General features: G+C 43.7%; 10 protein-coding genes and 2 long non-coding RNA genes across 28 annotated transcripts; 3 read left to right on the forward strand and 9 right to left on the reverse strand.

The window, feature by feature from the left end:
• Positions 1-9,004: 9,004 nt before the first annotated feature.
• prdm11 (PR domain containing 11) lies at positions 9,005-48,742 on the reverse strand. 5 transcript variants are annotated; one of them, XM_064313564.1, is made up of 9 exons: positions 47,774-48,742; positions 39,630-39,686; positions 38,167-38,288; positions 36,627-36,733; positions 34,863-35,122; positions 34,563-34,630; positions 33,331-33,518; positions 15,871-16,455; positions 9,005-12,361 (listed from the first exon to the last, which is right to left on the reverse strand). In XM_064313564.1, exons 2-9 carry the CDS (start codon positions 39,651-39,653, stop codon positions 10,203-10,205), a joined length of 3,513 nt encoding a protein of 1,170 aa, XP_064169634.1. In that variant the 5' UTR covers positions 39,654-39,686; positions 47,774-48,742; the 3' UTR covers positions 9,005-10,202. The 5 variants fall into 5 exon arrangements, with proteins under 5 accessions (XP_064169634.1, XP_064169635.1, XP_064169636.1 ...); XM_064313565.1 differs by lacking the exon at positions 47,774-48,742 and adding an exon at positions 47,574-47,710; XM_064313566.1 differs by lacking the exon at positions 47,774-48,742 and adding an exon at positions 41,065-47,556.
• Positions 48,743-50,847: 2,105 nt separating this feature from the next.
• znf408 (zinc finger protein 408) lies at positions 50,848-56,596 on the forward strand. Of its 5 annotated transcripts, none has more exons than XM_064313570.1 (5): positions 50,848-50,953; positions 52,455-52,687; positions 52,932-52,999; positions 53,338-53,615; positions 53,713-56,596. In XM_064313570.1, exons 1-5 carry the CDS (start codon positions 50,923-50,925, stop codon positions 55,704-55,706), a joined length of 2,604 nt encoding a protein of 867 aa, XP_064169640.1. In that variant the 5' UTR covers positions 50,848-50,922; the 3' UTR covers positions 55,707-56,596. The 5 variants fall into 5 exon arrangements, with proteins under 5 accessions (XP_064169640.1, XP_064169641.1, XP_064169643.1 ...); XM_064313571.1 differs by lacking the exon at positions 50,848-50,953 and adding an exon at positions 50,998-51,484; XM_064313573.1 differs by lacking the exon at positions 50,848-50,953 and adding an exon at positions 51,000-51,441.
• A 983-nt stretch (positions 56,597-57,579) lies between these two features.
• Positions 57,580-69,997, forward strand: f2 (coagulation factor II (thrombin)). Its single transcript, XM_064313574.1, has 14 exons — positions 57,580-57,735; positions 58,381-58,541; positions 60,010-60,034; positions 61,017-61,082; positions 61,612-61,717; positions 61,807-61,940; positions 62,336-62,641; positions 63,764-63,865; positions 64,822-64,948; positions 65,866-66,033; positions 66,342-66,515; positions 67,504-67,682; positions 68,937-69,007; positions 69,684-69,997. The coding sequence occupies exons 1-14, from the start codon at positions 57,660-57,662 to the stop codon at positions 69,834-69,836; spliced, it is 1,848 nt and encodes a 615-aa protein (XP_064169644.1). The 5' UTR covers positions 57,580-57,659; the 3' UTR covers positions 69,837-69,997.
• Positions 69,998-74,977: 4,980 nt separating this feature from the next.
• Positions 74,978-84,122, reverse strand: si:dkey-23n7.10 (SPRY domain-containing SOCS box protein 3). 2 transcript variants are annotated; one of them, XM_064313576.1, is made up of 5 exons: positions 80,767-84,122; positions 80,121-80,293; positions 79,158-79,289; positions 77,276-77,466; positions 74,978-76,602 (listed from the first exon to the last, which is right to left on the reverse strand). In XM_064313576.1, exons 2-5 carry the CDS (start codon positions 80,290-80,292, stop codon positions 76,372-76,374), a joined length of 726 nt encoding a protein of 241 aa, XP_064169646.1. In that variant the 5' UTR covers position 80,293; positions 80,767-84,122; the 3' UTR covers positions 74,978-76,371. The 2 variants fall into 2 exon arrangements, with proteins under 2 accessions (XP_064169646.1, XP_064169647.1); XM_064313577.1 differs by lacking the exon at positions 79,158-79,289.
• Positions 84,123-84,259: 137 nt separating this feature from the next.
• On the reverse strand, positions 84,260-93,740 carry LOC135242503 (actin, alpha cardiac muscle 1-like). Its single transcript, XM_064313575.1, has 9 exons — positions 93,637-93,740; positions 92,311-92,461; positions 90,570-90,698; positions 89,265-89,375; positions 88,604-88,688; positions 88,281-88,442; positions 85,505-85,696; positions 84,785-84,966; positions 84,260-84,555 (listed from the first exon to the last, which is right to left on the reverse strand). Exons 2-9 carry the CDS (start codon positions 92,437-92,439, stop codon positions 84,412-84,414), a joined length of 1,134 nt encoding a protein of 377 aa, XP_064169645.1. The 5' UTR covers positions 92,440-92,461; positions 93,637-93,740; the 3' UTR covers positions 84,260-84,411.
• A 1,909-nt stretch (positions 93,741-95,649) lies between these two features.
• Positions 95,650-136,972, reverse strand: si:ch211-220f16.2 (golgin subfamily B member 1). Of its 5 annotated transcripts, none has more exons than XM_064313563.1 (30): positions 136,815-136,972; positions 133,810-133,870; positions 133,241-133,387; positions 130,687-130,830; positions 130,457-130,579; positions 129,054-129,224; positions 127,710-127,895; positions 127,472-127,594; positions 126,917-127,030; positions 124,354-124,660; positions 123,822-123,937; positions 122,881-122,998; positions 122,697-122,788; positions 121,749-121,899; positions 118,339-118,445; positions 117,812-117,935; positions 116,329-116,465; positions 116,019-116,066; positions 115,359-115,468; positions 114,724-114,892; positions 114,526-114,630; positions 109,367-114,172; positions 101,935-102,053; positions 100,623-100,752; positions 99,798-99,944; positions 99,315-99,473; positions 98,263-98,360; positions 97,744-97,878; positions 97,244-97,352; positions 95,650-96,613 (listed from the first exon to the last, which is right to left on the reverse strand). In XM_064313563.1, exons 2-30 carry the CDS (start codon positions 133,852-133,854, stop codon positions 96,455-96,457), a joined length of 8,499 nt encoding a protein of 2,832 aa, XP_064169633.1. In that variant the 5' UTR covers positions 133,855-133,870; positions 136,815-136,972; the 3' UTR covers positions 95,650-96,454. The 5 variants fall into 5 exon arrangements, with proteins under 5 accessions (XP_064169633.1, XP_064169629.1, XP_064169631.1 ...); XM_064313559.1 differs by having other exon boundaries at positions 102,230-114,172; XM_064313561.1 differs by having other exon boundaries at positions 102,230-114,172; positions 117,845-117,935; positions 136,815-136,971.
• A 2,245-nt stretch (positions 136,973-139,217) lies between these two features.
• On the reverse strand, positions 139,218-145,866 carry LOC135242209 (guanylyl cyclase-activating protein 2-like). Of its 2 annotated transcripts, XR_010326274.1 has the most exons (5): positions 145,425-145,866; positions 145,013-145,162; positions 144,178-144,283; positions 141,083-142,014; positions 139,218-140,686 (listed from the first exon to the last, which is right to left on the reverse strand). XR_010326274.1 is itself a non-coding variant. In XM_064313184.1 (4 exons), the coding sequence occupies exons 1-4, from the start codon at positions 145,623-145,625 to the stop codon at positions 141,878-141,880; spliced, it is 594 nt and encodes a 197-aa protein (XP_064169254.1). In that variant the 5' UTR covers positions 145,626-145,866; the 3' UTR covers positions 139,218-141,877. The 2 variants fall into 2 exon arrangements, 1 of the variants encoding a protein (XP_064169254.1); XM_064313184.1 differs by having other exon boundaries at positions 139,218-142,014.
• A 1,313-nt stretch (positions 145,867-147,179) lies between these two features.
• On the reverse strand, positions 147,180-155,245 carry LOC135242299 (guanylyl cyclase-activating protein 2-like). The gene is made up of 4 exons (XM_064313319.1): positions 154,756-155,245; positions 153,358-153,507; positions 152,494-152,584; positions 147,180-148,434 (listed from the first exon to the last, which is right to left on the reverse strand). The coding sequence occupies exons 1-4, from the start codon at positions 154,948-154,950 to the stop codon at positions 148,313-148,315; spliced, it is 558 nt and encodes a 185-aa protein (XP_064169389.1). The 5' UTR covers positions 154,951-155,245; the 3' UTR covers positions 147,180-148,312.
• A 7,067-nt stretch (positions 155,246-162,312) lies between these two features.
• On the reverse strand, positions 162,313-165,352 carry LOC135242207 (uncharacterized). Its single transcript, XR_010326272.1, has 4 exons — positions 165,224-165,352; positions 163,498-163,558; positions 163,255-163,295; positions 162,313-163,011 (listed from the first exon to the last, which is right to left on the reverse strand). It is a non-coding gene; the product is annotated as an uncharacterized LOC135242207 (long non-coding RNA).
• An 8,257-nt stretch (positions 165,353-173,609) lies between these two features.
• On the reverse strand, positions 173,610-175,620 carry LOC135242337 (uncharacterized). The gene is made up of 4 exons (XR_010326314.1): positions 175,479-175,620; positions 174,700-174,781; positions 174,245-174,285; positions 173,610-174,002 (listed from the first exon to the last, which is right to left on the reverse strand). It is a non-coding gene; the product is annotated as an uncharacterized LOC135242337 (long non-coding RNA).
• An 8,015-nt stretch (positions 175,621-183,635) lies between these two features.
• LOC135242323 (guanylyl cyclase-activating protein 2-like) lies at positions 183,636-188,347 on the reverse strand. Of its 2 annotated transcripts, XR_010326308.1 has the most exons (5): positions 188,092-188,347; positions 187,808-187,957; positions 186,837-186,945; positions 185,209-185,413; positions 183,636-185,161 (listed from the first exon to the last, which is right to left on the reverse strand). XR_010326308.1 is itself a non-coding variant. In XM_064313352.1 (4 exons), exons 1-4 carry the CDS (start codon positions 188,290-188,292, stop codon positions 185,286-185,288), a joined length of 588 nt encoding a protein of 195 aa, XP_064169422.1. In that variant the 5' UTR covers positions 188,293-188,347; the 3' UTR covers positions 183,636-185,285. The 2 variants fall into 2 exon arrangements, 1 of the variants encoding a protein (XP_064169422.1); XM_064313352.1 differs by having other exon boundaries at positions 183,636-185,413.
• A 6,006-nt stretch (positions 188,348-194,353) lies between these two features.
• Positions 194,354-286,347, forward strand: LOC135241791 (transmembrane protein 263-B-like). 2 transcript variants are annotated; one of them, XM_064312472.1, is made up of 3 exons: positions 194,354-194,700; positions 195,643-195,736; positions 283,764-286,347. In XM_064312472.1, exons 1-3 carry the CDS (start codon positions 194,695-194,697, stop codon positions 284,042-284,044), a joined length of 381 nt encoding a protein of 126 aa, XP_064168542.1. In that variant the 5' UTR covers positions 194,354-194,694; the 3' UTR covers positions 284,045-286,347. The 2 variants fall into 2 exon arrangements, with proteins under 2 accessions (XP_064168542.1, XP_064168541.1); XM_064312471.1 differs by lacking the exons at positions 194,354-194,700; positions 195,643-195,736 and adding an exon at positions 279,426-279,637.
• Positions 286,348-288,358: the final 2,011 nt, after the last annotated feature.

Below are 288,358 nucleotides of genomic sequence, written 5' to 3' on the forward strand. Positions count from 1 at the left end.
GTGCGGAGAAAGAAGCGCATGTATCCGCAAATAATATAGATTAAAAATGTGCACAATTTCGTACTGCAAATGAAAATAAATGTAGGCTATAAGGCCTAGGCTACTCGCTAAAACTGCCTATTTGGGGAGAGCTGGCTATATATGATAGTATTGAGTAGCCTATTTTGTGGATTAATTGTATTGATACTCAAGGAAAATCAGGAAGTTTCTGCCACTGCTTAGTGATTAAAACGGATTTTTCTAAATCGCATTTATCATTTAATCTCCCTAACACAATGCGAAGAAGCTGTCTGTCACTTTCCAATTGATTAGTCAGATCGTTTGCATGCTTGTTAATCACTGAAAATTAATTAAAACAGTTTGAGATCAATTAGTTTAAAGGAAAGTTTTGCGCTCCACCAAAACACGCCGCTGTTTAAAACATGTAATATAATGAACACATTGTACTGTGATTCAGTGTAGCCTTGTATTTATTCATTGTGTTAAATAGTAAAGACAAGGATAATGAAAATTATTAATGTGATTGTCATCAAGGCAACAACAGTGGTGGTGATGACAACGATGATGAAATTGAAGATGATGATGCAAAGTTTAATTGATAGGAAAATAATTATCTAGATAGGTGAATAAGTAAAAAGTGAAATGAAATGATATTAAGACTAAACGTCTAAAATTCTCAATTTGTCCAGACTTAATTAAACATGCACAAATCCATAAGTAGAGTTGTTAAATAGCCTACTGTTAAATACAATTATAACAAAATCAGTGTCAAAATAGTTTTTGTTCACTGACAACACAATATAAAAGCTGAGAACATTGTAGTTACTGCACTTTGCTTTTGCATTGCTCTTAGAACCATTTAAGGCAATGCAAAGGCAAAGTGCAGTAACTACATTTTTGGGGTTAAAGGTCAAATCAGCCATCATGGTTTTTGGGCATAAAATTTACCTCATGAATACATGTACAATTAGTGCAATATCACTGATATACCTATAACACATTTGGCTGGCCAGTTAAAATACTTTAAAGCCATTTTTCTCAGTTTTACCCTTTGCGTAGTTACTGCAGTTAGGCTTTGTAGGGCATTATAGCCTATAGCCTTGTGTATTTTTGTGATTTCCCACAGAAATGCATATTTCATAATAAATTAACTATTTTCCTTCATTATTATAAATGAATCTGCATCCACCCTGAATATAAAACATATTTAAAACTGCAGTCATTGTATTAAAATTATTCTGTCCTGTACATGTTTTTGGCACTTTCTGGAAATAAGTCTTGTGAATTTTGGTCATTCTCGACTCAAAGACATTTTCAAAATAATTGTCTTGAAACTCATATCAATACATTTTTGTCACCCTTGTTGTAAAATAAAAATAAAATAATAATTTTGCAACTACCAAAATGAACAAATGATAATTTCTTTTCATTTTTGTCACCATAGTCTTGTGTATTTTGGCCATTTTCCACTGATGCATATTTTTCATAATAAATGTCTTCAAATTAGGTTTATTTCATTTATTTCACTGTGGTTCTTGAATGAAGTTGATTTCACATCAATCTGCCAGAAAAAAGAACACAATTTTTGTCGCTTTTTGGACATAAGGCTATATTTTTATGTATTTTGTATTTTATGTATTTTTATGACATTTTCCACTGAAACTCATTTTCATAATAAATGGCCTGAAACACATATTAATGACTTATTTCACTGTGCTTAAATCAAAACAATTTCCCATCCATCCAGATGAAAAAAATGAAACATTTTTGTTACTTTTTGTACATAAGACTAGTCATATATATTTTTTTAGTTATTTTCAAATGAATCTGCCACAGGGAGTTTTTCCTTGCCACTGTTGCCTTAGGCTTGCTCCTGTGGGGGTTTAGGCCAGGGTTGTCTGTGAAGCGTATTGTGACAACTGCTGTAAAATACGCTATACAAATAAAATTTGATTGAATTTGATTGATTAATAATAAATATCTTCATATAAATTAATTTATTTTATTTACTTCACCATGGGTTTTGAATGAAGATCAATCAATCTGTATAAAAAAGTAACAAAGAATTATTTTCCATTTGTGTCACTCTTTGGACATGACATAATTTATTACTATAGTCTTATGTATTTACATGATTTTTCACTGAAACACATTACATCATACATGTCTTCACAGACATATTAATGCATTTATTTCACCCTGGTTGTTACCAAAATGATTTCACATCCATATGGGATTTCTCAGTCCTACCGCCTAGGGGTGTGCAGAGACGTCATTATCTGTATCTGTATCTGTATCTGTATCTGTTCAACCAACAAAATTATCTGTCTGTGTATCTGCATTCGGATAGAAGGCCGGAAGTGGGCGTTGTTTAAATCAGAAGTCATGTTAAATCGGGCAAATGTATTTTCTAACCTAATATTCATTGGCAATGCAATTGTTGTGCCTTCAAAACATTAAATTGATTTAATATTGGCATATAATTCATTATGAAATATATTTCCACATCCACTGGACTGGAAGACAAAAAAAAAACCTGGACTGGAAGAAAAAAAAACCTGCTCTGGATGAAAAAAAAACTGGACTGGAAGAAAAAAACCTGGACTGGAAGACAAAAAAACCTGGACTGGACAAAAAAATATAGAGCCCCCTGAGGGTCATACTGGGGATTTTTTAATTTATTTTGAGCTACTTTTGTGTTCCCTCACAATGCTTTTGCATTACCTCGCAACATTTGATATTCACAGTTACACGCAAGCTACCTTTCTGTACAACTCTGGTAATTCATCTTGTCCTGCCTCTACATTTTGATTAAGTGACACTCATTATCTTCAACATTATACAGTACACAACAAATATACATAAGTGCCGCTAAACTCTATTCAGTCTCCACTACAGAAATGTTGCCAAAATCTGTTGTGTCTTCTACTTCCTGTCAGATGTTCATTCAAACTTCCTGCCGAGGAAAGAACTGTCCTATTGTGTGCTGTTAACAACACAGCGTATGCTAAACCAAAAAAACTAAATATGAACAAAATGTGCATGTTTGGAAACGGTAGGTGAGCCTATCCTAACATTTATCACATCAAGATTGAAAGGAGGTTCTGCCAAAACAGGTCTTGCATGTTGGAATAAGTAGTGGGCTTGCATTCCATAATGTCTACTTTTATCCAGAGCAAGAGTGTTTTTTGTTTGATGATGCACTTGCTCTGTGTGTGCAGTTCACTTATTTACTGACATTACTTTGAGCTCTCTTTTCACCACAGGACACAACTTGTTGCCATGGACGCTTTTAAATGGCTTCTGTTATCCATGCCAGTTTGCAGAATACACCTTAGTTGTGTTAAATGCTTTAAAATGCAATACACAATTCTAATCATTAAATAGTCCAGATGAACATATAAAAAATAAAAATATTTCTATTTAGCTTTTAAACTTAATAAAAGTACATTTCTGAGTACTGAATAATATCCTTTTCTCATGTTCCCCAGGGGTTCAAATGGATGAAACCTGAAATATTAATCAAATATTTCCCATTATGAAAATATAATGGCAAAAATTGTAACTCAACACACACGCTGAGTCACAGTTGGCCTCCTTTATAAGGTACTTATTTCCCTTAATCGCATCAGTAAAAATCCAATTTAAAAAAGAGCAACTGCTCTTTCAAATATGAACACAAAGCTCTTTCAAAATTGTGGATATTTCAAAATTGTGCAGCTGGTAATATACTTTGCTATGTGGATATACTTTAGTTTCTGTTGATGCAAAACAACACCACCAATTCAATAAAACAAAAGACACAATTTCAATACAAAGTGTATCAAGTTTTTATTAAACAATCATTTGTTTGACAGAATATAACACTGTAATTTTGAGTCAGTCTATGTATCTTGTGTGCATATAATATATATATATTGATTTATATATCTCCAGTGTTAAATGTTTTTGTACGTTTCAAACAGGTACTGTTGAACTAAAATCCAAGTAAATATTTAAGTTGTTCATAATCATTCTCCCACTTCCCCACAGAAACACACAGATGTAATAGGAGTGCAGATGAGTGAATATCTCGTACAGAAATCAATCCACCATCAAGTGATTATTTTGTTCTAGGATGCCCCATCCCCCACTCCCTCAAAGAAAAGTACCCAGTAATTTAAAATTAACTGCTTACTGTCATTTGTCAACATATACGTATATAAGCATAATTATAAGCATAATTAAGTAAATATATATATTTTTTAACTGTAGCCTGTTATAAGACAAAATGATAGACCTCCATGTCAGGGTGAGTACTGTGGCACAGCACGCATTTTCTAAATTCAGAAAGAACAGAAAACACAATTTCATAGCGGAATTCAAGTTGGAGGTGAGAGAACGTTAAACACCGTCAGTTTTCGTTCTGAAACGGTTTTGGCTCATTTTATGAACATCAGCATGCTGGTTTTCAATAATCATATAAAAAAAAACAGGATAAAAACAAAATGAATGCACACCGGCAATTATACGGCCATTAGAGTGAAAAAGAACACTACACACCAATGGCTCACCTTTTTTTTTTTTTTAACGATACAGATACAATGCCAAAAAACGTCTGATAGAGGTGCAACAGAAAGCATACATTTGCATTCCAATGATAAATGCAACATTCTTTTCGTACAAGTGCAGCTGAGATTAAGTCATTGAAAAGAGGTTGTGAAATAATCAGTTCCTTTTGTCATATCAACACAGAAGGCATAGCTCCCCAATAAAGACCGTCCACTGCATGTATGCCGTTCAGGGTGACCGCCACTTTTCTTTATCAAACCCTTGAGTAAGCAAAGTTGTGTTTGTAAAGAGGGGAGGGGGTGGTGGGGAAACCAGTAAAGAAAAATAAAAGCTGTAGCTGTGTTGCTCCTAAAACGGACCTCACTGTGAGGTAATACCACGTGTTCTATGTGGAACTCAGACGGTCAGCTTCCGTGTTCCGTTCATCCTACTTCCATACTGCTGTGCCGATGGAGGTTCTGGTTTCTAACAGGAGGTTCCAGGACTGTCTTTGTTGCTAGGCTACCTATGGGTGTTGTGGTAAGCCGCACCCCTTTGTGAAAATTCACAACGAGAAAATCAGCATTCCCTGAGATCCAGCAACAGCGCAGAGATCTTTCAATATTGGGAATACAGAGATGACCGTCTCTGTTAGCACATCAGTCTGTGGTAATACTAGTTTCACTAGCCATTTGTTCTTGTACAAAATAATAAAAAAAGCATATAAAATAAGCATATAACTTTCAAAGTGCAATGTCCATGATTATTACCAAAGATTTTAAAATTACGAGACAGCTTCATTGCTTTAATGCTTGAAACTCAACATTATAAATGTGGACTTCAGGCACTAACATTGTACAAAACAAGTCAACAATACAAGTACCCAATGTTTGCTTAAAAGTCTCAAGTCCGCAATGTCTTTTTGTGATTTAAACAATATATTTATATATATTTAATACTATAATGCAAAACCGAGGACACAAATAACATAGCGCTTTTTTAAGTGCCATTTTCTAGCTTTGGCAATTATTGTTTCTGGTTAAATGAAGAGGGTAGATAGATAAAAGCATTTGTTCATAACAGGTTCATAAGGGTTTCCAAATTACATCGTTAATGTGTGCAAGTACTGTATTTCTAGGGCAAATAAAGCAAATTAGCACTAAAAACATTGTCGAAGTTCACAACGATTCAGATTTGTTGGAGTATTCCTTTGCTTGACAAACCATTTATTTAGCAGCAACCCCTCGTAGCTATTTACCAGCACTGAATTTGTTTTTCTTCTTAATATGGTGTCTGTCCTTCGCTGCAAATTTCCCAGTCCCATTCAGTATTGCCTCAGATCTTTGTCCTCCAGGCTCCTAGGGGGAGCACTATTTAATCCCCAACATAGCACCTTCTCAGCTGTATTCCCTTCTCTGTCTGTTACCCTCTTTGCTTTCTACCCATCTGAATAAAATATCAAATGAGGCCAGGCCTGTTCACCTTTCTCCTTTTCTTAGGGGCTTCATTTAGTATAGGCTCACACCACAATCGCAGACCGGATCATATAAACTAGGCTAGCCTAGAGGAATCTCAAACTCTTAACTTGGAGGACCGCAAAGGCTGCTGGGTTTGTGGGCATGTTTCAGCACTTACATGCCTAAATTAAGTCACACGTCTTGTTCTCGAAGGCCTAAACTGGCTTCCGACTGACAGGAAAACCACAAGGACCTGCAGACAGTGACACCAGTACGCTCCAGTACTGTGGGGGTCTGCAGTGTGGACACAGCACCAGCTCTAGGCTATCGGTGGCTCCCAAGTGCTCCAGCATGAATCGCCCCCGCCGCCTGGCAGCTGAATTGCGGGCCCCAGGGACGGTCACGACCCTAAATGACTGCACAGTGCAGCGGCCAGCTCTGTGGTTACAACGGTCCTCGGTTTGCATGGGGGGTCCCAGAGCAGGCACTTCCCCCGCATCACCCTCTCTGAGAGGCACAATTTGTGACTCCGCATTTGGGGGAGAATTTTGGGGAGAAATGCCTCTTTTTAAAAAAATACAAAAACCCAGATGAGAAGAAGGTTATTTCTAAGAGCTACTGCCATTTGAAAAAAAAAAAAAATGGGGAAAATTATTGAGCTCAATCACATTTCACTGCTGCAAAAGGGGTCATTTTAGAATCCGGCTAAAAATATTTTTTGCCGCCAAAGCGCACGGACAGTTCAAAGAGTGACGCAAGAGGTAAACTGTTATCAGGTCTTGTTTCATAAATGTTAGGATTCCTTTTTCCACAATCAACATTCATATAAAAAAGGGAAGCAATTTTCAGTTTCAGTTCCCATCTCTGACACACAAACACGACAGCCTACTGGAAGGGTGGAGTCGATTCTAAAAAAAAGCAGAGGACCAAGTCAGTCCTCTGGCACGAGACATAAAGTGAACTTAATTTCATAAAAGAACGAATTGGAGGGGAGGGGAGGGGAGGGGGGGGGAGGGGGCGTAGGAACGGGGGTGCGTTTGAGCAGCAACTGGACTGTGTTTTCATTACGTAGCATCAATGATCAGCCAACATTAGAAATGTAAGCCAACATTAAACCTCCCATGCAGACACTTGTTCTAGTATAAAAGGCCTTTCAGTAAAATCTCTAAAGGCAAGTAAAGCATGTATATATGTGTGCAAGCTGAAGTTCTCTCTCTTGGACATAGAGAGTACAGGTGTACACCTGCAAGTCCAGCAGCTTCCATCCACTGCTTTAGCATGAAGTGGACTTACAGTCACTTCACTGTACGCTTTTGACATTTAACAAAAGCATTCTAAATTAGATCCGTTCCTCGTTACTTTGCATTTGACATTTATAAACAAAAGATTTGTTTACATTTATCCTTGACGCACTTCACTTTCATATTAAACTTGCGTAGCTTGAAGAAGTGCAAAATTTTTAAAAAAAAGTCTTTAAATTACATCTTTCACACTTTACAGACACATTCCAATTTCCAGTCACCTTGGAAACCACAATTTGGCAAGTAGGCTTGAAGCAGTGCAGCAGCAGTTCTGTTCACACATTTACCAGACAAGTCTGTTCACACATTTACCAGACAAGTCTGTTCACACATTTACCAGACAAGTCTGTTCACACATTTACCAGACAAGTCTGCGACCAAAGAAACCACAGAAAACTCCATGACTCAATAAAGCACAAAGAAAAAAAAAACAAAACAAAAAAACCTCTGATATGAATTTACAAACATTTAGTTATTTTTGTCAAATGAGATGTCCGTCACCCACCATGGTGGTTTACAATATTAAGAACTGAGCCCCTACCAGTATTGATGTGCCTAAAAGTTATTTCTGTTTCTGAATGTTCCCATTTTTGTTCGATTAGAAACAAGTATTTATATTTATATGACATATGATTTGTTGTTCAGGTTTATTCAAACTGCTGAGATGTCAAAATAGTCATCTTTGGAAAGAGCATCACTTTAAACTTCAGATCAAACAGCAAATGCATTCTATTGGGATTATTTCAATCAATAAAACCTTCCAACGAGTTTAATATGCAAGGAGCTTAATATTGTAAGCTTATTCAATACCTTAAAGTGATTGCATGTGCAAAACTGCACAAACCAAATGTGCAATATATTATTCATATTCATGTACATTATTAAGGCATTTTTTTATTGGTTAGGTGACTTACTTTTAGCTCATTTGTACCAAGCTCAAGCATATAAAACTGGCCTCAGTAACATTATCTCGAATGAATTTGAAATGATATTAATTTCTCGTATCAAAATAAAATATTTTAATTATTGGAGTTTTTAAAGACCATTACGAAAGTGAAATAACGACAGCAGGTACATGCCTTAAAAAAACAAAATCACAATTCACAAGTCGCCTGTATCAACACTACCAGAATGAACAATGGGAACTGATAGCAGAACATTTGGTGGCACAACCTCATATGGCTTTCAACATGATATATGTGAATACAAAAACTAAAGACTGAAAACAGTCATACACACATAATGCCTAGTATTACTGCAACGAGGCCACCAGGAAAGTGTGCTGGGTTGTTTCACTTGTTGACCCTTGGCGAGGACAGAACAGGAACTGAGGAGCTTGTCCCTGAATGGCTGGCAGCGTTCGCCTCTTACCAGAGTCAGCCAATCAGCCTGCGGGTTGCGCAGACGAATAGACCTCATCGGCACAACACGCTCGTGGCATTCCCTAATTGCTTTCTGTGACTGAGTTTGGTTTGCTACAGCCCTCTAAGCAAAGTGCAATTTCAGCAATGCATCTCTTCTCATACAAAACCCACAGTTGTCATTACAAGAAAGTGGCAAATTAGACCAAAATTGGCCATGACTATGGAAATTCATCAAGGCAATGAATAGTGAAGTGCTATACATTTTACAATTACGCACAATGAGGTTTGCAACTGCGACAAACTGTAAAAGTCTTCTCCTGCACGGACTGTTCTCAAACTTAAATGACTAAGGGCTCTATTTTAACAATCTTAGCGCGCGACCTAAAGCACCTGCCCAAATAGGTGCGTGATTCTATATTAATATTGCACCCTTAAAATAACAATGAAACTGCAATGATTTAAGACCAGGGTTTTGTTGCTCATATTGCAAATAATTTTAGCTGCAACAAAATAGCAATACGCTAACCATTACCATGACCACACCTCATTTTAAGACCAACCCGCCCTAAATAAAGAGCTAAATTAGCTATTTAACCCTATAACGCTTCATGCATCAAATATGATACGCGCATTTTAAACCCATCCGTCTCATCACCTAATTGACTCCGATTCCCAAAAACCCATTTACTTCTTTGTGATCCTTGTTTCACACTGCCAGTCTTCCAGCCAATCACACACAATCATTTTGTAATGTAATTTTTCTATGTTCACCCTATGGCTGCTCCCATTGTGCAGAGCCCAGAGCTTTTCTGAGGAAACTATTTGATTAAATTCAACAATTTAAAGTGGCACTGGACGGGAAAATGACGACGGCATCGTTCTGAAACTGGCGAAGACATTTGCGTTCGGGTCACCACCGTGTTGCGCTGATTGTAAGATAGAGCCCTCAATCTTATTGGCAGGATTTTTAATTTCTCATTCTTATCAAAGAAGCAGTGGCAATGAAGTACAATGAAATGCCAAGACCATTTGCTTAACTTCACTTAATCACACAATTGGCCTAGATTATAAGATATGAAGATATTAAATAGGCTATTTAAATAGGCTATTTAATAGGAAATAACTTCTTTTCATACAAAAAAGTTTTAACTTTTAAAGTCTGTCTTGGAAATGCTGCCATTATAAAAATACCCTCATTAGTCTATCTAAAGAAACATAAGTGGCTTTATGTGACATTTTGCAGTGTTTTTGTGATTATCTATATTCGTATGAATATATTTTTGCATTGTACACACATGCATACATACAGATATGTATATACATATTAAGTTATACACATATATGTCCATAGTGCAGCACATAATACAAGCTAATGTACAATTCTGCTAACCCAGTTCTCATACATCAAAAAAAGAAAGAAACTGATCAGTCCATCTTAGCAGCAGTGCCACCATCAGTTGGTTTGGCCAATCACGTGACGGCTCTGATCACTCCTCCCCCTCCCTCCGGGATGGCTTTTTTTTTTTGGAATAGGGTCGGCCGAGGGCTCGCTAGTCGCAGAACTCCGTGCTCACGTCCAGGCCGTGCAGCACGGCCTTCTGGTCCGTGGCGGACATCCTGCTCAGCATCTCCGCCGAGAGCGAGAAGCTGTTCCCGGACTTCTCCTCGAACCAGCTGTCCAGGGGCCTCTTCCCGTCGAAGCTGGCCATGGGCGGCCCGTTGACGGCCAGGGTGAGCAGGTCGTTGAGCTGCTCCAGGGTGAGGCGGGCCCGGTTGTTCTTGCGCACCTTCTGCAGGGAGACCCGGCCCTTGTCGCAGCAGGCGGCCGAGGTGGGCAGCACCCGCAGGATCTGCACGATGCGGTTGAGCAGGGGGAAGCGCTGCCTGTAGCGGCATATGTGGCCGACCGCCTCCTTGAAGCCGCTCATGCTGTAGTAGTCGGCTTTCAGGTCCCGCCACTCCGCCACCAGGCTGCCGCGGGGGTCCCCCCGCTCGCCGCGGCCGGCCTCCCGGCCCGCCGGGGGCACGGCCTCCAGGTGGTCGAAGATCAGCAGGATCTCCTCCTCGCCGTAGGCCCGCAGGTCGTCCTCGCTGCGCGGCCAGGTGGCGAGGTCCAGCACGCGGCTGGCCTTGACCACCGTGCGGCTGCGGGCGTCGAAGCGCTGCGCCAGGATGCCCTGGCTCTTCTGGCAGATCTTCTCGCGGATGGACTGGAACTTGGACTCGGCCACCCGCAGGTTCTTCAGGTCCACGCCGTTGAAGCTCTCGCGGAAGCTCTCCTCGAACTCCTGCAGGTACTCGCCGGGGGAGTCCACCAGCTGCCCGATCTCCCGGATGGCCTCCTCGATCTTGAAGTCCACCTGGGAGACCAGGAGGTAGTCCCCCTGGAAGACGAAAGCCAGGCGCGAGAGGACGGCGATGATGTCCAGCAGGAAGTAGATGAGCTTGACGGACTGGTAGTCCAGGAGGAACTGCAGGAGGGCCAGGGCGATGGCGGCCGCGTCGGCCCTCTGCGTCTGGCTGCTGATCTCCTTCAGGTGGGCCACCACCTCCAGGTAGTCCTTGATCAGGGCGTTCAGGACGTTGGGCTCGCCGATGATCCAGCGCACCGCTCGGATGTCGCCCAGGAACTCCGTCTCCTCCGACAGCGTGGGGGCGGTGGCCTTCAGCTCCGCCATCATGCGCGGGAAGTAGCGGTAGAAGCTGAGCAGCTGCTTCAGGTTGTTCTCCAGGTCCTCCAGGCAGGACAGCTCCTTCCCGCTGATGGCGTCCAGCACCTCCAGGTGAGGCCGGTGGATCATGACCGGCAGGCACAGCACCCAGGGCAGGGTCTTCCTCATGGCGATGTACAGGTTGGCCCTCAAGCCGGCGGAGATGTTGGACCCGTCCACGCCCAGGCCCACCACCAGCACGTCCTGCAGCCTGAGGCCCAGGATGGCGAAGGCCCGGTCGACGGCCTGGAGGTACCCGTCCGCCGTGGCGCAGCTCAGCCCCTGGAGGGAGAGGAACTCGGTGGCGGGCGGCCCGTCGCTGGTGACGAACTGCACGTAGACGGCCACCGTGTCGGCCAGCAGGTCGTCGTTCTGGCCGTCCATGATGATGCTGAGGTAGGGCGAGAGGCGGATCCTCTCGGCCAGGTCCTCCTTCAGCGCCCGGGCGATGTGGTGGATGAGGATCTGGCAGTCGCCCTCGTTCAGGTACTGGTCCACCACCTTGAGCTCGCACTTCTTGAGCAGCTCGGCCAGCGGCCGCAGGTCGGAGAAGGGCCGGCCCTCCAGCGCCAGGTGGTAGGCGGCGTTGAAGAGCAGCGTCATGTTGCGGCACATCTCCTCCGTCTTCTCCGGGTGCATGCGCAGCTTGTAGAGCTGCAGGCACTTCTTGTGCAGGTTGCTCTGGCTGTGCAGCTTGATGGTGTGGATCTTGAACTGCTTGGAGCCCACGATGAAGGCGGAGGTGCGCGAGGACTGGACGGTGTACTGCCGGCACACGTGGCACCACATCTCGTTGAGGGTGGGCGAGTAGCGCAGGAACCAGAACTTCTTCAGCCACTCCTGCTTGAAGCGGCGAATCCGGCGGCCCGGCCCGGAAGACAGCTTGGAGGCGTCGTCGGCGGCGACCATCAGGTCGGCGGCGATGGACTCGTCCGCGGAGTCCATGTCCTGGTCGTCCTCGTCCAGCACCACCGTGACGGGAGTCATGGCCTCTGTCACTGCGGAGGAGGGGGCGGAAACAAAGGATTTTCAGTTCCCACACCCAGGCAAAGACAGTATCTCAAAATACAGATGTTCCAAAGTATGTATCTCGCCTGTATTTATTTGACATGAAAGACAGGTTGCTTGCTATCTGCAAAGCACCCATTTGCCCTGCACACAGTCATTGATTTAATGTATGCAAACCAAGACAATTTAAAGTAAAAAATAAATAAAAATTCCCCAGTTGTTTGAATTGAATAAAAGGTTATTATATATATTACATAACTTTACATTATCGCAGTAAAAACAGCATTACATTTTGTAAACACTTTTTTAGGAGAAATAAAGGGATCCTATTGGTCCCACCCATTTTTTTTAGAACACCAAAACTCTATTTGTAGGCTTGTCTCCTCGCTCCAGGTGGCAGGGCAGTATAATAGGTAAGGAGTTGGCCTAAAGGTCGCAGGTTCAAGTCCCCGCCAGGAAGCTGCTGTCGTACCCTTGAGCAAGGTACTTAACCTGCATTGCTTCAGTACATATAATTGGATACAATGTAAATGCTATGTACAAAGTTGTGTAAGTTGCTCTGGATAAGAGCGTCTGCTAAATGCCTGCAATGTAACGCTTCCTCTGTTGATTCAGGACGCCGTCTGAAATTAGCACATACATCACCGGCAGCATGTGCAGCAACCAACCGCCGTTTGTTTCATTCACTCTGTGGCCCATCAGTCGTTTGCCTATATTCAATCAACAGTCGTCCCAAACTCAAACTTCCTTCACAAACTCAGTCTGGCAAGTTGTATTCAGTGCTCGCTTGGCTCACCAGACCAAAGTTTCTGAAGAAAAAATGAATCTTTCACTGAAATGTGAATGATAATAAAAAAGGTTGACTGAGTCCCAACCAGCTAGAGAAGGAGACTGCAGCCACTTGATTATAAAGAAGGATCCCCACTTGCAGGATGACACAGATGGCTGCTAACCAACGCCACAGCCGATGGGTTTGCAGCATGAATGACGTCACAAAAAACCCTTGAGCAAGCACATTTGCAGTCCTCATTCGAAACCCAATGAACACAAAGAATAGGTGGCAAATCTTGTTCGGTTACAAAAATTGCCACAGAGTTATTTGGTTCGAACAGTCGTCTATGTAAATCCGTGCTCTTATGTGCTCTTACCCACTCACAATGCACAAGTGTATAAGGATCAAAAAACAGAGAGGAAAGTACAGTTTCCAAAGAAACAGCAAGAGCAAGAAGTGCAGATCTGACTGATAACTCGTCAACAACACACTTGAACATGAAACGTTAAACAAAGGAAGTATGGCCGGCCAATAAACAACAGAAATTGCCAAATTGTTTTTTTGAGCACAATAACAATCATCTCTGCCCTGTGGCAAAGAGGGCTGCTTTTTCCTGTAATCATACCTGATGCAGTACTGAACTTCCACCTGCCGTTGACTGGCTATCATAACAACACCCAATAGATATGGATGCTGATGCTTTCCTCTGAATTGTATAGGCTCACTACTATTACTAAAGAAGGAAGAAGAGGAGAAAGGCCACATGCCACATGATGGCATTGATTCTTATTGTTCCGAGAAAACATTTCACACAACTATCATTATTGTTTATCACCCAGCCTACCATTGCAAGACTACCATAGTGATCATTAAACTACATTTTAAATGAACAAGAGCAAGGAACCACAGGCTCTGAAAACAGAAAAATTAGTTTTGCTTTTGTTTGTCCCCTGTAGGGCATGAGTCTCTGTCTTCAGCTCAAGAACCATACATTCTACTATGCTAAAACCTACACTGCAAGGGACCATTCAATGAAAATAAAATAGCATTTTTGAAAGTATTTTCACTGATATATGTTTTTTTCATCCAAGGCAATTAAATTAGGTTTAAAAAAAATTAAATGCATAAACTTTTTCTGCCGGGTCTCATGAAGATACATATACACATGCAGATCTATGAGTCAAACGTTCTCAGGTCTATTACCACTATAAACACCATTCATTCACAAAGAAAAATTCATCATCCCGCCATTTTGGAGCTACTGAATTAAATATGGAGTGCGGCTCTGCAGACATTTGCACAACGACTATGCCTTCCCTAAGGCCCAAAGAGAGGTGAAAAGGAAAAAAGGCTAGCTAGTGAGCTAGTATGTTTGAAAACTGGCCAAAAAGCTGTATTATTGTAGATAACCTTTGTTTATATATAATATATATGGCCAGGTCTCCCTTGTAAAAGATTCTGTCTCAATGGGGCTCTCCTGGTAGAATAAAGGTTAAATAAAAAATAAAAAATAAAATATATAAGTTTACATACGTACAACCAGCAACAGTCAATGTAACTCACAATGTTATCTAGCTAGACAACTAGCTTGTTTTTCCATTCAATTATTCTGTTCTTCCTGCACATTAAGTAAATTATATCTACCGCTAATTGCTCACTGTGCTTAATATGGTGATGACAACCAGAAAGCAAATTCAAAGCAAAATAATTATTATAGACTAAAATGAAAAGCAAACACATTTTTTTCAGTACTTTAATGTGAGAGTGGAGGGTTCATTTAAATGGAGGTACAAAGATATAAAATTAGTATAAAATTGCATCCAATTTCCCAGAAAAGAGAAGACACCTACAATGGGAAAAAAGAACAGATCACCAGTGAAAAAAGCAAATTGGATAACACTGCAGTTTCCCATGATGCTTATGCACATTACTGCACAATACCCCAAAGCCAATTAGTCATGCTTAGATTTCTTTTTACCATGTTTGTGATGATCACTTTAGATCATTAAAAGTGACACTTCATTTCCGATTGGCTGCAAAAGCTTCAGATGAAAGGAAATATGGTTTTATAATCTGTAAGGTAAGCAGAGGAAGGGTGGAAGAAAAGCCTTCTCTCCTTACAGCAAGGACGTGCTAGTCCATCAGGACAGAAGCTCCTCGGAAGTATGCTATCGTAAGTAAAAAAAAAGAAAATTCCAGAGCAATAATTCTGGCTGTGCCAGAAGATCGAACAAAGAGAACTGTCCTCATGTAGGTGTAGATCCACAAGTAATAAAGGAGTCACCTTTCAAACACCAGCCAATAATCATGGTTTCATATGCTGATTTCCTTTCTAATATATCACATGTAATAATTCTGTGACATCATCTGGATATACCATAAAACATTTTTAAAATTTAGCAGAGGCTGCAGTTCAGATGAAATTCTAGTTTCATTTCAGACACGGTCAGCAGGGGTTATTGAATACTATAATGGTGAAACTCCAAGGCTATAGGTTTGATTCCAGGATGAGGTTCTGCCACTGTACTCCAAGGTACCCAAATTGCTTCAGTTAATATCCAGCTATATATACATGGATTGTGTGTAACTTGCTCTGAATTAAAATATATAAAACATGAAGTACACACCATACCAGTTATTCTGAAAGTAAGACAAAACATGTCAAATTATTATTATTTTTTACTTCTGCCCTGTGACCCCCTGCACCCAATTCTCTGCCCTACCTACCTCGCAGATCTTCAAATGGGAGAGGGTCTGGCAGGGGCGGGGCCTGGCTCTGTGACTCCAGCGGTGGCCCCGCCCTCAGGCGTTCCAGCTCCGCCTCCAGCTCGCGGATCCTCCGTTTCAGCTTGACGCAGTTGGGGCAAAAGGAGGTCGAGGGGCTCTCGACGGCCAGGGCAGAGTGTTCTTCCGTCTTCACGCACCTCGCGTCAGGCTCCGCCTCTTCCCGGTCCGAGGGGGTGGAGCCAGGAGCCGCGACAACGGGTTTGCACTCCTGCTGGATGGAGTACGCGGAGCCTATGTGGAGCGGGGCCGTTTTGGGGTGGTTGAACAGGGAGGTGACCTGCTGGCCTCGGGTCTGCCTCAGCGGGATGGCACTGTCCATGCCCTTGGAGGACCCCAAAGAAGCTTCCAGAACGTCTTTGAAGATGAGGTCAATCTTCTTCTTCTTGGCCTGCGGTTGACAGTCCGCTTCGTCGTTGGCTTGCTTGCTGAGGCCCCTCCTTCCATGAAGCGTCGACCTCAGCACCGGCCCTTTGGTCTCCTCGTGATGCTGGTGAACAGCCTCTGATTTTTCAACGGCTGTCGGCACTGAAATACAACAGTTCAGCAGAGTTAGCAAGATCGGTGGCAAGGGTATAATGCATAATATAATGTATCATGCTGTAACAGACTCATATGAAAATGAAAGACTGATCCTGCCAACGTGTGAAATTGATTTGCAGTCTAACTTCTGTGAAATGCGCCCCTTCGTCCCATCTACAAACTTGTACAAAAGCATACATCTAAAAGTAAACTGAAAGTACATTTGCAGTCGCAAACATTAGACATTGTAAGTAACGGTGAAATCCTGTTTTGCTTACCTGAAAAACCAATGCAGAAAGGAGAGTATGATCGTAAACAGATGAGAAAATGTTTCTTCCGGCCCAGATTTTTTGAAGCTAAAAATGGTAATATCTTCCAATATTAGCTAAAGAGACACAGCCCTATTGGCATTATAACCACCAACAGCCTGCTTCTTTTCACACCCCAGCCCAGAGCCAAGCTCACACAGAGCTGAATCAGAGGAAGACATGTCCTGTGTGGCTTTGGAACTTATATTTTTAATATAAGCTTTCTGTACTTATATTGCTATATTGTACATTTATTGCTGATATTTTATATTTCTTATCTCATTCATGTCTTATTTATTCTTTGTAAATATGTATGTAAGTCCTAAATACAAATGCACCATTTGAGGTTGACACAATTGCAATTTCGTTGTGCTTGCACAATGACAATAAAGTTCTTGAAATTGAATTGGAATGCAGCCCACGGGCGCCTGATCAACCAGCAGCAGCGCGACGACTCGTGGGCCCTAACCGACTGAACCCTCCCGTGTGGTACTGGGTTCGAGTTTCGGCCGGATTCTCTCTGCGTGGAGTTTGCATGTTCTCCCTGTGTTTATGTGAGGTTCCTCCCCACACCGAAAAACATGCATACGCCAGCCATTATAGGAATACTCCTGCAATTGCCTTTGACCAAGGCATTGGCCTCAGAACTAGACTAGGTTTCCGGGTACTACCCTGTGGGTGTTAGCCAGCAGGGGTTAAAAGTATGGGTTAAAAATGAACAGAAGGGATTCAGTAAAGTTATCTTAATCTTTAGTAGTAGTAGTAGAACTTCATTTGTCCCCAGGGGGCAACTGGTTGTGCAGCAGTGAAAACAGTAACAGTAGTTATCTTGATAATAAATCTTAACCATTTTATCTTACCCTGGGCAAGGCAATTGCCAATTGTGCATTACCCTGTGGAGCTACCGGCCACAGATAGCACTGGCATTGGTCTGGATTTAAATATTCATCAAAGAAGTTCTCTTGCCCTACTTGCGGGCTGCAGTGTGATAAGTGGTGCTTGAAATCACACTGTTTAGAGGAAAACACTTGCTTTTCTGCACTTTCCCACATTGATAGCAGGGGGTCCAGTCATTAGCGCCGATGTACAAGTGGGCATTTCGAATTGGGGGAAAAAACAAACACAAAATAAGGATAGAAACAGTCACGCTTCACAAACATATAATGAGACTAACTCCAGCAGCAGGTGCATTGGAGTGAGGAAAACTCTTGAGGGAAAGTGCTGTCCGCAAAGTTTTCAAACAAAAACAAACAAAAATGAAAATGGTCAGTACTGCAGGAAATGCCAGATGCCCAGCTCAGAGTTGTTGGCGAATGTGGTGACACACAGAAAAGCAGTATGGGAGGGGTAAGGACAGATAAAATCTAAACGAAACTAGCATTTCTGGTACCGGTGACTGTGCACTATGACAGGGAACTGGGCTAGTAACTCAGAGACTGCAGGGTTGATTCCCAGGTAGGGCGCTATTTTTGAACCCTCATATTTAACCTGAATAGCTTCAGTAAATAGCCTAAATGGAAACACAAAACCAAAATTATTAGCTGAAAGCGCGTGTGTAACAATGTAACAGTGTGCGCTGTGTGAAGAGGCAGATTAAAAAATCTGTTTCATGGGTGACAGTAATATATAACTGTGAATAGGGACAGGAACAATGGGGTTTCCACACATAACATCACATACACCTGTGAGACTAAAACACCTTGATGTATGTTGTACCTCATAACCAATCACATGCCCAGCCATAGCATATTGTGCACACCCATTGGTTACTGACCAAGGCAGAGATCTCATTTTACTCCAATCACAGCGTTCAATCGCTGATGCATCGACATTTTAAACCTTTAGCAGACACTCTTATCCAGAACAACGCACACAGCTTACATTCTTCTACGTACAATGCTTTATACAGCTGGGAACTTACCAACGTAATGCCAGTTAAGTTCCTTGCTGAAGGTTAAAAAGGCAGCACAACACCAGAATCACACCTACACCCTTTCAGCTGCAAGCCCAGTTCTCTAACGCCTATGCTACACTCTTTATCCTTCATTTTATTAAAAAAAAAATACGGTTGCCTGGTTTTATCAAAAGAGTGCAGTGGTTTTCCTTCAAACAGCTGCTAACAGACAGCCAGAACAGCTCATTAACATCAAAGGACGTCAGATCAAGTGCTGAAGGTTTCACAGTTTTTGACAGAGCCAAAGAACATCCATCTGAGATGGCTGAAAATCAATGTTCTGGATTCAATAAACAGTAGTCCATAATTCTGATTCACAATTTAATGCAAATCTGCATTGTATTCCCCACAAACACAGTGTTTGTGATGGATAAAGTGTACCGTTTGATTAATACCAGGAGCAGAGCAGACGCACAGAGGACACCGTGTGGCGCATGCTTCCTTTTGGCGCCCATACTATTGGATTAAAGCTTTCACACCAGCCGCGGTCCGGCATAAAAGATCTAATGCATTAGCATGGGCAACGAACGTAAGTTTACGACGCATAGCATCGTCTACGCGTCTGCTCCGCTACTGTGTGTAAATCAGGCGGATTTACTTTCTCAGCACGACATGTGCAGTATTGGTGACAGCCTGCTTCGGCACAGCAGCTTTGACAGACACTATGTGCCAGTTTCAGATCTTTGTGACGAGATCTGGGCAGTAAACACTCTCGGCTACACTCAGAGCCGGAGCGGAGCTGAGCCGAGCCGCCGCTGTTGCACAAGCACTTCAGAACCATATCAAACAGAATCGGCTATTTCGTGACTTCGCAGCTAAGTAGGTCATGCTGCTTGCAGGGCGTTCTGGAATAAAGGAAAATCAGAGTGCGCGCACAGCAGCTAAAGGAAAGAAAGCGAAGGGTGAGATGTGAGTGCCACAGCCTGTTGACCATTTTTCAAAGGGGGGGGGGGCGATAGGGGGCTAAAAACCATGCCACTTAAAAATAGAAATTATTGTTATTTGCTGATAATTCTTTCCTTGTGTTTTCCTTCCTGTACTTTGGTTTTGATTTGTTGTTGTCAGGATTTGATGGTTTAAAGTGTTATGCTGCTTAAGAACTTCACTGTTGCACAATCACGAAGAGGTAAAAATAGTTGTACTAAATGCCTTATTAAAGTACTGAAGTCAGAGAAGATTCTAAGCCCTGAAATGACAGTTTTTTTTAAATGAACAATCAAGTGGAGTTTCTCAGTTGTCCCTAAAACTACAAAAATGGCCAAAATAATAACAGAGATGTCGTTTGGAAAAAATGACTGAAACACATAAAGTTCACACATACTTTTTTAGACAAGTAACCAGAACACAAAGTCCAAATTGACTGCCAGGATGAGACCTAAAGACACCATACAATTTTGGCGACAGGGCAAGCAGGGAGAGTTAGTGTTTTATCTCAATGCAATATACTAACAGGAAAGCAAAACTCATATGCAAGTGTTATATATCCACAATTCAGTATCGCAGGCAGATATTTTTTTCTGGAAATACCTCCCTCTTTGTCAGTTAGATAACTGTTAGGAACTGCTGGCTGGGATCACTGATTGTATAACAAACAGGTTGCGAATGGTTGCCTCTAAAAGTAGCTTTTCACACCCACAGTCTCCTCACAGAGAACAAGTCTCACTATTCTTTTTTTTTTCTCAAGTTCTTCCTCTATATTTGAATGGTCTGTAGCAACAGCAGGGGCCTGTTTTGTGTTAATCAAAATGGACGTACAGTACTCTAAAGTTTGTAGTCACTTCTTAGAGAGCAAACAGGCTCATAGAGCAGTGAAGTGGCTTTGCGGAGTTGTATAATATTTTCTTCTGTAGAACGCAAGCAAATACAAATATACGGTAACCGTAATGTACAATACATAATGTCGGCAAGAGGACCTATAGCTGTGTCTTCCATACATTTATAAATGTGAAATTGTTTCTTTTTCTTTGGGAAAGACTGAATCCGCCAGTTTTCTAATCAGCAAAATCCCGATGGCCTTGATCAGGACAATGCACTTGAATTCTTTGTCAAGGGTCAGACTTGACTTTTAATTTGCAGTGAGTTGGTGTGGAGAAGGTGTGGATATTTGGGTGGAGGGGGAGTTGTATGATTATATTAATACATTCTCTTTTTTTTTTAACTGTACTTTGCCAAGCTCTTTCTTCTGAGCAACAAATTACCCTCTGCATAAAACAGAATCAACCATCAATTTGAGACCTTTTCATTAAAGTAAAACAGCTGTTTCAGCTGATCACACGCACAAAACATGGTAAAACAATGTGGGGATGTGACAACCATAAAAAATGCATCCATTGTATCAACACAATGGCGCATTAATTTAAAATTCTATTTGAATAACTGAATATTAACTAAAAAAGCAATAATTAAGTTGACCAAAGGAAGATTTAAAACTCCTTAAAACCATTAACCACACCTCAATTCCATCAAAATGGCCGACAGCGTATTTCTGACATGCGTGTTGTTCATTAGAGGCACATTTTGCCACTGTGGCTGCCAGAGGAACATTACCAGGTCAACTACAGACAGAGCATTACCAGGCCAACTACAGACAGAGCATTACCAGGTCAACTACAGACATAGCATAACCAGGTCAACTACAGACAGAGCATTACCAGGTCAACTACAGACAGAGCATTACCAGGTCAACTACAGACAGAGCATTACCAGGTCAACTACAGACAGAGCATAACCAGGCCAACTACAGACATGGCATAACCAGAGTTCTGTTTCAGTCATGCCACATGGCAATCACAGAGGGACCAGGATTTTGAGGGTTTAACGATGTAGTTTTTGCCGTGTAGGTTGTTTTTAAAACACGCCAAACCTTTAATATAAATAATTTTGTTAGCCCATTTTGTTTTTGCAGCCTGGCCACAACTGGTCAAGAAGACCAAAATCAATATGATATAATCAAGATTTAAACCAGTCACAGAAACCTCGAAACACATTTTTCGCCCAAAGTGGAAAACAGATTTATGAAAAACAGTATTGAGAAACTGAAGTAACTTTTGGTTTATGTAAATTTTGACCATTTCACTACCATTCTTTATCTACCACAATCCTTCACACTGAAACATTGATTGAATTTGACATCAGTTGCTGCTATTAGACAGCAAACCCAAAAGCTGAGTTTACTCAAATGGTTTGAGGAACTGACTGCCTTGAACCATTTGAGTAGGGAACCTGAATCTGTTCAAATAGTCACCGGCCTTCAAGCTTATATTAGGACCATTCAATTAATTAATTAAGACTGGCTCTTGGGTTTTACAGTGAGTCACTCCCATAGATCACGGATAAATTCGACACGACAACCAAGAGAGTAGCTGACACGAATCAAACGGTTTATTTCAACAAATATGCCAAAGATACAAAGTTTGAGATCTTTAACATGAGCTCCCTCACAGAAAGGGTGAGTGTTCTTCCTTCCACGCAAGAGTACTTCAGCATTCCCTACGTCAACTTTGCCAGGAAGTGATATTACATCTCCAGGCAACACACAGGAAATAGGTTCGTAATGACAGAGTGAACCCCCGCTCCCCAGCAACATCCATGTCCGTAACCGTTATACAAAAGAAAGCCTTTTTTTTTTGTTAAAAAAGTACACCTTCAAGTAAAACTTTTGTCATGTGGATGGTCGAAAAACATGGTTATACTATTTGAAGTAGCAAAAAATATAACTGAGTGGAAATGTTTATGATTCTGAAAAAAGAAATAAAAAAAAGGGGGGGGGGGGGGTCAGTTTTTCTTGACAGCGTTAATGAGTTCCCTCATCAGCAGCGTCTGCTCGGCGTGCTGCTGTTCCAGAATCTTCCGCAGCTGCTGAAAGCGCTCCTCCGCCCTCCTCTCCCTCTCCTGCTCCGCCCGGCGCTCCTCCTGCCGGTACTCCTGCAGAAGCTCCGCCACGTCCGCCAGCCGCCTCTTTTTGGGCGCGGCCCCCGAGGGTCCGTGGGGGAGGCGGGTCCCCGGTGGGGAGGAGGAGGGCGGCGGCGAGGACGACGCGGGCAGGGCCGTCCTGACGTCCGGGCTGGTGGGGGCCTCCGCGGCGCCCGGCGGGGGCGGGCAGGCGTCCTCCTCGGCTCCGCCCCCCTCCTCGGGGGCGGGGCTCTTGCCGGCGGCGGGCGTCTGGAGCCCCAGCCTCTGGCCAATCAGGTCCTGGAGCTGCTGGAAGCAGGGCGGCGGCTTCCTCTTGACGGCGTCCGGCTTCTCGGGGTGCAGGACGTACTCCTTGTAGGCGCGGGACAGGTTCCGCCACTTCTGGAAGCAGCGCTCCCCGGCCCGCTCGGGCAGGTCGCTGATGTGGAAGCCCTGGTCCTGCAGCCGGCCGGCGATGATCTCGAAAATGCGCTTGGTGCGCGTTTTGTTCTCCCTGATCAGTCCCTGTATCTCCGGCGAGGCGTAGAGCTCCACCAGGGCCTCCGTGGCCTCCACGTCCTGACTGCACACTTTGGGGTCTGACCCCGCGGCGTGAACGTCCCCGTTCTCAACAGCTGGGTGAAGAGACAGACAGAGAGAGAGACATGTCAGGGGTGCCGTGCTAAGGTTGAAGTACTACATTTACGCAGAACCTCCTCGAACGAACTGGCTTTCGCCTCAAAATACCGCCACGCCGACCTCGTGACAAAAATAGACCGGCGCAAAACCAAACTGCCCACAATCGTGCGCTAAAATAAGAATGTTACTCAAGTAAATTCTTTCTAGGCGTGGATTATTTTTGAAGTGTTGTTCGCTATGTGGATTATTTTTAAGAATATAGATGAGAAAGGCAAAGCACAAGAAACAGCTCATCATCAAGAGGTAGAAATGGCCTAATGTGTAGTCCCCCAACGATCCTTGATAGTACATTCTCACGATTGGAATAAACCAACTGTGTATATTGTCTGAACACATGATTATAATTAGGGACCAGACATCAAGTAAAAGAACAAGAGAAGCAACAATCTTGGGGACTAAGGTAGGAGACAGAATTGCCATAATTAGATGGCCCAGTTGACCAATGGCTTGGTTGTTACCAGCGAAATCAGCAAAAGCAGTTACAAAAAGCCCATTTCCTTCACAAAATGTGATTGCAAGAGGTCCAGAGCCCAATCGACAAACTCGGCCTGTTGCATCTACCCAAGTGTCTCATGCAGTCACACAGCCAACCTACCTCTGGTATCTCCCAGCCAAGATCTTCGTTTCTTCCTCTGCATGCGCTTCTCTTCCTTCTCTTCGTTGACCTGGACGAGCTTGGGGTGAGGGACCCTCTCCCTGGCCGACTTTCGGGCCGACGGCTCGGGGGGCCTGGCGCTCCCGGAGGCGAGCGAGCGGTCCTCCGCTTCCGAAACCGAGGTGGACGGGATGCCGATGGCCAGCGGGTGACTGGCGGGGACCACGATAGCGTAGAGGGGCACGGCGGGGGCGGCGGCAGGGGAGAGGGCGGGGGAGAGGGCGAGGGCTCCGGCCTTGGCGCCCGGGCCGCCGCCCGTCTTCGACCCTCCGCCGGCGCCTCCGCCTCCGCGGGCGGCTGGGGGGGGCTCGGCGGACACGGCGGCCGCCAGCTTCTGGCTCAGCCGCTGGCCCATGAGCGCGTGCAGCTGCTCGAAGAACTCGGGCTGCCGCCGCCGCCGCGCGTCCGTCTTCTTGCGCGCCAGGACGTAGTCCTTGTACGTCCGCTCCATGTTCCGCCACTTCTGGAAGCAGCGCTCGCCGGCCTTCCACGAGCTCTCGCTGATCAGGAAGCCCTGCGCCTCCATCCGGCTCGCAATGATCTCGAAAATCTGTTTGGTTTTAGTGGTCCGATCGTTTAGCAAACGCTGGATCTCCGGGGACCCGTAATGCTCTATTAGGGCCTGAGTGGCCTCCCTGTCGCGCGCGGTCACGTTCCAGGGGCTCGACCACACGGGCAGTTCCCCCCCCTTTTCCACTGTCAGACAGAGAGAGAGCGAGAAGGAGACAGCGAGACGCAGAAATTAGTTTCTACCCTTTCAGACCGGGAGGGGGGGGGGGACAGGAGGTATGTAATTAAGAATCAAGACAAAGTATTCATTGTATGTAAAACGACATGTTTAACGTATGCTCCCTTGTCCTACTGGTTTCAAGGAGAAAACGTAGAAGTGTGCGTGAGGACTGTACCAGCATTTACTATACCAGACATTTATTTAGAGCGATATTTAGAAGATTGAGGATACATTTTCCCAAAAATTTAAAAGGAAAAAGAAAAGCTAATTTTTCTGAGAACAAAAAGTTAAAATTTCCCCCACTTGCAATGTTATATGAATTCATAGTATAAGTTGGGCGTATACACAATGTTTAAAAAGGCCATGAGAGATTACCACTAACAAGATGTCAAGTTTGTGCGACTTGCTAAAGAATTTTATAACCCGGGGCATGGCCCATTTGGGCAATTCATCAAGGTTTAAAATGTTACATTTCTAAAATGCATTTACAGAAAATGCACATGTAAATACCCAGGTTAACCAGCGAGAGCCAAGCATGCCCACTTTGGTCCAGCAGGCTTTGCATAGGGTTTCATCACACAGAGGCAACAGGAAAGGGCACATTTAACCTCATGTACTCATGAATTCAGCTGTGACTATAAACCAGATGAACCCAACCCTGGTCTTGGAGATTTGCGGTATGCCCAGGTTTTCTGTGTTAGGAAGCCAGTTTTGATCAGTTTAAGCCATTAATTGTGCAGTTTACTTGGCCGGTTTCTGGGATCTGTATTGTTTGTGAATTTTAAAAGTGAAAACAAAAACAAATGAGACCCAGCATGTATCCAGCACCAGGGTCAGAGACCCCGGTAGATCCTGTGACTCTCCTAAGCCAGGTTTCGGGACCCCAACAGACCCTGCAAGTCCCCAGGATCCGGTTGGGGACCCCCAGCAGAACCTGTGGCTCTCCAGAACCTCGACTGGGGACCTTGGCAGAACCCTGCAACTCTCCAGGATCAGGTTTGTGGACCCCAGTAGAACCTGAGGCTCACCTCGGCTGGGAACCCCAGATGACCCTGCGACTCACCGAGATCAGGTTTGGGGACCTTATGTCCAAGTTCATCAGAGGAGATTTCACCATCTGTTTCCAGCAGTGTAGGCCCTTTTTAAATAGAACTAAATGCATTGTTCTTCCATGTCGAGTGGGACACTCCTTTTGTCTTTATTCAGACAGGTAGAAAGCAGAGGGTAACAGACAGAGAATGAACCACGGTGGAGACAGTGCCATAATGGGCCTTACGCTCATGTCTGCACAGGGTCACTCGCAAATTACTTGCGAGTCAGCCACTCAACAGATTGCACCATGTCTCAACTTGCTTTGGTGGATAATTTCCATCCATCTATCCATCCATCCATCTATTATCTATACCCGCTTATCCTGGGCAGGGTCGCGGGGGGTGCTGGAGCCTATCCCAGCGTGCATCGGGCGAGAGGCAGGAATACAATCTGGAAGCACTGCTGTGAGGCGACAGTGCTACCCACTGCACCCCTGTGCCGCCCTGGTGAATAATTTCCAATATTTTATTTGGCTAGGTATTTATCAGCCAGGTAAGGCACTTAAGAACCAAGTTATGGAATTCTTATGTTATAGAGAATACAGAAACAATCAGCTAGTACAGGTACACGTATTTCACTCTTTGATAGTCATCATCATACTATTGCAAAGTTGCAAATGAGAAAGCAATCATAGCGAGGATAGTGCTTGAATGCTAGTAAAATATAGGAATGAGTATAGTGTTTGCTTGTCTATGTTAGTCTAATATTGGACCTGGATATTATTTTATCTGAAAATTTTTATTGGTATTTATACCCATCTCTAGCAACCAGAACTTTATCGACAACTTGCTACTGAGCACTGTTTTCTCAAATGACAGAGCCCAATTACATACACCCAATAACAATTCTTTTGTTCACATAATCACATTAGTTAATTTCAACCTATACACCGTCATGTTGTAAGGGTGATCGTATCAGTGCAAAAAGTTTCAGAGAGTGACCCATTGGCTATTGGCTATAACACGAAAATGTGAAAGTCGGACTGGATGGCAGAAAAAAAGTGATTCATTGCCCAAAATAATTGAAAATATGACTAACATAAAAGCTAGGATCATAAAATGATTCTCAATGTTCTCTGCAAACTTTTAACATTCTGGTCAATGAAAGGGTTCAGTGCTTGGTCCCTAAACATACAGCTTGACCTTAAAGACATTTTCCCTTTCCAAGGAGGGGAGTGGCTTCACATCTAGTTGCCAAAGCTTGGCTGTTAATGCAAAGGAAACCACAAAAAAAAAAAACTTAATGCTGATCATTTACTGTTGTAATCATTACAATACAAAGTTTACAGTTTTGTTGTCTTGTGATAATGCATTAACCTCACTGAAACATACTAGCCTGTTTGTGAATCACATTTCAAGAAGTAAAATGGTCCGATTGAACAATAAAGTATCCAGGCTGGCTTCCTCTTTTATCACCACTCTCCTGTACGGCTGTAGGACTTAAGGTTGGACATTTGCACATTCCTCAAACAGGAAATAACTGGGAAAGAGTTCCAAAAGACATGGTTTACTTGCCAACGCATCAAGTGTTACAGTTTAAATAGTTTTCAAGAATATAGCAGTAGAATTATGGGAAGTACCTCAGTTGCAGAATTGAAAGTATTGGTAGTTATGGCGATGGTTGTCGTGGTAATCATAGACAGTGTGATTGACAGACCAGGGCCAATGCTAAGTGTGTGAGATACACCAGCCCCCCCCAACGTGATGCACACTCTCCATATTGGTTGGAGAGTACTGGAAAGAAGCTAATTAACCCAGCTAATAGAGTTAATTTGATAGTTAATTTGTCTCGAAGCCAGTTGCAAGTTCATCAGCTATCTTGCAAACTGCTTACAAAAAGTCACCACAAGATAGCCATCTATTAATGCTGTAGTTATCAATTTGCATAATCTAATTTTGTGAATGCCAGTTTACAGCAGGTGGTAGGAAAAATGACTCAAAAGTCTGACAGCACAGATTGTTTCCCTTCTGCGTTCTGCTCAGACAGCAGTTTGCCATCAGGATAGTAAAGGCGAAGAGCCTTTAGCTTGGTAGCTTGGTAGCTAGCTAGTGAGTATAAGACTTTTTCAAACAGGTGCACAGTCAATCAGGTCTTGAATTTAAAAACAATACCATCCCTGTCTAATGTTCCGCAGCAAGACGTGAGGATGTGTGGACAGCAAGCACCACTACCAGTTTTTACCAAAATTATCTCCAATGGTGGAAAACCACGGCACAACCAGCACACACCTGATTATTCCAGGCACTTCCGTTATCGTGGATGTAACACACATAACACGAGGGGGTTCAAGAGAATCCTACACGTTTTCCAGGATCCATGGCGCATGGGGTTAGCGGTCAATGGTGCAGCACATGGGTGCACTGGGTGTGGTGGCTAAATGTTTGTGTTTTCGCGAGGCGTGGAGCGCACAGCTCAAAGTGCGCGGAGCAGGTGGAAAATGGGCTGGATTAGGCTGAATATGTTATCGGTGGGTGGTGATGCGGCTGGATTCATTCTCAGCCAATCAAATGACCTCTTTTCATTCCCTTTAAGAATTGGTGTCCCGGCGTACTGCCAATTTCCGTGATCTACCACTGCAGTGGAAGACGAGGATATACTCGTCAGAAGAAGCTTTTCCCAAGAGAAGTGTGTGGGTGTTCTTGTGTGGCGGGAGAAAAGTAGGGCTGTCACTTTTTCCAAAAAATTTCATTCAAAGGAATCTCATAAGAGAAATTTGTTTGAAATTTTCTTGAAACATTGCCTTAATATATAATTATTACAGCCCGCTTTTAATTTCCCATCAAAACTTGTAGTTAAATAGCTTAAATGCGTATGTTATAACTGAGTAATAATGACAATGGACAGAATCTTTACGTTTTTAACAAAACCAGGGAAGATCGTAACAATGCCAGTTATGCCATTTAAAACAGTAAAATGACTTGGTAGTTCAACTGCCATTCAAATAAAAGAGCAAATGATAATGCATGAGTAAGGGGACTATACATTGTTTAAAAAAAGAAAAGAAAAAGAAGACAGGGTCAGGTGAGCGTGTTAATTGGAGGTGGGGTGGTGAAATGGTGCAACTTGACCTTGGACCCGGTGAGGGTGGGGGTTGGTGCCCCCCCCAGTTGGCCCAAGTAAAATGTTACTCCGATTTTCCTATGTTTAATTTTTCCACTTTGTTTATACAACGTACAGAATAGACACCTCAATAAAAATCCTTTCTGGCCTGCCTCTCTTCACTGACTGCTTGTGCTGCCTGCACTAGTGGCTGAGCATCCCTACAACTGTGGTCAGAATTGTATTATGCAAATCGCAAATTTCATTAGCTATAAATGTCATTTGGTGCTTCGAAAGCAATAGGAGTGCTTCGAAATATCAGAGACATCAAAGGAAATAAGAGACCAGAAAATAATGACAAAGGACACAAGAAGAGAAGAGAGGACAAAACATTCTATTTATATGCAGCACTCACGCTAACACATTTTCAATTGATTTTTAAATCATAGTAAATCAGTTTTCAGACGTGACACTGCCGTATTATATTTTCATGGGCTATTATTATTATTATTATTATAGGCGGGGCGGCAAGCAATATTCAGGTGTGCTGCCTCGACTAATGTACTGCAGGGGAAACCTGCATACGATCCATATGAACCCTGGCACATGATCCACGAAAACAGCTAATTGGCAGCGACTTTACACCACAGGTCTGGTCTGAGCAGGCGCACAGGCGCAGGCACGAATCACACGACTACATCGACGCTAAAATTGCAGTCTGTCGCGCCAAAGATTGCACCGCGCTGCTTGATCTTCACTGACACACCCCCAACGGTGCGTCTCTTCCCACTCCGGCTCGCGGCGGGTCACCGAACCACCAAACGGCCTCAGGCGCATCAAAATCCACGCAAACGGCACTTCACCAGTGGGACCGCCCGCTCGCCACACGCTGTGCCTCGATCAGACAACGAAGCCTTTTATGGCAATGCAATTATTAAATATAATTAAATCAAAAGTCTTACTTTTCCGGAATGCAATGTTCAAATTAAATGTTTTTTTTCCATTTGACAGCCCTACTTCTCTGACCCAGATAACCTTAATTCTTTTTCTTCAAAAAAAATGCGAATGACATTTGTGAATTTTATAGGTCAAAATTATGAATTACAGGTCAAAATTTCCCCATCACAGCATCCTGAAATGGATTCTTTTTGACACTATTTCTTAAAGTAGTATTTGAGGGTCGGCTGTGCTCACCAAATTCAGAAAGAATTATTAAAAGTTGAAAAATGAACTCGCACAGTAAGGCAAAAATTCAAATTTGAGATTTAGACTGATGCCTTTATGAGTGCAAAATTTCCACCTGAAAAAGTTTTTAAATAAACATGTAAGGAATATGTAAGAGTTGGTTAAGTCTGAAATGAATACCCAACCCAGTAAAAAAAACACAGAACAGTAAAATTAACTTGTTCACACAAACCACTGCATTGATCCTACTTTTGGGGCAGAAGTGAAAAAATCCTTCCAAATATTGACAAAAAGACAAAACGACACTTGTTCATTCTAATTCAGAAACATTCAGCACTGCCAAAGAATAGCAGACTGTTAAACCGCTGACAGCGATCCAATTTAATCACAGATGCAGTTTCATTTGAGTTAATCTGTTTTAGCCATTGTTTATGCAAACAGCATATATAACAATGAAACTTTCATTTCATTGTTATATAAAAAATGAATTAAATTATTGTACTTGTACTTCCCATTCATTAGAATGAAAAAAAAGTTACCACAGCGTGTTATAGCTCAACAATATAAAAGCATCTGCTGTGTGTTTGTGGTTCTATGCTCTGGAAACAGCATGTGAGACAGTGTATGAATATTGTTGTCAGTCATTATGCTTAATTAGTGGCAATTTATGTAAAATTACTGGGGAAGCACAATGGGATACCTGACTGGCAAGAAGTCTCTGTCGACCTCTTACTGCAGGGTGACTGAACTGCAGGTGAGAAAACTGCCCTTCGTTACAGAAAATATAAAATAGTCACCTAGCTATCTAGTTCTGAAAATAAAATGGTTCTGTAAAATGTTTTCATGATGAAATAAAGGGGGAAACACATCTGTCATGTTGCGCAAAAACCGACTTGCTGATACACAGACGTGTGAAACTCAGAGACATTTTAAAGCATTACTCTGAACGCTTCCTCATGAGTAATGTCAGTAATTAGAGACGTGTTCACATTCACCCACGCAGGCTTTGTTAGCTGTGCCAGAAAACAAGTAAACAGAAAACTGTCCGAAATCACTGCGTTCTCCCTCAGCCGGAGCAAGACAGCGAGAGAATTTCTCTACCAGCCAAGAGAAATGAAATGGCTCAGCTTATGTTAATTAAGCACAGCTGGGCTGCTGAGGGTTCACCCTGTTAAGGCACTGCTCCAAGCGCATGGAGGGCCCAACAGTCTGGTATGGAAATCCAGACTGTGCCAGTGTCCCAGTGCAACACAGAATTGGTTCTAGTGTCATGCAGCCACATGAGGGCTCCACTGAGCACGCTTTTTTTTCTCGAGAACAGATGTCTAGGCACCCCAATAAATTCTTATGAACAATATGTGAAAAAGTATATTGCCATTTATATTTTCCTTTTGTCTACGTTCATCTCAATCTTCGGGAACTCTTAAGCGGTCGTCTGTGACTTTCTATTTCACTGGGGTACAAATATGAGGTGACACGCATGCCAAACTCCCTCAGTCATCCGTCATCAAGGGAAAGGTCAGAGTGCACACAAATGAAGTTAGACAAAAGGTCATTGACCCACACAAATCAGGCAATGGCAAAAAAAAAAAAAAAAAAAAAAAAAAAAGTTTAAAAAAGTTTTTAAAAAAGTGAAACATCTGAAAGTACCCATCTCCACTACTAGGCCAATAGTTAGGAAGTTTAAACAACTGGATCAGGCTGGAGAACACATATGTAATATTCCCCCATGCACAGATGGTTAGAGAGCTTTGATTTTCTGTGCCCCATAGGCTGTGTGAATGAACTTTAATGAATCCTTAATGGTTAATTACTGCGTGACATCATCACCATGTACAATGCTGATGTTAAACCAAGCTCTGTTAAAAGACTATTAAAGCATGAAAAGAGGCTAAAGGTAAATATTGTTGACTATCAGGGAGGTTTTTTTTAATTTTATTGTGACTTTTCTGATTCCTCAATGTGGAAAACAAGCAGACACCCCACGAGACACAGATCGCCCATTTGTATTTTTAACAGTGCTCAAAGCCACAACCTCCAATGTAAATTAGAACAGTGCAGGCGAGTACTTGCTCTTCTCCGAGGCTTGTGACATATCAGCCACTGCTTCTCATCAGTTGGGCTCTGAACGAGCAGATTTTCAGCTAACTAATCGACCAGCAGGGGTCAGTATTGCACTGCGAGATGCAGCGGTCCCAGCCAGCTGAAACCCTCCCCCTCCCCGGGGCGATGCTGGAGCCAATCGAGCATCACCCGGCCGGGCTTCTGGCACGGTCCGGATCTGATGCCAGGCCGTGGGGTCCATCCACACACAAGAGCAGTGCTTTAACAGGACAGGCCACCCAGCAGCCAGGTAAATCCAGGTAAGGGTAGCAGTGTAGTATAATGGGTAAGAAACTGGTCTTGTAACCTAAAGGTCACAGGTTCGATTGCCAGGTAGGACCCTGCCATTGTCCCCTTGAGCAATGAGGTTCTTAACCTGCATTGCTTTGGTATATATTCAGCTGTATAAATGGATGCAATGTAAGTGCTATGTAAAAAAATGTTGCGTAGGTCTAAATGACTGTAATGTAGTTTTGTACGCACATTCAAAACCATCCAGACAGACTGTGGCACGCTTGCCTGTATCTTCCGCGCAGATGACCAGCTGTGCTGCTAAAAAAGGTGTTTCCACACGAGCACCGGATCCCAGAAATCAGCGGGGAACACAGGCAATGTTTGAAAGCGTGATTTTTATCAGCAACTTACCAAACACTTTGGGAATAGCCATTTTCGAGGCTTTAAGTATTTAGTGTGAGATCAGTATAATTCGAGGCGCAGACTGACAAAGTGTGAACAGCACCAAAGCGACTGTTTATGGGGCGACATAGCTCAGGAGGTAAGAGCGGTTGTCTGGCAGCCGGAGGGTTCGATCCCCCGCCCTGGGCGTGTCGAAGTGACCCTGAGCAAGACACCTAACCCCTAATTGCTCCCAACGAGCTGATTGGTACCTTGCATGGCAGCCTTTCACAGTGAGTGTGTGTGAATGGGTGAATGAGAGGCATCAATTGTAAAGCGTTTTGGATAAAAGCGCTATATAAAATGCAGTCCATTTACACACAAAACTAGAGCTTCACAGTGACTTTTGGTCCCGTGGTACAGTTCTGAACATCCAAAGCAACACTAATCACAGCCAAAAAATCCCCCGAGGAACGGACAGATTCTCTTTTAGAGCGGTTTTCTTTCCCAAACCACCTTGTATCTCCCCTTTAAAAAAAAAAAAAAAACCCAGCCATTTCCAGCCATTAACCCATAACGGACAGGTGCATTGTGGGAAGGCGTCTCTCACCTGCGGCCAGATTGCAGTCGATGCTGTCCTGGGACATGCTGTGCAGCCGGCCCATGTAGTCGTCGCTGTACCACACGCGCAGCCTCTCGCCCGCCGCCAGGTCCCGGCACACCCGGAAGTAGATGTGCTCGCCGTGCTGAAAGGCCGTCAGGTTCCGCTCGCCGTCGTCCGCCGAGGTGCGCACGTACCTGCGGCGGATCAGCCGCGACACGTCCGTCAGCGCGCGACACAGCGCCACACACCGGCCGTCTCGAGACGCGGCGAAGCGAGCCTCGTCCGTCGACGAGCTCGGAACGGCCGGTCTGAGCGACCCGTTGCGATGCAGCCATTTTAGAATGCCGAGCAAGGACACGCGGTGTCATTGATGTGAAGCGCCGCTAATGCTAACAAATGAGGAGAATCTTCAGCTTGCTAAACGTGAGTGAGTGAGTGAGTGAGTGTGTGACTGTGTGTGTGAGTGAGTGAGTGAGTGAGTGTGTGAGTGAGTGTGTGACTGTGTGTGTGAGTGAGTGAGTGAGTGAGTGTGTGACTGTGTGTGTGAGTGAGTGAGTGAGTGTGTGTGTGTGAGTGAGTGAGTGTGTGTGTGTGTGAGTGAGTGAGTGTGTGAGCGTGTGTGACTGTGTGTGAGTGAGTGAGTGAGTGAGTGAGTGTGTGTGAATGAGTGACTGTGTGTGTGTGAGTGAGTGTGTGTGACGTGTGGTGGAGTGGTGTGTAGTGAGTGTGTGTGAGTTTGTGTGTATGAGGTAGAGTGTGTGTCTGTGTGTGTGATGTGTGTGCGTGTGTGAGTGAGTGTGAGATCTGTGTTGTTGATGAGTGAGTGAGTGTGTGTGTGTGTGTGTGTGGTGAAGTGAGTGAGTGTGTGAGTGAGTGTGTGACTGTGTGTGAGTGAGTGAGTGAGTGTGTATGTACTGTGTGTGTGTGTGAGTGAGTGTGTGTGGTGAGTTGTGTGTGATGTGGTGAGTGTGTGACGTGTGTGAGTGAGTGGACTGTGTGTGAGTGAGTGGTAGTGTGGTGTGGGTGTGTGAGTGGTGGGTGAGTGAGGGTGTGTGTAGGTGGTGTGTGGTGGGTGGTGTGTGTGAGTAGGTGTGTGTGTGATGAGTGAGGTGTTGTGTGTGTGTGTTGAGGTGTAGTGGTGAGGTGGTGGGGGTGAGTGAGATGTGTGGAGTGAGTGAGGGTGAGTGACTTGTTGTATGTTTGGTAGTCAGATAAGCCATGTATGCTGACATGACTTACTCATCCAGTTAGCCTTCGTTTCATCGCTGCCATCGATGGATTTGTACGTGTTGTTTTCATCGATGATCTATAAAGAAAAAAATTAGGATTCAGACAGCAGCACAATGGTGCCAATTACTGCTCCAGGACTACTACTGCTATTTTATGGACTCCTCAATGTCGGCAAAATAATGTACAATGCACAAAATATTATTCAAGTAAAGGTGACCATATGAAACAAAAACAGAATATCCAGTATTTATTAAACCTGTAAAGTTAAGGAAAGGAGAAGAAAAAAAGAAAAGGGAAGCCACACTCACCATCCAGGAGAAGAATCCGGAGGACTTGTCCTGAGAGACCACCTCCCCCTGATACGGGCCGAACAGCGCCCCCTTGGGGATGTCCTTGTCCACGCAGCACACGTCCACCTCCCCGCCTTCCTGGATGACCTCGATCCCCGAGGGGGCGGTCAGGGTGGCGCGGTTCGGCACCCCCAGGGCCACGGGGGTGTCCGGCACGAAGACGGGGGGGCCGTGACTCGGGCACTCCTCGATGAAGTACTCCTTGCACTCCTCGCAAACTGCGCAGACACGGGGGGAGGAGGTACGACGCACAGTCAGCAAAACACCAAGGGCCCAGCCTTCGGGTTCTCAACCTCAGCACCGGATGCAATGTCGCCCCCTGCTGATATATATTATTTTTGCTCAAAAAGCAATTTTCTGGCGAGTAGTAGAACTGAGTAGTGCAAGAAGCCTTGCACTATGGGAAGAAAATGTCCTAGTCTAATAGAGTCTAAGACACGGACTGAAACGCCATCTTCGCCTTGGAGCATCAATGTTTTCACTATTGCTCATGTGTTATAAAAATAATGGTAAGCACAGTGGGTAAGGAACTGGGCTTGTAACCGAAAAGTCGCAGGTTTGATTCCCGGGTAGGACACTGCCATTGTACGCTTGAGCAAGGTACTTAACTGAAATTGCTTCAGTATATATCCAGCTGTATAAATGGATACAATGTAAAAAATGCTATGTAAAAGTTGTGTAAGTCGCTCTGGATAAGAGCGTCTGCTAAATGCCTGTAATGTAAATGTAATGTTATAAAAAATATATGGGTTGAAACAACTACTTATGAGTCGTCTTACAGCTCTTGAGTCGAAACTTGACTCGACTCTAAATGACTTCCTGTTACCCTAACTTACAACTTCAGCATGAAGCGATTCATACATGTCCCTGACCCTTGCTTAACGTTATACTACACTGCCGCCCTGCTTACGTCTACAGGGAGAGATGTCATGGTACGGCTGCATCAGCAATTCTTTCACGGTGTCCAAAATGGCAAGCTCTAGCTTGTGATTTATACAATGAATACTTATGGGCCAGGGCATGGCACGCTGTAGATTTATGGCGACACCTGTCTTCGGTCTCATCATGACTGCAATGAAAGTTACGACGAACCAAACGTGTCGCTTGGCTTATTTATGACTATTTTTCTTGGGAGATGCACGACACCAAAAAGGCTCTGCACTCTTAAGGTCCTCCAAACTGAAAATTTTGCTAACTGGTCTGGTACATCATTGACAACATATCTTCTTTAACAATAGTCTTGTCTGGAGATGAGAGGCTGATACATACATGCACATATCTTGCCCATTTAAGGGTATCTTTAATTTGTACAAGACTGTGGGACCCATCCACACACTGCAACAGTGGTTTTGCATATACCAGACTGTAGGGCCCATCCACACACTGGAACAGTGGTTTTGCATATACCAGACTGTGGGGCCCATCCACACACTGGAACAGTGGTTTTGCATATACCAGACTGTAGGGCCCATCCACACACTGGAACAGTGGTTTTGCATATACCAGACTGTGGGGCCCATCCACACACTGGAACAGTGGTTTTGCATATACCAGACTGTGGGGCCCATCCACACACTGGGACAGTGCCTTGACAGGATGGGCTACCTAGCAACCTCCTCACAGATTTCGACAAAAAAAGTTTCTCACAACTGGCTTTCCCAAAGACAACCCCCATGAACGTGAGAGCAATGTGGAAATGGCAGAAAAGACAGAAGAACTTACACCAGAAGTCTACATTGTGGAGGCTTTCCGTGCCGCCATGGATGTGGTCCACCTTCAGTTTCTTGTTCGGCTCCTCAGGGGGTAAAGACTCCTCGTCTTTCGATTGGCTGAATTGGGGGGACGAGACCACCGCTAAAAATCATTTCCATCGATGAGTCATTCGCACAAATTACCAGCTACATCGGCGCAGAAAACAGTCGCAAGGAATACAAACAGTTTATTACATCAAGTGAAGTCAAAGATACATACTTTCACAGTTATTTGCAGTTGGAAACTAGCCAGTTGGCTAATACTGGCACATTTCCAAGAACGTTTGTTAATGAGATCTGTCCCTGTAGAAATATGTACTTGTATTTTTATATATATATATAACTTGTAAATATTTTTTTAAATCATACATTGAGTTAGCCAACAACAAAAGAACCAAAGAATGCATAATGAGAACAGGCCATTCAGCCAATCGTGGCTTGCCATTTACCTACAGACCGGAGCAGTGGTTCTCAGCCTCAGCCCTGGGGACCCCCTGTGTATGCTGGTTTTTGTTCCAACCACAGTCCCCAGAGCTGTGGTTGAAACTGCTCCTTTTTCTAAATTTGGTGCTTTTCATGTTTAGAGGGATTACTTACCCTCTTTCTATCAGAAATAACATGTCATGCATGTATGTCAGGCCATGGAGAACAAAAATCCCATGTTCACATCGTGCTTATTTTGCTATATTACCAACAATTCCATGAAAAGAGGTCATTTTATTAATAGCTCATATTAAAGACTGAGGTGAATCCCAAGGCTCCAAACTGAACAGGTATGTTTAAGTTCTTTCATAATGTCTTCCTTAAACGTATTAACAAAATGCAGCTTTGGCACATTCTCATTTGCTTTCTCTTTGAGTTCGTTCCTATCTAACAGCTTTAGTGGCCATATATCAACCCTTCAAAAGTAAGAAATTGGACACTGAAACATTGGTTGTAGTTTTGTCTCCGTACTCTAACACGTTGGATTTGAAATTTTATCAATGAATATGCAGTTAAAGGGCAGACTGCTAGCCTTAATTTGTGGGTATTTACATCCACATTGGGTGATCTTTTTATACATAGCCCACCGCTCCCATTCTATGAGAACCAAAAGTAATGGGACAAGTTAACAGAATCTGAATAAAGTCATCGTGTTTCATACTTGGTTGCGCGTCCTCTGCATTTGATGACTGCCTGAAGCCTGCAGCCCGTAGACATTAATCAATGACGTCAGTGTTTAAAGCGTGTTAATCCTCATCATTAGGAAACCCGTTCCATCAATTCGAGTCAGAGCTCACAAAGGCTTGTTTGTATGGAAACGTACAAAGTTCTGCAAAATCATACACAGGACAGTTGAACTACGAGGCCTTTTTTTTTTTTTTTTTTCAAAAACACAATTTGATGACAGATTATATGATAGTTACAGATTTAAATGAGCACATCTCAATGAATATTTTTGGTAATGGGTAGCTAAATGACCCCTCTTATGGAGCTCAGATACATAAGAGCCACAGGACTGAGAGGAGTACCTAATGCCGCAGTTGTCCTCTCCATCGGAAGGCAGGTATTTGGGGGTGCCGACGGACTCTGCCATGGCGTGGGGTTTGGGGTGAGGCCCTTGGGACTGCCAGCTCAGTCGAACATGTCCGGCCTGGAGACAGAACAGGAAAACATTACATTAGATTTTTAAAAATTAATCTGTATTAAACTATACACTAAAACTAGTTTTTTTTTTAAAAACCATGCTAAACTATATACCTTAATAAAAGATGTTCACAAGGCAGAGTGCAATGAAACAAAGTTTTCTCTTTATTGAGATCTCAAGGGAAGAAATCCAGCTGCTCTCAGATTTGTTCCAAAGCACGTAGGTCCACAGCCCGTTTTTATACATTTCGAGCTAAAGCACAGTTACATAAAACAGGTTTTCATTGGTTCACTTTTCCAGACACAGATACAAAATTTAGACAATTCCGGTTATTGTACTTTGTGCCTAAAGCTCACAAACAGAAAAGCGCTGATGGGTAACAGCCTTCGGGTCTGGCGGTCAAGATGACCAGACCTTGACCGCTCATAAGGCCGATGGGTAACAGCCTTCAGGTCTGGCGGTCAAGATGACCAGACCTTGACCGCTCATAAGGCCGATGGGTAACAGCCTTCAGGTCTGGCGGTCAAGATGACCAGACCCTGACCGCTCATAAGGCCGATGGGTAACAGCCTTCGGGTCTGGCGGTCAAGATGACCAGACCTTGAACGCTCATAAGGCCGATGGGTAACAGCCTTCGGGTCTGGCGGTCAAGATGACCAGACCTTGACCGCTCATAAGGCCGATGGGTAACAGCCTTCGGGTCTGGCGGTCAAGATGACCAGACCTTGAACGCTCACAAGGCCTCCTGCTTCTCATTTTCGGATTTGGCAAGAACAACAATTTCCTGTTATCTCTTCAGATAAAGGAACAAAGCTCAGCCGTCATTAATGGTTATAAAAAGAAAAAACACATGAATATTAATTTTCTCTCACAAATGGTACCGATGTCTAAATATAATATGGCAAAAATTTCAGATAGCCAATCATATCCTGGCCACTCAGCAAGGGTGGCCTGACTGACGCATTAAAGAAGCATTACTCACAAAACCCTGTCAAACCCTGTGTGCAGTTTGCAGAAAAGTAATTAAGTGACCCTGTGAGTCCCTCTTAACTTTGTAAATGAACAGAAAATTCCAGTGATATCAGGAAAGCGTTCTTTTTTTTTTTTTCTTCCCACAGAGCGCTGGTAATGTATGAAACAGCTTGCTAGGTCACATCCTGAAGGCGGTTCTTGGGGAGCTCAAATCCAGGATACTCTACAGTCTAAGTAAATAACAAATCTAGATGTGCTGAAGGGCCTGTTCTCCTCATTTTGTGCTCCTCTTTTTTATGCGGGTGGCAAAAAGTCAGACAGAGCTAATTTTTTCAAAGTTTTAGTCTAAATCACGAGCGTTACGCACAAACACACCGTAGCTTGTCCAGCCAGCGCCATCTCCAGCAGGGCAGCTGGGTAATCTCGTCAAGACTGAGGAGAAAATGGATGAAGCGAAGAAGTCAGTCACAGAGGTAATCTGGTTCAGTCCGATAAATACTGCTAAATAGTCTGCTAAACTGGAATGAAAAGCCACCTTTCAGCAGGATAATGACCCCAAAGGCTGAATGTCCAAAAGTTGCTCAGAGGAAGAAAAGCCTTGAGCAGCCCAGGCAAAGTTCTGACTTGGATCCAAAAGAAAATCTACGACAAGACTTGAACATCGCTGTCCATCAACAATCCCCTGGCAACTTGACAGTGCTTGAGCAGATTTGGAAAGGAGAATGGACAAAATCACACCTTCCCAGTTGGCAATCTTATCGAAAAAAGAAAAAAACAGGTCAAGCTTAAAGACCTTCTACTATATTTATTGACTCAGGGGTGTGAAAAGATCAATAGGATATAAATCTTTGTTGGCTATATATAGGGAGGAAGTGCTTGGGGGTGGACAGTGATTGCATGGTGAACAGAAAAATGAACTGAGAAAGATAACTGGCTTATTGCTTTTTATTTACTCCAAGAACTGAAAAACAACAGAAATCCTTTATAAAACAAGAACCAAAAAGCAAAAAAAAAAAAAAAAAAAAACCTTCACAGGGTGAAAAGTCCACCACCATGGAGGCAAAAGTTCTCTCCCATTTAGGCCTGAGAGAAAGGCTTTGATTAGGCAATGAGCAGCAGCAGTGGTCATTACTACGACACACCATGCATACACAAGAATATATGGTATGACAGGGTGGTCATGGTAAACCACCCTGAAGTGCCATATATTGTTATATATGCACTGGCATGAAGTGGTCTCTTGTAACATGGTTACAAATAAAATGGATGGAAAATTTTAAATAAAACAGTATTTTGAAAACTTTTAATCGTGTACAAAACTAAAACTATTATGTACACACCCACCACTAAGCACCACTAACAACTTTTTTCTCATCTCTTCTGGAATTTTCTCTGAGCATGGCATAGTGTGCTTATATAAAGTTTCTGGTGACTACTTCACTCTGATGGTAAAGTTCAATATGAGTGAGGGGTAGATTCAACAGGGCAGGCTGCAATAAAGCTTGGCTGTGTTCAATCAGCTGAATCTAATTATCAATTATATTTGGTCAAATGGTTGATTGAGTGACTAAGGAGGTGATTACTTTTTCACATGGGTGATATGCTTTTTTATTAAATAAATGAAATGATATTAAAAATGGCCGTATTTTTAGACAGATATGTCCGCAGCTGTGGTTCATTGTAATTGCGTGATTTCGGTAATTCCTTTTTTCTCTGAGGCATCTGGTAGCCAGATTGACCATTTCTTGTTCACATACATGTACAACATACATGAGTATGTATGCCATACTTATTTATATACAGTACTTACACACATTCCATATTTTATAGTAGCGGTTGACATTCTTCCTCTTTTACACATAAGTGTCCAGCCTGAGCCATTCCCTTTTGTGCACACCATGTAGTGGCAATCGAACAACAAACATAGCCATGGAATTTGAAGGCGTTTCCAGCGTGTAGTGGTGCAGAAAATGAGGTCTGCCATGGCATATGCGTTTGACGATTTATTTACATGCAGATTCAAAAATACTTACAAAAGCCGGGTGCACTGAATGAATGATAACCGAACTAGCTCGTAAATATAAAACAAAACGTAAAATACTAACAATACGACAGGACAAACAGAACAGATGCACACACACGGTTGAAAAACTGTGTGGCTTCCCAAGTTCAAAATTCCCTGCTTCCTGTTCACCTGTGACTCCCCTATGCACGTGACCACTGTGATTACCTGCCTATGCCCTCTAGTGCACAGGTGGAGTAACTACAGCAACATTTACACAACATACAACATGTAGCACACATCAAATTGGCTACAACACACCATATGTAATTCAAGAGAGGCTGAATAGCAAGGCCCTGTCGCCCATGTTTTTATTTATTTTGTGCTGTTTTTTTGCGTGCAGGATGAAGTGAGCACCCTAAAAGCAAAGCATTATCTACAGTCCTGATAAAATATCTGCCTCAAAAAATGCAATACTTTTGATATCCTCCCACCCCCCTTTCCACTCTTTCATACATTATTTTCAAAGATAAATCCTTTTTTTCAATTCCACTACGCATCTTATGGATAAATATTTAATTTTGATGCACGGTTTACTTATTCAGAAGCTGACTGTTTCGATGCGACGCTCAACACCACTACGGTAGTGCAGCTGAAGAAACACTCTTCCTCGTGAGACCACTTCCCTCCCTCCACTGCATGACTCGGCATAAAAATACAGGAAAAACTTTTCCCAAGGGTATTTTATTCAAGCACCGGACATGGAGCACAACGCTGAACCGCATGCTGTTCGGGCCAAACAGCGATGAGGAAAAGGGGGTTTCTGGTGTCACCGCAGTATTAGTTCGGTCACTTTCACTGCGGTTCAGGAAATTAACTGAAATAAAATTAATGAGCTGAAAAATGCCCAATTGCCCATAAATGCTCTACGATTAGTTTTTAATCAATTCATCTCCAGAGTCGACTAGGCTAAACTGAAATTGAACTGACCCCAACTCTATGTTCCCAGTTCAGGGTTTTTCCTTCAATTAAAAGTCTTGGGCAGACTTCCTGTTTCTTCAAACAGACTATAGGAGAAATTGCGCCAAAAAAACCTTAAAGCAATTATTAGAAATGAACTGCTTTCAAGTTTACGTGCAATCTAACGACACGCTAAATTGACTTTAGGAGAATTGGCTTAATTTCATAAAAGAATGAGACTAAGCAGAGTGTGTGCTCCTCAGGCGGCCACTGTTTTCAACGGAAACTACCTACCTTCTACTACCTAAATTTTGGTGGACTGGTGTCTTTATAGGGCAATTGACAGTTTATTTATGAGGTATCTGCTTTTAGTGTACACTTATAGATCATTATATGATATAATTGAACATAATGCCATGAAATTACCTGAAATATGCCATCATTGTTCATGCAAATATGGGTTCTCTTTGCAATGGAATGAACAGGAAATGCTTCAGGATTAGGTAATTAAGCAATTCTCCTGTATTGTAATTAACCTACACTGTTTTTGTGTACAAGTGCAAAATTTTGAAAAACCCTTTGTGCTGTTACAAGGTACAAGTAACACCAGTGACAAAAAAGATGGCGTGAGCTATAGTCTGCGTGAATGTATAAAAAAATATATAAATAATATATACATAATAAATACATTAAGATGGCATTTTTATGAATTCATGAAGTTAAAAGGTTCATATTGTACCAAGCGACAAAAATTAAAAACACATTGCAAGACACACTGCAATTCTAAATCCCACTATTCTTGTAGAATGACCCTTTACAATGCGTTAATCCTACAGTGAAGCCTGTATCATATATTATTCTACTTGATTTGATAATGTAATCTGAGAAGCACTAAATGCCATGTTTAAATACACACAGTTAATAATTGCAGACATTGTTTCAAGAAGTCAAATATTGTCCATTTTACACATAAATCCTGCTATAACTGCACACAGCAGTATCTTGGACAACTGGCTGCTCAGCTGTTTCTTGGCCAGTGTCATTAGTGCACCATTAGTTAATGCACAAAGAAACCTAGCAAAAGATCTAGAGTTGATTCAAGGTGTAGCATTTGCATCTGGAGCCTGTTGCTGTCGTCTCTCAACATGAGGACCAAATAAGTTCCAAAGCCAGTAAGCAGGCCACCATGAAGCTGAAAATCTGAATAACTCGATCAGAGACATGGGAAAAACTTTGAGTGGGTCAAAATTAACCTTTCAGTACATGAAGAACCAAGAATGCACTGGAGGGCTCAGCAATAGCGAATTGGTAGACCATGAAAAACCACTGTAGTGGAGGATGACCAAAGAATACTTTCAGTTGTGAAGAAAATACCTTTATCAACTGACGAACAGATCAAGGACACTCTGCGGCATGCCCGCATACATGCGTCAAAGACTACTATAAAGAGAAGACTAACACCAGCATAACCTCAGAGGGTTCACCGCAAGATGCAAACCTCTAGTAAACCTCAAGAACAGAACAGCCAGGTTACAGTTTGCTAAAAAAATATATATATAATAAAAAAGTACATTTAAAAACATAAAAGTTTTGGAACAAAGTCATATGGCTCAATGAGATGAGTATTAACCTGTACCAAAGCTATGGAAAGAAGAAAGAGAGCAGAAAGAAAGGAACTGCTCATGATTCAAAGCATAGATATGTGGAACAGGGTGGAGGGTGTTATGGCTTGGGCATATATGGCTGCCACTGGAACTGGCTCACTTGTCAAGTTATTGATGATGTCACTGCTGACAGCAGCAAGACTAATTCTGAAGTGTAGAGAAACATCTTATCTGCTCAGATCCACGCAAATGCTTCAAAACTCATTGGACAGCACTCCACCATGCATCAGGGCAATGACCCCCAAACATACTGCTAAAGCAACCAAAAAGTTTTTCGGGGCCAGAAAGTGGAATGTTCTTGAAGTCAATCACCCATCCTGAATCCAACTGAACATGCCCCTCACTTGCTGAAGACTGAAGGAAAAAAGTCCCAGACACAAATAGCCACTGACTAGGGATGAATATTTTAAAGAATTTCCTTAATCGATTTTCGTTAAAATTAATGACCGATCATCGAGCATCATCAAACATCTGATTGCAGCAACTGACAAGGACGCAGGTCAGAATCTTACGCAATCACTGTTTCTCCCAGTCTTCGGTCAAGTTCTAGGATGTATGAACTTGAAACATTTATGAAAATACAAGATAGGCTGCAACCTTATTGTACTATAACAGGTTGACACTGTGAGGTTAGGCGAATCGTCCCAAATTCTCAATATGTGTAGGTGGGGCTTCAACTGAAGGAGCCAAATCTCCCACAGACCTACAACTCAGTGGTGGGTAAAATGTGGTATATCGGATAAGATCATTCAGCAGAAACCACACTCACAAACTAACTTCCATTCTCCAGGCCAGGGATCTCCAAGTTCTCTGCGGAAGGGCCACTGTGGCTCTTCAGTCAACCTGTGACTTTAAGTGTCAAAGTACTGAAGGACATCAACCACCAGCAGACACGGTGGCTATCTAGGACTGATGTTTAAGATCCTCGTTCTCAAGACACAGCGTCTGGGGTGGAGACTTTTAAGCACTTTAAGCATTTAAGCCAGTTACATGTGAATCATCATTTCCCACCAGAGGTCTACAGCAGGTCAGGTTTGGATGCAGTGCGTGTGAACAGCCAGCCCCAGCAACATGCAGAGGACGGCAAAGCACAAAACACCTGAACTCTCCTGCTTAGGCTGTCACATATCCATGTCACCTAATGGTGGTCAATCACCTGTCACTGGCAGTGTACAGTATGGACTAAGACAGCAGAGAATAGCATATAGCATAGGCTACTTATTTATGCTTAATACATTCATCTCATTCTGCCAAATAATACAGATGCCAACAACACAAAAACACGGTTAACAAAAAGAAAAATGTGGACCGCAAAGAACGTTCTGCAATGGAAGAACAGATGTATCCGAACAGTATCAAGGATGTGATTCCTTCATTATTAATTAGAAAACATGGATTTTCCCACAACAAATGTCTCAATCAAAGGCAGTACACCATGGACACATATACCAAGAGTTTTGCACTTTTTTGACAGAGAGAACGTTTACCAATAAAGCTGAATACTGGTGGAATAATGGGTCTGAATTCAGTATTTCCTGAAAATCGCAGGAGAAGTCAGAACAGGTCGCTTTAGTATATACTGATGTAAGCTATATAGAACATGTAACACGCATTATCCGAGACGGATGCAGTTACATTGTTATAATCAACATCAAAGTTCAGTAGGCCCTGTTTGACGCTCTCTACAACTGAGCTAACTTGCAGCATCAAAGTAGTGTCGGCAAGAATAACTTTTTAAACCGGATGTAACTGATTTCCCTCGCAGAACTAAAATATGCTCAACAACATAACTGCCGGTGCAGATATCACATACAAGTCCGTTGACTCGCATATAAGCACGTTTGTATGCTAGTCAGTGGCCTGCGGTATACTTCCGCTGAAATTGTTTTTGGGGAAGTATTTCCACTATTTCTAACATGTCTATTTAAAAATGCCCGTAATTTAAGATTGTCGTCTTTTTCAACTGAAATGCTTGCCCTCAAAAAAATTAACGGTCAAGTCTCGGATAACATCTGTTCCCTTTTTTGTCCACTGGCAGAAGATTGATCTTTATTATCTCAGGAAATCATCTCTGTCCACTGTTTATGCCCCTGATGAGAAAAGGTTGAAAACCCCCAATTTAGACAGTAACACACATTTAGGTCATGTGCCCTGAAATAATGTTCCTAGTTATAATGTGAACATATCAATCCAGAAACTCACTCACAAAACATGTTAACCCTGATGTAACATGAAAATCTGTCAAATTTATATCACATACTGTTGTTTGTAAGGGCGGCAGTGAAGTATAATGGGAAAGGAACTGGTCTCGTAACCTAAAGGTCACTGGTTCGATTCCTGGGTAGGAAACTGATGTTGTACCTTTGAGCAAGGTACTTAACCTGCATTGCTTCAGTATGTATCCATCTGTATAAATGGACTTAATGTAAATGCTATGTAAAAGTTGTGCAAGTCACTCTGGATAACAGCGTCTGCTAAATGCTCGTAATGTAATGCTAGTACTAATTGCAGTCGGCAACAGTAGGGCTAAGCTACTGTTATGGTTGGATGCTGATTATTTGATCCCAAAAAATAAAAAAGATTTATTTCTAAAACAGAGGGATGGTCCTGCAGTGTAACTAAGACCGATGCCTTCGTGGGATTTAGACATTGACTTAATTAACTATAAATTCTATTCAGACAACAAGACAACAGAGTGAATAACTAGCTATACCTTTATTCTTGGAACAAGGTTTCTGTACAATGTCACTGAATATGACAGCTGTTGGTCTAAAATGTTGCAACCACCACCAAATCCTTTCACTACCTGCACAAACTATAATACAATGAATAGGCCTATATACCAGCGAATGTATTTATCTTCCAGTAATATTACCGAAGACAGAATAAACCGCTTTTGCTCACGGCAAGTGGTTAAAGACATCAACAGAGTAGCGGTAGGTTACAATCAATGACAGCGTAACCTTAAGTGAAACACTTCTTCGACGGCCACGAATAAAGAAAACTGTAGCCTACACCTACGTGGTGCAGGACAGTTGTAATGGAACACAACACAATAAGAGCGGCAAAACAACATTTCAACCGAAAAGAATTTCTCAAGATTGAGAAATTGAGTATTTGCCTCACGCTGCCTGAACAATCAACAAACCAGGTTTGAAACAGCTCGAACTGTTAGCCATAGAAAAAATAAGAACGTGCGTTTTTACACAGTGCAATACTAAGACACTTTCCCCATATAAATGCCTATTGCAGCTATAGGTAGCGCAGATTTTCGGTTTATCTGGTTGACTCAGTCCTTACTCGGGAATGCAACCTACACAAATGAAACCAACAGCAGTCTTTCATTTTTAATAAGGACTTATATTAAAATAGGCTACTATCCGCTGTGTCTTCGACTAATCTGGACGTCCGGAGTATACCTCGGAAATAAATAAATAGTGTACTCGATTCCTTGTTCGCTCCAGAAATGAGGGCGTATACATTTTTAGGGGCACACCTCCACATACATAGACAACCATCACAGGCCAAATACACACTCCTCCTCGGTAACACGCTCCCTATCCAAAATATCTGAGACACCAATTCAAGATGCTGATTGGTCATTGGCGATGTCCGTCAAAACTGAATGCACTGTGTAGAAAAACTGCAACAACTGGGGTAATAATGTCCCCTTAAAACAAACTCACGGTATACCTGTAAAGTTTCTTCTGCAACAGCAATACCTCAACATCTATAAGAGTATCCAAAACCATCGACTGAATTGCACACAGCGTGGTCTTGGGCATTAGAGGTAGATATTTCCTCGATTCCCCTCTGCAGGCAATTGGCAATTTGCCTAACGTTTTCGGAAGCCATTTTCATTGGCCACATTGGCTACTAAAAGACAGACTCACCTTCCAAGAATCCGCAACCCCGGGAGGGTTGTCTTTTAATCGCTTTATTCCACAATAATAAGTCTCCCCTTTCCTGTTTCGCCCCCGACAACGCAGCAATAAAATCTGATTTCACTAGTCCTCGGCGATGTAAAGTTTTTATTTGAAATAATTTCAGCGAGTCAGCAGCTTCTCTCAGCTTTGACCACCATCTTTTTAATACAGGAAATGACATGGAAAACGGAAGAAAGCAACTTGAGAACAGAGGGGACCCTAAAATCAAAGACATACGATGTTTTACCCAAAAGTTTAGTTGTATAAAAATCTGCCACTGTTATACTATTCACAGAGGTGTGTGCATAACCTGGTGTTTTCTTAAACCAGTGTTTCGCAAAACAACGTATAAAGCATTAAAATGCTATTTTAAAAATCGTTTTCCTTCCGGTGGTTAACTTCATTATGTCACTTAACGTTAACTGCAATCAGTGCACTGCTTGGAGGTTTTGCTACGCTTAATGCATGTAGCCGGCGCAGGCTACTTTAATAATCTGCAGTGTAAAGTTTCGTTGAAAGCAACGTTAAATGGTGTAGCCAAGCTACTGCTATCTGTTGAATCTATGACTTAATCGCTAGGCTAGCTAACTAAAACAGGAATGAAATTGCTCGCAAATAAAATACAGTTGTGCCAAATACAGTCGCCTAACGTTAACCTATCCTGTACTACAATGAAATTACAAAAGCCTATGTCTCTCCAACGTCAAAGATCCGTCCGCCAGGAATACACAGTTACTTTGTAAATGTCTCCGGAAGACAATGTAACAATGGACAACGTCTGCGTTTTATCCGGAGTCGATCAGTGGGAACTAGGCAACAATGTGACGACTTTTGCCTTGATTTGAATGTGCCCGCTCAGCCAGCGTAACCTACTCTGCAACCATATTTAGTTCGATCTTCATCCCGTTTTCTATCTCTGAGGTGCAAATATAACTAGTAACACTTGGTCCTGCAAGTTGGAACAAACCATTTTTTGTTGGATTTTTGTCAATGCTACTGCCCAGTGGCAGCAGTATTGTTCAGATTGGAGTATTAGGCTATCAAACCAGACTTCATGTTGTATCATCTGTACGAGAGTCCCATAATGCTGCTGGAATTTCTCGGCCTTGGTTAATTACAGTGTGTATGCTATAATGGGACATAATTATTTCTGCAGCAAACCACGTTTTTTTCTATTGTAGCCTAATATTCAATAAAAATGTGAAAATGGACATTCACACAGCTTCAGAGCATCCACAAGAGTAGCTAAGTAGTTAAGCCTGTACACATTATGTAAGCTATAGGTGACTATACAGCTACCTTTTGCTCTATCCTGTGTACTCAAGTTTGTATTTATTTATTTAGTGATTACTTGAATTACGGTATTAGTTTGCCAGATACACAAATTATCTAGACATTGATATTAAAACACTACACGAAAGGCATACAGTCATGGTACAGCCCCTTAAGGACAGGGAACCCTGTAACTTTGCCTACGTAATTTATTGACTGAGTGCAACTGTAGCTCATGTGTTTCCACAAAGCTCAGGCATTTGTAAACTAAAACTAAAAAAGTGCAACAGAACAGGCACAGAAGCCTGTAGACATAAGACTGTAAAAAATGTTATTAGTTAACTATTTTCATACTTTGTAGTCCATGCTCACCAGTATTCTGAAAGTATATGCCAGCAGTAGCACAAGGTATGGTGGGAACATGTATGAAATTTTGAATGCTACCCAGGACAAAGAAAAGTATGGATGGGTGAAGGGTTGACATACTTTGAGCCAAGCTGTAATCATATTGTAGAGGCTGCATACGTGTTTTGTTATGTACACACTTGCTTGTAATTTTCCATTGGACCGTGGCAATATGTAGACCAAACATCCAGACACAACGGATGAAGCTGGCATCTTGAGCAAACAAGATGTACCCACAAGAACAGTGAAAAACCCAACAACCAGGTAAGATTGACCCAAACATCTGCCTATAAAATTTTTGTGAGGGTAGCAGATGGTACCAACACATGGTTGCACAACCTCTTTGGAATTATATTAACATGCCTGTAAATAAACAATATGCCTTTAAAAAAAATGCAGTGCATCACTGCATTAAAACACGTTTAATGCAGTGATGTCTCAGACATACTATTTCTGCAGAAATAAAAGACCCACTTGCAGTACATTGCTGTTTTCTGTCTTTGTTGTCTAAATGAGGATAACCCAGCAAATGCTGTGTGCTTCTGCACTTGACATGTTAAATTTCCAACTAGCCCATAAACCCTTCCCCTTGTTGACCCTATGCAATACATAGACCGGTGCCTTCACATGGGATGCCACCATATTAGAGGATGTCCGGAACTTTAGTGATCAAATATCAGCAACTTTGGTCAAGCCAGGAACCCTGTAGACTCAAGAAAAAATGTGACATTTCAAGATCCATTTCTTTGTATGTGGCATCTGTACAGCGGCAACAACATGAGAGAACACCACCTAAAGGTTGCTGCAGTAGTAACGGATGTCTGTGCTGCTCACACATAGCAACAAAGGAAACTGCTGGACTGCTTGTGGCAAGGTAGCTATAACGGCTTTTGGGGGCATCGGAAATGGTCCTGGTCTCAAATACTACAGCACTGTTACCAAATGTAAAAGTATGCCTGGGAGCACAGCCTGGACTTGCGCGTTTGCTGTCTCCAAGGTGATGACTTTAGTCAACTGGCTGGAGTTTGATTTTCAATTTGAGACTTTTACGCGTGCATGTATCGCACACATCTTACGCCACCTTTGTTTTGTAAATGTACCCTTTTTCTCATTTTCAATTAATGTATTGATAGACGATAAATTGATTTCAGAGAATCAACAATCAACTCTTGACATTCTAGGTTAGTCAACCCAAAGAAAATCGCGCAAGAGCAGAAATAAACATATGACGTTGATATGACATGACTGTGCAGCTGTCAAGTGATCTAAGGATCTATTTTTTTCTCTCCAAATCTGTGATTAGCTTTGGCGTGAGGTTTACTGAGAACGAGAAATTATCTAAAAACGTGAGTATGAACGCCAGATGCGAGACACTTGGCAATCATGGATACTCAGCTTTTATAGTATGAGCTTCTAACATTAGACAACTGGGAGGACCTATGAACCAGCAATGCTTTATTTTTGCTTCGAGTTAAGTAATTATGCTTCCCTCAATATAACGTAAACTAGGCAACTTTGACGTTAGGATTCTAGCGCCAACTTCATTTTATGAATTCAGAAATTTCATTTGTGTCACCGATAACTCGCTCCCATAGAAACGGATTTCTATTTTACCAGAGCGTAGGGTGACACTTCAGTTTCTTGTAAATAATGGTTCTCAATTTTTTTTTAACGCGCCGATAGAATGGCTCAGGGTTTCTATGTTTCAGTGTTAACTATGGCTAGTTATAACTTTTGTTCGACCACTGCATTTGTCTGAAATCCGTTTTACCTCAAGAATCGTTAGCTGAACAGCGAAAAAGTGTTTGTGAGGCGATGTTTCCTCGGGGAAGGTTTGTCTCGAAGATACAACTTCCGGACGATGTCCTTGTTGGCTGGAGAATGATAATTTTCCCGGAGTTTTTGTTAAAAAAAGAAGGCACTACCTTGGCCAAGGCGTAGAAGAAATCTAACCCTGAGTTAGTTAATTTTTTATTCTCATGTTATTGTTTCTTGGTAGATGTGAGTAAATGTCTAACTTGCAACATCTTTGCAGATCGACATGTTCATTACCTAGCACGCGAACTCTTGGCTAGGCTATATCAATGGACTGTCATATTGGTGTAGTTAACTGTACTAACTTAGCCTACTGTTACAGTATCTAGCCTTATATGATTTCTGCCGATAGATTTATATCTGTCTAGTTAGCTAGCCAGTTAACTACAAACCACCAAGTTCTCTGGTTACGATGAGGAAGTTCCGGCGTCTATTTAAGTAGCTAGCTCACAAGCTATTGCTTGAATACTAGCAGCTAGTCTTCCTGTAATGTATCAAAATGGAGCGTTTCATTTGTATTTGCGTGTCTGAGTGTTTACGCTCAGTGGTTACGCCAGTGCTCGAATAGAGTGTCTGTAGTTCCGTGACATGCTTGCATGCTGCACACGTGAGTTTTTGTAGCGGCATACTGGGGCTTTCAATGGCAAACCTATCAATTGTATGCTCTTTTGGCTATTTAACAGTGTTAGCTATCGTAGCTAGCGAATGAATACGTACTGTCTGTTTTATGCCGTTAGCACCGAAAGTCATTTCGTCACAGGTGCGCATGCTCATATATTTACTACAAAGGGCTTAGAAGTAAAATGCAATCTCGTTTGCGTTTTATTGCTAAAAACGTTGACAATTTAACGGAGTGTTCAGAGTAAACTATTGCACACTGTTATGCTGGCCATATTTGTCAACATAAAACTTGCCACGATGTTTATCACACTTTCTTTACAGTTTCAAAATGTAATGACAAAAGGGTATATGTATTACATTTCACATATTGTTGGTTTAATGTCACATTGTAAATGTAATGCAAAAGCATTACAATTTAGAACAATTCCGCAATGTACTTTATTCTCATACTGTTGCTTAGTGGTTGCTAATCATTATCTATAATCATTATCTATAAGCAGGTTGTAGACTGTAGCTGTTTTTCTTTTGGATTTAGTGTCTAAGTACCGTGGAAAGGACCCCCTAAGATGTTTAAAGGACTTATCACCAGGCCAGGACTCCCTCCACAAGGTACTGCAAGCTGTGCCTCGAGGCCTCACCGTGGGTCCTTCCTTGGCAAGCAGTGATCGCTTGGGGCTTTGGTGCGTCGGGCGTGCCCTGCAGAAAGGGGCTCTCTTGGGCCTGCAGGAAGACCAAGTCAAGAGCACAGGCAATGGAGAAACACAAGAGGTACACAAGCATTGCAAGAACTATAATTCTGGCATGAGGCCAATGCAAACTGCATGTTTTAACGACCAACGTCCATGGAAGCCTGTTGAAGTGCAACACGTGCAGATCCAGTAAATCACAAAGCTGATGATTTTTAGAAATTAGTAGTGCTAGTAGAACCCAATAATTACAGCCATCCTCTGTACAAGTTTGAATGGAATGTTTTTGCAGTCTAACAGAACAGGTATATTTAATTTGTTCATAGAGTGGGGGTGAAGTTCCATGTGCAGCAGTTACCAGTGGGCCTGGCGGGGATGAGAGTTACTGGATTAGGTATGTCACTCCAGACACCACTTCAACTTTTATTACATTTGCTGGTTCTGATTGTAAAACAACACCTGTGCACTGACATCAAACCTTGCATTTCACTTGCTTACAATAGTTAATGCATTTAATATTTGAATTCAGTTACATTGAATACAAGTCTTCTGTGTAGAACAAAATATGTTTTTCCTACATTATGGGCTTTGAACATCTGTTTTCCCACCCAAAATCAATAGTGTCCATGTCTGTATATTGCAGACTTAGCTGCCACTGGACAGACATCATTTCACAGTGCACAATATTTTGTCCAGTAATGATTTGTGAATTTTTCTTCTTGTATCAAACAGATTCGCCTGTTTTGCAAAGAGTAAGGCGGAGCAGAATGTGAGCGTCCAGGAAGTTGATGGCAGGCTCTGTCTCAGGGCTTGTGAGGACATCGATCCAGGAACGGAGCTGCTTCTCTGGATGGAGGATCAACAGGGTCCTCCTCAACCGCTGGAACCAGAAAAAAGCCAGAGAGGGAAGGTCACTGCAGAAGTGGTTCTTGAAGAGGACGCGCCTTTTGTGGAAGGAGTGAACCGGCCTCATGAGGAGACTGCTCTGGAGCAGGAGTCACAGCTTCCAGGTACCATTCTCTGTAGATGTGTTTACTCTTTGCCCGCTGCACATTAGCAACATGGATGCCATTTGATGAATAACTGTTTGGTGTTGCTTATCTGCAGATGTGACCAAGACTTCTCTGGCGGCTTCAGGAGAGGGGAATGGGAAGTCCACGTTGCAGAGCCATATCAGAAGAAGAAAACCGCAAATATTTCGAATGAAGAAGAAACCTGTGAGGAACCTTGAAACCTGTGCCCCTAAACAGGCCAAGCAAAATGGGGGCGGGGGAGGCTGGTGTGAAAACAGTACCGCGAACGCTTTTCCGGAGTTGTCCAACGTGCTCCTGAACGAAGGTGGGGTTCCCTCGGAGGAAATGCAAAAGGCGGGAGAGGAGTGTCACGCTGGCAGAAAGGTGGAAGAGCAGGGCCCAGGTGCCTCTAGAGCCAGCTCTCGCCTGGCCGCCAAGCCCAGGAAGGTGCACACGCTCGTCAGCCGCATCCAGAAGAGGCTGCAGGAGCGGAAGATGAGGGTGCTGGAGCAGCGCGTGGGCGAACAGGGCCCTTCTGAGGACAGCCCCGTGGAAGCCCTTCCCGGAGGCCCCAAAAACAGAGCGGCTGACCAGGAAGCAGGTGCGACAGAAAAGGTGGAAGCACATCACTTTGCGGTCCAGCAGAACCCCTATGACTTCCTCAAGGGTATATATCGAGGGGGAGGGCAGGGAGCTCAACAGGAGGCTTTTGTGCCCGTGCCCGAACTGTTCCATTTAGACACCAGGGAGAGGCGGTACAAGTGCGACGAGTGTGACAAGAGCTTCTTCCAGCTGTGCCACTTGAAGAAGCACAAGTTCACCCACTCCGACCTCAAACCGTACCTGTGCACGGAGTGCGGGAAGAACTACAGCTCCCAGGAGAGCTTTCGCGCCCACCTCCTCATGCACAAGGGGGAGAGGCCCTTCAAGTGTCAGCAGTGCGACAAGAGCTACGGCCTGAAGCGGGACCTGAAGGAGCACGAGGTCCTCCACACCGGCGAGCGGCCCTTCGTCTGCGACATCTGCGGGAAGGCCTTCGCCCGCCGGCCCTCACTGCGCATCCACCGCGAGGCCCACCGGGCCCGGGAGACCGGCGTCCGGGCCGCCAAGATCAAGTGTCCCGTCTGCGGCAAGGAGCTGGCCAATTCGGGCTCGCTGCGGAACCACATGAGGCTGCACACCGGGGAGCGGCCGCACCCCTGCCCCCACTGCGGCAAGACCTTCCGGCAGCGGGGCAACCTGCTGGGGCACCTGCGCATCCACACGGGGGAGAAGCCCTTCAAGTGCGACCACTGCGACCGGCGCTTCTCGCAGGCGCCCGAGCTTCGGCGCCACCTCATCTCGCACACGGGGGAGGCCTACCTCTGCCCTGTCTGCGGAAAGGCCCTCCGGGACCCCCACACTCTGCGGGCCCACGAGCTCCTGCACACGGGCGAGCGCCCCCACACCTGCGAGGTGTGCGGGAAGGGATACACCCTGGCCACCAAGCTCCGCCGCCACCAGAAGTCCCACCTGGAGGAGAAGCCGTACAAGTGCTCGACGTGCGGCGCCGGCTACACGCTCATGCAGAGCCTGGTCCGCCATCAGCAGGTCCACAAGAGGAAGGAGCAGAAGGTGGCTGGGGAGCTGGCCGAGGCCCTGGCGGCCCTGGAGCCTGGCCACCCAACCCCGGTGAAGGGGAGGCCGAGGAGAAGTGCCCCAAAGGTGGTCTCCAGGCCCAGGGCGCAGCAGTGGGAGGGCCTGGGGCCCCCTGGGGAGCAGATGGTGGTTTATGTCCAGGACATCGATGGTCTGACCATGGAGCCCACCCCCGAGGAGGTCATCATCAGCACTTCTGGACCCTTCCAGGACGGGGCGGCCTTCTCGCCCGAGCACGTCATCCACAAAATAGTGGGCACCTCTGGCCAGCTGAACCAAATGGTGCAGGAGCAGGAGTGCGTGCAGCTGAACGAGGACGTTATAGAGATCATCGTGTCGGACTCCACTGAGAAGTGCATCATCGTGGAGGAGCACAAGGTCCCCGGAAACGTGGTGATTCTGCAGGGAGACGATGGGCTGAGCTCTGTGGCAGAGACTATTGAGATATAATCAAGTTCTCTTCTGCCTGACATTGGATGGTTTCGTGTATGCCCAAACAATTTCACTATTGATGATGAAAGAGCAGTTTATGGAATATGGACACTTAGCCCAGAAAGTGGGGTTATTGGTAGGACTTGGTAGGACAATATACACATTGGTGTTACTTTGCATGTTATTGGATTACTGTAGTCAATTTTGTACAGAACATTTTGTATTATGTAGTTGCTGTGGGACTAAAATAAACCAAAAAAACTCAAAAGTTGAAGGAAATGATTAAGCGGTGTTTTGGTTCAGGTTGCATTGTGACACCATCAGCAGCGTCTCTGTAAGATTTCTGCAAATATTGACAGTCCTGTATGGTCAACCTTGTCTGAGCACTAACTGTTCCAAAACCGTCCTTTTCAAGTACCACACAAGTTGTGGTTTTTGTGATTTGCGTAGAAATAACCGTATCGTTGTCAAAAAAAGGTGCAAATCATGTAAGGTGCCGTTTCATGTAAAGTTTTTCAAAATGTGCCCCTCACTTTCACAGTCTCACCTTCTCATGCCCTCTGAGCCCATAGTACTAAATGCCAAATGGAAAGTTTAGCTTTCACTTCATAACATTACATTTGAAATAATGTATACAGAAGCCTTAAATTACTTAAAATATATTGTGTATTTCCTGTTTACTTTGCTGCAATGGCAGCAAATTCTGACATCACCTTTGTACTGTGTGTTATCCAATATTTGAAGTCAAATATTTAAACGTCCAGGACTTGCAACTGGATCAATAGTCTTTTTGATTTGGGGCTTCTTTTATGCTGAGCGCAAGATTTGGATGTGTATGGGTTTTATAATAACACGATTCCAAGCAATTGACGATGAAAAAATAAATCTCCTTGCAATGATGATATTCGAACCTATAAAGGTGTGGCGTGAATCTGGATTTACCAGCAGAGCATAGAACACCAGTTCTCTGCTTTTTTTACTTGTTTTGGAGCCTCCGTGAGACCATGTTCTCTTTCTCTTCTGCTCATACCCTTGTCCTGATTTAAGTCATGTAGAATGTTTACTCGTCCACTTTCACTTTTCCTCCAGTTCAGTGTGCGCTTCACATGCCAGGCACTCAACAGATGCAATTAGCTCGAGTGACTTACACTGCTTACATTGTTTCCATTCAATCTTTGTCAGTTTTCTTGAAGCATTTCAAGTTAAACACTTTGCTCAAGTGTAGTTTTAAGCCTGGCTCGAGAGTATAGTGGCAGTTATAAGCCTTGACTCGTAAGCCTGGTTCTCTACCATTATGCAACACTGCCTCCCACACCGCATTAAATATAATGAGCAACTGCATTTATGCAAATGTACCTTTTTCCCCGTACTCATGTACAAATAAAGTTTCATAATCAAAGTCAATACTGGCTTACGATTGAGCACAGCGCATCATGATGAGCACGATTCTGGGACTGTCTTTCTAGAAATCTAAAGAAACCATAATTCAGTGCACTGGCTCACAAATGATTTAGTTTTATTTTGCCCCCCCCCCCCCCCCCCAAAGCTTTTCCACATATGTCTAAAACATATGGACTATGCTGACCAAAGTGCAAATAGCACTAGAGATCTAGAGAGAAAGGCAGCCCAGTTTCTGTGACAGAGCAGTATTGTTTTTCAGTTTAGAAGAAAAAGCAAGGTGGTTATCCACCCGTTAATGCCAGTAAACTGTGTGCAGCACCATTGTCTAACATAATTTGAGTACAAAGCAGACACGGGAGCAGCGAAGCACATTTTAAGATTATTACATTTAAATTGAACAGAAAGGGAGCAATGGCCTCTTGGAGTTCAGACGCTCCACATCGGTTCAATATTAACCAGGTGGTTGCATGTTGTTTTAAGTGGGGGGTTGATGGTGGGTGATGGGGGTGGAGAGGGGGTGCAGGGTGTCCTAGATTTTTGCCAGGAATTCAGTTCTCACCATCAGAAACAATGGGTGGAATACAACAAGCTCTTCTTCTCTCCTTTATCCTTTCTTCTGTTCTTCAAATCACACTTTGTGAAAATGGTAAGGCAAATCTAGCACAGATGCTGAAAAATATTGTCTGTGATCACTGTGTAAGAGTAAAAGATTTGCTTTGTTTCATTGTATTAGCAAGCGATTTACTTTTCAGTGCATTGGCTGTTTCCAAAATAGTTTGACATGATAATAGACTACCAATTTTTACATGAATGCTGGGTTTTTCAGATATAGCATCCAGAACGGTGTTACATTTTTTAAGGTCTGCAACATTTATTTTATAATTCATAAGTGACAAAGAAAAAAAGAGGCAATCAAAATAGAACCACTATGTGCTGTTAGATCATCCAACTATATTGTATATTTTAACATTGTTAAGTTATGGTCTGTTAATTTGTGCCTGTAGTAATTGTAGTTTAGGTAATATGAGAATTACCCTTGTAATTATAATGTAAGCATTATTACATTAATTATAATGTAGCATAATGGTTATGATTAACTCTGCCGGCAATTCCAAAGTTGAAAATTTAATTTCATCTGGTGCACTACTGTTATACTCTTGAGCAACGTCCTTAACCTGAATCGCTTTAATAATATTAAATATTTAGTCGATGTCGTAATGTCGCTAACAATTTATTATAGCATTTTTAAATCAGGAGTTAATTAAAGTTTTATTTTGTCTATTTCTGTAAGTATTTCTTGACAGAGACTTGGCTTCTCAAGTTTTCGTCCGTGCGAGGAGAGCGAACTCTTTCCTGGAGGAAGTGAAACCAGGGGACCTGGAGCGAGAATGCTTGGAGGAGATCTGTGACAAAGAGGAAGCTCGTGAAGTTTTTGAGCAGACCGAACCCACGGTGAGCCAAGCGTAACTGCCACCAACTTACCCCACGGTCATAGGGGACAGCCAGCACTGTGTGCTCTGTAGTTACAAGCTGACCTTAAAGGCAAGGCCACAACTGCTTCCTGGTCATTCCAGAATCGATGTCCATGGCATTTTCATAGTATGACACTAAATGTGTATATCCCCTGCAATGTATTTCCTGTTACCTTTTCTAACTTCATGAATGCAAAAGTAAAAGAATTGGGACAGTGACACAGTTTTAGTTGCTTTGGCTCTGAACTTCGGTACATTGGATTTGAAGTGAAACAAGTGCAGACTATTAACCTTAATTTCAGGGTATTTACAACCATTTCCAGTGATCCATGTAAGAATTATATCACTTTTTATACGTAGTCCTCCCAATTTGAATTTGTCCAAAAGACAAATTAATATATATAAAGGCAAATTAATATCAAATAAAGTTGTCATATTTAGTTCTTGCTTGCAAATCCTTCACATTCAATGACTGCCTGGAGTCTGAAACCCATAAACATTACCAGAGACCGGGTATCTTCCCTGGTGATGATCTGTCTCTGCCTGGCCTGTGCGGTAGCCACCTTCAGTTCCTGTTTGTTTCTGGGGCATTTTTCCTTCAGTCTCATCTTCAACAAGTGAAGCGCATGTTCAGTTGGATTCTGGATGGGTGACTGACTGACTGACCAGTCAAGAACATTCCACCTTTTGCTCCTGGAAAAACTCCTTTGATTGCTCTAGCCGAATGTTTTGGGGTCATTGCCCTGGTGAAAGGTGAAGTGCCGTCCAGTGACGTTTGAGGCGTTTGGTTGGATCTGAGCAGATAAGTTGTTTCTGTAAGATGTTTCAATCACATCACAATCATCAACCATCATCAGAGGCAGCTGTGCACACCCAAGTCATAGCGCTAGCTCCACTTTGTCTCACAGATGAGGGGGGTGCTTTGAATCATGAGCAGTTGCTTTCCTTCTATACACTTCCCTCTTTCCATCCCTTTCGTACAGATTAAGTGTCATCTCATCTGCCCTTTGCTGTCATTGACATTTCTTTGGCCCCCATGTTGAGAGCTTCCACATGCAAATGTCACACCTAGAATCAATTACTTTTGTTCGCGTTCTTGTGCATGAACCAATGATGCAAAGACACAGCTGGCCAAGAAACGGCTGAGCAGCCCATTGTCCAGTTACCTTTGCTGTTGTAAAATATGTTGACAATGTATAAAAAAGGTTGTAATTCCTACACGGATCACCCAATATGGATGCAAATACCCTCAAATTAAGCCTTACAGTCTGGGCTTTGACCCCATAGTCATTATTTTATTTCAAATCCATTGTGTTGAAGTACTCAGTGAAAACAACAAAAATTGCGTCACTGTCCCAATACTTCAGCAATTAACTATTTTTATTTTTTAATATCTATTATTTCTATTCAGTATTAACTTAAAAATGCTTTCTTTTTCCCCAATCCAGACCAGATTTTGGAACAAATATGTGGGTAAGAAGGAATTTTCTCAGTAATTATAAAATATTCTTTTAAAATATAAATATAATTTTTAATGTACAAAACTGTGTGATATTTGCTGTTAAAGCCAAATAGCAACTGTTAATCCAAGAACAATAATTATCATGAATCTTCAATATTTATGTATTTTCAGAATACATCCTGATCACTCTCCTATCAATCAAATGATCAATGTTTTTCCATTTAAATAAAGCTAATTAATTTAATTAACTATTTAAAAAAAAAAAAATGCAATTAAAGCCTTTACTGTGCTTTCTCCTCTGTTCCATGTGTGCTTCTCTCATCCACTTGCTTTTAGTAATCCAGACATCTGGTTTGCTTGTCCACTCATCATTTATCCTAGATGAACCACCCAGCCCCATTTTACCCATTAACCTCTTGTTGACCAATCAGAAAAGAGGTGGTCTCAGAATGTTTTCACTGATAGGATGTGATAATAGGAATTTATTCCACTTGAATCATTCTGAAACATAATATATAAATGAGACTTTGAATAGCCCTGTAATGATTATGAGAAAATAAACCTTGATAAATATAATTTCTCTCCCAGGCCATGCAGTTTTGTTTCATTGCAATTTAGATATTTGTGCCTGTTGATAATTGCAAATTCGAGCTAACTGGTATAACATAAGGGGGTTAGTAATGTACTGCTGACCTTTGTTATTTAGGTCTGTTGTATTAGAACCTGAGGTTAGAACAAATAATGTGGTCTGATGCTCTCCTATCCAACTAAGCGCAATGCTTTTCAAGAACTGTATTTTTGTATTTTCCAAACCCAAAATGCTGTTTTATTTTGAAATGTTTTTGGAGCCAATATTTTGAACAATTTTGCCCATCTGTGTGTATGTTTGTGTGTGTGTGTGTGTGTGTTTGTATGTATGGTGTTGTATATGAATAATGTTCTTCTTCACAAAAAGCATGTCACAGTAACTCAACTTTTCCTTTTTATTTTAAGATTGTAAAGGAACTGGTTTGCCAAGAGACGTTAAAGGTTTACAGACATTGCGGACATGTTTGGATGGTAAAAACAATTTTCTATATATATAGTATATTTTCTACGTACATATATGTATCTGCACAAATTAATTTATCTATTTATTTCACTCTAATTGGTATGTCAGTATATTTGAGCCACCAAGTTACTAAGTGATCATAACCTGCCCACAACTGTCGGTCTTCAGCAGTAGGACACAGTTGGTTTTGCCTTGCCATTAGTAACATGGGTTTGCATTGACCAAGGTTCCAGTGTAATTACCACAGCATCAGGTCATCAACAACAAAAGCTACTTGTGGATTTCAATGAGAAATACACATACTATGCCTGCGCTAATTCTCCTGTAGTTCTGTGTGGACTGTAGGGTATAAAATAGTCATTGGCTGTCCCTTAGGACTGCATTGACTATAGGATGTAAACAGTTCTGAAGTACAGTCTCTCAAATTTGTCACGCCCCAGATAAATAATTCTTAAATAATACAACAATTTTGAATTAACAGCACCCATTAAGAATAGAATTGTTTACATTTTTAAAAACGTATTTATTTTTTGGCAGGGAATTGTTCATCTGGCATTGGTGTGAACTATCAGGGTGACCGCTCTGTGACTGTATCAGGGAGGCTGTGTCAGTACTGGACCAGCAAATTCCCACACAGAATCACGTAGGTTTTCAACATTACCTGCTCTCCAACATCTAATATTACTCCAGAGGATGGATAGAGGTGATTTTCTGACTAGAAATGTTTCTTAGGGAATTCAACGTTACACTTGACCCAACCCTGATACAGAACTACTGTCGGAACCCAGACAACAGCCCTACGGGGCCCTGGTGTTTCACCCGGGATGCCACCGTCCGGAGAGAACCCTGCGCTGTCCCAATATGTGGTAGGGTCCTCGTCTTTACCCCCTGGTCCGCGCCCATTTGCTTTAGAAAGACCTCCCCATCCTGCATCCTTTCCGATCTCCTCACAATATCTTACAGTTGCTCCCAAAGTCTGGCTCCCAAAGTCCGTGTTGGCTTAAGCAGTTTGTCATTAGAGGAGTCCAGGATGGTGTGGCTGCTGTCACCTGCTTTAATAGAAAAAGGTTTCCGTATGGCTGAGCCATCTCAAGGATGTGGATGAGGAATTTCTGTAGTTGTTGGGACATTTGACATAAATTTCCTTGGTTAAAATTCCTGTCCTCATTTTCATCTATTAAATGCAATGTTTAACATTTGTGGTAGGCTTACGAGTGTGCCTGTTACTCTCTGTCCTCCAACCCCTGTGTGTACTCCACAGGTCAGCCTTTTGTGCCTCCTCCAGTACCTCCTACCATTGATGCGAAAGCCACATACACAAAGAAGGATTGCTTGGCCAACAATGGCATGGACTATACAGGAGATCTCTCTGTCACCATGAGAGGCTTCAAGTGTTTACCCTGGAAGTCCCCTACAGCAGTGCTTCTCAGTGCTGGGAAAGAGTTCCTTCCAGAAGTCGAACTTGTGGAGAACCACTGCCGAAACCCGGACGGGGACTTAGAAGGGCCCTGGTGCTTTGTGGACAAGCCCAACATCACCATGGACTACTGTGATCTGGAGTTGTGTGGTGAGTTAGAGATACTATAAAAAGGCTGCTGTCTCTGTATCTTTTCTACCAAAAATTGGTCGACATAGCTAATCAGAGCTCGGATCTACCAAGGCTTGATGTGGCCACAAAAGGTTATGCCGGTACCAGGAATAGTATGACTAATCGTGATCAGTGGTCACTACCGAGAATCTACCAAGAATAAACCTATCACAGACGATACCAGAAATAAGATCTGTCATTGCAAGAGCTCAAGAGGCATTAGATTGCTGAAGGCCACAGGGGCTCATGTGCCAATGAATAAGGAGAGCAGTCGACAAAACCGATAGCAGGGTAGGCCAGGGCAGTCGGCAGGTGTCCTGATTTCTGTAGGCTAACATTAAAACTTTAACTTGCTCCTGAGCCAAGGACTAACAAAGCAGGCAAGTCTTAAAACATCTGTCTTCCCTACCTAAAGTTCCCTAATAAAGCACACAAAAAAAAGAAAAAAGAAATCAAGCAAATGTTAGATGACCCAACACAACAGTTATAGAGAGAGAGGTTTATTTCCAGGTTTTATATATGGAAGGTGTGACCACTTTCTGCCTAACCCTGTGCCTGCAACCATGGGTTCCTTGGAGGCGACACACTATTATCTGTAGTAATGCCCAGGGTGGGTGGATTTCAGGTGGATTTGGATTATTATGCCTGTTTCTGGAGGCATGCCTTCTGAACACTGCGGCCCCTTTGCTGTGATCTCTGAGCAGTGTTAAAGCTCAGCTCATAGACTGTGAAGTCAAGAGAAAGAGGCAACTGGCAGCACACATTTTGAAGGATGCAAATACGTTTCTGCTGGTGCTGTTGTTTGTGTGCTGTTGTTTGTAGCTTTTTAAAAATATTACATATGTATCTTGGTGGAGCACCATTGAATATTTTGCCTGCATCTTGGTGGAGCACCATTGAGTATTTTGCCTGTATCTTGGTGGAGTACCATTGAATATTTTGCCTTTACCTTGGTAGAGTACCATTGAATATTTTGCCTTTACCTTGGTGGAGTACCATTGAATATTTTGCCTTTACCTTGGTGGAGTACCATTGAATATTTTGCCTTTACCTTGGTGGAGTACCATTGAATATTTTGCATGTATTTCTCTCTGCCCACAGATGAACCGATTGATGATTACGACGCGACACGAGAAAGGGCGGTGGGCCCAGGTCCGAAAAAGGCATTTTTCAGCCCCAGATCCTTTGGCAAAGGAGAACTGGGTAGGTGTATCACTAGGAGGGGAGCATGGACAGGTGGAGGTGAGGTCAAGGTGGAAGAAAAGACCCAATTGTCATTTTCAAAATGTTTTCTTATTCTTTGTTTCCTAATAGGTGTAAAGTATCAGCTCATGAGTATAACAGAGGAGTTCCATACAGACTTCCTGGCAAAGGTGCAGGTGGCACCTCACTAAAGACTAAACATTTCCAGAATGATGGATAAGGGTCTGGCTAGATTCCCATTTAGTTGTGAGATAACATTATGACTAAAACAATCCCCATGCAGTCTTGGAGCATTGTATTGTTCCAAATAAGTGCGAACAAAATTTCAGAAATACGTTTAAGGCATGTTGCAGATAAACTCATTGGCAGCATCCCTTGATGGTTGTCATTTAGTCATTAGAACAAATCAAGGAAGGTCCATGTCAAATTTAAGATAACATTCAAGGGTCATCCAGGTAACTAGACAAATGAGAACATTTACACTAATAAAGGATAACCAAAAACTGTCAGCTGGGACAATGGTGACTCCAGAGTTACAAGTGGAATTCCAAGTTTTGGGGAAAAAAGTTAAAAGCAGATTTTTTCCCCAGCCTCGGTCTTGTCTTATGTGGTAGGGCCGCATGTTAGGCAAGAATCCTCTCATAGGCTGAAATACTGTTGACCTCCAAGGCTATTGCATATGATGTACCATTTGTAGCAGACCTTTGTGGATTAAATGATGTACATACCTATTATACTGGGCCTTTGGTAATAATTATATTGTAATAATAATTGTATGTGGTGATGTTTTTTTTTTAAAGTTTACTTTTGAATTTCACTCTATACACTCTCTGACCTCAGTCTTCATGAGTGGATTGTCAGAAGAAGTAGGCGACTGATTGTTTCAAGGTTTCCTGCAGGCTTCAACTAACCCCCCCCCCCCCCCATTACCCATTTCTGCTTGCCTCAAATTCCAGTGTGCGGAGAGCGACCCAAGTTTGAGAGGGAGAATAAACAGGACTCGACCGAGGAGGAGCTGCTGGAGTCTTACCGGGCAGGTCGAATCGTGAAAGGCAAAGAGGCCGAAGTAGGGAGCGCGCCATGGTATGAACGCTCGCAGAAACACAGGACGCACGGACACAACCGCATCGCGTTTAACATAACGTAACACAACATAACATAACATAACATAGGACGAGAACCCAACACTGCTCGTCTATTCCTACCACTAAACTGTACTTAATGCTTAGTTTACCTAAAAGCTAAATAGTATCTAACACTGTATCAAGCCGGGCCTTGAATACCCCCAGTGTTTCTGCCTCCACTACATGTCCAGGCAAGCTATTCCACACATTGACCACTCTCTGTGTGAAAAAATATTTCCTAATGTCTATGTGAAATTTACCCTTTGCCAGTTTCCATTTATGCCCCCTCGTTTTACTAACTGAACTCAACTTGAATAATTTCCTGTAGTTCACTTTGTTAATCCCTTTAATAAATTTAAAAGCCTCAAATCTCCCCTAAGTCTCCTTTTACTAAGCTTAAAAAAATTGCAAGCATCTCCAGCCTTTCCTCAGAACACTCATCTTTTATACCCGGAATCAATCTGGTTGCCCGTCTTTGGACCTTTTCCAGCGCCTCTATATCTTTCTTTATTTATCTTTCCACAGTATCCCGCAGCTGAAAGCCTTGGGTCTATTCCTTCTCTTTTTATGAATGGAAACCTGGTATCTGTATTCCGTATCTGTGATCAGTCAATCACATCTAACCTGTTTTCCACGGCGTCCCAGGACGATAAACAGTAAAAAGGAAACGACCAAAGTGCAGGCGCGTTCCTTTCGGTTACATACAGATTACACTTACACAGATCACAAAGGCGCAGCAAATAAAAGTCTTTAGTTGGCTTTAAAGAGCAGCAGTTATTTGAGTGGGATGTGACTGGGAAGAGCCAATGGCTGGAGGGAGGGAGCGTTTCCATAGGAAACGGTGGGACTGACGGCTGTCGGTTTGGGTGACTCCAGGCAGGTGATGCTGTACAAGAAGAGCCCGCAGGAGCTGCTGTGTGGAGCCAGCCTCATCAGCGATGAGTGGATCCTCACCGCCGCGCACTGCATCCTCTACCCGCCCTGGGGCAAGAACTTCACCATCAACGACATCATCGTTCGGCTCGGCAAGCACCAACGTGCCAGGCGAGTGGCCTTCGATGCGTAACGTCTGTTTTCGACGCAAATTACAGTTTGATGCTGTATGTTTGACGTGAGTCCTTGTGCTGTGACATGAAAGTTATCAAAGACAATTTCATCCGTGTTTCATGAACTTAAATATGAAATACGGATTGTGACAAAACAAAACTACCAGCACAATTTCAAATCCAGTGGTTTTAGACATGAATGCACTATGTAGCACACAGGAAGGGCTCTGAAACTCTTTGGATGCCCCTGAAAAAAAAAAAAATCTAACTGCCACTTATGCAAATGCCACCTCTTTGATGCCTTAGATTCGAAAGGAACACAGAGATAATTGTGGCCATCGATGACATCATCGTCCATCCGAAATACAACTGGAAGGAGAACCTGGATCGGGATATTGCTCTCCTGCACATGAGGAGACCGGTGACCTTCACCGATGTGGTCCACCCCATCTGTCTGCCAACTAAGAAAATCGCAAAGACGTGAGAACACACTTCCAAAGAGTACACATGCATCTACGATATACAATAGTTCGTTTGCAAATTACATCGCAATTAATAAGCTTCAATGGCTCATTTGTGTTTTTGGAAGTTCTTGAAACAGCTGGCCTTGTGTTGTAGGCATACAGTTAAGTACAGAAGTATTAGCATTGTTGTGTCAAATTAACAAGAGCCAAAACATAAATTGTGTCACTGTCCAAATACTGGACTACTATATATATGTGTGTGTGTGTGTATATATATATATATATATATATCCAGTGAGCTCCATAACAACTCAGTTATTTATTGATTAGGCTCTGTATTCCACAGTTTTAGATTTGTAATAAAACAATTCACATATACTTAAATTGCACACTCAACTTTTATTTAAGGGTATTTTTAAAATCCATTTTGGTTTCACTGTAAAATGACAATTGAACACACCTGAGTGATTAGAAACACCTGTGAAGCCATTTGTCGCAAACATTATGGTGCCCTGAAATGAAGGGGGGGGGGGGCGGCTATGTATAAATAGTGCAGTAATTTCTGTAATCAAAATGTATAAAATACCCTTAAATAAAAGCTTAGAATGCACACTTTAACCATATGTGAATTGTTTGATTGCAAATATGAAATCGTACAGAGTACAATAATACAGAGCCAAATTAAAAAAAAAATTTAAAAAAAAATTTATTAAGTCTTCTCCCCAAACATTACGGAGCTTGCTGTGTGTGTGTGCGTGCGTGTGTATATATATATATATATATATATGGACACATCATAAATGCAAAACTATTGGGACAGGTATGTCAATTCACATCAAAATGTTAGTTGGCAATCAAAGATACACCTCAAGTGAGAAACCTTTTAGGTTGTCTAACATCAAACATGATATTGAATGTCAGATGCGGCATTAATGTCAAATGTCAAATTCGATGTTTCCTAAGCTTCCTAAGCATGAATCGACGGGATTTCTCTTCCCACATAGCTTGATGTTTGCGGGATACAAGGGACGTGTCACGGGCTGGGGGAACCTCTACGAGACGTGGTCCTCCTCCCCCCACTCCCTGCCCACCGTCCTGCAGCAGATCCACCTGCCCATCGTGGACCAGTCCACCTGCCGCGACTCCACTGCCATTCGGGTCACCGACAACATGTTCTGCGCAGGTGTGTTCTTGCAGCTTGCTCTTCTCCCCAGTTTGGCCTGGCATAGGTTAGGTCAGAATAGTGGTCACTGTGTGAACTGAACCGTGTTCTTGGCTAGAAATAGCTGTACGAAATGAGTATCGTACCTTATCAAACCTGTGTTTTGCAGTTGTTCCAATGACCGTGATATGCACTTTTTGTACGTCATTTTGCATAAAAGCGTCTGCTAAATGAATGTAATGCAATGTTCTACCTCTGCCCACTTGACAGCGTGCTGGCTTAGACATGATTCAATTACATCACCACTCCCTAGACCTGTTCCTGGAGAGCAGCAATGTCGGTTTTCAGTGTTATTCGGCTCATAGCGTAAATGAAAGCAATTGGTTATAGTTAACTCATCTCACCTGGTTTCTTGGCTTTAAGGCTCCAGGGAAAAACCTCCTAAGATAAATCGGTTTTACAGAACTGCGTTTTACATTACTGTAGCAGGTCGAGTGCTACCGCTCGTTTGAGAGAGGAGACAGACACGTTAATTCCTTCAGGACGCGACTGCGTCTTGTTTTTATTTTCGGCCGCCACGCGGCTTTCTGGTTACAATACACAATAACCGAGTGTTGCTTCTCAATTCACGGCTGACAGCCCGTCAGCTCTCCTTCCTTCTCCCGTTCTCCCGCTTCTCTCTCGGTCGAGCAGGTTTTAAACGTCCAGGCTCACTGTCGAGGTAATCAGCACATTGTCAATCAATCACACAATTAACCCTCAGTGCTGATTAATAAACCCCAACAGCCGTGGCGCAGAGTTCCGAGAGCCGCCCCGCCCACTCTCTCTCTGCAGCCAACGCAAAACCACGCCCACCCTACCACAATTACAAAGCTAAAATTACATTACAAAGAAAATATTATTCTACATCTGATTTAACTAATAATTAACTGAGTTAATTTTTTTAAGAATACTTAAATGCAGCAAGTTTATTTTTTTTGACTATTTGTTTTAGCATTTTATGAAACTAAACTAGCCCATTTTAAGTAGCCTGTACTTAAAGTATTTCCTGTAACTGTATGTTAAGTATACCATTTATGGACTGCATCTAAACTTTGTATCCTAAATTGGTAGACTTTTGAGTTATGTTAAATTGTGATCTAAGTTTACTTCTGGAAAGTAAAGTGCAAGTGCACTTTAAATACACTATCTGGGATTTAGTTAATAAAAAGAGTACTTAAACTTTTTTTGTAATAGAGAAAGATCTCTTTGGGTGATACTGGTGACTCATTTCAGGGTTCAAGCCTGATGACCCGCAAAGCGGTGACGCGTGTGAAGGAGACAGTGGGGGTCCTTTTGTCATGAAGGTAAAAAAAATCATATTAAGCACTGATCTCTTCTGTTTTTGGGTGTGTTTTGTTTTGCCTTTATGATAATCCACTACCAACCTGTTTCTTAAAATGCAACAGATGAATAAATTAAGTTAGAGCATTATCTCAATGTAGTCTCACCCATATTAATTGTCATTATTGAAATGACATCACCAGATCACTCCAGAACTATTTGTGATATTGATTTTTTGCTTTGTGACTCTTACCAACCAGCCACCAATAACGTAATTGTGTCACATGGTTTGAATTTATACCACTCCTCTATGTTATGATAAATCACATCCAGGCAACACTCAGGGATAGTATAACAGGGGGTAAGATAGTTGTGATGTCACTTTACCAGCATAAAACAGAGAAGAGCTCCACTAGTTATGGTGCACTTTGGTAATCACCAATCAAACAAAGGGCATATACTTTCTGATGACACTTTGTGTGGATATTAGCCAGGAAGTAGAATCAATCAATCACTGCAGCCGTTTGTTTGCACCAGCGTGCTCCATGGTCGATGAGCCGTTTTCTACATCAACACTGCCTCATCCCTAAGTTATTACAACCCTGGTAACACTACTAGCATTAGCATTTAGCATTAGCCTTGGTGCACAATCTGCATAGGAAGCTGATGAAGTGCTCTTTTCTTTCTGTTGTTTATCAGAGTCCAGAAGATAACCGCTGGTACCAGGTTGGTATCGTGTCTTGGGGAGAAGGCTGTGACAGGGATGGAAAATATGGATTTTACACCCACTTGTTCCGTATGAGGAGGTGGATGAGGAAGGTCATTGAAAAAGCAGATGAAGGAGATGACTGATGAGCACTATGCTTCATACGTATTCCCTCAAGAAGATCAAAAATTAAAGCACACATTGGTTAAGAGTTAATGTGGTTTCCTGTTGCACTTATTTTTGTAAATGAAACTGCTTTCTAATGATTTAAAACCATTAATAATTCTATTAAAAATAGAAGAAACCATCCCTGTACTTCTTCAGCTTCTTCAAGTTTTATTTCCATGACAGGTTGAAAGGTGAGAAATTGAAAAATGGAGGATGTGTGTTTAGTGCCACAAAAAGGTTGCAACTGTTGAAGTGATTTGTTCACACAAATGTACACATTTTTATGTATTATGCGTCAAAGGAAGGGTTTCAAGGGAGTTCATGATCTACATGAAGCTACATCCATCGATGGGTAGTGCCATTAGCTTCAATGTTTGAACAAAGTGACCAGCTACATACTTAGAGCAGCGTCAAATTGTCTGCCATCCGACAGAACTCTATTGGGTCTCTTTTTTGACCTTAATTCAGTCAACTAATTTATATATAAGCTTTGTCTGACTAGTCACACCATGCTTTTCATGTTTTAGAGCTGGGGTTCCAGAAAGGGCCAGTGTGGGTGCACATACCTGATCCTGATTCTACTAATCAAGGTGCTTAGCAATGACTCTAGCAATTGATTAGTAGAATCAGGTGTGTGCACCCACACTGGCCCTTTCTGGAACCCCAGCTCTAAAACATGAAAAGCACCTAATTAAGAGAAATTAACAGCTTGTTAAAACTCTGGGATTGCTGTTGAGGTTGGAATGAAAACCAGCATACCCAGGGGTCCCCCAGGACCGAGTTCGAGAACCACTGCTGTAGAAGAAGGCTCAGCCTCCCACTGTAATTTTAGTACGTCTTGGAACTTTCCAACCAAGCACGTGCACAGATAGACCTCAAGGGGGTCTTGATCCCCTGCCCTTTTGCCCTCTCGCTCGACGAGTGCCCTTTTGGTCGGCGGCATTTATAATTTGTCTTGTATATAAAATACAATTTATAAACACCACCAACCTATATGTGTGTGTATATATATATATATATACACACATACATATATGCACGGGTCCGCAGTTTTAGCGTCATGCGTAAATCGCGACCCCTCAGCTGCAGTACCGGGCGCTGCTATTTTGTCTTGATCGACACAGTTGCCCACTTGTTATGGATGCACGCTGCTGTACATCCGTAGATAACAGGTAATAATACTGTGAATTTCCTACTGTATACTCTTTTACACTGTCATAAAACAACATCACAGTTGAAACAACAACATTTACGATGCTCAAAATAGAATAAACTGGTTTATATCGGATTTGCCAATTTTAGACTAGGTTAAGTTATCCTATAGGCTACTAGCCCACAAGCAAGCTAGTCTAGCTAATTATGGTTAACGATAATTAATGACAGCCCCTTTGTCAAGCAAGATAACTTACAAATAGGCAATGTTTGAAGCATGTCGCTAAGATTAGTGATGTTGTAAGTGTCCCCTTTTCTTTAGTAATGCCACGGACAGTAGGCTAGTCCGTTTGTTCAGCCGGTTGTTTCAAATGGGTGGTAGTGGCACGCTGCTAATTTTAAAAATGAAACAAAAAAAAAAAGGAAAAAAGAAAATGCAGTAGCCTGCTTTTGCATGTGATCGATTACTCAGAGCTTAAAAAGGGAAACAGGATTTGCCGTCACCGGTATTATGGGCAAATACACCTAAATGAAAGGCAAAATACACTGGGAAATTGGAGATTTATATTTATAGACGTAACACATGTAACAAATTAGTCTGTTTAGTGTGTGTGTGTGTGTGTGTGTGTGTGTGTGTCTGTGTGTATGTGTGTGTGCTTGCGCGCCTGTGTGTGTGAGTGAATGTGTGCCGTATTAGCATGTTTGTGGTCATGCTGTGTGGTTTATCCTCTCTTGCGATGCACAAAACGTGTCCCTAAATCATATTGCTGTAACTACTGTATTTCGCAAATATACTCAGAATAACAAAATGACACAAGACATGAAAATAGATGGAAGTTATGAAATCCTCAAATTAGGCATTTCAGAGTGGCACAGCTTATCTAATCTTAAAGTTACACTTGTAGTTTTTTGCCTTAAAATATTATTAAAATAATTTTGACTGCACAAAGTAATGGCTAAATGATATTGAATCACGTTCTCCTAATATATGTAGGTGGCTTGCAATGCAACATCTCCGTCACCATTCAATTTTAGCCTAATCTTTTTGTGCTTCGGGTCAGAACAGTGCACTTTCATTAACTTGCTTTCATTTTGAAAAAATAGAAGTTTATAAAATGTAAACAAAGACAAAAAAGAACATTGGTCTACTTTTTAATATAAGTTGTATTCATAGTGAGCCAAATAGGTAAAACTGCTTCCAGGTCACTATGCATGTCAGTAAATTTTATACTTTGCCGCTGTTTTGGTCCGGTTAATGGTGAACATGCAAGTAATTAATTTTGCTCATCTGCTGGTTGCAGTGCAATGCCAAGAAAAGAGAGATTAAGGAAATGTGTTTATAATATTGCATGTGCTTTGTGACAGTGTTTAGTTATCCCTGTTCCTGGAATAAAGGATAAAAAACATTGACGACTAAATTGTATGTGATGTCTGTGTGAGATGCTGTTGTAGTGTTGTGGGGGATATTATCTGTAGAGCATGAACATGTCTGGATAAGTTTATCGGGTCCAAAAATGAATGACGTATTATGGAAATGGAAATATGTTTCAGAAGACCCAAAACAGGGCCCATATTATGAACATAGTGTGTGATTATGAACGTGGTGTCATGTGGCAATATCAGGATGAAAATAGTGGGGATGGTGCATGGGGGGTGGAGGTTGCCCTTTTCTTTTTCAATTGAGCCCCTGCCCCCAAAAATGTCTGTGCACGGCCCTGTTTCCAGCACTTCATGAATGAAATGACTGTGGCGGTGAGTGCGGAGTAAGTAGCCCACTAAGACATTCTGGAGCAAAACGTTTTAAAGCCTCACAGGTTTGGGGAGAACCTTGTCATCAATCCAAAATTTCACAAGCAACCGATGAAAAGATGCAAACACCCAACTGATATGTTCAAATTTCTTTTGCAAGAACCCTAGTATTCTGAAGCAGTTGGAGACTTCTCAAGGTCAGATTATTGCCACCAGATAGTAAAGCGTGACGGTAATCCATCTGTGAGATTATGAAAGCACGAACCGTTTTTCAACATTATGCAGGGACAATATTTTACTTAAATGTATTTGTTTTCCCATGGTGAAAGGATGTCACTCTTGTGATGCTATTAATCTGCGCCTGAAAAAAGAGATCTGAGTCAATAGTCATGCCAAGTAATATTGTACCATGCAGCTGCTTTAGCTGTGATAGTGAAGCCATCTAAATGTAAGCAGACATGTAACAATATGGGGCCTACTGCTAATATCTGTCTTAACTTAATTCAATAAAAGGACATTTTGGATCGTCTGGGCCTTAAAAACTTTAAGTCGGGCCTCTAGTTTGGCAAGCTGGACGACTTCACTGGGTTTAAGCGATATATACGTTTTGTGTCATCTGAAAAGCAATGGTACTTAACCATGTCTGCTTATAATGTTCCCTGCATATACAGAATAAAAGGCAAGGGTACATTACCTGTGATACTCCATAGCTTGCTCCACTTAGATGACTCATTATTTACCTCGACAAACTGAAATCTATCTGAAAGATAGGATTTCTACCACAAAAGAGCTTTCCAAGGGAGACAGACAAAAATACTGATTTTCTTGGTTTGTTCAATCAAAGGCAGCACTTAAGTCAAGTAGGACTAGCATGAAATGCAACCACAGCCTGCAGAGAGAAGAAAAGCATTCATTACTACAACAAGTGCTGTCTGAGTGGTCTGGAGCTTCAAATACATTATTAGCCAGTAGAAATGAAGAAAGCTGTTCAGAAAAAAATTCTGCAAATTCATGATTAAAGCCAGGGTAGGGAACGGAGAGGCCTGTACACTTTTACAAGTGCAATAGGCTGGGAAGTGGAAAAGAAGCAGTCTTTATCAGCCATTTTCAGAGAAAGGTTCATGACTAGTACTTGAAACAAATTAAATTTGTACTTTGGTTTTTGGGTGGAACAGAGGAATTATAAAATGGCAACTCCACCTCCTTGTCTGCACAGACTATATAAGTAACCAGGAGGACAGGACTGATTTAAAACAAAAATCTCACCTGTTTTGATGTTACAGTAACACATGAAGATTGTAATCTGTGATTTGCTTTGTTCACAAGAGCAGCCTTGGAGTTCTAATAATCTAAACTTTAGCAATCCAAATTTCAGAGTAGTGTTATTACAAGAAGAAAAAAATGTCTTGTTTTGGTAGCAATCAAGCTGTGGGAAATGCCACAGTATTTAGACTTAGTTATCTGGAAATTGGGGAACTGACACAATCGAACTAGGGTTAAGCCTAGCCCGTGGTTATGAGAAGCTAGTAAACATTAGCGTAGGACAAAATGTCTGCATTTCATGGGGTCTGTATATCACAATGACTTCACTGGAAACATTCAATAGAGGGCGCTAAAACCTAAACAATACCCTTCTCATAACAATTCCCCTACACCTCGGTCAGATCTCCCCGTTCTGCCACACTGAGGGCACTCGCTCTCCTTCCCCTTGCGTGGTCACAACTCCCAATCACAATGTCTGTCTGTACTGACCCCACAGGGGCTGGGGCAGCAACCTCAACGACAGGGCTGCCACTATCACTCATATTACTCAAGTGAATGCACTCATTGGGCCTCATTTACGAAACATGTGTACGATCACATTTGATGGTAAACTGCTTGTGAGAATGTTTTCACAAACATTTTAGGCATTCAATCATTTTTTTTCTTATTTGTATGTGTTCATGGCTGTTTAATTATGCTAGTCACATGAAGAGGATGACGCATAAAATGTACAAACAGTCAGCATTCATAATCTCATACATCTGGGATATGCATAAAAAGAAAGGTCTGCACATGTGTCACGAATGCCACATTTTTTTGTTTTGTTTTTAAGAACAAATGTAAGAATAATTTAAGTTTTGTGAATGAGGCCCATTTCTTTTAAGTTGCTCCGGATAAGAGTGGTTGCTAAATAAAGTGGAGTATATCAACACATGCACATACATATGAGCAGATCCATGCTTTACTCAAGTTTTATTCTTATATTCTCTGAAGCACAAACTTCAATCAACAATCATTTCATAAATAAGGCTCTATGGCTCACAGTTTTTCCACCACTTTGTCTGATTCAATTGCTGAATATGAGACAGAAGGCAAAAATCCCCAGAAAGAAACAGGAACTAAAGATGGCTACAGCATAGGCCTGGCAGAACATCACCAGGGAAGATACCCAGCATCTGGTGATATCTATGATGACTTCCAAACAGTCATCAAATGCAAGTACTAATAAATACAACAACTATTTAAAATGATGTTAATTTGTCCAATTACTTATGGTCCCCTAAAATGGAGGGACTATGCATAAAAAAGGCTGTAATAAGGATATACCCAATAAGGAGGTAAATACCCACAAATTAGAGCTGACAGTCTGCACTTTGACCTTATATTCATTGTTTCATTCACTGTGCCGGAGTACAGAGCCAAAACGACAACATTGTGTCACTGCCCAAACACTTACAGACAACACTGCATATATAAATAAAATTTGCATGTGGATAATATGCATGAAGAATTAGTTTAGACTAATATCTTCCCTTTAATCCATTTAAAAAAAAATTAATTAACAACAGCATGAGTTTTACAGTAAAAATATACTATACGGAATCACATTAAAAACGCCTTTGTAAAGGACTTTGTAGAGGTTGTGTTGGTTGTCTGGTAGAAGTTTACTCTGCAACGCTTCAAATAAAAGAGAAAGGTCATGGCAGAGATCCTTCCCTAAGATTGGACCCACATGGCCCCAGGTATGTACAACTATAAAAGAGGTTGAATAGTGACACACTGACAGGATATAAAATATATTCAAAGACAACAGAATACATGTTGCGACAATGATCAATAATCCTTCTACTCTATCTCAGCCAAGGGTGCATAAGCAGTTGTGCTCTTCTTTGGACCCGATTCCCTGATCATATGTTTTTTTGGTGGTATCGATCTCTGCCGTAAATGTTCCCCAGACAGGTAAAGGTGCGATTTTGGATCTCGTTCTCAACAATCATTTTGGTGGCGGTAAAGAAGAAGTCACCGAGGGCAACCGATCACGGGGAGGAGTGGAGGGATAACAGAAGCAATCGCGGACCGGGGGGGGGGGGGGGCGTTAGTCTACAATCGCGGACTGGAGAAGTAGCACCAGAGCAATAGCTCTTCAAGACCTCTGAATACTGCAGAAATGAAATGTCTTTCCAAAAAAAAACGTTTAAAACCTGAATAGCGTGGCCCATCTGTGGCTACGGCCCTAAACGTCCACACAGACCGTTAATGCCAGCAACCCAATCTGACCAACAGCCACCCGCGCGCGTGTCTCTGAGGGTCACGTGACACCAGAGGGGACGGAGACACCTTCTCAGCGCCTCAAAGGAGGGGGGGCAGCAGACGAGTCCCGAGCCGGTCCCGCAGGCTGGGGGGCAGGGGGAGGGAGTCCTGGGGGCCGCGGGACCCCAGGGGGGTGCGGGACCCCAGGCTCTGTGCGATGGCGTTAAGGCACCGCTCCTGCAGCGAGACCAGGCGGGTGGTGCGCACTCCCAGCTGAACCTCGGTCTCCGGGGCCGTGGAGCTGACCAATGGAAACAGAGGAGCTCCCACCTGCGATGGGAACCAAGAGAGGGAAGCAACGACATCGGTCCCTGGTAGGAAACTCAAAAGTGACAAGAAAAGACTCTCGGCGCAAATTTATCACAGTTCTGCAGCTTGTCAGATTTTTTACTGCCCATGCAGCTGAGGGGTTTGGTTTCTACCAAGATAAGGTACCTTCTGGGGTGGTCAAATGAAGCATGCATAGAATCCTAATAGTTTTGAGATGTTAGACCACAAAAACACAAATGAGCAATTATTGGTGACTCCTGACGGTTTGCAGCATGACTGGCTTCAGTGATTGCACCAATTATTTCCCCACTTGGAAAACTTCATTCAAACTTTAAATAACCTCTAGATTTGAAACTTTCATTGAATGGAAAGGCAACCTCGCCTTCTGTCATTTCTGACTACTACTCAAAATTTCACACAGTGCTCAGGGATGTCATTTTCCCTCCTGAAATTCCCCGATTAATCAGGAAATACTGATTTTCAGACCCTCAATGTCCCAACCAGAGGCAGAGGAACGGAGAACTTTGCCACTGTTTACCAGCAAACACTGTTGGCCTCCATTTTGGGTCCGGAAAACCTTACATGTCGTGATTTAATCGTGTAAATATGCCACCTCCCCGAATGCAGATTTGGTAGCGATTTTTCCCCCCACCCCTCCCGTGCTTCCTCCCACCTCATGCAGTCCAGAGAAAGCTGGTCCCAGGCTGAGGCCGTTTTGATAGAACCCCAGCGTGCCTGCGTCCAGGTTGAGGAGCACGCCGATGACGGTCATCTTGTCGTAGAAGGGCTCGGTGTACTTCCTGCTCCGCCCGCCGTGCCAGAGGACGCCCTTGTACGACAGGCCCCAGCTCTCCTCGTCCATCCCTGCAGAGGTGCAGCAGAGACCCTTTACACGCCGCGTAAGAGCAACCGCGGCAGCATCGATGCAAAACGACACACACTGCAACAGCTGGGCCCAGACACAGGCCAAGCCCAGACACCCCCACCAAAAAACACAAGCTGGGCCCAGACACAGGCCAAGCCCAGACACCCCCACCAAAAGAACACAAGCTGGGCCCAAACACCCCTACCAAAAAACACAAGCCGGGCCCAGACACAGGCCATGCTCAGGCACCCCCCCCCCCCCCCACCCCCCCCAAAAAACACAAGCTGGGCCCAGACACAGGCCAAGCCCAGACACCCCCACCAAAAAACACAAGCTGGGCCCAGACACAGGCCAAGCCCAGACACCCCCACCAAAAAACACAAGCTGGGCCCAGACACAGGCCAAGCCCAGACACCCCTACCAAAAAACACAAGCTGGGCCCAGACACAGGCCATGCCCAGAGACCCCCACCAAATAACACAAGCTGGGCCCTGACACAGGCCATGCCCAGACACCCCTACCAAAAAACACAAGCCGGGCCCAGACACAGGCCAAGCTCAGGCACCCCCCCCCCACCCCCAAAAAAAAAAACAAGCTGGGCCCAGATACAGGCCAAGCCCAGACACCCCCACCAAAAAACACAAGCCGGGCCCAGACACAGGCCATGCTCAGGCACTCCCCCCAAAAAAAAAACACAAGCTGGGCCCAGACACAGGCCAAGCCCAGACACCCCCACCAAAAAACACAAGCCGGGCCCAGACACAGGCCATGCTCAGGTGCCCCCCCCCCCCCCCGCAAAAAAACACAAGCTGGGCCCAGACAGAGGCCAAGCCCAGACACTCCCACCAAAAAACATAAACTGGGCCAAGACACCCCCACCAAAAAACACAAGCTGGGCCGAGACACAGGCCATGCCCAGACACCCCCACCAAAAAACATAAGCTGGGCCCAGACACCCCCACCAAAAAACACAAGCTGGGCCCAGCTGAGATAAAATTGTCCTTTGAACAATTTTATCTCAATTAAAGGTTAGATTTCTCATATTTGGAGTGCAAGATCAAGCTGATAAACAACAACGCAATTTCTTCAGTGTTTTTTGCACGTTAACCAAGGACTCTATCAAAGGGTACTGTTGAAAACATAACTGCTCACGTGCATTGTGTCTCCCAGTCACAAGGAAATTGAATAAAATTACAACATTCCCAGTCATTACGATGAATACAAAGTTGGACAAAGCAAATTAAGTTTGTGTGTCCCCAGGAATGCTGTGATGCTGACAGTGATGTCAGGTACTTCCATAATGGCTTTAGGACACTATTGAAGCCTGCATTATGGTAAAGCTGTTTGTGTATGAAAATAAAAGTCATTTAAATCCAATGTTTACAGTTAAGAAATAGTATTTTCAAATATAAAGAGCTCCTCCCAATCTTAAAGAACCACAATATCCTGGATTTCCATCCATGTGTGTGGCTTCGCAACCATGTAATTCAATTATATTCAGCTTATTTTAATCACTTAAAATCATACTCTACCTTGCACAAAGTCTTTTAGTGATTTCATAAGGCCAAAAATCCTCCTTGAATGCCTTTTTCATTGGACCAGATATTACTGGATATACTTTCATTCTGTATCCATTAAGAAAACAGGCCAGGCATTAGAAAGACCACAGGCTGGGCTTAGTTGTGCTTACCGAGCAGGTTGATGAACTGGTAGCCCCCAGTGTGCAGTAACGCCTTCTTTGTCCCTAAACCCACCATCACTGAGGTTCCATAGGGAGGCTCTGAAAACTCAATTTCCCAGTAGTGCTCTCCGTGGGTGAAACCTACCAACGCAACCGACTCAGCATGTTACATCCAGACCGACGTGGTGATGTCACAGACCTCATGCTCAACTCCACCCACCTCCTCATTTACCTTGTACCTCCCATCATCCATTCGCTCACACTGACACTTGAGGCTGGATTTTCTATACCAAGTTTCAGACACAAGAACAAAATACACTATATGGCCAAATGTATACGGACACCTGACATCCAACATCTCATCTAAAAGTATGGGCATTAATATGGAGCTGGTCCATCCTTTGCTGCTGTGACAACCTCCACTCTTCTGGGAAGGCTTTATGCTAGTTGTTGGAGCATTGCTGTGGGGATTAGCTGCCATTCAGCCAGAAGAGCATTAGTGGGGCTGATTAGTTAGCTTCCAACTGAACCCAAAGTTGTTGGATGGGGTTGAGGTCAGGGCTCTGTGCAGGCAAGTCGAGTTCTTCCACATTGTTCTTGACAAAACCATTTCTATATGGACCTTCCTGTGTTCCTGGGGGCACTGCCCTAAAATAGGAAAGAGTGTTCCCCAAACTGTTGTGGAAGCACAGAATTGTCAAATTGTCATTGTATGCTGTAGCATTGAGATTGCCCTTCACAGAAACTAAGGGACCTAGCCCAAACCACAAAAAACAGACCCAGACCATGGGGTGTCCAGATACTTTTGGTCATATAGTGTGGTCACTGATTGGCTGTGTCTAATATATGCACCATGAATGGTACTGGAAAGTCCTGAATGTCAGAAATACTTTGATAACAGATGTGTACCTGGCTGTACCAGCCTAGGATGACCCTGTCCCAGCAGTCTCACATCCCTAAATATACCTTTACCTTTGGTACCCCGGACCCCCGCAGTGCCCTCGCTCTCCAGAAGCATGTTGGTGTGGAAGTAGACTGCCTGTCGGCATGGTGACAGCTGGGCAGCTGGAGACTTGCTGCTGGCGTCCCATTCCCAGTGTTCCCATGAGTGGCATCCACGCAGAGACATTGGGAAGTAAGACATTCTTCCATGTTCAACAGGAAAGAAAGAAAGAAAGAGAGAGTTACTTTAAAGTTACAGAGCAGTAAGACAGACAACACAGCCATCCATGGTGTCTGACAGTGTTCGTCACTCGGAAAATTTCGCACATTTACACGTGTATTGTATGTGGGCTACCTTGAACAAAGAACCCATATCACAGCATATTGTCTATATCCCAAATCTAAAAACGCGGTAGACTACACGAAAAATAGCATATCTGCATCCTAGAAATATAGATTAAATTGTTGTTTAAACATTGCCACGTTTTTCTTTATGTTCCCAAATGGCAAATTTACGCTGTAGACTAACGTACAGATCATAGCCTATAGCGAGCGATTCGTTATATGAACTTTACGTGACATCGGCCACGTACCGTTCTGCGATTAACTTTTCCTTTTTTAAAATAATACAGTAACATTCAGCGTCTTGGTTGTGGTCCATACTTTGTTTACTCACCTGCGCGGGTTATCTTGTGTCCGCAACACCGCTAGCAGGGATATTTACCCACATCGAACCTGAAATAATAAGACCAAGTGTGACGAAATTACAGTTCCAAGGCAACAACAACTCCGCTGCACGTACAAGTACCACGAACACGTGACTCGTGACTGTACAGTAGGGTTTGTCAAATTTGCGTAAGTCTCTCACGTTGCTAGCACGAGGATTTTTTTCTCTCTTCCCTTATGAAATACGGAATTGATGAAGAGACAGGTCCAGGATCGACACTGGTACCCCTGAACCTGGTGACTCGAGACGTGTGTCAATAACACAAGACATTCGAGTAGTCTTTGGAGAACTTTCATATACATGAGAATTTCGCTGCCAAATAAGGACGTGGGCGTGTTTCTATTTACACATGAGCCACGGTCACGTTGTAGGCCTATACTGTAGTGAACTAACGAAGCCAGCATTCTTTCCATAGCCAAAGTCCGGTCACAACAGGGCGATGGTTCAAAACAAAAAGTCTACAAGCAAACATACTGACTGTCAGGGTAGCCGCACCTTTTTTTTTTTTTTCGTCAAATGTATTCTCAAATAAGTGCCAAATGAAGGAAATGGTCAAGTCCCTGCGGTGCAAATTTAAAATGCCAAATTTATATTCCCACAAAAACGTATTCTCTGGTATTAGCAAACAACGCTCATGGATTTTTTTTTTTTTTTTGCAACTTGCAACCTAAGTCCTCTGAAAAAGGTATCGTAGCATGATCCTCAATATAATAATCTTTTTTTTTTCTTTAAAAATTTTTTTTTTATTATGGATTAAATTGAGTCATGTGTTCTACATATAGCCCAATAGTTAAACCCATGCACACACTTAAATAAATAAATAAACAAATTCAACCACTTAAAGGGCAATTACAGGTGTTTCGACAGGTGCTAAATTCTAACTAGCTGCAAACTAAATTATCAATTGTTAGAAGTGATCGTTCACTTTCTGTGTTTCTAAAAATATAATTTCGTGTTTAGTGTATGTGTCCAGTGGGCCAAAACCAGTCGTGTTCAGGTAAGGATATTTTATATATTTAATATAGTTGTATGAAGCTGCTCACTTTACAGTCTCTGGTTTGGGGGCATTTGGGGTCTTGTAGTCAAAATAAAGAAAACGCACCTCAAACAATTACTAAGCAGCTTGTATATAGCCTACAAGATGAAATAATATCTACCCTCATTTTCAGTTTATTATTAACCTTTATTTATACAGGGTGGGTAGACTGAGCACACTATTTTTCTCTTCATCTTGCAATATTATTGGGGGGTGGGGGTTATTTATAACCAATAGGACATCAAAATAAATATTATATTCTATTAGATAAGCTAGAAGAAGATGCCAACAACAACAGCAATAAATAAATAAATATAAATAAATAAAGCGAGACATAGCCACTGTCAGTGTGAACCATGAAGCATATACATGAACTGGGGAGGATGGGAGCATAAACATATACGCACTACGGTGCTTCACCGCCTGGTCATCCTATGTCTCCAGTTCCTATATACCTCCATGATGCAAACTAACCACAGAGCTACATAAAAAACTTAATGATTAATTATTTTTCATTTTGTCCTGCCTGATAAAAGAACTGTTCTGGCACTTGCAACAACTTCACCAGAACATTTCTCCCTTTCTCTTTGGAGAGACTTTTTTTCTTATTCAAAGCCTCAGTTTCAGAGAAAACCTGAAAATATGTCAGTGGCGCAATCTACGCGGAGTACTAAAAGCCTATCATTTCCACCACTACAGCGCCTACCTTAAAAACGATTGCAGTGGATGAATTTCGTGTGATTATATGTGCGAATTAAGTTTCGATAGCGCTTTATTGGGAAACTCGAGTCGAAGTGCTGGTTATTCAGTTGCTGAACAGTGTGCTGGTGTAGACGTTCGCACCTGAGTAAAATAACCTGTTTTGTTTTTTCGGGGGGGTTGTGTTGTGACGAAAATGGCTCGAACTGCTCGTATTTCTTGACTGAGTAATTTTTTTGAAATTTAAAAAACGCAGTTAGTTTAAGGCCAAATATTTAGGAAAGTCATGGAAAAAGGAGGATTTTGTATTTATTTGGGGTAATTTCAATTATAAAGTCCCCAGAGCGCAATGCAGTCGCTCTGGCCTATCTAGTGTTAAGGGAAACTCTCACTCGCTGTCACAATGCAGGTGTGTGTTTGTTTAATCGAGAAACTTGGTGCTGAGTTCTGAGCAAATCGCATCAAAGAGATAGGGAAAAAGACCCGAATCCGAATAATACTGGGAAAATTCGGGAGGAGAAAACATTCGAAGTGAACCAGCCCTAGTATCTAATACCGTATCAAGACAGGTCTTGAAAATCCCCAGAGCTTCTGCCTCTACTACGTGACCTGGCAGGCTATTCCCCACATCGACTACTCTGAGTGAACAAAAACATTTCTAATGTCTGGATGGAATTTTCATTTAGCTAATTTCCATTTATGTCCCCTTATTCTACTAACAGAACTAAACCTAAATAATCTATTGTAGTTCACTTTGTTGATCAACTTCATGAATTTAAAAACCTCAGTCAAATCACCCCTAAATCTCCTTTTGCTAAGCATGAAGAAGAGATTAAGCATCCTTAGTCTCTCCTCATAGCTTTTATTTTTCATACCAGGAGTCGATTTAGTCGCTCTTCTTTGAATCTTTTCCAGAGCCTCTATATCTTTATTGTAGTACAGTCCCCAGAACTGCACACAATACTCCAAGTGTGGTCTAACAAATGTATGGTATAAGGTAAGTATAACTTCCTTGTATTTATACTCAATAATTATGGCTACATATCCCAGCAACCTGTTGGCCTTTTTTTTTAGCACAACAGCACAGTGCCTAGAACCTGAAAAGCTTTCATCAACCATTACTCTTTTTCAAATCGAGGACCTTCCAATTTGGTTCCTCCCATAAAGTAATCCTTCCTCATGTTTTTATTTCCCACATGCAGACCTTTACATTTGGCTATACTGAATTTCATTTGCCAGGTTTCCACCCACTTCTGGATTTTTTTTAAATCTTCTTGGGTGACTTTAGCAGATTCCAAACTATTAGCTGAAAATTTGACTAATGTACTTTCTATGTCCCTGTCAAGGTCACTCATATAAATGAGGAAGAGCAGTGGTCCCAGCACTGATCCGTGTGGGACTCCACTTCCCATAGCTCCCTGCTCTGATAATATCCCTCCTACTACTACTCTTTGTGTTCTACATTCTAGCCAGTTCTGAATCCACTCTGAAATACCATCTTTAATTCCTACTACATTTTGCTAACAAGTCTCTCGTGTTACCTTATCAAATTCCTTTTGTAAATCGAAGTATGTAATATCATAAGCCTTGTTATAATCAAAAGACTTGGTAGCTTCTTCAAATGCTTTCTTCCCGTTTGTGATCCAAGTCAACTCAACACACTATTGGAAGGTGACCACTAGCATGAAGCAGAAGACATATAGGAAATTAATACTGAGCAGCAGTATTTATTACGCAATGTACAACAGAATCGGCGCACTGAAGAACAGCAGTTTTGAGCAAGCCTTTTGAAAGTGGGCGGGGTTTCCACTGGACAGTGAGAGGCTCTGACAGGCAGACGGTGGAGGAGGGGGCGGGGTTTAGAAGCACTTCCGGTGGACGATGGAGGGCCCTGCCTCCTCGTACTCATCCTTGCTGATCCACATCTGCTGGAAGGTGGAGAGGGAGGCCAGGATGGAGCCGCCGATCCAGACCGAGTACTTCCTCTCAGGGGGGGCGATCATCTGCGGGTGGGGGGGGGGGGGGGGTCAATATACAGTCAACACTTGGGGAAAAAAGACTCTTTGCCTGTTCCCTTCCAAATATAACTTTTTGACTTTACATGACAGCATGTCACTCAGATGTCAGTTCGTGACATATATATATAAGGAAAAAGAGAGGTATATATATGTCATTTATTGTATATTGTATTGCCTGGGAGCCTGTATGGAAATATATCCTTTTGGCCATTACCTTGATCTTCATGGTGCTGGGTGCCAGGGCGGTGATCTCTTTCTGCATGCGATCACCAATACCGGGGTACATGGTAGTACCCCCGGAGAGCACGTTGTTGGCGTACAGGTCCTTACGAATGTCAATGTCACACTTCATGATGCCATTGTACGTGGTCTCGTGAATACCAGCGGACTCCATTCCTAAGAGTGGGACATTGTAGCTCATGTGACTACTGATCACAACACAGGCACCATGTTGCCACCTTTTTATAGGCGAATAGTAAAATGGATTCCCTCATACCAGCATAAGCCCGATGCAACGCGACACCACTGCCACCACAATGGGTAACAGTGGGAATATAATAGCGTTGCTGGATTGGATGACAATACAACCCCCTACTCTTAAAATATATCACATATTCTCACGTATTATGATCATTATATGTACTATTGTACTGAAATTAATATTTTGAACTTCAAAGTAAATTCAGATAATACAAAGGGCTTTCCATATTCTCGATCATATTTGAATATTAAAATAATAAACAAACCACTAATGTTCTACACTAACCTGAATGATTGTGAAATATAGCTGATAAAATATTGAAAATAATATCATAAAAAAGTATCAGGTCAATGATCATAGACTGATAACATCTGCCAGGTCTGTCAGGTTCTATTCCTGATGCATGGACATGCCGTGTGGTGATATGTCGTCGAGGCGTTTCCGAGGACTGACCAATGAAGGAGGGCTGGAAAAGGGTCTCCGGGCAACGGAACCTCTCGTTGCCGATGGTGATGACCTGTCCGTCGGGCAGCTCGTAGCTCTTCTCCAGCGAGGAGGAGGAGGCAGCGGTGGCCATCTCGTTCTCAAAGTCCAGCGCCACGTAGCACAGCTTCTCCTTGATGTCGCGCACGATCTCACGCTCGGCTGCGGGCCAGAGAAACGGAGAGCCTTCAGCCCTTCGGTCGTGGACGGCTCGCGGCCGAGTACAGCGGTTTTAGCGGTGGTTACCGCGGAGCTCGCCCCTGGTTCTGGTTAGCCAGAAGTCAACCTGAGCCTGCAGCTCACTTTAAATCCACTCCAAGAACTGAGAGACGTGGCTGAATATACATAATATTCAAAGGCTCAAACACATTGGGAAAACCCCAGACAGGACTGGGAACCCTCTAGTTTAGGGTGATGGACTTTGGCTAAGACATTGAAGGACAACCATTGTTGTACCATTGAACAGTCCTCAAAAATATGTCCACTGCAGTACACACATCACCTTTGCAAATCAAATCCCATATAAAATGCCAAGCTAACGAATGAGACATGTCATCCCAATAGGCTAATCAGAATGAACCAGAACATTGTTCATGGAGACTTCTACGACCAGAAACAATTAGGCCTACTAAGTATGTTTTCCACACAGAAGATACACAGTTGTTTTTCCTCAGCACCAGTAGGGTGCACTGTTCCACAAAAAATGAAACAGAGAAGGATCATTCCACACCGATTAGGATTTAACTACAAGAACTCAGAGTATGACTTCATGCTTCAATGCAGTTTCCAAAACAGAAAAACAGCATTGACTTTTTTACTGCAGCACTTCTTAACAAAAATTAGTTTCAGCGTTTTCGTTTATCCTCTCATTCTTGTTGTGCTAACAGTAAGTACTGTACTTATTTCACAGTACATCCCCCCCCCCCCCACACCCCCTCAGCTGAAATGGGAACATTGAGTTCCAGCACAGAGAGCCGCTGTGCGGCTGTTGCGGTCTCACGCAGGCCCGCTCTCATTGAAACCAGGCGCTCTCCCGCTCCTCCAGGTCTGATGTCTGGGGTATGACTCACTGCCGAGACGTCCCTCCTCTCCATAGCTTAACTCACCCTCGGTCTCAGCCGATACAGCGCGACCGGCTTCAGCAACAGCTTCGATCAACATCTGTTCTCATCTCTGACTCACACATTAAGACAAGGGCTTGCAAGTTAATTTCGGCCTGGCCATTTTCTCCACATGATATACCGATCTCTGATTTTGACATTGGATTCAGTGACCAACAATTTCACATAAATCCATATAATTCAGCTATCTATCCATGATTATTTGACTAACCGTGGTCTTCATTCGAGACAGCTTGATTTGCTGAACTCAACGTTGGGTTAGAACAGCGGTGTCAAACTCCAGTCCAGGAGGGCCCCAGGGTCTGCTGGTTTTCGGAGTGTTTCAGCATGAGTGATTAAAGTCATTGATTGGCTGAAGGGTCCATGCAGTTTGTTCTCAAGGACTTAATTGGCTGCTGACTCGAAGGAAACCGCAAATACCAGCAGACACTGCATCCCTCTAGGACTGAAGTTTTACACCCCAGGGTTAGAACCCAGATCCCTGCAGCCACACTGGCCCTTTCCAGATGAGACTGGACACACGACATAGATTAATCACTAAATCCATTAGACTAGAGTCAGCAAACACTACAGGAGTGTATTTTAATGATGACTGAAAAAAAGTGGCGTTTAACGGGCAGGGTATCAAAAACAGAGTGCAGTGTGCCCTCCAGGAGGACGTACGACAGACACCCCGAGGGCAACGGACATGCCACTCGAGCTTCAAGCCCCGCCCCTCCTGTCGCCACGGGGATAATGGAATGCCAGCGCCGCCAGGGACACCGCCTCGCTGACTCACAGGACCCTCGCACAAGGGCCAGCTGTCCAAAACCATTCACAAACTCCGCCTCTCCCCCCGCGCGCCGGGACGACGGACGCTCCGCTCACTATTTTAGGCAAACTTTTCGTTGGACACCTGCATCATGTGACATACTCCGCAGCTCTTAAATATCTCGGTCAGTCACAAATATATTCTTGCATCACGTTGCTCGCGCAGCTGCACAGATATCATTCAGGGTGGGTTCAAATAAACCAATAATGTAGGTTGCATTAAAAGTAATACTCTACTGTTGAAATCTTGGTTGAAAAATATATAATTATGCACTGTAAATATTTAATATATTGTTTATGCAATGTGGGTTTTGTTATATGCTCTGCGATAAAGGTTGTTATTTTAAACATTGTGCAGGCTTCATCTTTTTTCACAATTTTTTCCAAATTGATATTTTTGGAAGTCTTCAAAGTTTCTATTTTGACGTTACGGTTTTCAGGCAACCTTTCATTTGGCATTGTCCTGTTAATCAGATGATTGTTGCCAAAAAAGTCCACAACCAAATATAAATGTTAAAGTTCAGTCAAATTGGCAACTTTTTCAATTTTGCATCAAAAGGTTTTGGAAATGGAATATACTGCAATGTGTTGACATTTAGGCACTTATGCAAAAATATAATAAGAAACATATTTTACAGTAGTCAATTTAACAAAAAAATGTATTGCAAGGTCTGAAACCAGCAACAATTTGAAGATTGTGAAGTATATATTACGAATATATCGTGAATACATTCTACACATATATAGTGAAGTGATCTTGACGTATGTGAACATGTTTTATGTACTCCATTTCCATAAGGGCAGGTCTGTCTCACCGGTGGTGACGAAGGAGTAGCCTCTCTCAGTCAGGATCTTCATGAGGTAGTCGGTCAGGTCTCTGCCGGCCAGGTCCAGCCTCATAATGGCATGGGGCAGGGCGTAGCCCTCGTAGACGGGTACGTTGTGGGTGACGCCATCGCCCGCGTCTAGCACGATCCCTTTAGGTACACCAGACGCGATCCCATTGGTCAGTAAGTCGCTGATTGCCACTGACCCTGATACTTAGGTCTTATTTTAGGCTTTAAGGCCTTATTTTTAATTAATTTTGTAAAGCGGCGGTATAGCCGTTAGAATACCATAGACGTCAGTAAGCGCTCACCGGTGGTACGGCCGGAGGCGTACAGGGACAGGACTGCCTGAATGGCCACGTACATCGCTGGGACGTTGAAGGTCTCAAACATGATCTGCAGGTACAAAGGTCACACAATGACCTTGTCAGAACGCAGGAAGTTCCTCATAAGAAAATAGGAGAACACCGTAGGCCGTTGTGCTAAGAACAATTTGGACTGGATGAGTAATTTATACAGGAACAAGATGTTCAGGAACAGGGTCGTCGTCATACTTGTTTCTGGTTATGGTTATACACTTTGTTGTACGTCGCTCTGGATAAGAGCGTCTGCCAAATGCCTGTAATGTAATGTAATTTTGGAACTGAAGTTGGTGGATTTGAATCTTCTGTGGGTGTGTACTCTAACATACAAAGTTAGTTAGCATTGTCCTTAGCACAGGCCCTAGAAACAAGCTTCAAAGCAAAGCTATCTTGTTTTGAATGTGATCATTGGCTCGTAACCTGACAGTACTATGAGCCTGACCAGGTTGATGACAGAATGCTTGCTTTAAGTATTTTGTAAAGTATTCATATAATGGCAGACAAATCTGTTAGTGTTCATGGCACAGAATTTCCTATATGATTAATGCTTCCGGTGCTGTGAACCCAGGTGAATTGTGGGATTGTGGTGGGTGCGATGGTTAGGACCGACCTGGGTCATCTTCTCCCTGTTGGCCTTGGGGTTCAGAGGGGCCTCTGTCAGCAGGACGGGGTGCTCCTCGGGGGCCACACGCAGCTCATTGTAGAAGGTGTGATGCCAGATCTGAGGAGGGGCAGGACCAGGTTTCCGAAATGTTGGACAGGTACAGGTAGCATTGGGTCCGTCAGAAAATATGTCAGAAATTATGTCATCCCAGAGGTAAGGCTGAATAATATTACCAATAATCCTTTGTGGTGATTTGCACAAACCCCCAACCCTGGTCCTAGAGATCTACTATCCTGTAGGTTTCCATTCTAACCCTAAGCTGTGCATTCAGCTGCTAATTAGAAGAATCAGGTGTGCCAAAATAGGGTTGAAATAAAAAGCTACAGGACGGTAGATCTCCAGGAACAGGACTGGGCAGCCCTACCCAAAACCAACACAATGACTTTTTGTAGAGTCACGTATCAAGAAGCACATTTTAACTGAATGCACGTGTCCACAGTCTAGGCCAGCATTATTCAACCGGTCCTTCCTGGGGTCCAGATTCATTTTTAAAATTTTTATCTTTTAAATAGCGCACACGTGTCAAACATTTTCCAAGCCCTATTTATAAATCAACACATGAACAAGATGCGTTGAGCTAATGTGCACATAAAGTAGACACCTTCTTTAAATATAGAGACATTACTTAACATTCTGTCACTCTTGGGAGGTATGCCAAGAATGAGCAGATGTAGACCTGAACAAAATCATCCGCGTCATACTTCTTTTTCTCCACATTGTTGAAAAGGCCAAGGCTTCATCACTGACAAGCTTAACTCAACAGCTGAAGATATCTAGCTGAGAGTGCTGGGTTGAGGTATCTACATTAAAACTGTAGAAAATTTGACACACTTGGAATGATAATTGGCTTCTTACAATTTACTATTTAGGCATTTTGCACATGCTCTTAGTCAAAGCAATGTACAGAAAGCGCATTTAACATGGTTGAAAAGCCACCATTAGAGATGATAAATAAAGCAAAAATCAAGACGGCCATTGTATATATGCATGCCACAAGACCCTGTCATATCAGCTGCTTTTAAAACTGCCCTGCACTCCCCTTCAAAAAAGACAGAATAGACCAGTATTAATCAACCCTGTTCCTGAAGATCCACCATTCTGTAGGTTTTCATTTCAAGCCTAATTTGGCATACCTGACTCTACAAATTAGCAGCTGAATGCAGAGTTTAGGGTTGGAATTAACCTACAGATCTCTCTGTAGACTGAATTAAATGAGAAACTGTGCTTTGGTGACCCCCTGGCGAGCGGCACCTTCTCCATGTCGTCCCAGTTGGTGATGATCCCGTGCTCGATGGGGTACTTTAGGGTCAGGATGCCCCTCTTGCTCTGGGCCTCGTCCCCCACGTAGCTGTCTTTCTGCCCCATGCCCACCATCACGCCCTGAGGGGAAGAACACGAGAGTCTTGTAAACTTCAGGCCTTTTCTGCCCATCGCAGCGTCAACGCCCAACATTAGCAATGGATCTTCAGCGGCAGAAACACACATTATAGTCACAGTCAAGGTAAAAAGGCTTAATTACAGGAAGCTGTATTTCACAAAGGGTTCCTCTCTTAAGAGTTAGGTTCTTCTTAAGAGTTAGGTTCTTCGTAGAGTGGTTACAGATGGCATATACTCAAAAAACCACTGATTTGTTTGATGCCAGTCTTTATTTCATAAAAATAAAAGTAAAGGGGATACTGTAAATCGCCCGTCTTCAGCATAGAACCCAAAGAGGTCTGTATTTCCATTGTCCCATAGTTCTAATTTCATAGACAGCACAATAACTAAATTCATATTTTGAGCACAAACAAGCTAACAACAACTCTGGTGGTGACTGATGTATTGTTTTATTGGCACCATCCAAGACAACTCCCTAACTAACTCACAGGTTGGGCGAGCACGACGGTAAAATTTTTCTATTCCTTGTGGAACCATTAATATGACCTGGCAAAAGCTGGTGAACCAGTTTAGGTTGATCATTATTCCTCTGGTCAGGAGATAAAGAGCTTAGAGGATGAAAATCCTGGATTAACTGGACTTCACATGAAGAACCGTTCAATCATTGGCAACACCGGCCTTTTTCTATCAGATTTCAATATTAAAGCACCGTTCTGTTAGCACTGTCACATTAATTAACCTCCAGTTGCTCTCAGAGACTAGTCTACCTAAAGACCTGGCTGGTTCACATGGTAAATACCAAACAAATCACTTCTACAGGGCTTAAAAATCTATTCTGAGGTGAGGTGTGTGGCGCAGTCAGTAGGGCAGCTGGCTCTTGAGCCATATCCCCGACTCATGGCCCACACCCCTGCCCAGCCATGGCACCTCCTCAGCTGTGGCCCCTCCTCTATCTGTTACCCTCTCTGCTTCCTGTCTGAATGAAGCCCGGGAGGGAGGGCCTGCCTGTTCTCCTTTAAAAAAATTAATTAAAATTCTTAAAGTGAAACAGATACAGTCACTACACATAGGTATACAATGTTACCACAGCTTGTCAAGACCTGACCCTTATGGAAACAAATGGGGAGTTTATTTTGAAGGTGCTATAAACATGGCTTGATTTCCCTAAATGACCTGAAGTCCTTAAAATACCTGAAGACCGTAAAGACCTAGTTTTAAGGATATAAAGTCCAAAGAACGTCAGGACTTATTCTGGTGTGAGTTATGGGAGTTTTGGGGAGGCAGTGTAACACAAGGTGAAGTACTGGTCCTGTGTCCCTGAGAAAGGTACTTAACCCAAATTGCTTCTGTACGTGTCAAGCTGTATCAATCAAATCTATGCAAAAAAGAAGCGTAAGCTGTGTAAGTCGCCGATGGTGAGAGCACGTGCTAAATGCCCAAATGCCAAAAAAAATGTGAACGTAAAATCGGTTCTGAATGACAGTACGGGAGTTGCTTGACAATACGATGACCTCATACAGTGAGGTCATTACATACGATTCATAATTAAAAAAAAAAAAACTGAATGTGGTGCAAACGACAGGAGTTCAAGGCAGAGCAGGGTGGGCGGAGTCACCTGGTGACGAGGACGGCCGACGATGGAGGGGAAGACAGCTCGGGGGGCGTCATCTCCGGCAAAGCCGGCTTTCACCAGGCCGGAGCCATTGTCACACACCAGGGCGGTGGTCTCTTCCTCGTCACACATCTTCGGTCAGGCGGCTGTACACCTGCGAGCAGAAACGCACACGTCAGCAGCGTGCGGAGTGGTATCGTGTTGACTACAGTACAGGCTGCATCTTTAAAAATAAAAAAAATAATTAAAAAATAACCCTTCTCCTCTCCCTTTATCTCAGGTCCTGGTGCGTGCACCTGATGCGTTCACCTTGATGATGGCACAGGTGTGATTGTAACTTTGTGTAACTCTAGTTCCTGCGCCATTTGCTTACAATGTGAAATATGGTTTTTTTTTTAAGTTGCGGTGGCTAAAATCGTCAGCTGAATGACTAAATTGCAGATCGAATGGTAAGTACAAGTCAAGCTCATTACCGCAGCAGAACAGCAGACACAAACAGGTGTATTATCTAAACATAGAGCTTGGTAGGGTAGGAAATACACCCACGCTTTGTCACATGCTCGACATTGTGTGTTACACTGGCTTCTCACAGCAAAACCTTCACAGATTTAAACAGCTTCTTACGGTTAGCTAATGTCACTACCTATAACCCAACCGCACAGACACACAGAAGGCTTCTAGCACACATTTCAACCTTGGAAACGAACAATAAACAAGTCTCTGTGTATCTGACAGGCTGTTTTCTTATACATTTTAATCAGCATCAAACTTAACAGTTAGTGTTTGTCACATAACGTTAAATGAATCCAACTGGAACTCATTTCAATCTTCAGATGTTAGAATTGTACCTGTTCAGTTCACTAGTGCAACAAAAGATAATAAGAAATTGCTAGTTTAAGTGCAATGTTTCATTGAAATGTTTCAATAAAAAAATATTGCTTATGTATACAGTACTGGAAAAAATCAATAGACCACTCCATATTTAAAAAAAAAAGAAAAAAAGAACCAGGGTTACTCCATTTCGATTATTCAATGAATAACACTGCATTTTTCATATTTTGACAATTTTGCAAATAAATGTTCTCAATGACAGTATTTTTGTCTGGAATTAAAATCAAATGTGGTCAATAGTTCACGAAAGAATACCAAAAGCTGAGACTTAAGTTAAGTGATGAGGTCACTTTTCCAGAGCTAAACGTGTGTGTGTGTCTATATATATGCACACACACACACATAAACGTCCAACGTGCTAACTCGTGAATCCCTCTCAAATACCCTTTAAAATAAAGTATGCTGCGTGCGCCTGTGCTGCACAGGGGCTGGACTCACCCGGGAGTGCTGGAGAGGAGGCAGGCGTGTCGCACCCTTGAGAGAGTACGGCAGCCCTCACCTGGCCTGGGCATTTATAACGGAGTCCCCAGGACAAGGGCCACCGACCATCGGGCCTTTTTAGGAGACATCGCCACGGCGACCGGGCAGGGCCGACGCCGCCCTCCGTGTCGAGCGAGGAGAGGGGCAGGACAGGCCGGGGCGAAGCCAGATTCCGTCTTGCGAAACGGGCCGCTCGCCCCCCGCTCCGCACGGTAATATTAGACGGTAATTTATTGCTCGGGGGTGGGGGGGGGTATGGGTAGGTTGGGGGGGGGTCACCCGTGCGGCCTGTCGAAGGGAAACGGGTCGACGGCGCATTCGCAAAAAGCCATTCCGGTGCCCCGCGGCACTGTGAACTATAAATAAGGACTGGGGGCGTCGGTCACAATGGAGGAGGTATGGGCCCTTTGAGCTGTCAGTCAGCCCCGCCACGGCGACCCGGCGAGGCATTCTGCGTGCGGCGCTATGGCTCGGGCTCAAACTCCGCACAATGCCTTCAAAGGCAGTGTGGAGAGCCCCCTGCGGTAGGTGTGGCCATGCCGAGCTGCAGCGCCGCACCCTCACTTAAGGGCTCCCGGAAGCCAGGTGTAGTATAACGGGTAAGGACCTGAAGGTCACGGGTTCGACTCCCAGGTAAGGACACTGCCGTCGTACCCTTCAGCAAGGTACTTAACCTGGATTGCTTCAGTATATATCCAGCTGTATAAATGGATGAAAATAAAAAAAACTGTATAAAAGTTGTGCCGCTCTGGATAAGAGCGTCTGTTAAACGTAATGGGATGAGTCACAAATTGATTTGGGTGCAGAAATGGACAGAGGTGTGTAGATCTAAGGAATACAGTAGTTACAGTACTGTAGAAAAGTTTGGCACTCAACATTAATTGTGAAGGTAAAGCTAAACGATTCAATACGTTTCAGAATTTTGCCTTCACTGGTGGAATGATGTGGTGTGCTGATGGCAGCCTAAATAAACTCCACAAGCTAATTGGAGTCAAAAACCATCAACATGCCTGAAGTGTTACATGTAATTTATAAGGCCTTCGTTTAGCTTTTACTCATCTTCATGAACCTGGTTAAGGATGAATATCAAAAGAAAATAAAGCACAAAAACCATACCTGACACAAAGCTTGCCTGAAAATAGAAATATATCAGTTGTTGAGACTGTAAATAAATACTGTATATGAGCAAGAATATGTGGTTTGGGCTAGGCCCCTAAGTCCCAGTGAAGGGAAATCTTAATGCAATGACATTCTAGATGATTCTGTGCTTCCAACTTTGTGGCAGCAGTTTGGGGTAGGCCCTTTCAAGTTTCAGCGTGACAATGCACCCCCAGGAACATAGCGAGGTCCATACAGAAATGGTTTGTCGACATGGGTGTTGAAGAACTTTACTGGCCCGCACAGAGCCCTGACCTCAACCTCATCCATCACCTTTGGGATCAACTGGAAAGCCAAATGTGAGGCAGGCCTAATTGCCCAATCAATGCCTGGCCTCACTAATGCTCTTCTGGCTGAATGAAAGCAAATCACTGCAGCGATGCTCCAACATCTAGTATGAAGCCTTCCCAGAAGAGTGGAGGTTGTTATAGCAGCAGAGGGTGGACCAACTCCATATTAATGCCCAAAATTTTGGATGAGATGTTGGATGTCAGGTGTCAAAATACTTTTGGCCATATAGTGTACAACCACAGATCCTAATCTCTACACTACCGTATCTTGAAACCACTTCAGACTAAATTAATCATTCAGCTTTTTCAAAACGGTACATTATCCATTAATCTGTGATTCAAGCTTACAGCAATTCACAAACCAATCATAACAAAGAATATGACATAAAACAAATTAAATAAACAAAAATAAAAAAATTATTGTAAAAAGTGTTCAAAACAGGTTTGAAAATCAACAGTATGCACAGTGTAAATCTCAAGAGACATATTTAAGCACATAAACATGACGTGTGAGAACAAACAATAGTTTTCAGATACCTTTATTAAAATTACTCTTTTCGTGTCAAAGCAACTGCAACTCCGACGGTCCTCCACTGTATTGCACACATTTACCCTACGGATGATATCAAAAGGCTGAATAACATTCTCTTGGGTGTGAATAGTATAGATGATTACTGATTTTCTTTTTCCTCTTAAAAAATAGAGCCTATATAGAAAATGTCATCTTTGATGCGCTCTGTATCTTTTAAACGTGGATATATATATATACTGTATATATTTTTTGTTCCAATCACAACATATGTACAGATTAGTCAGAACTTAAGTTTCACAGAAGCTGGGAAATGGCTGCCGCAGAGAACAGTATAGTTTTGCTGTTGTGTATGCGATTGGGCTGTGTAAACAATCTCGAAAAACATCATGAACAATGTACACTGCAACACACGGTGCGGAACCTGATATACATAGATAAACCGTTGTATAATATACTCTATGGAGGAAAAGCCCTGCTGGATTGCTTTCTAATGAATAAATTAAAACAGCAGTAAAAGTTCAGTGCATAGCTTTATCAGCAGTTACATTACGCCACAGCATCGACATGCCATAGCAATGCCCTTAGTGCCTTGGAGAATTAAAGTGAACTCGGTACCGTTTCAGACAGAGCAGGGAGGAGCGGGAGGGTGTCTGCTTCCGGAAGGGGTGGGTGAGGGGGGGTCAATGGTTTTTAAGCAGCAGTGAGATAGAAAGAGAAGTGAACGCAGACGAGGGTGCGACTTCACTCCTCCCAAAATCCCAGAGTCCCCTGGGACGCCAGGTTTTTTTTTAGTGTTCTACAGGGCGCCGCTCAGGCACATGAAGACGAGAACGTGTAACGCCAGCAGGTACGCGAGGAACAGGTAGCGGGATTTGGCTCGGGACGTCAGCAGCTTGGAGCAGTACAGGCTCCGCCCATGAAGCCACCGTCTGCAGGAGTGGACCCCGCCTTTAACCTGTGTGGGGGGGGGGGGGAGGACATCAGCGTGGGTCAACACACACACTCCCCCAATCTCCTCATCAGACTGTAGGTTTTACAAATGTTCAGAATACAACACTGATACATGGTCATTTATTCAGTTTCAATATCAGTTCTTTCTCCTTGAATAATAACATTAAAATGAATGCTTGAAGAGCAACAATTCAAGCCAATGATAATTGAGCTATTAAAGTTTCATTGGAAAACATTGCCATGCCTTTGTTGAAATAAGATTCAGGGTTGAGAATACTCAGCCTCTCTATGACTAAATGTGCAGGACTAAAGATTTCCGCTTTGTTTTAAAACCATTAACATACCGTTTTGAAGCAAACCCTAAAGAATTCAGAAACTAGTCCTGGAGGGCAGAAGTATCTACTAAGTTTCTGTGTGTTTGAGCACCAATGATTGGTCTCTGATTGGCTAAAGAGTCCGCACACCTTGTTCTGAAGGCCTTAATTGGCTGCTGACTGAAAGGAAACCACAAATACCCGCAGGAACTGCAGCTCTCCAGGACTGGAGTTTGACACCTCTGCCCTATAGCTACTGAACTTAAGTAATGTTTGTCCTTACTGAACCTGTCTCTGGGGGAAGTGAGGAGAATGCTCACCTTTCGCATGAAGACGTGCTCGTTGGGGTCGATGATGAGCGCCCTGACCTCATCGTCAGACTCCAGCTGAATACTGAACTCTCTCGGGTTCGACATGCCTGTGTCAATACTGAAACACAGTAGGTGAAAGGTCACACCACGCGCCCAACCAATAGACCTTACATATTCTGCATAAAACTTATGTATTCATGCTTTTTAATGGTCTTCTAATTTGGGGTCATGCTCAAGATGCACAACCTGGGTTTTCTGAGTTTTGCCTGGAACATTACTCTTAGTTAATTTTTTTTTGGCTGGACCGCAACAGCGGGGCCAGCCCAACAAACGCGAATGTCTGTGACTGAGTGAGTGATGAAGTTACACCATTGGTCTGCAGCTGTTTCAGTTTCTAAAGCAGTCTGCAGTTCTTCTCATCCTGAACACAGCCCTGGGTCCATTCAGTAGCGGTTCATAGTGAGCCAGGAGTAATTTCGCAGTTTTTTTTTTTTTGGTCCTTCTGTCACCTTTTGACTCTCTCCTCCGCTAAGCTCAGCGCCTCCTCCACTGCCTCCCTCCTGGCTCGCTCCTCCGCCAGGCTCTCCGTCAGCTGAGTCACTTCCTGGTGGGAGGAGTCCAGCTGTTGCTCCGCCTCCGCTAGTCTGCAACACACGAGTAAATAGGGGCTATATTTACAGCAAAGGAGTCACCTCAGCACCCTGACACCGCCCACTCAGAGTCACATACAGACACATATCTGCAGATGTATGTTTTTAACATTTAAGTGTTTTGCAGAACATTTTTTTACACATCTCTCTGCCTTTCGTTTTTATAGCTGTTGATTTTAATTGCAAACTCTTTTGGAAAGAGCTTTTCCCTTATGTGACCAATGTTGTTACATTACATTTAATTGGCAGACACTTCTATCCAATCCGACGTTGTAACAGTACATTCTGGTGTCAACAGAGCAATGAAGCCATAAAAAAGCTTTGGCTCAGTCAGGCCCTTATGAAGCCTGAGTGTGTATGAAGCGTGGCTCGCGTTACCTGCTCTGAAGCTCTCTCGTGTCCAGGCCTTCCATATCCACCAATACGCTGCTCCTCTCCTGAGGAGCTCCAGGGGGGACCTCCACGGCCACTGGCCCCTGGAGGACAACCAAAACCCAGATAAGCCCAGGGGGTATAGGCTCCACCACCAGGGGTTTCCAAAGTCCGTCCTGGGGATCTGTGTATGCGGGGTTGCCTTCCAACCAATCACTAGCTCTCTACAGCAATGCCTCTTCAAACTCTCCACCCCACAGCATGAGAAGATCCACGTTAAACAGCCAAAGGCCCACCCCCAGAATGCAAAGTAGTAAATAATTAAGGGAAATGAAAAACCTCACAGTGATGTCAAGGCAGGCTATAGTACAATTAAGACAAGTTATATACTGAAATATAGAGGTATTAAATAATCACTATTAGGCAGTCATCAAAAAAAAAAAAAACAACAACTTTAAAATGGATAAATAAATACTGACAAGGCACATGGCTAGCCTTACCCTCCACACAAATCCATGGTTGCGCAAAAGCGTGTGAACTGGCATGCAGCCTCGCTTGATCTGAAGAGCCCCCACAGCTCATAGGGCAAGTTCCATTTTTATAAAATTGTAGTTCCCTGAGGGGGCTAGATGCAATTCAAATCATCAAACCCATCCCAGGGCAGAGATAAAAGAATACTTTCATCTCCTGCACAAGTTCTATTGGCAAATGATTCCTTTAGAAAGAGGTTAATTTTTTTAATTGATTCAATCATGAATCATGGGTCCCTCGAAACGTCAACTTTGCACACATTAGGGGATAATTCAGACGAATGGAAACTCTTAGTATGCTAAAATAGAAGAATTGCTTCATAACTTAATGAAAGAGTTGGCGATAACAAAAAGACTACAAGACTACAAAATGGATTCCAAAAACAAATTTTGGGAAACCTTGCTATATAATGTATACATGATTGGGGTGGCAGGTATGGTATGGTATGATATGGTGTCAAGAGTTTGGCGGTTTTCGTTAAACTTCCACAAAGCAGAGGCACACGGACTGCAGGCGAGAACGCTTACCTTGGCCTGGGCTTGTGCGTGCCGGCTCTGGGCCTGGGCCTCCAGCCAATAGCAGCGGTTCTGCAGCTGGCCCAGGGTCAGCTGAGTGTCCCTCAGGGTTTGGGAGACGGCCTTCAGCTGGGAGGACACGGCCGCCTTCTCCTCCGCCGTCTGCTGCAGCTAGGAGACAGGAGATAGGAGGACAGGGTCAGGACCACTGAGCCAGTGGGTCTTCAGAGGGAAAGGTCTACCCTTTAGGGCTTCCGGATCCACAAAACCGACCATCGACTAAGGTGCAAACAACCTGGTACTTTGCAAGAGCTATTAACAGTGACCTGTTTGCAGCATTACCCTGATTTACTATTCACCACATTTCGGGTTTAGACTTTACGCAGCTAAAATCGAGGATTCAAAAACTGTCTGAATTTTAGGCAGGTCTTCCTCCTCTTAAAAAAGTAGAGAGTGAAATGGCACAGACACCGACTCGGAGGAAGTGTTTAGTACCTTGGCGTTGAGTTGCTGGAAGTGCAGATCTCTCTGCTGGATCTCCTGCAGGCAGCGCTGGAGGTCTCTCTGGAGCTGGGCCCGCTCAGCCATCAGCAGGGAGGTCTGCTCCGCAGGAGCGCCCATCCCCAGTGGGGCCACGCTCTCCTGAGGAGAACCGACAAAGGGATCATCTCATGCGGGGCAAAGTTAATGACACCCTAAGGTCAGGGGTGTTCAGTCTTACTGGGGAAGGCTACTGGGCTTTTGTTCAAGCCAAGCACTATGACACCCAACCTAACTCATCAAGATCATGGCTGAAGACCAAGAAGACCTGAGAATTTTACTGAGGCAATTCAAGTGCTTGGATGGAGCCTGCACTCCTAATCCAGCCTTCTCTGATAGGACAGAACACCCCCGCTGTAATACTCATCCTTTATAACAGAGATTCCCTTATTGGGGTCCCTGCGAGAAGACAGCAGTGCAGGTTTTTCCATCTCTCGTCTTCAAGGCAAAATTTGCCTTGTATTCAGCTGGCCAACTGCCAGCCAAAAAAAAGCGGCAAAACACTCTGTTCCCTCCTGACTTTAACAACACATCAAATTCAGGGTAGCATACTTTCCGTCGGGCATCTTGATAAGCCAGCAATGCATGCGCTTCAGGAAGGAAACACTATCTTGCTTCAGTATATCGTAAACGTACATCTTTTGCACCATTTCTGCTATTATCGTGGTTATAATACCAAGGAGTTTGCATTTCTGTGTGGGGGGAAAAAAACAACTTTCTGATAGTAAAGTGTAGCCGTATTGGCTGTTGTGTGGAGTGACCTGATGACCGTCGCTATACCTTGGAAGGTTCCATGGCCTGAGGGCCAGCGGCCTGTTTCAGCTGAGCCTCTGAGCTCCGCCCACCCACAGCTAGGGACTGCCGCTCCCTCAGGGCTCGGCACTCCGACTGCAGCTGGTCCTTCTCAGCCCTGAAAAGCAGCACCCGCACACATTAATCAGAGCACCGGCGACAGAAGAACACTGCATGAGCACCGTAACCAGCGGAGCTATAATTAGCCGTCAATCAATGCCTCGACTGCACCAATCAAAAGACTGCTCAGTACGGAAATAAAAGGCAACGCATGGTCCGAATCAGTGGTGCCAATGATAGCTTATGGTGACTCTGTACGTTATTTTGTCTTTGTGACCTCGTTCGCTCAACATTAGCTTATATCCCAAAACAATTAATTCATAAGGATTCTTCTTCCTGGAAGCTCAGAGACATGAGAAACATGAGAAACACGACCGCTCGCCAGTGGCTAGCGCCAAAGTTTCATTCCCGACATGCCAGGTCCCTGAGCCACACACCCTCACTAAAAACAGCTGACTGTGGGCCATTGTGGGGGAACGGAGGAGGTATTCTCCGGTTATTTGTTTGCAAAGGACAATCCCTGAGGACAGAGAAGACTCAACTCGCCATGAAAAATTTAGTCCGAGTGAAAAGGCCGGGCTTTTTCCGCGAGGCAGAAGTTCACACGCCGCTCGACGGACAAGATCCCGAGCAGCATTTGTAACTGCGGGACGCAGTTGGGCCAGTTAAAATGTGGACCTGTGTCTCTGCAGAGCGAATCAATCACGCCCTACCTGTCACCAAGAGTCACTAATTTAGACAGAGTTATTCTCACGACGGTCTGCTGCTAATGCACCCAGTGGCATTGTGACATTGTGAGGAAACCTGATACCGGAGCAGATTCTGTTGTGTAACAGGATGAAGGAAACCCATGACCTCCGCGAGAGTGGCTCTCTTTGAGAGATTACTCCCTTTCAACTGAATAAAGCACAAAAAAAGACACCTATGTCTACATCGCTGTCCTTTAGGTGCTTAATACATAGTTAAGCTAAGCTACTACGCTGTCAGGTGATACATTGTATTTCTTGGTTGGTACAGAATCCTTAAGTACCATCCAAAGCATAAGGTCTGGCTTGCCAAGAATCTGCAAGTTCAACAAATAGTGCCGAATTAAGATCACTTAGACTAAGCAGGCTATACTCCCTTATGTCATTCCTTTGCCATAAAATAATGAGTGCCTCTCTTCCCATGTGGCAGATTAAGCCATACATGCTGTTGAAAAGCTGCGATTTGATGTTTTACCACAACTGCACTCAAATACCTCAGTTTAGCCAGTTCCGCCTCATACTTGTTAGCATCCTTCTCAGAGTGTAGTTCATACTTCAGCTTCTTCTGGGTCAACTCCGCATTCTCTGACCTCAGTTTTCCAGCATCTTCCAGCTGAAAATGAACAACAGAATTTAAAAAAAAAAAAAAAAAAAACACACATTTTTTATCATCATCACACCTTGGGAATTCAAGCCAGAATAAAGCAGCCAATGGACACAAGCTGCATGCATTGTACAAGCTGAAGCACAAGGCTCTAAGATGTACCAAACACAACAATGCCAACTTACCGGCCTATCTTTCTCAGCCTGCAGGGCATGGAAATTGCTCCTAAAGCTACTCGACTCCTCAATTTTCCCAGGTGCGACCTCAGCAGGGCTCACCCCTTGCCTGGCCTCACAAACCCTCTTTGCTCCTGCGAGCTCCTGCATCAGCCTGTCCCTGTCATTCTGAAGGCTGGCCATTGACTTGGAGAAGGCCGTCAGCTGTTTGCCGTAGGTGTCCTTCTCGAGCGAGAGCCGTCGGAGCTCCGCGTCCTTCTCCGACAGGGCTCTGGACAGCTCGTCTATCTGCCGGAGCAGCTGAGAGTGGGCGTCGGCACTCTGCAAGGCCGAGAGCTTCTGGGTCAGAATGTAGCGGTCTTTGTTGAGGCTGCTGAGCTCCGAGTTGGCTTCGCCGAGCTGACGCTCCAGCTTCCTCGCGGCGGATGCGCTCTCCCTGAGTTCCTCGTCGTATCTGTTGCGCAGGACTTTGAAATCCTCAATGAGCTGATCTCGGTCGTTCTGTAAGGCGGCCATAGCTTTCCCCAAGGACTCATGCTGAGACTTCAAGTCCTTGCTTTCGTTCTTGGCACTGAACAGCAATTTCTCAGTCTGTATCAACTCCCTGGCCAGCTCTGCCACCCTTTCATCCGCCGACTCCTTCTCGTTTCTCATTAGATCCACTTCTCTTTCGAAGGCATTGAGTTCACTGTTGTACTTATCTTCCGCCTCACCAAGCTTCCCCTCGGTTTCGCTCTCCAGCTCCTGCAGGTTCTTTTTCAAGTCATCGGTGGCCATTTTTTGGGCGAGCAGTTTTTGCTGGAGGTCGTTACATTCCGCAGCTTTGGCTGCAACAGCCTGCTGCAAGTCGGCAATCACTTTGCTCTCATTAGTTTCAGATTTCTCCTTTCTCAAGGCTAATATACTGGCTTCCAGTTCGTGAACCTGAGTTCCAAGTTCGGAATTATGAGATTTTAAGGTGTTGTTATCCTCCACCTCCTTCTGGAGGTCAAGCTGCAACTGCCGACATTGTCTTTCAATGGCAACCTTTTGATTTTCAAGAGTTTTAATGGAATCTTCTCGTTTCCTGAGGAGTTCTTTCAATTGGTTGTCCTTCAGTGACAAGACCTGATTGAGGTCTTCTCTGTAACGGATCAGCTGTGCTTTGAGCATGGCATTCTCAGAATTCAAATCGTCCATCTGATGAAGAAGAGCCCTGATCTCTCCCTTCAGGCCCTGGCTTGCACCCAGTTCCTCCTTTGCTAAACTGCCTTCGTCTCTCACGGTGCTCTGACGCTGGGCCTCCAAAGCCCTGCACTCTGCCAACAGACGCTCTCTCTCTGCCTGCAAGGATGCCACGGAGTTTTTGAAGGCCTCCATCTTTTTAGCCATTTGCTCCTTCTCTTCAACAGACCTTTCAATTTTGACCTGCAGAGCTCGGACTTTGCTCTCTAGCCCCCTGAATGTCTTGTCTGCCATTTCTTTATCACTATATAAGGCACGTAATCTTTCTTCGTAATTTTCTATTTGGGCCCGGTGATGTTTCTGCAGCTGTTCCAGATACTCTGAAATTTGCCCATCCTTTGAGGAGAGCAGCAAGGATATCTCAGTGTCTTTATTCTGAAGAAGCAATTTCAGCTGTACTGAAATTACCTTCTGTTTCTCAAGATCATCCTGAAGCTTGTCATTTTGTGAGAGCAGCAGGAGAAGCTGTGACTCTGTGTCCAAAAGCTTCCTTTCCACCTGGGCAAAGCTTGACTGCATGTGTGAGGCTAAGTCAGATTTATCAGTTAGCTGTGTGGTCAGGGAACCTTTGTCAAATTCCAACTTCTCAATCTGTGCACTTTGTTCCATTATTTGCCTATTTAGTAAATCCACATTTTGGCTTAGTTCAGTATTTCTTACCCCCATAACAAATAGTTGCCTTTGTTGTGCTGTAGCTGCCACGGTGTACTCATTAAGGGCCCTGTCCTGCCTTGACTTTGTTATCTGTAGCTCATTTACCAACTTGTCCTTCACTCTTGCATCCTCAAGCAGTCTCTTTATTACATAACCCTGTTCTAAGAGCTGGCTGTCTTTCTCTTGTAAAGTCTTTTGGAATGTAACATCCCATTTCTTTGCAAGATCATCGTCCTGTAGACTAATAGAAAGGGCCGAGAGCTTGGCTAAGTTTGTCTCAGACTCTCTCTTAAGTGTTTTCATCTGTAAATCTTGTGAGTCTAGCTGCCTTTTTAACTCTATGACTACCTCACTATTGCTGACTTTTAGACCCTGGAGCTCATCGATTTGATTCTGGAATTCAGCAAGCTTTCCTTTATAATGCGCCATTTGCTGTTCTGCAACTCTTTCCAGAGCTTTCTCGTGTTCCGTCATCTTGATTTCAGCTTGTTTATCTTTCCCTTCAATTTCTTCTTTCAGTCTCTTGTTCTCAGAGTTGATGCTTTCCAGTTCTTTCCTAGATTCACTGAGCTGGTTCCTATATGACGAAAGTTCTGCTTCAAGATGCCTCACCCCTTCCTCAAAGCCTGATATCTTCTCATTCACTGCCTTCAGATTTCCTTCCACCCGTTCACGTTCATCCTCTGACAGTTTCAAAGATTTTTCCAAGTCAAGTATCAGCTCCTGGTACTTGATGCAATCTTGTTGAAGCTGGTTGATTTCATGGTGCTTTTCTTTCAATAGCTCCTGAAGCTCCTTTTTTATGTTTTTGGATCCCTCATTTCCTCTCTGTATGACTTTCAGCTTTTCCTCAAACTCTTTCACCAACTTCAGCTGCTGCTCTTCCTTCTCTTGGGAGAATCTGGACTTTTCCTCTTTGCTCTCAGACAACTGGGTCGAGAGTTGCACATTCTGATCTTGCATCACACTGAGGGCTTCTGTTAACTCATCAATTGTCTCTGAATTTTTAAGGAGCAACGTCTCCAAATACTCATTCTCGTTTTTCACTTTGTCAGATGTTTCCTGAACATTCTCAAGTTCCTCCTGCAAAAGAGTTTTGTCATCTTCTAAAATCCTCACTTTCTCATTTAAGCTGATAGTCTCCTGCAGGTTTTGACTGACAACTGCCTTAAGTTCAGTCACAACCTTGTCCTTTTCATTTAACTCAACTTCATGGTCTTTTTGCAGCTGGGCCAATTTTTCGAAAATATTTTGCTTTTCATTTTGAATGAGTTCAACCCTTTCGCATGTGGCTACAATTTCTGCCTTCTGACTCTCAATCTGAGCAGTTAATGAATCGTTCAAACTAAGAGCCTTATCCAGCTTTGACTGCAGATTATGCTCACTCGCCTTTGATTCACTGTGCCACTGCTCTAATGAAGAACTTGTTGTTTTTAACTGTTCTGCCAAGCTGGAATTTTCGTGTTGAATCTCATTTAATTTCACCCTCAGATCTTCTGATGATTCTTTCAGATTAATGATCTCTGTTTCAAGTTCACTATTCCGGAGAGTCAACATTTCAACCCTGCATTTTTCTTTCTCATCAATTTCTTGCAGGTCATTTCTAATCTTTTCATTTTCTTCCTCGAGCTCTCGGATCTTCTGCTGTTTAGCCTTGGCAAACTTCTGCATCTTTTCTTTCATTTTCTCATTTTCTTCTTCCAAGTCATTGATTTGCTTCCCCACGCTTTCCTTTTCTGATTCAGCATTAAGTGCTTTTAAGAGAAGCTCTTGCTTTTCTTTTCGGGCTGTCTCAAGTAGTTGTCGCATTTTGTCCATTTCGTTGCTGACGTTCTCATAAGCTTGTAACAGAGATTCATATTCCTGTTTCAATTCGGCGTGTTTTGATTTCCACTCGGACAGCTCCACAGTTTGAGAGTCTTTGAGGGACTCCATCTGGCATGAAAAAGCTTGTTTCTGCTGAGTGATGTTTTCTATTGTGAGTTTGAGGCTTTCGCAGGCAGCAGAAAGGTTGTGGTTGTCACTCAAAATCCGATCAATCTCTGAAATTATTTTTTCTTTTTCCTTGCTCAGAGACAAAACTGAATTTTCCAAGTCATCTTTTTGCTGCTTCAGTTCTGCAAATGACTCCTTCAGGCTTGAAGATGACTGATTGATCTCTTCTTTTTCTGAGGACAACATCTGAATTTGATCCTTGAGAGACCTGTTCTCCTTCATGACTTCTTTTCGCGAGATTAAGGCTGCCTGAAGTTTCCTAGTGACCTGCTCGAGGGATTTATTTTCATCTCGGTGTTCCTCTGTTTTGCTTGTTTCCTGCTTCTCTGCAGACCTCTGCTGCAGTTCATTAACTCTGACTTTCATCTTTTCCAGTGCCACCTCATGGAGGTGAATTTCTTTTTGCAGCTGTTGTTCCAAAGAAGCAATAAGTTCTTCCTTTTCTTTAATCAAACAATCCCTCTCTTTGAGGCTTGCCTCAAGTTCTTCAGTGTAGGACTTTGACTGGATCTCATCAATTCCCATAAGTGAATGATTATTCAAGTTCTCCTCTTGCATAACACTTATTTTTTGAAGAAGTTCATCCTTTTGTTTTTCAGACTCGCTGAGTCTCATTTCCAATGATCCTACGACTTCTTTACATTCTTCCTTTTCGGTCTGCAATGTCTCCATGTGCAATTTACAACTTTCTACTTGAGCCTGAGACTCTTTCCAATAAGACTGGGATTCTTCAAGTTTGATTTTCAAACATTCCCTCTCCTGACAAAACTGGTGTTGAATTTCTGTTAAAGAGTTTTGGACGGTTTGAAGCTCCAATGACTTTTGTGAAATCACAGAAAGTGCATTTTCAAGCTCTTCCTTCATCTGACTGTTGGTTTGAAGTAGCGTTTTATTCAGTCTGTCCAAACTTTCAAACTGGTCTCTCTTCTCGATTTCAACTGCCTTGAGAGCACACTGTAGTTCCTCTACCAAAGCTTGAGACCTTCGTAGCTGTTCCTGAAGGTCCAAATAATCTTGTTCCATTGCCTTTATCTCCTGCTGCTTACTGTTCTCGTTTATCTCTGTTTCTGCTTTTTCAAGCTCAGATTCAACCAATTTCAATTTTTCTGTCAACTCTAGTGAACTCTGTCTCAGGTCAAGCAGAAGTGCATCTTTACTTTCCATTTCTGATGTTATATTTGCCAGTCTGTTGCGAAGCTCTTCCAATTCCGCTTCTTTCTGTGATGCCGCTTGTACTTGGCTTTCCTTCTCTGAGAAGGACAGAATGAGTTCTTGCATATTCTTTTCCTTTAATTCAATGCAACCTCTAAAGGAATTTACTTCATCCTGGAGGGACGCTATAGCTTGTTGCTTGTCCTCTAGTTCTTTGATTTTCTCATTGTATTTAACCTGAATTGCGTCCATTTCATTTGTTTGTTGAGAATGTTGTTCTAGAAGCTTGTTTAAATTTTCGTTTAGCTCAGAAATTTCCAGGGCATGCTTCCTTTCATTTTCTTGCAATTTCTTCATGGTCTCCTTTCTAGCTAGTAAAGCTGCATGAGTCTTCTTTTGCAGAACTGCTTTTTCTTGCTTTACTTTCACCAGCTCATTTTCGGTATCAGAATTTGCAGACAGAGAGGTTGCCCTTTCAGCCTTCAAGCTTTGCTCTCTATCAACCAAGTCCTCTTTAAATTGTTCCAACTTCTGTATCATCTCACAGCGTTCACGTTCAAATGCTTCCTCTTTGTCGGCTATACCTACTTGGAGATGTTCAACAAGTTCACATGTTTCCTTAAGTGACTGGACAGCAATATTCAAATTATTCTCTTGCTCATTGAGCCTTGTTTGTAAACATTTCATATCATTTTGTAGCTGTTGCACAAGTGCTTCCTTCGCAGAAATGACCTGGGAAAGCTCAAGGATTTCGTTGTCTTTTTGCATGATCTGTTCTTTCAAAAGACTAATGTGAGCTTGGTACTCTTTGGTCGTGTTCTCTGCCTGTGATGTCACTTCTTGGAGCTTATCATGCAAATTGGACATTTCAAAGCCATTCTTCCCACACTCTTCTATTTGCTTTTCATACTCCTCTATCTTCTTCAGCAAGTCCTTTCTCACTACCAGAGCAGCTTGGAGTTTCTTCTTCATTAGGTCTTTTTCTTTGGACAACTGTCCATGTTGAATTTTCAGCTGTTCATTCTCCTTGACCAACTCCCCATTCTCCGATTCCTTAATTTCAATTTGAGCCTGACAATGAGACAAGTGAGTTTTGCTCTCCTCCAACTGTAGGGTGATATTATCAATTTCCGTAACCGAGCAGCTCTGGGCACTCTGCAGGCTTTCCAGCTGTGACAGGAGCTGATTCTTTTCCTCTGTGTGCCGCACCATTTCGTTTGATGCCGATACCATGACCTGGGTGACCGAAGCATCTTTTTCTCTCAACTGCTGACTAAGTGTTGCAATCAGTTCTTTTTGTTGGCCTACCTGAATGTCCATACAACTAATCTGATCTTCTTTCTTTTTGATTTCACTCCGAAGACTTGCCTGGTTAATACCTGCCATTCTAAAATTTTCAGAGTCAATCTCCATCTCTCCTTGTAAACGTTTTACCTGCTCTTGCAGTAAACAAACTTTCTGGTTCTCCTCCTGATATTCTCGCTCCCTTTCAAACAGTTCACTTTGTTTTTGCTGAAGTAAGCATGCAGCTTTGTTTAATTCCGCTTTCAAACACTCTACTTCAGATTTGTGATTTGTATTTAACAGTTTAATTTCAGATTGTAAAGAAAACTTTTCTTCCTCCAAAGCAACTAGTCTACCGGACATGGTTTGTGAAAATTCAGAAAAATCAACATCACTAGACTTTTTACTTAACTCAATGTCTCTCAATGCATTTTCCCGGTCTATTAAAGTCTGCCCAAGCTGTAAGTTCTCATTTTCTTTTTTCTGTAAAGCTAAAAGTGTCTCCTCTAATTTATTTTTATTTGTTAAAATCTGCTGACTCAAGTCTTCAGCTGTCAGTTCCTTCTCTTTAAGATGCTCTGAGCTGACTTTGAATGCAGTTGTTATCTCCACAAACTTTTCCTGCAAATCATCCAGATCTTGTTGCAGTGCCTGGATTTTAACATCCTTTGTCTTAATCTCATTTTCAATACTTTGTAACTGCTCAATTATAAGCGTCTTATCTTGCTTCTCCCTATCAAGGACAGACAACCATTCATTTTCAGACTCTTGAAGGGTTTGTGCTACCTTTTCCACTTCTAATATTAATCTACTGATTTCTCCATCCTTGTCACTAACCTGCACCTGAAGACGTTCCTTCTCTGTCTTCATTTTCTCCAATGCTTCATTCATGCTACTGTGTTGTTGCTGACTCTTGAAACTCAACTGCTCCTGGAGTATTTGCAACTGGCTGTTGTAATTTCTTACAAGTTCCTCTTTTTCATTCATAACTTTCTTTAATTCTTGCTGCAAATGTTCTTTTTCACTGGCGGACAAACCCAGCTGCTGCTGAAAATGCTGTGCCGCCAGACTGCCTTCTTCTCTTAGCTTTTTATTCTGCTCGTCCAGTTTCTGCATTTCTGCAACCAGGTATTCTGCGTGTTTAACTTGCGCAGAATACTGATTATTTATTGCATGCAAGGCTAGCTCTCTCTGCTCAATATTCTCAGTCAATGCATTCATTTGTGAAGCAACCTGAAGGTGCTGCGACTTCAACCTCTCAATTTCAACAGTCAAAGAAGCTGCATTTGTTTGATGGGCAGAAAGAGCATCCTCCTTCTGCTTTGAAAGTCCGGCATTCGATGTTCGAAGTTGCTGAAGTTGGTCTTGAAGCAGTGCTACTTCATTTCTCAGGGCATCAGCAGTGTCCCCGGCAGCATGTGCAGCATCATTGCGGTCACTGAGGGCCTTGTTGAGGTTTTCCATCTCTTCATTCCTTTGGGAGAGCTGCATTTTAACTTCATGAAGCTCTTCCAAATGGGCTGCGTACTTTTCTTGCAAATTTAAAAAGGCACTTTGTTTCTCCTCTTGCGTCTTGTTGAGTTCCTGAAGCTGGCCCTGCAGCTGAGATACTAACTCTGTGCTCTCCATAAACTGAGCTTTAAACAAGGCCGCTTCGTCCGACTTCCCCTGGAAAGCTTTTGCCTGCGCGGAAATTCCAACCTCTTTGTCCTCAAGGGCTTCTCTAAATTTGACTATTTCTGAGGATCGAGCGGAGAGCTCAACTTCCAGCTTAGACACGGTCTCTTGGTGTCCAGCAAGTTGGGCTTTTAAGCCATTGCATTCATCTTCTTTGGCTTTGATTTGCACCTTCAAATCTTCACAGTGACTGAGGAAGCTGGTCTGAGTTTCCAATACTGCCTGCTCCTTTTCTTTCACCATTCCCTTTAGCTGAGCTGACTCTGAGGTCAAGGCCTCAACTTGGCTTTTAAGCTGTACAGCCGAACCCTCCAGCTCTGCGACCTGTGCCCTTAACCGCTCACTATCTTTCACTTTCTGCTGTAGGTCAGACTCTTTGTCAGTGATCCCCATGGTTAGCTGGTTATTTTTCTCTACCATGCTCTGCAGTTGAGCCTGAAGTTTATCAACGATCTCTGCATTTGCATCATTTTTGGTTCTGAATACTTCATGTTCTGTTGCCGACTTATCTTTTAACTGTTCAAGCTCCTTCTCCTTGTTTTTCAAGGACTTTTCTACATCTTGCAGAGATTTCTGCATGTTCTTCATTTGTGTCTGCAGCTCAATGACAGTTTCCATCTTCTGGTTCAGCTCATCTTTCCCCTCCACTGATTTTACTTGCAACTGCTTTATGAACATTTCTTGTTGATTCATAGATTCAGTTCTCTGTTGTAATGTCATCTCTAAGCTTTCCCTCTCTAAACTGACAGCTGCCAGCTGTTCGGTTAAGGAAACAATATTGTTATTTTTGTGGGAGAGCTCTGACTGGAGAACAGCTATTTCTTTCAGCTTTTCAGACACCTCTGCAGTCAAATTCTGACCTTCAGTTTTGATTTTGCCGTTTTCCTCATTTAGTACCTGCATGCGGTTCTTGAGGTCTGCAATAACATCCTCCCTCTGAGCCACCTGCTCTCTTAGCTTGTTGCTTTCTGCGACATGATTTTCCAGGCTTGTTTTCAGATTCACATTTTCAGATTGCAGCTTTAGCAACTCTTCATTTGCCACACTCAGCTGACCCTGAAGCGAAACTATTGACTTGTTGCTTTTGCTCAGTTCATCAAAATGGCCTTGACACTCCTGAGCTTTATTTCCAAGAGACAGTTCTTTGACTTCCAGACTCTGACTCAGTCTGGTGCACTCGTTTTTGAGGGACTCCAATTCACTCTGCAGCTGGGTGACAGTCTGTTTCTGCTGAAGACTTTCATTTTCCAAGAAAGTGCATTTGGAAGCCATCTGTTGCAAGGTACTGTCTTTCTCCAACAGTCCTGATTTCAAAGCGGTACTCTGCTCCTGAAGAAGGGACAAAGTCTCTTGAAGTTGCTCGTGTTGGCTCTGCTGCGTTTCATAAAGTGCTTTTTGATCACTAACCATTTTCTCTTTCTCAGCAACACTAGAGTTCAGTTGATCCACCTGAGAATTCAAAAAACTGATCTGCTCTTGTAAATGTGCCACAGATTCTTTACTTCCAGCGAGCAATGTTGTGAGATGACAACACTCATTAGTTTTTTCCAGCAAATTACCTGAAACTGAATCGTTTTGTTTTTTGAGCTCTTCGGTCCTAAGAATGAGTTCTTCCTTTTCTTTCAGCAGTCCCTCAATAGCCTTACAATTTTCAGAATACTGAACCTCATAGGCAGATATTTTACTTTGTGCTTTTTTCCTTTCATCTAGTAGCTCTGACTCGGCTATATCCTTATTGGTGACCTCCTGCTGCAGTACCTGAATCCGCTCATTGAGTTTAGTCACTTGCACCTTCAGGTTTCTGTTTTCCTCAACAGCGACATCTGCCTTCCTTCTCATATCCTCCACAAGCAGTTTCTGTTCAGCCAGTTCTCTCTCTTGGCTCTCAATAGCAGCCTGCAGCCTCTGGTTATCCTCACATAATGCCTGAACTTGGTTCTGAAGACGAACCACTTCACTTTGCCTGAAGTTGTTCTCTTCTTTCAGCTTTTTGTTATCAGCAACCTGATTTTCAAAGGACACTTTCAGATCACTATAAGCAGATTCAAACTTAAGAGAATTTCCACTCACTACATCCAACTTGCTGCTCAGTGAATCAACGGACTGCCTGCTCTTGTTCAGCTCGTCGAGATAATTTTGACATTCCTGAGTCTTACTTTTCACAGTCAGTTCATTTTCCTCCAGACTCTGTTTCCATCTTGTACACTCAATTCTGACGGATTCAGTTTCACTCTGGAGGCCAGAGATGAACTCTTTCTGCTGGAGGATTTCGTTCTGCAAGGTGGTACATTTAGCTGTCATCTGCTGCAAGGCATTGTCTTTGTCCATCAATGTGGCGCTCTGCTCCTGAAGCAGGGATACAGTCCCTTGAAGTTGCCTAATCAGGCTTTCCTGCTCATCACACTTTGCACTTTGATCAAAGGCAATCTTCTCCTTTTCAGCCACACAACATTTGAGTTGCTCGACCTGAGAATTCAAGAGGCTGACTTTCTCCTGGAAATGTGCTACGGACTCCTTACTTTCAGAAAGCAATTTTGTGAGTTGACCACATTCGTTGGTTTTTTTGAGCAAACTCTCCGAAACGGTGCTTTGGCTTTGTTCAAGGGCCCTGCTGAACTCTTCGGTCCGTACGGTCAACTCTTCCTTTTCTTTCAGCAGCTCATCAATGACTTTGCGGTCTTCTGAGTTTTGTGTCTCAAAGGAAGATATCCTGCTTTGCATCGTGTTCTTCTCCTCCATCAGCTCTGACAGGGATCTCTCGCCAACTGTGACTTCCTCTCTTAGTTTCTCACGCTCCGCTGCAAGTTTACTGATTTCAGAGCGCAAATTCACATTTTCCGCTTGAGTCGCAGCAGTCTTTTCATTTAAATCAGCGACAAGCTGCTTTTGTTCCTTAAGTTCAATTGCTTTTCTCTTGAGAACAGCTTTAAGTTGCTGATTTGCACTTTCTAGGGTTTTTACACTAGTTTCCAGTTCTGAGGTATTTTCAGATTTACTCTGGAGTTCCTTCTGTAGCCTCTCGTTTTCAGAATCTCTGGCCTTCAGCTCCTGATTAAGTTTCAGTCTTTCACCTTCCGTTTCTTCCTGAGCGACACTCAGCTTTTGCTCCAGAAAGGCTATTGTTTCCTGTTTCTCCTTTATAACCTGTTCCTTTCCCACCGCTTGCTCCTCAAGTTGTTTGGATAAGGCCTGCAGCTCCTTATTGTGTTTGTCCACATCGGCAAGGAGCTTATTGCGTTCCTCCTTAAAGGACTTCAGCTCTTTTTCATACATCTGTTCTTTATCTTGAAGTTGACCCTGCAACTTTTCATTGGTGGCATTTGATTCTGTCAGCTGAGAGAGGAGGGCCTCAGACTCCTGCAGCTTTTGAGAAGACCCCGTCACCTGCCCCTTTAGGGAAGAAATCTGGGACTCGCATTCCGCGAGGTGACTGTGATGGTTCACATTCAGTTTCTGAATTTCCCCACGAAGACTTTGGATGGTCTGGATGTCCTCCTGGGCTTGTTTAATAAGTTCCTCAGTTTCCTTCCTTTTTAGTTCTTTTTGCTCCTTAGCCTCACCCAATTCGCACTCTGTGCTTCTGAGCTGTTCCAGTAAGTCTGTTATCTTTGCGTTCAGGGCTTGCTGGTCAGATGACTGGGAGTCTTTTAAAATCTGAGATTTTTGCTCTGCTCTGGCCAAAGCAGTTTCAACATGTACCAGGGCCTCCTCTTTGCCCTTGATCTCCCGTTTCAGCTCCAGTACTTGCTCAGCATATTCGCTCATGTTGCTGGAAAGAGCGGAGATCTCCTTGTCCTTGTCGGTGAGTGTGTCCTTGAGGTTGTCGATCTCCCGCTCACAGCTTTGAAGGTCGTGGATCAGCTGGGCCCGTTCCTCCAAGTGGGTGGAGTTCAGCTTGTCCAGCTCATCGTTCGTCTGTTCCAGATCACTTTGCAAGGATTCTATCATTGCCTCTTGTTTGTGTGTCTACGGATTTAGAAGGAATACAAGTTACCTACGGCAAAGTTACGAACCCTAACTTACATTTTAATTATACAATGTATCCATGGTTACGCAGTTCATTAAAGGGAGCCAAAGATGACATAAAAGCACTGAAACTGCAGTCATGTATTAAACATAACACTGGGAACAATATCCAGCTGAATAGCGCCTTGAAAACACTTGGACTGTAATCTTTCAAATGATAAGTCAATAAATGAACAATCCATAACAATACAGTAGGCCAGGTGTTCAGAATATCACAAAACAAAAGCTCTCGTCAGGCTTGCGTCATGATATTTTTGTGTGTACTGGTGCATGCTTTTAAAATGTAAATTCACCTTTTCCTTTAGTGTGCTCAACTTCTGTGTCAGCTCTGCGACTGACGTCTTCAACTCAGAACACTGCTTCTCAAAGGTGCTGCATTTCTTAGTAACTTCAGTCAACTGGAAAGATGACAAAAACCACATTCAGTACAACACGCGCCATTTTAACAGAATTGAGAACGGAAAAACGAAATTAGCGAAAAGGTTTCTTACGCTGTGCTCTGTTTGAAGCAGCCTCTCCGAGACCTCCCGGTGCTGGACCTCCTTCTCCTTCAAAGAGTCCCGGAGGCTGTCGATGAGCTCCAGTTTCTCGGAGGTTTGGGCTAACGTGTGCTCCTTCTCAATCAGCGACGATTCCAGGCACTCCTGCGTTTCGCTCAGTCTAACGGTCGCCAAAAGGGGAAAGGGGTTTCAAGGCCTACGTCACGTTGCCGCCTTACCTTCGCCAACCTGGGAAGAGCCGCGTTCGCTTCACCCCAGGGCAAATTCAGGTTTTCGCTGGGTCCACATCGAAAAGTGCAACTCAAGCAGAACAAATACTGAAATGGATTTACCTCGAGGAGGAAGAACTTTATTATCCCACTGGTTAAATTCGGCCTTTTAAAATTTTGCACTCACAAGCGTACAAGCCTTTCTTTACCGAGCTGACGGTAATTTTGGTATACTCTGGAATTTAATGACATACCAATATGGGGGAAGCCATGGATGGAGAAAGGGGTTTTAAGTGAGGTATAATTAGAGTAGGAAGGTTTTTTAAATTAAAAAAAAAAAGTTTTACGAATGAGCCATTTTCTAGTGGTGTATTAACGGTCGGTAAAAGCAGGGGGCCGGCCGGAGCGTCCGCTCACCCTTTCAGCTGCTCGTTCAGGCTGGTGACCAGCATCTGGTGCTTCTCCGCGTCCCGGGTCTGCTGGCTCCGCAGGCCGGCCAGCTGGGCCTGGAGCCGCTCTGTCTCGTTCTGAGGAAGAGGACGAAGAGGGAGTGCGTTCAGACGCCGCCGCGAAGGCGCGACCGGAGCAAACTCACGCTCAACCCCCACCGCAGGCACTCTCAACTCCAACACACACTCCCTTCTCTCTGCTTCCCTTTACACTTTCTTTTTTAAACTTAGCGTGACAAACCACACAGCATAAAAGGAACCCACTTCCGCCTTCTCAGGTTGTCCAGTTTTGATTTATTCCTTTATTTAGTGCAAAAATCATATTAATTTCTGACAGTTGTTTGTGGAAAAACATTCGACTTGGCAATGAATTTTGAAACCGCGTAGCAGTGCACGCTCCTTTTATGTTGGCGAACACAAGAAACGTTGACTTATTACACACCCAAGTGAGGTGCGGGGAAATAAAAAATAAATAAGTATAAAATCACCCATATATTAAACGGTCAGCTGGAAGCGGTTACACCCTTGTGGATGTGGACAAGACACCGTGTGACAAACAACATGGCGAGAGCCAGCGGTCCACCTGGAGGGCGCTCGCTCTCCCGCACGCACACCGACACAAACACACCTGAGAAACCCAAAATGGCCGACCTTCTTCATCTACATCAAACGTCACCTGTGTTAGAAGGGCCTGTTACAAAATCCTTGTTTTCCAGGGAGAAAGTCAAGAATGTCACCATGAAGTTAATGTAATTTCCCGATTTGCAAAAAGGGATTTCAGTTTAATTAATATTGCAAAGAAAAAATGTACTGAATAAATGACATGCTAAGCACCTTGAAAGTATTAGTGCCAGGCAGAGATTTTTGCACCAGTCGCTGGCAGTGCGAAACAGCTTTATAAGAAAATGGCTGTTGGGTGATAAAGAAGGCCCGTGTACCTGAAGGGACTCTATTCGAGCCTGGAGCTGCAGCCGGTCCTCCAGGTCCTGGCAACGCTCCTCCAGGCCCAGGATCTGCTCCTGCAGCTGGTTCCTCTCCAGCTCCAGCTCCTCCACCACCGACCTGAGGCCTAGTCCTGGGGACGGGTTCACACAAGCCCCAGTGACTCAGAATTCAAATATCACGTTACCTCAGACGGCCTTTGCTGGGCAAACCACTGAACTAACGTTATATCGGTCTTTATTATCTCATATTCATTTTCCAGTACAGGGGTGCACAACAAGGATCGTTTCATTTAAGGATTTTGTGCCAACTTATGCTCTTAATTATTCACCATTCAATAAGCTCAGTCATATCTTGAACTGACATTTGTATAACACCACCTACAGCCGTATACTGAAAGTATATCCTTAACATTTTACTGTGCTCACGTGGAGGAGCGAACCAGCAAAGTGTATAGAGCTGTCATAAAACTTAAACTAAGGTAACTGGTTGGAACAAAAACCAGAAAACAGACTAGCCTCCTCTAGGACCAGAGTTGTGCACCCCTGCTCTAGTTAAAAAAACAATAGAAACATTCGGAAAGTGAAACTATATATTATATATATATATATATATATATATATATATATAAGCTGAATATAATCTTTACAATGTAAAATGTGAGGTGGGGGGGGGGGGAGTGATTTTAATGTAATGTGGATATTTTATAACCAGTCAACAAAAGTATAGCGAGATACTTCTGCATGCAAGGCTTAATTAAACACTACACATTGTGCCTACATGGAAGCATGCTAGGCCGAGGGTTCTGTGGACATCAAAACAGGCTATTCGCACGGGGTCCGGGGATACATCCGCCTCTGGACAACCATTACAGATCAGGAGGGAGGGTCCTAAAAAGTGTTTAATCATTGACTACCTACATAACCAGACTGCATACTGCATCCAGTGGTGCTCGGACACACAGGCCTAATGAGTGGGCTCAGGGGGGCATCCATTTAGCATCAGCTTGTTAGCGATCCTCAAAAGTGCCTTTAACCAGACGTTTTGATTTCCAGAACTTTCGAACCCTTAACCTGAAGACACGTCTAATTTGTCGAACACAAGGACAGATAAAAAAAACACAAAACAAACAAAACTTACCGCCAATGCAGCGTGTCGCTCGACCGGACTTACACGGCGGGACTGACACAGATCAATGCACTCAACACGGACTACGGTCTAAAAAAACCAAAACTAGGCAGTTCATCCAGCACGCACATGCTTAAAATAACTTCTACAGAAATGACAAAACAAAAAAAAACAAGAAATGGGTCAACCAAAGGTCAACTACACAATGGTTTGACGCAGGTTAGATTTAAAAAAAAAAAACCCACGAGTGTTATGTCAAACAGAATTAAATGACAAAAAAAAAAGATAATCAAAATACACATGGAACGAAGAATGTGCATGCTACAATAAACTGTCTAGTAGGTTTCACACCTGCATCAGGAGTACTGTACTCTGGCCACCAACCTCCCATGTTCTCCCCGTCCATCGAGGCGGTGCTCTCTAAAGTGCTTTTGGGATCCTGGAACGCCTGTTTCCTGTCAAAGTCAAAGTCCTCCTGGAACACAGAAGCAGGTTTTTTTTGGAAAGCAGTCATTATCAACCCTAAAAGACAAACGTGACAGAAACTGATCTAGATTTTAAACACACATTTAGTCCATCATAGTCTACAAAATGTCATTTTGATCCAGTTACAGCCAACTAGTCTTTAACATTAAAACTTTTTTTTGATGAACTGATTAATTGCAACCAAGAGCCTTTTATATCATGACTCTGTAAGTGCGATTAATTGTACCAAAATGTTTACTCGCGTATAAAAACATATCACACACTCACACACTTTAGCTAGCTTTTTTTGCTCAAAGTCTTGGGCAGATCGGCCCCAAAGACGCGGTAAGTCTGGAGTCAGGCCAGTTGGAGGTGCATAGGAGGCCAGTTGGAGGTGCATAGGAGGCGCGTACCTGCAGGCTGCGGGGGGCGGAGTCTCCCGGCTTCTTGCCCCTCTGCGGCCGGAGCCCCCGGGCCTGCGCCAGCTCCTCCTCCAGCTCCTGCTGCCGGCTGGCCAGCGCTGGATCGGAGCAGCCGGGAAAGAACCAGTCATCCTCAATCAGTTTTGTGCCACAGGAAGAGTTCCTGCAGGTCAGTGTCGGCCGCGGCGATGGCGGCGGCGGCGGCGGGCGGGCGAGCATGACGGCGCCACCCCCTCCCCTCCCCCGCCCCGCCGCGGCCGACACTGACGCAGAGGCGCGCGCGCTCGAGGGCCGGGAGAGAGGGAGAGAGACAGAGACAAGGCCCCTTCTGACGCAACGCCGTGTGTGTGTGTGACTGTGCATGTCTGTGTGTGTGGGTGGGGTGTGTGGTGTGCACGTTGTGTGTGTTTGTGGTGTGTGCGTGCGTGTGCGTGTATGCGCGTGTGTGCATGTGTGAGTGGGGTGCGGTGTGTATGTGTGTGTGTGTGTGTGTGTGTGTGTGTGGTTTGTGTGTGTGTGCGGGTGGGATGTGTGTGTGTATGTGGCGTACACGTTGTGTGTGTTTGTGTGTGCATGTGGGTGAGTGTGCAGGTATATGTGTGTGCATGAGCATGTGCGTGTATGCGTGTGTGTATGCGCGTATGTGTGTGTGCTTGTGTTTGCGGGTGGAGGGTGTGTGTGTGGTGTGCGTTGTGTGCGTGTGTGTGTGCGCGTACGTGCGTCTGGTGTATGCTGTGTGTATATGTGTGTTCGCGTGCAGGTGTGTGTGTGGTGTGCGTTGTGCATGTATGTGTGCGTGCATGCGGGACCTCTGCAAAGCAGCGTCTGGGTCATAGCCATGCATCGCTTTAAGAAACACAGAAAAAAGCTTGCGGCAAAGTGGCATTCCAAAACCTAATCAGACAAGGCACAGCTCAAGGAGAGACGCGCTGCTAGCAGCTTATCACTGAACACAGGGCAAGTCTGGCACCACTTCAGTTCTGTGCCTTGCTCATACGCAGGGATATCTCTCCCACAGTCTACAAATCAGAACACTGCAGACATGAATCAGGTTTATAATACACAAGTCTGCAGATACGTGACTGCGATCCGGGATTCGTCTCATCAGTAATTAAGTGAGTTTGCATAATCGCATTTTATTGAGACTTTATTCCAGGAAAAATCTGAAAAAAATACATTCCCATCTGTTTTGTGATGTCAAGGAGATTAATTAAGACCTAGTTGTGCGGTAAGCACGTGGCAGAGAGAAGAAAGGAATTGAAGAGGAACGTGATGAAAGAAAACGATCAATATAGGCCAGGTCCCGACCATCAGCATTGAAAATACACAAATAAATAAGCAATTAGTAGTGTGGATTTGGACGGTTATGACAAAAAAAAAAAATGCTCACCAAAATTTGGGTGGCAGGGAGGTGGAACATGCCTACATTGACCACGAAAGAAAGGATGAGGAGAGACACGAAGGAAGAGGAAACCAGGAAGTAAAGAGAGGCAGGCATGCAACACGGTCTCCCGCATAAACCCGACTACCTAGAAGCTGACTTCCAGCGTCTCTTTGACTCTACTGAGAGGGGTTTTCAGACAGCCTTTTTTCCCCCAAAATGAAGGACCCCCCCCTACCCTCCTTCCAGGCCACACAATGCACAGCCCAAACCCCGAAGTCTCGTGTTAGCAGAGGCTGTGCAGTTTGAGGACCCCCCCCCGGAGACAGAGACAGTCGAAGCGAGGCCGTTAGTCGCTGTTAGTACCTACGCCCCCCGGCAGAGGAAGACCGACGGAACAACACCGCGTCAGGGAGCCAAGCTCGCGAAACCCTTCCTTTCCACAGCGGCGGGCGGAAACGGAAACCCATTTTTTTTTTTACGGCAGTGTTTTGTGTTAAAATGCGGCTGGCGGGCGTTTTAAGGAGGAGGCCTCCAGGAAGCCAGGAAGAGACAGAAACGCGGGACGCTGCGGCGCCGACCGTTACTGCACTGCCGGCGGTTAGCCCGGTGGAGCAAGGGATGCTGGGAAAACGGCAGGCAGTGCAGCGAGGCCGACGCCGAGGGGGGGAAGGGGGGGGGGGTCCTGCATGCACAAAACTGATGGGAAACTGTTCTCCGCGGCTGCCCAATCGCAGCCAGGAGGAGAGGCGGAGTTGGGGGGGGGGGGCGGCCGGGGCTCGGAGGGAGGGGGGCTCGCCACCGGGCGTGGAGGAGGAGGAAATAAAAAAGAAACAAAATAAACGTCATGCTCAACGGGACAGCAACAATGCACAAAGAAAACCACAAATTCTCAAAAAATTAAGCAAATCATAGTAATGAAGGGAAATGGCCATTTCTGTCTCGGCTAAGGGTGGGAAAAACGTGTGTTTCTGTCTTCACCAGCACGGGTGAAAGTTTAAGACTTCTCTACACCAGTGGTAAACATCCCTGTTCCTGGAGATCTACCGTCCTCGTAGGTTTTCATTTCAACCCTAATGCGGCACACATGGCTCTACTAATTATCGGCAAAGATCTCCAGCAGCTAAATGAGGTGTGTGCTGCGTTAGGGCTGGAGCGAAAACCTGCAGGATGGCAGATCTCCAGGAACAGGGTTGGTTGGCACGGCTCTGTGAGACGGGAATGTGAGAAAAGTAAAGTGGATGGTCGTGACACAAAGATGAGATGAAGACACCAGACTTACAAAGATCCTTCTCCGTTTCACCATCAGACAACAGGGGTTAGAAAGAACTTAAGAAAGACTTAAGGTACCTTCAATATCATTCCCCTGTGACACGTCTCCAAAAGATTTGCTGAGTATTTACCAATCTCACTCAATGTCACGTGTGAATTTGAATATGCTACTTGGGTGAGATTTACTTCCCATTTACCTTGTGTTTGAGTACATCTTGAGGAAGACCCTTGGGTTCTGAGTTCATTTCCTGACAATCTGTAGCATAATATCCGTTTCCTACTCAAGAAACAGCTTTATATTGAAAACGGAGCAAGCAGAAACTCTACTTGCTCAGAGAGAAGTCCTAATTGTTAAGAGAAATGTTGAAACTTTTTTATAAATATACAAACAAAACATTTTTTGATGAAATGGCAAAAACGGAAAGCTATATATTTTTTCAAATATACTGGTTGATTCAGGTTTATGATAAATCTTTCTGGATGACCTACTGTAACTTTCATGAAAACCAATTTCTTTGTTCACCTTTGAAGTAGAGTTCCATTATTGGAAATTTCTGCCTAATGCTTTTAAAACCATTGCCTGGTCAGTCGGTGGCCCAATGGAATTTGCAGCTTAAAGCCAGAGCGGAAGGTTACCCCGGTGGCAGTATCAGATAAAAATACCCCGGGGCTGTTTGGTAACCTGCTGGTGAGGGTGCACCCCCGGACCCCTGAGGGGGCCCCGTGGCCGTGTCTGCAGGGCCCGTACCTTCTCTCTCCTCCTCGATGTGACTCATCCTCAGGGCTAGGACGGACTTCTCCTCCCGGGCCTGGTCCCGCGCGGAGTCCGCCTCCGCCACCATCTCCTGCCACTCCAGCACCTGGCTCTGCAGCTCGTCCGCGCTGCCCGACTCGCTCGTCTGTCAGGGGGGTCAAAGGTCAAAGGGCATCCGAGGGCACCCGCATGCTTTCAGCGGTATCGCTCTCACGGATTCCGGTAGACGCGTACGTTGTCTAAACATCGGTGGGAGCACTGCTAGGACGGGGGTTGGGGACTCCCGTTCCATGAAGGACCATACGTCCGTTTCGGGATTCCACCCCAACTCTTAAGTGTCAGCTTCTGTTGGCCAATCAATTGCCTCATCCAGTGACATGACTGAAAGTTGAACATGTTTTTTTTGTGTCCCTACACCCTGTATAAAAGCATGTGCGTGTTCCACTGTGGTCTAATCTATGCGAACCGAAATCAGGGCGCAGAGCTAATTAGCTGAGTGAGACAAGGTAACTGGTGGAAACGGAAGTTGGCACGAAATCCAGGAACAGATACGTCCCTCCAGGAACGGGACTCCTCGCGCTCGTGCCAGCAGTGCTCATCTGATATTTCGGCCCCCTGAACTGTACATTCCATCTCGTTTTGGCCTCCTGTACATGTACATCCTAACTGAAGAACAGTCCTATTTCCAAACAACAGTGCTTACATAATTAGTACACATATATACGGTCTTAATTCTAGAAATGGGATAGTGGATGCAATGGTGAGCTGAACCAATAGAAAGGAATCACTATCCACAGCCAAACCCGAGATGACTGGTTCCAAACGGTGACCTCATCTCGGCTATATTCGGCTCAATGTTGGGCTATTAGACGGTGCGCTACGTGCTAAGTGAGTAGGTGCCAGAGTGTTATAAGGTGCGTTACAGGGTTCATGGACCTTTACCTGAGAAGCAGCTCTCTTGGCAACTTGCTCAAGATCTGCCTGCATCTTCCTCTGTTGCTCTTCATAAACCACCAGCTTTGCCACGAGTTGCTCTAAAATGACACGGTTTCATGTCAAAGCTTCATCCGCATCAATGCAACATTCAAAATGCCATTTCAGGAAAGCGCAAACCCTTTCAGTTTACCGTTTTTGGTCTTGAGTTCGTCAAACTGTTCCAGTTTACACAGCATTTCCTCTCTTTCCTCTTCCAGCTCGGTAATGTGGCTCCTTAAGGCATTCACATCTGGACTTATTTTTCCAGACTTAAAAAAAACAAACAGAAAAACAGAAAATTACAATGCGAATGCAAGTAAACCCATCGATGGAGATCAGAAAAATCCAGCAATGACAGCACACCATTTCATTCCCCATGCTCAAAATGCAATGTCACCTCCTTCCCTTACAATCTCTGTCGCCCCCTGCTGGGACGCCCATTTAACATGTTTTAAAACAAGACCAGGTCAAAACCTAGTATATGGCTGGACCAGCTGACCGATGGCGTAACTTCATAACTCGGCCGACAAATGGTGTAACTTCATCACTCAGTCACAGATATTCACGTTTACAGGGCTGGCCCGGCTGTTGCAGTCCAGCCAAAAATAAGCCAAGTATGGAAACAGTGTCTAATCCAGGCGCCCTCAACCCTGGTCCTGGAGAGCTACGGGGCCTGCTGGTTCCGATCTTCACTGATGACTTAAAGCAGATTTGAAGGTTAAACCAAAAACCAGCAGACACTGTGGTTCTCCAGGGCCACAGTTGAGGACCCCAGCAGACCCTGCAGCTCTTCAGGACCCGGGTTTGAGGACCCTGGCAGGACCCTCACAATGCTCAACAGAACCAGGGCTGCAGTGTATTACCAGCATGTTAGAACATAAGTGACACTATCCATCCATCCATACCCGCTTATTCCTGGTCAGGGTCACGGGGGGCGGGCTGGAGCCTATCCCAGCATGCATTGGGCGAGAGGCAGGCATGCACCCTGGACAGGCCGCTAGTCGATCGCAAGGCATGTAAGTGACGCCGTTATGTTGAAATATGAAGAGAGCAGGCCGAGCCTGACTGAAGGTGCCTCCGAGTCTCTCCTACCTGTCCTTTCCTCAGCTCGTCCTCCAGCTGCTTGATGCGGGACTTGGACCAGGCTTTCATCTTCAGAAACTTGGCCTCTGATTTGCTGGCCTCCTCAGCTTTCAGCTTCGCTTGTGCTAGAGAGAAAGGGGGGGGGGGGGGGTGGTGCAGCAGGCAACAGTGAAACTCTACACCCATCGAGACTGAAAAAACGATACAAGCCAGAAAACCAAATCCGCGACACAGACGCAGCCTAATATATTAATTATGAAGGGAGGCGAGGATAACTTACAGGAGGAAACGTTGAACAAATATGCACATTCATTTTAGCGGAAAGGATAGCAGAGCATACACCAACATAAAATTAACGTAAAGCAAAAAAAGCAGCTCAAATACATTCTCGCAATGTACACTCCGAAAAAAACCAAACCAAAACAGTCGGACCAAAAATCGATCCATCGTCAACTGAGCAAAAAAATACAGAAGCACGCAGAGGCATGAGGGAACAGGGAAGACAGATGCCGGAGGAAAAGGGCGAGGCTGGTGCCGTTACCTTGGAGCTCCGCGATCTTCTGCTCCGTGGCCATGTCCGCGGGGCCGGGGGCAACCTTTAGGACCGCCTCCTTCTTCTCCTCCTCCTCCTCCTCCCGCGGGACGGGCCGGCTCCTCCTCAGCGCCTCCACCTCCTGCTCCTTCTCAGCCAGCTCGGCCCGGTGCCTCTCGGCGGCCTGGCGTAGCTCCGCCTCCTGCTTCTGCATCAGGTCCCGCAGTTGCGCGCGCATCACGTGCTTCTCCGCATCCAGCTTGGACTGCGCGTTTTCCTTCTCGCCCTGCAGCCGCCGCGCCTTCTCAAGCAGCTCCTGTCGGGAGAGGGGGGGGGGGGGTGGAGGGAGGGTCAGCGGCCCGTGGTCGATAGCACCGTAACCGTGACGACGCGTTCGCTTTCCTGCTTCTCCCTCACCCGGCTGTGGAGCTTAGCTCAGCAGGCTAGGCGCTAATAACCCGGCTAGCTTAAATACCTCAATATTTTCACATAATTGCACTATTTTAGTTATGCTGACTCAACTGGGTTTTCCGTATGTTTCGGTTTCTCATGTTTCTTAACTTTTAAAAGAAATATGTTTTTAAGGCTTGAAATTTGTTACCAGTAAAGACGCACAATTTCTGCACCAATTTCGCCTGGTTCAAAATCTCCACAGTTAAGACGACGTAGGGAAGACCAGGATGTGGGTCCGATTTAAAAGCGAAGTACCTGTGACCGCGTTGCCGAGCGCTTGAAGCCCTTTCATTCTGAGGTGTCTCGCTCACTTTAGAGGGCACTCAAACTGCTGAGACGGCATTTCTTTCTGTTTGGCGTGGGACAGGAGCCTGACGCTGACGCTTCACCACTGTGAAGCCGAACTGCAGGAGCTCTTTTGTTTTAAGGCGTCGTTCTCACCTAGTGAAGCATGGCTTGAGAGTTCGGTACAAATTCCCTACAGCTTCAGCAGTTATGTAGCGGTAAGCACTGGACGCTTTGTAAATTTAAAGAAGCCAAGCCCAGCGGTGACTGCGGTACTAAGGATGCTCTTTCATTTTAAGGCACCCCCCTAATTTTTATTGTAGGTAAAAAACTTGAAAGAGTCATGATCTCTTTTCCGCATATGACTTTTCATTTTTGACAACGAGTGGATACTCAAATATAGTGTTGTATGTAAAAGTTGTTCAAATTGCATGCTTTGTTGAATCTCTAAGTGAAAAGAAGTTAACAAAATCTGAGCATAAACTTAAACATGACATATTTCCATAAACTGTAACGCACAAATACTTTTTTTCATTCTAATTTTTGAACTGTGTTTGGGCCGCGGTGAATTCTAAAATTGCCTAACAGACTCTCTTACCTAGCCTAGCAGTGAAGCTTAGCTCTCTGACAAGGGGCAAATACATTTAGCCTAGTACTTGTACATTTCCGTGATATACAACAGTGCATTTCCTGTGGTTGTACATCACAGTTCTGCAGTACGGAGTATTTTATTGCATTATAATCCATGCAATAAAACAAGAGAAGCTAAAACAATGAGGACTTCAACCTTTTTTAGACCAACCACGCATTCCATACCCTGGTTTATAATATCACTATGAAAATATCATACAGGGGCAGGTATTCCCATATAAACATGTGTCAAGCAGAGCAAACCTCGACCGTGAGCCAGACACAGGCAGCTGGACCCTGGAGCTTTGTCTCCTGCCCATTTGTATCTATGCATTTCCACCGCTAGAATCCCATTGGTTGTGTGAAAGCAAAAAGGGTTTCCAATGGAAACTCCACATGTGTGTACAGCTGTATTCATTGCTCAACACTCAGTCACCTCTCCAACTCCAGTGATCTATTCAGGTTTATCTCCAACTCCGGTGATCTATTCAGGTTTATTCTGGGCTACGCAAGTAGATTTTAAAGGCCATTTGCTATCGCTTTGTCACATGCTGGATGACACAATTGCCGGTCACAAGGAGCATCGAGTTTCCAATTGCTGATAGAGAGAAAGCGAGTTCTTTCCACAAGCGAATGAATAAACTATACTGTCCACCCTTCCCCCTCACGGGTTTCCGGGCACAAATAATAAACAAAAACCACAAAGACAGAACAAGCTGAAACATCAGCCACCCGGCTCCTCAGCTTTCAGCCTAAATTGCTTTCCTTCTGCTCGGCTTGTTCTGTGACTCTATGCTCTGTCTGCGTGCAGATTTCCTGTCTCTTTACCGCAGAAAGAGACCGCACCTTTAAGCCCTGAACCAGGGCTTCAAGCTCAAATTTCTAAAATAGGAAACTGATACAATTTCCTTCTGATGAGCGCTGGCAGGCTAATGCATCATGACTGTTATGTATTGGATATTCACTTCCAGGTTCACTTGTGATTGGCGGCCATTTTAAAGGCTGCACATCTGATTGGTTAAAACGTAATGGTCATGTTAACTACTCAATAACCACAGTCTCAAAATGACTAATGCCAAATCGTTCTGTAGTGGGCAATGTATTCAAGCACGCAATAAGCCCATCTAGTCTGACCATTTTAGACACAATCTGCTGTTATATCTGCTGCTATATCTGCGGGTGTGAGACGGAGGTGAACCCTGACCTTTATCTGCTGGTCTCTCCCGTCCACCTCCCCCTGAAGGACATCGATGACCTGAGTCTTCCCCAGGAGGACCTCCTCCTTCTCGTGCAGCTTCTGTTTCAGAGCCTTCAGGAGCTGAACAAACCGACCCAACATCCACATCGTCCAGGAAGCACATGGGGGGGTGGGGGGGAACACAAACACATACGAGTTTACCCAACGCTAATGCATCAGTCACTAATGGGAAGGGAAGGGAGAGTAGTTCCAGCCCGACTGTAGTTTCATGAGCGTATCTAACTGGAGCTTTGCAATGCATCTGAAGGTTTGCTTAACAGTAGCGTGGGCAAATTGGAGAGCCACAGAAGAATGTTTCACTACAATTGTTTCAACAGGTGCTCATGGGCCATTCGGGTTACAAAAACAGTCTCAATGAAAAGGATCACAAGCAAGCGTAGATAAACTATGCGGCGATATGGCAGAAGGCAGTATTTTGAAGGCTACTGCCGGGGAAGAGCTTTACTTCCTGCTGTTCCCGCCCCAATGAACGTCTTTAAAGTGGAGAAAGAGTCAGTTTACCTGTTCGAGATCAGCGCTCGCGTCGGACTTTGCCGCCAACCGGAAGAGTTCCTGTTCGTGCTTCTGGTTTATTTCAGTCAACCGGTTGTCTTTTTCCAAAATTATGTCTTTGAATGTCTGAATCTGAAATGAATAAATTTTAAAAAACACAGAAAAAAGCACAAAATCAACTTTCCCCTGCAAGAAAAGCATTTTCAGACATGCCACTTTTCAGAGCGAGACACCAATGAGAACCTACGTTCTGCTTGTACATGTTCTCTTTCTCTTCAAACTGCTCCTTCTCTTTGACCAGCAGCTCCTTCAGGCTCTCGGCCTGCTCCTGGAGGAGGCTGTACTTCTCCTCGCCATCCCCCACTTTCTTGGTCAGATTCTGCACCAGCATCTGGAGCTCTTGCAGGGAGCTCTCCTCCTTGGTTGACTGGGTCTGCGGGCGTACCAAAAGACGAGGATGTAACGGGAGAGTCACAGAGAAGGGTACCTGCAAGCTTGCGAGAAGAAGTCAGACCGTTCCGGAAAAGCCTTTCACCGTTTATGTATCGAGAAGCATCTGTACCCAGCATGCATCTCTGCTTCGTCGGGGCCAAACAAAGTGGCGTCTCCTAGTCAAGTGCTTCCATGAGTTCTTTCATTTTCAATTTTTTTTTTTGTTGACACTTTCACATTAACCTAAAATCAGACTGAGTGGGGGGTTCACAAAAAAAGGGCCTAATTACAGATTTCACCAGAGAGAAGGATGCTGACACACAGATATGTACTTTAAAGGAAAGATATGGAATATTTAATAATATGATAAACTGAACTGTCTATTGACCTATAATGCGGCAGTTTAAAGAAAATGGAAGTTACAACATACCAGTCATCTACATATCTTCTTCACGCCCAGCAGGATGTCTACATAATCACTATATGACAACCACAAACATTCCAATTGTGAAGGGATCGATAAAATACAATAACACTGAATTAGGGTGCTGTTTTCATTCAAACTTCTTGCGAGTGCTTTGTGTGTTCAAACTGCACACACACACTGAAGGAACAGTTCACTTTCTGGAGGTAATGAGAGAGATCTTTGATACTGATAAAAGTTTCTGACCACCAGCTGGCTTTAAAATGGCTGGTATTTGGGCATTTGCAAGTTTGCGGTTGAAAAGCAAGCAAATGCACTTCAAGTAACTCCAAAGCAGATTTTACAGTGATGTTATGTTTCCAGAGGCTGAGTACAGGAACACAATTTTACAGCGTTTATTCACAATTGTGCTGGCACAGATGTTTCTGGCTGCAAAAACAATCGCATAATTATGCACACGTACAACAGCAGGAGGCATAACGTCACAGTACAATCTGCTTCAGAGTTCCTTGAAATGCATTTCCTTGCTTTAAACCGCAAACCTGTGAATTCCCCTACAGCAACCATTATAAAGCCAGCAGGTCGTCAGCAACTTATCAAATGTCAAAATTGTCCTTCAATGCACACAATAACTGTCAGGGCCAATCAAAAATACACACTGAAATTGAAATAATATTGCAGAAAGTGAACCGTCCCTATAAATTCGGGCCACCAGAACGCGAGTGTCCTCCTTGCCTTCTGCTCCTCAGCTGATTTGGGGAGGGCCTGGTCACCGGCACCTCCTCCTGCGGTCGACACCTGGAGGTCAACGATGTAGGCCTCCTTCTCGGCCAGCTTCCTGTCCCTCTCCACCAGCATGGCGTCCATCTCCTCCCCGCGCTGCCGCTGGGCGTCCAGCTCGCTGGTCTGAGGGAGACGACGTGCACGTTTTAATTACATTACATTACATTACAGGCATTTGGCAGACGCTCTTATCCAGAGCGACGTACAACAAAGTGTATAACCATAACCAGGAACAAGTATGACGAAACCCCTAGAGAGAAGTACCGGTCCAAGTACAGGGAACAACCGCATAGTTCAACTTGGACCCTGGTGGTTAAACTGATTAACACTAACAACGAGAACGGCAACAACGCAATCTATGGAAAAATATAAATAAAAATAAATACAAGTAGTCGTTAAGACTGGCGCATCAACTAAGTCACCTTAATCCTCCGACCGTTTCCAATGTAGGCGATGCCCTAGAGCTCTTAACTACTCGCCGTCTATGTTCATCCATGTCAAACCGTTTTCAATGCAGGCGATGCCCTAGAGCAAGGATCATCAACTCTGGCCCTCGAATCCAAATCCAGCCCTGGTTTTCTTTTCTCCTGGGTAATTAGTGCTACTGATTGGCCAGACTGTCTTCACACCTTACTCCCAGGCAAAGGGAGGGTGGAAAACCAGCAGTTCTCGGCCCTCGAGGACCGTGAGTTGCTGATCCCTGCCCTAGAGCTCTTAACTACTCACAGTCTATGTTCGTCCATGTCATAGCTTTAATGCAACTGCTTTACACCTTTAAGGTAGTTATACTGTATGCAAACAGCAGCTCCTCCTCATAAACAATATGTAAACTGTACCAGTGGGGCTGGCCATCATGTCAGACTGTGTGTACACAGGGACCAGTGATCAATTTTTACTTATTGATCAGTGCTGATTTTCACACCGCAAATGCCTCTTGGGTCCTGCTATCTGTTCCCGAAGGGCAAAAGCTCTTTGTGTCCTTGCTTACGATGTTCCCTACCTCTGGTTGACGCATTAGCGTCTGAAAATAAGTATTTCCTGATTACTCATATGGCAAAACTTGAGAGTAAGTGAGATCACGCCATTGAGTTGGCAAGAAAAACGTATAGTTTCCACTAAATTGGGGAATTTTCCCTGACATTTCAAGGACAGCAAGGCATCAGACCATTTTTCACGCCTTTTCCACAACTTTCCAGGAAGACTATATTTCAAAGGGTTTTCAAGAACTGACCATGTAAACCCTGGTGATAACAAAGCGCAACTACCAAACACCGGCGCTGAGGTAGGCAATAGGAGAGCGCCTCCAGTCCGTGGTCATAGCGACGCACGGGGAGAAGGGGGCGGGGGAACCGCACCTTGGTTCTGAGCTCCGCCTCCCTCTGGGAGAGCTGCTGCTCCAGCTCCTCCACCTTCTTCTTCAGGAGTAGGATCTTCCCCCGGCTCGCCGAGGAATGTTCCGGGTCCCCATCGCCCCCGGCCTGGGACAAAGCGTACGGATAAATACCAGCAACCCTCCCCCCACAGCACTGTGCATCGACTCACATGCGTGCTCCAGTGAATAACCGGTCACCTGACCGCCTCTCACCTTTCGGCTGTCGGACTTCGCCTCCTTCCCAGACGGAGGGTGCTGTTTCTTCAGCTCCTCCAGCTGAGCGTTCAGGGAGGTGACCTTTGCGCGGTTCTGAAGCCTCATTTTGGAGAGCTTGGCCTCGCAGGCGTCCTTTTCTGCCTGCGGATAATACGGCAGACGCGTTTTCAGTTTTTTAAAAAATGACAAAGAATATTCTGCGCAAGCGAAAACGTACTGTGTGACAGGTGCAAGACAAGGAGTCAGCAGAGTTAATAAAATGATGGTCCCACCCACAGTTATGACACAACAAATGACATTATATTTGTTACAGGCCTAAATTCTACTGAAGTATTAAGGATGTACGCTACATTTCCAAAGGAATGCGGACACCGCTTCTAATTAGTGGTTTCGGCCATTTCAAACACACCCATTGCTAACAAGTGCTTAAAATCAAGCACAGCCATCTCCATTGACAAACATTGGCAGTAGAATGGGTCACACTGAAGAGCTCAGTGACTTTCAATGTGGCACTGTCCTGTCATAGGATGCCACCTTTCCAACAAGTCAGTTCGCCAAATTTCTGCCCCGATAGAACTGCCCCAGTCAACTGTAAGTGCCGTTATTGTGAAGTGGAAATGTGCACGAGCTACAACAGCTCAGCCGTGAAGCGGTGGGCGACACAAGCTCACAGAACGGGTCCGCTGAGTGCTGAAGCGTGTAGCACGTAAAAAATCATGCTCTCAGTTGCACCACTGACTACAGATTTCCAAACTGCCTCTATAAACGTCAGCAAAAGAACTGCTCATCGAGAGTTTCATTAAACGGGTTTCCATGGCCGAGCAGCCGTACACAAGCCTAAGATCAACATGCGCGTTGCCAATACACCGCCATTGGACTCTGGAGCAGTGGAAACACGTTTTCTGGTGTGATGAATCACACTTCACTATCTGGCAGTCTGACAGACGATTCTGGGTTTGGTGGAATCCACAGCGGCAACTGTGCTAGCTGGAATAATGCCAACTGTAAAGCTTGGTGGAGGAGGATAACGGCCTAGGGCTGTTTTGCATGGCTTGAGCTAGGCCCCTTAGTTCCAGGGAAGAGAAATCTTAATGCTACAGCATACAATGACACTCCAGAGAACTGTGCGCTCCAAACTTAGTGGCAACAGTTTGGGGAAGGCCCTTTCTCATTTCAGCATGACAATGCCCCTCAAGGTGCATACAGAATGGCTTGCTGAGTTCAGTGCAGAGGACGTTGACTGGCCTGCACATAGCCCTGTCCTCTACCCAATCAAACACTTTTGGGATGAACTGGAATGCCGACTGCGAGCCAGACCTCATGGCCAACATCAGTGCCCAACCTCATTAATGTTCTTCTGGCTGAAAGGAAGCCAATCCCCGCAGCCATGTTCCAAAATCTCCTGGAAAGCCTTCCCAGAAGAGTGGAGGCTGTTACAGCAGAAAAGTGGGGACCAACTGGCCATGGCATTGAAATAAAATGTTCAACTAGCACATATGGGTGTGATGTCCAGGTGTCTACACTTCTGAAAATGTAGTGTATGTATTTTGTATGTATTCTTGTGAGGGCATAGTACATTACATTACATTACATTACATTATAGGCATTTAGCAGACGCTCTTATCCAGAGCGACGTACAACAAGTGCATAGGTTTCATGATGTAGAGGCGCAAAAGAAACACTAGAGTGAAGTAAGGATCGTAGTGCCAGAAGTGACCACATCGATCAGGACTCCAACCCTGTAGAGTAAGCTTGTTCAGCAAGCAAGAATCCTGTACAATCATGATTACTGCTTTTCAGTCAATAAAATAAATTGGGAGAGTAAAAATGTATATGTTCAACGCATTTTTCACCCATGACATTCAGAACGAGCCTACAGCACATCTACTCAAGAAAATCCATTCAATGATACGTTCCAGCTTTGGGAATAGCTGCTGCAAAACACCTGAGAATACAAGAAACGCACTCTGTGGTCCAGACCGCTCCAGGGTCGAACGCACTCTGTGGTCCAGACCACCCGAGGGTCTAAAGCACTCTGAGGTCCAGACCACCCGAGGGTCTGACGCACTCTGAGGTCCAGACCACCCGAGGGTCTGACGCACTCTGTAGTCCAGACCTCCCCAGGGTCTAATGCACTCTGTGGTCCACACTGCCCGAAGGTATAACGCACTCTGTGGTCCAGACCGCCCCAGGGTCTAATGCACACTGTGGTCCAGACCGCCCCAGGGTATAACGCACCCTGTGGTCCAGACCTCCCCAGGGTCTAACACACACTGTGGTCCAGACTGCCCAAGGGTATAACGCACTCTGTGGTCCAGACATCCCGAGGGTCTAACACACTCCGAGGTCCAGACCGCCTCAAGGTATAACGCACCCTGTGGTCCAGACCTCCCCAGGGTCTAACACACACTGTGGTCCAGACTGCCCAAGGGTATAATGCACTCTGTGGTCCAGACCGCCTCAAGGCTGAAGGCGCCGGACCACCTCCCTCCAGACTGCGACCTGCTTGAAGGTCAGCCCCCCAGTTTTCTGCATGCTCCCGCTCGCGTACCTTGAGCTGCTCGTCCTTGGCGCCGAGGGCGGCGTCCTTCTCCCGGATGAGCTCCTTCAGCTGGGCCGCCAGCTGCTCCGTCTGGGCCAGCCGCTCGGCCACCTCAGCCAGGGACTGGCTGCCGGAGGCCTCCCTGGGCGCCGGGGCCTGGGGGGAGGGTTTAGTTGGGGATTAGCGAGGGGGAGAGAAACAAGGGGTCCCATCGGAAGCCTGCCTAAAATCCTGCCGGCTCAGCGCCCTCCCTAAACCCCCTCCACCCCTCCAGGCAAACATCCGCCCCTGCGAGTACGGCCCTCAGGGGATCAAGCCGGCCCCACTACAACTACAGCGTGCCCACAGTCTGACTTCGCCACACTTTGGGACAGGGAGAATTGCCCCTGTTAAGGATGGCGACTAATAACCGTGACTTTGCATGAAGACTGGGGAACCGGTTTCAAACCAATGCCATTGACATGGGGTGCTACAGAAGTCTCAGCTCAAGTGAAACAGCACAGCAAAAAAAAAAAAAGAGCTAATCGGGGTCTTTTAAGCATCGCCGCTGGACTTTAATACCCGTTGCTCACACTTACCCCAGGAGCCTGGCTGGACTCATCGTTGGCGAACCACTTCAGCATGGCTTACACTGGGGTCCTGTAAGGCAAAGACGATGGTCCGCGTAAAACATAAAAAGTCCTTCCCCACATTTTTCATTAAAGAGCAGTTGTGCGCGCTGGTTCGGCATCTGACAAATTATAAATCCCAGTCCACCACAACTTAAAAACCCCTTGAAATACAATTTTTAATCATTGACACACTATCTACAACATAGGCTACGAAACTAAGCCTATTTCATTTGTTACATTACATTACCGGCATTTAGCAGACGCTCTTATACAGAGCGACTTAACAACTTTTACCTTTGCATCCATTTATACAGCTGGATATATACTGAAACAATGCAAGTTAAGTACCTTGCTCAAGGGGAGAACAGACCTTTGACCTTTAGGTAACAAGACCAGTTCCATACCCATTATACTACACTACCGAGTAGCAGTGTAGTATAATTCAGCTGAGGTTTCAAATGAGTTATTTTCTAATCCTGAAACCAAGTGCTTATACTGTGAACTGCAGGAGTATTTAGAACTGGTCATTTGGAGACCATGCCGTACCGTACAATTACCACAACATTTACACCTTAACCAATCATATGGGCAACTTGAAAAAAAATATCCATACAGACTGAATACTTTGACAGACCTCTAGAACTCATATATCACATACTTTGTAGCAAAAAATATTTTTTGAAAATAAAAGTAAACGCACATTTTTATCTTGAACTATTCAAATTATTGGAAAAAAGTGATTACAGAGTCTTTAAAACAACAACATAGGCTGTGAGATACAGTCAAGGCAACCATATCAGCAACAAAACCTTCATGTAGAAGTGTAGAAGAATGTCAACAACATCAAGCCAAGTAATGAGGCAAGGTCACGCAAAATTTGACACTCCAATCAATCACGGCTTTAATTTTTATACTTCATAGCTTTGTAAACTTTATGAATATGAAATTTGGAAATGGTAGGAGGGGTCTTATATTGCTCGCAAAACATGTATTTCACGTTTAACCCTTAGCACCGAGTCTCCACCCACGAAAAGAATGCAGTCTCTACTGTTGAGACTAATCACAGGTCACATGTTCCACTACATCGAATCTTCACGCATGAACGGTGAACGGTAAACATGAACACGGGAATCGGTGCTGCCAAGCTGGTACTTCATTCTATGATATACCTTAAGCTTCAAAAAAAACTTGTCGGATGAAAATACTGATTTATGCCTTCATCGTGATTTAAAAAAATACCTTCAAAAAAGTTGATAAAAAGTGTACAAGCATGTCGACTGACAGAAAACGAGAATATGAAAATAAAAGAACAGACCGTCCTCCTTCCACTCCCAAAAGGCACCGATATACCTTCAGCTAAAACAAGGGTTAAAGCACTATGGCTTTAATTTCAATGCAAATACTACTGGAGACACTGTATAGACTAAACCTCAAGGCTTCAAATGAATGAACTCTGATTGGTATATCCGTACTGAGAATGAAAAAATAAAGATGTCCTGAGGAGTCCGCATAAGGTGATTTACACCAAAATGCTAACATCTTTTTCAGAACCGTGATGCCTGCCCAAATGTTTCAACGCGTTTATCGGACCAAGACAAACGCACGCGCACAAAGCGCTGGAGTTACCACTGTCTCAGAATCTGACGCAAATCTCCCAATCGACACGGTGTCCTCTTCAACTACATTGACGTCGTTTGATAATGGTTCACACTTGAATGCGGCCATGTCCTACTCTAATTATGTCCCATTCATCAAAATCAGCTACCCGAGGACATTTGCAGGCACCGAGTTTCAGTTTTGGCAGACTAGTTTGGCAGCCAGCATACGCAATAAATATTCGCTCCACTGGCCACCAATAACGCAGTCACGACAAGCCTGACCCAACATCCGAGTTTCCCCTTCAAATCGTATTAATAAGTTTCATCGTATGCAGAAAAAGGCTTATGCTAACGTAAACCTGTTTGAATATGAACATCCAAAGAAGTTTCATTTGCGTCCAATGCGACACATAGGCTTGGACGCGAATTTCTGAACCGTCCTGCTACCTGGCCAAGTTCCATTATTGGGTGGGACTCCTGCTAAACCAGCTAATCGAAGTAACATGTCTGAAATCAAATACTAGCGGTCATAACCCTTCAGTCGGCCCAGGAATCAACACGGGACGCACAGTCCGGCCTGTTGGTAAACTGACTGATATTAACGTAAGTTCGCCAAAACGTCAAGATGATCGACTAGCAACAATCCAGCTAACATCACGAGCTAGCTAAGAAACTGGTGTTGACGCTAATGATTAGAACAAAAACACTTAGTCAAAGAGGCGAACTAGCAGCTACCGGTTTATCACCGTGTCAAACAAGCTCCCCGCCTCAGGCACAATTAGCTAAAGAGCATCCTAAATCTTCAGGTTTACCAAAATACATAAAACCACATACCAGGTAGCCAAATTAAACGCAATCAAAGCCCCAACCACTGCCTTCCAGGACTAGCTAGCTAGCGTTAGTCATACACGAGTGAGGTTCTCATCAACATGTACTTAAACTAGCACGCAATCGGTGAAAAATCCCAGATAACTTCAGTAATTAGGTTGCGCCATCAGCTAACACTGCAGCGTAATAATACGCTGGATAGTCTAATCATGCTTAGCCTATGTGCATTTGCAAAGTAGCTAGTTAACTAGTCTAATGCAGCTGGCGGTTGCTAGCAGGATACCAAGCTGCTTTCAGTACCATTGTAAACCAACATAGAATGCATGCCAGACATATGTACAGTAACATTATCTTTAGTCTAGCTAACGAAACATTAAACCTAGCACCAAGGCCAAAACGTTATTAAGAGCAACGCACCATGTTTAGCTACATTAGCTAGCTGCGTAGCCAGAGGTAGCTAGCCTAATATACCTGCAATGTTTAGCTCGCCAGCTAACATACCAAATCAGGTGAGATATGATGACAACGAATTACAGTTGATGTTACCTGGCTAATGCGTCATAAAGATGGTATTACAACTCCTTTCGAGTATTACAAGGAAAACGCACATTTGTTTAGTTATTACTTTACATGTTTATAAAGAGACTGCTGTCAGCTGCACAATTATCCTTCGGCCATCTTCGTCAGGTGAACAAACAACAGAAGAAGCCAATGCTGACGAGGCACGTATGCGCAATGACGTCACGTACTGGTTCTGCTGGTAGATGTATGTGCGGGAAAAAATAAAATAAATAAATAAATAAATAAATAAATATAATTAATTTTTTTCTGTATTCTGTACCACACAACTGTATAACTTAAGTACTGTAGTTTGTATATATTAGCTACATGTGATCAACAGAGTTCTATTCTATATTAACGAAAGACCGGGATTTCGTATGATTTCCACAGATCTGCGATCAATTACTTTGGGAGTGAATGCGGACGATGCAACATTTAGGTTTGTCTGGTCAAAATATTTTTATACTGTCTATGGGTCAAATGCTCAGAAAGTTCAGTGGTGAAATGTCGAAGAACGCGCAGGCGTGGGTTTTCTGCATTTTTCTACATTCTATGCTGGACTGTACAACTTTTCCTCCACTTTCCTTCCATTGAGTTTAATTCTGAATTTACCAACATTAATGGTGATAACGATTTCCCATCACCTCTTCAGATTTATTCTACAGTTTAAAACATAGTTTGGAATATAATACAACATTTTTAGAAGCTTTTTTGCTGGTCCCAAAACTAAGTTAGCTGTGTTACCCATATCATCTGATGTTATAAACAGAGGTGAAAAATCAGGTTCAGAAATTAGATGTCCTCCCCAGTATTTTGTTCCGATCGCCTGGATTGGCTAATTAGCACAATTCTTCAGCCAGGAGGTAGAACTAATGAGTGAAATCAGCTGGATGAGTTGGAAGAAACATGTCAGGACTTCTACTTTCGGTCCTGTGGATTTTCTACGTCTGGTTATACATTTTAAGTCTGGCATCATCCATTCGTTGTAGTTTCCGGTCAAGGCTGATGTAACACTGGCGAACGAAACATCTCTGTCCATGTGGAATATTTTATGACTTCAACTGAAAATCAATTCATCGTCTTTATTAGTAACAAAGTGGACATTACTACACCCTGTATGACATAATATATTATATGGTAGACGGTAACTTACTTTATAAATGGATCTGTCCTTGTGTCCAAAATTGATTTTATTGTGTGAAACATGGTTTTCTTTCCTGTTTGGTGCTCAATTGTTACATGTTATATACCCACACTCCAGTGAGCAGTTTGGTTCAGGAGATGTGTGTGAATAGTAGACATTAAAATGAGTGAGGTAAATGCATAAATAAAAATTATATGAATTACAGTAGCTATGTTGTATTTTTTATTCTCTTTATGTGAAACGTTCATGTATAGGTCTGCTATGTTATCTGGAATGTAACTGCTGAACTAGCAAGTGATAAGTTGCTCAAGACTCTCCATCAAAGCCATAAAATTGCTTCATATTTCCCAATACAAGCATTTTGTTTCACACAGTTGTACTTGATTGTGTGTCCACAACCACATCCACATGGGAGGGGAGACATGCACAGCGAGACATCAAGAGGATATGTCAGATCAGTAAAGAATTGTTTAAAAAGGACATAAAGAAATGTTTAAAAAAAAAAAAAATCGGGGACAAAATGATGATAAACACTCAGAAATAATATTTAGTTATGTTAGACAGTTCTCCTACCATAATGGGCAGTATTTATGAAAAGAATGGAAGTAGTACTTCTAAAAAACAGAGTCTAGGCGTTGTGCTGTTGTAGTAAAAAAAAAAAAAACAACATTGACAGGATGCTGTAATATAGCAGAAGGTTAAGAGCACAAATCAAAGGAAGTTGTATTGATGTACAATGTAATTTTCAAATCACACTTTAGAGTACTGTGAGCAGATATGGGCATCATCACCCTACCCTGAAAGATAAAGAAGACCCCTAGGAAGTTGGCTCCTGGAATTGAATATAAAGGTTTTAAGAAAATACTTAAGGGACTTCAGCTAATCAAGTTTACTAACTAAAATGAAATTACAGGAATCTGACTGAGGTTTTAAAATTCATACAAAGGATTAACAAGGTGAAGTCTAATCTATTTTTCAGTTTGAACTCTGTCAGTAGAACAAGGCAAAATAGGTGGAAATCAGAAAAAGTTAAATTCCACACAAATATCAGGTAGTATTTAATTACAGAGTTATCTGCAATGTGTACAATAGCTTGCCAGGTCATGTAGTAGATGCTTTGAAGTCCAGGCTCCAGACACTCTCTAGTTTGTACAGCGACAACCATTTTGTCATTACGTGTTCTTATGTTCCTTATCCATGAAAATAATATTTACACAGAATCTGATACAGACAACAATGAAACATACATTTAAATGATTTATTTTATAGCAGCCAACATTGTTCAGTCCATAACCACACCAAGTTGTATCAAGTTGTAATTAACTAGTTTGAAATTACAGATAAATGTGAGAACTAGCTGATTGACCTCTGATTAACTCTCTTCTGGCTGGACTACCGGCATCTGCCATCAGACCCCTGCAACTCATTCAGAATGCTGCAGCTCGTCTGGTCTTCAACCTCCCCAGACACTCCCACGTCACTCCCCTGCTCACTACCCTCCACTGGCTGCCTGTTATAGCTTGCATCAAATTTAAAACATTGGTCCTAGCATACCAGGTAGTCAAGGGATCAGCCCCAGCATACCTCCACAAGATCTTCAAACCCTACATGCCAGCCAGACCCCTCCGTTCCGCTACCTCAGGACGCCTGGCACCTCCCCCTCTTCACACCTGCCCTTCCCGAACACGTCTCCTGTCTGTTCTGGCCCCACGATGGTGGAATGACCTCCCCGTGGAGGTCAGAACAGCTGAGACACTGACCCACTTCAAACGACGACTGAAGACTCACCTCTTCAGGCTGCATCTCTCCCCATCCCTCCCTACCTCCCTGTAATCTCTTAATTGACTAAGCTTAGGGTTGTAACTAGGTAGCTGTTTCGCAGGTGACTTAGTTAATGCAATTGTCTTAACTACTGCTTGTATTTTTAAATAGACTGTGTTGTTGCTGTTCTCCTTTGTGTTAGTGTTAATCAGCTTAACCTTCAGGGTCCAAGTTGAACTATGCGGTTGTTCCCTGCACTTGGAACGGTACTTCTCTCTAGGGTTTTCGACATACTTGTTCCTGGTTATGGTTATACACTTTGTTGTACGTCGCTCTGGATAAGAGCGTCTGCCAAATGCCTGTGATGTAATGTAATGACCTTTCATGCTAAAGGACAGATGTAATTGCAAACAAACCCACATACAGAGTGGTCAATGTATGGAATAGCTTGCCTGGACACATAGCGGAAGCAGAAACACCGGGGGTATTCAAGGCCCAGCTTGATACAGTGTTAGATACTATCTAGCTTTTAGGTAAACTAAGCATTAAGTGCAGTTTAGTGGTAGAAATAGACGAGCAGTGTTGGGCTGAGTGGCCTGTTCTCGTCTTACATTATGTTATGTTATGTTATGTTAACTGCTATATAGGCATTCAAATTAGTTTGCAAGTTGTCTTTTCATTAATACTTCAAGGTCTGCCATATTTGTAGCCAAAAGGCCATTACCTTTTCTGGAACATGACCCGTTCTTCAGTTCTTATCTTAAAGGCACCCCTGTAGGCACTCTAACTGAAGTAATCAGTGGCGAACGGTCGATGAAAGACACCACCAATTATACAATTAAGGACAAACTGAAGAGCTCATTGGTTCCAGTCTCGAAACCAGAAATGCCCAGTCTAAACAGAAAGTTCAACTCAGCGTTAAATCATGTGATTCAAATTTTATAGGTCTTAACTGAAGACCACAGTTAGTTCATTAGTTGAATTCTAAAGCTGGAACAATACACCAGTCCTTCTTTGGTAAGGCTGGACATCCCTGTGGAGAATGAATTACTGATTGAGATGATTTAGGTACTGCAAGTTGTCTGCTTGACAAGTGGTTTCAGAAAGTCTCTATTGACCTCCGTGTTGTAGGACAGAACTACACATTGAAGAAAGAATTTGGAACATGTATGGCCAGTAAGCACAGGTGGATTGAAGCATGTTTTCAGCACTTACAAGACAATGATTCTCTTTGTTACATAAAGACAGACAGGCATTTAACCCTCCCATTAGACATTATAATCTGAAGTATATATCAACATATGGTTATAAATGTTATGAGGGCAGTGTAGCATAGTGGGTAAGGAACTATGCTTGCAGGAACTATGTTTCGGCTTGTAACCGAAAAGTCATAGGTTTGATTCCTGGGTAGGACACTGCCGTTGGACCCTTGAGCAAGGTACTTAACCTGCACTGCTTCAGTATATATCCAGCTGTATAAAATGGATACAATGTAAAATGCTATGTAAAAGGTTGTGTAAGTCACTCTGGATAAGAGCGTCTGCTAAATAAGTGTAATGTAACGTTACCCAATTGTGTGCCCTCATTGAGGATGAGGGCTATTTTAGTACACAATATCTTAACACATGGTCCTATCCAGGATGGCTCACATTAACTTTTGCCAGTTTCCTTCACAGCAATATCCATAGAACAGTTCAGTTTTCAGTTATGTTATGCAAGCAAGAAATTAATTTGAGGGGCTTGGGGAACATTGCCATCATAATGGTACGTCGCAACCAAATTGGAATCTTCCTCGAGTGTTCCGGAAACGTTTCGAGTTAGCTGGTTACAGAGCAGGGATTCCTGGTCTTCTGCAAACATAAGCCAGATCGCTTGTGTCCAAGAATCAAAACAACACCGTTGGGATGGATTCCTCTCTTCCTTACTTCATGGCTTTGTGTAAAAACATTTATATAGTTTTTCCCTCAGACTTTTTCTGTGTTCATGGCCAAGATTTATTTTCCATTTGTTAAAAAGTGTTGATAGTGTTGTCTTCTGGCCAGCCTTGAAATTATACTGTCTTCACAAAGTGAAATTGAAGAGCTGTAAGTTCATTTACTGAGGTTAACACGTCTATTGCTTTGCCTTGCTTTCCAAGTTTTCTTCAGGGCTGTTTTTTTTTACAGTTCTTTTTTTGCATTTCTATAAACCACTCACACGGTTTCAAATCCAGTGTAAGGTGATCTAAAACCCATGAATCCTTCTGCGCTCCCTCCAAAAACTCCTCGAGTGAAATCTGACCTAAAGAAACAGACAGCAGATATGTCATTTAAATCACAATACCCAATTACCTAGACATGAGCAATCTCTATGCCAATACAGAGGCATGAAAGGAGGAGTTTTTACAGTTTCCATTTTTTTAATGGATCTGCCCCTTTTTTTCTCTCAATTTTTAATGTCCGACTGTTATTCCTAGGCCCATCCTCAACTCAGCATCTCTGCAACTTCAATTTGGGACTGTGAAGACAAGTATACCCTCTCCTCCAAAACATGTGATGTCACCAACCAACTTATTTTTATTCTGTGGTTCCCAAGTTGAGCTTGCACAGACAGAGTCAAAGGATGACCCGACAGACCAGAAGGGTTTGCTGGTGGGTAATGAGACAAGGTTGTCTCCACTAACTACATCCCTCCCACCCTGGGTGATAATAGAGTCAATTATGCATCGCCCTGCAGAGCTGCTGGCCGTGGCTGGCACTGGATTTGTCCGTATTCGATACAGATATGTTGGGGCCCATTCGCACACTAGAGCAGTGCCCTCACCGGATAAGCCAATCAGCCGGCTGAATAAGTTTAACAGAAGCATCACAACATTTAATCAACACAAGAATATTATTAATGCCAGTCAACGAATGGCTCACTTAAATCTATTAAGATGATTTCATTATATTTTTAAAAATTATTTAACTGCACATAATTTCAAGGACATTTGTAGCCATTTATTTATACAATATCAAATAACATGGCATACAATTTATGAAAACTGCTATGTGCATGGTCCAATCAACAGCAAAACAGAAATATACACAGTTAATCTAAGGATTCATAGAATGTAGGTATGAATTAACATTTTTAAAATAAATAGAATTCACAAATTCTGTCCTGGGGATGTACTGTGTGGTGGTTTTCATTCCAAACAAAAATGCAAGGGATATTTAATTGATCTCCAAAATGAATGAGCCATTTTCAATAAGCTGCCTTATAGAATCACATAGACCATATGTGTATATATCTATGCATTTACATATATACAACGACTTGCTGTTATTGGTAACACATTTTTTTTTGCACAACAGCTTCATACTAGCTTCACTAGTTAATCATAAAGGGGTTTTGTACAAACAGTACACAAACCCTTTATGAACACAGCGAAAACATTCAGAAATGCTCATGTACATAACCACAACTAAGAATATTGGGTGCTATGCAACTACTGCAGAAAGCACCATGTGCCCATCTGCAGTTGACAAAAACATTTGTGTACTTCTTATGAAGATGCTATGTAGCACTTATGAATGATTTATATAACCCTTATGAATGAAATTCTACCCAGGGAAGTACTACCCAAAGAATTTTCCTTCTGTATGAACTAGGACATTGATTAGACCCTCACCAACTTATCAGTGTATCACTAACACATTACATTGTGCTTGCCTAGATAAATACCTTTCACCTTACCCTAAACACCATTGAAAAGGAGAAATACTGCAACATACGTGAAAATATTGCGAAAAACATATTGCACAGTAGTATACTTCGAAGTCAGAAAGCTGTAATAATTTATAGATTTGCCCATATATTGTGAAGGCGTGCAGTATCTTAAAATATTAACTTCAACATATTTTCTGCTTTTTCTAATTCCATGAGGGCAACGTGTTATGAAAGAAAAATTGTGCCTGGTGAAATATGTCAAACTTTCACCCTGGCCAACTGGTGGAGCAATTTGTGCCCAGCATTTTCCATGAAACACATGAAAAAGCATGTTTGCTGAAACACAACTGTTCTATAATAGTGAACACTGCACACACACACACACACACACACACACACACACACATATATAATTCCTGATCTTGGTCCAGCCATTAAAAAACTATAGCAGCAATACCTGCTCCAAGCTCAGCAATCTTACTAATACTCTTCTCAGAAAGGGAAGCATTTCAAGTTCTACCTATAGGATCACACAGTGTACGTGCTATACGTATCTATGCATTTATGCACAACTGTACATGTTTATTCAAAAACTTGTTAATCAAATAGACCAGGTGATTTGGTGACATTTTCTTTGTACAACGCCTTCATAAGTAGCAGTGTAACACTAAATAGCAGCACATAGCATAGTACACAGTACATAGTACAAGCACAGCATGAACATTCACAAGATGTTACATCAAAATCACCCACCGTCTTTATTTACATCAAGGTGATCGAATATTCTGTTGCATATTTGGTCAGGTGAGAGAGGTTCACTTTCAGCTTCACCATTTTGCTTCTTAATTTCGCAAATAATCTGGAAAGCAGATAAAACAGCAAAATAAATGGCAGTTTATTCTGTAGCATCTACTGATGGAGGCCCATTGTTCTGAATATGTCACTCAATGTCTTACAATATTTTACTAGACACTCACATTCCTGAGGCTACTGTATCACGAACAGCCTCTGAAGCTGGTTGATGTACAATACATTTGTTTAGTTTCTCTCTTTAAAAAAACAAAAGGGAATCCAACGGTTAATTTAACCATAGCAGAAACTGAATATAGGGCTATTTCCATAACAAGGAAATACCTTGCTATAAGTATTTCATCCCGAAATGTGGTAACTGTATCTGAAATCCCTACCCCGTCTGGGTACGGATGAGCTGTTCAATCCAAGAAACTTTTGACCCCTGAAGTAAATTGGCTTTAGCCTGCAAAGCCAGGGTAGGCTTTCAAAGAAGCAATTATGCTTATGATTCTTTTGTAACACATAAGAAAGGCAGAATAGCGTTCTCTGTATTTACTTAAGCCTATGTGTTGAAAAGATGAACGGTCAATCAATGTACAAATATAATGTACTAATTCGAATAGGCAGGTGGCCACTGAACCCTAAGGACAAAGTTGACACAAGGTATTCATTTCATTCATGGTAGCTTATACCTTTGTTGATGCGTTGAAAATCATTATAAACCACAACAAAAAGATCTCTACAGTGAACGGCAATAAAGCCATTCACAAATGAAGCATTAATGTTTCTGGCTTACCCTGATAATATTTCTCACTTCGCGTTTGTCAAGACGTCCATTCCCATCTCTGTCGTAGACCTTGAACGTCCACTTCAGCTTATCTTCAAGTTTCCCCCGTAGAACAAGGTGCACTGCTGCCACATATTCCAGGAAGTCTATAGTATTGTCCTAGAAAATACGTTGACTTGGCATCGTTACACTTGGTCGAAACCTTGTACATGTACATGTACAGACGAAATTCTAAATCATCCTTCGCAAACAGTTGTGGTGCTATACTCACACTATAAAAATGTCCCGAATGTAGTTTACTTAGGACACGTGCCGCATAACTCTTAAATAGGCTACTATTGACTAGACTAGTTTTCTGTTTAATAGTTATACAATTCTAATGCTGACCCAAATAAACGTTTTGAAATTAGCAATACATTACCTTATTAGCGTCAAATGAACGGAACAAGTTTTCCATATATGCACATTCCTCTGCTGACGACTCGCTAGTGACTCCAAAGATTTTTTTGAATTCGTGCAAATGCAAATTTCCACTGGGGCATTCGCTCGCAAATTTCTTGTACAGCTCTTGAATCTGAGACATTTCCACCTGTTCGTCCACATCGCTTTGCGTCTGCCCCATTGTTTCACCGGGTGGCGGCGGTATTCTTGGTGAACAGCATCGGGAGAATAAAGATGCTTTGATTCGAGTAAGCTCAAAATTCGAGTAAAACTGGATGTTTTCGAGACTTTCCTGAAGAAAGCTGTGCGACCACGACCCGGACAATCGCCTTAGCTTGCAGCTCTTCGCTGCAGTAATCGTTCATGGTGAACGTTATTCTTAGCCAGCGAACACAAATCCAATTTCGAGTTCAGTTCAGTCATCCAGTCCTAATCCAACAACTAACCTTTGCCTTTTATTAAAGGGACCGATTCCACGGAGTGCAGTGCACGTTTTAGATGTTTTCGATTGTTGGCTACGGTAGGCCTAAAACTGAAATAATAATAATAATAACGAATCGTATTAATATTTCATTGTATACGTAGGCTTACACTCAAAAATGAATGCTTGGATTTACATAATAGGCCTACAATGTAGGCTACTTAATCAGTTGGAGGTCTATAGCCAATGATATTGTGTGCAACCACTGTCTATAATTTTATGAAATGCAACCATTCGTTTTTTGAGTGTAGGCCTATCATCACATCATGTTAAGAACAGAAAGGATGTCTGGTAATGTTCCATGAGCTGTAATTAATGTTGTGCTTGTGTCATTACTGTGTTAAGTAGTTGGATGGTGACCCCACCCCTCCGCCCCACCTCCCTTCAAAATGCAGGAATGATAGTATTAGCCGTTGATTTTACATTAGTTCAAGTGAATATCTTATGATTGTGTCACTGTAGTGTTCAGTTGGTGGGTGACCAGGCACTAGAAGGAATCACTGCCATATTTGTCCTACATGGCCTAATACTCATAGACATATATATATATGTCTATGCTAGACGGAGTGTGGCGCAGTGGTAAGAACTGCGCTTGAAACCGAAGGTCGTAGGTTCGAATCCGGGTAAGGACACTGCCGTTGTACCCTTGAGCAGGTACTTAACCTGCATGCTCAGTATATATCCAGCTGTATAAATGGATACAATGTAAAGTGCTAACTAAAAGTTGTGTAAGTCGCTCTGGATAAGAGCGTCTGCTAAATGCCTATAATGTAATGTAATGTAATACTGGCCTAGGCCAGGAGGGGCGGAAGTCGACTGAGTGGGAGGGGTCACCAGGAACACCAAGCGGATAATCTGCTGTGAGCTAGTGGAAGTAAACATGCGGTTTACAGCTAAGAAGATTTAACTATATTTTCATGAACAGGACCAACATGGAACTTACCGCACTGCATAAAGAAATGCCACTAATCCAGGCAGTGAGGTGATTTCAGGTCATGGATGGCAACACAATAAATTATTGAGAATAATGAGAATATTGAGAATAAGTGTCCTGATTTCCATACTAAATTGAATTTCAGTATTACAAGACATGCATCATACACCAATCTGTTAGCTCTTAGAAACAATCGCCTACAGTACAAAATTATAGTCACAATAATACATTATTTGGATTTCCCATATATTTTTGAGCCTTTGTTTATATAACACACAAACAGACAGAATCGACAAAAGAAATGACAAGGGACAAGCAAATTCAATCAAATATTTATACTCATACAATGCTACAGACACAGAACATAAATAATATCCATAGTGTCATGAAATCACAAGCAGTGTGCAAGTCTGTGGCATGTCCACAGTTACTATGTGTGTGAATTCTGCCATTACAGTAGACTGCCCTTAAGGCTTCCACTGCTAAAAATGAATCGCCTGTATGCTTAATGAAACCATTATTCTACTTTTCAGCAGTGACAATACAAAAACTCATGATTTAATATTTCTGACCAAACTGAAGAATTCTAATACGTTAGCAAAATAAATTCATTACTGTAACAGAATTTACAGGTTTTGAATATTTAAAAAATGCTCAGCTTGAAACTACTCATTGCGATTGGCAGTTCACTACTGACATGTTTGTCACTCAGCACTAACTGTGGATCGTTGAGTTGTTCAAACTCTTCAAATGAATCACAAACAAGCTATCCTTTCTGGTCCCCATTCAAGGCATCCATTAGCATTTTTCTTCTTCGTTAAAGAATATTTAAAATGATTTCCGACATGCTGTAGTGAGCAAAAGGTCTTTAAAGTTTCTTGGTAAAAAGGCTCAATTTGGCAAAAAGTTCCAATTTTCTTTTGCCCATTTTCATCTGATTGTTATTCGTCGTGCCCAAATGCTGTGCGACACTGAAAATAAATACAATAAATAAACAAATAATGATACGTATCAAAAATATATTCTAAAATGTCCGCCTTATCAATGAAAACAAAAACATAAAATAAAATCAACATTATAAAATGCACATAATATTATTAGATCACGATTAAGTTGTACCAGGGATCCTCTTACCATACACAAAATATTTGACTATTCAGTAGTGACTGAGTCTTAGCTGTTGAACACGTACTGCTGGCAAGACATTCTATTGTCAAAATCACATCAGTATTCTGTTTACCCACAATTCCTCCAAGCCACACCCACACACTTATGGTATGGAAAAACCCGTCACCACACAGAGAGGCCTGTACTCCAGGAAGGATCAGCCAATTCCAGCATGGAAGCTCTGCCGAGCCCCTTGCCAAAGCATCCTTCACAAGTCTCCCTCAGGGAGTCACCACACGAGGGGCTGTAAAAAATCTTTTAAATTGAGAGTAGCATTTTTTGAGGTTCATGATTTCTTTTTCCAGTTTTTTATGAACCAGCCGCTGGCATTCACGTCCAGTTTGAGCAGGTCCATGAGCCACTGGTCTTTCTGGGCACCCTCCATGAACTCAGACAATGAAATCTGACCTGGAAAAAAGAGAAAAAGTGTGACAAAATATTCCATCATGCGTTAAAACACAGTTTCATTGTATTAGAGTGAAACAATGAATAAAGAGGATTTCTATATCTATTTCTACACAGCCTGGAGCCAAAATAAGTTACACTGTAAAGCATATTGATATCACTTAGCATTCATAGCCCAAATAAACAGGATTATTCTCTAACTGTAATGTAATAATAGGGAAACTGGAAATATGGCTGATACACTGTATGTCACTGCTTGACACAGTACAATCTTCTATCAATCTTTCTAATCTTTGCGGACTTTATTTTGACACAAGGGTCACAGTTTTTGTTCAACAAAATGGCCGCCGTGTCAAAGCCATAGAGAACGAAGAATGTCATCCCACAGAAAGTGCAGCAGGCATGTCACAAGGCATGAAATCACCATCGCTAATCCGCAATCTGTTGACAGTCTTTCTCAGTACTGACATAGTGCCATCTACTGGAAATGAAAGGCCTCACAAGTGTCATTTAATTAAAACACTCCTGTCCTGATCAATTAACAGTTCCACCATGACAATACAAAATAAACATCACAGAAGTAGAAGGTACAAAAGACAGAAGGCACATTAAACCGAAACAATATTAACCCTTTGAAGAGTAGGCTTTTTCAAATGTTACGTAAGAAGTTGTGTAAGTCACTCTGGATAAGAGTGTCTGCTAAATGCCTGTAATGTAATGTAAAATTCTAAGTCAGTGTTCTACAAATCCATTGATTCCAATCACCAGAAGTTAAGGCCAGTTCAGATCAAAGATTCGCAATGAGACGAAACGGTTTTAGAATGTTGCAGTGAAAATTGCAGAGGTGTGAACTGGTTAGTTGCAGAGCGTCTGAAGCCATTGCCTGGGGTCTCAAAAGACCCACCCTGTCAAATCGCCAAGTGCAGTTTTAGAACGTTTACAATCAGACGTCTTGGAATTTTGCAAGTTGCATCCAGTCTCGTTGCAAATCATTGATCTGAACTGGCCTTTATACCAGCATTAGAATGTTAATTAAGAACATTCTAATCACATACACTCACCAGCCACTTGATTAGGTACGCTTTTCTAGTATCGGGTAGATCCCCCTTTTGTTGGAACCAGGTGCTGGAACCATTCCTTAGGGATGATGGTCCATGCTGACTTGATAGAATCACGCAGTTCTGGCAGATATTTCGGACACGCATTCATGCTGCGAACCTCCAGTTCCACCTCATTCCAAAGGTGCTCTATCGAATAGAGATCTGAACTGTGCAGGCCATTGGAGTTAACTGGAGTCACTGTCATATTTGTGGAAACCTGCCTGAAATGTGTGCTTTGTGACATGGCACATTTTCCTGCTGTTAGTATCCATTTGAAAAAGGGTAGACTGTGGTCATAAACGCAATGACCAGTCAGCAACGGTGCTTAGGGGCAAAATGTGTGCTAAGAAAACCTTCCCCACACCTTTACACACCTGCCAGTAGCCTGCACGATTGACGCAAGGCAGGATGGATCCATGGGTTCATGCTGTTTAGGCTAAATTCTGACCCTGCCCTCTGCATGTTGCAGCAGAAATCGAGATTTTTCAGACCAGGAGGTGTTTTGCCAGTCTTCCAGCGTCCAGTTTTTCCTGTTCTTAGCTGATAGGAGAGGAAAATGGCACAGTATCCACCACTGTTGTAAACTGCTGTTGTTTGAGCGTTTATGGCCTTTATGTTTGCTTGAACAAGTCCGCCCACTCCACTGTGACCTCTGTCATTAACAAGGCGCTTTCAGTCACAGAACTGTTTATCGCACCATTCTCTGTAAACTCTAAAGCCTGTAGAGTGTGAAAATCCCAGGAGAGCAGCTGTTTCTGAAATGCTGGAACCACCACGTCTGGCACCAGCAATCATACCGCGGTCAAAGTCGCTTAGATCATGCGCCTTGCCCATTGAAATGTTTGGTCGAACAAAAAACTAAACCTCTTCACCATGTCTGCACGCTTTATAAACTGAGCCACAGCCACATGATTCCCTGTTTGGAGGACCAAGCTATTTGCGGTAGCACAAACAGGTGTTGTAAGGAGAACTAAATTTCCAACTCAAATACCATATTTAAAATATATGTTAAAAATAGTTTTAATAAGCCAGCATATATCAGATAATTAAATCAGATCAGTTTGTACAGTTTCTTAGTTTCTTGTATGACACTATTAATTACATGCTGTTTCTGTCCATGAGGCAAAAGCAAATCACTACCACTAATTTGCTATGTCTTCATGTGTCTGCTGCATTAACAATGTGTCAAAACAGACAGCTCACTACCAGCTTGCATACGCAGCATTCTTGCAAATGTCATGTAGAACTGGTACACTACATGGCCAAAAGTATGCGGACACCTGACATCCAACATCTCATCCAAAATTTACGGGCATTGATATGGAGTTGGTCCATCCTTTGCTGCACTCTTCTGGGAAGGCTTTATGCTAGTTGTTGGAGCATTGCTACAGGGATTTGCCGCCATTCAGCCAGAAGAGCATTAGTGAGATTGGGCACTGATTGGGCGATTAGGCCTGGCTGGTCAAGTTCTCCCACACCGTTCTCAAAAAAAACACTTTATTGTATGGACTTCGCTGTGTGCCCAGGGGCATTGTCATGCTGAAATAGGATAAATAAGGGCCTTCCCCAAACTGTTGGGGAAGCACAGAATTGTCTAGAATGTCATTGTATACTGTAGCATTAAGATTTGCCTTCAATGGAACTAAGGGGGCCTAAACTAAACCATGACAAACAGCCCCAGGCCACGGGGTGATCAGATACGTTTGGTCATATATTGTATCTACATGACCTGAACCACCCTGTCACCATTAAGTGTGCTGGCCTATTTTTCTCCAAAATGTTTGTGGTTATTGTGCTATTCTGTTATGCACCTTGATTGCCTAAGGGTCAGAGAACATTTTCCAGTTTTTAACAAACTGGCTAAATTGGCGCTTTTTGGATTTAAATAATTCTCTCAGTAAAAATGTCCACTGTAAAACACTGAGCAATAATAAAGGCTGATTTGAAGTTAAAAATAATAATCCACTATAACCACTGGAGCCAAATACATTGATGTCATGTGACTGCTGTTGCTAGGTGACACTGAGATCTTCAGATGAAACATGAAAGGAGTGGAGCTGGTGGGTGACATTATAAGAAACGCTGTAGGGTTTTAGTATTTAAGGGGAGAAAATATTCATTCGCTTTATGAATGCCTGCCTTTGTGAAAGTGTGTTGCGATGAACTGTTAAGCGTCTCACTTGTCCTGACAATTCACTGAAAGACTACCATACTGGTGTTTGTTTGAGCATACGATCCATTTGGCGTTAATCTCCCATGCCCCTTAAAATCAACACACACCTAGCATGCACATAGTGCATAAAGGCCATGTGCAGTGACTTTTTATTTAAAGTGTGCAGTTAGCCAAAACATGAATATTTACTTTTTTATGGATTTGTAATTATAAGTTATATTTATTTTTAAATAAAGTGTATAACAGAATTTTGATTGGCAGCCCACTAAACGTGTGCGCTGTTGATTAACCAATCAAAGGTATGTGTGTTTTGTGGGCAGCTAATTCAAATTCAATTGTATTGTAAAATGTAAATGCTTATTCAAGCAACATGGCTGCCAAATGACCATACTAAATTATATTACACTATATGACACTATAAGAATTTCTCAGTATTCAAGATTTAAAATTTTTTTAAAAATCTAAACTGAATTAAATAAGTTTCAATATCAAGGTATTTATTTTCTTTGGCTCTAAGTAGAAAAAAATATATTTGCTCTTAGGGATTTTTTAAGACTGTGCAATCAACCTAACCCTGCATCATATTACCAACCTAGCGCAATAACGCTAGATCAGAATGACAGATACTGTCCATTATACATGAACACAATTTAAGATGGATAGATGAACCATGGTAGAGTTACAACATGTGTTTAAGAGCACTTGTATTGGCAGCTTAAGTATGTTTTCCATTAGAGAATGCTGTCATACAATCTAAACATGCTGTAAAAACTTTAATTGGAAACCCACCATCCTTATTTTTGTCGACAAGTTCAAAGATTCTGTCGCAAACTTCAGCTGGAGTCATGTTGGTGTCTGTCTGCTTTATTTTATAAATGATCTGGAAATGCAAGAAAGAAGAGGACATTTTCAGTTGGTATATTTCTAGACATTGCTTAATTAAAATGAAGTACTTCAAGAATATATTCATTTTACATAGTTAATAATTTAAGATAACTGAGAAAGAAAATATAGTATTCATAAACGAAAATGTACTTAAAATTGAGCAAGTAAATGATTGTGAGGATGTAGAGATGACTAATATGGTAATATATAAACTTAATGGAAAGTTGCATACACTGGCAGGAACAGGGGCACTGTCATACGATTCATTTTCAGAAACATTTTACATTTATCCAGGGAACTCTTAAGATTCATTTTAAGCACCTACTGATATATACATGTTAATAACAGGGGTCAATTTTTATTTTTCCAGATCAATCTATTAACTTAATATATGTATAAACATTATTATAACTGATTTATAAAAAGCTTTAGAGCAGTGGTAACCAACCCTGTTCCTAGAGATCTACCATCCTGTAGTGTTTTCATTTCATTTCATTTGGCACACCTGACTCTACTAATTAGCAGTTCAACAAAATAAAACGTATTTCGATGAGGTGTGCTTTCTTATGGTTAGAGTGCAAAACCTACAGGAACAGGGTTGGGTACCACTGCTGTAGAGGAACACTCTATGAAAGTGCTCCAGGGCCTGGTCTGTAAGTACTTCGGAATTAATGTCTTCTTTTTGTGATTTTTAACTTGAAAACAAAAAGGCGAGCCAAGCCTATTTAATTATACTTCACGCTTGAACCAAATGTCTTCCTCACGTACCCGTATAATATGCTTCACTTCACTCCGGTCTAACCGTCCATTCCCGTCTCTGTCGTAGACCTTAAAAGACCACCGTAGTCGGTCCTCCAGTTTCCCCCGTAGTACAAGGTGCAGCGCAGCCACGTACTCCATGAAGTCTATCGCGTTGTCCTGCAGGTGTGCATTGACATGCAAAACAATGATCACATACTTTTTTCCGTGAGCAATAGACTGACTTCTAATACGGTGTTCTCACCACGCAAGAGATGCCTATTTTATTGCCAGTTAAATCAATAGCCTACAACCAATAGGGCTACACGAGGAGGTCTGACCCATTACGCGCGAGGTTCACTCGCAAAGAGTGCTGCTTTTATCTCTTCAGACTATACCTGGACTATCACCACTCTGCGAAGCGCTCCCAAACTGGGATCATTTTTATGACTTATGCCACACATCCTCCTGTGCCACTTTCATGTTACATGTAGTGCCATCCAGCACTTATACTGTACTTGATGTTGTAACTTGTCGTGCATCCTAGTTTGACTTACCATAGATAAGGTCGGAGAGTAATGTTTACTGTGTGAATTGGACTTAATGTGTTCATGGCTATGAACAACGGTTACAAAATGAGCATTGTACCTCATCGGACCTGTAGTCTACTTGTTCCAATGACCTGCACTTATTATACGTCGCTCTCGATAAAAGCGTCAGCCAAATACATGTAATGTAAATGTAATGTAATTTTACTATGTAGCAGCAGTTACTACGTAGCCTAACTAACTTGCTTGAGTGCTCACACTTCACTCAAATCCATGCTCTCGCGCCGCACCCCAATCTAGACCCAGTAGCCTACAGGATGTTCTGGCTGAGTTGTAGCCTATTAAAATGTTAATCTCTCGGTGCTGTAGGCTCAGAGACTGTAAAATGGCTATGGGAATGGGGTATGCCCTGCCAAGTCGTAGCTTGGCGGATGCTTTACCTGCCACCCCGTTTCAAAGGTAGTCCTGCGAACAAATGCGTTAATATTCATCCCTGTGATTTGTATAATTCAGCGTAACATGGAACAGAACCATGACAGACATTTCGTTAAAGCGCATGAAGGCGAATGTACTTTGTGATGTGCTAAGACATGTATCAATTCGATTTTGTGAACTTTTGAGTTGAACACCACCAAGTTCATGCGAAAATAGTCCCATAGTTGTTTATAGGCTATAATACGACTGACCACACGAGAGTCGTAAACCTGTTTACATTTGAAAATCAATTGGGTATTAATACGGTAAGTCACATTCCTGCTTATAAAATGTGAACTTGGAACTCCATTTTCAAGCATCATTTGCAGTTAGTTAATTGGTACAGTTTAAGATGAATTATAACCTACAATCACACTGGTAAAACTCAAAACATTGAGAAACATACCCTGTTTGTATCAAATGAACGGAATATCGTCTCAATGTACAACGATTCCTCTTCTGACGTACTTTGTATCCCAAAAATTTTCCTGAACTCATGCAAATGTAAAGTGCCGCTGGGGCATACTTGCATGAAAGTCGCATACAGTTCTTGAATTTGTGACATGTCCACCTCTTGTTCGCCGCTTTCGGATTGCCCCATAGTCGTTTCACATTCTTTCTGGCGCAAACACAACGAATTCCCCGCATTTTTCTTTAAAACGACGCATTTGTAAAACGGCACCGCGTAGCATCTTCCTCACTGCTCCGGCTCCACGCAGCGAAGTGTACTGGCTCACTAATAGTGAACCGTATTGTACTAGAACGGACAACGCAATATTTTTAGAATCGTGGTGTCTAATCCGCTGACCTCGGATCACAGTTCAGCGCAGAAATAATTCCTCGCTGTGGCGAACTCTTGACCCTGCGGTCACATCTTCAAATGACGAGGGGATAAAACATTTTCAGGTTTTGTAGCCAGGATAAAAATAAGTGCAATGTTGCGCTCTCGATTTTAACCCGTTTGCACCGCCATATTGTGAACATTTGTACTTTAAATGGGACTCCTATAGACTATAGTAGCCTACATGGCTTCCCACCTCTCTCTGTCTGTTCAGTTTTCTCCCTGCACTCTTAGCATCTTTGTGGATTCATCTTTTTATGATTCTTTTCCTCCACCGAGTGGAGGCAAATGAGTGTGTATGCTTTTCATTTTTAACATCTGAAATCTCACATAGGCCTACATTTAATTAGCACCATCCAAAAAGACACTTAAAGTGTCCTCATGCAAGTTCTCCACTAATCCCTTTTTTCTTTCCACACACTCTTTCTCTCTCTTCCCCTCTCCTCACTCCCTTCCATCCAATTTTACGCATTTCCCTCCCATCCCTGGTCCCCATGCAGGGTGGCCCAGTGAACCATGTGACTCTGAACACAACACAGCAGTTACAGCCCAACGGGTTTAAGTGCGATTGTGTGTATAAAGTCTTTCAGAATAATTGCTCCTACTGCAGCTTCCTGCTCCGGAATCATTCTCGTGTGCCCTACCCCGCAGCAGAGCGGGGCCCATACGGCTTTGAAGGCCCTAAAGATGAATGATCTTGTGGCCCCAAACTGGAATGTGGCTGTGGCGCCTACAGTTGAACTGAGTGGCCCAGGGATGGCTGAGGCCCCAAACAAATGCACAGTGCTTACGCCACCTCTGCCCCCGCAGTGACTCTTGGTGTATTTTTTCTGGAAGTCTCCTCCCTCAAGTCTATTTTTGCTGTGGCCGACCAATCTAATCCCTCCTTACATGCTCACAATAAGCCTGTTACATGTGCTGGTTCAGATAATATAGACAAATGAAGTCAGTGTGTTGGGTGATTATATGAATCCAATGCTTTTTAATCGAGCAAGTAGAGTGGTATTTGAGGTGAAACGCTGCAGAGATGTAAAGGAAGACACACTGAATGCTATAACCCTCAGGTTATAAATTTGCTCCAGTTTGTGTGTGTGTTTGTGTGTGCGATTGTGTGTTTTTGTGCTGCAGCGTTTCATTTCTTTCAATACTTTTCTCCTGGTTTTTACACAAGCACACACACACACACACACACACACACACACACACATTGACACCAGGGCAGGAGTCCTCCAACATTAATGTTTAGAAATGACTGGCATTACTTCAAAGGAAAATGTTATTATTTTATTATATATGAATTAAAAAAGGAACAATGCATCTTTATTATTATGGCTTAATGAACACTAAACCAGGGGATACTCAAGTCTCAAACCTGGCCCTCGTGTCCAGTAGCTCCGCCGGTTTTATTTACTATACGATAGCTAACTGATCGATTAATGTCACTGATTGGCCAGAGATTTAACTCACCTGGTGCTCCAGGTCTAAGTCTGCCCTGATACGAGGGGAAGAATGAAAACCAGAAGTACACACACACCCACACACACACACACACACACACACACACACACACACACACACACAAAAATTATTACACAGCACAACCTTCACAAAGACCACCGCGAATATGTTCTGCACATGAATATGTTTTACTTCATACTTTAGCTTTCCTGGTGGTTTAATGTTAAATTGGGGCCTGCAGACATGGCACTGGAGGGTCACAGGGCATGCTAGGTTTTAAAAAAACCGGAGAAGTTTGAGTTGTCTATGGAACTGCTTTAATTGGTCAATGAGACGCTATCATTCCAGCCAATGGAAACCCACCCATCCCTGGGCCACACAAACTGCAGCTGTGCTTTGTTCTGTGGGGCTATTGGCCAATCAGCGGAGGCATGGTTTAGATTTCATATCACATCTGTGAACCAGAACGGCACATTAACAGGATGAACCATACAGCTGCCCATTTCATAACAGTTTAACTGGTCGCTTGTCTTGAGAAGACATTTTATTTATGTATTTGTTTTGCTTTTCTTTGTTTTATTTTTTTGTTATTTTTTTGCAGGAATTGTTCCTGTCTTCTATCTTCTACTTATGAATCGAAACCTATATATAATCTTGTGGAGTTCCATGCTCTATGATAAATTAAAGATCTGATCATAAGATTGACAAGATTTTATTCTTGGACCTCCAGTACTTGTCACATTGGTCCACAATGGTCCTCCAGTGGTTTTGATACAGGAGTCAGGACTCGAGAAAAAGCCTTAAAAGACCTAAGTGCCTATATGCTCATCTTGTGAACCTTCACTTATACGGGGCAGTCATGTAACCCATCGCTGTCTCTGCTTGCTTTGCGATTTGCTGACCTGCGTACCAGTTTGGGTAGTGTGCCACCCACTGGTTTGCTTGGTTATTGCAACACTACTGGTGTGCATTCTGTTCATTAAGTGTCAGTTTAAAGTTTTCTGCATGGATGCACTTGGAGTTTCTAACTGAAAGAAGCACCATATGACATATGACATATTGTGATCACTCAAACACACTGAAGTCTAGATCTTCACTTTTAAATAATTTCTACTGATTACTCACTTTGAACTGCAAATGATAGGACTGCAAATATCATCACCTGCATGTTCCCTACATAACTAATATGCAGACTGCTTGCTAGGTTAAAATAACTTAAAAGTAAATAACAATTTACGTTAAATGGTATGCATGAATATCTCATTCCATATATTCAGCCCTGGTTACAAGAGTTGTTGGCCAAACTGCAGGTGCAGCCAACATCAATTCATCATCCATCATGTAATAATCTTGTTTCATCCCATTTATGTAATGCCACACAGTAAACAGTAATCACTCCTACTGTTAAAATCTTGTATTTCCTGCACTAACTGCTACCTTATGATGAGTTTTATATCAGATTGATTCTGTTTTTAAAAAATCCTGATACTTGATATCATGCTTTGAGATCCGATGAGATCCTTTATCTCCTGATTTATTAACTGGATTTAGGAGCAGGTTTGGCAGTTTTGACTTACTTTTCCCCTGGCTATAAGCCACACCTACTTCATTGACAAGTCTGTCGGCACAGCGCTTCAAATTAATAAGCTCTCACACTGAACACAGATGCATTAATAGCCACACCACTGTTGATTTTTCACTTCTGAAACCCAGATAAAATCTACAATCTACAAGACCATTATTCTCTTTCATGATTTTTAGTCAAAAGGCTACACTCTGTTTCTACAATTTCAATACAGTAAAAAAAAAAAAAGGTTAAAATGATTCTTCGCATATCATGAGTGTGACTGTACGTATTGTTGCCCCCTAATATCGCCCCCACCCCCCCCTTCCTTATAACGTCTGTTTAGACTTAACTAGGGCTTTGAGGCTCCTGTTACAACACAGTCAGCCAAACATGTCTTAGACGATGAAGAAGACCGGAAAGCACTCATGCAGAACACGGTGTGGATAAAATCACACACAGAGACAGAGGGCTTTGAACCGGGCCTGTGCACTTGGAGTAGGGAAGGTAAAATGTCCACAGGATGTTGGTGTCTACACTGCATCACCTGACCTCACTCATTTCAACAAACAGGATATGTTATTGACTCCCAGTGGATTGGAAAAATAATGGTAAAATCTGATGGAATCACACAGAACTTATCCTCTCTGCCCTTATAGTGATATGTCCTGCCCAGTGCCGACAAAAACCACATACTTCTCTACCCACTGAAAATAAATAATAATGACAATGAATTTGCGAAAATACAGGACGACGAATAACCATACGCGATTTAATCATTGTATCAATTGGCACCAACTGTGGAAGGCGCGTCAGTGGTTCAAGCTAACTGACTTTAATTTCAGCCATCTCCTTATTTAGTCCTACTTACCATTTTTAGCATCGAAAACAAACAATGCTGGGGCCTGACCGCCAAAAGCAATCCCCAACAAAGAGACGACGTAATCCCTCACTAGCTGAACGATCATGTGTTTAGCCGTGTCTGCTATTCATGTTGTAAAAAGCCCTTCAACCTTACGACTCCGGCTAAGTATAGAAGGGCTCCCGCAGCTGCGGCCTTATTTCTCCCGGACTCATCCTCGTTAGGCCCTCGGCTCCCGCTCGTAATTAGAAAATGTGTTAAACCCGTTAAGGTAATCCGAAATTAGCGAGTCCACCGGGTGGGCCATTGTGGCGGAGCCAGGTGAGGCCATTTTAAATCGTTAATTCTGAAGAGGTCTGTTCTTTCTGTGTAAGTGTGAAGAAAATAAAAACGTAGTCCGTTCAGATGAATTCTTGAGAGAAACCGTGCTGGAAAATCGCACTGGTGTAAATGGCCTGAGACATGTTCAATATACTGTACCAAGTTAGCTGTGAACAACACACTCCTCCCTTCAAAACTGAATTTTGAGATGTCAGATGCTTCTGTTACTTAGATTACATCATACCTCCTAAACCGCTCCCGGCCAATAGCCGCAGCTCACTCAGATTCATCACTCTGATCCGCAAGGCACTACGCTGGGACCCGTGTTTTTTCTTTTATATATTAATGATCTCCTGGATGCATGCCCAAAGTCACACTGCATTCTGTATGCTGATGACATGGTCATATACACCTCCGATAAGACCACAAATCACATCGAAGCTCAACAGTGACATGGACACCCTTCAGCCTCGGCTCAGATGTAGTCTTCTGACTTTAAACGTCAAGAAAGCTGAATGTATGTTCTTCCATTTTCCACGCAAGCAGTTCTCAACAACGGATTGCATCGCCATAGCTGACCCCTGGAAATCACTCATCAGTACGAATACCATGGCCTTACTGTTCACACTCACCTGACATTCAAACCGCATATCAAGAAACGAACAAAATGACGAGTTAAAAGAAAATTATCTTCAGCCTGATCTTACTCACTCAGTCTCATGTACATACACAATCTGAATCTTATTCTTTCTTCCGTGGTTTATAACCAATCTGGTCTCCAACTACAAAAGGCTACCTGGATCACACGACTTGGTCATACAGAAATGTTCATAAAATACTCTTATCCATTACACCATGGGCACGTGTGCACTTAGCAGTGCATAATTTTAACTTCCTCAATTCCTCAACTGTTGCCTCTTACCAACTATGAAACTGTACAATCAAATCCAAAACAATCTCCTGCCGGAAATAATCTCTGCTCTCTCATCCACCTGACATAGGTTTGATTGTATCTGGATATGAAAATAGTGTAAAAAAATATCAAACTTTTACCCAATGAAAACCCATCTCTACTTTGTGTCAAATAGTGATACATAACCTAATTGATGTGAAATTGATGCACTGATGTGAAATCAAATGTGACTGGAATTATGAGAATAACAATCTAACTGTGCCACAGATATTAAATCAGAGACACTAGTTGTGCATACTGCAACTTGAAGTTCCACAGAGACAAAAACTATCCTTCTTAGCCGTTGCAACATGTGTGGAGCAGTCCATGGGAAGGATTCTCAAGGCATATGAGTCCCCCGCTCAAGCTAGGATCCAGCCCTCTACCCTGGTACCTTCTGAGCTATGATCTCTTCTCCATCTGGTATCCCCTCTGCTGTCTTCCTATCTAAACAAATCAAAAAGGAGGGTGCATTTTTCATTCCTTTTTTAAAAATACGCTGCTATCCTCTCTCCTGGTTTTCAGTTGGTTCTGTTGTTGTTCAGGGGCCACACCATTCTGCCTTGATCCCCCCGTTTCTTATCTCCTAATTCCAAAAGTTATAAATGGTCGGGCGGAAGGGAGATTATTTCAGGATGTCAGCCTCGTAAGTCTTGTATGGGTAAACAAAACACGTGTATGCGCTGGACTAGGGGAGTCAGAGGGAAGCTTGTGACACCACTCTTCGTCAGTGGGGTGTGAGTGTCTGTGCATATTGTTTATTTTATCAGCTCTGATAAAGTACTTTTGACTCAAGTAGATTACTGTTCCTGTTCAATTTAATTCATTCAGATGACTCAATTTAACAATGCTAGAGTTGAATGACCCAACTCTAACAATGTCTGTTCGCATTGATGGACAAAGCTGAAGAATTGAAAAACGTTCCTATGAGACATAATGATGCTGTGCCTTATAAAATTCTGTAGTGTTATTTAGATATTAGCGCAACATTTGCACTGCTTTGCACTGATTAAATGACATAAGTAATGTGAAATTGTGTCTTGTGCTAAACATAAATTTCCCACTGAATGTCTAGCTCATTAAAAGTAAGATCAAGCGCTCACTAGTGCCTAATCATTTTTCGGGGTACCTAAACATTCAAGGGAAGCCCACCCATCCATCCATCTATTATCTATGCCTGCTTATCCTGGGCAGGGTTGCAGGGAGTGCTGGAGCCAATCCCAGCGTGCATCGGGCGAGAGGCAGGATACATCCTGGACAGGCCACCAATCTATCGCAGGGCACACACACCATTCACACACACACTCATGCCTATGGGCAATTTAGAGTCTCCAATTAGTGTAACCGGCATGTCTTTGGACTGTGGGAGGAAATCGGAGTACCCAGAGGAAACCCACACAGACGTGGGGAGAACATGCAAACTCCACACAGAAAGGCCAAGGCTGGGATTCGAACCCCAGATCTTCTTGCTGTGAGGGGATGGTGCTATTCAAGGGAAGTCTGTAGCATTTTACACGACTGCTACAGGCAGATTCAGACAGAGCTGCCACCCCTCTCCTTTCCAACAGACAGCTACTGCTGGTCATGGTGCTGCTGCCAGCAGCCTTCCACAACTACAAAATTGAACTTCGGTCAGGTCAATTCTGACAGAGTATTTTTTTACACTGGGAGAGTACATTGATAGCCCTTGTGGAGTCATGTGAACAATGTGTGTTGAATCAACACTGCACATTTTACTTTGTATCTTTATGAAGTACAGTTTCATGTTTTGTTTGGTTTGTTACTGGTCAAAAATATAAATAATTTAGATAATAAATGGAAAGTGGTCTTGAATTCAAACCATATGATTTATTATGGATATATGATACCTTGTAAAATTATTTGTATGTCCGTTGTGTCCTCATGCCCGCGATGTGAAGTCACTGTTTTCAAAGGGGAAAGCAAGGAAGCAAGAAAACATTTGCGTTTGGGAAAATAAGTAACTTTACTGAATACATAGGTAGATAAATATATATTTTAAGTCCATTTAACAGGAGGAAAAGGGGAAAGAGAAAAGAATCAACTACATCTTTCGCCTTCAAAAGTGCTGCAGGTTTGGTGACCGCAGAACACCACATTTCTCCATAACAAGGTACTATCCTTTCTTCTTTTACTTCCAAACAACAGAATATAATTGATTATAGAAAGATTCAACAACAGAAGATGAAAAGACAAGAGACAGAGTTGGAATACTACAAAGGAAAAGGGGGTAAAAAAAGAAAAAAAAGGAAAGAAAGTATTTTATAGGGAGATGGATTTTTATGCATTTAACCGGTCAGCTTATTTTAAAGTATGAACAAAATATGGATAAAGTATTTGTGAGGTAGGCTGTACATGATACCCTTACGAGTCATACATAGTTTTGGCTGAAACTTGTCTTCCTTTAAGTGTATCTCAGCAACCAGTGGTGTACTAAAGGCTTCCCCATAGCTTAACCCACATGTGGTACAATGTTTGGCAATTTACACAACATGGGGCTGTATGAGCAAGTCAGACTGCAGCATGGGTGCATATCATTGCAGGTTAAATTAGGGTAGGTGGGGGAGGGGGGTCAGACGATGCCAAATGCCGCCAAGTCGCTCATCTCCATATCGCCAAAGGTCTCCCACGGGCAGACCACATCACCTGAGAAAGAGAGAGTGAGCGAAAAGAGAGGGAAGGAGAGAGGGAAGCAAGATTGTTCAACAGAATGTAGAAGTGAAAGAATTTGGCCCAGAACTCAGAAATTAACTTCAGGTAAACTGCCTTCACTCCAAGATGGTGCTTGAAATGGTTTTTATATTCATAATAATTGATACAGTAAATCTGAGTAAACTGTGAATAATAACAATAACGATAATAATTTGAAAGACCAAGATAATAAGTTACCTGCTCCAAGTCCGTCCATTCCTGGGATACCACCACCAAATCTGAATTGGAGATGAAGAAAAGGGCACATTAGTTATGTGTGTGAGTGTGTGAGTGTGTGTGTGTGTGTGTATGTTCTTGCGTGTTCACATGTATTACCGTTAACTGGAGAAATTGGCTGCATTAAGGGGGCTGGGTATGAGGACTGTATTATTGTTATATTTTAGGAACCATTACCCCGTCCCTCCCCCTTTCTCTACTCACCCCTTCCCACCGGCTTTTGGGGCATTGCTCTTGAACGTGCGTCCTTGTCCATCCATTTCTTCTGCAAAATTGAAATGAACAGAGGTAAGCTTTCTCATATAGCCTACACAACGCCATATTCATACAGCATAAACGCTGACTGAATGGCGAGAGACTTGTTCATGATTTGAATCTTTCATCCTTTCTGTTTTGTTTGTCTTTCTGCCTATCACTGTCAGTTTCCCTCAGAGTGCGAGTACCACGGTGAACGCAGTAAAATGTTCAGTCTTTATTTATCCCTATGAGTCCTCGAGGGGTCCGATGCCCTCTATCCAAGCTGGTTTAACATTGAACATTTCACTACGTTTTTGACTGCAGTGGCTAATAAAAAAAAAGAGTTTTAGGCAAACCTAAAACTAAGATTCCATCAGAATAATCATTTCAGCTGCTTACATTGGGTGACATCCAATTATGTCCTCTCATCCCCTGCCTCTTTCTGCCTCCATCTTTTCCCCATCTGATCCCTTGTAATCTCCCCCAGTCATAATGACTAACATCAGTTAAGCTTGTTAATTCCGTTCAGAAATTATAAGTCAGGTGTTGACCTGCGTACCTAACTGATTTAGCTGTTCTGGGTTTAAAATAGCGGCACTGAAACAGGACGTGCAGAGTTAAATGTGCACCGTAAGTGTGTGTGATTTACTGAATTTGTCCAGCACAGCACAGTTATTTCTGACCGGTGAGCCCAGGTTACTTTTACTAAGCTGTTTGTCAACAATATTTGGTTAACAGCTGAATTATATATATTTCCTGGATTCAATCAATTTTTTCTCCTTAAATTTGACTCACAGTTAAAATGCGAGTATTCAGCTCGCTCTTTACAAACAAAGTTGATTCAAGTGTGCTGATTGCTTAACTTGCTAGCTTGTCTTTGTGAAAGATAATGCCTAAATTTAATCATGAGTCAAAGTTATGGACAAATGTTATTTATTTAAAGAAAATCTTAGGGAGAAGGAAAATCAGCAAACCAGAACACACAGTGGAATATGATGAGCAAGTTTAAGAACAACTATAGTAAACAGAAGATAATACAACATCATGTAATGCATAACAGCAAATGGCAAATACCTATTTGTTTGATATTTTTCACAATGTTATATAGGCTTTAGATTTTTACTTTATTCCGTCTGCTAAACCATGATAATGCACCAATTAACAGTAGCTGGCACAACACATTCATTAATATTAATTGTAAAATATGACTGGTACGGTGACTTTAATACAAGTAAAGGAAAAAGATTTTCATATGCCAAATATTTCTTTAGTATGTCCTATGACAATAAATAATTGTCAATTCAGACATGTTCAACACTTAAACTGAATAACCATTTGTAAAACAAGTTTAAAACAATATAATTCATTTTCAATAATAGAGTAATTATTCAAACATTATTTATTCTGTATTAGTGCTACATTAATAATATCTGAGTTATTAATAGAATGCTTTCAATAAAAAAGTACAATGCAGGATTTTTTTAGGAACTCATACAATTTACTAAGTACAAATTAGCAATAGTTACTTCAGTCATGTAAGTCATGTAATTTAAACAAGCATTACAGTTTGTTTTACTTCATTTCTTTAACAATCCTGCCTATAGAACTCCACCCCCTCAGAAAGCTTAAAATGAAGGTACTGATCTGTACTGTACTGTAGCTGAATTATGGACAAAGAGTATGAATCTCTTACCTGGTTTTTCAGAGTTTTCCTTTATCCAAGCAAAGAGTTAAGATTCCGCGAAGAAGGAGCTGCAAAACATAGATGAGTTTCTATCTTTTTGCAGTCTCTCTGTTCTCTGGCTGCTCTCCGTCAGCAGGGTCCTTATATACCCTCCCATGGTGATCCCCCTCCTCGTAATATGGGTGGTCAGGTGGGAGATGAGTATTTTAAGGTGAACTAATGCTCTTACCTCTAGGATGAGCAAGCTCAAATGTACTTTATGTATTTGGGGTATGGTGTTCTAAATACACTGTGTAACTTGCCTTGCTGTTTATTTTGACCACTTTGGAACGTGTGACATAAGAGAACTCAAGTGTGACAACACACGGGCCTCTGCTTTGAGCTAACACAGCCTGATGCTCGGACTTCAGAATTCAGATGTGTTGCAAAGCCGACGTGTCAGAGTTTGCCACGTGCGGTCCTCGTTCTCAGCGCCTGCGATGCGTTTGTGTAATAGGGGAATGTGGCCGGGTTGCCATTTCATACCAGTCAACTCAGGAAGTAAACTGAAACTCAATACATTTAATGAAAAAAAAAAACGAAATCATCATAGAACAATAACAATAGCAATAACAGTAATAACATGAAGGACCAAGATAATAACAGTCACCTCCTCCAAGTCCATCCATTCCTGGGATGCCACCACCAAATCTGAATTGGAGGTGAAGAAAAGGGCACATTAGTTGTGTGTGTGTGTGTGTGTGTGAGTGTGCGAGTGTGTGTGCATGTTCATATGCATAACGGTTATCTGGAGAGATTGACTGCATAAAGGGTATAAGGTATGAGAGCTGTTTTGTTGTTTTATTTTAGGAAGCATAACTCCCTCCCTGTCATTTAGTTTTTCTATTTGAATTGAATTTCACTTCTTGTCCTGGATTGACTGAATTTAAAAATAATTGACCCCAACCTTGGGTGTGGGATGTAATTTTAGTGTTTAGTGATATTAGTATGAAATGAAATATCATCGATGACCCCTCACAATTGAATGGACTGTTACCCTTACAATTGGCCTCTGCATTTTTCCATTTGGAAGCTGCCCCCTGAAAATTAGGTCCACCGTTGCTGTCACTCATCTTCGACTGATTTGGCCACGCATAGCCTCTCATAAATGATTATGTCAGTAACCATAGGTAGGCGTTGGGTCACTTCTGTCATCACTTTTGCAGTAAGTGGAAATGCCATGACATGTGACCAGCGAAGGACACATGTCAAATGTCCATTTGCTCCTTTTTACAAAATAATTTTTTAAATGTCACTGTAGTGCTTATGAAGGTAGTGTGTAGTGCTTATGAAGGATGTTACATCGCTCTTATGAGAAAGCGTCTGAGAAAGTGTGAGCTAATGCCACAATTCTATGAATCCACCATGAAAGAAATATCCTCCGAAAACGAATCTAAATGTACCTGACCATACATGTAAAGCCCCATCCACCAACAACCCAGTTATATTCCTGTCTGTGCTTGCCTCTTACCAGATCCTGTCTGTCAATGTGATTCCTATTTCTTATTTTATTTTTTATTTGTTTTTGACGTATGTACATACACGTATGTGTTTGTTTGTGTCAGTACATATACATATGTTTGTGCATTTTTATTGATTTATTCTCTTTCTTTTTCGTGACATGGTAAGGAGAGGGGGTAGATTGACATACATCAGTGGGTGATGGACAGGGGTATTGTCATGTTTGTGAGCGCTGGGTGGGGGCTGGATTTTGGCGGGGTCAAATATGTCAACATATGTAAAACTGTAGTCAAGTTTACCCCCAAAGTAGGGTGATAGAGGGCTAATTAAAATTTTTTTATAAAAATTGTCCTCACAACATGATATTTTGCTTGAACTCACCTTTAGAAATACTCTCGTTCACACTTAGGGAAACACAGTAAATAAATATGAAAAATATACAATAACACAAATGATATGCAGTTAAAATAAAGAATGTCATCAGTTATGACTGATTTATGAATTAATGCACCCTTCCAGCATTGCTAACTGGAACCAGACTCTTCCCTGCCTCAGTTTTAGGACCGGTGTTTTTCTCATCCTGCCTTAGGCTGATTTGGCAGCTTGTGACCTCTTACCACATGCTCTGTCTCGCGGGCCACGGCTTGAGATTTGTGTTCGCCGAGTGTTTACCTGGCTAGCTGTCCCTACTATCATATTTAACCACTTCAAGCAAGGCCTGTGGAGGCGATCATGCTGATACCCCCCAGGTTGATGAGAACCTAATTTTCACAGATGTATCAAACCCTTTTAAATTAAGTTTTTACAGTATCTCGGTCGTATAGATTGCCTTTGGCGAATCCCATTTCTCCAACCAGAAACATTTTTTTTTACTGTTATGACCTTAATTAACATGTGAATGTATTTTAGGGTATTTATGGTTCACATATCATTAACAAATTTACTAACCACCCCCCCCCTCCTCAATAGTGCAGTTCGAAAACACAAAACTCTGACTTGATAATCGCCACTGTGTCTAACAATTCTGACTGGAAAAACACAAAACAGCTGCTCTTGTTCTGATGCAATGTGGCTATTGCAATCCCAAAAGAGTTCTGACTCAGTTTGACTCATGGATTTTCTTCCACTTGTTTTTACTGTTAATTTTCCTGGCTTACATGACTTAATTTTCCAAACGTGGACAAAAATATATATCATCTCTAGGGAATACGATATATAAAAATTGTACTTTGATCCCTGATCAGAACCTTTCCCCAAATCACATTCCTGTGTCCCACACAAATGTACTGACAACAATGAAAAAGAAAACAGCCATGAATATACATGTACATGCCAAATATATTTTAAGAATATTCTGAATGAAAGTAATGAAATGACAATTTTTGTAAAACATTGTTTACCTTTTTGATAATATGAATGAAGGTTCCCTAAAACTGCAATGGCCCTTGTGATTTCAGGCTAGTATTGAGGAAACTAGACAAATGAACATGCTTGGAATGATAGCTTTCAAACCGCTCTAGGAATGCACGAAGGGCCAAATACTGTTAGCTGGCAGTATGCTCCTAGGCTTCTAGCATTGTTAGCAGTACTGCAAAATGTATACATGTCCCCATAACAAACCTGGAGGGAAAAGAAAGGACAGGATTTTTGCTGTGAATAGAAGCTACATGTGCCACATAGAGACATTGACAGCAAGTTACAACTACAGCAGAAGTCCAGGGCATGAGATTTGCTTCGGTCAACTCTGCACACGACCAGCCAACTGCGTTTCATAACCGCTGGTAGGCTGTTCGCACAGCGGCTCGAAAAATATCTATGCAGCACCTACATTACAGATTCATCGGTGGTATTAGCCTAGGAGTGTTATCTCTACTCAAAGGCTAAGCGGGCCTACTGATATTATCTCACATTCTAAGGCTGACGGCCTCAGCTTATCGCCTTGGCTGTTGCAGCAAGCGGGTGACAGCAAAGAATGGAAATAACGCTTCAATACTGAGGGCATAGGCCTATTGTTGCTGTCACCCAAAATGTATAAACTAAACACAACATGAAGGAATGATTAAATACCCAAATTTGTTTGTAATAAATTATGTTTAAGAGAGGAAATCTATGAAACTGGCAGATTATTTAGAAGGTAATATGACACCCATAAAAGAGAGGAAATATTATCATCATATTATATTATATTATATTATATTCATATTTTAATGTAATTACACTGTCAATGGTAAAACAAACCTATTGATTGCTAAGAAGTCAAACAGTACTTGGATTTTTCAAAAAACTTCTTGAATATATTTTATTATATTTCCTCAGGATAAGGAATAAGATAAAAAGATAATTAAGTTTAGGGAAGTTTCCCGATTTCCCAACCAATTAGGTACAGTACCGCACTGAGTGGAAGATGCTTTAGCCTTTAGCATGTTGCATCACCTACAGTGGCACTGTTTTCATTATAAGGGAATAGTTAGATCACCGCATATTATATAATACCTGCTTTAAAATGTTTCAAATGTATATGCCAGGGCCAAGATATTTAATATAAAGGCCATAAATTGTAAAAGGTGTCTGGTTGTTTATGGTATGACAGTCTCTTGGCTCTATCCCAGTTAGCAGCTGCCAGATGAGTCCTGCTTTAATGTGTGAGTGTGTGTGTGTGTGTGTGTGTGTGTGTTTTTCTTCAATGGAATATGCTAGAAGCCAAAACTGAATTTCAGTGGTAACTGTAATTGGATTGGCCAAGACTGGAACATGCATTAGAATGTGCTGTCCTCAATCCTTCTGCCTGATGTACTCTGGGCCAATCGCTCCGCCCACCATTGTACGAAACACCCCGATGTAAATATTTCATCCTCTCACATTAGGCGGTGACCCCTCCCACACAACCCTCCCAACAACGACCCCCGCCTCCCACCCCCTCCCACACACACACACACACAGTGTTGCTGTTAAACAAATTCAAATGGTATCAGTTGAACCACTTCGGCCACAATTCATTTCACTTTTGAATTACAGCTATAGCGCATTGGGACATTCATTATGCTCGGTTCCAATGAGCCCTAATCCCTCTTGTAATGAGCTGTTATTTCCTTCCTCCTGAACTTGGTCTGCGAGGGAAACAGCCCGAATGCTGGGAGCCAAAGCCGAGGGAACTGAAAAAGTGGCGTGCAGCTAAAACGCTTCTCTGGCAGCTTTGCTCCACGCTGTGAACGGTTTGAGAACTGATTTGGCCGTCTGGTCCCCGGCTACCTCTGCCTGCCCGATCCTTTGCCAGGAGGGTGTGTTTGCTCAGTGTTTTCAGTGGTAATCCCTGAGAAGCGCATATAAATACATCCATCCATCCGTCCATCCATCCATCCATCCATTATCTATACTCGCTTATCCTGGTCAGGTTTGCGGGGCATATAAATACATCCATCCATCCATCCATCCATTATCTATACCCGCTTATCCTGGTCAGGTTTGCGGGGCATATAAATACATCCATCCATCCATCCATCCATTATCTATACCTGCTTATCCTGGTCCTGGGGCATATAAACACAGTAGCATGCAAAACATTAATGCTACTCAAACTGAAAACTTTGTAAAAACTTGGTTAATATGTTTCCTACCACCAACCATAGCTGGTGTAGCATTTATATTTTGCATGGTATTGCATTGCATTCAGTCCCACCAGCAACTTATGTTTGATAAAATGTTGGTGCTGGGGGGACTGAATGTAATTCATCTGCTATCTGGCTGGTAGTTTCATTGCAACATAGAGAGAGAGCGGACAACTGCCATTCTCTGTAAATAAAATAATCTTTAAGTTTGAGAATTTTGCCTTTTCAGTTCAGTTTAGTTCAAGTTGTACATTGCCATCTCTTGGATATTCATTACACACCTTATACTGCATCAGTTGTCATCATGCACTGCTAATCTATCACAGAGTCTTTCAATAAAATGATCCCTAATTCAAAAAACAACCGAATTTGGTTCCACTTTGCTTTCTTATATAAATAAAATACTTTCTTACTATTATTTACATAATTTGGACTATTTTGTCAGCCGTCACCTGCATTGATTTTATCTTTTTAGAGTTTGCTTATTTACAGTATGTTTAATAGTGCAAACGCAGGTTGCTGTCAGCTAATGTATTCAGTCTTTCTTATCTTGGCTTGGTATTTACGGCTAACATTTTGCAAACTTAGTAACACAAGCTAACTACATCCTCACAGCTCCCTGGAAACAAGCTTAGCACATGTAGATACAAGCAGGCTACACCTGACACAAGTTTACCTGGAACCTGCGTTAATCGTTGTACCGTATGCACTTGACAACACAGTCTACATGAACTATTGCCAAATAATACATATTGATACAGACTATTGTCATATTGATTTCAACATTTTGTATTTTTATTCTCTGACTTTTTAAACATGCCAAATCAGTGAAGTGACCTATGATTATAATTTTGATTATGATCCGATCTGTGGTGCAGGGGATAATTTACTACGCAGTGGAACCAAAGTTTGACAGTTTAACCCCCAAGCAGGAGAGTACTGCTGTTCACTCTATTGTAGCATTTTACATGGCTGTCATGCAACAGTAAGGCCTCTTATTAATAATATTTTATATATTCACATTTAACTTCACAGGAGCATTTTCATGTGAGGGGTATGTTCTGGTGCAACCTCTTTTGTATGTTTGTTTGTAGAAACCTCTTGGTATTGGTCGCATTTAATCAAATTTTCTTTGTCATCACTGTTATGGCAAATGTGTATTCAGTGTTTCTTCACTGTGTGCCATCAACATGCCAATTATCTCTGACCTATAACACATTTATGCATCATCGCCTGTAATGTGGTGAGCATGGCAGGCGAAAAGCAAAGCTGTTAATTTAACTTTGAATAAAATGTTCCGGGGAAAACGCACTGCAGCTAGACGTGAAAGAGGACTGATTGTACATTCAGCAGGGAAAACATTCACATTAAACTACATTCCTCTGCAAGAGTTCCTGTTGAACAATTTGAAATTGAAGGGCTCTGTTTATTTAAATAAAATGGAAGAAAGAACCTTCTCACTCTTTAGGAATAAACTTGTTTGTCCTTTTGGCACCTCCTCTATTGGCGACCATTTCTCTTTGCTGTGCTGCACTGTTTCAATCCGTGATTTTGGCTAACATTCGCCTTGCTGAATACTCCAATAGCACACACTGTTTCCAATATCAAATGGTATTTGGATGTTATGATTTAGTTAGGTTACTAGCCATCCTTTATTTAAAAATAAATAATTGTCACTGCCACTGTAGTGTAGTAATTGACCTTGAAGACTAACCAGACCCTCTGCTCTTCAATGTCTTCCAGCCTCCTCACTTCCAGACTACAAGCAGTTCTGGTTCTTCCTCCCAGGACAGAACAACCATTACTATAGTGCCAAAAGGTTAGAGAAGGACTGCCACATGGACCATTACCATAGTGCAAAAAGGTTAGAGAGCTACATGGACCATTACCATAGTGCAAAAAGGATAGAGAAGGACTGCTACATGGACCATTACCGTAGTGCAAAAAGGATAGAGAGCTACATGGACCATTACCGTAGTGCAAAAAGGTTAGAGGGCTACATGGACCATTACCATAGTGAAAAAAGGTTAGAGAGCTACATGGACCATTACCATAGTGCAAAAAGGTTAGAGAAGAACTGCTACATGGACCATTACCATAGTGCAAAAAGGATAGAGAAGGACTGCTACATGGACCATTACCATAGTGCCAATAGGTTAGAGAGCTACATGGACCATTACCATAGTGCCAATAGGTTAGAGAGCTACATGGACCATTACCATAGTGCCAATAGGTTAGAGAGCTACATGGACCATTACCATAGTGCAAAAAGTTTAGAGAGCTACATGGACCATTACCATAGTGCCAAAAGGTTAGAGAGCTACATGGACCATTACCATAGTGCAAAAAGGTTAGAGAGCTACATGGACCATTACCATAGTGCCAAAAAGTTAGAGGAGGATCGCTACACAGACCATGACTATAGCGCAAAAATGTTATAGAAGGAGGCCTATGACTCTAAGATTAAAATGTCATGGAAGGAGATTTGAATGTTAAGAATATAGAGCTGTGTATCTACAATAGTGCACAGGTGTCAAAATCCAGTCCTGGGGTTCCTCAGTATCTGCTGGTTTTTGGAGTGTTCTCAGCACAAATGGTTTATTTAAATCATTGATTGGCTAAGGAATCCACACACTTTGTTCTTTTGGGAAAACCGCAAAAACCCGCAAACACTGACACTGACACCCCTGATCTAGTGAGTCCGAAGAAAGTGTGGTGTAACCACAAGCACATTTTCACAGCACAACCAAAGAAATATCAAAATTTTCGCTTCAGGAAAAATAACTATACTAATTGCGTTTATAGAAAAATAAATGTCATATGGTAAGTTAGAGAAGATGATGGGAAGAGGTCACTTTTAACATCCCCTTTGTGAGCATTGTGAGTTGGCCACTTCTCAAACTGCTTTCCAAGATAGTGTTCTGTTAATTGCATTACATTACAGGCATTTAGCAGACGCTCTTATCCAGAGCGACTTACACAACTTTTACATAGCATTTTTTTACATTGTATCCATTTATACAGCTGGATATATACTGAAGCAATTCCGGTTAAGTACCTAGCTCAAGGGTACAACGGCAGTGTCCTTACCAGGGAATCGAACCTGCGACCTTTGGGTTACAAGCCCAGTTCCTTACCCACTGTGCTACACTCCATCCATGCTGTACATTCTTTGCTCCCAACGAAACACAAAATCAGAATTCCAGAATCACAGTTACAGAGTGATAGGAAATGTTTAAAAAAAAATAAAGGGCAGGGACTTGGCAATAATGTGAAACAAAAAATAGGCATATTAGGGCATCACATGTTTGCATGATGCATTTGAAGGTAATTTTATTTCAAAAAGATAAGAGAAAGTGCAGAAGGATGAAGGACATTAGGTGAGGTACATTATAACTCACGCCGCTCAAAGCTGAAATGAACTAAGCTGAGCTGCGGCTCTAGTTTGCGTTGGTGACAGTGATGACCAGATGACTTCCCCATAACTTAACCCACATTTGGTACAATGATTTGCAATTTACACAACATGGGGCTGTATGAGCAAGTCAGACTGCAGCATGGGTGCGCATCATTGCAGATTAAAGTAGGGGGGGGTGGGGGGGGTGGGGGTCAGACGATGCCAAATGCCGCCAAGTCGCTCATCTCCATATCGCCAAAGGTCTCCCACGGGCAGACCACATCACCTGAGAAACAGAGAGTGTGCGAAAAGAGAGGGAGAGAGGGAGGCAAGATCGTTCAACAGAATGTAGAAGTGACAGAATTTGGCCCAGAACTCAGATATTAACTTCAGGTAAACTGCCTTCACTCCAAGATGGTGCTTGAAATGGTTTTTATATTCATAATAATTGATAGAGTAAATCTGAGTAAATTGTGAATAATAATCACAATAACGATAATAATTTGAAAGACCAAGATAATAAGTTACCTGCTCCAAGTCCATCCATTCCTGGGATGCCACCACCAAATCTGAATTGGAGGTGAAGAAAAGGGCACATTAGTTATGTGTGTATGTGTGTGAGTGTGTGTGTGTCAGAGAGATGGTGTCTGTCTGTGTGTGTGTGTGTGTGCATGCATGTGTCGAAGAGTGTTTTTGTTTAATTTTTTAAAAATATGTCTGTTTTGATGGTTGTCAAGCTTTGGTGCTGTATAATATAGTATGATTGTTTTGGGGAGTATACCTATCCTTTTAACCCTTTTAATCAAGAGTTTGATTTTTTGGAATGTTCTAAATTCTAAGCCAGTGTTCTAGAACTCCGCTGCTTTCAATTACTACAGCAGTGATTGTGGCGTCAGCATTAGAATGTTCAGCTAACAACATTCTAATCACTCATTTGTGATCTCACGCCAGTGTATTCTCATAAATGTTCCCCCCTCACTCACCCCTTCCCACCAGCCTTTGGGGCATTGCTCTTGAATGAACGGCCCTCCCCAGTCTTGGCTGCATTTCCTGAATTCATTTCTGCTGCACGCGGAAGAGGAGAAGGGTGGTATTTCACACAGGAATGCAAGCATACAGTACAAACACGGTGACTGGATGCTACACTTGTATCTGGTACACTTACTGAGAGAGAAAATCAGTTCAGAAAACACACTGGAACAATTGCAATGCACTTAGCTGGAGTCTAAACCTCAGGTTCAAACCTCTTGACCACAGAACTGCATTGCAACAGGAACAGCCAATCCTCATTCCACAGCTGTGGATAGCTGCTCCAGTTGTAATGCAGCTCTGAATTCTATAGGTTGAAACCTGAGGTTTAACCACAGCAATTGCCCCATACCTCTGTATCATACACCTCAGTGCACAGATGTTTTAAAATAAGTTACAATCTTTCAGTAACACTTTTTATGAACTGTCTATACATTGACTGTAACATGCAAAAACATTGGCAATTATCATGATAACAAGACAATCTTAGGCAGAGTGACAATGTATATAGCTTTTAATTAATTAATTATTTATTCATTCATTAATTTATCCAGTACTTCTTTTTTTACATTCAATTCATTTATTCCTACATTTATCAGTGTGAAGCTACACCAAGAAGTAATTCTAAACAAGCAGAAAATGGAAAAAAAGTTCCAAAATATTGCTCCTCATATTGCTGACCACATCACACAACTAAATAGCAGAAGTGTCAAGAAATCAATCGTTCTCTTACCTGCTTTTTCAATGCACTGATAGTTCCCAAGGCAAAGAGTTTATTTCTTATTCGTATGTTGGTGATGAAGGAGCTGCAAAACAAAGATGAGTGTGTACTCTTCTTTCTTTTTGCAGTCTCTCTGTTCTCTGATCTCTCTCCGTCAGTCAGCCCCTTATATACCCTCCCTTTGTTGTCCCCCCCCTCCTCGTAATATGGCCGGTCAGGAGTGGGATGGGTATTTTAGGGGTGGACTTATGGGTAATCTCTTTAAGTCAAGGCTGAGTGAACCTGTTTACTGTATATTGCGATATGGCGGGTGGTAAATTTTGTTAAGCGGGGTTTTGTCTGTTGACCTGTGAGCATCGGCATCGTGTACATGTGTTTTGGCTTATGCAATGTGACAAAAAAGTTTCAGTGCTTTGCGAAAATAAAATGTAACACTAAAAATGAAATACACCTCCACGTCCAAATTATACGTCTATACTTTTAAAAATGATGTTTTGCTTAATTAGAAAATGCAGGTTCCACAATGAAGCTTCAGAAATTAATGTGAAAGGTCTTCACTAGAAATAAAAACTCTTGCTCCAGGTCAAGGGTGGCATGGTGAATGTCCTCCCCATCTCTGCATGGGTTTTCTCTGGGTACTCTGGGTTCTCCCCACAGTCCGAAGTCATGCAGGTAGGCTGATTGGAGACCCTGTATGAGTGAATGGTGTGTGTGCCCCGCGATGGATTGGCAGCCTGTGCAGGGTGTATTCCTGCCTGTCACTCAGTACACGCTGGGATAGGCTCCAGCACCCCCGCGACCCTGCCCAGAATAAGCAGGTATAGATAATGGATGGGTGCCCAGGATAAGTGGCTATAGATAATGGATGGATGCCCAGGATAAGCAGGTATAGATAATGGATGGATGCCCAGGATAAGCGAGTATAGATAATGGATGGATGCTCAGGATAAGCGGGTATAGATAATGGATGGATGCCCAGGATAAGCGGGTATAGATAATGGATGGATGCTCAGGATAAGCGGGTATAGATAATGGATGGATGCCCAGGATAAGCGGGTATAGATAATGAATGGATGCCCAGGATAAGCGGGTATAGATAATGGATGGATGTCAAGGATAAGCGTGTATAGATAATGGATGGATGCCCAGGATAAGCGTGTATAGATAATGGATGGATGGATGGATGTTCCAGGTGAGATGTGTGCCACAGGCCACAGGGCAGCGGATTCTGGAGCCACATGCAAAATCACTCAGCTCTGGTTCAATTACTGCCATGGCACCAGGGCTCTACACTAATGTGCTTCTTAGTTGAACAAGACCAGGTCAAAACCTAGTATATGGCTAGACCTAACACACATGATCCGGCCGACCAATGGTGTAACTTCATCACTCACTCAGTCACAGACATTCGCATTTGTAGGTCTGGCCCCACTGTTGCGGTCCAGCCCAAAATTTAGGAGTACACTCATGCATCCCAATTAGTAGATGCGCTCCTTATCCTTTCTTATTTTTTTCCAGATAGCACCATCAATTTTCAGGAGCAAATGCTCTTATAATGGGAGCACTGTATAACCCTGGGCACCCTTCTCTATCTGTTACTCTCTCTGTTTTCTACCTGTCTGAAAAAATATGAAAGGAGGATGGCCTTTCTGCTCTCCCATTTATTATTTAAATAAAATCATATTTCAGAGCACTGTATTCCATTTGTGTCCTCACTGCAATTCTGCAAATATGTCCATAGAAAACTGTGGCCTTCGGATACAATAGAATTAGAAAGAAATACACATTTTCAGTCTGAAATGTTTTGCATTAAGAGGTTCGGGTAAAACAGGACGGGAGGGAAAACAAGCATGTAAATGGAAGGAAGAGAAAATGAAATGAAAAAGATGAAAAAGACAAAGAGAAAAAAGAGAAAAAGAAAGTCGTAGGGGTCAAGCCCGCGTCTGCCCATGCTGCTGCAGATGATTGGTCCGTCTCACCTGTGACAAAGTGCACTCAGAGGTTATGATCCTTAAATTGGATTTGGCTCAGGTACATGTTGGGCTGGTCTTTCATAACAGTGCTGTGTTTGACGGCACGTCTTTGCGCTGGCCTAGAACCTACTAGAACTCTACTGGGCTGAGAGTGGATGGTGACGACTGGACATGCGCGTGCATGTATAAAGTGAAATGATAATTTATGCGAATGATTATCAGAGGCTTCAGTAAATGCCAAGTCAGTTTTCAGGAAAGGGATATTTGTAAGTGAAATGACATGTGACAAACGCTTAATTCAGTTGATTCATAGTGCCACTTATTTTTTATGCTACAGCTTCAAACATTTTAATTTCACTGCATTACACTGGTGCTGGCTGTATTTAAGCTTTCAGGTGAGATGAGGACAAACTTTGAAGACTAACGTCATTCATATAATATTTTACATGACACCGGCCACTTGTGAAAACGTTTTATTCTATACAAAACATTATATATATATATATAACCAATATTTAGCATTTTGCTAGAGAACTAGAAACCTCCATCGAGGGTGCAGGGGGCATTTGTCACAATAGACTGTAACAGTGCTTGAAACTTTCACAAAAGCAAGCCTATACTGGCAAGGAAACACTTTAGGTAGGCAAATAGGAGGAAACCTGGTGAGGAACCAGACTCAATTGACCCTTTCACATCCTGCATCATCAACAACATGCACATGCGTTTTGGCAACCGAAGCAAGCCTTTGCTATCATGGAAATCGGTGTGACAGAGAGGAAGTCGATTCACGCAACATCTTTTTCCCAACTACTTAAATACAGGAAATGTCAGACTGTTGCATTTACTGCTATGTATATATGCTTGGTTACTCAAATACATGTATATACTGTATCTGGCCACTAACTGGGAACCATTTTGTGATATCCTCTATCAGAGGTGTCGCTAGACTTAAAGCTCTACTAGGACACAGGCCCCCAGCACTCACAACCCTGAAAATCGAGTTTAAATCTATATGAAGTTTAACAGCAGTGACAGTATCTTCATTTGGGATTCCATTACTTGTGGAGGGAACTATAGGCCTATGTCAGCAGTACAGAAAAAAATGAATACTGTCCTCTTCTTTTAAAAATGCGTTTTGTTTGCAAAAAACATTAAGGTGCAATCAGCAGTACCAGAGTAACTAAGCTTATAAAAATGGCCAACAGTCATTCTGCCTGGGTCCACAGTCATTAAATTTCCCCTCTGTCAGTGATGACAAACTCCACCTCTGTCTCCTGGTCATTTCTTTGTGTATGATAGTTTGTGGTAAAATCATGTCATTTTAAAGTCTCAATGCGTTATTTCTGTACTTTCATGAGGCAGCTACCTTAAACAATCAATATCAACTTGTCATTGCAGAAGCTGTTATGTAAAATCAAGAACACTTGTTTTACATTGAATAAGTTTAGTTACATCAACCCTGTGTTAGCTAAGCAGCTTTGTGTGTATATGTGCAATATTAATTAAATTTTAACAACTGCTCAGGAACTAGACCCCATCTCATCTAGTTACACCAGCTCTCATCGGCCACCAGAAAGGAATCAGGCACTGCCCCAGTCGGTTATATCGCAGAGATCTGGAATATTTTCGCTAGTTTGTAGGATATTTTTACTAAGATAACTTGCCCTGTCTTGGAAATTTATCTGCTTTGTATAGTCACTCAGCTCATTTTCCCCCATTGTTTTGTTGCCAAAATGTGCACGCATCTTCTTTACGTCATTACTGCTGGGTCTATACACTCTCAGAAAAAAGGTATGAAAAATTCCCTATAAAGGAACAAATGTTTGTCACTGGATCGGTACCCTATAAAGGTACATAGCACTGTAACCCTAGCCAGCAGTACGTAATTCATTTGTAGCTATTTTGCTAATAAATTATTGTACTTTCAGAGTACATTTGGCTAATTAGTTCCTGAAATAACAAAAAAGGTATCTGCACTGTATCTTTATAAAAGATGCAGCAAATTTAATTAATATTTATTTATTTATTTATTTTTAAAATACCATGTCCTGTAAGTGCATTGTCTTTGTCTTTTCTAACTGTTTTTAATATCATGTATGTATCTGTAGTGTCTTTTCAGTCTTATCCATTTTAATACCATGTAAGGTGACTTTGAGTGTTCAGAAAGGCGCCTGTAATGTATTATTATTATTATTATTATTATTATTATTATTCCAGGACCTAAAGTGACCATTGATCATTACTTTGATTTTGACCAGCCTGCGTGGATTTCGTATGGAATCAACTTTCCAGAATAATGAAAAGGATCATACGGTTGGGGTTATCCATGCACCAATGGCAAAGGATTAAAAAAAGAACATTTTTTTAACAGTTTACAAACCAGTAGAGGACTGACTCCAACATGTATTCTCCCGAGACCTTTCACAGCGTTTGTTTGGTAACACTGTAACGTCACTGTCCACGCAAATCTATTGCTGATAAGTATCAACATGTAATAAATATGCTTATTACATGTTAATGCATAGCTCTTCATGGCACCAAAATAACTACTTTGAAGTCAGGTGTTAGTAGTTCCAGCTTTAAAAATTAGCAGGGTGCACAGACCTCTGGGGTCAGCCATGGTGGGGTGTGGCAGAGTATTTTTAGCCGGCCAATCAGATGGGAGCTGGCTTAAGAGCACAGCATTGTCCTCATCCCAGAAGCTCTTGATCCGCCGACCGCACGTCGCCCCGTGCTTCTGTTGCAGTGAAGGTGCACCGCTTGCTGGAGTCCTTACGCTAAGCACGGCTGCAGTATGTTATGAATACAGTATGCAGATTTTATTGTTAAATATATTTCAAGGCATTTTTAAAAAATCAATCAATTCAAAGAACATTTAAATATAAGCATGCAGCAAAAGTTTATATATTGAGACCATGAACTGAGAAGTGTTGCAGTATCTGAGCAATATATTTATATTTATTTACTTCCATTTAAATGCTGGATATATTTCTCAGTATTTTCCCATATTTAGAAGGAATTTTCTTCTGTTATTCCCTCCCTCCAGGACTTTAGAATTCGCGACCAGAGTCAGGAACGTTCAGATCTACTCAACCCTCTTGGCGGCCGCGAGGAACGCTTCCAGCACGATAGGGCCTGAAATAAAGGAGCAATGTTTCCCTTTTGCATGGAGGCCGATTTAGAGAAGCGCACACAGGAAGGCTAAGCAGAGAGAGGCCATGACACCCGGGGTCACAGTGTCACCACCCAGAGTAGCAGCTATTACAGCACAAACATACTAACTGTGCCTTTCTCATTTCACTAAAAAGCAGCGGGTAATTTCACTCCGATTTAAGAAGAATAAATCTCAAAAAAGGCTGTATTGGAGAAATGAAATATTGAACTTAAATGTGCAGAAATGTTAAAGTGCAGAAGTGAAATTGTGCAAAACTAATTTGGCTACCTTGGTGCGTCATATTTCAATCATCTTCTGGTTCCTATCCATGTTAACCACACCGATCACCTCAAAACCAGACTAGTTGTCCAGACCAGGGGTTGAGCAGAGTGCCAAAGGTGCAAGACCTGGGACGTTATGTTGTAGCTAAACACCTGCTCAGCTAAAACCCCCAGTCAGGGGTTTTTGCAAATCCACTTATCCGCTGCGCGGGGTCATGACCGCATGGCAATGGCTATACATGTCAGGTTAGCTCATCATAGACTTACAGCATGCTGTTGTGTGTGTGTGTGTGTGTGTGTTTGTACTCTTGCATTATATTTACCACTGTTTGCATAGTTTATATCTCTCACTTTTCCCCACGTTCTTGGCTGTGAATTTTGAGCACTGTAAAGAAAAACTCTTTGCACTAAAGTGCAGTTGTCGTAGCCAGTTTTTTTTGGGATAACTCATCGGTACCTCTGCCACAGGGACATAGATTGTAGTATGGCTACATGAAGTGTCCTTTTCTGTGTATGCACAAAAATCATGGGACAGTATTCGACAGGAACTTAGAGAAGCTTAATCAAGCTTGGAGGACCCGGCCTTCAAACATGCATGTCTCGCTAGCTGGGCGTGGATAAGGCAAAGCATTAAAAATGAAGGATTAGCAGTTACTGTAAAAGAATTCAAAATGGCTGGTGCCACTATCCATCCTCCCATCCATCCATTATCTAACCCTGTTTATTCCTGGTCAGGGTCGCCCAGAGGGCTGGAGCCTATCCCAGCATGCATTTGGTGAGAGGCAGAAATACACACTGGACGGTTCGCCAATCCATCGCAGGGCACACACACCATTCACTCACACACCCATACCTATGGGCAGTTTAGAGTCTCCAATTAGCCTACCCGCACGCCTTTGGACTGTGGAAGGAAACTGGTGTACTCGGAGGAAACAGAACACAGACACATGCAAACTGCACACAGAAAGGTTCCAGATGGGAGTCGAACCCAGGACCTTGCTGTGAGGTGACAGTGCTCTGGTGCACCTAATGGACTGCTATATATGTCTTTATCAAAAAGTCATATAGCAAAAAGCTGACAGGCCCATAGATAGTACAAACAGCAGTCTGATAGATGCTTCATAAAGAGTGGGTCATAATGCCCTGCTTAATGCTACAGATCACCTACAGAAAACGTTTGGTTAAAAGCTTAATGCAGAAGCAACATTTCAATTTTAAAATGATTCAATTCAATTCCATTTTTATTTGGATAGAACTTTTTTTTACAGACACTGTCACAAAGATGCTTTACAGTGGAAATACAAAAGAAAATGGGACAAAACCCAGGCCTGAGCCCCCAAAAAGACAAAACAAACAAACAAAAAAACTCCCCGGCACAACAATAAAATGCGTTGGGTGATGCGTCTAGGCCAGTGGTCTCCAACCCTGGTCCTGGAGAGCTACAGGGTCTGCTGGTTTTTGTTTTCACCTTAAAATCAGCACCCAATTGAGACCCAAGACACCAGGTGAGTTGAGTTAACTGTGTAATCAACTGCTCTAATTGATTCATGAAGTGCAGAGTCACTATGAAAACCAGCAGACCCTGTGGCTCTCCAGGACCAGGGTTGGAGACTACTGGTCTAGGCCTTCAGGTTGTGTCATGGTGTGGGCTTGAACCAGGAGATGGACGAGGCTGCAGTGGTCAGCAAACTCGGGGTGGGGGGAGGGGCAGAAGCCCCAGAAAGATGAAACATTTTTTAATGGTAAGACTGTTCATGTGGTAAAATAAAGCCAATAACTCATTTCCCTGTGAACTGGTAGTAGATATGCCTTTAAGGTAATTCAGTGATCAGGCAATTTACTTTCTGGTCTGCCTATAACCTTGGGTGGTAATTAACTTTTTAAAAGTAGAACTCCTGCCATTTTCTTGTGAAAGTAAATAGGAAAGACAGCATTTGATAAACATCCGCTTACAATAAAATAACATTGCCCCCTATCTAAAATGCATATGTACTTCACTACCTTCAAATACAAGAAAGCTACTGGCATCCATTTACACTAGCTAACATGGTGGTTCAGTAACTGAACGAAAATGCTTTCAAGTGCTTATTTAGCAAATGACAACACGTAACAGAACACAACAGCTTCCCTTGTTGGAATGTGGCGATAACATTTAATGTAAAAGTAGTGAATGCACATCGAATGTATGTTGTTTATTATATTAAGTAGCCGATGAGAAAAGGGAGATGTTGATAAGCCCTTTAAGTTGAAAGCCATAGCTATTGACAGAAAACATAAGACCATACGGACCAAATTATTTCGAAAGCAGAGCTATTTATGGTAGCATGCAGCCGTGGCCTCTTGGCTAAAGGCGCAGAAAGCTTAGAGGCTTTGTACTCTGGATGACCCATAAGTCAGATAATACCTAGATTAGGCAAACATAAAGTCGGACAAAAATGCTCACAAGAGATCATTTAAAGACTGGGAGGCAGATGATTCGTGTCATATTTCAAATCAAATCAAATCAATAGCATTTGTATCGCACAGTTTTACAGGAAACGGTCACAAAAACGCTTTACAGAGCAAAAACAGCCTATTTATAACAACAAAAATTAACATCGGGATGTTTTGTGAATGTTAATATTAATCTATTAATGTAAAAGTAATTGTTCACTTTATTTCATTTACTTAACATGTGCGAATATATTGTTCCGAAACACAGTCAAAAACACATTTTCATTCTTTGCTTCATTCGAGCTAAATTTAAATGAAAACGCAAAGCTTAATTCAACACTTCCTTTTATTCAACACCTCAGTACACGGCTACCATAATGCAAATGAAAGCGTTAAGTCGGTATATGATTCACACTTTCTTCGTGAGTCTGCTAATGTAGGGACAGTGTTCAAGTTGAAATGCTCCATTCAGACTGACAATGCATTTTCTCTACCTTAGTAAAGGCAGTGTTTACACGACTCATATACAGGCACCTGTGGGGTTATCGTTAAACTGTTTCTCTAGTTTGGTGTGCCCTTTTCTCACTTTGAGTACCCGCCCCTCAAAAGCTCTCTGCACCGCTCTACTCAAGTAACTGAACACAACACATTTTCTGCTCTGTATATTCTGCAGGACATACATACCATAAAAAAATGCTGTCGTCACCTGTACAGGTAACAATGTGTTACTACATTAAAAGCTGGAACTGATATATCGAACTAATATTGTTTATTTACATATATACACATGATAAACTCGGTACAATGTAAAAAAAGACATAACAGTTAAACATTGAGATCGGATAAATAGGCCTAATACAACAAATGTGTTACAAATAATTTTATCTTTCTATTATTATTTTATAATGTTTTTTGTGTTGGTAAATATAGATTAAATACACAGAATTAACAAAACTGTCTTTAGTGGAGGTGAGGAGTTCTGGTCTTCAGGTTTTACAACTCCCTTAGCAGCCTATTTACACATTTGTAATATGTACGGGACTTCCTATATACTGTATGTACTACATTCAGTTGAATTCAGCTTTAAGTTTAAGTACCAACTGAGGTAGAAATACAGCACCCTCCACAGGTGAAGAGGACTACACCTGGTCTACAAGGAAACTACTTGGAATGGATCGGATTATCAAGGCCCAGTCTTGACTTAAGGAACTTGTTATTGACACTGCACAGAACACTTGAGGTAGGAGCATCCTCACTTTAGCCATGCAATCACTTAACCTCAGAATGGGTGGCGTTTGCCCCTTCCATTGCCATTTCCTTTATACATCCCCATTATTCAGTGCTGCAAGGCAATGGTGACATTAACTGTAAGGGTGTCGGTAGTATTACATATATATGTAATTGGACTTTATTTCCTTATCTCAATCACCCAAATCCCGAAATTAAAATATGTTGCGCAAGCCCCAGTTTCATTTGGGCATTCAGGACGTGGACAAGAAACTAAAATAAGTGCCACTATATGGGGTTCCCAGCTCAGGTTTAATCGTGTAATTTATGGGCAATGCCAGAAGGCATTGTCTTTGTAATGACTCTATTCATTTTCTCCAGTTACCGCAGTTCAGATTTTTTGTACAATGTGAATAAGAGAGCAGCAGGCCTATCGTAAGAGACACGAATGAATCGCCTGCCAATGGTCACCAATTCTACTTGGAACCAGTCACCATGTGAAATTACATTTTTTTTGGTGATTGTTGGCAAAAATATGGTTAGTAATTTTAACCAGTGGCAAAAGCCAGTTTCAAATAAAGTTTCTGTCTCTGGTCTATTTTGGGGTGATATCCCTGCTGACCAAACCTCCCAGCAAGAGCTGGCATTAGTGTGGTTTGAATTTTTTTTGAAACTCCACAAGCACCACTTCTCTCCGTCCTAGTGTCAGAGTTGGGTGCTTCATTTGGGAGACACGATTTGGAGGTTTACTTCAAAAATTAGAACTTTTTCGCCTTTGCTGCAAAACCCAGGCGTAAGGGTTCATGTCCAGCTTCAGCATGTTCTTCACCCATTCATCCCTCTGTGCACCTTCAAGGAATTCTTCCAGAGTAATTTGTCCTGTGAGATACAGAATCACAATGAATGGAACATACAGTACCTGCCAACCCATCAAATCTGCCCGTGTAAATTATGTTTTTTTTAACATATTTTTGAGCTAAAGGGTGTGTAGTGATGAAATCGGAGAAATTTCGTCTTTATTGCAATTATAAAATAAAAAAATAAAAAAACGAATTAAAAGCCAAAAGACAATAATGGTTTAGGGATGCCTGAATAAAATGTAAACATGGCTTGGTAGCTGAACTGAAACAAACACTTCTTTAGTTTTAAAACAATAAATGCACACACAATAATTTACATGAGTCCGGAGGTAAAAGAGATAGTTATACTGAACAATTTTTTGTCATAAATAAATATTGATCTATGTAAAAGAATATGGTGACTGCCTTTGTTAATTATAAAGATTGTGCTACTAACAATGTTAGCATTATTAATGAACTTAATTGTTTTTAATCATCAGTCAAAAGACGTGAATGGAATATTATCATTCAGACTATTTATTTCTGGACATTTTTCCCATGCATTAAGAGTGGATAGCTGTGGTTTTATGCTTGGTTAACTGCTGAGGGAAACCCTGCTGTGTATCCAATATCCATGGCTTTTCTGATGAATTCATAAGAGTCAAGAAGCTTTGAAAGGAGGGCACCTTTCTAAAAGGGTTGCCAGGCTTGAGTGAATCACTGTTTCAAATGTAAAAATGTTGTATCCTGAATTCAGTCACTACTCCTCCTTACATTAAACTCAATAATACATATTTGATTTTTAAAATATAAATGAATACATTTTGAACTAATAAATAAATGTTAGTGATGGCTAAACTCACCAAATTACTTGCTAAGAATAAGAAACGAACATAGTTCAGCAATCACAGATTAACTCCAAATCTTCAAGATCAAAGCATCCTTTAATACTCAGAACTAATACTTATGTACAGAAAAATCTTCAGCAAAAAAATCAACTCTGGCTGAACAGTTTTAACTGCAACATACTACCCCCAATGGATTTTGTTAGAATACAATAGCAGAATAAATAACACAAATTATTTCCCTCTGTTCCATACCTTTATACTTATGCTGAATTTTTCAGTTTCAAAATACTTTAATATAATTTTCAAGTTCAGTACACAACTAAAGCAGCTATTATGGCTTTGGCAATACCTGGCAGTTACAGCAAGTGTAAAAAGGAGCGTAAAAAGAACATCTCATAAGATCGCTGGGGAGATTTAATCTGAGCATCACTTCGACTCAATTTGGCCCTTTATTTCTTGCCCAGAAATCCATGTATTTGGGGTGTTTTCCCTTTCCCGTTTCAAGCACCAAAGTATCTCTGAATATAACGCACTGTACACCAAGTACAACAGTAGCGTGTAGTGGGTACCTATCGTTTTGTGTTTCTCGTTTTTATCGGACCATTCTATACTTACCATCTCCATCTGAGTCTACGACTTTAAGTATTCTTTCGGAGATCTCTTCGACCGAGAGCGCTTGGCAATCAGGATTGCTTCTGCAGCTCTGCTGTATCCTGCAAATCGACTGTGAAAAAAAAGAAGATTTTAAACAACACAGAAAATTTGATTATGGATTATTGACCTCCTTTACAAATGTGCATGAAGGCCTACACAGGCGCGCAGTAAACACGCACGGTACAACCTTGCGTTTCCCTATCATACTGAGACAACATCATTTTATTTAAACGTATTTTAATCATTCGACCGAGGTGTCTTGGAAGGCAAAAATAAAATAAAATAAATAAATAAATAACATGTTGCAGTATTTCACTTTTATTTAATATTCCTTCTCGGGTCTTATGGTAGAACACACATTTTCCCTAACCAACAGAATTAAGGGATTAGAATGCAGGATTGCATGACAACAGGGTAGTAGGCTACCTATTGAGCCCCCTACCCAGGGTCAGCGGGGATTAGTGATAGAGGATTAGTCCAGCAACACTGCTCGACACATTTAGACAAAACCACCTGGGCGACAAGAAAGAATCCAACACCCACTAAAGGCTTCAGTTCGGTGGCTATTCAACATGATAGGAGTAGAATATGTAATAAATTAGAAAAATTATAAATTAACCAACAATGAGTAAATGGGACGCTACTCATTTTAAATAATACTTTGCTTTTATTGGATTTAATAACGTTTTTTAACCCCTAATGATACCCCAAACAGAAAGCTTTATATTATAATTTCATCAGGATATTCTTACAAAATACGTTATACATGATGAAACAAATGTTTTTTACAACAATGAATCACTTGGCTATTGGATTGAATAGATCATTATAATTTTTCATTTTGATGATCGCATGGTAATTTTTTAAAAGTTGTTTTGTTCCCCACTACACATATAGCCTACTATCGAATTAAAAAATGAAAATACACTTACATCAACGATTTCCTGGAGCTCACGTCTGTCGACGTATCCGTTTCCATCCTTATCGTACACTTTAAATGACCACCTCAATCTGTGCTCTAAACTTCCTCTGAAGGCGATATTCAAGGCTGCTACAAATTCCAAAAAATCTATGGTCTCATCCTATTGGAGGAAATAGCGCAATTAGAAGACAAATGGCCCGCACGCAAACCACCACAACACATTCTATCGCGATTTCACGTATTTATGCGTTTAGGTATGTAGTTTAACCAGCACGATACACTGTCATCTCTTACCCCATTCTTGTCAAACGCTCGAAAAATGTTTTCTGCAAAGTCCGAGGCTTCCCCTGTCGGATCTATTTGAAAAAACTTTTTGAACTCGTGCAAAAATAAAACACCGCTAGGACACTCCGTTACGAATTTTCTGTACATCGCCTGCAGAGTTATGATGTCCATTTCCTCGCCATCTTGCGTGCTCGTGCTTGCTTGCCCCATGTCTTCCACCAAGTGCTTTCCCAGGTGCTGAACTCGACCCCTGCAAGAGTGGTGACATAACGGGGCTCCACTAATGCTGTAAAGAGCACGTGTCTCAGAGCATACTGAACGTTGGGATAATCTTAAACCAGCATGGACATCTACACTTTCAGTAGCATCCAGTTATAACCTCTATTTTCCTAAAATCAGCTACCCACACAAATACTGTCATGAAAATGAATTTTGCCCCTTCCTAATTTAATCTATTATTGCATATGTGTTACACTGAATGGTTTTTAGACAAAATGTAATATTAGACAGGAAAACTGAGCAAACACAAAACACATTTTAAAAATTGTTTCATTTATTTAATGAAAAGTTTTTTTTTTAAATGGTTGTATCACCCATGTGAAAAAGGAATTTCTGTATCAACCAGTGCACCAAATTTAATTGATAATTAGATTCAGCCAAGTGAAAACAGCCAGGCTTGATTGCAGCCAGCCCAGTTAAATATAAACTTAACTCATATTGAACTTTACCATCAGAGTAAAGTAGTCACTACATAGTTTCTACAAGACAACTATGCCATGATCAAATGAAATTTCTGAATTTCTTGAAAAAAAAAGTTCTTGAAATATGTCAGTCTGGAAAGGATTACAAAACAATTTCAAAGGCTCTAGGACTCCACTGAACCAAAGTAAGAGCCATTATCTCCAAATGGAGAACACCTGAAACCGTGGTGATTCTACCCAGCAGTGGCCGGCCTAAGAAAATTTCTCCAAGCGACAGTGACAACTCATCCACAAAGACACAAAAGATCCAAAAAGAACATACAAAGAACTACAGGCTTCTCTTGCCTCAGACAGTGTTCATGACAATGCAATGGGAAAGGGACTGGGCAAAAATGGGATTCACTGGAGAGTAGCAAGGCAGACGTTCTACGGACAGACGATTCAAAATTGGAAGTTTTTGGATGACACCGGTTCCATTACTGTATGTCTGGTGTAAAGCAAATTCAGCATTTTGCAGTATTGAAAATCACACCAACAGTCAAACATGGTGGTGGTAGTGCGATGGCGTGGGGATGTTTTGCTGCCTTGGGACCTGGACGACTTGCCATTATTGAAGGAACCACGTACTGTGCTCTGTACCAAAAAACTATTAAGGAAAACGTCCGGTTATCTGGCCGTGAGCTGAAACTGAAGCATAATTGGGTAATGCAGCAAGACAATGATCCAAAACACAAAATAAAGTCCACATCTGATTTGCTGAAAAGAAACAAAATAAAGGTTTTTTTTAGTGGCCTAGTCAAAGTCCAGACTAGAACCCAATAGAGATGCTGTGGCAAGACCTGAAACAAGCAATTCATGCTCGAAAAACATAATTTGTCTGAATTAAAGCAGTTCTGCAAAGCCTGATATCAAATGATAGGTTTCAGTTATTGCTACTAAAGGTGCTGCAACCAGTCATTAAGTTTAAGAGAGTAACCATGTTTTCTAATGGGTGATATGGGTGTTTGATAACTTTTTTTTTCACTAAATAAATAATAATTTTAAAAATGTGTTTTGTGTTTATTCAGGTTCCCATTGTCTAATATTACATTTTGCCTAAAGATCTGAAACCATTCAGTGCGACAAATATGCAGTAATAGAGGAATAGAGAAATCAGGAAGGGGCAAATACTTTCTCAAACCACTATACCTAAACTGGCCTTTACTTGGGCAGCCTTTTTGTCACACGCCAACCGTGACACCCCTGAGAGGAGAGATGCGGCAGTAGCGGGGAACACTGTTTCTACTGCACCCACAAACATTAAATAAAATAAACGGACCACTTCACCCTTCCCCCTCACGGGTTCTGGGCAAAAAACAATAAACTAAAACAAGCTAAAATAACAAAGACAAAAGAAAGCGAAACAGAACAGCAACTTTTCAGTCCCCTGCTCTGTAGCTGACCCGCCTTCCCGGCCAGGTCCAGCTCCTCTAACTTTTCAGTGCTCAAAATAAAACGAAACTAAAATCATAACTGCGCTCTTGGTGTTAGCTCCCGGTCTCGGCCCTGAACTGTGGAGAGCAGCACACTTTTAAGCACCTGGGCTGATTAGCCAATGCAGGCAGCCCAGGTGCGTGTGCTCTCTCCACCAGCCGGCACAGCCGAGACCAATCTGCCTCTCAGGCGGACCAACTGCCACACTTTTATTTCATATGAAAATCTCACATATGCACACACACCCCCTGTGGACAAGTGGTCACACTCTCTTACAATACCCCCACAAAAAACCACCCAAAAAAACCAACATGCACTGCTACATTTTCAGAGTGAAATCAACTCTGATAGAGTGCCTTTTACTCTGTTGAGTACATTATGAGATTCATATAAACTTCACTGTATGCAAAGCGCAGGGGGCACTGCCAGTCTAATGTAATGGGGTCAAACAGGGGTCAAACAGGGGCCAGCAATCTTGGATTAGATGGCTTTCCCAAAGCGCTTCCATCTTGGTCAGAAAAAATGGCTGTGCTATTTGCAGAAGCAGCGTCTATTTTAAGTAAACCGCCAGGTGCCTGTGTAAACTTACCATAACTATTTACAGCTTGAGATATCAATCAGTCTGTAAGAGGATAAGTTTGTTTTACTGATGTGGAGGTCCTGAGGTGTTCTTGTGTTTTAGTTTTGTGTTTCACTGCCCTTGTCCAAAGTTGCACACTTACTAGGTTTCGATTTCTGACAAGCTTCAATTACTTCAAATTTATTAAACCATTACTGGAACAACACATTTCTGTTTTGTTACTCAATATTGACCTTGTTTTTGGCTTTTCTGTAAATATTGCCTGTTCGTATTATGTGAATGTTAACAATTAGTAGCAATTGGAACCAATCAGCTTGAGCCTCTCAGTCCTCATGATTTGATTGAAAGACGTTTGAGCTGACAGTGTGACATTAATAATGGGCCCATTCAGATCCCTCCTCCTGTGTCACGAACGTAAAACAAACTCTCAAAATTAGCTCTATCTGGGTTTCAACCACACAAGTTTATGGTCCATTAACAATGACAAATTCCCAATTTATTTGGTTCAGTTGACTCATTTAGCCAATGAGGGTCAGCGGAGCCAACATCAGTCACTGCCAACCAGCACACATTATCAGCCACTGCTAGCAAGCAGCCAGTATTGGCCGCTGCTCAACAGCCGGCAGCAACTAGGCCCACGACCGCCAGCCGGGAGACAGCCAGACTGCTGCCCGTCAGCAGCCAGTAACGTAACCAGGGGTCTGAGCAGAGAGGAGGGGCCAGAGCCACCTCTGCCTGGTCTCGCAAAGAATCAGGAGCACCAACCTGCACCTGAGCCTTACCAAGTATCACCTGTCCTGCCAGCAAGCCAGCTTCCTGCGGCATGCTGTGAGAGAGCAGGGGTGTGGCTCTGGACCCAGCCAAGGCAGGCATCGCAGTGGTGGCCAACCCAAGCCTCTCAGTTGGTGAGTCACGTTGGCCTCGGTTGGCACATCATTGCGGGCTTCGCCGACGTTGCGCGACCCCTGCACCAGCAGACGCAGAACAGCCGGCTATTCCTCTGGTCACCAGAGTGACACTGGGCCTTCAAACTCCTCCATGCTGCCGTAGCCCCAGCCCTCGTCCTCATCTTGGTTAATCCGTCAGCACTCTTCCTCTCTGTTTGGCCTGGAATTCCTCCTCTGCACAGACTACCCGTCCTGATAATAGCTGCTGAAGTTCGAGGAGATGGAGGGTTAGGTGGTACCCGGAAGCACCCGGAAAATGGTACTGCAACACGGACATGCAATCCAGTGTAGCAGGGCAGGGTGCCACTTTCGGGCAAGGTCCACACCGTGATCCAGCGGGGCATTGCCGAGAGCAGGTAGCAGCTGCCATTGAGGGGGACCTCAGGTTAGTACTACCGTGGCGCTGGAAGTTGGACAGTCAAGTTACCATGGCCCCACTCACCCTGGTGGTCAAACAGCTGGAGGTCTAGTGAGACAACCTCACCATCCAGCAGGACTGCCTCTTTCAGAGATGGACTGATGAAGAGAGGGGGCTGGTCGGCTGCAGTTGGTGGTGCTGGACCTGGTCCATGGTAAGGTGCTGCGACAACTGCATGGCCAAGAAAAGGACCAGTGTAGTGTGACAATTCAGAGTGCCACCGCATTAGCTGATCAGTGGGGTGCCAATGGAGCAGGAGCCGGTGGACATTCTTGGTCCCTTTCCAGCCCCCAAAGTGGACGACAGGTCTGCGCTAATGGCCATGGAAAACTGGACTGAGTGGCCGGAAGCATATGCCATCCCATCACAGGAAACCACTGTTATTGCAGACTGCCTGCTATCCAAAATGGCTGCATCACCTGGACTGAAATTTTAAGCGTTGGGTGTTCGGAGAACTGTGCCACTGCCTGAACATCAGCAAAACAAGTTCCACGTCACTACACTCTCAGAACGACGGCCTGGTTGTTCAACACACGCCTAACAAACATGCCCACACTGGCCCATTGCAGGCACAGTGTGGGCAAAATAATTGGCCCAGTGCTGTGAGCAGTCTACACTGCCAGTTGGGATTTATACATTGCCACTACTAATCCCCATATTTCCCCTTTATTAATTATAATAAAGATAAAAATATCTCAATTAGCCTTACCTCAAATTCACACATTCACACATAATAATAAACAGGTCTATGAAAGAAATTGTTTCCTTTTATTTGAACAAATAAAACATTTTACCTTATATTGAACGTTATATAGATGAACTTAAATTAGAAGAGACTTCCTAAGTCAAACATTGGCGATTATTGAACAAGATTTAGATTAACGTTAGCTAGCCTTACTAGACTCGAACAACAGACTATTCAAGACACAGCGTCAGTTCATTCACGTTTGTAACTATCAAACGCATACAATTTAAGAAAATACGCTATCAAAAATATTATTATCTTATTCCATCGACCAAAGGATAGCACATTTATAAGGATAACCAACGTTACTTATTTCATCAATATTTTATTGAAGAACAACTCACCTTGACACCTGGATTAGTTCACCTCAGGACGGCGTAACTACGGTTACCGTAAGTAGCCTAGTTAAGTCTAGCCTTGAAGTGCTGCGTCACACATTACATTTACATTACATTACATTTATTTGGCAGACGCTTTTATCCAAAGCGACGTACAAAAAGTGAATTTCATGGTCATAGACAACTGCTAAACACAGGTTCAGTAAGGTACAATACTTATTTTGTACAGCTATTTCTAGCCAAGAACACAGTTTAGTTCACACAGTGAACTCTATTCAGACCTAACCTCTGCAAAGCCAACTAGGCAGAAGAATAAGCATTAATGCGCCGTGTTTAGAAGAAATGTAAAAAATAATAATAATATTTTTGATCAGATATATTTTAACGATATTATGCACAACACTAAGGAGCACTATAAATATATATGTTCCTTTTTGGTGGACTATTATTATTATTCGCGTAGTGAGAAAAGACCCAATGTTATGCATCATAGGCTACATAAATTCACGTGCTGCATTACAAGTACTTTTGGGAACAACAGCCGACAAAGAAACAGGTGAACTGGCAAAGTTTTGCTGTCTGTGTCTTCACTGGTAAGCCATCTCGGCCCCCAGCTGATTTTCATTAAGGGCATTCAGCGGGCAAGCCTTTTTGGCTCAGTGCACGGCCAACTGCGAGATACCGGAGCCCCAACTGCCCATACAAAGTCAACATTGGGCCAGTGCTGTTTGGTGGGAGGGACCCAATTTGCGTAGGCTATTTTGTTGTCTGCTGCTTTTTTAGCATTTAAATAAAAATAAAAAATCTCTGTTGTAGCCTATAATCCCAACTTTAATTAATTACAGCCCATCAGCCACGTTTTGTTAATGGTAAATAATAAAACAATAATAAAAGTTAAGATAAAACAGTTTCCCAGTTTCACAGGTATAATTACTTCCACAAAGCAGAAAAGACAAATTACTAATTAAAATAATGCATGATTGTCTATTCATGGGTAATTGGTTACTATTGTTCATGCTGTTATAAGAGTGATGCATTGTGCGCGTTAAGGCGTTAAACGTGTGAAACTTTAACCTGATTACAGAAGCAACGTTTGATTACAATCATATGTAAAACAGGCAACGCTTTCACAGCGAAGCAGCAGCCAGCAGCACGCTGCTTCCCTCTGTCGACTGAAATTGTGTAATACAACAATACACGCAATTCGATACAGTAAACATTTAAACGTCACTTCCTGCTATATTTAAGCTGGAAAACCTACATCAACTGCTTAATTGTAAAAAACGATTGATCGGCCATTACGGTTATCTATAACAAACGCAATTCCCAAGGACTACTCGCTGAAATTGTTTCCATATCGCCTGCTAAGTTTGTAGTGAACCGCCCTGCTGTAGCCTATTTGCAACTGCGATGAAGGTGAGTCGTGGGGGGTTGTTTTTTGTTGAAATCGTAAACAGTTAAAATGTTTGACACTGTTGACAGCTACAAATAACCAGTGATTGACTGACGGTGTCTGATGGACCGGACTGTGCAGTATGAAGCTGATCTGACAATGATGGCCAAACACAGTATACCGTACGTGCTGCATTAAACGTTTGCAACACGGTCACGCATCCTCGTGCGTGCGTTCTTGCAACAAAGCATCAAGCAAACGGTGTGAATAAAAAATATACTAATCCGTATAGTGTAACCTTCTTAGCTCGCTTGTGTACGTGCACAAGACTAACATAATTAAGTACAAGAAGGAAACCAGAAACTACCATGTGTTGCTTCACCTTGGTGGGCGTTTAGAGTAGCCAAATAGGAAAATTGTTTGTTGCTAGTAGAACTAACTAATTGTAAGTGTCCGCCTAAAAGTAAAGGTATGACATCCTCTCAAGATGATCCCTGCTAGTTTCAAATAATCTTCACGTGCCAAGTTATATTACATATTGTTGCGTCGTATATTAGTCTATGAAATGAGGTCGCCCAGTATTTTAACGTTACACATACTCTGCCCTTTTGGTTTTGGGTTCATGTAGTGTTTTTCTAATTCATGTTAATATGAATAATTAGGCCTGAATAAGTGGCAAATGTATTTTAAATAGCAAAGTGTGTGAATAATATAAGAATACAATTAGACCTGTAGGAGCAAAAATGCTGTGTAAGATAACATACAAGGGCCCAACAGTGGCTTATGCCCCTGCCCCTTCAGTCCTAAAGGGCCCTTCTGTATGGACTGGAAAGCACAGGTGCCCTTCATGTTAGGCCTAGGCTATATCATATGTACACACATACACACATAAACACGAAGCATTGTTGACCTACTAGCATTAGGTAAGTAAGCTGAGTTTGTCTTTCTTATCCCTTTACTCCAAGGGACCCAACGCAGAAGCTGAACCAGTGGAGGAGGCCAGTTCATCACCCGACAATGAGGAGCTGCCGCCTTATCTGCGGGAGGACCCCCCGGAAGGTAGGCCCCAACTGCCATCTGAAGACAGGGATGGCCAGCAATACACTAAAATTATTTTTTTTGGTACGACATACAGAATACCTCCCAAATTAATACCAGCTCATCCAGGGGTAGACGAGAGGCATGAGGCTAAATAAACTTTGTCAGTGTCAGCCGCTCATGAGAATGTGAAGTTGGCCTGGGGTCAGACCCTGAGCAGGAATGGGCTTTATTTCCACAGGGGAGTCAGTGCAGCCTGTAGCCCAACACATCCACCCACCCAACACCTCCACTCACACACCACCTCTACCCGACCCACCATCGGCCTCCACCCACAGACAAAGTACATTCATGTATTTCCTCAGAAAAGTGAAGATGCCTCAAATCAAATCAAAATGTATTCATATAGTGCATTTCACAAACAATTGTGACAATACGCTTCACAGACAACCCTGGCAAAAAACCCCCACAGGAGCAAGCCTAAGGCAACAGTGGCGAGGATAAACTCCCTGCCTCCCAAATATTATATCTGTACACTACTGTCAAAATGGTTTAGGATGCTTTGCAGGTTGCATGGAGGTATAAACCATACAAAATTGGGGTGAGCGACCTGTATTGCACGTGAAATGCATATTTCAAATATTGATATTTGGAAAAGAAACTCCATAACTTTATGGAGGGGAGAGATGGAGAACTATAGTTGGGGCTTGCCACTAGTGGCTGTTTGTGTTAAGCCGGTGCAGATAATTTCCTGATGGATTTTAGAGATTTTGGCCACGCCCCCTCTCAACACCCCATATATATATATTCGCTCATTGGGCTGTGAGAGGTAGTTCTGTCTCTCAGTTCTGAATGAGACGATGCTGCGCATTGTTGTTGGTTTCCTCTGCCAGTGAGCGCTCAGTGAAAATGTTCCAGTTATCGATCCTGCATAACGCTGGTGTCTGGTGCACTGCACGCTGCGTGTAATTATCCTGATTGTGGACTCTGGATGCAGCAAAATAAGACAAAATAAAAAGATGACGTTCTCTTAAGAACACAGCATGCTCAATTATAGCATGGTGTACTTGGCATAGTGATGTGGAGGCTTTCTTGGAGCCTTTCTTAGTTCCGCATACACAATCTCAAAATACCAAATCTTTAAAATAGGGTGTAAATGATATATTAAATTTTAATACAAAGAAGTTTTATTTTGAGAATGTTTATGCACTGCCACATTTTTCTTCATTTCTTAAAAAGAAACTTGCTGTCGTTTTGAAAGCGTTTCGCTCTGTATTCTGAGTGCCGGTTCCTCACTGTGCTGTCCTGGCTTGTGCACCTTTTCGCAAAACGCATTTGGCACGTCCTCGGTCCCCCTACCTGCTGTAGGCAAAAAGAAACAGCCAGTCGATTTATTTTTAAATGATGCAGATGGACTCCACTGCTTCCAGTGGAGTGCACGACACGCTTCGGCGGATAACAAAGTCACCTGAGGATATGGGGACGCTGTCTCCTGAAGAGGGCCCCATTGGCCAGCTCACGAACAGGGCCTGTGCACGTAGAGCAGAGCGTCTCATTCATTCATTCATTTCTTTATTTGGAAAGGGACAATGTACATTAATCAACATGTAAACAAATGTAAATGTACCCGAGTTAGCCAAAAGGCTAGTTTTCATCAGCAGTCCCTTTGCCTGATGTTGTTAGGCAAAAAATAATACAATATGTACAATAGTTAAAAACATGCTACATTGTGATAAGCATACACAATACAATTAAACAATATGAGCGGACAAAAACCAATAGCAGATAATACAGGTACAGTGTGAGTACAGTCATGTTAAAGGTGGATAAAAACGGCAGCAGTGTTGACATTGTTGGTTCTAAATAAGCCATTTCTTAACATTACACTTAAATGAATAATAGTATCTCAGTGTGGAGTTACTGATCTAGGATCAGGTTTCCTGCCTCAGTAACCCAGCCTACTCCATGGTGAGTAAAGTTAAATAACTGATCCTGGATCAGCACTCCTGGCTCTCAGATGCTGTATGAGAGCAGGTGTGGATGTAACACCGAGTATTAAATATGATTATTCCATTAGTCTGAAACTTCTATTTGATCCTTTGCTTTGAGTTTTAAATACTTTTTTTAAAACCCTAAAATCTGTAGGCCAGTGCCCTGTGATTGTTGAAGAACTATACAATGTAAGAATTGAGGAATTGTTACACTTGCATCATTTTTAATGTCTCACATAGATTTAAGTTTAGGACCAAGTGCATTGTGGGTAGATTAATTCTGGATAATTGAGTTGGGAAGTTGAGCATAAAAATGCTCTTGGTTTGGCTGATTATTTGGCAAGCTCAAGGCTTTTTGCTGTTTATGGTTGCATGAGACAGACATTTTCACTAAATTTATTACTGTAACAGAACTTGTTGTTCGGTCAGTGTTGTAATGGAAATGAATGTTCTGACCCTGTTGGTTTCTGTAGTTTCTTTGAGATTCAAACCTGCCGAACTGCAGGCTCGCTGGTTCAATGGCCGGCAGCTTCATATGTCCGTTTTTTAAATTCTGAGAATATTCCCAAAATGTTAATTAATTTTTGGTGCAAGCTCTCGTACATTTCCTGGAAGCACTTTTGAACATTTTTTTTAGCGACAAGGAATGCTGTTCAGTTTTATTATTCAAGTTAAAAAACAGCTGAGATTCAATCAATCAATCAATCAGCCTTTATTTATGGAGCACATTTCATACAAATTTGCAACACAATGTGCTGAATTGCGGGATTGAGATTGTGGGTATTCATGTTAATTTTATCTGGAATGTTAGCCTTAAATACATCTTCCTTTTTCAGTACTGAATATTCTTTTGGTGTACCATTAGAACTGTAAGCCCATTCATAAAGTTAGCCTTTGCAATGTTTTTCCTAAATACTAAATGGTAGCCCTCAGAGGATGTTGCCAATACGTGCCATGCCTGGAACACTTCTCTGTGACATTGATGGAAGAGTAAATATACGCTTTCTGAAACTGGGGAAATTTCAAACAGATCCAATTGCTAAAAGAACCAAGTGACAACCTAATGGGAATGTTCCCTGATGTTCTGTCGTTCTTGAGACATTTAATTTTAGCTGCGTTTTCGACCTCTCGGTTGTTTTTAAGTCATTTGTTTTTCCTTCAGGGGTACTTGTATTCGTTGAAACAAAAAATGAGCAGAAGCATTTTGAACAGAGTGGTATGGATAAGATGAGTGGTCTTCTTACTGTGCTTGCCAGTGGAGAAGCTCAAAACGAGGAGAATGTTTCCAGTGTTCAATAAAAAAATAGTCAGCTTGTATTTTCTTCTGGCCTCGTCTGCGTCTGCAGATGTCTGCCTACTGAAGTAAAATGTGCTCTAAAGATCAGAAAAGCCATTTCAGCATTTGGCAAATATATGGAGAAATATCTGATTTATTGCTGCTTTTCAGATATTTTCTGAAAAGTCAGCATATTTACAATATATCGCAGTGTATATTCCAACTTCCCCAAGAAGCAAGCCAGCTTCGGTTTTGATTTTTAGCTTATGGATAATGTTTTGATACGGACGGAGGATACTAGATCAGCACTCTTCTCTGGCTGACTTTAAGGCAGGGCTGGAAAAATCACTTCCTGGAGGACTACAGTCTGCATTATTTTTGATATTTTGATATTTCTGATTTTAATTTCATTTTAATCAGCACCCAATCTGGACCTTGTAAACACGGCTTGCGGACTCTTTAGCCAATCGGTGACATTAATGAATCATTTGGAATGTGGAAAGGCAACAAAAAACCAGGAAGTACCGCGGACCCCCAGGGCTGGAGCCTACAAATCTGCTTTTTAAGGGTCCTTGTGCAGGCTATTGCAGCTTGCCGCCATTAGGTGGCACTACAGCTGCACAGCAGTTAGAGGCCAGGGACGGTGTTTGACTTCATCCTGGTGCTCATGAGCCCACTCTTGAATTTGTTTTTAGCAGTGTGCATGGGAGATTTGTCATCTCGGAATATGGGGACCGCGTTCCTTGTCTGGTCTTGGAAAATGGCTTCATGTGCTCGACCGTTATATTTGGTTTTGTGAGAAAGGTGACTGCTCGTAATATTCCACGTTCGCCGCCATGTTTAACAGTTGGCACCAGACATTGTTTAATTGGCTAAAAATGTGCTCTCCCTCTCCACCTTAGCTAATGTGTGGTGAGCGCTCTGGTGCAAAATGGCTGCCGTGCATCACCCAGGTAGGCGCTACACGTTGGTGGTGGGTGAGGTGAGTCCCCACTCGTCGCTGTAAAGTGCTTTGAGCGTTCCGAAAAGTGCTATATAAATGAAATCATTCATTCATTCATTGTGGGTTGAAGGCTTACTTTGGCTTTCTCCAAACAGAAACCCATCCAGAACTGTGAAAAACAGTAAAAGCCATAGTGCTTTTTTGCATTGCTCACTGGTCCAGGTTTAGTGCTCCTTACACCAGCTTTGGATACAAGTGGATTCCAAATTTCAGCCCTTTCACAGAAATACCAGAGGTTCAGTTTTTTGTAGAGAGTGGGTCACAGAGATGTTGATTCATTTCTCTTCATTTTTGAGCCCACTATTTTGGGATGATTTGATAATTTGCCTGCTAAGTGTCTGTCTGTGTCCCTGTCACTGAACTGAACTTGTGACCGCCATTGCTATTTGCTGATGCGGTTTGTTCTATAATTTTTTTTTCTTGTGCCAACCACCACCCCCCACAACTTCAACTTTATTCTGATACAGCCCTTGGGCCTTGAATTTTTATGTGAACCCCCCTCCTGCCCCAGGTTACAGGTTCCAGCCTCCCCCTCCCCACCACACTCTACCAAGCCCACCCCTTGAAGTCAAGCGGAGCTTCTGTTATTTTGCCCATCGCCTTTTATTCGTTCGGAATGTAAACATGTTTTGATAGCATAGCCAATGTTCAATTCTGTGTTTTGACCAGCGTGCTTGGTTTTGAAAATGAATGTTAATTAAACTGATAGGAGCAATGCCTCGAGCTCATATTATTGTGGCGAACGCTGCGGGCTTCTGAAATTATTGCTGCGTTTCAAAAACTCCTTTGAATCTAAACCTCTATGGCTAATAAAGCGTATGTTGCCGCTTTATGTAGTGTATCTTGCAAACCCCCCCCCCCCCCTCGCCCACACACATACACGCTAAAACATAATAAAGATCTGTGAAAAACTACTAGATTATTTATCATTTAAACGTTTCATCTTGAGGCACATATACTCTTGTGAAAATTATGTAAATTGTTGTAAACTTCTGATTTACGGTAAACCAGCACTGCGCTTCTACTAGGAGGCTATTCATATTGTTAAATGAACTCTTACAGAGTACATTTGGGTCCTATTGGACTCATGTGTACTCATGAGTTGAATTAATACTGGACATTTTACTGCACGCATGATTTGGACAAAAGATAACGGTTTGGAAGTATTCTGTTTCAAAATGTATTCTACGAATTATACATGCATTGCTGCTTTATTTAAATAAATAATAAATTACATTATATAAAGTTTATTCAATTGTACTTTGACACGAAATACAAATGCACGACTATTGGAGTGTTGACTAGTATCAAATGTCTGTTTTCTTGGTTGTTGTATGCACTATTCAGTGTGAGATTCTCTTTCACGTCAAGGTCACCTTATCGTACGCTGTCCATTGAATTGTGTTCAGTACGATCTCTGTTAATGAAGTTAACGATCTCTGACCTGAAACATGCTTCTTATAGGCTAACTAATCCAAACAGTCCAATAACAAAACGTGTTGAAATGGCGATTATATTTCCACATTGAGGTGGATGTGTTGATGTTAAAAGCAAGATTATGTAATATTCTGTATGAACTATATATGAAATAATATATTCATATTATGAATTTGTAAAATAAATAATCATTGAGTGAAATAAACGTTTACTTCCGTTCCCTCACCGTAAATAAAATGTCCATCTGTCAGCACATTCAGAACACATGAAGTACCCTGCAAAAATGAGCCTTCCTGTTCACTTTGACAATAATTTGTGGCCATTATGCCATATTTTGGATACTGCGAAGGAACTTGTGAACTAATCTGGATGTAAACCAGCTCAACGTTGCTGAAACTCCCCCCCCCCACTTAATGCTATTAATTGATTAATTGATTGATTGATTGAATAATTAATACCTCATAATCAATATATGTCCCTGACCTATATAGGGTGTATAGGGTCTGGTCTTGATTTGGGAATGCTGTTAGCCAAGGCCCAGCACTGCAGCTCATATTAAACAGATATGTAATCATATTATGTTCTCTTGCATTTATCCAGAACAACTTAAAATATATATTGTAAATGAAGTTGTTAGTGTAAAGTAAATCTTTATTTTCTGTGCATTTGAATAATCTCAGAAGGGTCAAAGGTAAGACAGAAATGTTAAGTCGTTTAACTGGGAGAGCCGATGATTTGGTCTGGGAACTGAACTGGCCTGTCCCAACCGGGAGGGCTAATCGGCTGGTGGGGGAACGCTGTATAAAAGCGTCTCGGATGCCGTTCTTCGCGAGCGCGCAAACCGTGTCGTGAGATCGGATTTGTGGAGCCGAGCGTGTAATGGGTGCCCGGGAGGCGCTGCGCTGGAGAGAAGGGGCTGCTGGGAGGCGGAGAGCTTCCCTGGTCCTCTGCCCCTGTGACTCGGACGCGGGGATCCTAGCGTAGCCTAGCGGGAGAAGCCTCCGCCGGCCCTAATGGGGCTGTTAGCCACGGGGGTTAGCGACGGGCGTTAGCGGTGCGGCGCTTCAGAAAGCTGTCGGGAGACATTAGCCCAGCGCTGGCCTTCTCGCCTGCCTCTGCTGACAGCCCCGCGCCCTCAGGCGGGAAACGGGTGTACGAACGAAAGGGGTCGTGACCTGAAAATAACGATGTTTGGATAAGCAGTCTGCGTTAACTTTTGAGAATCTGCGCCTTGAACGGCATCCTTCCGTTCAGTTCCATTCTATTATTCTATTCTGTTCCATTCTGTTATTCTGTTCTGTTCCATTCTATTATTCTATTCTGTTCCATTCTATTATTCAGTTGTTTCCTTCTACTATTATATTCTGTTCTATTATATTCAATTTTTTCTGTATCTTCTCTTGACCCAGTCTCCATGGGAAAAGAGACATTTTAATCTGAGTCGGTCTTCCTAGTAAAATAAAATTTAGATAAAATAAACATCATAATTCTGTTAATCTCTATTCTGTTTCACCTGCAACGTGAGTGGGTGGGGCTTTGCGATCCCTCGGCCCCTCCCACATCAGCAGGGAAGGCAGATTGCGGCTGTTTCTGTGCCTCACAACAAGGGCAAAGTCTCCTGCTGCTTCTCCTGAGGGTGGGGGACCTACCTGGTGTGGATGGAAATGCATGGGGGGCGTTAAAGTTCACGTTAAGTTAAACCCACCCCCCAGGCAACAAGATTCACTTTGAGCCAAGGGGGTGGTTACAGAAAAAGATATAAGCAAAATAAGAGTGGGTGGAGTGGGATGGGCATTTTGGATGTGACTTGATGAGACAGCCTTACAGACAGGCAGGTGGGGAGGGGCCAGATGGTAAAAAATGGGCCGCGTTTGAAATGGGCAGGTGGTTGATGCATAATACCGGTTGCCCGCCTCTTTTTTTATGCCTCTCTCGGTTTATACCTGCATGCCACCTGTAGAGGACCCTACTCCATTTTGAGAGTAGTTCACAGATAAATATTTGGGAGGCATTTTCACTTGTGAGGAAATACATTTGAGTGTATGTTGGCTGTGGGTGGAGGGTGGTGGGGGGAGGGGGGTGGAGGTGATGGATGGGTGGAGGTGGTGGGTGGGTAGCGGTGGTGGGGTGGATGTGTTGGGTGGGAAGAGGTAATGGGTGGGTGGAGGGTGGTGTGTGGGTGAAGGTGTTGGGTGGGTGGAGGTGGTGTTTGGGTGGATGTGTTGGGTGGGTAGAGGTGGTGGATGGGTGTTGGGTGGGTAGAGGTGATTGGTGGGTGGGTGGATGTGTTGGTTGGTTAGAGGTGGTGTTTGGGTGGATGTGTTGGGTGGGTAGAGATGGTGTGTGGGTGGAGGTGTTGGGTGGGTGGAGGGTGGTGGGTGGCTGGGGGTGTTTGGTGGGTAGAGGCGGTGTGTGGGTGGAGGTGGTGGGTGGGTGGAGGGTTGTGGGTGGCTGGGGGTGTTGGGTGGGTAGAGGTGATGGATGGGTGGAGGTGGTGGGTAGGTAGAGGTGATTGGTGGGTGGGTGGATGTGTTGGGTGGGTAGCGGTGATGGATGGGTGGAGGTGGTGGGTAGGTAGAGCTGATGGATGGGTGGAGGTGGTGGGTAGGTAGAGGTGATGGATGGGTGGAGGTGGTGGGTAGGTAGAGGCGATGGATGGGTGGGGGTGGGTAGAGGCGGTGTGTGGGTGGAGGTGTTGGGTGGGTGGAGGGTGGTAGGTGGCTGGGGGTGTTGGGTGGGTAGAGCTGATGGATGGGTGGAGGTGGTGGGTAGGTAGAGGTGATTGGTGGGTGGGTGGAGGTGGTGGGAAGGTAAAGGCGATGGATGGGTGGAGGTGGGGGGTGGGTAGAGGCGGTGTGTGGGTGGATGTGTTGGGTGGGTAGAGGTGATGGATGGGTGGAGGTGGTGCGTAGGTAGAGGCGATGGATGGGTGGAGGTGGGGGGTGGGTAGAGGCGGTGTGTGGGTGGAGGTGTTGGGTGGTGTTCTGCAGGCTGTGCTGAATCCCCTGTGGAAATAGAGCCTGTTCCTGCTCAGACCCGAGGCCGACCTCACATTCCCACGAGCGGCTGACCCTGCTGGAGATGATGCCGTCTCGCACTGCTGTGAAGAGTGGCTACGACACGCCGCGCCCGCCTCGCCTGGCTAGGTCACGGCTTAACCGCGGTTCGGTCGCACCCCCGCTGCTCTGGCCCTGTGCGTCTTGAGGGAGGAGGAGGAGGAGTAGGAGGGAGGAGGAGGAGGAGGAGGAGGAGGCACTAAATAATTGATTGTGATTGATCTTTAGCTCTGGGCCGCATGCAAATTAGGAGATCGGGAGGGCGAGCCTGAAACGTCAAGATGTACCACTGCGGCAGAAGCACACGCTACAGGAAAAGAGTACGTGCTCGGACAGGCCGGGGTCAAATGTGTGCTTGCAGCGCTTAAGTTTGCCAGCGGACGCACGCGACCCGCGTGTGCTACCCCGTAAAAAGCCCTGTCTTCTCACCTGACAAACGAGCATTTCAGTCCGTTCGGTAAGAGAAATAAAATGCATCGCATGACTTGCACCCGATATTATCGGCGTAAAATCATTTTTTATTTTTGGCCGTCAGGCCCTCGTGTGTGGCGGGCTTGATGTTTCCCAGCTCCGGCACAGCGAAGCGCAACAGAACCCCCGAGAGCCGAACGTTTGGAGGATTTTTTCGGGAAGGCTGCCGAGCGGAAATGATGCGGCGGCGACTCCTCATTTTCGAGGCCGTAAAAGAGGATTAAAGGTGTGAGAAGTGGCGCGAGTCTGCTTCTGCGGACTCCGGGTTATTACAGTAGTGGAAACACACAGAGAGAAATACGCCGTCCGCTAACGTCTGTTATCACATTTCGGCGTACGCCGGAGCGACGCGCCGTGCGGGTCTGTTTTATCCCCCGGAACCCGAGCGGGATTATTTCCGTCTTTCGTTACCACTGATTGTTTTTCGGTTTGCGTTACGAAAGGCTGAGTCGTTTTTTCGAAGCCCCGCAGTTGCTGCAAACAGTAATTCTCTAAAATTTCATTTCAGAGCTGTCAGTGTTATTTTCCTGTCTTACTGAAATAATTAACCTTTTTAATTAAATAAATGGTTCAACAAATCTGGTGGAAATGCAATGAACAACAGTGTTTCATTATTTCCCTCGAAAACTTGAGACTTTTTTAATCTTTTGTCTCAGTGGGGACTTTTATTTCTACTTTGCCCTACCCACGATAGAATTCAGAATAGTCTTCAGTGGAAACGAACTCAGGTCAAGACGCATCTTGTTAATTTCATATGGTAAATGGTAAATGGACTAAATGGACTGCATTTATATAGCGCTTTTATCCAAAGCGCTTTACAATCGATGCCTCTCATTCGCCAGAGCAGTTAGGCGTTAGGTGTCTTGCTCAGGGACACTTCGACACGCCCAGGGCGGGGTTTGAACCGGCAACCCTCCGACTGCCAGACAATCGGTCTTACCTCCTGAGCTTACCTCCTGAGTCTTGTTGTGCTTAGGTCTGAATAAAACTTGGCGCTGGAAAGCACATCTGCCATATTAACATTGTTTGGGCTGGCTTTAAATTGCTCCCTGTTTACCCACTTTTATTAGGAAAAAATCAGTTATAGATTTGATTTTCAGTGGGGCTGCTTAGTTCCATTGTGAAACTCTTCAGATATGTCTTTGGGGTTGCCACCTGGCCAGATCAAGACAAAGTTTCTGAAATTTATCGTATTCAGCCGTTCTGTCATTTTCAGGAAGTCTCATCAAGAAATGTGTACATGAAGTCACGTTTACAAAATTCATCACTTTGAGAAGGCGGAATAGTGCTGGCTTAATTTGACTTAGGAGAGTCAATAGAACAGAGCGGACGAATTGGCTGTTGTTTACGTCGGAGCGGCAGTTGCCATTGGACGCAACGAGAGGAGGGGTGGGAGACATTTCGCGCTGGCATCGTGTTGGAAAGCACGCACGGGAAGCGTGACGTTAACGGATGACGCGTCCGCTGAGAAGCTTGGGAAAACGCTGCTCCGTCCGCTCTGATGTGACGCAAGTCGTCCGCGGCAACCGCGCCGAATTTCGTCACCGCCCCTGCGGTGTCTGCGTCGACGCGGCGTTGCGTGTTTTCAGAGAGGAAACCGGCAGTGACTGAACAACCCTTTCCAAATAAAAAGTCTTTTTTTTCTCAGGGAAGTGCAAAGTTTGCGTGCCGTTTTCGAGTTATTAATATCCAAAACGTGGCTTTGTCGAATTTTTGTCCTTCCTCTTTGCTGGAGAGGCGCGGTTCTCTGCATCAGTTTGACAGGTCCGGCCCGTGCCGGCGAGGGAGGGGGGGGTGAGGGGTGCAGTGCTTAGGCTGAGGAAGTTAGCTAGAAGACGAAGCATCATGAATGCTTTGTGAGTGTCGTACTGATCAGACATACCTGTTCCTGTTTTACAATGAGACCTGCAGTAAGTTCCTGTTTTGATTCTGTTCATTTAGCATAAAGTTCTTCACTTATGAATGATTTTCTTGTCATCGTCCACTGTCGTGTTAGCATTAGCCCGCTAATGTGGGGTCTCATATGGAGACGGCTGTGGGCTGCTGGAGACGTCGCCGGGGGGTTGCTCGCTGTTTTAGTAAGCGTAACCTTGTCTGTCAGACTCATAAGATACTCCCCCCTCCCCTCGCACCTCTGTTTCTCTTTGTTCAGGCAGCAAGGCATGCTGGGATGGAAACTCCCCATGATGGGGCGGGTGGTTTAATGGGAAGGCAGTTCCGTCACGGGGGTGGTCAGGCGCCGGTGGGAGCTGACCTGGACCTGCCCTCTTTTGCGCCGTCTTAAATTCTGATTCGTTACTGCCACCTCTCAGTCATAACACAGCCGCCATTTTAAAATCTGCGCCTAAATCCAATTACTGATGCTTAATGTCTGTTATCAGTCAAATGTCCACTGTTATGCCCTGCGGTAGATTGGCGGCCTGTCCAGTGGGGTATTCCTGCCTCTCTCCCAGTGCATGCTGGGATAGGATTCAGGCCCCCCCGCGCGACCCTGCCCAGGATAAGTGGATATAGATAATGGATGGATGGATGGATGTCCACTATTTAATATTGTTTTTTTGTGTTAAAATCCATCTTCTGCCAAATACAGCTGGTTAATTATATATGTAAGGAAACCAGCCTCATGGCACATCTGTACAAAGACTTTTTGGTGAAGCTGTTGCAGAGAATTTTGCTATGAACTGAATTCCATCGCAAATATTGGGCAGTTGTGTATTTTTTTCCACAGGAAATAATGTCTCTTGAAATTAAGATGAAATAAACTGAAAACCTAAAAAGAAGTGGTTGGGATGTGGTATTTTATAGTCTACTGCTGAATGAAAACATCTTTATGCATTCATTTAGTTTTCGAAATTGTCTTTCGTTATTCTCATCTTTTGTTAACTCTCACCTGCAAAATCGAGCGTTGAAAAAGTATTCTCCTGATATACAAAAACCTTGAAGCTTGCCTTGCCTTCAGGCACTTGAAACCCAGATAATGAGAACATTTCCTCCATTATTTGTATTTAAGATAAATTTGTAATGGATTTGTAAAACAAAATGAAGTTACAGGATAAATGTATTTTTAAATTGGATGTAGATATATGTAGTAAGGTAAGCAGCAGATCTGTGGTACAGTACATTTTTCTTGACCTGTATCTTGTTGTAAGACAGGCTTGGTGCAATGTTCCTTCTGCATTTATACATCTTAATTGCTGAATAAACAGAGACTGAAATTGTGATGTGTTCACAGTCCCTTTTATCTTGAAATGGGAGAATTACCTGTTGGAGATATTTAACTAGTGGTGATGTACCAGTGTAAGTGATGCATCATCGACATCTCGGTTGTCTCATTTTCGTTTTCCATGTAGTCATAGTCAGTGGTGCTGTCTCATTGGGAATCGAAGATGAGAGACACAACATTCGAGCCAGACATCTGCGGGGAACGTCTGAATGTGTTGCGTCACTTCATATAGAATTTTCTCCGAAGTGGTTCATAGTCCTGCCCAATGGACCCTGGTTTCATTTTGGCTTCTTAGTTCTTCTTGTCTGTGTCCATTGATGTTGCCCCGTGGCCCAGTGGTCCCGCCCAACACGGGAGGAACACAGACCGTGATTGGCTCCTTTCGGTTTCTCCTTACGGGCTTGTGTACCCAGAGCAGCGGCTATAACCTTGGGCAAACACGCTGTAGGAAATGTGGAAATCGAACAGTAGGCACACTCTGCATGATACTGACAGCAGTGGTTGCCTGGAGGAGCTCTTCGGGGGGAAAGAACGTCGGGGAGGGAGTGGTTTCAAGTTGCGGATAACATCAGACTCGATAGGCTTCAAAGCGGCCTACGCTTCCAGCGTTGGTCCGGAGTGACGCATCTCCAGCCTCTCTGATGGTCAATGAGCGGAGTGTGTTTTTCTCCCATGATGCATTAGCTGCCGGGCCGTGTCCAGAACATCAGAGAGAATCCCGTGAGCTTTAGCCTGGACTGTGCTGTGCTCCCTTTTTTTTAACTGAGCCATTGTTAATGTGAAGATTTGCTTCAATGCGTTCAGTACACTGAGCCATTTCAAGACTGAAGATGAGCCACATCCGTAATTATATAAGCACATTACAGTGTTTTATTTACACGTGAAACTTGCTAAACTCGTTGAAGTTGCAGTCTCCCAGCAACATCACCTGGACTGCTCCTGAAACCGTAATATCTCCAAATGTGGCTCTTAAGTTGAAATGGAGGGAGTAAACTTTAGTGGGGCCTCTGGGTTCTCCCCTGGATCTTCTGGCAGAGTGGTGCTAAGGTGTCTGTCCTGCTATCCAGTGACACTACAACCGATGCTATCAATTTTAGAGGGGCTGAAGGGAGACTGAACGAGGCGGCGTTGAGAATTCGCAAGGTGGTGCGGCGCCACTGTGACCCGTTTCAAGGAGAATCCTGGACATTTTTAAACATTTCACAGGCACTTTTTGGCAAAAGTTGACCGTTGCTTGTTCGTTTGGATATCGGCCTACAGCTTCAGAGAGTGATACCAGGGTGTGAAACGTGACCGCTCCATTTTTTGCGTTACCGATCCCATTTTGTGTTCTGCTTCCGACGAAACATTCGAACACCAGCTGACGCTCTTGTGTCGTTGCATGTCCCAAACGGGTCTTCTCGGTACGTTGAGAAAAGGACAGCGACGGAGAATGTGTCAGAAGACAGGAAAGCAGCAGACTCCCACTGTCTGTTTTCCCTTTCGGCGCTACAGGTCTGCATTAATCCAGCGTTCACAGTTTCACACCTGGCTGGAGACCGAGCCGTCTGTCCGGGATTGCAGACACGTCACCGATTTATTAGCAAGGGCATTAAGTAAGCTAAGCTCCTCGTTTATTCCAGCAGTTGATGGCCTTATCTTTTTTTGACCAGAAGCATTTGGAATCTGAAAGAGTTTTTTTTTTTCTTCTCCTCCCTCTCAAATTGCTTTCGCATAAATGGAGTGCTTTTCATTGTCGTGGACATTCTGGCACCGTCCATAGAATGGGGGGGGGGGGTTTTCAGATAGAATGCTGAGGCAAACAATCCCCCCCGCCACAGTTGAAGCTCCAGGTAGAGGCAGCAAAGCTTAATTAGTTTTGAAGACTTTTTAAACTTTGCAGCTCCTAAAAATGAGATACAAGGCAATTCAAGGTCTTCGAGGCCCAATCGTGCACTTCAGGAAAAAAAAACAAAAAAAAAAAAAACAGTTTGGATGGCTAGAGCGTTTTTGCTTGTGGGGCGTTTTACTTCCAAATAATGATTTTGCTTCCAAATAACAAATCTCGCCATTCTCCATTCGAGTGATTTTTATTTGTTTATTTTTCCGCTTTTGGTTTTTGAGGTGTGTCACTGGCATCGATTGCATCCGCTTTCCCCGCATCATTTGAAGTCCTCTCCCGCTTCGGTCAGCCCGGGCTGTCGGGGCTCGAAAAAACGTTTGAGCCGCGGACGGTGACGATCAATGGAGCGGGCGACCGGTCAAAATCCGTTAAACCGGGTTTGACGGCCGGAGACGCGCGGCGTGGCGGCGAGGGCTCGGTGGTGAACGTGCGCCTTTGGCCGTCCGTCTCCGCGCCTCCGCGGTCGCCTCGAGGGCCGGCCCCGACCGCGACCTCGTTTCACCGCCCCGACAGCCTCGGGTTTAATTCCGCGCACATACCCGCTCGCCCGCCCCCCAGCCCGCCCACCCCCCAGCCCGCCCACCCGCCCGGCTCGTTACCGAGCTCATCTGCCATTCTCGGCCCCGTCTCGATCTTTAGCTCTGCCCTGGGGGGCCGGCTCGGGGTTTTTTTTTTGGCGGTTCCAGGCGTCCTCTCCCGCTCCTTTCCGTGCGGTTCGGGATGTGCTCTGCAGCCCAATCCGGTATCGACGCGCGCGAGAGAAGAACCCCGGGCGAGGTCAGGTTTGTGCGGAGAATTACCGGAAACCTGCCGCATAATCCCCAGATAAAAGATCACTGAAACCTTGCGGTTTGACTCGGTTGATGTGGAATAATCTCGTTTTGGTGCTGAGAACGATGAACAAAATTGGCTATGATCATTTTTTGCAAGTGTGGCAAATGCCCCGCCAACCCCAACCACCCTCTTTAATTCAGTAATCATACTCAATTTACAAATTACCTTGACGCCATTGATCATTAGCCATTGATCAAAGTGCTAGTTTAATTATTTAAAAATAAGCTTTTTTTTAAAAAATAAGTAAATATTTGTTTTCTTTCAGGTGAGTCTGTCGGATTATGTTAGGAATTTGTACATGATGGGAACAGAGATTTAGCAAATGGGCCTAGAGTGTCCATTCGTTGTCGACGTTTACATGGAAATGGAGGTTCAATGCAGTTTGTCTTCACTCTTCCGAGCCGGCAGTAGGAGCCGTATGTGAGCTTGTGCATAGTTTGCGAATTGGACGTCACAGACTTGGGCAGTACTGGAGATGCCAAATGTATTTTCTATTTTTTTAATAAATGGCGGTTCAGTCTCATCGTTAAGAGTGAAACGCCCTTGTAAAGTGAGGCTAGTGTGTAACGCTAGTGTGTGCTTTGCTGAAACGATTGCCACAAGGATCCCTGTGCAGAATCCAAACAGCTGACCGCGCTGAAGGAAGAGAGAGATGGAGAGAGAAGGGGTGGGCAGAGGAAAACAAAACAAGAGACAGGATGTGAGCAAAGGAGTGATGGAATAATTTTGAGTGAGAATGAAGGTAGGTTTTCTTCCTGAGCCCAGAATGGAAAAGTACCAGGAGAAATACCAATGTCATATTGAGCATTGAGCAAAGTCAAGGTAGTGAAAGCAATTAGATGAAAAGTAAGGCCAAAAATGGACCTGTGATGGGTAAACATTGAATATATTTTTGACTGCAGTTCTGTGTTTGACTGCAGAACTGTGTTTGAATGCAATGCAGTTTTGAGTGCAGTTCTGTGTGACTGCAGAACTGTGTTTGTTTGCAATGCAGTTTTGCTGCAGTTCTGTGTGACTGCAGTGCAGTTTTGCTGCAGTTCTGTATGTAACTGCAGTTCTGTATTTGATGCAGTTCTGTGTTTTGTCTGTTTTTCTGCCACATCCCAGGATTTCACTCCAAAATAAAACTTGATTCAAACTCCTGGTTGAATGATTCCAGGATGTTCCTTAAATATGATGTCATACAGAGCATAACTTAATCATGAAGAGCGTGACAGGCTATCAAAACATTATTGGCCAAAATGATGAGGTATGACTACTTAATTCCTCATAGGGCTGTACATAAGCAACAGCTAAAATCAGTTTACTTCAAATTTGGTGATCCATGGTATAGAAAATAAGCTCATGAGCTGGATTCAATCGAATGCACTAATATTCCCTCCAGGTAATACAATGGCATTGTATGGAACTGTCAGCACTGTATTCTGAATACTTACTTCTGTATTCAGAAGTAAGCAGTTGGTGCCATTGAAGATGCGGTTTCATTGAGTGGCTGATACTCCTGTTTGGGATTAATTGGTCAGACCACTTTTAAAATACCCTCCCTTTTCATGCTATAAGCTCTGTGTGCATCGCAATTTTTAAGCATGCCAAATTTAGTTTGATGTTCTCAAGAACAGAAAGACCTCAAAGGCCTCAGGGAGAATAGGCTGACGCTACTTTTAAGATGACTTTCTACCGTCCTGGTAATCGGATGAAAGTAAGGAGTTAATTAATTCATTTTGTTTCATTGGCTTCATTTGATTACATAGAAAAATGCCAGGACAAGGGCAGCTGTGTTCATTACACAGTTCGTTGTGTTCATTACAAATATAGCCTTTTAATCCGCCTCGACTTAAAGACGCAGAGGTTTGTATGGGGATCGCATTGCTCGTGCAGTTTTTTATAAATGGTTTCGTCTAATTTGTAAAAGCTATTTAGTTAACGACAGACCTGTACCTGGAGATGGGCAAGTGAGGTTGTTGATTTGGATATGGATGATATTACAGTGGTAGTAAGAAACAGAGATACCATATAGCCTACTTAATTTGTTTACATACGTGTTCACCTATCGCATTTGCCATTGTTTGAAAAAAATAAATGCTGTTAGTCTCTATGTAGCTGAACCTACATTTAAAAATGAGATATTAATGTCGTTAACTTACGGAAGGGATACTGAAATCTGACCATTAAAGCCAGCAGTAAGTTGTTTCCCTCTAATCTGGAATGAATTAAACGTGAGACACCATTTGAGTTGTATCTCCGTCCAGTCAGTGGCAATTAGCCATCAGGTTGAAAATAAAACCAGCAGCACTACTGGTCTTGAAGGTCAGATTTGAGTATCCCTGACTCATGGAGTTATTTCATGGAATACCACATAGAAATGAGGCAAGAAACTTGTATTCCTTTTTTTAAAAAAAATAATTTTTTTTTTTTTTTTTTACATTGTTTACAATAGTGATGGACCTCCATCAGTGTTCTCGTAGCTTTGTGATCTGTAGGGAAATGACCGTACGCCATTTTATCTCCCGAGGTAAACCTTGCCTTGCATCCTCAGATTTGTTTTAGTTCAGTTTGAGTCTTGCTCTGAGGATTTGGAGAAAGCTTCTCACAGTAAGGAGCGCAGCTTTTTGGGACGTGTTCTTTCCTGTCCGGTTTTTGTATCCATTCTGGTCTGATAAACCGCCTTGTTCGTGGTGCCATCGTTCAAAGATACCCGCAACCTCCTTGTCGTCTTAACTCAAGTTATCCTTCATTTTGAATGACCCGCTAAGAAATCAGTCCCTGGACATCCAAAGCCACTTTTTAAATAGCGATGGCTGTTTGAGCAGTGGAGATGATAGCAGATGCAAAGTGCTCCTAGAACGCGTGAAGACTCTCGTGGGACTGACAGAGGACTTGTATTCTTAACCGTGATAGAATTAGAAAAGTTCCACTTTGTTTCCAAATATAGGGGCTCTTTAAACGCAGAGTGAGAGGTGGCTGTTTTGATAGCGTCTTGGCGGTCATTGGGGACATTCGACAAAATGCATGTGGTGAGCTCCTAATGTTTTGGACAAAGACATGTTTTTTTTCCTGATTTTGGCTCTGCACTCCACAATTTTACATTTGCAATCAAACAATGCACATATGATTAAAGTGCAGATTCCCAGCTTTTATTAAAGGGTATTTTAATACATTTTGGTTTCATGTAAAAATTACAGCACTTTTTATGCATAGCAGCCTCATTTCAGGGTGCCATAATGTTTGGGACAAATGGCTTCACAGGTGTTTCTTATTCCTCAAGTGTTTTCAGGTGTTTCTTTATAGAAGAAACACTTATTAATAAGATTCTAGGCTATTGATTGCCTTTGACATTCGTTGGCATTAGGACCAGAGTTGTTCCAGTTAAAGTTTAGGAAGCCATTATGAGGCTGAGAAATACTAAAGAAGCAGTCAGACATAGGCCAGACCTTAGGCTTACCAAAATCAACCATTTGGAACATCATTAAGAAGAATGAGAGCACTAGTGACTTCAGTAATTGCAAAGGGCCTGGTAGCCTAAGGAAGAACTCTACAATTTATGACTGAAGAATTCTCACCATAATAACGAAGCACCTGTCCTACAGATCAGAAACACTCTTCAGGAGGCAGACGTGGATGTGTCAGTGACTACTGTCTGCAGAAGACTTGACAAACAGAACTACAGTGGCTACACTGCAAAATCCATTCCTTTTTGCATTGAGCCGCAAAAACAGGAAGACCAGGTTACAGTGTTCTTAGTAGTACGAACAGTAGCCAACAACAGAGTTCTGGAAAAAGGGCCCTGTGGACAGATGAGACCAATGTTCACTTGTATCAGAGTGATAGCAAGAGCAAAGTGTGGAGGCCAAAAGGAGCTGGCCAAGATCCAAAGCACCCTCCCTCATGGTGGCGGGGATTTTACCATTTGGGCCTGTATGGCTGCTACATGTACTGGCTCACTTGTCTTCATTGATGATTTAACAGCTGATAGCAGCAACAGAATGAATAGGACCATGTTTTCGGGGGATTTTCTTTATTATCTTCATTAGGTCTTTGGTCATCAACTGTAGAGTTCTTCCTTAGCCTACCCTGAACTCTTAGCGATTACTGTGCTCACTAGTTCTCTCTTTTTTTGTAGTGGTGTTGTCCTATTGGTGGCTTCCAGTTGTTTTTATTTCTCTCAATTTCTTATGTTTTCCTTTTCCTCAGTATAATGGGATCTGTATCCGGGCTGTTAGACTCCTGCTTTTCTCCCCTCTGTCTTTTTTTATGCTAGTCGATGGATTTCATTCTCGCATGTAATCCTTGTGGGAAATGAGGCCCTCTCTCGTGATGATAAACTGATGATATGCCTGTGGAGGCTGACAGCTTTTTTTTGTTGTTGTTTAATTTATTTATAGGTCTGCATTCTTCCTATTTGTGCGGGTGATACAATTGAAAACCTTGACTGTCGTTCAGAGTAGTCTTCAAAGTAAAGTTTGACAATGTTTTTTTTTTCTCCTTCCCCCACGGGACTTCCATCTTTTCACGAAGGTTATTTGGGGTTTGCGGGGGCCGTTGGCCTTCACCGTGAGTATTTGGGGGAGAAGAGCTCTCCTTCAAAAGACAAAGCAGAGAATAAATTTCTCCGGTCTCACAGAGCTCCCACATTAACGGGCGAATTTAGCGTGACACAGCATTGACGGGCAGCCGCCGGCCCACATTAGCTGTAATTGCCGAAATTCCTACTTCGCCTACTTCAAAGTCTACCTTGCTGCCTCCAGACTGCTCCAGACTTTAGACTCTACTGTCTCTTTTATTTAATTTTATATTACTTTTTAACTTTCTTCTTGTGGCTCTTCGTTTTCATTCCGAAGGTGAGATGAACTCGGGCGGCTAACGAGCAGACGAACCAGGATGCTCAGGCGAGAGCCACGAAGATGTACCGACGCAATTCTGTTTGGCCTAAATATCGGGGTGTGTGTCGAGCCGTATATTGCCTAGCGTTGTGGCTTTTTTGTCACAGAAACAATGTTCTTCCTCCCCCGGAATTGAGCGCTCCCAATTTTCCCCCGGGGAACGCTTGAACATTTTCATGTTCTTCTACTTTATTGAATGTCCTACAGCGGGATCCAAAATCGGAAAAAAAAAATACGCTCCACTGTGCAGCCGCAATCCTGCTGACTGCAACTCGCCAAAAATAAAGGACAATAATGTTGTTTCACGCAAGCACAATAACCCAGCGTGTGACCTGATATGATATGTTCTTTACACTTAATTAGCCGCTAAGTTAATTAGCGGATGTCTGTTTCATTACTGCTTAAAATTGCTTGTGCTGAACCGTGCCCTCTGTGCCAATCAGCTCTGCTCGTTCATCGAAGAGGAAAGCAAACATTTGTTTATGGTATGAAAAATTCAGCAATAAAAGTGTGAGTCCAGCATTACGTATCTAATTACAGACCTAATGGAATCTCTTGAAAGAAGAAAATACAGAGCATACCCTAGCTGTATTCATCCACAGGCACATAAGCAGGTCATAAATATATTTTTTTCAGTTATATAAGGTGTTATATAAGTCTCTTATCCCCAGTGAATGCGAGTTGTATCACCTCATTTATGCCTTATCTCTGAGTTACTCTTCAATTTTAACAGTGAGGAGTTCACCTTACTAACTTTTTGGAAATACTGTAACGTCGGCCATTTTGTTCTGTGGTAGAGTTGGGTCCAAAACCCATCCAATGTGTTTTCTCACCTTGAAAATTCCCAGTTCCTCATACAGCAGTATACATCATATTAATACGGCGTCAATACAACTACATTCATTTTCCTTTTCTGTAGCTTTCATTAACTAGCTGGCTTGCTAATCGCTGCAAATTACTAGTGACATTCTCATCGTCTTGCATGTCTTATTTGGTCTATCAAACTGGCTTACAGCTAGCTAAAATGTAACAGTAATCAGCGTACTCATAGAATATAGCCCAGGGATCTTGGTGGGGCCCGGTACAGTGATATAATAAAATGGTACAGTAGTCAGTGACAGGCTGAAACAGCTTATGGTTCACTCGGTGCTATCACTTCTGTCTTAATTAAATGCGAAATAGATTAAAATGTAACCTGTAGAACAGCAATAAGGCTGCTTTAATTGGAAAAATTCACTCATTATCATGAAAAAATTATTACCTAATGCATGTAAAAAGCCATTTATGATACATGCATGAACTGGAACATTTTAGAACTGTAATGGCATTAATATACTATAGCATATTTCAGTTAATGCTCTAATAATGAGTTATGCATGTTATTTTCTCCCTTTTCTTATTCTTGAAGGAAAAGAGTTCACTAATCTGCTGAAGGTCAGTCGATGTGTCACTGCCATTGATCTTCAGATGCATTTCTTTGTGTCTATTCATGTCAGGTGTGCCCGCGCTAGGGTATCTAATGCCATTATTCGTTAAAAGGACTCTGACGTGGTATTCTACCTCGAGCAACGCTTTCGCAATAGCACGAGTTCCGTTCGCAGAACGAGCGCGCGCTCCGAGTTTGCGCTAAAACGCTACGCTCGGGGAGCGGGCGCGAAACGCTGTGTCGCGGGGTTCGCGCGTTTGCCGAAAAGCGTCGCTATAATTAGCGCTCCCCGAGAGGGGTGACAGAGCCCCGCGCGGCAGCCACACAGGTGCTGCTTGATTGAGGGACAAGCTTTCATTATGTGCTGAGAAAATAGCAAATGTAGGGATTTGTTCACTATACTATTGCCTTCTACACCTCCCCCCCCCCCCAGGACACTTATGCAAAACTCATAACAAACGGTGGTAAGATTCAAATAGAATAAATATGCAAAGAACACATAAAGGTGTTTTTTATAGCTGTTTTGTTCCCTGAGAATACACATCTGGCGAAAAATAACACGCTTGCAGAATTAGTATTATCATGTTGGTTTATATTATAAAAAATACTATGGGATCTGCATTTATTTCAGGACCAATGCACAGCGGTGATAACAGTGGCCAATATTTAGCATTTTGCAACTCTGCAAAAACTCGTTTGTGCTCACCACGGTATGCGTGTTTGTTTTTTGAACCAGTCAAGGCCAAATTGCGGCTTCATGCGTTAGACAGTTTTAATGTGAATGCCAGAGGACAATGGTGTGTGTGTGCGCGCGTGTGTGTGTGTGTGCACAGTGTGTGTGTGTGTGTGTGCGCATTTGCTATGAGCCTAACAGTGCACCTGAACAGTGGCCAGCATTTTAAATGTAATGCATTTTAAAGTATATTGGCATCATTTGTTCCTTAAATTTCTTTTTTAAAAATCTAAAGAACTCCACAGGCAGATTTAATTTAGCACCTTAATGGATTTAAATAACACGTCTGGTGGAAGTTTCACCACACACAGTGGTGTTAGATTGATAGTACATTATTTCATGAAAGCAAGTCTAATTCAGTATAGAAAATAAATAAAATAAATACAGTATTATAACAGTACTAAAGCATTGCTGTGTAATATGACCTATTATAAAACAGTCAGCGTAGACCGGAGAAGCATTGAATATGTCTCGCAGTATATTGCTCGTTAAGCTCCTCGTTAGTATTGGCTGTGTTTACCCAGCCTGCCAAATGTTCGAACGCGAGCGGAAAAGACAGATGTCTGGCTGTGTGATGACCTGGATAATGCCAAACAATGGCATTATCGTTGGGGGCCATCGCGCGTAGACTTTTAATTTCCACACCGTTCTTTTGCACATTCAGTAGAAGGTTTTATTTATTTTTTAATTTTTTTAAATTTTTTACTTTTTTTATAACCGAAGGAGCACTGTGACTAATTAACTCATCCCCAATTATTATTGCTTCTCATTAATTAAGAGGCAGCTCTTGGTTGCCGTGGCTCTTTCTCTGGAGCAGTCCGAGGCCTTGACTTACCTTCGGAGCGCGTTCGCGGAAAGATGAGGCCACAGCTAACGTGGCATCGGTGGGGGGTTGGGGTGGGGGGGCTCGGGGGGGGGGAGGTGGCAATTTTCTGAAACCGATTACTTTTGCCTGGATGCGTTATTGTGTCGGCTCTGATTTGGGTCCAAATTGGAGCGCTCGTGGAGGCCGTTCTTGGTCCAGTTTATTAAAAATAGATAAGGCGACACAAGGTTTGATGATTTAATGATTGAATTATTAAAAACCCGTCCGCGGAGAATGCTCGCATGCCAGCTGCTCTGCCTCGCGCCCCCCCCCCCCCAAATCTCTGTCTGTCAACCTGGCGGAAAACTCCCCAGTTAAAGTTGTGCCGCATCAATGCCTTCTGGGGAAAAAAAAAAAAACTGCTGGAAAAGATTGGCCATGGCTGTTTTTCTTAGGCCACACGGTGTGTATGGCACTTCAAAATCTAGCCCTGCAGTTCAGAAATAATCTGGACATTTAAGGGGCTTGGAAATTCTGTTCACTAAACACTATGCTATGGATATGACATGGTGAAAAATGTAATTGAAAATGTATTGTAAAAGAGTGTACTGTGTTCTGAATTATCTTTTTTGACAGTTTAATTTATTATATGTGTATACGTCACGTTCCAGATGTTTTTTCCCAGGAAAAAAAAAGGTGTTTTTAAAGAGAATTTGTGCTTCAGCATTTGGCATCTAACGGTTATCAAGTACTTTGTTATTAGCATTTATCAGAGTTTTAAGTACCTAAATAAACGTTTGAACTGCCTAAATGCCTGCTTTGTTGAGGAACCTTTTGTATCGCAGACCTGTTTGCCTGCTGGGATTTTGCGGTCTGAATTTAGCCAGGACATGAAACTGTATGGAGTGAATGCCTGTGTGATCATAAAGCAAGCAGTTTAGTTAATTTGCTGCATTATTTAACACTCATATCCAGTTGTTTTTAGCGTGGAATTTCAGCCAAGCCGGCTGCTAAATAAAAAATATAGTGCTGTTTAACGAAGCGTGCATACGTCCGATTGGTTGATATAGGGCAAGAAAAGCAGAGCAAACAAACAGTGCTTCTAATGGGGGCTTCTGCGCATTCAGACAGGCCCGTGGAACACAGGCTGCCGGTTCCAGTGCGTCGTTCCACGCGCAGGGGCTTTTGAATGCAAGCGTTCGTTAAGTATGGGGCAGTGATCAGTTGTTCGCTAAAGCGAGAATGCCCCCCCCCTCGTCACGCGCCGGAAGACCGGAAACCGGAAAGAAACGAGGAATTAAGATGCCGCCGGGAAATTTTTTTGTGAAGAGGGGCAAGGAGGCGTCTCCTCGCCGAATCTGAACGTCTCGAAACGAGAGGAAAAGTAACAAAAAAATAAATAAAAAAGAAGTTCTCGGCTGTGATTTTTCAGATCTGATTATTATCACCCAGAGAGCAGACACGTTCTTACCTTTTTTTAAAATTTTATTTTAAGAAGAAGGATAAGTAGGATAAGTAAGGATAAGGATAAGTAAAAGGATAAGTAAAAAACGGGAGCAGAGGACGGCGGGCTGCACGGCGCTCGCTCGCCGATGGCCTGTGCGCGGGAGCGACGGTCTTCCCCGCTCCGCTTCCTCTGCCAGAACAGCGGCGGATCGGCACTGCGCCTCGCCGCCATCTGGAAAAATAGGTGAATTATGACACTCCGCTGCTCCCCCCCCCTCTTGGGAGGAGGGGGGAGGGGGGTGAGCCGGCCAATGGGGAAGGTGCGCACCTGCGGCGATCTGGGGGCCAAGAGCCAAGTGTGCAGGGGGGAGGCAGGAAACAAGCAAATTGCAGAGTGGAGGGGAGTGTGTGTGTGTGTGTGTGTGTGTGTGTGTGTGTGGGGGGGGGGGGGGTGTTAGTGGGTCAGAGGCGGGGGCTGGCGTGTGCTAGCTACTGTGGGGCGTGGGATGGAGCAGGGAAGGTAAATTAAAGGCCAAAGGTGCCCAGCTGAGCCCCCGTTACCTGGGAATAGAGCCCCTCCGGGGCGGCCCCCGCGGAGGAGGAAGCTTCATGAGGCGCATCGATCGGCCGGGAGAGAGAGGGAACGAGGGAAAACGGGGAAACCGTGGAAACGGAGCGGACGAACGAGAGGAACGGGGGGGTGGGGCTGTACGAAACGGGGGGAGGGGAAGGCCCGGTTGGAGGCTGCGTGCAGTTGGAGCGTTTATTCGCCTTACGTTAACCAGGTGGCTCAGGATTGCATGGATGATCATGCGTAGGGGGGATAATTTGGCGGTTGGATGTAGAGCCAGTTTTGGCGGGAAATTTTATTTGTACCCCATACTTTAAAGATGTGGGAAATCTTGCTTATGCAGACAAGGCTTGGCAGACAGTGGCCCTAGTTTTTTTTTTTTATATATTTTTTTGGGCTTTTTCAGCTGTATTTGATAGAATAGTGTAGAGAGACAGGAAGAATTAGGAGGAGAGAGCGGGAGAGGGAGAGACGTGTGACAAAGGTCGGCGGTCGGATTCGAACCGCCAACGTCGCGGCTCGCATTGAGCAAATGGTAAATGGTAAATGGACTGCATTTATATAGCGCTTTTATCCAAAGCGCTTTACAATTGATGCCTCTCATTCGCCAGAGCAGTTAGGGGTTAGGTGTCTTGCTCAAGGACACTTCGACATGCCCAGGGCGGGGTTTGAACCGGCAACTCTCCGACTGGCAGACAATCGGTCTTACCCCCTGAGCTATGTCGCCCCATAGCTCAGGGGGTAAGAGCATGTGGATAGCGCTCTTTTTTTTATAAGAAATTCTGAGTCGGCGTTCTAGAACTCCACTGCTTTCAATTACCAGCAGTGGTGATTACATCAGCATTAGAGCGTTCAGTTGAGAACTTTATCACATATTTTTCATCTCAGACCTTAAAGGGTTAAATTGATTCTGCTTGGCATTCTGGGGGGCCTGGAAGGTAGGGGTGTTGGGCTTAGAAGGTAGGGGTGGTGGGTCTGGAAGGTAGGGGTGTTGGGCCTGGAAGGTAGGGGTTTTGGGCCTGGATTGTAGGGTTGGTGGGCTTGGAAGGTAGGGGTGTTGGGCCTGGAAGGTAGGGGTGTTGGGCCTGGAAGGTAGGGGTGTTGGGCCTGGAAGGTAGGGGTGTTAGGCCTGGAAGGTAGGGGTGTTGGGCCTGGAAGGTAGGGGTGTTAGGCCTGGAAGGTAGGGGTGTTGGGCCTGGAAGGTAGGGGTTTTGGGCCTGGAAGGTAGGGGTGTTGGGCCTGGAAGGTAGGGCTGTTGGTCGGGGTCTCCAGACACAAAAACGGGTGTGCGTTCCGTCGTTGCTAACTGACTGGGCTCGAGTTCCGGCAGCGGGGGGCGGCGCATTTCCTTCCTCAGCCCATCCTGTCCCCACCCAGAGAGATTCCTTTTTTAAAAAATCGAACCCGACGGTTCCTTCGCGACGGGAAAGTCGTCCGCGTTCCGTGTGCCGGTGCCCCTGCCCTCTCCTCCGTCCTCTGCCCCGCCCCGCTCCCGCCGCCTCAGGGTGACGCTCTTTAACGAACCGTACAGCCGGCCGTCTCCATGACCGCCAGGCACCGGCGTGCCGCAGCAAGGAGGGGGGAGAGGGGAGAGGGGAGACGCCGGTCAGAACCGGGTCGATAGCGCGGCCCTTTTTAATGCATTATTTAATAAAGCATCGCTCGCCGGTGGTGGAACGGCGCTACCGCACTAATAAAGCAAACAGAGCCGCAGAGGCTGGCTGCAGACAGCGAGCTGCTGCTTTCCTCCCTCTGTACACATGCACATGCACACACGCACACGCGGACACACACACACGCACACGCACCCACACACACGCACACACACACACACGCACACGCACACGCATATACACATACACATGCACATGCACGCACACGAACACGTACACATACTTACACACACGCATATACACATACACATACACATGCACATGCACACGCGCACACACACACACGCGGACACACACACATGCACACGCACGCACGCACACACACACACACGCACATGCACACACACACACGCACATACACATACACATACACATACACACCCACACGCACACATACACACACGCACATACGCGCACACGCACACACACGAACACGTACATACACATACACACGCACACACATACACACACACATACACACCCACACGCACACATACACACACGCACATACGCACGCACGCGCACACACACACGCACATACACACACACACACACACGCACATACATATACACGTACATACACGCACACGCACATACACATACACACACACGCAGACACGTACGCACATACACACACACATGCACATACACATACACACACATGCACATACACCAGACCTGGGTCAAATACGTATTTGTTTTGGATTCAAATACTTTTCTACGCTTTGCTGATCTTGTCTGGTGTATTAGAACCAATGAAATACACTCAAAAAGTGCAAACCCTGCCTTCTGGTCATATTGGCAGGCTCAATTACACCAGGTAAGATCAATAGAGCACGGAAAAGTATTTGAATCTAAAACAAATACGTATTTGACCCAGGTCTAATATACACAAACGTATATATACACACACACACACACATACATACACATACACACACACACAGACACATAAACGCGCACGCACACACGCACATGCATACATACACGCACACGCACAGACACATACACGCACAGACACACGCGCATACATACACGCTCACGCACAGACACTTACACTCACCACACGCATGCACCACACACACACATGCGCACACACACACACACATACACACAACTCACCTGCTGATGGAACTGGTGAATTGTTTTCATTCTGAAGTATGACATGAACACTGTTATAAGTCAACTTTGTTAGTCACCCCCACCCGCCTCCCCCCAATCAAATTACAGCCTTGCTGTAAAGGTGTTTATTTTCTCTGGGTAGTCTCTAAATATCACCCCAGTTTACTTATTTTTAGACGAATCCGCTGCAAACGTTTTTGAATAGACACCACACCTCTCAAGTCTTCTCCTTTTCTTTATGAGGCCCTTTAATCTTATTGGTGGCGTTTTAAGAATCAACTGCCAATTTAATTTATCTTTCCTGTTAAGCACACTGCATTTTAAGTGCATTAAGTGTTTTTTTTTTTGTGTAGCTGCCTTTGCTAACGTTAGCGAGATAGTTTCCAGGGTGATACTCATTTTCTGACCTCACCAGATGCTCACATTTCTTGATTCTCATCACAAAAAGTGTCAATCATTGTGTGTCTTACGTTCATATAGGCCTAACGAGAAAGCTGTCTACCTCTCTGTGGTCCCTGGAGAATAGCTTCAGGGGGTAGGGTTCCATGGTTTTGGAAACCCCACGGTAAGAAGGCTCCCCCTGTACCGTTTGGGAGTGTCTGCTTATGTTAGCCGTGAACGGTGTGGGCGCCACGCCCTGTCCCGGCCCTGGAGAAGGTCTTGCGTCTGCAACGTGCTCATTGAACGGCCTCCATTTTGGCTCTTTCGCTCATTAGAGGCTTGTCCAGAGGCTGTCAGCTGCTCCTCTTCAAACTGGGAGAAGAGGTCCCTGTATTAAAGGCTCCGTCTTGTGAAATCGCTCCACGTATGAAAACAAGTAAGGAGAAGTGGGACACTTTCTGCACTCAAGTAACATCAAAGTTCTTCCGAGAGAGAAAAAGGCTTTGTCATTTTCCCAGTCGCTCGGAAGATGCAGTTTATCTCCAGCAGAAATGGTGTGCAAGTTTCCTGCACCTTAGTGGATGAATGCCTCTTTCTGCAGTGGAGGTGCTAGCGTGGGTGTCTCTATAGTTAAACTAATATTGCAGTAGGCCGACTATCCCATCTGTGAAAAAATGAACATGTTTATGCTTAAGTAAAGGTTAAGGACAAATGCTGATTGAATTGCAGGCGTTGCTTTTCATGCTTGTGCCATGGAATACCGTTATAGTATTTGCTGTTGTGTAATTTCATCGTATGGTGTAACTTTGAGAGAAATAAACTCAGATGTGGTCCTGTCAACAGAGCCAGAGCCTCTTTAATGAATTCATAAGCATAGCCAGAAGTCTCAGTTGCACTGTTTGGTTTTATTCTTTTATAATTTGGTCGTGCTTTCAGGGCACTCCAGCATAACTCTATTGTTTACAGCTAGATAAGCGTTTCTCCGGCAAAGAGTTCAGCTTAATGAATCTCGTGTCCTTACAAAGCTTGTAATATGACCTGTTAAGTGTAATCAAGGGCAGTGTGTACGTAGGACAAGCCATAGCATTTAATTTGTTGAGGAAGGGGACTTTTATTATGGAACACTGTGTTTAAATAAGAAGTTTTAGTACTTTATTTTTGTTTATAAAAAATTATTTGGAATAGTTAGCTTCTCGATCATGCGTGGTAATGATATTATGTAACCATCAGTAATTTGAAATAAAGAAGCCAAAAAAAGCCAAAAGTTTTCTTTGCAAGATTGTAATCTATTTATGTAGGAAAAAAACTGGACAAAGAAATGCATGTTCAAAGGTGATTATAAAATTACCAACAGTGAGATAGATACATTAGGCAGGCATGAACTAACACATATGGGGAGGTGTAATGATTACTATTTATTTAACACAAATACTAATTATTTCATTCATGGTTATAATTACATTTATTGTGCCAAAAAGAGAAATTGTTGAAAAATATTGCATTGACAGTCAGACTTTGTTGAGTACTGTACGTCTCTGCTCTGCTTTTTTTTTAGATCCATTTACCTAGGAGGTATTTGGTAATAAAATGCACTCGGTGGTTGTGAGCGGGTTATTTCACCTCACCGGCTGTATTTACTTTGCCGCTTTTCCGCGACACTATCGAAGTGTCCTTCACAAGGCCGTGGTACGGGAAGATTTCACCGCGCTGCCGAGCCGGGGAGTTTTTCCGAACGACCGAAAAGTTGCCGAGCGCCCGGCGTCTTGCGGCGCCGGCGCCGTCCGCCGGATACAAAAAAGGGTTACGCGTTTCCTGAAAGGCGAGCGAATCTGAGGACGAGCCGCGGTCGGCCTAACAACAGAAAGGGTCCCATTATCCTAAACGAGCAGATGGCGATTGCCAATGGGATGAGGTAAAGATATTACTTTGTCTGCCCAGGCCATTTCCATGTGAGAGTGAGATTGCGATATGTCTCGGTTTGTGCTAGAAGTGCGATTGCATGTTTGAGCTGTTCCCTGAAAACCTCCCTGAAGCTCCGCGGTTTTGACTTTTTTTCCCTCTGAAACCTGTGAAAAGCAGCGTTCCCGTGATTTATTACTTGTGGGTAAAGAACGTCGAGACTTCACTTCAGAAGTGAAGTGCTAATCCTCTTTGAGGCGGTGATTTAAATTTAGAAAGGTTTTGATAACTGTCAAGAAAATGTGCAGTTTCATAGGCAGAGTCTGTAATTACTGAATTTCTCTATTTTTTAAAACAGAAGCCGTACCAAAACAGTTAATTCATACGGAGAATTGCATGATAATATATGACTCTTACAATTATTATACCACAGTAAAATAAAATATATCTTGATATTGGAGATATCATGTTGTGATATGCATGGCAGTATAAAAGGGCACATAAGAAATAATTGTGTTGAAACGTAAATCTAAAAGAAAAAATGTGTTTATTCAGCTGAGTCTCATTAAGATAAAAAAAAAAAAACTTTTACAAGGAAGCCCTGGCTACAATGAAATGTAATATAGCTTTGCTTTATGATCGCCTTGGAAACGCAAGCCATAAATAAGTCACGCGATTCGCGATGATTAGTGTTTTATGTTCATACGCACGGACGGGTGCGGTTTATTGCGAGCTGATTTCACGTTACAGTGGGTTCGGGGACATTGGAATTTCACTACGTTCCTTTACAAAAGACCAGTTTGGCATGATAAGGCGGCACGTGTTCTGTAATCGTGACAACCGTGGGTCATTAGGCAAAAACGAATAGTGTCTTTGCGTCACGTACCCAGAGTAGGACCTCATCAACATTCACCTTTGTGGAAATAAATATGAAAGTACGGCTTACGCACCCTCCAAAGTGGGTTAAAAGCCAGAAAATGACCCCTTTATTGGTGAGTGTACAGTATAGGTCATCCAGACTGGCGTCATGTATCCCAGCATGCCTGGGAGGGTATGATGTGACAGTTTAAGGCAAAAATGAATGAGATTTTGTCAGGGACACGCTTGATCGACAAGCAAAAATCCATAAAGCTGTTTTAAGGTGTGGCGCTTTTTCATCAAGTAGCCCACTGTAAGATGGCATGGGTTTGTTTTCAAGGGCCTCAACTTGGCATTTGTTATTTTGTGCATTTCAGAAGTTGCTGAGAAGGATGTAGTCCTCATTTGAGTTCTACCTGTCGGGAAACTGAGGAACTGCGAGAGCGTGTGCTCGTACCGTTCAGGTATTCTAGTCTGTCAGTGTTCGTGATGAAATGATGCGAACAAGCAGGTCAAGTGCGGTGAAACGCGACAGGGTTGCGCCTTCTTGAAGTTTCGGTGATTGCGATCTTACAAGGAGGAGTAATTGCCAGAAGCCTGTCAGAACTTGCATCTCAATAATGATTTCAACTGTGCACAGTATTACACAAGGGGCCCACACACACACACACACTCACATCTGATCTCTGATATTCGGATATGAATTGTTCGACGCTGCAGGCGGCTCATTTGTATTTTTAAGACGTTTCTGTTTCTCAATACAGACGCGTTTCGGTTTCTTCTTTCACCTCAGGAAAGTGTACTGAGGGGCTAAAATGCATTTCTTCCATCCATTATCTTATACCTGCTGGTCAGGATCGCCTATCATGCATTGGGCAAGAGGCAGGAATAGTTTTCCAGTCCATCGCAGGGCACACACGCCATTCACTCTCTCTCTCACACACACACACACACACACACACACACACACAGGGGCAATTTAGAGTCTCCAATTAGCCTACCTGCATGTCTTTGGCCTGTGGGAGGAAGCCGGAGAACCCGGAGGAAACCCACATGGACTCGGGGAGAACATGCATACTCCACACTGAAAGGCCCAGGTCGGGATTTGAACCAAGGACCATCTTGCTGTGAGGCAACAATGCTACCCACTGCACCACTGTGCCGCCCTTAAAATGCATTTTACGTTATATGATAGCGTTACAGGTTTGGCAATATTCAAACCAATGGGATTTTGACTTGTAAATGCTCCCGTTTTGACGCATGGAGTCGTACTGAACGTCCTGCCGTTGCCGTAGCTCAGTAGCTGTGCGATCTGCTGATCTGCTAATGTCAGGGGTTGAATAAAACAGCGCATCACCGCACCTCAAATATGTGAGCACAGTTCCTCCCTGCCCTGTCAGAGAAATGAGCTCTGAGGTCCTCTGTGGACAGTGGGAGATTTTCAGGAACCACACGCCTCGCCAGATTATCCCAGTTCAGCGGTAACCAACCCTGCTCTCCTGGAGATCTACCGTCTTGTAGCTTCTAACTCCCAGCACACCTCATTCGACAGCTAGCGATCTTTGTTGAGCTGCTATTTAGTTAGAGTCAGCTGTGCCAAATCAGGGTTGGAATGAAAGCCTACAGGACGGTAGATCTCCAGCAGCAGGGTTGGTCACCACCACCCCAGGTTGAATCCGTGATGACTGTTTGGTGTGGATCTCTGTCGGCATTCTCGAACAGCACGACCGCGGGCATGTGCTCCCACGAGACATAGATTGCAGTTATGTAGCATTGCTGATCTCTGTACACACCCTTTGTGTGTTTGTTGTAGTACGGTAATGTTCTTGCTTAGTACCCTTGGGCCAGCGAGTGCATTTGAAGGCCGCATGCTGATTTTGAAGTTTCAAATTGAATCAGAACATAGAGTGCTCATTTCTACAGAGCGGGATAACTGTTTTGTGTGTGACTTTCAGCATTGTGCGGTTCAGGGTCGGCGTAGCCTACGGAAGAACAAAGACGGGGGAATGTCTGGTTCAGCGGGCTGACGGGCAGCCAGCAGGATGGAACCAGCGGCGAATTGCGGAAATACTTTGAGATATCGAGGCATGCCACGTGCGCGCACAACCGCAACACGGATCAAAGACCACTCAAATACATGCACAACGGCTTTGCGCACGGGCCGAATCTGAGATTGATGTTTACAGTGCGGGAAACGGGGTGATGATTGGGCGCGCGCTGTGACCGCGGCCGAGGGGTCCCGGCCGTCGTAGCCCTCTCCTCGAGACACGGTCGAGGATGTTCGCCCCGGGGCGGAGATCTGTTCTCTGGAAAAAAGGTCGCGAGACGGCCCGCAGGAAAACGCGTAGTCAAGTTCTCAATCTAAAAGAGTAAATAAAGTTATAAAAGGAAGGGAAAACCTGGCCTCGCCTGGTTTCCACGGCAAAAAACGGCAAACGTAAGCGTAAAACAGAGCGGAGGGCGCGTACGTGTCTGCGCTGGGCAAGAGAAGATGTGCTCTCTTATGCAGCGTTGTCAGTGCATTTGTGCATTTCAGTGTATGCTGTTTTGGGGAAAAAGCGCCTTCGTTAACAGCTTTAAACACGGCGTCTGATGAGAAGCAGTTGCTGCTTTTCACAGCCACACAGGTTTAAAAAAAAAAGAAAAAAAAAATCACCCTTCATTTTATTTTTAATTTCAAACAGACGCGGGCGGGGGGGGGGTGCCCCGAGCAGGGTGCGGATTGGGGTCCCCTCGCCTGCCTCGGTTTCTGTGCCCCCCCCCCCCCCCACTCTACCAAGACCTCAGCTTTGGCCTTGTGAGAACCGCCCCCCCCTCAAGAGACACTGCTGACAGAGGCATAGTAAATCAGGCATGATCAGCATAATGTTCCTCATTTTACATCATTTTTTTCAAACATTGTTTTAATTCATCACACTACACGTAATAATGTCTTATAAATATGATAACAACAACAATAATTCTAAGAATTATTATTATTCTGTATTGATTAAATCATTATTGTTGATTATCTACAATTTCAATCATTCAACAACTTGTCCTAAACAATACAACAGATTTAAATTCATAAAACATAACAAAAATAATAATGTAATTCAAACTTTTTCCCTGGCACAGTTTTTTTTTTTTCCTATTAATGCCGGTGATTGCTCACTTGTTTGTACAGAAGAGAACAAATGTTGATTGATCCGGAGACCCTTTGATATACGAGCGGAGTATTGCGCTCATCATCGTTCCCTTGCTCTACCCCCCCCTTAATTCTGTTTACGCTGACAAACACGTCCCCGTCATCCAAATGGGCTTTGATCCGCGATGCTGCCTCAGCCCCGACGCGCGCGCCGCGCTGTTCCAAAAAATGTAAGTGGACTTTGATCACGATGCTTACCTCGAAGGAGAAAAAACAAACGTCGGCGTGCACCGAAAATACATTTTTATTTATTTTTTATTTTTTGAAAAGCGCTGTTCTGCAGTTGGGGAGGTGAAGAGAGAGAGAGAGAAAGAGAGAGAGGGGAAAAAAAAGTTCAGCTTTTCGCATTCAGGCTTTTAGGACTTAGGTGCATTAACTGTCTTAACTACTGCTTGTATTTTTTCCATAGACTGCGTTGTTGCCGTTCTCGTTTGTGTTTGTGTTAATCAGTTTAACCTTCAGGGTCCAAATTGAACTATGCGGTTGTTCCCTGCACTTGGACCGGTACTTCTCTCTAGGGGTTTCATCACACTTGTTCCTGGTTGTGGTTATACACTTTGTTGTACGTCGCACTGGATAAGAGCGTCTGCCAAATGCCTGTAATGTAATGTAATGTAATGTAGGACAGGTTAAACGCGGCCAAAATGTTCAGTGTAAAATCAGCTCTGACAGAGTGCCCGTCGTCCCGTTTGTGAACGCTGTCCTGAGGGGGGGGGCGCCGGGTCCGCTGGTCTTAAGTGTTCCGTGGCACGGGAGCGCTTAATTTAAGCCATCGATTGGCTGAAGGGCGCACGCTGACTTGCTTTAACTGCCGCTCGAATCTTTAGATTCTGGCGGCGTGCGGGATCGGGGGGAGTTTCGGGGGTTGCCTGATTTGCATACTCGTTATTTGTCTGGTAGAGGCTGATTTTTGGCATGTAACGGTGTTCACCCAGGATGACTTGAACCATTTGCAATGCAGCTGGATATAGCCTATACGCAGGCAGTTAAGTGCCTTGCGCAAGTGTACCGGGGCAATGGGCAGGCTATTACGCAGCGCTGTTGCCCTGTGTCTAGGCGGTAGATTACCGCGAAATGTAATAATAACGGGTGAAGTCGCCGAACTCCCCCGGGGGTCAGTGAACTGAGCAAACATCATTCCGCTAAGTGCCAATGCGTACCGGGAGCTCAGCGGCTGTGATGATGATGATGCGTTCATTCCGGTAACCGGGAGCAATCGACATTAACATTGTTTTGGGAATTAATACTAGCGCTGGAGAAAAAAAATAAATAAATAAACTGGATCTAAAAAAACCTCATTTGAACTCCTTGCTCTGATTTTTAAAAAATGAAATGCAAATAGGGGCAAGCTGGCTTTCAGTCTACATTAGTCCTTAATCTTGAGTTTAGGGGAGGAAAAAGGCTTCTCAAATATTTTCCCCAGTTCATTTTGGTGATAGTCTCCAGATTGTGTTTGTGAAGTAAACAAACAAACAAACAAACATGTGGATGTAATCTTGAGTGACAAAGTTAAGGACCATGGTTTATTGGATCCTAATCCGAGTGTTAGTTCACATTTGAGCTCATCCCAATGTGAGCCGTGATTAAGATCTTGAGGGTCAATTGTAGTGGACTTCAAGTTGGAGACTAGCACAGGATTTAGCCTACTTGAGACTTTCCGTATTTCCGCAAACAAGACTAAGACCGGACCTCCCCAATCTTGATTGCTGTGCGCTCTCTAACTCGTTAGTCTGTCTCGTTAATCGAGTCTTGGGCTCGGTGACATTCTGTGAGGATAATTATCAAATGCGGTGAGCCATCATTGCCACAGTGGGGTGTGTTTCCCTTCTTTTTGGTCTTTTATTTTCTTTAGTTACACCTAATACGGTAACAAACATGTGAATGTCAGAGCCCGTGTGAAATGCTTCCAGAAAAAAAAAAAAAAAAACCTGATTTTGATTGGGTGTTGATAAGACGGCCAATCAGCAGCAAGGTCATACAGCTTTCGTGTGCTCACGTGATGCATTTTGGCCAGTCACATGGAATTCAATTTCAAATCGAATAGTCCTTTAATACTTTAAAAGTTAATAGTGCTTTTATGTGAAGTATTCACAAAAAATTTATATTTTTTTTTTGCATTGGAAACAAGCATTAAATACGCTGCGTGTACATACGCTTGGATAAATTCAGAACAGTTCTTTCATCACATATTCTTTCATTACGTTGGTATTTTAAAACCTGTAGTGCTCGATGCTCAAAAAATAAATATTTAATTTAGATCTTTTTATCCCATTGTTAGTCTACAGGACGGGCTACGTGTTACAAGCATTGGCGCTGCGCTACCTCAAACTGTATTTGCATCGTGCGCACTACGGCAGGGAAAACACGAACTCTTATTTCCGGCCTGGCGGGCGACTTTCTGGGCATCGGCATGGCGCGGGACTCCAGCGGAACGCCGCAGTCGACACCTTCCCGAACTTAATACGGAGCTACCCGTGCGTGGGTACGTTGCCTTGGAAACACATCTTAATACGCAGCTGCGCGCTAATAACCGAAGGAGCGCCGCGATCGACCCGGAAGGTTCTCTGCCGCGCGGCGTCGTAGCGACGAAACGGATGACCGGCTCGGGAAAATCGTTGGCGGGCTGTGGCTCCTCTTACGGCCGTGCGGGGACGCCCAAATCTGGCCCTGGAGGTGATTGATTAATGTCACTGTTTGTCACTGTCAGAGATACTCACCCTGTGCTAGCCCTGTACATGAGGCCAGCAGTACTGCTGGGTTTGTTTTTTTACCTGGTAGATAGGTGATTGATTAATGTCACTGTTTGTCACTGTCAGAGATACTCACCCTGTACTAGCCCTGTACATGAGGTCAGATATGCTGCTGGGTTTGTTTGCTACCTGGTTGATAGGTGATTGATTAATGTCACTGATTGTCACTGTCAGAGATACTCACCCTGTGCTAGCCCTGTACATGAGGTCAGATATGCTGCTGGGTTCGTTTTCTAGATAGGTGATTGATTAATGTCACTGTTTGTCACTGTCAGAGATACTCACCCTGTCCTAGCCCTGTACATGAGGTCAGATATGCTGCTGGGTTTGTTTGCTACCTGGTAGATAGGTGATTGATTAATGTCACTGTTTGTCACTGTCAGAGACAGTCACCCTGTACTAGCCCTGTACATGAGGTCAGCTGTGCTTCCGGGTTTGTTTGCTACCTGGTAGATAGGTGATTGATTAATGTCACTGATTGTCACTGTCAGAGATACTCACCCTGTACTAGCCCTGTACATGAGGTCAGATATGCTGCTGGGTTTGTTTGCTACCTGGTAGATAGGTGATTGATTAATGTCACTGATTGTCACTGTCAGAGATACTCACCCTGTACTAGCCCTGTACATGAGGTCAGATATGATGCTGGGTTTGTTTGCTACCTGATAGATAGGTGATTTATTAATGTCACTGTTTGTCACTGTCAGAGACAGTCACCCTGTACTAGCCTTGTACATGAGGTCAGATATGCTGCTAGGTTTGTTTGCTACCTGGTTGATAGGTGATTGATTAATGTCACTGATTGTCACTGTCAGAGATACTCACCCTGTACTAGCCATGTACATGAGGTCACATATGCTGCTGGGTTTGTTTGCTACCTGGTTGATAGGTGATTGATTAATGTCACTAATTGTCACTGTCAGAGATACTCACCCTGTACTGGCCCTGTACATTAGGCCAGCAGGGCTGGTTATCATACTTCCCCTCTAATCCGGAAGTGATTTACACGTGGGACACCCAGTGAGGGGAATCATGAGCCGTCAGTGACATCATTCAGCCAGTCGTCTAGCAGGTGGAGGAGAAAAACCAGCAGCACTACCGGCTTTGGGTACAGGGCTGGTACAGGGTTTCTCAAACTGTGTCCTTGGCATGTAGTGACAGACTGCTGACCCATCCCTCGGGGTCAGGGGTCAGTAACCCTGGTTCTTGAGAGCCATGGGGTTTATGGTGTTGGTTTATCTCTTTACATTGGGGGGGTGTACATAATTGCATATTTGCATATGTGCCATTGGTTACACTGGAGGGAAGTTGGCGCACAGAACAAGAAGCGGGAGAGCGCTGCTGATTGGTGGGCCAGAGCGGCACATTACAGAACAACGCAGAACGCACGAGACTGGCTATTAGTCTCCCCCCGAAGCCCAGCGTCAGGGTAAACACTGCTAGAAAAATAGCAGGAGCGGAAAGCTGCCTGCATTCAATCAACAATTCTCTTTAAGGTCGGCTCATGAATAAGTCCAAGTGTTTGTTTTTCTTCCCTAGCCTCCCCCCCCCCCCGTGTCCATGAATAAAATTTACCACATTCGTTTTGTGATTTGCTGAAATCAGCCAAACATGTTTGGGAAAAGAAACACTGAGACTTGCCTTTATTCGAGCCTGAAGGTTTTTATTGCCGTATGTTCCTAATACAATAGAATGCTTGCTGTCTTCTTACTCCCACAGTATAAAATAAAAATACAACAAAATGTACCGTGCGTATATATACCTGGTGGCCTGTGGTGTGCGAGCTTACAGCGGTGCAGTCATCTCCACACGGTCAATACCGGTATTTTGTAACTGCAAAATTGTGCACATTTTATTTTAAATTGTGGATAGGTGTACTCTTCGTTCTTAGCACTCCCGCTCAGAGAATATTCATGGCGAAGACCTTCAAATGAGCAGACTGTGTGATATAAATGACCCTGAAGTGCAGGTTTTGTTGAGGATAGGCTTTACGGCAGGTAGTGCTGAAAGGTTTAACGCTTTAACGTAGTGATGTGTCATTTTTTCGTTTGGCGCGGGGTGTGAATTGATGGGGGTGGGGGGCATAGGAGGAGGGGGTTTCCCTTGCCACTGGCACTGATCACGTCGTCCCCTCTGCTGGACAAATTTTTATGCCAGGAACGGGTAGTATTACCCCCCCCCAATACTTGTCTCTCATTCTGAATGTGCGTTACAGTAAATCCCAAACAAATAACAAATAAATGTCAATACTTGTATGTATACTATAGTACATCCAATAATGTTGCCTTTAGAATCGAGAGATACAATATTTACAACACATTTAAATATGTGTTTTAATATGTATGCCATTAACTTGTCATTATATTATTCATTTGAACATCAGTGTGAGTGTGAATTGGCATAGAATAACATTATGTGAATTGATTTTGTCTGCATTGCATATAAAACCATTGTTGTTCACTAAAAACCAATTGAGCTGTAATTTCATATGCGGGCAAACAGGTTTACACTACAGGCAAAGGCCACTTAGATAAGGTGATAAGTAGATATAAAAGTGAATAGACTCAAGCCGAGATTAATTTCAGGAGAAAAAAAAAAGCTTTTAACTTGCACAGAAATTCAATATAATCGCTTGCATCTCGAGCCAGGAGCTGGTCCTCTGCGATTATTTTATGGAAGAAGAATAAAAGTTTTTGTTTAACCCTCCTGTTCTGTTCATTTTTTAGGTAGAGCAAAAATGTTCCCGGGTCAATCCCCATACAGGGGGGGTTTGCAAATACATGAAATTAACCATTTTCATTTAAAATGTTTATTTCACTAATTAAGGCCAGTAGAAGAAGTTTCATACTGAAAAAATAATTTTAAGTATTTTTCCTAGATTTTCAAACTTTAAAAAGGGTCAATTTGACCCGCAACATAACAGGAGGGTTAACTGGTGCGACATGGTGAGCTGTGGTCCTGTCTGTAGGGCGTCCAACTCTCAGGCCACATATGAGCCCCCCCACCCCACCCCCCACCCCGTTTGGTTGGGGGTTGGATCACCTGCCATGTAGCATCCTCTGAGCTGTGATCCTTTCTCTATCCGTTACCCCCTCTGCTTTCCCTGGGTCTGAACAAAGCAGAAAATACAAAAAGGAGAGAAGGATTATCTGCTGTCAATTTAGAAAATGTGACCCAACACTCCCCCCCCCCCCACCCATCCCCTGCCCAGTCTCTCCAATATTTGAACTTTTGAACTTTGACAGACTTGAATTATTCATGTTTGTTTGAAACATCTTGGCTTTGTTCAGCAGAGTGGTGTTTTTGTGTGTGTGTGTGAGAGGTTTGATATTCTAACGTGACATTTTAATTACACCGCCGCCGGTTGTCACGGCATCCGTCGATCCGCCCCGAACGTCAGTTTTGTCTCCGAGCTGCAATTATTCTGATTAAGATTAGAACAATTTTACTGACGTCACCTCCCCAGCATGCTAAAGAGTTATATCCGGGCGTGCCGTGAGAGAAATCTTAATGAATATTCACGGCTGGGCTGTCTGGATTGGCGGGGATGCGTTTTGCCGAACGTTTGTTTTCAGCCACTCATTTACACATTGGCTTATTTTGCATTGCATTATGTGACCAGGACTTGAATTCAATCAGAATCTGTCTTGTACTTTGATTTACTGAAAACGAACGTTAGCAAAAAAAAAAAAAAAGCACGTGTCCTCCATGTGCACAAACTGCGACAGACGAGAAAACAAGCCACCGAAGTGCCTTTTCCATGGAAACGCACGGCCGTCGCCGTGATCGAGTCGAAGTAAGGGCGTGAAACTGCGATTCGCTGTGAACATGTGCAACGAACGATAGACAACCCTACTTACAATACACCGCACTCGCACAAAACAATGTGGAGCAGATTAAAAAAGGTAGGGTTGGAAAAGACTGACCGTAGTAGACTCGTATGACTCGGTGTGGTCATTAAAGACCCCATGATGCTCATCGCATAGTGTAGGTGGTTCCCCAGTGTCCTTGGCCAAATTCCCAACCTGGCTCACTCAACCTGTCACCTAATATTCCCCTGATTTAATTGGCTCCCTCTTCACCTCAGCTGATGTGTGGTTAGCGTTCTGGTGCAAAATGGCTGCCGTGCATCGCCCGGGTGGGTGATACTCATTGGTGGTGGGTGAGGTGAGTTCTCCATCACTGTAAAGCACTTTGGGCATCTGCAAAAGTGCTATATAATAATTCATTCATTCATTCATGCACTCTGTAAGAGTTGAATTAACACCTGAATGTTTTACTGTGTATTCGATGCAGTAAACAGGATTTTTTGTGTGTTTGTTGTTCAACTGCGCCTTTAAGACCTGCTTCGCAGTAGGCTGCTATCATTTGCTGATTGTGTAATTAGCTAGCCTTAGTAAATTATACGTTAAAGTCAGGCAACGCAAAAGAGCATACCCTCATCACCCCACAATTCACGCTCTTTTTTGTTGTTGTGAGTCCTACATAAATATGGCCCCTGGCATTGGTGAAGTGAAAATTGCTGAGGCTGAACTTTGTTGGAAGGCATCTTAACCATCGGAAATTCCCTTTCATCTCAAGCGGTAGCTTTCTCTTTGCTCTCGTCAAATAATTTAAATGAACCCTATTTAGTGAAATCAGTATGATCATCAAGTTCACGTTTTATCTGGAAGGTATAAATGGCCAGAGCGAGAGACCATCCCAAACTTTGAACGGCCCGCACAACGATGGCTCGTGAAAACTTCATTCACAAATTTGGTCATCGGCAGCGATTTGTTTTAATGCCGTGCGCATAATCGTACATTGTACTTATATGATGAGGGCAAACCCACAGACACCCCTGAAGCTCTTCAAGGGGTCAACAGGTTAACGGGTGGGTCTGATGTGATTTAAGGTGGTTCTGTTCTGAGTAGCAGTCATTGTCAGTTCATCTGAGAGAAGAAAGGAAAGCCATCCTTGTCTGTATTGAGTCTATGGCAACTTGCCTTGGCATGATGGTGAACTGCAGTGCTTTGATAATTTTGCTCTTAATGGCCCATTCCTGTAGCATCATTTGAGCGTCGGCATCATCGAAATCATTATACTTTAGCTGGTGTCGTTTTTGGTATCATGACGACGCTAGCTGATCGAAGCAGTTGTTCATTAGCCTTTTACTGAGTGTCCTCAGTGTGCCTCGTGGTGCCATTTCAGGCATGTTTCTTTCCCGTTACTTTCATGTTGACTTCAAACTCCAATTACACGAGGGCACATAATTATGAGTGTAAGGTAAAGCACAGACGCGGATGGGCGGTGTTTCAGGCACACGTACTTTATATCTGAATCTCTCACTTGCGTAATCTGTGTGTAATACCGGCTGCCCGCCCCCATTCTGGATCCATCTGTCAGTCAGGCTCTGTAGGGGCTGGCATAAGGAGGAGCCGGCTGGTTTGATCAGCCTGCTGAGGTGGCACACCGGTGCCATCGTGCCCACTGCGGGGGCGGGCGGGCGGGCGGGCGGGCACTGACACCACGCCCCAAACGCCCCCCCCTTCCCCTCTCCTCCCCTGCAGGACCCATGATGCGGTCACCCCTCCAGGAGAACTTGGACCGTCCCATCATGCATTGCGGCCTTATTCTTCCACGCAGTGCACACGCGGGCTTAATGCCCTGTCAGGTTTACATGTGTACGCTCCGGTATCCAATGACGCACCGTGCTGTGGTAGGGAAGCGCGACCGAGACGCGGACAACCTGTTGAATCTGATGAGCTAATCATTAATCATAGGCTGGTTAGCAGGCTACGCATTTCAGGAGCTGGGTGATTCTTAAACTCTTTATATATCCGCAATCTGTTTTCTCAGAATCAGTTTTTTTTTTTGTGCTGGAGGTCTCTGAGGGAGTAGCCAAGCTGTTATTTCTGCAGTGAAACTTGTGTTTTTGGCTTTATGGAATCACATGTGACGCACTTTTCCATTTTAATTGCTCTTTTGATGAATACCATTTTCTACTCCTTTCTCGCATTATTTACCTTGCATAGCCAGAGAGTGCATCCGGAGTAATTATGATTCATTTTTCACAAGGAGTTTCTTCTCCCATTTCTATCTTGGCTACAGCAAAAACATTCTGAGAGTGCATTATCAATCTCAATGCGCCTTTCATCTTTGAAATGAAGTTCAAACACTGGATTTCACGCTTCCGCACTCAGAAGCATGCACTAGCATACGCTCTCCTCCTGATAACAGAGACCTATAGGTGAAAAGATGAGTTCCATTTACCAAAGTGCCACCATGTGCCACTTCAAGCTCAGCCATCCCATAACCCCCCCCCACCATCGCTGTTCTCATGGAAACAGCCTCCTCTTAGCCACAGACCTCCAACAGCTCCTCAAAATGGGGCAGGGGATTTAACGAGAAGGCGAAGCTCAGAAATGTGAAGTTCAACAACAGCACCCACGGAGGAAAGCGCTCGTTTTGGGCATTTCCGAAAGCTGGGCATTTCCAAAATGTCAACCGCCGAAAGTAATCCCTTGGCCCCGCAAACGCCACGCACCCTCTGTTACCTGTTGCCAGGATATTGGTCCCAGGGCTAGAAAATTAAAAGTCATCGCCTAAGCGGTGGAGGGAAACTGGAATCGGGAAGCCCCCGAGAAAACGAGGAGTCACAAAATCGAGGAACCTGTTCGTCAGCTGGCTTTCAGCCAACCCGTAAACGAACGGGGGGGGGTCTGTCCTACCTCTGTAAATGCCCCCCGTTTTCCATCTGTTTTGCAATTCTCACGGTTGTCTTTTCAACAAAACGCGTATTGTCAGCAAAAAAAAAGAAACGAAACCGGCCAAACACTCTGAAGCTCGGAGAACAGATGCGGGGAGCTGGAAGCGTACCGGGCTGGGAGCTTCCCGTTTCGGTCGGGGCGAGAATATTGTTTTTGAAAGCGGTGAAATGCTTTTCTGAAACGATCAAAAACAGCAGACTAGGCGTCTAACTTCCTCTGATAGCATCTGCTTATTGGGAGGCCAGATGCGAAGAGCACGCTGTAATTCTCAATGACTTATTTGCTTTGCCGAATTGAAATTAAACAAAGCGGAGAATATCGACTGGAGACTTGGGCCGGTGTAACAGCCAAAGCATGAAGGACTTGATTTGAAAAACTTATCTTCCGATGGCTCTCCGGTAGAACAACGCAGAGCATTTAATGGTACAGCTGTGGCTGGCAGTCCGTTTGTCAATATGCTTGGGAGCTAAAGCAAAGCAGGACTCATTTCAGCTGCAAGTGCAGTCTGGTGTAGTGCTTTGTTGTGCTGGAGTAGTGCTTTGTGCTGGTGTTGGGCATTATTGTTGTGGTGTAGGGCTTTGTTTTACTGCTGTAGCGCATTGCTGTACTTGTGTAGGGCATTGCTGTACTGGTGTAGTGCATTGTTGTACTGGTGTCAGGCATTGATGTATTGGTGTCGGGCATTGTTGTAGTGGTGTAGGGAATTGTTGTAGTGGTGTTAGGGTATTGTTGTGGTGTAGGGCATTGTTGTAGTGGTGAATGGCATTGATGTAGTGGTGTTAGGGTATTGTTGTGGTGTAGGGCATTGTTGTAGTGGTGAATGGCATTGATGTAGTGGTGTAGGGCATTGTTGTGGTGTAGGGCATTGTTGTAGTGGTGAATGGCATTGATGTAGTGGTGTAGGGCATTGTTGTACTGGTGTAGGGCATTGATTTAATGGTGTATGGCGTTGTACTGGTGTAGGGCATTGATTTAGTGGAGTAGGGAATTACTGGTGAAGAGGGCCAAGTGAGACCATCTCATACCTGGACATGAGTGAAATTGTTCAACACAAACCGGAAGCAAATGAAGGTTACCCCCTAGCAATGGGAGGTGGTCCTTGACAATGGGACCCTTTCTCGCTTTCAGGTCGATAGTTGAAAATGCAGCTTCTCCATGATACATTGCAGATCGCAATTTGATATATGACAATAAACCTATTGTGGCTGACAATGAAAAGGACTTGGTGAACTCGATACGTTTTTTTTTTTTTTTTTGAGAAGTTTGAGAATGAGGACACAACATAAAGGTGTAAGCAGGGGCTGGGGTCCGTCACATTCGAGGGTGCAGTTCACGGTGAGCCAGGTCGCCAGTACGTTTCGACATTTCCACACTCATAAGGGTTTTGGTCTGAATAATATCAGCCTACCTCCCTGTATCCCAAAACCACCTGTGTGGCAGCCTGTTTCCCAGGGGTCATTGGACACTTATTTCGTCCCTGAAGCCTGGAAAGTGTCTTAAGAAAATACACCCAAGGGAGGGTAATGACTTCCACCCAGCGGCCATTACGTCTATCCTGATGAAGGTGCCGGAGAAAATGGCGCCTGGCAGAATAAGGGCAGGGACTTGAGATCATACGGATCTGTACCAATCTGCACATAGGCATGGGTGAAGCGCTGAAGTTGCAGTGGCTAAGCGTGTGCACTTAGCTGTAAAGCACTCACAGTAGAGGATCGTGGAGCCTTCTTCCAAAAGAACCTACCTGCAACGAAAGGATGAGCAATCTGGCAAACGGCACTGCTCTCGACCTTCGCTCACATCCTTCATCGGGAACACGAGTGCTTGCATTCAGGGGCAGTGCGCTATAAAAGGAACAGATTTGTAAAAGACGTCGCACTGATGCTTGATCTGTTATCCCTGCGTGTTACTCACCTCATCTGGTGATCTTTGCAAGACGGATGAATTCTACAGGTGAACGTGTTGGCCACACCTCTTGTTTTCGATGTAGAGAAAGGCCTGGCTAAATCAAGGCTTATGGTTTGCCTGCTTAACACCATTGTTCTGCAGGTCTGGTTTCTTCCCTGTATAAGGCCCTGTAGCGGAAACGCGTTGGAGCATTTTCTTGTTTCTCTTATGAACCTGCCAGTGTAGTAAAGGCATTTTAACATTATGTGGTTAGAGTGCCTTGGTCGCTGTTTAGTAAACTCAAAGACCTGTGCGCCTTTTGTCCTGTGCACCGACAATGCAGCCGTTCCCTTGTGATTTGGTAGATATATGCAGAACTTCAAAGATTTAAAAACACTGTTCACTTCCCCACATTGTATTCTTTAGCTGAAGCTGGACCCGCACCTTTGTCTAATTTTGACAGTCTTTTCTACGTAAGTTTCATCATTGGAATATGCACAGTGAGACATACACGAGGTTCATATCTCTGAGGTTGTACTTCATATCCTGAATTGATGTATGTTGGGAATGAACTGTTTCCCAGGCTAAATCATTGCTAGTGGACAGGCAACATTCTATAGAAACCACATTTGTGAGACAAAAATAAACAATTGGTTCGTGTTGTCATGTTTTTTGTGCATTTAAAAAAAAAATTTATTTGTTACTTAATCCAGGCTGCAGACGAATCGGTAACAGTAACTAGTTCCAGCCAATGCCGTTGTTCAGGGTATTCAGTTATGTTTTTCCCGTTTGTAAGTTGACCTTTAAAATGTTCTCTGTAGTTGTTGGTCTTTATGAGTCCACCAATTGTTGTATACCCTTATCTCCTCCATTACCTCTTCTTTTGTGTGCGTTTAAAAACATGGTAAGAAATGAAACGGGGAGCAAATTCTTTCATTTAAAACCGCTTTGTTAACACGGTCGTTCCAGAACCTTCTGTTGTTATCACAATGAGCCTTAATAAGACACTATTATCTGAAGTAAAGCGGCCTTATTTTATGTCTGAAAGGAATCGAATGTCCCGGTATTAAAGCAGTTTCGTAGCCGTATCATATACTTGCGAAGTGATACGATTGCATTTAAACACTGCCGTCACTGAACAATATCGTCCTCCCCCGAGTCTGTCTCGTAGGCAGCTGGTGGCAGCCCAGGCCTCGGAACTTTTTTGTTCGGCCTCGAGTCTTTTTGATATTTGTCAGTCGATACCTGCCCCCCCCCCCCCCTCCCCGCCTCCCAGGTTCACGATCGAAACATTCCTCCCCCCAGTCCGTGATTCAACACATGACATTCACACTTTCTATTGGTGGGAGTAGCTGTGCCTCTGATCTCACCCAACGCTGGAAGTAGCCCCCCCCCCCCCCCTCAGGTTCACTGTACATTGTGTTACCCTTCATCTGTCTGAGCTCGCACACACTATGAAGCAAGCGAGGTAATACGGCTGCGTTTCTGGCCTGGCAGTGCAGAGGAGTGATGTGGCACTACAGAGCAGAAGGCTTCAGAAGGCTCACGTGTCAGAAAGAGCCAATCAACGATGACCAAAGAGCAAGAACAACCACAAACAACGACCCCCAAATACAGGATTGCACCTGTAGGCTAAATCAAGGAGGCTGCAGTCTAAACACACGACTGCTGATCAACATGCTTACACAAACATTGCACCGACCTCTGATTGAACTCCTCTCTCATTGGCTGTAAGAGAGAAACCCTCAGAGCTGCAGACTGGCTTCTGCAGGCCTTGTCTCCGGGGCCTAGTGATGCTGGTATGGCACAGGAAGAAATTATTCTGAACCTACGCTGGCCTTGAGTCTTCCATCCTTCCTTCCGTCCCGATTCCTGGGCCGTCTCCACTACAGGAGCGGTACGACATGACCGGGTCCCTGGCCTCCCCCGCGTGCGCTTGTTGTGCGGGTAACCTTGAATCCAGGACTTAAACTTTCATTATTCCCAGCGGAGACCTGAAGCCACGAGCAAAGAAAGATTAGCAGCAATGAGGTGTGCTGTGTTTAAAGATTCAGATACGGAAAGGGGTGCTCTCCCATTTATATGCAGACGACATCGTCAAAAATCGCTCGCTGCAATTTCAACAGCCGGAATTGTTGACCGGTCACTCAAAAGGAGGCGTCATCTGTTCGGAGACGAAGGATGGCAGCGAGTGCTCTCGACAGGCGTACGCCACTCGTCCCTAATCGTAATCACGCTTCCGTAATGCGTCCGAAGCATCTGCTCTAGATCCGTGTTGCAAGGTGATAATTTTTCGGGGTGGAGGGGATCGCGGCATTGTGTCCGGCCGCCCTCTGGAGCACCTGTGCCCGCCGTTTCCATGGCGACGGTGCCCATCTGCGACACCGAATCAACGTGTGTCACTCGGGCCTCTGGGAGTGCCTGGAAGAGGTTCTGAAGTGGAGATGTGAAAGTGGGAGGCCCCTCCCCCCTGCCTAGGACCGTATTTGCGCGTACGCTTTCTCAGTGGGTTTTCAGGCTAAGCTTTCAGCCCCGACTGCAAATGTCAGCGCACGGTGTATGCAAAGTGGACGCGTTTACAGTTGGCGCTTTAAGGGTAATGTCCAAAAAAAAAGCCATTTTCCTTTCTAAAAAAAGCATAAAAATCATTTTAAAAATCAGTGCTCAGATGATGGTATCTATTAATCTGAAGAGGCCCTTGTTCCCTTACATTTTAAAATGTCTGTTTTGTGGTACACTTTGTTTACTGCATCAAACCAGGGGCAGAACTTTCGAGCTCATATGCATTACCTTAATCAACGGGGGGAGGTTTAAAATTCTAATTAAATGATCTTTTTAGGCTTTTTTTAAAATTCCTAAATTCTGCATGCAGGCTGAAGAAAAACGCTGTTCTGCAGTCATGTCTTTCCCATTAGCCGAAGATAAGGCTTTGCGTTTTTATAATTGCTCTTTACAGCTTGGTTGTTTTTGCACATACTCGTATCCTGAGGGACTCTCCGCATTCAGTAACGGTGGGGAATACAAAAATGTTACAGACTAAACGAGTTAGCCTAAAACTTTTCTTCGAGAAACAGTCGCTGGCAGCAAACATGGCGCCCGAGGGATCTAGAAGAATTAAAACATTTTTTTTTAATTGCCAGCGATGTCGGGGAGGTACAAGGGAGAATTTTCGGGATAGGGCAGCCGTAGCACTGTCTGAGGAGTTGGGTTTTCTTGTCTGCGGTGGACGATGGGCAGGGATACTGTAGCCTTATTTCTTTTTTGAAATAACGTTTTTTTTAAATGGCATTACTGTGCTCATTAAAGTAACATTCCAGCAAGTGGAACTACAAAAGGCTTAGAGATCACAGAAGATTGTCAAATGGAGGTGAGGTAGGATTTTTATCTCGCTGCATGAGGGGGGTCACAGGAGGCGATATCATAGGCCCCAGCATCCTTTGCGACAAAGCTTGTTACTGCGAGTTCTAGCAGTTTCCGTGGAGTGTCAGTGCTCCAATTATGGACATACTTTACAAAAAAAAACGACTCAAGACTTGGCTGCTGCTGAATTAAATTCTGCTCACTCAGTTCCTTCCGCAAAAAAGGCACTTCCATTTATCTGAGAAATCCATATTTTTTTGGTGAAAGGGCACTCGAATAATTCAAACAGCGTACCAAATTATGGGAGTCAATGCCGGAGTTAATGGCCACCTGACTTCCATTTGACAAACTTCCACAAATGAAGCGCTTAGATTTATCGAACATGTCCATATTTTGTGTGCGAGGGCTCCGGGCCGTTCCGCGTTATGGAAGACCTAAGCGGTGGCGTAGAAATCCAAAGCCGTGCCGGGCATTTAAAAAAAATATTTGAGCAGCGAAGTGGCTTCGTAATTCAGCCTCGTCCCTTCCCTCCTCAAAGAGTCGTTTATTCTCAGTGGCTTTAAAAGCCCCGCGCCTCTCTCCCATTCGGCTCCCGGAGTTAAAGTAGGAGGGGGCGTCTCGGGAAACGGGCGTCATCGCCCCTCGGAGAGCGAACGCCGGGGATCTGAGCGACGACGACGCAGCGGCGAGCGTGGCGCGGACGGCCGTTTCCACGGCGACGCGGCACGTCGGCTCCGTCCCCCTCACACCCCTTATCGCCTGCCCCCCCCACCCCAAACTCCCCTGATCGCCCACCCGCCCGCCCGACCGCTCCTCGTAAATCCACAGGCTAACGTCGGCCGCGATATTCGAACAATTACTTTTTGTAGGCTGTAAAGATGGGCGACGTAATTGGATGAAGCGGTCGGGGGGGGAGGGGATTCGTAAATTCAAACCGCAGGTCTGATTTATTGAGCGGGTGGTCCCTCTCTCCCTCTCCCCCCCCCCCCCCTCTGTGTCTGTCTCCAGAGAAAGTTTTATGGACACAAATTCAGGCTGTAGAGGAGCCCGCCACATTGGCCTGTTTGGGTCTGATGCTTAGCCGTGGGTTTACACCACTAGCCTTCAGCTACACAAACGCTATTGAATGTAAATGTGGCAGTTGGGGAACCCTGACTCGTGACTTTGTTTGTATAGTGTGACTCGTGAGCTGGTAGACGCATGTTCAAGCCTTGGGGAGGGTATGCATACAGTGCTCTCAAGTGAAGTACTTTAAATTCTTATATTTACGGGGTTTCAGATGTAAGGCAACATAAATCATCTTTTTTTTTTTTAATTACATTGTATATAAAGACTAAGAAAACAAATAATAATATCAGGCTTATTTTATTCAGTTGAAATTATAAATGAGTATTTTTTCTGAAAGCAACAAAGTCCACATATTGGCTTATGGACAACTTGTGTTCCCTGTATAGAATCAGAAGGGCCTTCACATTTAACCCGTGGGCTCATATTTGAAACTGACATACTTTTTATATCAAAACTTTGTTATTATTTTCCTGTATATGAATTTGTAATAGAAGTGGATAAGTCTTGTGGCGTAAAAATTGTAATTACTCATGCACGTAATCTCTCGTGTTTTCTATTTAGAAAAACGTGTTATTACAATATAATATTCAGCTGTGCCATAGAATATATTGGCCGAGCACGCAACAAGGAATGCGTCTCCAAAACACGGATATTTCTTCAGCTAGTTATCACCTCGGTTCATCTCTGTTGTCTGTAAATTGGCAGAATTTAAGTTCTGTCATGTATTTTTATAATTGTGTTTTTTTTTGTCAGGATAACCGAACCTTAGAGAACTTGTTGTGAGTTCTGACTGTCCATAGTGAAGTGTGATTGGAATGTTTTCTGTCTCATTATCCCCGAGAAAAGAACTCGGAGACAAAAACAAGCAAATTGATTTTAATGCACCTGTCTGAACTGATGCTTCGTTGGTGTTGTCCGTCTGTCGCGATGCCCCGGTGGTCTGTCCATGGAATTACTGGGAATCGGGTGTCTGAATTGATGAGTCACATGCGAAAAAATATTTCTAACGAGGGTGTCGCACTCCAGTCCCGAAGGGCCGCAGGGTCTGAGGGTTTTTGTTTTGCGGTTCCCTTTCAACCTTTCAGCCAATTAAGGCCTTGAGAAGAAAGTATGCGGCCTCTTGAATGAATCTGTGAGTGAAATGAATCATTTGAGAGCTGAAAGGAGTCAAACAAGGCCAGGTCAAAACCTAGTATATGGCTGGACCTAACACGCGTGATCCGGCCGACCAATGGTGTAAACTGCATAACTCGGCCGACCAATGGTGTAACTTCATCACTCACTCAGTCACTCACTCAGTCACAGACATTCGCGTTTAGCCAAAAAACAGCAGGCGCCGCGCCCCCGGTTAAAAGTGACTCTTCGGCTGCTTTCGCCGGATCCGCCCAAAGCGAGTTTGAGTTAGACGTGCCGAGCCGGATTCGCTTCGGTGGAGCGCGGCCTTGTTTTCGAGCTCCGTGCAGAAGGTGTAACGCTCTCCTTTTGTGACTCTCCTCATTGAGCCAGTCCGGCTCGGCCATTTCCCTCAGCCGTTCCAGAAGGGGGGAGAGGCTGTGGGCGCCCGCGTCGAGCTGCGCCACCCCGCAGCTCTCCTGACGTCTCCCGGCTTTGCCTGCTCGGCGTGTCGCCAATCCCGCCAAACCCGCCATCGAGCGCAGCCAAGCTCTCCCCAATTAGTCCGCTCAGAGAGGGAGAGCTGGAACTCGAGAGCTCCTCGCTGTTGGTGGTGGCGGTTGGCGGTTGGCGGGCGGTGGAGGTGGGGTGCGGGGGCGGGTGCGGGGGTGGGGGGGCCGCAAAGCGAGGCGGAGCGAAACGAGGAGATAATCGAGAGATACTCTACCTGTGAGAAGCTGCAGGTTCCGTCTCTCCCTGCCATTGAAACCGGAGGCGCTGCGGTCTTTGTGCGTCTTGCGAATATTTGCGAAGACCCATGACCAAGTGCAGCGCTGTAATATGTGGCACCAGAAGATTCACTTTACCGACTGGAACCTCTTGCCGTTAGGGCAGGGAAACGGGATGGAAGCAACGCAGGAGCTGACCGTCTGGCGAGCGTGTATAGAATTGTGAGTTGCCCTAGGCCGAACCCTTTTGTGAGGTCACGTGATCAAGTTACGGTGCTGCGGAAATGCGCTGTACTGTAGAACTGCGCTGGGGATTCGGTTCACCCGCTGCGCCATCCGGTGCCTCTGCAGGAGAGCGGATGGGAGCACGGCGTGAGCTGGAACATCTGCTTAAACTGACAAGTCCTGACATGTTTGGCAACCCTACCGTTATTGTTTTTTTTTTTTTTTTTCTTCAAGCACTTTTATTTCTGAGCAATATCTTTGGAGTCTTAATAATGGAACAGATCGACGTATTTGAAGTTTTCTTTTCCTCCCTTTTCTTGTGTACTGTTTGTTTTATTCCTTTATTCTTATGCACTTTCTTGTGTTTGGAAAACAGTCCTTCCCGTGGGCCGATACAATACTTGCAGTAAGCACAGCAAGATGACTTGTTGTGTGAGAGGTTTGGTGTTGGGTGGAACACTGGGAAGTAAAAAAACAACAACAACCAAAAAAACAAAACACAATATTAATCACCAATAAATAAATGTGAGAGTGCTGAGGTAGGGCGTGGGGGGGGGGGGGGGGCAGAGGCTGATTTATGTTTGCTACGCTTGTTTATAGAATGAACAACATTCAGCATGATAATAAAGAGGTCTTTCTGAAGAAGGGGGAGGGAGGCGTGCTGGGGGTGTTTTTATATCTGGAAATTTCATTTCCCTGTTACACTCAATCCTAGGTGAACCTTTTAAGGCTCTCTGTATCCATGGTGCCTTCACTGGATACATTTACTGGCCCTTACAGCTGTAGATACATTGTTCTCTTCCAAGGCTAAATACACAATGTAGTTTGCTCTCACGTGTACTTCTCAAAAAGCTCCTCGCATAAGCAGTGTACGCTACCTAGGACTAGGGCCTTGGTAACGTCTGTCCTTAACTTTGACCTGCAAGGAGACTCTGACACCTCTTCAACTCGGGTTGGCGAGTCGGCGACAGGTGGGAGGAGGTTATTCAGCTGTGCAGGGAGGAATGCGTGTCGGTGACCACAGCCTATGAGGTCAGTAAGCAACGGCCTGTCGAGCCACCGGCGGCATCGGCCTGTCGGGCCACCGTCAGGCCACCACCGGCAACAGCTGTCTTTGCGCCAGTGCAATCTGCTGACCCGTTCACCGACTGCTTTACCTTCTCGTAACAGCTGGCCCTCGCCTCCACCGCCGTGCCATGACGGTCCGTTAGCGGACGGCTGCAGCGCTCGATACGGAAAGCTGATTGGCGGATCGCCATCAGGACCTGTGCACCCGCCAGGTCGGGCCAGGCTCCAGGGTGTCACCCGCGACGCCAGCGACAGAGCCAGAGAAGCCGGGAGCCGTGCCCAAATGCCCATGATCACGGAGGAGCGGGAACAGAAAGGGCAGGCAGTATAAGGTAAGGACTGGTCTGTATCCGAAGGTCCGGTCATTCCGGTATCGTTAGAACGCGTACTACTGCATGCTTCAGTCCACTGTGAATGGAGTGATGTAACCATTAAACGCTCTGTAAGCGTCGCTATCCGCAGTACTGACTAGATGTATAATATATAAAAAAATACATAATGTATTAGAACAAAAATTGTAGGTTTTGTAAAGTTGAGGGAGAAGATCGTTGTGGAAGTTACGTCGATCGACACCCGCAGTCGACCCGGACTGCCCCCAGATGCGACTCAAATTGGATTTGGACAAATGAATTCTGTATTCGACCCCCTTGTGCCGAGTGTGACATGTATTGGATTTGCCATGAAATCGTACGTACGGAGTGTAAACGGGGCCTTAGGTGGCGTGTCCACTTTGATGTGGTCAGTGAAACTACAGCTATATACGGTTCCTGGGGGGGTGTCCCCCAGCAGATATTCCTTTTGGGTACCTTTCCACCTCATAGGCCCTCTACACGCATAACAATCGAGATAATGAGATCATATCATTCATGAAGACATAGGCTAAGAAGTTAAGAGAAAGAAAGAAGGGGACTCGAAAGGGAAAATTGAAACAATTTAATGCTCTGCTGTTAGTAGCCTATTTGTTTTTGTGCTCCTCCCTTCCTTCTGAAGAGACACGTTTGTTTTTTTTGTCTCCTTGTTTTTGCTGCAGTCGTTGGGTTAGTTTAAGACCGCCAGGTTGCCTGAGTTTCCCACAGGAGCACTGACTGTTCCTGGAGAGGGGAAAAGCAAATATCCCCGGGCAGTCCTGTTTCCTAAATGGTCCGATCTTTAATGATAAAAAATGTGTCCGTGGCTCGCTATCTGCGACTGAGCTGCAGAGAGTCTCACGGTTGGCTGACGTGGCCATTTTACACAGCCGAGACTTTGTTAGATCTCACTCAAACGTAAGCACCAGCAGCGGCCGATACCCTTTTCGTCAGTTTCGTTAAATGTTGATAATGGCAGTTGTCTAAACAATTCATTGTCAGGTAATCCCAAAGCTTTCTCTTAATCGTCTATTGCCAGTTGAATTTCTTTTGCTTCGTATTCCATTACGCAGTGTAAATAAGACAAATTAAATAGTGTAAAATCGATTTAATTATTATAATTTACGTAATGAGGAAACGCTGTTATCGATTGTCATCGCAATAGCGAGGCACAAGACGCAATAAAAAACAAAAAAGTTTTTGTGGTTTTGTATGCTTTTAAACTGCAGAGTATTCACAGTAAGAGTGAAGTATTTCACTTTTCCAGAATTCCCTGAATTTCGACAGAAACCCACAGGAGATTCTGATGGTAAGAACAATAGTTCTGTCAGAAAATAAAATTGATTATCCCCATGTGTTGATTACTTGGAATACTGATTGTGAATTGATGAAGGTAAATGAAAATAAATCAGAGTAATTATCTCTGATGTGTCTGCCCTGTTTCCAGCTCAACAGAAGCCTCTGATGAACACCTTTTAAACACTCCCAACTTACCCTTGGGACCACAAATCAAATAGTCATCAGCAATTTAAGAATCTAACTTTAATTCTTGAAGCCTCTTTTGCAGAGCAACTCTCATCTGGTAGTTGTCTGTAAAACAGATGCACATAAAGGCCTGCTAGCGTTAGCCACCGCTCTGCGCAGCGAGGCTGTCCCTGGCCACCGCTCTGCGCAGCGAGGCTGTCCGTGGCCACCGCTCTGCGCAGCGAGGCTGTCCCTGGACACCGCTCTGCGCAGCGAGGCTGTCCCTGGACACCGCTCTGCGCAGCGAGGCTGTCCCTGGACACCGCTCTGCGCAGCGAGGCTGTCCCTGGACACCGCTCTGCGCAGCGAGGCTGTCCCTGGCCACTGCTCTGCGCAGCGAGGCTGTCCTGGTCACCTCTGCGCACGAGGCTGTCCCGCCACCTGCGCAGCGAGGCTGTCCCTGGCCACGCTCTGCGCAGCAGCTGCCTGGCATCCGCTCTGCCAGCGAGGCGTCCCTGCAATGCCACCGCTCTGCGCGCGACTGTCTGACCGCTTGCACAGCTGTCCTGCCACCGCTCTGCGCAGCCAGGCTGTCCCTGGCGATGTACTCCTTAACCTGCCGTATGAGCATGCTAGCGTTAGCCACCACTCTGCGCAGCAGGCTGTCGGCGTTGCACCACTTGCGCAGCGAGGCTGCTGGCCACCATCTGGCAGCGAGGCTGTCCCGGCGTTAGCCACCACTCTGCGCAGCGAGGCTGTCCCTGGCCACCACTCTGCGCAGCGAGGCTGTCCCGGCGTTAGCCACCACTCTGCGCAGCGAGGCTGTCCCTGGCCACCGCTCTGCGCAGCGAGGCTGTCCCTGCGTTAGCCACCGCTCTGCGCAGCGAGGCTGTCCCTGGCCGATGTCCTTTCTTTAACTCTGCCGTAATGGGAAGGCATGCTAGCGTTTGCCACCGCTCTGCGCAGCGAGGCTGTCCCTGGCCACCGCTCTGCGCAGCGAGGCTGTCCCTGGCCGATGTCCCGTCTCTACCTGCGGCCGTAAGGGGAACGCACGCTAATGGAAGCTCAGCTGGCTGGATCCGGCTCGGCGGGCCCTCTCCCAAATGGTCCCTCTTCCTCGGACCGTTTTACCGTCATTTGAATCCTCTTAAGCGGCTAGCTATCTCCAATAAAACATATGTAACTCCTTCTGTGCCAGCCCCCCCCCCAGCTGCTGATATTGACAGGAGCGGTGGGCCATGAGAGAGGTGTGCGCTGGCCTAGACTGTAAGTTACAGAAGCCACATAAATCCATCCCATCGATTTCCCCCCCTCACCTTGCCCCCCTCCCCCCCCCGCCCTCGAAAAAACAGCGGTGGAGTGCGGCGGTAATGGATGTGTCACACAGGCCTGCTGTCGCACACCCTTCTCACAGACCGGTCTGCTGGACACGTTTTTTTGCAGCACGAGAGAATGAGAACAAATTGTTTTGTTTTTGTTTTTTTTTTGGGGGAGGGGGGCGTTTTAAAATTTTCGCCAGAGTCTGAGCACGGGGTTTCGGATGTCGGAGGCCAAACGTGTTTTGTGAAAAATAGTTTTTTGCCGGGAATGGAGGTGGGCGGCTGTTACTGGTACTGATGAGCCTTGTCCCTTATTGATCGCGCCTCATTTTGCGTAAGAAAAATATATGAGTTTACTTTCATTTATTTGTTAATGGCTTATTGCATTATTATTATTATTATTAGTAGTAGTAGTAGTAGTAACAGTAGCAGTAGCAGTAGGAGCAGTAGCAGTAGCACTAGTGGTAGCAGTAGAAGTAGTAGTAGCAGCAGCAGGAGCAGTAATAGTAGCACTAGCAGTAGCAGTAGTACCAGTAGCAGTAGGGTTATAAAAGAAGGTAGATGTTGTGAACTCAGCAGGCAAACGCATTTATTGTAGATGTTTATAAGTTGGAAAAAATATTAAAAGCTGTAAAATGTTATGTTGCTTTTCTTACACGACTGCAGCTGTTGGATTCAAATTGCCTTTGACTGCAGTCTGTACTACAGTGTGCATCAAGCGAAAGTAAAATATAACTGCAATTCAAACAAAGTCATGCACCGGGTACATCAGCGAGAGAGCTTGATTTATTGTAATTTCAGTGTCGATTCTTGACATTGATATAATGCCACGGCAACTGTGACTGACATCTCTGAGATTGGGCTGCATTGTGATGCTTTCGGTACTGCAGTTTGCAACTATATTCCTCTGTTTAACTGCAGCCTCATTTGTCCTGGCTGGAGGGGGCTCTGTAGAATACAAATCGATCTGGCTTAGTGGCCACTAACACCTTGTTATCGCACAACAATTAAGGAACACCGGGGTCTGGGGAAAAAAAAAAAAAGAATTTCAGGGAAACCTGAGGAAGATGCGCATGTGTAAAAAATAATGGCTTCTTGTGAGCTGAAAACAGAGATCCCACGAAACCTTACTAAATGCCTCAACCTATTTTAGCCTATTTTTCCAGCAGCTAGTTTTCCGTGCCAATAGGTATAGCCAATTCTGCATTGGTAGCATTGGTGTTTCCTGATGCTACAGCATTTGTGTGTGTGGATAAATTACTTGTCCTTCTCCACAGCCACGTTTGGGGAGTATTCATCGAATAAAGATCTGTTAATGTGATCTGCGTCATTCCTTTGGTTTAAATACGTTTGAAAAGGCATCGATTTTCCGAAGTTTGCCTGTTAGCCTGCATTGGTCAAACCTGGTGAGATTTAAGTTCAAAGAGTCTTTTTAAAAAATGTACTTGACTGAATTAAGCTCTGTTGGATGATTTACTTTCAGTAACGTGATGTGAAGAAAGAGAATGCTATAGAATGAGGCCCACGAGGGAAAGTGAAGGCTTGTATATGGATTATTCTGGCAGTTAGCATGCTTGATAATCCAGGAAAATGAATAAAAATGTGTTGAGACCTATGGCCAGTTTCAGTGTGAAACCTTTGAATCTTTTATTTATTTCAAAGGGGATGTTGAGTAAAAGCTGCTACTGAACTGCTACTAGTAGGAACTCAAATGTAAGTCAAATGAACAAGAAAACTGAAGAGTTTATCGGTAGGCAAATTTTAATGCAGCTAGTGAGGGGAAACTCTCCTTTCCGGGTGCAATAAAAAAAAAAGTCCCATCATGCCAGTCAAGACTCCCCCACCAGTAGGCCACATGAGACGACCAGCTGCAACTGTAACGAGGCAGTAACAGATACGGATGAGCAGTATGCCAACTGCTTTCACCTGCTGCTAGTTTGTTGTTAGTTAGTATGTGCGTGTATGTGTGTGTGTGTGCATGTGTGCGCGCACATGTGGATGTAGTGTGTGTATTTGTGTGTGTGAGTGTGTGTGCGTGCGTGTATGTGTGCGTTTGTGCACGCGTGTGTGTGCGCGTGTGTGTGCGCGCATGTGTGTGTGTTTGTGTGTGCACGCGTGTGTGTGTGCTTGTGCATGCGTGTGTGTGTGTGTGTGTGTGTGTGTGCGTGCCTGCGTGCGTGCGTGCGTGCGTGCGTGCGTGTGTGTATGTGTGTGTGTGCGTGCGTGTGTGTATGTGTGTGTGTGTGTGTGCGTGTGTGTGCGTGCGTGTGTGTGTGCGTGTGTGTACCTTGGCGTATTACATGGCTGAATTTTCACCCTTCACACGGAGCCCGCTGAGCCTTGGGAACTTCAAAGAGCGACTTTGGCTCAGTTATCGGTTTAGGACAAACTCCATGTGCTACTCGCTTTTGATTCGCGGTATACGGACACTATTTCCCCCCTAACCCCCCTGTGGCAGGACCTGTGTCATCTTTCCCTGTCTGATGTCCAGGCTGGCCTGCATCTGGACCTCGGGTGCGAGAGAGCGTGCGGTTATTGCACCTCCACCCCCCCCCCCCCCCGTTTCCTCCCAGCTCAAAGCTCACCATCTTAAGCCGCCATTGGGCGTTGGGCCGAGACGCCGGCGGTATTGATTTCCCCAGACTTCGGGAGATGGAGAAAATTTCATCCATTTGGCGGTGCTTGATGTGTAGCCTTACCAGGCCTGGCAAAAAAAAAACCCAACAACAGCAGCAACTCCTACAAATGCAGCATCAGATACTATGCTATGACGACAAGGACGGCCAGAGCTTGACGCGTAAACACAGCCTTGTGTAGAATTGTCGGTGTCGTTCTCGAAAGGTCGAAGGTTTCGCTGCTGACTTCGCCATGGTGCGTTCGCCGCTCGACGCGACTCCGAAGCGTCTCGCCGTCTCCTGCCCGTCGAAACCCTTCTCGATTCCCGCCACGTTCCGTTTTACCGAATACCGAGTGCCCCGAGAGAAGAGTGAATTATTCCCTGCCCCCCACCTACCCCCTCCTCCCCCTCCCCCTCCCCTTCCACTTCCTGTTTAAGCTGTGCTGATAAAGTCTTCGTAGCCCAAAGTTACTGCTATGGACCCTATGTGTCTGAAATAAAGTTCAAATTGAAATTGAAAAAGTTAGTGCTGTCCCGCCGGGCAGCTGCATGATGCGTCTGACGGAGGCGTAAAAACACGCTTTTGGAAGCGCGGGAAGGCGGCGCCGGAACATAATTTAATCTGCGGGGGCCCCCCGGTCCTCTGGGACCGCACGCTTAGCCACGGGTGAAAACCCGTCGGACCGTCTGCTCCATTTTTCTGTGTTTTTAAAAAATTTATTTTATTTTTTTCTTGGCTCCAGGTGTGTTGGGCTGTTGGAAGCAGCCCACATCAATGTGCAGACCATGATCCGGATACTTGGATTAAGGGCAAATATAAAACTGTTTTTTTTTGTAGCCATCTTGACCAGGACTCCCGGGAAGATATTGTGCATCCCAGTGGTACCGTCTAAATAAATAAATGATAAATAAAATTATATATGTATTGTATTTGGAAGTGCAAGAAGATATATATATATATATATTATATATATGATATATATATATAACATCCAAATAAAATACAAGTGTAATTTTCTATCAAGTCTTGTAGATAGGTCGTCCTTAAACCAATTCAGTGCCCCGTAAAGGCAACGTGGTCTACAGTATCAAATGCCTTTGACAAAAAAATAAAATAAAATTATGCACAGTGCTGTGCAGAATCTAAGAAGTGTATGATCTAATTTGTACCCAATGTGGCAGCCATTATAGTACCATGGCCTGGTCTAAAACTTGGCTGAAATTCACTTAAAATAGTATTATCAGTTAAAATGGTCATTGACCAGAGATTCAAGTTCTCTGGCCTGAACAGACAGTCTAGATATGGGACGGTAATTATTTAAGTCAGATGGATCGCCACCATTTAATAAAGGGAGAACCATAGCTGATTTCCGAATATTAGGTATGGAGTTAGAGCTTAAAGTGATATTAAGAACTGAAGTAATGGTCATGGCAATAATATCTGCAGAATAAAAAAAAAAAAATACCGGTCTGTCTTATATAAGATCAATAGGGATTTTATGAACTTGTCAAGTCAAATTAGGAATAAATGTTTGTATATACAACAGGAGTATACAGAAAAAAAATGTGAAATGTGATTTGGTGCTTTTGGTCTGCTGTAGAAGAATATATGGCTTTCCTTTAATACAATTCTTCTTTTTTGCCTCGGTAAAATTCGGCCTTCCTATCAGATAAGGCCATTCACCTGTTATGCGGGGGATATGTGGAGAACAGGGGCAGGGTGGAAGGTGGGGAGAATTCATGCCCTAATTTAATTCCATTTTTTGCTGATGGAGATTGTGGGGCTCGGCTGTCGTTGGTTCTGTGTCGGCCATTAAGTGTAATGTTTCAGATCGGGCAAGGCCTTTAATTACTGATTATGTTGATCAAGTCTGAAAACCTTTGTATAACGGTGAGAACATTTTAAATCCTTCAGCCACCCGGCCAGAGTGGGTTTATTTGCATTCGTTCAGTTTTTTAATGGCAACGTTTTCGATCGGCCTAGTCGCACGACGGACTGACTGAAAGCGTTAAAACTCGCGGTTCTGTCTCTATAAACTATTTTATGGTGCCGATTGTTTCAGCGACAGCGGATCCTTATTTTGTAACGTGTGGGGTGGCAAAACATGGTTTGGGGGTCCTCACCTTCTGTGCGTTTTTTTTGAAAATCCACAGACGGCATGAATTGTGGTAAAGTCAGTGTTTTTTTTTATCATGACACGGATCCGGTGGACAAAATTCACAGTAATTTTTAGTCCCAAAAAAACACCCTAACTCTGAGACGCATCGATAGAATGTGGATTGTTTACTTAGCAATTCTCCTGAGGAATTATCATTGTTGTCCATTTAAGCATTGCATGCACGCTGAAAGTATTGTGTACATATTAATATTATTATCTCCAGTTTTGATAAACTCTCTGAAATAAGCTTATAGGTGGGCTCGTTTTATCTGACATGTACTGGCCAAGCAGTCCCTCAGTATGCCAATGTGGCCCATTGAGAGGCAGAGGGAGAGAGAGGAGGAGGGTGACAGGCAGTGGGAAAGCAAGCTAATTACACTAGCATATAATAGTATACAATATATAGTATTTTACACCTCTAAACATCCATATTATCATTTGGTGTCATTTTGAAGTCTCCAAATGGCCTTTTTTGAAAACCCTAGACACAGCTTAGAAAAGCCCATGCAGAATGCTTAATTTTGGTGGTATTGTCATCACATTTGAACCAGGATTTGTCCAGTGTTGTGGCTGTGGCTCCATTGTGTTCCTAAACCCACCAGGCACAGGCATCTGTATCCATCCAACAAAAATATATTTTAGGTGAGAAAAAACTTCCACTTCCATTGCGTCTGAGCTTCTGTGACTTGCTCTCGGAAACATTTAGAGTAATTCTGACTCATGGAAAATAAATTCCCAAGGGTTACCTCTCAGACAGGACCAGGATTATGCCTGTAGTCAGAAGGGAACAAAAATAGTACCATTTTATTTTTGGCATGTCATTTTCAGGCTTGTGTTGAAGAAGGAGGTGATGCAGAAGGATTTAAACCCTGTCCTTTTAAAGGTAATAATAATAGGTTAAATATACTAAATGATAAAAAAAAAATAATAATATGATGTTTTAAAAATAACTGCTCTTTGTAAAAAATTGAAAGTAAATATGATGGTTATTCTTTGAACAAATACAACCTTCTTAAAATGTCAGTATGGTATGATCCAATATCTAGAAGGGGTGGCCTTTAAGCATACCCGGACCAAAGGTAAATGTCCGTTTTTTCATATCTGAAGATCTTGCTCTCCCTAGAACATGTCATTTCTGTCTGAAATGCCAGAAAATGTGATCTAACAGAATAATTTGCAGTGAGTTTGACTGTTAAAGCCTTTCCCACCGGGATAAAACAAGAGCTTCCTTTGACTATTCAGAATAGTTTCATCATTTCATCTTTGCTCACTGTCAAAATGTCAGAACATAATTATGCTCAAATGTATGCACCTTTCTATACTAAGAGCTGACTGCAAGAATGCCAGTGTCAAGGATATATGGGATCTTAAGATCCTAAATAATTCAATTGCCTGTGAAATGCTAGTATGTGTTAAATTGAAAGGAAATGTTTATATTCTTCTTTGTTATACCTGAACCTTTATTTAGTGAGAAACTCTTATGTTGACATCTGTGGTTAATGCTGATGTAAGCATGCTGGAACATAAGTCAGGTGTATATTGATATTAGATAATGACTGTTGAATGTTGAAAACTGGAAGAGTCCTGATCTGGTATTGTGATCTGGACTGTGACTGATCACTAACGCACTGTTTTGGGATGTACCATTTCTTCCAGGTTTAGGGTGAATAGTGTTGTATGAATCCAGACTGGAACACACCCTTACAGGAATGGAACGTACAGAAAATATATTGAAATAAAATAGATAAATAAGGTACTGCAATTTATATGTTTTTAAAATACACTGAAATATGTTTATCATAGCTTCAGAATGTTCTACATATGTCCAAAATGCTGAAGTACATTCTTAAAAAAAAATAAAACATTTTTATCGGTACCAATTGTGCCAAGGCTGATTTCTCTCTACACACATGGGTATATTGCTTTGTTTTGTTTATTTCTTTGTGCTACACTCAATGAAGTTAAACTGCCTCATTATATACAGGATGCAAAATCAGTGCAGTGTGCAGACGCTGTTTAGTGCATATGTGTATGCTTGTCAAAGCCACTGGCACATGTTGTCATGAAAGACCAACCAATCAAAACCGACGTCAGAAGGCACGCCGTCAGTATATACTCTACATGCAATTATTTTTTGAGACGCGCACAAGCGTACATTTGTAATAGGCAATTTAGCATACGCCGGATCTGTCTGTTCCTCATGGACTTTGAAGTGAAGGAAATGCTTCCATTTCATGTGAAACAGACGATGTACGCCTTCTGCAAACCGCACATTTGTGTTTGGCCAGAACCTTTAGTTTCAGTATCTGCTGGTTTAGTGTCTTTCAGCTTTCAAGCGTTGTCAAGCAAAGTACTCTTAAATTCAGATTTTAAAAAAATGTATTCATACTGTATACTTTTAACGAACCCATTTCTTGCCTTCTTTTCTCTTTCTGTTGTACGGGCAGCTTTTTTAAACGTAGCATCTCTTGTGATGTGCGTCTCTTCTCTAATGCGACTAACCCCTTCTTAATTTTCCGATTGTCTGAGGGATGGCCTAGTGGAGAGCCACAGTGCTGAACCTGTGCCCCCTGTGATATTATGGGAACAGCACAGTCGAGCCTGCGCCCTGGAACTCCATATACACCTTTATCAAACCACGTCGGGCCAAACCGCAAAATGTTCACACCGTAAGACATGCCATCTGATAGGCAGACGGGGAGGAGGCGGGGGGTTAGGCAAGACCATGAATCACCTGAGGCCTTCTGGCTATGATGCGGGATCCTAGTTACACAGAACAGACATGTATAATCAATCATCATGAATGCAATCCATCATAAAACATCATGTTTTATCAATCCATCAATCCATCATATTTTATTTATTTATTTATCTTTTTTTTTTTTTTTGGTTCCCTGTGATGTTATACCACACGCCTTCCATTGTTCTGCTTATAAGAGAAAAACCATTCAGGGTGGAGTTTCGGCATACAGAAATATGAAAATGAAGAGATTTCATTCCCAGCAACAGATACTCGTTTCATTATCCCTTCCGTGTTTTATTTATCCAGAGATATTTGTTGGTTTGTTTTTTTTTTTTAATTTTTCATTTCAGTGTAAGTGAATTTTTAGCCGCGTTTCCACCGCAGGAACTATACCCCGGAACTAGGAACCTTTTGAGGAACTCAGTGCGTTTCCACCGCAGGAACTAGGGTCTAAATTTAGTTCTGGGGGCTTTGTTTTACCCCCCAAAACGTTCCTGCTCGGGGGGTAGTACTTTCCGAAAGTACAGGAACCTTTTGGGTGGAGCTTGCAGCGCTGAACATTTCTGATTGGTCGAGTACTCGTAGCATTTGTGTTGTATTTATTTTCCGCCATTACCCGCCATGTTTGAAAATATGCAGCGGCAAACCAATTTATTTTCATAATAACAAATCAAACTTGTATGTTATGCGGCGCAGTAGCCTACTTTTGGTTATAGCCTGTCAACGTCTTGGAATTATAACGTGTGCTCTTCTGTTCTTTTCTTGGTTTAGTATTCGTTTTATAAAATGCTAAGCATTCGTGCTGGGACAGCATATTACGTAGGCTACCAAAACATTCAAACGGATTAATTCGGTTGCTGAATATTTTCTTCCGGATTTTCTTTGTTAGCCCGTTGTAATTGACTCAAAACGTTTGATACAGTTATATGAGGTATGCGGTAGTTCTGCATAATTAACATTGGTGATACAGTACAAGCAAACTGGAAATCACCTTCCGCACTTTTTATCCGGGTAAAATAACAGGTTAATTCTAGTAATCTTCCCTTTAGCTTTTTCAGACTGCCGTAATTTTACTCAATTTTACTGCCATTTTTCAATTCCACGAAAAGACCAGGAAGACTATGGACTCATTTATGGTGCATGGTTCGCATCTGGAGGGCACACTTCGCTGCTCGGCTAGCAGTAACTTCGAAGGAAAGCAAACGGTGGCTGTACCACTACTAATTTACATTTTTACGCAAGTCCGAGTTTTCGTTCTATTCTTGTCATTTTGCGATTAGCCTATATGGAATTGACGACGAGAAAGTAATAAAACAGCAAATTGTTTACAACGTGTGCATGTTTTCTGCTGTTAATGAATGTGTTTGAGAGGATATATGAAAATCAATAAATACAAAAGTAACCATATATAGTCATTGTTGGTAACCCGTTGTATATAAGTGGAATAAACCCCTCCGGGCTGTCCCGGTTATTAGAAAATAATGTAGGCTACTTCGGTGGTAATATGGGGTTACAGAAGAAATCATATGACAGACGGACCGACGACAACGTCAGTGGGCTAATTTGCCTAATCTTCGCGGTACTTTAGACCCCGGTGGAAACGCAGACAACCATTGGCTGAAGGAACCTTTTAGTTCCTGGTAACGTAGTTCCTGGGACTGAAAGTTCCGGGTAATTTTGGTGGAAACGCGGCTTAAGTTTGTTTCTTTATTGGGTTGCCCTGTTTGTTTTCGCCTGAACATTTGTCTTTCACGTTAAACCATTAGCTTGAGTAGCCCTTTTATCTTTTAATAATCCGGTGCTTTGATGTCGCCGCTTCACATTAATGAATGGGTGCATTTATTAATTCTGCCCGCAACTCGGTCTAGCGGCGAAGGCTTATGGGCATTTTTTTATTGAGTTACGGGAGGGGGGGGGGGGGAATTCATGTTAAATAATTGCTGCTCAGTGGAATATGAAATATCCAGTTAGTGTGACTGTGCTTTTTCCGGCAACTCCAAAACCTTTTCCTCGCATAGCTGAAGAACTGCTGTTCCGTGACACGTGTGACAAAAGATAAAAGGGGGTGTTTGCTCCCAACATAGGAACCGGATTAACCTTTTATGGCTATTGGTGGACCCGGCCGAAAATATGCAGTTAGTCTGTTTAGCCTGATGAAAAAATGAGAGAGGAGGGAGGGGGGAGGAGGGAGAGGGAGGGAGGGAAGGAAAGTGAAGGAAACATCTTTTTTCTATGCCTGAAAAAATAGAACGGGAAACGTCTTAAAGCTCTGACGGGGATAAATAATTAAGAAGCATTTTTACAGTTTTTTTTTTTTTTTGTCTTTTTTTGGAAACGGAGAAAGGGAGTAAACCTGGAGCTGTATTCAATAAGAGCTCTTTACTTTCATTATTTTTTAAAATCATCATTAAGGCAAAAGCAACCAGTGACAGTTGATGAGTTAAAAGACCTAAAATGAGTTTTGCGGTATTTTAACCTCTGTTCTAAGATGAATGAGCCTGCTAAGTCATCTTGTTATTACTCTTATTGCTACTATTCATCTTGCTGTTATTCTCCTTAAGTACGGGTAACCCTTCAGAAGATAATTTCTTTTCATTTAATTGTATTTAATGAGAGGAGCGTTTCAGGCACTCTTGTTTCCTCCCACAGTCCAAAGACATGCAGGGTAGGCTAATTGGAGACTCTAAATTCCCCATATGAGTGTGTGAGTGAATGGTGTGCGTGCCCTGCGATAGATTGGCGACCCGTCCAGAGTGTATACCTGCCTCACGCCCAGTGCATGCTTGGATAGGCGCCAGCTCCCCCCCCCCCCCGCGACCCTGACCACGAATAAGCGAGTACAGATGATGGATGGACAAAAATGTTTGGGCCACAGGCAGTAATTTCCATTGTGATAACGGCTTCACTGATCTGCATCGAACTTTAAAATATTGTTCTTATAAGTCCATGCAGCCTTAGGACGAAGCTTGGTGATCGTGCCCCACTTAATTATCAAGCAGAGGTTGCTACAGCTTGAGCGGTTCACAAACAGGTTTTCATCAGCTGCTAATGGAAATTTCCGGACACGGGTTGGCTCCTTGCACCTGGAAAAACGGTTGTCCCGCCTCTTGGACATACTGTTTACCCCAGCAGTGTGCTACCTCACAGCGTTAGCGACCAACACCAGATTTATTTAAGAACAGACTTTCCAATATTGACACAACTTATTTGAAAGAGTTGGCGAGACCATTTCCCAATTTCAAAAAACTTATTTAGCGGAACTTTTGTCACAGATCTTGCCTGAGCTTGCCTTCAAATGACAGCTGGTCTTCACCAATTTGGGATGCGCTGTCAGTTTTGCAATCTGTACATCGCATTAATGCAACTGACACAATGCATTTACCAGACCGTCGCGGAAGGTTCTGGTTTGATTCCCGTCTGATCGAGAGATAAAATTATGACGTTCCCAAAACGGATTTAGAAAATATTTCATTGCTTTAAACATTATTCTATCAAATATCATGGAAAAGCATTCCGGGCATATCAGATACAAACTTCCTGGCAGCATTCTCTGATGTTTATCATTTAGTCATTAAAAAAACATTATGGAGCATAAATGTCACGTACATTTTCAGAATGTTTCGAATAAAAGTATTGAAATAGTATTGGTTTGTTTAGTATTAGAAATCCCGATAAAAAGTATTAAGAGTATAACTGTTCTCATTTCAAATTCTTGCTGTGCTTGACTCACGAAGCTGAGTAGCGTTTTAAGCCAGTTACTGCACTGTTCTTTGTGACATTAAAATGACCTTCAGTGGACTTCCTGGAAACCGCATTAACCCTGACTTCCCCTATGCTCCAAGAGTGAAACATATTTAGCTGGGTTGGGACTTGACTCCTGAAAGTGAACTAGCTCACCACTTTAGTAGGTCTATCCTAAACGCAACGCATCTTTTTCACCTTCCCGGTGCTTTGTGTAAAAACCGTAGTACTTTTATGGATTTGTTGTGTTTGTGCAGGCAGTGTCTGCCCGGCCGAGCGTGGAGTTCTGTTTTGATTCTCCGTTGCCTGGCTAAATCTAATTGGGGCGTCTGGCCTGTCCTTCAACCGGTTTGATTGAAACGCAACCGGTTGAAGCGCGCGGGGTGGTCTTGTCTGCCACTTCGAAGTCTCACTTCCAAGCCCGCGCCCTTGTAAAAGAGAAGAGAAGATGGCCGCCGCTCGCAGTCTCCCCGTAGCCTTTCCTGAGCGTGCGCTCATGTTTGAGCGCTGTTTATGAGAACCCTCCCAAGCAGGCTCAGTTACGCCAGCGTAAATATTTGCCTCGAGCGTTTCCCGCCTTTTTTTTCCTTCCGTCCGGACGGGGGCTGTTTTCGAGCCGCCGAGCTAGCTTGTCCGACGCGTTGCCAAAGCGATGTTTTTTTTTAATTTTTATTAGTTTTCAACCGACAGCTGGCGAGGTCGTCCCCGCGCTGGTAAATAGCGCCGCGCGGAGCTAACGAGGCCCGGCGGCGGGTCCTGGGGCGGAGGCGACGGCCCCTCCTCCGGGGCAGCTGACCCCGGGGGTCGCTCCGGGTTTTTCGCTTTCCTCCACGCGTCAGGGCTCGCGCCGCTGCGGTTGGGCCCGCCCGTCGGCCATCTTGTGCTGCCGGGAGGTGCTAATGTGCGGTAATGATTTTCTGTTTGGTGTTGTGTGCGTACGTGTGTGTGTGTGTGTGTGTGTGTTCATGTGTGCGTGTGCGTGTGTGTGTGTGTGTGTGTGTGTGCTCATCCAAAATAAAACAGAGCAGGCCTCTTCACAGGCTGTGGCCTGGGCAGCAGGAGCTGTAGCGGCGCTAGGACTGCTGATAGATGTGGGTGGTGAGGAGGACCGTGGGAAAGGTTTCCAGGGCAGCGAGAGCCCTGAGCCCCCCCATCCTCATCAATAGGCCTCTGAATTATTGATCTGGCTCTGGGAATCATCAGAACGGAAGCACACACGTTACAGTGGAAATGTAAGGCGTGACAGACGGACGTTACTGAGCGCTTTCGTTCAGTCTGCCCTCCAGGTACGGTAGGGGGAGACGGACAGTAACGGAAGCTCTGGCGGCAGCAGTTTCCCCTCAGGTGTGATCAGGGGGGCATTTAAAAGAGGAGAGCAGGTGGCGGGGGTGGGAGTTAATTGATCACAGTGCTCAGTTTTGTACACTGTTTCTCCCTTTAGTGGGGCATCCTGCAGCCCAGTGAGTGACTCCTCTTAACTGTTAGTCTCCTCCTGCCTGTTAGTCTCATCCCACCTGTTAGTCCCCTCCCACCTGTTAGTTCCCTCCCACCTGTTAATCTCCTCCCACCTGTTAGACTCCTCCCACCTGTTAGTTCCCTCCCACCTGTTAGTCTCCTCCCACCTGTTAGCAGTACACACAAGGAGACAGGCTGCCAGGTCTGCCTGTAAATCATCCCCCCCCCCACCCCCCACTCAGGAGTTGTTAGGGTTCACCTACAAGCCAGGCCTACACGGTTAATCTGGACTGAGCGCTTCGCTGCAGTCACCCTCTCTCAGGGAAGGCTGCGAGGAGCCTCTTCCCGTCACAGCGCGACCTCCCTCTGCCCCAGCGCCGCCCGCCGCCCCCCCCCCCCCCCCCCCCCAGACGCCGCCCCTCTCGCGGCGGAACAACCGAGCCGCTGACGAATGCCGCCTCAGCCGGCCAGAAAATAATCCACTTTGTGTGTTGTTTTTATTTTTTATTTTGACGTATGAGGAGGGAGCCGGACGCCGATAGCCTTGGTGAAATTACATGCAGCGCCGCAATCTTTTCTGGCTTTTCTCTGCCATCTTTCTCGCTCGCTCTCACGCTCTCTCCTGCAAATCTTGTTTTTTTTTATTTGTATTTTTTTATAAGTACGGAGGCGCTGTGAAAAAACCAACGCGGACGCTTTGGCTGTTGCCTCTGTGTTGCAGAGACCACATGACTGCAGGCCGGCGGCATTAGCGTAGGGAGCTCGTCACGTCCGTCCGCCCGTCCGTCCGCCCACCTTTCATCTGGTCTGTATTTGTCCCGCCCCCTCTGAAGCGCGCGGACCGCCCGCGACGCGAGCGGCTCGCCGTTTGAGGAAGCGGCGCGCTGTCGGCCCGCCCGCCGGGCCCGTGTCAGCCGTTTCCACGGCGTCCGCGGGGAGCCCCCTGTTCGCGGAAAAGCCGCTTGTTCCGGAGCGGGTTTTTTTTTTTTCCTTTTTCCGATAAATGCGAACTCCACCTCCCTGACCCGACTGGCGCGTGCAGCTTGTGAGTTCCTGGAAGCGGCGTACTATTATTTGTTACTGTTGGTAACCGCACGTCTCCGGGTAGCGCGCGTGTCACTTTGTAACGAGCCTGACAGAAAGAGCGCCGGATGTTCGTCGCGCTCACCAGGCTCACGTCCAGAATGACGATTGATAGCGGGCTTTCGTGACTTGAACGTAAACACTAATGGCAGAAAACAAGAGTGATGTCCATCATTATCGTTTTTTTATCGAGGTGCTTATCTTGACTGAAGAGGCGGGTTCTCTTGCTTAAGATCTGAAGGGCCCTCGTTCCAAGGCCTGCGATGCGATTAACGTGAGGTGTGGGAGTCGGGCCCCAGTGGTTTTTCTGCCACGGCCTTATTGAGCGGTTGTCATCACTCAGGAAAACCATGTGACCGTTTTTGACCAATGGGCCGTCGGTCATCCTGACCACCGAAGCAGTTCACGATCTGACCGCAGTATAAATAGCGCAGGCTTTCTGAGTGCTGCTCAGATGAAATGCCATTGTCAAAGGTCACAAAGGGGTTGTGCTGTAGCCACAGAAGCCCCTTGTGACCACAGTAACAACATTTAGCAATAAGACGATGTGAAAATGTTCAGAGAATATTAATGGCATGAGGTTTCGGTCGTGGAAATTAAAGGTAGCGATAAGGTGGTGGTATCGTTTTGTCGGTCCAAGTGAGCGCAACCCAGGTTCGAAGCCGGAAAGGAAACTAGCACAGGCCCGTTTTCTCAAGCGGAGCAGGCCGTCCGCAGGCTTGGCCCAGGAAGGCCACGGCTGTACGCTGGCTTTTTATTATTCACCTGAAAACCAGCAAAAACAGCTGAGGGCCAAGGAGTCGGGTAGGACAGTTAGCTTGGGTCAGGCTACTGGAAACCGCTTTAATTGGCCAACTAAGCGCACCAAGGGGAACCAGCAGACCCTGCGGCCCTCCAGTTTGGGATTCCTGCCAAGAAGATTAAACTTTTTTTTTGGGGGGGGGAGGGGGGCAATTGTTGCTTAGCAGTCTGAGGCTATCGAGTTAAAATGGATAATTGCTAGCGTTCAGGCCCGAGACGCTCCTGGTTAGTTCTTAATCGCGCTGTAGCCCGTGAGACTCGTCACCCCGGTTCTAACTCTGTTCACCAACGCTGAGGACAGGGGAGGGGGCGGGGGTTGGGGTGTGGCTTGTTCAGGCCTGAAATGAGGAGAGGAACCTGTGATGCAATTGGGCAAAGAGGAACGAGCTCGCATGGGCCCGGAATTGGGAAAATGGCCCCCGCTGGGTGAAGAAGACGGAGAGAGAGGGCCACAGATGGGGAATCTGGGCGAGAGTTTGCACGGCAGATTGGAAATGGTGTCAGCACTGCGGGAGAGTAGCAGTGTGGCCTCGTTGGGCCAGGTTTGTGAACTCAACCCTGCTGAACAACAAAAAACATGCCTGGCTGTTTGTCTGCATAATCATAGTGCCTTTTTTTAAAAAACATACTGAATGAATACATAATGAACTGTCTTTAATGCTAACAACATGCCACCACCAATACTGTCATATCTACACACAGTAATTAATTTAAAAAAAAACTCAACAATGGCAACAACAAGCCATTCCGCGGTAAATCCGTACAGTTGTGTTTGTTGACATAACCCTATGTATTACCACATTGCATGCTTCCTGTGTCCAAAAACACAAATGTTAATGTTTCAGCTCAGTGTTAATAATATGGGAAGGAATGATATTGGCACCTGCACCATTATTTGGGCTTTCATTGTACAGTGACTGTGACAGTCTTCAGTAGGTAATACCTTGACCTCTTTGTAATGAAATTCCAAGTTGATGTTAGAAATGACTATGTCAGAGACTGATGCCACATCTTAAGCTTGTGACTGCACATAACGGTTTTGATATAGTCTGGGTTTTTTCAAGCTGGTGTCATTAGTCACCAGGGCTTAGAGTTAGTATATACATATACACTCCATGGCCAAAAGTATGTGGACACCTGACGCCCAACATCTCATCCAAAATTATGGGCATTAATATGGAGTTGGTCCACCCTTTACTGCTATAAAAAACTCCAGTCTTCTGGGAAGGCTTTATACTAGATGTTGGAGCTTCTTCAAATTGCTTCAGGCTAATTCACCCGAAAAGTGTAACCTCGGAAATACGGCAGGCTCACTTCAACTTGAATTCTGTCAATCTTTGTCCTTAAAATCAAAATCGCAAAGATTAAATTCTGAATGTTTTTTTTCCACAAAAAATGTTTTTATCTTCGCAAATGCAGCTGTAGAGTTTTCTTTCCCCCCAACATAAGGCTTAAGGATGTGGGTTGATTGAATTCAGCAGAAACACTTGGAAGGTTATATTTCTCCTCCAATGATAAATGTTGGTTACTTAAATCGAATTATCAATGTTTTCTGACCTTCCTGTTGAGTTAGAAAAAAAACAACACATGGTATCGGCAATGGTTCTAAACAATTGCCCATTATGGCCTGAAACCTTATGTTTCAACTGTAAACCATTGGGATTGAGTAGAAGGAACAAGGCAAAAAAGACAATATAGCAGCATGTTGCATGGCTAATGTTTCACATCTCAAAACAAGCATCCTTAATGCGACTTGTCGTTTACCTTGCGGAGTATGAAGTACAATCTTTCATGAGCACAGTGCGTTTGCCACAGCGGTAGATCTGAGGCCGTGACCTACTTAATGCAGATCTACTTCCTGTTATCCACCGCCTATTGAAATGTGGGCTCGAACCTGAACAAATATGGAATTTAAAGGTGTTTTTCTTTATTCCAACACATGCATAATGTAACACACACCATGCTTTTTTATAATCATAATTATATGTGTTGCATGTCTGTAAATACAGCCGTGTCATGGGTGTCTCAGTGTTTCTGTCAGTTTCCTGCGTCTGATTCGCTGGAGCCCTTAAATTGTCCATAGGGGACGTCCCCAAGTACCAGTGAAGTGAATTTAATTGTAGCTAACTAGCGGAGTATTTAATACGATGGCAGTGTTTGGCACTGTACGGAACGCGGATTCTGTAACAGGAGTCGTCTCTGTCATGTGCACCGGCCGCCGCAGCCCTGCCCACAACCCCCCACCCCCCCACCCCCTCAGTGAAAATGCTCCCGTTTTGGAGGCCCCACGCCTCTTTTGCGCCTGTTCCCTCTATGACTGGGCAGAGTACCTGTACTCACAGGACTGGTGAGGCGTGCTCTGGTGGAGGGAGGTTTCCCGCCCTTGCTGTCTGCTGTCAGGGCGGGGCACAGGGCCTGAGTGACAGATGGAGAGGCGTCGCTCTGCTATAAAGAGGCTCCGTGATATCGGGATGACTGTGCAAAACCGCATGGAGCGTAAGGGGTTAAAAAGCCTGCTCTGAGTGAGGACCTGTTTCTGGGGGGCTGCTGTGTATGCAGGTTTTCATTTAGCAATACAAGCAGCTAAACTTTCTGTTCACACATATAATTGGGCTCATGAGCTAATTAACACTTTGATGAGTAGGTTTTTTTGGAATGTTATTTCAAAATTCTAAGACAGTGTTCTAGAACTCCACTGCTTTCAGTGACCAGTAGTGACTGTGACATCAGCGTTAGAATGTTCAGTTAGGAACATTCTTATCACATATTTGTGTTATTTAGAGCAGAATCTGGTATGGAATTCTGAAACATACAGTTATGGTGGATACAGAACACATGCACCACAAGCCAGATAAAGAGCTGTCAAGAATAAAGAGCTGGTTCCTATCCCAGCATGCACGGGGCAGCAATACACAACTGACAGGTCACCAGTGTATCGCAGAGTATTTTTGTTTAACCCTTTGAAGAGTAGATTTTATTTATAATTCTTAGGCTGTGTTCTAGTGTGCTTTCAACTACCAGTAGTGATTGTTACATCAGCATTAGAATGTTCAGTTAAGAACATTAGAATCACATATTTGTGATCTTACACCTAAAGGGTCAAAAGGCGTATTGTTTAGGACTGATTTTCTGTCCTAAAGTTCTGTATTGTTGGGAATCGCCGCTAAATACTCAGAAGATGAACTGCGCTACCTGTTCATTTTGCTCGTTTGTCTTGGGAGTGAGCGAATCGTGCGGAACCGTGCTGAGCAACGGGCGCTTGTAATTTGGACGCCCTGACTCACATCCATTACGTCGCCCCGACACGCTTTGAATCCCGGATTCGCCGTGCTGCGGATCGATGCGGGAAAGCGAGTCCAATAAGATGGCTTGCAGCCCGCTGTCCTCGCAATCAAAAACAACCGCAAACGTGCAGAGCTGTTTCTTACTCGCTCTGTCTTACTTAAAGGGGAAACTTCACCCTGAAAACAGTTTTTCGATGTTAATCGATTCGTCCGCAGATAATACGGTGTGATAATTACGACATTTACAGCACGCAATCCGAACATTTACACCGAACATTTTACGGCGAATGTTGATACCTTTCCCTTCTACGTGCAGTATTTTTTTGCATCACCTTGGTGAGCGATTTGCTCCAAATTGACTGATTGCCAGAGTAAGATGCGTTTCCCACTCTTCAGGTGTACCAGGTCCGTGCCAATTGGAAGGGAAAGGGTCTGTCTGTTACAAGAGCCGTCTAGACAAGATGCACAGCTGTAAGAGAAAGGGCATTCAGATTGAGTCTTTCTGAGTCCATGTTGAATTGACTGTGACACAATGTTGTCTGGGACCTTGAAAAGTCGGTCATAAACTCCACAAAGGAAATAATAATATTGTTTACAGAAAGCGTACAAAAGATATGAAAGATAGTCGTGCTCGATATAAAAGGCCTTATTAAAAACTGAATTATGCATTCTTCAGATTACGCGGAAACGTGCTAGATAGAGATTCATATCGGAATGGAATTTCCGTAGCCAAATTAGGAGCCATGTTCTACTTCCATAGTGCGAGGTTGTTTGTTTATAGAGAGAGAGAGAGAGAGAGAGAGATGGTGGATAGAGGGGTAGAGAGAGAGAGAGAGTATCGCGGAAAATATTTGTGTTATGGGAGGCAGCATTGCGAGGTGCTGGAAGGGCGACCCGCAAAGTCGCAATTAAATCTCGTTTGGCCGCGGGCTCGTTATCCGGAGATTGCTAACGGAGGGCGAGCGCCGCCGCCGCCTCATCAGCGCGCATTAGGCTCCGTCTCCCGGCGCTGGCCCGGGGGCGCGCCAGCGTGCAGCCTCGTTATTGGGCTGCTTTTCAGCCGGGGAGACGGCCTTGGCGACTCGCCGCCGCGCGGGGGATATTGGGCTTGGGGCGTCCCTCTCTCTCTCTCTCTCTCTCTCTCTCTCCCTCTCTCCCTCTCTCCCTCTCTCTCTCTCTCTCCCTCTCTCTCCCTCTCTCTCTCTCCCTCTCTCTCCCTCTCTTCTCTCTGTGATAGAGATAGGGGATATGGTGTGTTTAAGTGTTTCTGTGGTGGACTGGAGTTGGTTTCTTTTCTGTTTGTTGGGTTTTGTTTTGGGGCTGAAAATTTTAAGCTGTTATTAATAATAACGGGTTTAAAATCAAAAGTCTCTCTCTCTCTCTCCCTCTCTCTCCCTCTCTCTCTCTCTCTCCCTCTCTCTCCCTCTCTCTCTCTCCCTCTCTCTCTCTTGATCTGAACTATCACAGAGCGACGGCGGCTCTGGCCATCGCGCTCGGCTTTGAAACCCGAGCCCGCGGCATTTCCCTCGGCGAAGCGGCACGCCGGGACCCCGAGGGGGGGTTCGGTTGCACCGGCCGCCGCCGCCGCGGCCCTCAGATTTTTACGCGGCCTTTATTTCCCCGGTTCCTCTTATTTCACACCCCGTTCACCTTTTGCCGCTGCGCCCCTGTGTCCCTGATTTATACCGCGGCCTGCTTCAAAGTCCCCTTTTCATCCAGCCAAATGGCCCAGTAAATGTGCCGCCAGTTTCGGGCTTGGCGCAATTTTCCAACGACGCATGGAGGGATCGGTTGGAACTGCCTCGAAAAGGTTTAAAATAGTCAATTGTGAATAAAGGAGGGGGGGGGGGGGAATGAAAAAGAAGTCGACTGCAGTGAAATTCTCGGCGACAAAAATGCCTCCGTTCGTTTAACTCTAACAGGATTTACGTGAGCCTGCAGGGACGACATGTACTCTGTCAGAGTTGATTTACACTCGGAGCGATTTACCGTTTGAAACGATGATGTCACCGTAGCGCACCGCAGACCACGGAGCCCCGATGTGCCCCGCCGCCGTGTTCCCAGGTCGCGTAAGGACAACGCGCAGCGAAACGCAAAGGAGCAAAGTCGTCAAGAAATACATTTTAATACATGAAAGACACCGCGCTGTCGTGATTTGACAAAGCCAAACTTGTTCTAAACGAGAACGGATCGCGCTCTCGCGTCAGCCTTTTGGGCTGAAAATAGCAGTGTGCCTGAACGAAGCCGTACTTCAAAAATGTCAAGTGCTGTTTCCTCCGTGCTTCGCGGAGACCAGGAACAACACACCTGAGTCAAATGCTCATTTGACATTTGCTTAACTCTTCGGATGTTTGTCAAATCTGAAAATGGCCCTCCAGTTCCCTAAGAGAATCGAAACCTGTTACTAACCAAAACCGTTTAGTCATTGGAGCAAACCCCACGCACTTAGCCTGCTTTTCTTCTGCATAGCTGAAAGTGCCTTGACCTTACGTAGTCACATGAAAATGGAGCAGGCCCGAACTCTTCAACAAAGAGTACTATCCAAAAACAAACTGTCATATCAAGAGATTTATGTTTTGAATGTTGGTAAAAGTGTGAGCTATTGTTTAGTTTATAATTGTATGTAATCTGAAAGAATTGTACTGGTGTTTGAACGGTTAAAGTGTTTGTCAGCTAGCAGGTGGGCTAGCTAGCCAGCTAGGTCTGCAAAGGCTGGGAATAATGTTGACTGAGTAAATGTAACCGGAATATCTCAACTGAGAGGGTTGTATGAGGACCGTGTCCGTAGCATGCTAGCTGCTGGTCCCTAAATCCGACCATTTTCCTGATAATTTCAGCTACTGAATGTGTTAGTTAGCATTCCTAGTTCAAACACAAGCTTGTAGAATTTACCGGTATTGTTTCAGCAGCGAGAATGTGGGGAAAAAACTGTCAGTTCATAGTATGGTACCATGTTACAGTGGCATAAATTAGAGCTACTACATACAATTAACACACAGTGTTGCAAAATAATGCCAATTTTACACAAACATAAAGCATTAAAAGCATAAAGTCATAGAAGTTTTCAAAAATTCAGCTCGTTTAACATGACTTCTAATATATATAGGTAAATATAGCGATGTGTACTGTATGTTGACCTAGTACTACCGACACACACCATATGAATGTGGATTTAAAATCTTTGGCAGCCTTCTGAAATTGAATGTGTTGCACTAAAAGATTCACATCATGCAGAGCAGTGAAACCAGCAATAAGACTTGGCTTAGTTGGAAACAGAATGGCAGATTGTAACCGGGGCGACATCGCTCAGGAGGTAACAGCGGTTGTCTGGCAGTCGGAGGGTTGCCGGTTCGATCCCCCGCCCTGGGCGTGTCAAAGTGTCCCTGAGCAAGACACCTAACCCCTAATTGCTCCCAACGAGCTGATTGGTACCTTGCATGGCAGCCTTTCACCGTTGGTGTGTGAGTGTGTGTGTGAATGGGTAAATGAGAGGCATCAATTGTAAAGCTCTTTGGATAAGAGCCCTGTATAAATGCAGTCCCTTCACCATTTAGCGGACATATTCTGCACAGTGGCGAATGCGGGTCATATCTGATGACAAGCAGCCGCCGCTCCTGTGTCTGAGCGCCGCCATGTGCGAGGCTCGGCACGCGGGGGCACCGGCCTGCTTTTCCCTCCTAGTGGCCCTACTGCACGAGTAAACATCTGTGACCGAAAGTGACGCAGGGTCTGGCTCTGCTCGCACACACAGGTCTTGCCCCCTGGGAGGGAGGGGCGGGACCTTGTTGAAACGCATGTGGCGTGAGTCGTGGTGACACATCAATTTCTTAGGTGCTGACATGTGGCGGTTCTCGTTGTTGCGAGAACATCATTCGATTTTAAAATTATTCATGGCCTCGATGAAGATTGACAATGAGACTATAAAATGCACAAGCACTGGGCTGAAGTTTTAATTCTCAAACAGGTGGAAAATATTGTATTTAATAATGATTCTGTAGAATTAGTTTTTTTTTTGGGGGGGGGGGGGTTTGATCAGTCCTCCATACAGAATCTTAAAAGGTCCTTCTGATCCTTTGGCCTGGCCTGCCCTATATGTTTTATGTTGTAAAGCCTTCTTTGCTCATCGTTATCGAGGGTGTGTGAACGGTTTTGGAGGGAACTGCAACATTGCACATACGCCGCACGTTTCCGTGTGTCTTATAAATCATCGCTGGAATCGTCAGTCGAGTGACACGAGAAAACGGCAGGTGCGTTTTAATTCTGATTAAAATTAAGCCAGTTGGCTCCCCTCGTGCTTCTTTGTAAACAAAATGTAAATTCCCTTCCTGAATCGCGGCCAGGAACACGCGCTGCCAATCTAGCCTTCTGAAGTGACACTGCCTCAGAAGAAGAACACACTCACGGGTTCTTCTTGTACTTTTACACAAAGTCCATTTGTGACAGTGTGACATTTTTCTTTCTTTTTTTTTTTTTTGGAGTGGGGGTGGTTTCCCAGTTCACTTAGCAAAGTAGGGAAGTCTAATTGAATCGCACTCGAGCAGACGCCTCAGGGAGCCTGCAGAGCCGCCGTGCTGGCCAAAGCCCTTTCCTTTGCAGGTTAGAGAGGAGAACGTTTTTTTCCCTGTGGAGGGAATTCCACGTCTTACCTTTTAGGCCCACGTTAATCGAAAACATAAATTTGTAAAATGAATTTTCCATTTGTATTTAGGATTTTTACATTTTCCCAGCTCATGATTTCATCTGAATGTAAAACAAAATTAAGATTTTCACGTTTTTCATTTCCATTTTAAGAGCGTTATGTATATATGTTTATACATAAAATGCATTTGAGACATTCGTCTTAAATAAGCAGTCGTATATACATACTATTTACACGCTCACACTATTATTTATGACATCATTACATTTCCCTCATGACTATGACATAGTCGCGGTTTACAGCTTTGCGTGTGAATCATCAGACGAGGGACGGAATCGCTGCGCCTCGGTTGGCGCCTCTCTCTGCCCTTTCCAGGAGATTAATAATGTAATGAAGCCACGCGGAGCCGCGGCCGCTGTCTGAAAAATAAGCCGCATCAGGGTAATCGCGCGTGGCCCGAAGGCAAAGAGAAGGCCTCCGACAAAGCCGCTTGTCAGTTTTCTTTTTTCTATTATCTTTCCAGGCGTGTGGATTTCAGCGATCCCGGCGTTCATTTCCTGTTTCCTGTTTGTGCTCGCAGGTGATCGTTTGTGTAATCGGTGTTTACTTAGTAATCACGAGATTACGTGTAGCAAATGCCTGGGGACATTGGGGGCGTGCCGTTAGCATGACTGCCATTCACAGTGTTACGCAGGCAACGGTACGCTAACTACTGTTGCTGGTAAGCGGCTAGATTACATTCCTGTGATACGGAATTAGATATTAGTGTGAATATAGCCGCGCGGTATGGTTAGGGGTACGGTGCATCCGAGCTGCATGTCGGATGGGGGTAGATAACTGGGATAATGGATGTGACACTGTGAGCAAGCCTTATTTGTCATTGCAGTTTGGCAGGATAATAATGTTGAATAATGAGGGATCGTTGTGGGGCGTGCATTCTGTATAATGCATCTGTGATCTGACATTCCAGGTGAACAGAAGCCCTTATGCAAATGGGACACAGTGTAATATATTATAAATGTGTGGATTTTTCAGTAATGCAATGATGGTTGGCACAGCGCTGTATTTTTAAGGACAAATATATTGTGATATCTGAAAGTGGCAATAACATGGACATCTGCGGATATGCCGTTTCAATGTCTAGTGTGACTGCATTTTATTTCAGTGTATTTTAAGTGTATTCCATTTTCGTAAAGGGACAAGTGCCCCCCCCCTGCACACACACACACACACACACACACACACACACACACACATATACTAGTATTAGATTTATGAGACCCTAAAGACGGTTCCACTAATAGGCATTTTTGACATCGAGTGGGTTTGAATGCAAGTGGACTTTGGGTTGCCAGATTTAGAATTAAAAAAAAAAAGACAACATGCTCCAGTGACTGACTTGGCGGCGGGGGGGTCTGTCAGAATGGATCACAGACCGGGGGTTGGATGAGACCTGAATTCATTACAAACTACTGGTAAATATCTTCCATCAATTCCATCAAAGGGCAGGGACCAGAAAACGGACATGTGCAAATTATTTGAAAATCATACATTCCGGACGAAAAACCGGAGGTCTGGCAACCCTATGTAGACACCCGCCTCTTCTGACTAAATCCTGGTTCCTGTTCCCGTTCCCAACCCCACCCCCTGGCACTCTTATCTCTTGTACTGATTCAGGTTATGGCATTCTTAAGGTTTTAGTTTTTTTTCTCCTGAAGGTTCATCATCAACGTAATCTGTGTGTGTTCACGTTTTGCATATTTGGTTCTTGGTTAGAGTAGCTTATTTGCCATAGCCTTTTTGCGACGTTGCATAAGCCCTTGCAGTTCTGGACCTGGCACTACTGCTGATGTAAATCAGATAAAGGCACTAATTTTCTTCTACATTATCAGTCACTCTAGATAAGAGCATCTGCGAAATGAATGCAACGCACTGTAAATTTTCTCAGACCTAAACATTCTGAATGTATCCAGGGAGAGTACAGTGGAGGATTAAGATGTTTGCATGTGGTAGACATGCATATGGAACGGATGGCAGTGTGAGTATAGCAGCCCAAGAGACTTATGATGCTTCCTGTAATTAATACAAATCTGCACACTCTATATTTTAAGTTAACATGAGGCTAAGTGATTCAGGTTTTCAGCATACCGCCTTCTTCTGAAAAAATGGTGTTGGTGCCGATGGCCGATGGCAGTTTTATTTCATAACTCTAAAGTGTCACCACAGGTTTCAGAACTACCAATCAGGGCCTTTCATGTAGGCAGAACTACCAATCAGGGCCTTTCCTGTAGGTGGAACTACCAAATAGAGCCATTCATGTAGGTGACACTACCAATCAGGATCTTTCATGCAGGCCATCAATGAGTGCTTAACTCATGGCGGAAGATCCAAAAGTGTAACAGAAAATGGCTGTGCTCTTACTGCACACTGTTCAGTGCTTAAATTTTGGGTGGTGACCGCATTCGCGATTTCTCTGCCCTCGCGGTTTCTTGGTTCTGATCAGAGGGAAAGATTCCCGATGCTTTTGGCATATCGCCTGCGTCACTGAAAAGGTGTTCCACGTGGGTGCCGGTCTTATCTGTTTTTTTTTTTTTAGCTCAAATGGCTGCACCAGGCAGGAAAAGCAGTTATGTTTGTTGCTGAAATGTGAATCACAGTTACAGTTATCTGCTGATTTTACTTCCGTTTTTCCTTCCAGAAGATATGAGTTTGACATGTTATCCTTATATCACTAGCATGAAATAACATAATTGGCTGTGCATTGGTATACATAGCTTGCTGTCTTCATTCGTACATATTTGCTTCTAGTTGTTGCCCTCGTTTGAAATGTGTTTAGGTTTAATCTGATATCTTGTCAGTTGCTTTTTTTTTTGCATGTAAGTGTATGCAACATTGAATCCAATTATTTTCAGTGTGTATACACACACACTGGATAGGATAAATTAGTGTGCAAAATGTTCTGAATATACATATTTATTTACTCACCAAATTTAAACTCAATCACGTCCTCATTCGCATTTTTTCTCTCACGTTATTTCATAATGAGCGCCACGTGATTTTAACAGTGTTGGCCTACAAAAGATTTTCGTATTTTCATAGGTTTTCAGAACCGAAGAACAACAGGGCAGATTGTGTTGGAACTTGCCGGAAGAGTCGTCCTATTGGACTACAGCAGCCGTGCTTAATGTCATACTGGGTCGGTACTGTAATTGCAGAGAAACGATCCTCCTCAAAACGATGCTTAAAAGTGTGGTCTGCTTCTGATGAATGCTGCACTGCCTTGAGTGTGCTGCAGCGATCAAGCCTTTCAAGAACAATGCAGCCATGGGTCCATATGTCCTTTTGTTCCAGTGCGATCCTTTCAGGACTAAAATGTTGAAATACTGGATATTACAGTAGAGTACTTGTTTTCATTATGTTCGGTCTATGGTGTTCCAGTGCCATTAAAGCAGTTAGGGAGTTGTTAAGGAAGTGAAGCGCGTATTCATTCGTCTGCAACGGGCAGTAGCACAGTATCGATTGCTCGGTGGAAATAATTGTGTGCTTCTGCAGGAAACATGCTCCCCCTCGATCCCCCCCCCACCCCCCACCACCACCACCACCACCACCCCGGCTTCCTCACAGTATGTGGTGGACAGGACACGAGGCAGGAAGCCAAAAGCTGTTCCTCCTGTCACTGATAGGAAGGTGTTTGATAGAACATTCTAGATTACGGGCCACCGATCCAACAGGAGAGGTTGGGAAAGGGCAGACGGTCTGATCGAAGCTGATTTATGTGCCTATAATGACGTGGTACCTTTAGAGCAGGTAACTCAGTCCACATATTGCCGGATAGAAAAGGAGCCTAGCTATGTCGTCCTGAAATGATGTAATAACACTATTTGTTCTGCATTGTCGTGTCATCTTAGAATTTAACTTTTTTGTCTATTGTTGCACTATATATGGGATAAGATGGGGAAGACACTCCCTTAAGTAGATTTACTGCGAAATCAGAACATATTTAGTATACATAATGTTTTTGTTTAAACCAGTGTGCTTTGGGGGGAAATAATTTGTAACAGTGAGCAGCTTTGTTATTACAGCATGTAAAAATAAAATCATCTAAAGGGGCTTTCTGCTCAAATTGCCTTCTGATTTTTACTAATTTTATCAATTATATTAATTTATCATTTTTTTTAAAATCAACTGCACCTGTCGAACTTGGTGTTATTTACATTTAGGCCCACGCCACTTAGGCTCAGTCAGTTTAATGATAAAAAAGCCATGAAATCAGAGTAAAACAAACATTTGATGAATTAATGAATTTAGAAATGGTATACAACTTAATGTATTAATTAAAACAAGAAGTTCATTTTAGGTTCATTAAAATATTGTTCAGTGCTCATGCTAGCTAGTTAGGGACATAGCTGAATAACAAATTATATTCACTCAACTAGACGTTTATTTCCATAAATCCACCAATAAAATCAATGAAATACTTTAGTAATTTTGGGCCATGATACTCCCGGGGGCTTTTTACCCAAAACTTCACATTTTGCAATCTAAAAACATATGAATTCCTCTATCCATGAATCCACCACACACATTTAAAAAAATAGATATTCACTCACATACAGGTTAATACAAGTACATCACTATTGTTCAGTCACAAAAATTAGAACAATTTATCTCAACATGGTTCCTGTGGAATACATCGCAAATATGGTGAGCCTGTCAAATTTCAAAGAGCAGAAACATTCAATAAATCTAAATTTGGAGCAATATGTTATAAATATCCAATTCAGCATTTTGAATTTTGATACTAGAAATACTGGATCCAAAAACTGACCGTCTCAACATTTTTATCTTCGTTTATGGTTTTTGTTAAAATTTACAGACGGAGGACTTGTGGCTAAGGCTGGATTTGGAGGATTTAATCGATTACTTAGGCAGAGTTTACTGCCTTTTGTGCTAAGGCCCCTTGCCCAAGGCGTCACGTGCACTGCGATATTAACAGGACATCCGGAATTCCGCGACCTTCCCAATGCAGCAACGACCGAATTATAAACTGCTCCGCATAGCCAGCCTACGTGCGTTTCGACGATGTGCGTCAATGAACTCTGGTTCCAACGAGGGACCAGTCTTCCGCTGTGAGCCTGCAGGAGCTCCTTCTCCCAAGACGCCGGGGCTTCGTGAGTGAAGATGACGGGAAGTTGGCAAACTGCCACTTTCCCCCGCTTGTGATGATATTCTCAAATACAGTATAAACATATGGCGTCAGCTGCGCCGCGAATGCGCTTGGCACGGTACAACATAAAAACAGCTTTTACGCTTGTTCAATGATCACACCTGCATAAATAACCATTGTGTTAATTATTCTTAGTAACCCGTTTTCTGAAACTCCGCATCTTAACGACTGGATTTAATTCTCATTTACATTAGGCATTTTACCCACGTGTTGGTCACAGTGCTTTTGCATAGTGCTGTTGCTGTATGCAGTGTGCTCATTAAAACACTGTCTCTAACAATTAAACTGAAATAAAAAATTTTAAAAAATCACCAATGCAGCATGAAGAATCACACAGGCTATTATTCTATTTACAGTGCTCTTGCTTGCTGAACCCTTCATTGCAAATCTAAATTTATATTTTATTTATAATTTTGGGGAATATGACTATAATATCCCATACAGAGTGCAAATGGAGCAGAGTGTTAAAGTACGCTTTGATGTGTGAATTGCAGTCATTGGTGAAAAATGTACTGCACCCGTCACATTTATGCTATTACAACTACTTTCACAGCAGAATATTTTGAATACTTTATTACAGTATTACTATTAGCAATAGTATTAGCAAGCTAATTTCAGCAAAATTCCACTAGCATATAGTATACAGATGCATAGTATTTCACACCTCTAATCCATCCATAAATATCATTTGGTTACCAAGTGTCCTTTTAGAGTTTCCAAATGGCCTTGGAAACCCGCCTAGTCATAGCTGAAAAAAAACCAATGCAGAATGCTCATTTTTGGTGGTATTGTCATCAAATTAGAAACAGGATTTGTCCAGTGTTGTGGCTGTGGCTCCATTGTGTTCCTAAACCCACCAGGCACAGGCATCTGTATCCATTTAAAAAAATTATCTTTTAGGTGAGAAAAAACTTCCACTTCCATTGTGTTTGAGCTTCGGTTACTTTCTTTCAGAAACATTTAGAGTAATTCTGACTATTGGGAAATACACTCCCAAGGGTTACCTTTCAGAAAAGAACAGGATTATGCCTGTCGTCAAGTGTTCAAGAATAGTAACCACTTTATTTTGGGTATGTTATTTTCAGGCTTGTGTTTAAAAAAAGGGGGTGATACAGAAGGGGTTAAACTGCCTGTGTGATATGTATTCTCTGCTTGTTATCTGTGAACAGAAAACAAAATCTGAAGTTTTTGGAAGTGTATATTCCTCATTTCACGAATAAACTTTTTCGAGATGTTCCATCACAGCTGTCATTGAGTGCACCCTGTCTCAAAATCAAACCCAGTGCTTCAGAAAAAGAAGAAAAGGAGAAAAAAAAGGCATATTGAATTCTTCTCTCTGAGGTTATTTTGTTGTTGGATTTGGCGGACGGCTTGCGCGCGTGACGTAAAAGCAGCCTGCGTTCTGAAAGGCTTCCTGCCGCTGGGGACCGCGCAGCAGGCCTGGCCAATAGCACGCTACCTCAGGTCACCGGCCTCCTCAAGGCTTTTCTCATTCATTAAATTCTAAGGCAGGAGCGGAGCAGCCACTTAAGTCCGGCCCCTGTCTATTAGCGAATTCATATTTATCAAATCAGGGGGGTCTGGAGAGAAGAGAAGCAAGGAGACGCGCGGCGCTGTCACCATAACCTGACTCCAGGACAGAGGAGAGAGAGAGAGAGAGAGAGAGAGAGAGAGAGAGAGAGCATGCATCATTGTGTCAAATTATGCGCGGCAGTGACGGGCGGCAGTTTATCATTGGTTACTGAGGGCACTAATATTAGGGGAAGGGCGGGGCTGGGTTGTAATGGGCTATTTACTTCACGCTCGGAAGTCAATAGGCTAGGCCGGCGAGCGGGCCGATTCATTTATCAGAGCGTAAACAAAATGAATTTTAGCATAAGTCAGAGCTGTGTCGCGAGCCCCTTTGCTTTACGGAAGCGTGCTGTTTATAGGCCTTTCCTGGAATTGCCATTCCAGCCCTTTAGATTCCGGGGATTCATTTTGAAAAATTCTGATTAATGTTTCGTTTGGGTGTAGCCCAGCGAGTGTGGCATTCATAAGGACCGGTCTGTCGTCCTCTCTCTCTCTCTCTCTCGCTCTCCTCCTCTCTCTCTCCCTCTCCCTCCCTCCTTTTAAAATTCTGACTGCATGGCTCACACTGTTTGGTTCCCTAGGACTGATATTGCCGAGTTAAGTCGGCTGGAAAAAAAAAAAAAAAAGCTTCAGAAAAGCTTTTTTGATTTTTTTTTCCCCCCCAACAGCTAAAAATTGAATCTCACTCGACTTTTTAAAGGCGGTGACTCACCCAAAATTATTTTTGGTTACTTGAGCGATTGCTTTGAAAGGCAGCAGGTGTCGACGGCAGAAAAAGAGAACTCAGCGGCATCCGAAATGGCATTCGTTCTCCCGCGCCCCGGTGTGGGCTCGGGCTCTTAAGTGCGTCTAATTTTGGGAACGCGGTAGATTTTTCAATTCCCTCCGTTTTTACCCGGCGAAACGCCGGCAGTCGCGCGTAATCCGATCGCTCGCGTTATTTGGGTCCTTTCTTTAAATACGGCCCGGATACGTTCTCCGGTGCTCGAAAATGTACAAAAATTTCAAAAGGCTGCGGATGTGAGAAGTGGCTGTGCACCTAGCTCGAGTGAAACGCAGAAGCCACTCGAACCCTGGCGCGCTCTTCACCCGGGTCCTTGGGTTCTGAATGCGGGAGCATTCGCGTCGACCTGCTAGCGGGAGAGAGATAGCCTAATGAGTCCCTCGTTCAGACCAGTCGAGGTCTGAATCGAGGGTATTATGGATTCTTTAAAAGAAACCAGAAGTGGGCAGAGAGCGCCATTAGATACGTCTGAGCGCTCCGCTATCCGACCGCGCCAGAACCGCGTGGGTTCCGACCGCCCTTTCACAGACCTGGGGGGGGGGGGGTCTGAGTGCGGTCACCCGCTCTGAGGTCGTCACCTTTACCTGAAGAAAACACTCTTTAGTCCTCCCATGGTCACTGTGGCCTTCTGTATGGGCACTTTTGAGTACTGCATAGTTCCCACTGCTTATTAAGAATGCTTTTCTGAATAATAGAATCCACGCCGAAGTATTGCGCAGATGCACTGGTCAATTGACGGTCAGTGTTGCAGCATGCTAAAACTGGAGACGTAGCACTTCTCCCTCATTGCAGCTGATGCTGAATGACATTAGCATGTCAGCTTTACTGATAAGAAATTCCTTCGTAAAAATTGTGGATACTGTCAAATTTTTTTAAATCGGCCTTCCTGTAAAAATATAATCTGTGGCCTACTGTGCGTAGGAGCCATACTGAACTTTAAAAGAAAAAAAAAAAGAAAACATTATTGAGCCAATTAAAAAATACATTTTATTCAAAAGTTGTTTTTCTTATACATTCTGCAATAACTTGATATATATATTATATATATATAATACTTTGCTCTATCTGTAATTGGTTCCATAATTTATGTGCTCTGCTCCTCTTGCTAATTGGCGAGATATATTGCAATTGGCCAGACAAGAAGTTTGAAATAAAAATGTACAAAAAAAAAAAAGGTGCTGAGTCAGCATAGCTCAGAAGTCTTGTTTCACGGGCGAACAGGCACAAGTGTTTGGAACGAACAAGCAAAAAAGCAAACGGTACAAAGAGAGTGCTCTGAGGCCAAACGCCTTCCGCGTGGACGGAACATTCGGCTTCCGAGCGCAAAAAGGGAGGCGTGGCCGTCGTCGGATGCGAACGAGCAAAGCGGAGGGGGTACCCGAGGTTTCCCTTTGGGGGGCTACCGCTCCGCTTGTTTTTGGCTGGACCACTACGACGGGGCCAGCCCTACAAACGCAAATGTCTGTGACTGAGTGATGAAGTTACACCATTGGTCGGCCGGTCCAGCTATATACTAGGTTTTTGACCTGGTCTTGTTGGATTGGGGGGGGTGTAGAATTGGCACGGAGGGCGCCGGTTCCGCGAACCGAAGTCGGCCGGAGACGAGCGAGTTAGAGTTAAGACGCGGGAAGCCGCCGCGCCGCGTTTTGGGCCTTTGTCCAGCCGAGGGAGTCTCACAGCCTCTCTCTCTCTCCCCTCTTCTGTCCCACTGCAGGCCCGGAGAAGGACCACCCGAAGGCGGAGGCGGGCGTGATCTGGAGGGTGACGGGCGGCCTGTTCAACATGACCAGGGGCGCGGTGGGCGCCACCCTGGGGGGCGTGGCCTGGGTGGGCAGCAAGAGCTTCCAGCTGACCAAGACCGCGGTGACCAGCGTGCCGGCGGCGGGGGTGGGCCTGGTCAAGGGGGGCGTCTCCGTGGTGACGGGAGGGGTCGGAGCCGTGGGGTCAGCGGTGGCCAGGAAAGTCACGCCGAAGAAGAAAGACAAGGCCGACTAGGCCCGGCCCTCTCCTTTGTGTTCTTTCTTTTTGTTGTTTTCTTCACCTGGGAGATCGACAGCAGATCCTCTCTGAAAGGGTATTGTTTAAGGTACAACACAAGAAGCGACGTGAAAAGGATATAAAATCCATTACACCCTACTTATGATTGTAAAATTATTGGGGGTGGGATTAGGGAGATGATCTTATTTATCCACCAGAAGGACAAATTATCCCATATTCCTTTTTATACCTTCAGTAGATTAAGAGTAGATAAATATTTAATGGATTGGCAGTTGAATGCCCTTCAAGTTGGAATAGACAGGCCTTTGGTGAGAGAGTTGATTTGTCTGTTATTGACAATAACTAGAAACTAGTGGTGTGAATGTTCCATAATCCCTCAGCTTGGAATAGCAATCATGAAGGCATGCTGGTGTAATATAACCAAGTATTGTGGTATAAACTGCATTTTCATGTAGTGGAAGACAAAGAAAGGTAAAGAGGTAAGAATTGCTACATTTCCAAAGATGAAGTTCTCTCTGTCACGTTGAATATTTTAACTTTTTCTGAAACTTTATGTTTTGTGGTGATTTCGTTGACTTTGCCTCATCTCGGACAAATAAACACTCCGCAAACGCTGACAAACGCTTAAAATGTAAAAAAAAAAATAATAATATTAATGTATGTGTTTAGATACGTTCAACTCATCGCACAGTCTGAAATTAGCCTCTAGTCGGACGCCATCCATTATTTGTAAGCGAAAGAACAATGTTTGGATTTGGTGCAGCCCTTAAGTTGGAACAACTGCAGTAAAAGGACGCTATCTGTCAGCGCGAGCAAGCTCGCCACTGCAATTAAAGATAAGGAAGGGAGTTTGAACAGAGGCAGCTAAATGATGTAATGATCACTTTCGGTACTTACCCGCCCTTAGAGGAATGGATGTTCCTCATTTGATGCCTGGACGACTAATATAGACATACAGTGTTTACTAATGATCCTCAGATGTATTTGCGTTGTTTAAAGTGTACTCTCCTCCCATTTAAATCACTGGGACTGCAGCCTGACAGTATTATTCCTTGATGCATCTCCAGCGAGTGTTGAGGGAGCAGGCCCGGTCCATCGGCACTGAGCCGGAGCCATTTTCGAAACCCGCCCGGAGACCACAGGCCTTTACCGACGATCTCCACGTCAAATGAATTCCATGGGGACAAACTAGGACCTTGCCGGGGTTATTTTGGGTCCACTGCGACTGGGGCCGTTGTCCTCGCTAGTCGAGTTGAACTTGAAATCCCACGCTTTTATTTTAGCTCGCGAGCAGAGACTCTGCCAAGTATTTATGGAGTGCCCGGGATTTTCCGAGTGTAAACGTTTTTGGGGGGGGAAGGCAGATTATAAAGTATTTACTTAAGGAAAACATTGGAAGTAAAGTCATACATTATGAACCGCGGACCGTTACTGAAATTAGTGGACAGGTTTAGTACAGTGCTGTTTCAGTGCATTTCTCACTCTTACACAAGCTCCGAGCCACCCAATAGATTACACACAAGGGTCCCGTTCGCTGTCGTTTTGTATTCCGGTCCTGGCTGCGTATTATGGATTAACTTATTTAAAATTGAAAATTAAAATGAATGCTACAGAACAGCCTCCTATATTAACGGAGGTGACAGTATTTCCCTGAGGCGGCTGTCCCGGTTTCCGTTACCTTATGGTACAAATAGACACAATTTAGTCCATATTTATAACTAATTAAGACTCACTCGCCGGTTGCATTCTTACTAATGCATTGGGCTTTTCTCCTCAAAACATTAGCCATTTCCTCTCTGGGAAGAAATGTGCTCGAACTTCTAGAATGCATTTGGGTCTCCTAGCAACGCTCCTCCCCCCTGGCGTCTGAAGACATGGAGCGGAGATGTCCGTCCCGCCCTGACGTCCAATCGCTCGTCCCCCGGGTGTGAACTTAAGAGTCAGTGTGAGTTTGCTTCCATGGTGAAGTTTCAATAAAAATAAAAAAAACCCAGCGCTTGGCAAGGTTAGTTGTGTCTGCTAGAGCGTTGCACGCTGCAGGCAACGGTTTCCCGTACACACCGTGGTTCGTTTCTTTTATAACGTTTTCTGTTTTTCATTTGTTTGCCTTTCGCTTGTTCTTTTTTCTTCTTTTTTTTTTTTTCCTTCAGCGCATTCGGTTCTGGTAGGCATTTAAGGTATTAGAGACCGTTACTGTAAACTGGACTTTGAAGACCGTTTCGAATTTGTCTATTATAGAACTATTTTTGCAAACTTGATGCTGTATTCTTCTTGAAATAAAGTATCTCTGTATTTTAATACACCATTGCACTTTTGACACTTATGTTCCTTACAGTTGTAAATGCACTTCAGTCAATAGAAAATGGCTGTTTTCGTTGTTGGCAAACAATGATGCTCTTAATCCAGTTGGATGTCTTCAAAGAGACAATTTCTGGAATTCCTCACAAATGAAAGCCTCTCGAGACCCCTCCCCCTCCCTTCCTCCCCCACAAAACTCCGGCCCATCTATATTTCACTTCCTGTATATCCAGCCATCTGACCGATTCTGTCTCCTGGGTTCCTCTTACCCTCCCCCCTGACCCCCCCCCCCCCCACTCCCAGACTCACTCACACCCGCCCTCTTTGTTCGCACAGACCAGCTAGATTTATGACTGCCTCCCTCTCACTCTCCCACACACACACACAGTCCGTCAAGCATATAGACAGTGCTTTACAGACGTCCCCCCCCACACACACAAACATACAAACTCTCTTCCTCACACACTGTACACGCACACACACACACACAAACTCTCACCATAAGACATGCACACACTGCTTTACAGTCACTACCCCCCCCCCCCAAACACAAACACTCTCCCATCACACACACACACCACACAGATTTTTTAGCAGTTCCGGGCCTCCAGAGACCCCGCCCCGCCCTCTGTCCAGTTCTTGGCGCATGATGCCGCCCACCACGCCCGCTGCCTCCCAAATTGAAGTGCCAGAGCGCCGGAGTGCCACCCCCCCCGTCTCCGTTTCGCTCCAGCTTCGGTCACGCCTCCTAATGCGCCCGCTGAGCTTGCAGCGCCGAACACGACCCCCCCCCCAATACGTTACAACTCCTCAGCCCCACCTCTCCGCCACGCTCTGCGCTCCAATCCCAGGCAGGCTGACACCCCCCCCCCCCCTGCTTTTGGGCTGGCTGTGCCAGGGTACAGCGCTTCCCCTCCCCTGCCTTTACAAGTGGTGCCCCCCCCCCTCTCGGGCACGCCGCGGGGCGGCCGACTCTTCCCGGCGGCGCTCCGTGCCGCTCACGCACCCGGCGCCGCCAGAGCCGCCTCTGACAGGGAGGCCCGTGTACGTACCGCCGGACCCTCTCTGCCGTGCCGCGCACACATCCGCGTGTGGGCCCCTCATAATCAGATGCGCTAATGCGGCCATTTTTAGCTAGCCGCTCCTGATTTTCTGAGGTGAGCAGAGGAAGCTGCAGGCTGCTGGATGTGAGGTGGGGGTGGGTGGGGGATGCTGCTCGTGTGTGGCGCGCCTCCAGACACACACACACACACGCACGCACGCACGCACGCAGCAGGTCTGTGTGCTGAAAATAAACCTTTTTTCCTGCGAGTCCCTCTTAATGGTCACAATGATTTTGTTCTACAACGCTAGACGGGGAAGGGACAGGGAAATGGCGTGGATGCTAAAAATGCTTAACCATTACAGATCTGGGCCCGCTTTGCTATAAAGGAAAATTATGAGGACAATGAAACAGGTCAAATAGACCCCAAAGAACGCATTTCAAGAGCAATTTTGATGTTTTAACTCTTGTTTGCAAAACCCTGTTTGACATGTCACTTTGGGGCTTTATAATTAATAAGTATAATGATGAATTTTGCCAAGGACTCCTTGCTTTTCAAATTTTTTATAAGCACTTTGAGATCCAATGCACCAAAAGTTCTATATAAATTGTTATTATTTGTTATTACTATTTGTCACAGTCAGTTCTTTCGGGTTAAGGTTGTATTTAATAAATGGAGAAACTGATGGAGGTTACATTCACCTCAATGAGCTCAGCTCATCTATAACACGCTGACCTGCAATGCTTCATAATCAGTTTTTAAAAAAATACTTTTTAGATGAATGGCACGATGCCTTTCAACAAAAACATTTATTTTGCCATTCCAATAAAAATGTCCTCTTTTGCAGCTAAATAATAAAAAAAAATTTTTATGCACTTTAATCTTAATTAGAAATGTAACGTTCCAGGGTCAAAATGCGGAGAGTACTGCATCGCCCGTCCCATCAAGCGTAAGACAGGTCACGGCGGGC

Source organism: Anguilla rostrata, chromosome 16 (assembly GCF_018555375.3).
Source record: "Anguilla rostrata isolate EN2019 chromosome 16, ASM1855537v3, whole genome shotgun sequence".
NCBI classification, from domain to species: domain Eukaryota; kingdom Metazoa; phylum Chordata; class Actinopteri; order Anguilliformes; family Anguillidae; genus Anguilla; species Anguilla rostrata.

Coding starts and splice junctions, on each gene's coding strand:
- f2 (XM_064313574.1), top strand. CDS start 57,660: ATGGGTGGAATACAACAAGCTCTTCTTCTCTCCTTTATCCTTTCTTCT. Junction 61,941..62,335: donor CTGCGCTGTCCCAATATGTG/GTAGGGTCCTCG, acceptor TGTACTCCACAG/GTCAGCCTTTTGTGCCTCCT. Junction 66,516..67,503: donor ACTAAGAAAATCGCAAAGAC/GTGAGAACACAC, acceptor CTTCCCACATAG/CTTGATGTTTGCGGGATACA.
- LOC135242299 (XM_064313319.1), bottom strand. CDS start 154,950: ATGGGGCAATCCGAAAGCGGCGAACAAGAGGTGGACATGTCACAAATT. Junction 153,508..154,755: donor GTTCATTTGATACAAACAGG/GTATGTTTCTCA, acceptor GCACACCTGCAG/GACAACGCGATAGACTTCAT. Junction 152,585..153,357: donor AAGTGAAGCATATTATACGG/GTACGTGAGGAA, acceptor TTGCATTTCCAG/ATCATTTATAAAATAAAGCA.
- znf408 (XM_064313569.1), top strand. CDS start 52,004: ATGAATACGTACTGTCTGTTTTATGCCGTTAGCACCGAAAGTCATTTC. Junction 52,688..52,931: donor GCAATGGAGAAACACAAGAG/GTACACAAGCAT, acceptor ATTTGTTCATAG/AGTGGGGGTGAAGTTCCATG. Junction 53,616..53,712: donor GCAGGAGTCACAGCTTCCAG/GTACCATTCTCT, acceptor GCTTATCTGCAG/ATGTGACCAAGACTTCTCTG.
- si:dkey-23n7.10 (XM_064313576.1), bottom strand. CDS start 80,292: ATGTCTTACTTCCCAATGTCTCTGCGTGGATGCCACTCATGGGAACAC. Junction 77,467..79,157: donor CCAGTTCATCAACCTGCTCG/GTAAGCACAACT, acceptor GCACCTCTGCAG/GGATGGACGAGGAGAGCTGG. Junction 76,603..77,275: donor CTTTCTCTGGACTGCATGAG/GTGGGAGGAAGC, acceptor TTCCCATCGCAG/GTGGGAGCTCCTCTGTTTCC.
- LOC135241791 (XM_064312471.1), top strand. CDS start 279,490: ATGCAGCAACGACCGAATTATAAACTGCTCCGCATAGCCAGCCTACGT. Junction 279,638..283,763: donor TCCCAAGACGCCGGGGCTTC/GTGAGTGAAGAT, acceptor GTCCCACTGCAG/GCCCGGAGAAGGACCACCCG.
- prdm11 (XM_064313564.1), bottom strand. CDS start 39,653: ATGGCGCTGGCTGGACAAGCTACG. Junction 34,631..34,862: donor CCGGATTCTTCTCCTGGATG/GTGAGTGTGGCT, acceptor TTTTCTTTATAG/ATCATCGATGAAAACAACAC. Junction 12,362..15,870: donor CCCATTTGAAGATCTGCGAG/GTAGGTAGGGCA, acceptor CCTCCTCCGCAG/TGACAGAGGCCATGACTCCC.
- LOC135242503 (XM_064313575.1), bottom strand. CDS start 92,439: ATGTGTGACGAGGAAGAGACCACCGCCCTGGTGTGTGACAATGGCTCC. Junction 89,376..90,569: donor ACTGGGACGACATGGAGAAG/GTGCCGCTCGCC, acceptor GCCCCTCCTCAG/ATCTGGCATCACACCTTCTA. Junction 85,697..88,280: donor CTACTCCTTCGTCACCACCG/GTGAGACAGACC, acceptor TCTGGCCCGCAG/CCGAGCGTGAGATCGTGCGC.
- LOC135242323 (XM_064313352.1), bottom strand. CDS start 188,292: ATGGGGCAAGCAAGCACGAGCACGCAAGATGGCGAGGAAATGGACATC. Junction 186,946..187,807: donor AGCTCCAGGAAATCGTTGAT/GTAAGTGTATTT, acceptor TTTTTTTCACAG/TCGATTTGCAGGATACAGCA. Junction 185,414..186,836: donor CGTAGACTCAGATGGAGATG/GTAAGTATAGAA, acceptor TGTATCTCACAG/GACAAATTACTCTGGAAGAA.
- LOC135242209 (XM_064313184.1), bottom strand. CDS start 145,625: ATGGGGCAGACGCAAAGCGATGTGGACGAACAGGTGGAAATGTCTCAG. Junction 145,163..145,424: donor GTTCATTTGACGCTAATAAG/GTAATGTATTGC, acceptor CGTATTTTCTAG/GACAATACTATAGACTTCCT. Junction 142,015..144,177: donor CCTTGATGTAAATAAAGACG/GTGGGTGATTTT, acceptor CTGTTTCTTTAG/GTCAGATTTCACTCGAGGAG.
- si:ch211-220f16.2 (XM_064313559.1), bottom strand. CDS start 133,854: ATGCTGAAGTGGTTCGCCAACGATGAGTCCAGCCAGGCTCCTGGG. Junction 118,446..121,748: donor CATCGAGGAGGAGAGAGAAG/GTACGGGCCCTG, acceptor GCTCCGATCCAG/CGCTGGCCAGCCGGCAGCAG. Junction 116,067..116,328: donor CTCGAATAGAGTCCCTTCAG/GTACACGGGCCT, acceptor CTTCTAACACAG/GTGACGTTTGATGTAGATGA.